This window comes from Neofelis nebulosa, chromosome 9 (assembly GCF_028018385.1).
Source record: "Neofelis nebulosa isolate mNeoNeb1 chromosome 9, mNeoNeb1.pri, whole genome shotgun sequence".
Lineage (NCBI taxonomy): Eukaryota > Metazoa > Chordata > Mammalia > Carnivora > Felidae > Neofelis > Neofelis nebulosa.
In genome coordinates this window covers 113,293,484-113,577,352 of record NC_080790.1, presented here as the reverse complement: position 1 = coordinate 113,577,352, position 283,869 = coordinate 113,293,484, and the positions used below count along the sequence as shown (strand labels likewise).

At 48.4% G+C, this 283,869-nt stretch overlaps 6 protein-coding genes and 2 long non-coding RNA genes across 23 annotated transcripts; 5 read left to right on the top strand and 3 right to left on the bottom strand.

Annotated features, from left to right (window-relative positions):
* Positions 1–87,821: 87,821 nt before the first annotated feature.
* PSMF1 (proteasome inhibitor subunit 1) lies at positions 87,822–135,299 on the top strand. 3 transcript variants are annotated; one of them, XM_058685156.1, is made up of 8 exons: positions 87,822–87,965; positions 92,414–92,557; positions 98,931–99,083; positions 100,494–100,576; positions 111,835–112,020; positions 132,991–133,044; positions 134,183–134,341; positions 134,872–135,299. In XM_058685156.1, exons 2-8 carry the CDS (start codon positions 92,429–92,431, stop codon positions 134,921–134,923), a joined length of 816 nt encoding a protein of 271 aa, XP_058541139.1. In that variant the 5' UTR covers positions 87,822–87,965; positions 92,414–92,428; the 3' UTR covers positions 134,924–135,299. The 3 variants fall into 3 exon arrangements, with proteins under 3 accessions (XP_058541139.1, XP_058541140.1, XP_058541138.1); XM_058685157.1 differs by lacking the exon at positions 87,822–87,965 and adding an exon at positions 92,214–92,306; XM_058685155.1 differs by lacking the exons at positions 87,822–87,965; positions 132,991–133,044 and having other exon boundaries at positions 92,297–92,557.
* Positions 135,300–145,739: 10,440 nt separating this feature from the next.
* On the top strand, positions 145,740–155,649 carry LOC131485554 (uncharacterized). Of its 2 annotated transcripts, none has more exons than XR_009248906.1 (3): positions 145,740–146,509; positions 146,709–149,433; positions 154,523–155,649. It is a non-coding gene; the product is annotated as an uncharacterized LOC131485554 (long non-coding RNA). The 2 variants fall into 2 exon arrangements; XR_009248905.1 differs by having other exon boundaries at positions 148,232–149,433; positions 154,523–155,647.
* TMEM74B (transmembrane protein 74B) lies at positions 149,179–154,324 on the bottom strand. 4 transcript variants are annotated; one of them, XM_058685152.1, is made up of 2 exons: positions 154,114–154,324; positions 149,179–149,918 (listed from the first exon to the last, which is right to left on the bottom strand). In XM_058685152.1, the coding sequence occupies exon 2, from the start codon at positions 149,875–149,877 to the stop codon at positions 149,179–149,181; it is 699 nt and encodes a 232-aa protein (XP_058541135.1). In that variant the 5' UTR covers positions 149,878–149,918; positions 154,114–154,324. The 4 variants fall into 4 exon arrangements, with proteins under 4 accessions (XP_058541135.1, XP_058541136.1, XP_058541134.1 ...); XM_058685153.1 differs by lacking the exon at positions 154,114–154,324 and adding an exon at positions 153,411–153,619; XM_058685151.1 differs by lacking the exon at positions 154,114–154,324 and adding an exon at positions 153,163–153,349.
* A 518-nt stretch (positions 155,650–156,167) lies between the features above and the next one.
* C9H20orf202 (chromosome 9 C20orf202 homolog) lies at positions 156,168–174,380 on the top strand. 2 transcript variants are annotated; one of them, XM_058685149.1, is made up of 4 exons: positions 156,168–157,037; positions 167,664–167,911; positions 168,381–168,455; positions 172,315–174,380. In XM_058685149.1, the coding sequence occupies exons 2-4, from the start codon at positions 167,837–167,839 to the stop codon at positions 172,546–172,548; spliced, it is 384 nt and encodes a 127-aa protein (XP_058541132.1). In that variant the 5' UTR covers positions 156,168–157,037; positions 167,664–167,836; the 3' UTR covers positions 172,549–174,380. The 2 variants fall into 2 exon arrangements, with proteins under 2 accessions (XP_058541132.1, XP_058541131.1); XM_058685148.1 differs by lacking the exon at positions 168,381–168,455.
* A 10,229-nt stretch (positions 174,381–184,609) lies between these two features.
* Positions 184,610–214,445, top strand: RAD21L1 (RAD21 cohesin complex component like 1). Its single transcript, XM_058685147.1, has 14 exons — positions 184,610–184,721; positions 186,851–187,025; positions 188,635–188,764; positions 190,463–190,556; positions 192,796–192,902; positions 196,579–196,749; positions 198,167–198,262; positions 199,463–199,570; positions 201,381–201,607; positions 201,846–201,942; positions 202,791–202,915; positions 205,313–205,408; positions 207,713–207,790; positions 212,537–214,445. The coding sequence occupies exons 2-14, from the start codon at positions 186,882–186,884 to the stop codon at positions 212,723–212,725; spliced, it is 1,662 nt and encodes a 553-aa protein (XP_058541130.1). The 5' UTR covers positions 184,610–184,721; positions 186,851–186,881; the 3' UTR covers positions 212,726–214,445.
* On the bottom strand, positions 204,912–206,234 carry LOC131485551 (uncharacterized). The gene is made up of 4 exons (XR_009248904.1): positions 206,177–206,234; positions 205,933–206,014; positions 205,289–205,371; positions 204,912–205,156 (listed from the first exon to the last, which is right to left on the bottom strand). It is a non-coding gene; the product is annotated as an uncharacterized LOC131485551 (long non-coding RNA).
* An 8,060-nt stretch (positions 214,446–222,505) lies between the features above and the next one.
* On the top strand, positions 222,506–259,596 carry SNPH (syntaphilin). Of its 6 annotated transcripts, none has more exons than XM_058685135.1 (6): positions 222,506–222,630; positions 222,876–222,983; positions 247,133–247,772; positions 248,375–248,581; positions 252,027–252,176; positions 255,211–259,596. In XM_058685135.1, exons 3-6 carry the CDS (start codon positions 247,591–247,593, stop codon positions 256,379–256,381), a joined length of 1,710 nt encoding a protein of 569 aa, XP_058541118.1. In that variant the 5' UTR covers positions 222,506–222,630; positions 222,876–222,983; positions 247,133–247,590; the 3' UTR covers positions 256,382–259,596. The 6 variants fall into 6 exon arrangements, with proteins under 6 accessions (XP_058541118.1, XP_058541121.1, XP_058541120.1 ...); XM_058685138.1 differs by having other exon boundaries at positions 222,507–222,630; positions 247,676–247,772; XM_058685137.1 differs by having other exon boundaries at positions 222,508–222,630; positions 248,474–248,581.
* A 587-nt stretch (positions 259,597–260,183) lies between these two features.
* Positions 260,184–279,196, bottom strand: SDCBP2 (syndecan binding protein 2). Of its 4 annotated transcripts, none has more exons than XM_058685144.1 (9): positions 278,573–279,196; positions 270,644–270,716; positions 269,932–269,986; positions 269,142–269,242; positions 264,139–264,297; positions 263,377–263,552; positions 263,158–263,299; positions 260,921–261,012; positions 260,184–260,681 (listed from the first exon to the last, which is right to left on the bottom strand). In XM_058685144.1, exons 2-9 carry the CDS (start codon positions 270,695–270,697, stop codon positions 260,627–260,629), a joined length of 834 nt encoding a protein of 277 aa, XP_058541127.1. In that variant the 5' UTR covers positions 270,698–270,716; positions 278,573–279,196; the 3' UTR covers positions 260,184–260,626. The 4 variants fall into 4 exon arrangements, with proteins under 4 accessions (XP_058541127.1, XP_058541125.1, XP_058541126.1 ...); XM_058685142.1 differs by having other exon boundaries at positions 263,128–263,299; positions 278,573–279,191; XM_058685143.1 differs by lacking the exon at positions 278,573–279,196 and adding an exon at positions 274,136–274,624 and having other exon boundaries at positions 263,128–263,299.
* Between the last annotated feature and the right edge of the window lie 4,673 nt (positions 279,197–283,869).

Genomic DNA, 283,869 nt, shown 5'->3' with positions numbered 1-283,869 from the left:
TCAGGTCTCTACCCTGCTCTGAGACGCTCAGAGGGTCTTGGGGTCTCTGTAGCTGTAGGGGGCTGTCTGGGAATCCTGGCCTGTCATCTGGTCGCTCTCCCCCAACACAAGCACCCAGGGAGGACATCGAGGCCAGTGGTGCTGATGACATTCCAGGAGGTGTATATCAGTTAAGGAACAGCAGGGGCATCGGTTAAGGAATGACAGGACACTGTCACAAATAAATGACGACGAGTATAATGGCTGCAACTCATTACAGGCATAATCGGGTGTTCCAGATGAGCAAATCCTTCTCCTCCTTGGACAGCCAGGGCTCAGGCTAATTCCAGCTTCTGCTCTGCGCTTTCGGTGTGCAGCTTAAAGTTCCCTGTAGAAGGGGCAAGGCATGGAAGGTCACCTAGAAGAGGTACAGAGTATGTCCCCCCACCTCCCACTGGCCAGAATTCGGTCATGTAGCCACACCTGCTTGCAAGGGTGGCTGGGAAATGTAGTCTAGCTGTGTGCTCAGGAGGAAAACCATAAGAGTTGGGTGAACGTCTGGCCCTTCTGCCACACGGGACTACTTCCTCCCCTCCACCTTAACCCCTAACCACCACCAATCTGTTCCTCATTCCTATAATTACATTGTAACATGGATATTATATAATGGAGTCATGTAGTTTGTGTCCTTTTGAGATTGGCTTTCTTTATTCAGCATAATTTCTTGAGATTTGCCCAACTTGTTACATGATTAACAGTTGCTTTTTACTGCCGAGTAATACTCCGTGGGATGAATGTACTATAGTTTCTTTAGCCGTTCACTCTTTGAAAAACATTTGGATAACTTCTAGATTTGGGTTATTAAGTCCAAAGCTACTATGGATGTTTGTGAACAAGTTTCTGTATATCCTCTTTGGCAAAATGTCTGTGCATATCTTTTGCACATTTTTGATTGGGATTTTTTTGTTTGTTTGTTTTACTGTTGCATTTTAAGGGTTTTCTAATTCCATGCGGAAGTCCTTTGGTGGATATGTGGTTTGCTAGTATTTTCTCCCAGCTTATGATTTGTCCCTTCATCTTCTTTCCAGAGTCTTTCCAAGTCTAAGGACATTTGCCTAGTCTTGTGCCCTCTTGTTCTGCCTAGTCCCAAGTCTCAAAGATTTTCTCCTATTTTTCTCTAGAAGTTATATCATTTTACATTTAAGTTCATGATCCATTTTAAATTAATTTTTGCATAAAGAATAAGATTCACGTCAAGGTTCATTTTTTTGCCTATGGATGTTCAAATGCTCCAGTGTGATTTGTTGAAAAGGCTGTCCTACCTGCACTGAATTGCTTTTGCTTGTTCGTCAAAAATTAATTGGGCATATTTGTGTGAATCTATTTCTGACTTATCTGTTCTGCAGACTATGTGTTGTTCTGTCTGCCAATACCTTACTGTTCTGATTACTGAAATTTTGAGGTTGGGAAGACTGATCTCATCCATCTTATTCTTTCTCAAAATTGTTTTAGCTATTCTAGTTCCTTTGCCTTTCAATATGAATTTTATAATAATTTTGTCTATACCTACCAAGAAATCTTGCTGGGAATTTGATCAGAATTGCATTAAACATGTATATCAATTTGGGGAGAATTAGCATCTTGACCTTGTTGAGTCTTCCAATCCATGAACATGGTATATGTCTCCATTTATTCAGATATTCTTTGATTTTTTATGGAATTAGTGTTTTGCCATTTTCAAGTCCTACATATGCTCTATTTGATTTACACCTAAGAATTTTTCTTTCCTTTTTAAAAAGAATTGTACATTGTATTGTGTTTTCAATTTTGTTACCCCATGTGTTCATTCCTAGTACATAAAAATACAACTGATTTTTATGTATTGATCTTGTATCCTCCTAGCTTGATCATTAGTTTTAGGAGTATTTTTGTAGATTTCTAGGGTTTTCCAACAAAGATAACATGTCTCCGGTAAGTACGGACAGTATTCTTTCTTTCTTTCTGATTTACGTTCCTTTTATTTCTTTTTCCTGCTTTACTGCATTGGCTAGAACTTCTAGCACTATGCTGAATAAGAGTGATGGGAGCAGACATGCTTGCCTTGTTCCCAGTCTTAATGCGAAAGCATTCATTCAGTGTTCCATCATTAGGTGTGATGTTGGCTGTAGGTTTTTTGTAGACACTCTTTATCAAGTTGAGGAAGTTCCTTTCTATTGCTATTTTCCTGAGAGTTTTCAATCAGGAATGGGTGTTGGATTTTGTCAAATGCTTTTTTCTTTTCTTTTTTTTTGGGGGGGGGGCATCTATTGATACAATCATGTGATTTTTCTTCTTTAGCTTGTTGATGTAGTACATTGATTTTTGAATATTGAACTAATCTTCTGTCCCTGGAATAAACCCCATTTGGCCATGGCGCATAATTCTTCTTATATGTTGCTGAATTCTACTTGATAATATTTTCTTAAGGATTTTTACATCCATCAATGAAAGACGTTGACCTATATATAATTCTTGTGCTATATTTTGTCTGATTTTGGTATCAGGCTAATACTAGCCCCAATAGCACCAGAAGAACAAAGCAGACCAGAATAGAAATGCAAGAGCTCTGGAAACAAAATGGTCATTGCCACTACAGCCTCCAAAAGTAGGTGAGAATCTACGTGCTACCCCTAAAAAGTGAAACTGCCTGCTAAAATAAAAGACTTAAATAGGACCCGAAGTTTCCTAATATAATAGCCCAAAGGTCCAGGATATATACAAAATTGCCTGTCATACTGAGAACCAGAAAACCACAGTCTGAATGAGAAAAGACAATCAACTAATACCAAAACCGGGATGATTCAGATATTGGGCTCATCAGTCAAGGACTTTAAAGCCACCATCCAAGAAGCGCCTTGCCAAGAAATTATAAATTCTTTGGAAATGAAGGAAAACATAGAAAATCTCAATAAAGAAATAGAAGTTATTTTAAAAAGAGCCAAAGAGAGAGTATAAAACTGAACAGTACAATGACTGGAAAAAAAAATCAAAGTCTTGCTGGTAGACTCATTGGTAGAGTGGAGATATCCGATGATGGACAGTTACTCCAAAGCCCTCTTTTAACAGGTGGGATAGCCCGAGGAGTGTTCTATGCTGTCTCCCAGAACTGCCCAGCAGGGGTGAGCTCCAGTGGTCCCCATTGGTACCTGTCTTGATGACCCGCCCTTCCTGGGCCGTCCTCCCATCCTGTTTCACAGCTTATTCTCCGCCCCACACTTCCTAGGATCAATTCCCAAATAAGCTTCTTGAGCTCCGATCTTTGTCTCAGTGTCTGCATCACAGCAATCCCAAACCAAGGCAGTATCTTAACTGTCATGACCACCCATGAGGCAGTGGCGGTGAAAGCAATGTCTCCTCCAGAATAAGTTCTTACTAACAATTTTCATTATCTGGGTCTCAAGCTCAACATCTATAAAAGACAGGCATTGAACACCACCCCCCCCCCTTCCTCCACTGAACTTCACCTTGTTCTCCTGTTAAACCACACCCTCTGCATCATGCCCGGTCTTCATTCTTCACGTCCGTCTGGTTTTTCCCAAGGGAAGGCAGGCAGCCTTGTCCCTGGGTTGTTCAGACAAACAAAGGAGCTGCTTTAAGCCAGCCGCCCCTCCCTCACCAACCCCAGGGGAATCACAGCCTCCGTGGTGGGTTGGGTTGTTGTTTTTAATACCAGTGTGAAATAAATTGAAAAATTACCCATAAAATACAGGTTTTCAGCAGCTGGCCTGAAATTTCTTTCCATAAACAAACAAGTTTAAAGAAATGCCTTTAATGCCACCCGCCAACTCCTCCCCCCCACCCCAGCCTGTTATGTCCTCTTGTGGGAGTGGGGTCTGCTGAGAGACAACCTCCTGGGGAAAGGCCATGGGTCATCCCTCAGCCTGGTGCTGACTTGCATCTCTCACCCCTGTCTGCTCCATGAGGAATCTTCCAGACCCGTCCCCGGTTTCCCCCCCCGCCCCGTCCCACCCACCCCCAGTGCCTACACTCAGCATAGACTTGGGAGCCAAAGTGCCTAGGTTCGAATCAGAGACTTTCTACATATTAAGGGTGACAAAGCAAAGTACTTAACCTATCTCTGCCTCAGTTTCCCCCTCTGAAAATAGGGATAATACAGTACCTACCTCATAGGGTTGTTTGAAGATTAAATTAAATATATGTGACGTTCTTAGAACAGTGCCTAGCACAAGGCCCTGCTGTGTAACTGTTAGCTATTATTAGTTTTACAGGCAGAAGAGAAACTTGGGTAGAAGGTGGAGTGGGAGGCTTAGTGACATTTGGACTTTTCCACGATCAGCCTTCTTTGGGGTTTCCCCTGCGGTGTTTATATAAACATCTGCCCAACACCCTACCACTTGCAAAGCTTGCTAATATCCTCTATTTCACTTGGCCTGACATTTAACTATGGAAGTTTTCAGGATGGGGGTTATAATTATCCCCAGCTCACAGAAGAGGAAACTGAGGCCTAGAAGGTGCAGTGACTCACCCATGGTCTCAGGAGGTGGTAGACTTTCTTTTTTTGGTGGTTTCAAGACCCGAGATGAATCCTGGTCCCAGTCGCACATTGAACCCTGACTCTCATTGTAGACTGAGTCCTGGTCCTTCGTCACACACTGAAACTTGACCCTGATCCTAGACCAGATATAATCCTGGACCTGAGTAGGGTTCTGATCCCCATCTTGTTTGTGGACTGAGCCCCACACTAACCACACCTGGGTTTCAGTCAGGCCATGAGTGTTGTTTCATACTCGGCCTAGACTCTAGCTAAGCCCTGATCCCGATCTTAGATTGAACCCTGGACCTTGTGATAGACTGAGCTCTGATCCTTGTTGTAGACTGAGTCATACTCCTGCCTCCATACTGACTCATGATCCTGGCGTCATACTGAGCGCTAGCTCTGGCCCCACGTGGAGCCCACAGTGGGGCTATGAACCTGGAGTTCTACTTGTAGCCCATCCTGGATCTGCTGTGTGAACCCAACTGCCCGTCGTACCCAGACTTCAGTCTGTTGCCCAGGAAATGATGCAGAAGAGAACTCTCTCGGCACCCTTAGAGCAGGGTTTATATCCTATCGCAGGAGGAAGATACCCATTTTCTATGTTTGCAAAGCCCCCAACCCCACCCTGGGGCAGCCTCAAAGACCCATGTCCTCCTGAAGCCAGAATTCTGAGGAGTTCTATTATTTGGGAGGTTTTCAGTTCTGATTCTTTAATACTGTCGATTCTGGTTTCTACATTTGCATCCCTGGTCCTCTGGGGTAGGGTTTTTTCTTCCCCCTGCACGGATGGAGTTGGAGCCCTCTTTCAAAGGAAAAAACTTTTAAAACAGTGAAAATATTTCCAAAATACATCCACAACCAAGTTGATCGCACAGTAATTGGCTGGGGGAGAGAAGGGAAGGACAAAGAGAAGTTTTTCATAAGGAAGGGCCGGCAGGCAGGTTGCTGGTGGGGCCCGGGGCAGGGGCGTGGGGCCTGGGGCCAGCCTTGGTTCTGGGTCAACACAAAGGGAGCAATGGGGGCGGGGCGAAAGGGAACTGAGTGCAGAAAGGTGGGGGAGAAGAGCCAAGGTTCAGGCCTCCACTCGTTCCCACTTTGGAAGTCGCCAAGACCCGGAGCCTCTTCCTTGCTGTGCGTCCTTAACCCCGAGCCTCTCTTTTCTCACCTATGAAATGGAGGCAATACCACTTGCCCAAGGAGGACGGCGGAGATCAAAAGACCAGGCGATCGCAGAGCCTCCGGCACAAATCTGACACTGAGCAGGTGCGCAGAATAGATGTTGTTATTATTTATATGCAATTGTTTGTCCCCTGAAAGGTGGTAGAGTTTGGTGGCCCGCTGCCCCGTGTCCCCCATCTTGGTTCTGACCATTAGCAATCGATAATTGATGAATTGAGTTGAGCGTTAAAGGCACAAGGCCCTCATGGCCTGGTGGGGAGACAGAGAAAAAGCAGAAACCATAACAAAGTCGGAGAAATTCTCAAATCCAGGCAAGTAGGAGGGGTTGTGCAGCTCAGGCGAGGGGCCGGAAAGATGCCTGTAAGAGCTGACGTCTGAGCTGAGTCCTGTTGAACTGCTCGTGGCGGTTAAACATTCACTCGTTCAACACATATTTACTGAGCGCTGGTCCCCATGTCCTGGACTCAACCAACGGTACGCCAGGTCCAGATCTGACCCCCCTGGAGCTTACGGTCCAGGGGAGAGACAAGGAGTGAGTGGAACGTGATGTCGGTGACGGTGAGTGCAGTGAAGAAAGCTGGGGTTGGACCAGGGTGGGCGGGGACGGGCTGCTCTGAGAGGGGACACTGAACAAAGACCTGAAGGAGGTGAGGGAGTGGGTTGTATGGAGATCTGGGTAAAGCATTCCAGGCGGCTGCGGGAACAGCAGATGCAAAGGCCCAGAGGCAGGAATGAACTGAATGTGGGGCCAAGGCAGTGAAGGGAGGCAGAGTGGCTGGAGCAGAGGGGGTGAGGGATGTGTCTTCCCGTGGGGATGGGAGGCGGTGGGTAGGAAAAGGCAGATGCCAGAGAGCTGGGCCAGGACACATGGGGAGGAGTCCTGTTCATTCAGGGAAAGGTGGGGGAGTTTCCACCCTCTCTGAAAGCCATCAGCAGCCACTGAGGGGCATTGGACAGGGCAGAGACAAGATGGGACCCTGGCATTAGAAAGTCTAGAGTTCTGGGTCCTTCCACACTCTCTCCCTTAATCCTAACTACAGCCCCATTTCACAGATGGGGCAAAGGAGGTCCCAGGAAGGCACTCTGAGGGGACACAGATCTGACTGCCTCCAGTTCGCCTGTCTTCTCTGGCCTCTGCCTCCCAGCCCAAGGACCCTCAGGACCCATGACCTCCCCCCGCCCACCAAGTCCTCACCCACCTTATTCCCAGCTGCTCAGCCAAAACTGGACCAAGGAGGAAGTGAGAAACACTAACTCTCTGGTCTCCCTCAGTCCCTTAATCCTAGGACCAGGCCCCCATTACCGTATGGCCCCCATTGCCCACTCCAGTGGCCCCCATTGCCCACTCCAATCCCTCTCGATTTGTCAGGTCAGCTCCCGAGAGGTCTTGGCCAAGGTATTCGCTTCCACGTCTCCTCCTTCCCACTTCTCTAGCTCCTTCAGTGGGTGCCCTGCCCACACTGGCTTGGCATTCACCCTTCAGGCACTTTCTGGCCCAGACCCAGGGGCCAGCTGCCCTCAGGGTAGTTAATGCTCCCCGGAACAACTCTCAACCAGGGATGTTGGGAGTTGGTGGATAAGCCCCCAGCTCGGGCCCCTCGGGTGGGACTCTCAAGGTTCCCAGTGGCATGGAAACCCTGTTGTCCAACCTGATTCTCACCACCCCTTATATTTGCTTCTTTTTCTTCCCTGTCTTCCTTCACTTCCTTGCTGCTGCTTTCTGGGATCAGCTCCCAAGTAACCAATTTGCCCTTGACTTCGTATTTCTAGGTCTGCTAAGGCAATCACCACACCCAGTCCGTTTCACCCGCAAAATAGCTCTCAAAGCCAGCCTCTCGTCTCTAACACCCCTGTGACTGCCTGTTCATCCAAGCCCCTGGATCTCGTGCCTGCGTGCATATAAAGGCCTCCTCCCAAATTGTCCTCGGGTTTTGTCCTGCAGTCTGCCCACAACCCCAAGAAGCCAAAGGGATCTTGACATAAAGAGCATCAGGCCGTCTCCTGCCCCAGCTTGAAACCTGCCATGACTGCCCACCCCCCTGCCCCCGTTTTCCCCTTATCACGGCCTTCAAGGCCCATAGGATTTGGCCCCGCCCCTTATCTCTATCTCTTCTCCACACTCCACACTGGTCACCTTCCTGTTCCCCCTGTTCTTCAAACACAACTCCCCACTCATTACTACCTCAGGGCCTTTGCATTTGCTGTTCCCTTGGCCTGGAGCGCTCCCCAGATCTCCCGCGGTGAGCTCATCCTTGTCTTCTCCAAGGTCACCTCCTCAGAGAGGCCTCCCCTGACCCCTCCGTCAACCCCCCTCCCCCCCCCCCACCCCTGCCTTCATCCATCCCCTTCCCTCGCTTCATTCCCTTTATGCCATTTCCCAGGATCTGGACTGGCTCAGTGATTTGTGGTCTTGCTGACTGTGCCCCTGAAAGCAGGGACCTGGTATGCACCAGCTCGGCCTCCTGCCCCGGGGCCCTGTGCTGGCCTCAGCATTTAGCTGTGAGTTTGGTGATGAGGGCCAGTTAGGGGACATGCTAGCGGCGGGTGGGGGGCGGGGTGGAAAGAACTGGAAGAGAGTGACCCCCACCCCCAGCAAGGGGTGGGAAGCCATGCTCACTTGGGTGGCTGGATTCTGTAGAACTTCTCTGCCACATCATCCCAGGCATTTACATAAATCCATATAAAGGCATCTGAGAGGCAATAAGTCCACCCCCAAGAGCTTGAGGGTCCGGTGCTAAACCCTCGACAGGCATCAGTTCCGAATGCTGCCCTCCCAAATCCGTTTGCGCTCTCCCCCCCCCCCGCCCCCCCCCCCGCCCCCTTCCTTTGCAAACTCCTCTCGCCCTTCCCACTCCTTGTTGCACTCCTTGCTGCATTTCTGTGTCCCTTTGGGCTCTGTTCTCCTCCCTCCATCTCCGCTGTCTGGCAAGTCCTTTACCAGCTCTGACAGCCCCACTGGAGGTCCTGTGGGCCTCTCAGGCCCAGGGTGTCTGCAGCCCGACTCAGCCCCTTCCTCTCCTGGCTTCCCGCTCTGGGAGGGGCCCATCCACCCCCTCCCTGGGTCTGTGGAGCCAGGCTGGCCCTCGGTCCCCCTTCTCCAGCCCGGCCTCAACACTAGGGCCTCAGGGTCTGCTGCAGCCACTTCCTTGGGTCTCAGGTCAGAGTCTGTGCCCGCCCCGCCCTGGGCGCTCAATTACTCTTTCTAACCCGTTACTTTGTAGGTGATACCCCACCTATGTCACTCGCTGTCATTGTTCCCTCAGTACTCACCTTTCCATGCCCAAGGAGCCTCCCGCAGACACCTGAGCTCTCCACCGAGGCTAGAGGTGCTGGGGAATCAAAGGGGCCAAGCACCCCTCAGCCAGTGACCCGTGGGAGTTGGTGGATAAGTGCCAGCTTCCTGCTCTCAGGTGCTTTTCACTGTCTCCCAGAGGTGGCCAGTTGAGATCCCGTTGGGACTGGATCCCATAGCCCCCATCTGCAGCCTGCTTGATTACGCATCATTTGGCCTCCTCTCCTTCCAGGCCTCACTTCCCCATCTTTCCCTGTGTTGTACTGTGTTTCCCTGAATTACCTCCCAAATTAAGCACTTGCTTGATTCCTCATCTCAGTGTCTACTTTTGGGGGAACGCAAACCAAGATGTCCCCTTCTGTTTAAAATAAAACATAAATCTTCAGCTTACTCCAGTGTCTTCATTGTCTCTGGGTCACAGAATTTTATGAAAGTCACAGCTTCTCTCCCCAGAGCCCATCGTTAAAGCCCATCTGGCTCCGTTTGAGAGGCCCTGGTCTCCCAGATGACAGCCGAGCCCCTCACTCGGCATTCAAGGCTCGCACCGACCCCTTCACCATGTGCCTGCCCTTCCATTCTTTGCTCACACTGTTCCCTCTGCTCTGAAATGATTGTCCTTTTGCTTAATGTTCATCTGAGGTATACCTCCCTTTCAAGGTTCAGCTCAAGTCCACCTCCTTCAGGAAGGCTTCCAGATTACATTAATCCTCGGAATGTTTCTGCAGCCTCAAGAGTCTGCTCCCTGCTTGTGGCATAAATACTGTCCTGAGTTTTACTTGGTTTGTCCCTCCAGAAAACAGGTTTGCATTTTCTTTGTGCATGGCTCTACGAGCTGGGAGAGGTGGAGATGTGGAAGTCAGTCTATATACACCTTGCCCCGAGGTCTGAACAATCCAATGGAGAAGACGTACAGGAGACGGGGTCGGCATTCCAGGCAAGACCATCAACCCCACAAAGAAAGCAACTATTTTTATGCACCATGAGAAATACATGACTTATTTATTTTAGTGGCTTAAAACAGGGATTGGCAAACTACGGACCAAATGAGGGCTGTCATTTGTTCTTATAAATAAAGTTTTATTGGAACACGGTCACATTTATTTATGTACTGCCTGTGGCTGACTTTCACTATAATGACAAGACAGTTTCAACAGAGACCACATGGCCCTCAAAGATGAAAGTACTCACTATCTGAACTTTTACAGAAAAAGTTCACTGACCCTTGGTTTATGACACCAATAATCCTTAGTGGCTCAGGATCTCTCAGGACGTTGCAGTGCAAATGTTGGCTGGGACTGCACACACCCTAGGGTCTGTCTGGAACCGGAGGACCTGCCTCCAAGGTGGCTCACCGACATGGCCAAGAGTTGGAGCTGGCTGTTGGCTGGGATCTCGGTTCCTCTCCACAGGGTTGCCTGAGTCCCCTCACAACATGGCAGCTGGTTCCCTGTGCTATCTATCTTCTTTACACAGAGCCCCATTGGATTCTCACAACATCCTCAAGGGACAGAAATGACTACTATCTACATTTCTCAGCTGAGGAAATCAGAGTTCAGGGAGAGGATGCAACTTGCCCGAGTCAGAGACGGAGCCAGGACTGGACCACGGGTCCCTCTGGTTCCAAAGCCCTGTTCCCAACTGTTGGGGTGCCTCTCCGAATCGTCACACAGTTCCAGGGAATGATCTGTGGTTGGAGATCCAGGATCATTTTGGCTTGATTTAGACCTTCCCTTGCTGGGGATGTGGCCCCATCCTCCCTCCAGTTACCAGATCCACGTGTAGATTCCACCGTCTCCGAGATTCTCTGTCAAGTGAGTCACTGGTCCAATCCAGCCTCCCTTCCCAATGTTTCCGCCATCCACCTTTCCTCTTTTCTAGGTCCACTGTTTCAGTCTTATCTTGACTATCTGGTCTCCCTCTTGAAGACAAAGTCAGAGGAAGCAATGCTTTCTGCTGACGTCCCTTGATTTTACCCGGTCGGTGCACCCTCAGCGATCCTCTTAGAAGATCAAGGTGTAAAGGAAACCCCAGAGCCATAGGCAGGCCCCAAGTGTATTCCAAAGTACCACAGTGATACTTCCTGGTCAAATCCTGGCCCTAACAATCAATAAGATTAACAACAACAATAATAATAATCTCCTTTGTTCAGCCCTCCATATTCACAAATACCTAGATCTTGGTATTAGGTGAACTGCTTGAATTCCTGCTTGGGTTTTGCTAGCATGTGTCCACGGTCAGGTCAGGTCTTTTCCTTTGGCCTCAGCCTCCTTGTTGCAGGATTGCTGAGAGGGTTAAAGGACATTGTGTTGTAAGGCATTCGGCATGGCACTTGGTACATAGTCATTGCTAGACGCTTGACGCAAAGGAATAGTTTGTGTATTTTGCAGATGCAGGAATAGAGGATCAGAGAGCATGAGTAAGTCAACTGAGGTCACATGGGGAGTGGGGAGAGGATTGGAACAAAAAGCCAGGTCTGTCTGATTCCAAATCCAGTGCTCTCTTCACTCTATCCATTGACCCTGCAACCCATTGACCCATCAAATCATGGACCTATTCTTCCATCCATCCACTGACTCATCAACTCATCCTTCCATCCTCTCATCTACCCATCTTCCCATCCTCCAGCCCATCATTTTCCCGTCTATCCTTCTTCTCACCTACCATCTACCCATCGACCCATCAACCCATCAACCCATCAACCTATTGGCCCATTGACCCTTTGACCCATAGACGGATTCTCCCATCCATCCATTAACCCATCGGTTTATTATCCCATCCACCCATTTTCCCATCTACCCACCCACCATCTTCCCATCCATATATCCTCCCATCCACCATCCACCTATCTGCCACCTACCCATTTATTCAATTGTTACTAAGACCCTGCCATCCATCAATCACTATTCCAGGGACTGAGATACAACTTTGAGCCAGATCAAGCCCTACCCTCATGGAGCTCACGTTCTGGCTGTGGGAGGCAGATAACAAACAAATAAACACATACTGTACAGGAGATGTAAGTGTTACAAAGAAAAATAAGGCAAAGAAGCAATGTTGGGAGTAACCCAGGCAAGATGGTCATCAAGGAAGTCCTCTTTGACAAGGTGGCCTTGAAGCAGAACCCTGAAGGGAAGTGAAGGAGGAGACCCTGGGACAACTTGGGAGAAGAGCATTCCAGGCAGAGGGAACAGTGGTGCAAAAGCTCTGAGGAGCAGCAAGGAGGCTTGTGGAGCTGAATTAGGGTGAGGGAAGTTGAAGAGGCCAGTTAGAGCGAGATGGCATCAGGCCCTGTGGTCACCTTACCCCTTAACTGGTTTTATTTCAAGCGAGTGGACCAACAGAATCTCCCCGATAATAGGGTGATTTCTCCTCTTCCGGGGGAAGGGGCCACAGGGTGGCCAGGGATGGATGGGGGTGCCAGGGATGGGGGCCACAGAGGCTCCAAGAAGGCTCATCCTTTAGAGCCCACAGCTTAAAGGAGACGAAGCTGGAATATTCAGACTCGGCTTAGTTTATCACAACTCTACATGGCAGGAAAGGGAAAGAGCCCATATTTTTCTCCACACTTTTTAGTGGCCTGACTTGGAGGCTGACAACAGATGTGTTCTCAGACTGTTGGCTGTAAAACAAAGCAACCTACCCCACTGGTTGTCATTGTGTTTTGTGGGATGGAGTCCAGGACTTTGCTGGGTCCACTCTGGGGCAATAACTGCCCCCAAACAAGCATATCTGGTAAAAAAAAAAAAAAAAAAAAAGAAGGGGGGGGAATTTATGAAATTCGCCAACAGGCTTCTTAATTGATTGATCAATCATTTCTACGTCCCTATTATACAAAGGATTTGAGGCATCTGCGGAAGGAAGGGAAGGGTAGAAACTGGTCATCTTCTGTCATCTTACATTTTCCACCCATGGAGAGCATCAAGAAATGGAAGGAAAAAAAATCCAGCTGCTACATAGCTGGAGAACAAATTTTTGGTATGGAAGTAATTCTGCTAAGGCTAGCCTCCTCAGAGTAGATTCCAAATGCTTTTCCGATTTTCAGATTTAATTAGGAGACGTTTCCGTAGTGTGAGTCGTCACTTAATAATGGGGGGGTGCCTATTAAGGAACGGGCAGAAAGAAGACAGGACAGTGGGACAATTCAACTCTGGGTTCCGCAGACCTCTCACTGGCTGTGTGATCTTGGGACGCCACCTTACCTCTCTGAGCACCAGTTTCCTTGTCTGTAAATTAATATGCACCCGGCAGAGATCTGGGGAGATCTGGACACACAAAAAGAGCCTCACGTATTCACTGCTTTCCCTTCCTATGTCTCTTCTCACTTCATCTCCCAAACGACCTTGGGGGACACAGTAAGAGTGCTGTTTGCTTTCTCCAGCATGAACTATAGCCTTCGAGAAAAGCCATCCAGCCACCTGTCTGAAAGGGCATTTTGGGGCAAATCTGGTGCACCTTCGTCCCCGGGTGGATCTTTGTCTCTCCCCGTGGAGCTAAGCACACAATCATTACTGTAAAAATGTCTTAAGTTGGTGTGGAAAGTTCGGAAGAGGGAGGCACCTCCTGGGCTTGGGGGCTCCAAGGAAGAGGTGCTAGGATTTGGTTAGGAGCTAAGAAGCGGGCATTCAGGAGGTGGAAATGGCAAAAGCCAGTGGATGCAGTCAGGACTGGCATGAAAGAGGTTGTGGTTGGCAATGACGATGGTAGGTTAGCCTCCAAAGCCACTGAGCGCTCAAGAGCGGGAGGGGACAAAAGATGAGTTTCTGTTAAAGGAAGACCAGTCACCCGTGGGCTAATTTGTTCTCGGGGCGAGCATCGCTTTCCTCCCCCATCGGGAGATCAGTTTCCCCGGGGACAATAGGCATTGGTCGGTGCAGACTCTGTTTGCCCACCACATTTTCTTTCCCCCTTTCCTCTGTCTCCGGGGCACTCCTCCCCACTTCCAGGAGCCTCGTAGAGCTGTCAGTCAAGATGCCTGTCACCCTGGCTACCGGAGAAGGGCTTTCCAGGTGGGGCCAGTTGGAATCTTTTCCCTCTCTTGAGGCTCCAGGGAGGGTTTCCCTCTTTGGGCTCTGGATGTGATCTTGGAGCTGCTGGTGTTGCATTTATGCCACATGGAGCGGAGCAGGAAAGGATGATGCTACCGAGTAGAGAGACAGAGAGAAGTGAAGCTGAGTGTGGAGGGAGGCTTGCCTATACTGTCTATGTGCCTGAATCCAGCCGTACCTACAGCCCACTGGATTCGTCCTCCACGTGAATCAATGCATCTCCTTTGCTCGTTTCACAGGATTTCTGTCACAGGCAACTGAGAGACTTCTGATTAATACAGGTGGCAAATCAGACAAGGCTCTTCTTTAGAAACAAACAGAGCAGGAAAGGAGCGCAGACATGGAGAAGCTGAGTGGCCTTCTCTGACCTCTCAATGCAGCTTTGGCTCAAGCTGCTGCCCTTCTCTGGGCCTCAGTTTTGTCATCTGTGAAACGGGCTGCTATGAGCAGGCAATGAAGTCATTTATTTAAGCCCCACCCGGAAGCAAAAAATGGTTTTAGGCAGCTTACAGGTGTTACAAACTAGAAGATAGAAAAAGAAATAGATAACAAACCTGTGCAAAAGGAAAGAACAGGAACCCAGGGTCGAGATCAGGTTACAGAATCCTGCTGTGAGGTTCTGAGCAGTTGCTAGAAGCCAATAGAAAAGTTTGTTCTGAGCTTCCTTGTAGTCAAAGCAAGAAAAAAAAGATACACAGATACATAGATTCATGGGGCGGGGTGGGGGAGGACCCAAACCACTTTTCTTAGAACAGAACCCTGAAATAAAATTTCTGTGGCTCTCCATCATTAATTAGGACTTTTTTTTTTTTTTAATTTTTTTTCAATGTTTTTTATTTATTTTTTGGGACAGAGAGAGACAGAGCATGAACGGGGGAGGGGCAGAGAGAGAGGGAGACACAGAATGGGAAACAGGCTCCAGGCTCCGAGCCATCAGCCCAGAGCCCGACGCGGGGCTCGAACTCACGGACCGCGAGATCGTGACCTGGCTGAAGTCGGACGCTTAACCGACTGCGCCACCCAGGCGCCCCTAATTAGGACTTTTTGAAACATCAGGAGCAAAGATAAAAGACTAGCGACCGGCTGGAGAAAATAGATGCACATATATAGGTCAGAAGATTAAAATACATAATATTGAGAGCTCCTATAAACCAACAAGAAAAAGGCAAAGCACTCCATCATAAAATGGGCAAAGCGGAATCTCATCACCTGACGTATTATATATTTATGTGTTTATTTGTTTGGGGCTGTTGCCTGACCAGACTGCTGGTTCCATGAGGGTAAGAACTATCTCCTGTTCCCTGCTGAAGCCCCAGAACCTAGAACCGCATGCCCAGCACACAGAAGGTGTCTCATAAATATTTATCAGGCATAAGAGTGAGTGAAACAAATGAATGGACAGCATGTAAATTGGTGTAGCATTTTTTGGTAGGTGATTTGGCAACATTCATTAGAATTTTAAGTGCGCATTCGCTGACTCAGAAATTCCTCCTTTAGCATCCGCACAATAGAAATATACAAATTCCCAAAGGACTGGGTAGAAGGGTGTTCCTTACAGCATTGTTTAAACCACAGACGTTGGAAAAAAAAAAAAACCTAAATGCCCAACGGCACTGATTAAGTAAGCTGTGGTCTGTCCTCGCTATGGAATACTCTGTACTTCTTAAAAAGAACAAGATCAGATCTCTGATAATGATATGGTCCAATCTCTAAGACATAGGACAGAAAGGAAACAACCAGTCACAGAAAAACAGTGTATAGCGTCCATGGGAAAAACATAAACTCTAACTTGCTATCATCTATGTATCTATCCTTCCTTCCATCCATCCATCCATCCATCCATCCAACCCCCACCCCATCCATTTATCATCTATCAATCTATCAACATAAACAAATAGAAAAATATTTCAGAAGGAAGCACCAAACTTAACAGTGGTGGATCTGAAGGAGAGAATAAAATGGCATGGCGTGCAAAGAGCTATTCTTACTTAGAGATTTTATTTGTGCCTGGGGTGTCTATGTGCCTGGATCTGGTATGAGATACATTTAAAATGCACATGGATAAGCGTGGCAGTCGATAAAAGTTTCCACAAACCGTACCCATCCCTGTCATCAACACTCAGATGAAGGACAAGAATATGGCCAGCGTCCCAGGAGTCCTGATGGCTATCCCCTCAAAGGTAGTTATCACTGTCCTATCCCCTTTATCATCTTAAGTGAGTTTTGCCTGGTTCCGAACTTTGTATAAACGGGATCATAAGGTGGATACAATTTTGTGTTTGGCTGTTTTCACGCAACGTTCTGTTTCAGTGTCTCATTGATAGATTTCCGTACATTTCAACTATTTTCAAAGAGAATGTATCACTTACATTCTACATAGGTGAGTTGGATAATTAATAAACAGAGAGTGTGCGCTCACCAAGTACAAGAGGCAGTTTCGCAGGTAAGACTGGAGCACAGGATGGATGACCACGTTGCAGGCTGCTCTTTCAGACCCTTCACCCCAGAGCAGGCGGCTGGAGGCCCGGGACCTGTTTTGTGGGGTTTCTTTGGGCTTTGGCCGAGGCTTTCACGGGAGCTGGAGGTTTGGCAGATGGTGCTCATTTTCCACGATACCAGCAGCTTCCATGTGGTGCGCCCCACCTTGCCAAGTGTTTGCAGGCACCGGTTTAGGAGACGTGACTTGGGCAGTGGGGGCTGAACTCAGGTCTGTGTTAGTTTCAGATTCTGAGCCAGTACGTTACGATTTGGCGGTGAAAGGGGCAGCCAAAAAAAGATGAAAGCGTGCAAACCAGGACGATTGTGGCTGCACAGAAATCCACACCAAGGAGGCGTGAGTGGGGAGAGAATGGGGCAGTGGGAGGTCAGGGAGGCTGGGGCAAAATACAAAAGGTCTGCGTGAAGGAGGCGGGGCACCTGGGGGTTAGGAGGCCTGGGGGTTCTTCCTAGACCTCCTGGGCCCCTGAGTCCTCCCCTGGGGTGAGGGGGTCAAAGTCTCCACTTGGGTCAGTGGGAGACAGATTATACAGCTCCCTTTCAGGTTGTTTCCTGCCGTTTGCTATTATCAGAAGGCTGCGATGCCTGTCCTTATGCTGATGTCATTTGCAAAGACGTGTACGTGCAGAATAAATTCCTAGGAGAGGAATTGGGCAGAGGGGATGTGTGTTTGTAACTGGGTAGATATTGCCAAATGGCCTGACATTCCAGCCGGTGTAGCGGAATGCCTGCTCCCCACTGGCCCGCCAGCTCATACTTTTCATCTGAGCCGCAGTCTATATTCCAATTTTGTCAACTGTCCCAATAATATCCTTTATAGATTTTTTTTTCCCCCCAGGATCACATATTGCATTAGTTGTTGTGTCTCTTTATTCTCCTTTAATCCCGAACAGTTCCCGAACTTTCTTTGTCATTCGTGACATTGACATTTTTGAAGAACATAGATACATTGTTTTACAGAATGTCATATCCCTTGATTTGGGTTTGTGAAATGTTTCTTCCTAATTAGACTCTGGTTATGCCTTTTTGTCGGGAATACCCCAGAAGTGGTGCCGTGTCCTTCTTAGTGCATGGCAGCAGAGGCACAGGATGGCAACTTGTCCCTTTGTGTTCACTTTGACCACTTGGTTAAGGTGGTGTCCACTGTGAAGTTATTACTTTTCCTTTTGTAATTAATTTTTGACTTTTAGGGATATACTTTTCCATCCTCATTAAACACCTGTCCTTGTCAAACCCGTCGTACATTTAAAATCTGAGTTTCTGAATTGGGAGTGACGGGAAGCATTTGCTCCTGTGTTTGAGAGCCACTGGCTTTTCTTCTTATTGAATTTTAACGATTTTCTTTTCTTACATTTGGGAATTAATTTTTTTTAACTGAATGGTTGAAGCTTAGCCCTATAGCTCTTGATCCATGATGATAATAATGACCTTTTTTTTTTTTTTTTTTTTTTTTTTTTTGTTAATAAATCTCCCGAGGGGCGCCTGGGTGGCTCAGTCGGTTAAGCGTCCGACTTCAGCTCAGGTCACGATCTCACGGTCCGTGAGTTCGAGCCCCGCGTCGGGCTCTGGGCTGACGGCTCAGAGCCTGGAGCCTGCTTCCGATTCTGTGTCTCCCTCTCTCTCTGCCCCTCCCCCGTTCATGCTCTGTCTCTCTCTGTCTCAAAAATAAATAAACGTTAAAAAACAATTTTTTTTTTAAATAAAAAAAAAAATAAATCTCCCTTTCTCGTGCATCTCCAAGGAAGTTTCCTTTCTCAAGTTCGTCTGGGTCTCAGGCCCAGGGATGGGCTTGGCCTGCCTTCCCTGATAGCAGTCAGAGTCTTCCCCTCCATATTCTTTGCTTCGGGGGGGGGGGGGGGCATGGGTAGAGGAATGCCTCCTTCCACTCCCTGGAGGCTCTAGCTGTCAGTGGCTATAGGTAGAGGTGGCCCAGGCCAAGATCACAGCCTGTCCTGAGAGTGAGACCTAGTTGTACAGTTACTTCCCCTAACCATCCCCCATCCCCAACCCAGGAGAGGCCCCCTTACATTCCCCAGATGCTGAACCTGCCTCCCACCCCCCAAGTCATGCTGGCTTCAGGCTCCCTGTGCCACCCCCACCACTCCAGACTGTCCTATAACACCTTTCCCACCCGGCCCCAACCCTCCAATCCTGGTGCGTGGGGCCCCGGAGGAGGAGAGTTTCCAAAGTGTTTTAGTCACAGATCCCTGCTTAAATAAAATCCCGCTCAAGGTGGAGTTGAAAACCCTTGTGGACCCTATTTTTTCCACTTTGCTAGAACTCCTAGAGGTGTGGACCAATTGTCGTTAAGTCTGAACAATTGTTAATTAAATACATTGTTCACAGCTGATACTTACAAAAGGTAAAATTAGAAAAACCCTTTCAAGTAATTTTACGGCTAAAAATATATTTAGTGTGGGTACATTTAAAAATATCTGATACAATTTGATTTCAAAAATAAGAATGCCAGGGGCTCATAGGGAGTCACCCTCCCACACCTCCCCAAATTAACCAGGATCACCTGGTTTTGTCCCTACACCCTGTTCCCTTTAGTGTCACCACGCTCAAACTGCGTATTATTGATGGGACTAATTGTTTAAAGTCTTCCTTCCCCTTGACCATCAGCTCTGCGAGGCGGTCTAGACCACCATGGTCGTCCTGGGGCCAGGAACAGGGCATAGCCTTGGAGAGAAGGACTATTTTAGAAGAACAAAAATGGTACATTGGGCTACACTAAAATTAAGAGGCTCTTTGAGGTGAGGCACTCAAAAAATAGTTGTTGGAGAGATGAATGAAGGAGGGAATGGATGAGTGAATCCATACAAGGTGATGAATCGATACAAGGAGACTCAGGGTGATGGTGCCCCACGTGCAAGGTGATCGCAGAGGGCTTCCAGTGTTTGAATTCTGGGTTGGGGGGCTGGCCTCTGTCTCCACGTGGCAGACCATGCTGGTGCTAAGAGCCACTCCCACGAGACGGTGGGCAGCATGGAGCCACCACAGCGAGAGTGGGGGTGGGGGGCGTCTATCTTCATGCTGTCTGACGAAGTGACGGGTCGCTCCATGAAGGTGACTCTCCCCGACCCCATGGGATTCCACTGGCCTCTCTCCTGGACCCCCAAACTTGGCCATATCTGAAAGGGGGAGGGAGACGCCCTCCCTGTTTCCAAGGAGGCTATACTGGGCTCCAGGGGTGGGGACAGAAGCAGGCCTTCCCTGTGGCCGGGTAGTATTTACTGGGAAGATCCGGGGTCCATATCTGGACGACTATCTTCATCACTTCTAACAGTAGTACTGTCTGGGGACACTGCAGAGGTCTGGGAGGGGTCTGCCACAAGGAAACCTGACCTCTCTGCTAGAGCATGAGAGCAACCTTGGCCCTGGCCAAACACAGGAGGCTGGAGGGGAATGGAACTGAGTTGAAATGCCCCCTCTGGTACCTACTAGTCATCTGACTTTGGGCAGGTGGGACTCCTCTCTGGCTGGGCCTCTGTTTCCTCCTCAATAAAATGAGGATAATTGGGGCGCCTGGGTGGCTCAGTCGGTTAAGCGTCCGACTTCAGCTCAGGTCACGATCTCACGGTCCGTGAGTTCGAGCCCCGCGTCGGGCTCTGGGCTGATGGCTCAGAGCCTGGAGCCTGCTTCCGATTCTGTGTCTCCCTCTCTCTCTGCCCCTCCCCCGTTCATGCTCTGTCTCTCTCTGTCTCAAAAATAAATAAACGTTAAAAAAAAAAAAATAAAAAAATAAAAAATAAAAAAAAAAATGAGGATAATCATCCTTAAAGCCCTGCACCCACATAATACCATTTGAAGAGAAGTGGGTGCAGAAGGCCTTGGCAGGGAGCTCTGCACACGCAGGGTGGCCATTCTTATGAAGGGGGATATAAAATCTTACTAAAGGAAAACAAACTATATAAGATTGAGCTGCCCAGAATCTTTAAAAAAAATTTTTTACGTTTATTTATTTATTTTGAGAGAGAGAGACAGAGAGAGTGAGAGAGAGAATCCCAAGCAAGCTCCGTGCCGTCAGCGTGGAGCCCGATGCAGGGCTCGAACTCACAAACTGTGAGATCATGACCTGAGCTGAAACCAGGAGTTGAATGCTCAACCGACTCAGCCACCAAGCTGCCCTGAGCTGCCCAAAATCTTTAAAGGAAGACCAGAGACTGGACAGTGCTCAAGCCTGGAATGAATTCTCTACTCCAGATACTTTCCTGGACTCCCTTGTGGCAAGGAGTGGTCACATGACCCAGTTTTGGCCAATGAAACAAGAGGGGAAGTATGCTGGACGCTTCTGGGAAAGGGTTTCTTCCCTCTACCTACACTTATCCCCCTCCTCCCCACCACTTTCTTTCTCTTTTTGGGTATTGTCATATGAGGACACCAGCTGGAGAAGAATCATCACCCAGCTGAGCCCTCCCTGAGTTTCCAATTCACAAAACTAGCCCACTAATTTGGGGGGTAGTTTGTTAATGTAGCAGTGGATAACTAGAAGAGCCCCTATCTCCAGAAGGGCAAAAGGGTGGGCATTGGGGGATGGGAGGAACTTGTGGCTATTTGTGCAATCTACTACATGTACTTTTAATTTTCCTTACTCTGTTCCTTTTTAATAACGTCCTGTTCATGTTTTATGGATGCAGTATCTTCATCTCCCAAAGGACATTAATCGTAGGACTTATTTTTCAGTTTTCTTCTGTTCCCTTCATTGTCTCTAAGTCCCTCCCCCCCCTCCCCTCCCCCCCCCCCTACTGCTCCCATGGTTTGCTTTGGTCTCTTTCATGTTGGAAATTTCTTTACATGTGGAGTGATCCCTGGCTGCTCACTCATATTAACACTCTGATTGGAAAGCTGTGGGTGGGGGTGGTGGACTGGTGGGCTTCCATCTGGAGTGGGTGAGCAAGAGGCTATTGGGCTCACTCTGTGGAGCATTCTCCCTTCTCTCAAATCATCTTATCTGTAGGTCTTTGTCTCGGAAGTGGCCCACCCTGGATATGACAGGGGCTATTTGCAGACCGGGCTGAATAAGAGTCAGGGACCTGAGGGTTCATTGCTCCCAGTATGGACTTCCAGCCCAAGCCCCTCCCCGCCCCCACTTCAATCCCCACTCACTAGCACCTTCTGTGATAGCTGGTATCTGCAATTTTTGAGCCTTTCAGGCAAATCGACTCGTTCCTTTTTGCAGCTATCCATCCCCATAGCAACCATCTACCCAGGCACTTAGGTCTGACTCTCTTCCTCTCTGCTAAGCCACTGGCCATTTCTTTATCCACTTCCCTTCTCTGTAAACTGTGGTTCAGGGTTATACTATCTCCCAGGTTTCTCAAAGACCGAGTTTTTGTTTCTGTTTCCTGTTTTAGGGAAAATTTTTTTATCGAGAGAAGGGGAGTAGAAATGCCTTTTGTCTGCCATCTTAAAAAAAAAATACCATTTCTCGAGAGTTTTAAATGGTAAGGGCACCATTATATTGAGCAGAAGCGTGTCAAGAATGTGGGTTTCCTGATTCTCACTGGACAGCTTGTGCTATAACCCAGACAGCTCTGTGTTCTGCTTTTACAAATGTATTTGACTCACTTAATAAAATAGCAAATCACATATTAAAGAAAATACAGGCAGAGAGAAAGGCAGTCCAGGATGTCCTGGCAAAAGACCAGAGATGGAAAACAGGGGTGGAGGCACAAGGCCAGGCTGTCTCTGCTACGGCTGAAGTGCCCACTGTTCCCACAGCTCGCCCCTCCCTGCCTGCAGGTGTCTGCTCAGACATCACCTCCTCAGAGAGACTCGTGCCCACCCGTCACTTGTTACCTATGATCTCTGTTTTAGTTGTCCTCGTCTGACTGCCTGGTGATGATTTTACGTTGACTTACTCATCTTTCGTGTCTTTCTGGAATGTGAGCTCCATGGCGGGAGGGAGTTTTTCTTTTTCACTTCCATATGGCCAGTGCCTAGCACCGTGCCTGGTGGATTAGCAGAGGCTCAATAAAGAGCTGGTACATGAACGAATGGATGAAGGAAGGACTGTGTGAGTGCACAGGTTTCTACAAGAAAGCAGGAGTTCCGAGGCCGGGTGGAGGCTGAGGGGGGATGAGAGGGTCTTGGCTGGCCCAGGCAGTGGTCTTGAGTTGCCTACCATGGCGGCCCCCCTCTCTTGGGGAATCACAGCTGCTTCTCCTCTAAGAATTCTCTCCTTGGAGGTCAGGGGGCTATGAGAAAGGGAGAGAACACAAAGTCCCTTTATTCGGGGGAGTAGATTCCATCCTGAGACAAATTGTTACCTCTGAGGCCACCAGCCACCCAGCCAGCCTATCACCATGCCCTCCCTCTCAAGGATGTGGGCATAGGCCTGGCCAGAGCTGAAATTGCCCTGGAAACCAGTCTTCCCTTTAATTAACAGGGAGAGCGACCAAGCCCTGCTAATGGAGTTGGGTATGGAGTGGGGGTAGGGTCAAGTTCATAAAGTCCCCAAAGCATCAAGGCCTCCTTGTTTATTTTCCCGAAAATGTTCCCCTTTCCCCAGAACAGGGTGGGGGCCCAGTGGGCCGCAGGCAGGGAAAAAGCTTTAACCTCCAGCCTGCCCAGCTCAGCATGTCACAATTTGACTTGCATTTTTTTAATAATTGCAAACTTAATGAAAAAATAACCTAACCCCGAAACACAGCAGGGACTCATGGCCAGTAGTTGGCGGGAGCCCCTGGCAGCTGTGAGGACAAGACGCAAAGGGTATAGGAGCCACTGGAAGACAGTGAACGCCCTTCATCTGGAGACCCTCTCTCTCCAGAGCTAGGCTGGGCTCCCCATTGCCTTTCATATCATGCCCAACTGATTCAGCCGAGGTCTTAGAGCTGAGTTTCCTCGGGTCTTACGTCAGGACTCTGGGACCCGGAGGGGAGAGGGTGTGGCCAGGTTGTGGGCTTGTGGGAGCTGATATAGGCAGTGGGATTGGTTGGCCTGAGCTCTGAGAACGTTGGAGGGAAGTGAGAAGATGGCCTTCCTATAGGCTGAGCCCTGGCTGAGTGTGCCCAACATGTCAGGCAGCTGGGTTTCAGGGTCAATGAAACTTTGTACAGGAAGTCAGGTTATCTCTAGGGGTATGTGTGTACTGAGGGCAGAGATGGGGACTTCTTAGGGTTTGCGGATCCCAAGCTTGTCATGCTTTTGGGGTTGGTGGCTGAGAGTGCCAGGATTGGGCCAGTCAGCCAGGCTCCTCAGCTTCCCCTATACATCCTCATGATCTCATGATCGGGCAGGAACACCGAAACACCTAAGCCCAGCCTCCAGAGCCCGCGCGTCATTGAATCCATTGAACGAGAGATTCTTTGAAACATTTAACCCTGGAGCGTTGGAGGCCCGGAAGCACCCACCTGAGACTCTTGAGAGGATAGAGACTTTCCAACCTGGAACAATAGTAGGAGTGAAACATTTATCGCAACTGCTCCACGAGGCCGTAACCATCATGCTCCTTACTTTGCAGATGTGGAAACTGAGGCACCAGAAGTTCACGTAATTGGCCCAGTTTTAGGAGGGGTAGAGCCGCCCGTAGATAAACCCAGGTCATCTGGCCCTAGAGGACGCTGTGCTGCTTCAGATGCCGAATAGCATTGAGGCTCAGCGTTTTAGAATCATACAATGTTACATGGGCAGGATATTAGAGCCACCGAATCTTAACTTCAGAGCACTTCGGAACCCACCGTCATTGACTTGTCAAATTCTGCAGTCGTAAAATCCAGGCAGCTTAGAATCGTGGAATTCTAAACCCCCGGTGGGGGGGGGGCCTTCAAGTCAGAGAAGTGTGGATTCTGGGATACTGGACTGGACAGAAAGGTTGGCAACCCAAGGTCCATCCTCCCGTATGGCAGCCAGGGAAACTGAGGCCCGCAGAGAGGAAGGGAGGTATCCAGGAGAGGCAGAGCCTGGCGGAGTGGGCGTCGATGTTTGGAGAGAGAAACTTGAAGGAACAAAGACAGACCCGAGGCAGGCAGGGATCTGTTTGTGAGGAGGAATTTGCTCGCATTTTGCTGCCCTGCCGGTTGTTACTTCCACTCTTGCCCTCCGATGCTGTCCTCGGAGCCTGCCCTCGCCAGGCTCTGCATCCTGTTCATACTTCTGACAAACTGAATTTTCAGAAGTTGGCTTCCTAGAAGCCAGCTTAACACATTGGAGGTTTCTTTTGCCTGCGTGCTGTTTCTTGGTGAGATGCCTGCTCTCCAGGGGCCCAGAGGAAGCACATAGAGGTTTTGCACACTCACATCAGCAGCCCAGGAGGGTGGAGGGACAGGAATCACCGGGGCTGGTGCCCTGGGAGCTTGGATAGACCCAGGAGCAGGGATAGAAATGGAGTGTCCCGAGGCAGGAGGTGACAGGTCCGGGGCTCCACGGTTCTCAGACCACACCTGGAAATGTACGTCCTAACTGGGAGTCCTCGATCTCTCAGAGACATCAGCCAAAGGGATTCGTGCAGAGAAGGGCTGGGGAGAGGTCGGTGGGAAGCCCATGCACTTGGAGGTCTTTAGCCTGGAGCCGATGGGCAAGAAGCAGGAAACTCAGCCTCCTGGATGCTACCCCCTGGAAGGCAGAGGAAAGCCCAGAAGAAGCTTTATGGGCATGCTTAAGACTGAAGGGCGGAAACTACTGGAGAAGATTTGGTTTTTGTCAAAAGCAGTGGTTCTCAAAGTATCGTCTGGAATCCCTGGGGTCCCATGCCCATCCCAGGGGGGGCTACAGGTGATATATCATATTTCATAATAATACTAAGACATCATTTACCCTTTTCACTCTCAATGTAATTTTCTGAAGCTATGACCTGTGATAGCACCTTCGCTCTGAAAACAATGAAAAAAAATTAATGCAAAAGAAAATTCATGATGAAAAATGTCAAAATTTTAAATAAAGACAAGATCAATATTATTAATTTTTCCTTTTGCCTCAGGCTCCAATATGGATTTTTCAAAATACTGTTTTAAAATATTCATCCTGATTACTGAGATTTTGGGGCACCCTTCGAATTTTATGCTCATTTAGTTCTCCCTTATCCTGGCTCTGGAGGTAATGTACATGAATAGAAGCTGTATAGGGTCCTCAATAGTTTTTAAGGGTAAAGGGGTCCTGAGACCAAAATGCTTGAGAATCACTCGTCAGTGGGACCCCGTTCCTTCAGTTGGAATTACCCAACAGTGGAGGAGATTATATGTCGAGGTATTGAGTCTTCATGACAAGGTGCGTGCAAACAGAAGGTTAAAGAATCAGGCATGGGGAAAAGGGACAAGCGTTCAGCGTCTCTTGTCTGGATGTCTCCAGCAGCTGCCCTCAGGCCTCCTCTTGCCCCATCACCCCTGACAGCTAAGGGATCTTCTCATTTCCCCACCTAAAGTCTCCTGATGGTCTCCTATCACACCCTGAGCAAAAACCAAACTCTTCTTTACGGCCTGTGTGCCCCAGCCCATCTCCTACTCCAGGCCCCAAGGGGCCTCTAGCCCCACATCGGCCACTTTCCAGTCCCTCAACAGGCCAAATCGTTTCCCACCTCAGGGCTTTTGCCCATGATCTTCCTCCTGCTGGGAATACCCTTGTCTTCACTCTTTTGGTGGCTGTTCCTTTCATCCTCTCCAGCTTCACTGTCACTTCCTCTGGGTGGGCCTACCCTGACCACTCTACAGAAAGGAGGATTTCTCGAGCATCATCTCTCAACTGCTTGTTTGCTTCCTTCACAGACATCATCACCATCTATTTTGTCTTTACTCGTCGGCATGGATGGCTCACATCCTTTCTCCCCATGAGGTCATGAGCTCCTCCAGGGCAGGGACCCTGGCTGTCCTAATGGAGGGTCCCGATCTGACATAGCACCAGGCATGGAGGAAGCCCTTGAGAAATGTTTGTTGAGCAAATAAACCAATTCATTATGAATGAATGAATGAATGAATGATGAACAGTTGCCTATCAATGCTCAGGTACTCTCCAGGAAGCCCCAGACAATACACATTGCTGGAAATGTCAGTAGCCAATGCTGGATGGTATCTGATGAAACACTAGTGTTATGTGTTTGTCCCACGATCCATCAGCACTAATCAAGTGGGAGAAGAGAGCAATTGGAAAGGCTGGGACTTGGCTAAGCTGAAGCGTGAGTACAGACTTCTAGGTTCCTTGCCCGGAACGCCATCCTATCTGTCTCTGATGATTCATATTTTATTCATTGTCAGGGCTAGGCTCAAATAGTCCTGTCTCCTAGGGCCCTTCCCTGACCCTGCTTCTGTCAGAATAAGTCACTCTTGCTCCAGGCATGCATTTGTTAGGACAACAACCCTTGTCTACTACCTTGATTTGAGAACATTAGCTTATAGAAATGATCTGCCAGCCTGGAGGTTATTGTCCCGTTTAAAAACAATTTTTTTGATGTTTATTTATGTTTGAGAGAGAGAGAGAGAGGGACAGAGTGCGAGCAGGGGAGGGGCAGAGAGAGAAGGAAACACAGAATCTGAAGCAGGCTCCAGGCTCTGAACTGTGAGCACAGAGCCCAACGCAGGGCTCGAACTCACGGACCGTGAGATCATGACTTGAGCCAAAGTTGGACGCTCAACCAACCGAGCCACCCAGGCACCCCTATTGTCCCATTTTATTTATTTATTTTTTTGTTTTTTTATTGTCCCATTTTAGAGATGAAAAAAGTAAAGGCCAGGGAAGAGCTTACATTTTAGTAGAGGAGACTCATCCTACAAATAGATCCATATTATGTGGGAGGTAATAAGAGCTATGGTAAGAAAAAAATATATATATGTATATGTATGTATACATATGTGTATGTATACATACATATATATGTATGTATACATATATATGTATGTATACATATGTGTATGTATACATACATATATATGTATGTATGTATACATATGTGTGTGTATACATATGTGTATGTATACATACATATATATGTATGTATGTATACATACATATATATGTATGTATACATATGTGTATGTATACATACACATATATGTGTATGTATACATATGTGTATGTATACATACATATATGTGTATGTATACATATGTGTATGTATACATACATATATGTGTATGTATACATATGTGTATGTATACATACATATATGTGTATGTATACATATGTGTATGTATACATACATATATGTATGTATACATATGTGTATGTATACATACATATATGTGTATGTATATATCGTCTCTGTCTCTCTCTATATATACATACATATATACATATACATATACGTGTATACATACATACATATACATATATACATATGTACATATACATCTATATGTGTATATATATTGCAGGGGAAGGGCATAACGGAGCCCTCTCTGTGGGGTCAATAGCTGTAGGTTCAAATTCCAGCTAAACTTCAGTTAACTGTTATTCCAACATTTGATTACCGTTTACTTCTAGGATATCAGCCCCATGGGGGCAGGGCCCATGTCTGTCTATTCAGTGCTCTGCGCCAGCACCTAGAACAGTGCCGAGCACACAGCAGGTGCTCAGCATTGATGCGGGGTGAATAAAGGACTGTACGTGCACCCGGCATTGTATATGTTCTATCTCATCTAATCTCAACGGTCAGTGAGGTAGGGGCTGTGATCACCCGCATTTTATGAATAAAGCAACTGGGGCCACAGCAAAGTTAGACTAACTCACCCAAGTACACACAGCTGGTAAATGGCAGAGTCCCAGCTGGACCCTGCCCGAGTCCGGTCCGTCTTGCGTCTTGGCCATGACTGCGCGCAGCCTTACTGCGCGCAGCCTTACTCCGCTTGCTGTGTGGTCAGGGCACGTGACTCCGCTCGGTGCCTCAGTGTATCGTTTAAATAGTACCCATGACACAGGGTTCCTGCAAAAGTTCAAAGCCTGCAGAGTTCTTACGCTCCTGCCTGGCGCTCAGTCACACCTCCGTTCAGGCGCCCCATCCTCCTTTGACGTTCCATCAGCCATTGTGAAACAAAAGGGCATGGAATAAAAGTTTCCGAGCGGACAAACCTCCTACGATTTCCGGAAGGTCTTGGGGAGCTGGGTCAGTTACAGAGGTTGCAGAGAAGAATGCTTTGGGGTGACGTTTTAGAAGTGGTGGCCCTGCCCACGCAGGTTGATTTGTAGACTGCCTTCTTCATCCCTCGGGAGGGCTTGCATAGCAAGAAGCATTTAGGGGGCACCCCCCCCCCCCGAGACTCAGCCACTACGCTAAGAGCTCTGCGGGATCCCTCGTTGATTCTTCCCAGCCCCGTTACACAGTTGGCACCACTGAGACTCAGGAAGTGAAGGGACTTGTCCAAGAAACAGAGTTGGGACTCAAACTCAAGGAGGGCCCCAAAGCCAGCACGCCCAATCACTATGACCCGTCGCCACAGAACTAGGGAGGGCCGGAAGACAAGGGCAGGAAGAAAGTTGGAATGTTCCAGAAAGTCCAGAGACCCAGGACTGGGCGGCCAAGCTTTGCCCAGGCCAGTGCCCCCACCCTCCTCTTCTGGCCTTCCTTTCCATCTCCCACCACCACCACCCCCACTCCCCAGGTCCCTGCACCATCTTCCCTATGTAGGTATTTTGCCCTGAACGCCTGTTATCTTCCAGTGGTTCTTGAGATGGAGATCTGTGTTCAGTGGTTCATTCAGGAGGAAGGGAGGAAGGAAATGGGGAAGACAAGACTGGGATGACACACAGTGGAACTGTGTGTAAAATCTCAGCAGGAGATCCCGCAGGAGGGATCCAGGAGATCCGGCAGGAGATCCCGCAGGAGGAGTCGAAGATTTGTATTGCACACCAACCAGGGACCTCCCCGGGAAAGGCTGTGTCTTTGGGCAGGCAATTCCCTGCAGCTAAGGGCAGTTCCCAGCTGGGAGCCATCAGGGGGAGTGGGTGGCTGGCTGGGATCCAGGCAGAGCCCCCAGCATCCACGCCACCCGCCCACCATTATCTGACAGCAAAGACTGCCTCCAGCGGCTCCCACTGACAGATCACTGCCTACCTATCAGGCACCTCCTTACACGTTAGGTGGCTTCCCTCATTTCATCCTTGTGGCAACGCTGAGGGCGACGCTATTGAAACCAAGGCTCAGTGAACTGAAGATCTTTCCCAGAGTTCCATGCCTGGAGATCGCTACAGCTGGGACTCTAACCCGACCCAAATAGGACCGCAGGATCCTACCCTTGCCCCTTATAAGAATTCCTTCCTTTCACCCAACTCAGCTCTGGGTCCCTGGAGTCCAAGTTCCTGCCCCTAAGGAGCTTACAGTCCAGTGGGCAAGTCAAGACATCTAATGTCTTGTGGTAAGTGTTGTGATGACAGGTGACCTGGGGAAGTTGGGGGTGGGGGGTGGCTGTCTTGCCAGAAAGTCAGGGAAGGGAGGCACGTTCGGCCAGGTAGAGGGAGTGGGCCAGAGGGTCCTACATAACGAGGCCTGCCCCTCCAGGAATATTTGCTGAGTGAATGCATGGAGGGATGGATGGATGGATGGACGGATGGACAGAAAAATGGATGGCTGATGGGAGGGGGTGGATTGGAAGATCCAGACAGGAAGCAGGGGGACCAGTGAGGAGTCTAGAGCAACTGTCCAGGGGAGGGAGTGGGACCTAAACCTGCAGATTAGGAGCAATGAGCGAGAAATGGGAGGTAAGCCTTATAGAATCCTGTGACCTAGGGCCTCTCCTCGCACCATCTCTCCAAATCCCATCCATGTCCTTACTCCGTGCCCTGCAGATGCCCCTCTGCATCTCCCAGTCTTGCCCATTTCCCCTGGCTGCCCCACACCTGCTTCCACTGGGAAGTCTGACTGACACCATAGCTCTCCCTTACCCTGCGGCGTCACCTCCCCTTCCCCTCCCAGTTTAACCTTCCATTTGGAGAGGGCTGCAAATTTGGAGAACCATCTGCGGCTCCTGATGTCAGGCCCATCGGGGACCACGGAACACCCCTCGGCAGGCGTACGATGGGATGAAGGTGAACGGTGAACCCGCCTACCCAGCACAGGTGGGATCTCTCTGCCCCCATATGACCCACTCGTTGGCCCTCCGAAGACAGCATCTGATGGTAAAAATTGGGGCTTGGAGCCCAGCTCAATGGGAACAGGAATGGCGTCTCTGGGGATGGTCCCCAGATTCCCACGGAGCAGAATGTGAGACTGTTCACAGGGAGGTTTGCAAAAGCCCTTACTTACAGACGCCATCGGAACAAAAACTCTCTGAAGCAAAAGAGTTTGGACCCCATCAGAGCCCCAGATCCACGGAACCAGGCCTGCCCAAGTGTGCAGCACAAACCGAATGAGGCCCGAGGAAGACAAGACCCCATCCTTCCTAGGCTGCCCGCGTGAGGGAGGTCTCATCCACACCCCTTGCAGGCACTGCGTTTGTATGAGTCGAACTCCTTTGGTTGCTCGAGCAAAAACGGGATTTGCTGGACTGGAAAGCCCAAGCTGGAGCTTCAGATGGGGCAGGGTCGAAGGGATCCAGTGAAATCATTGGAAGTTTGCCCCCCAGATTACAATGATCAGAAAACAAAGTTTCCCGAAACAGAAATCGAAGGAGGAATGGATTCCGGGGAAGCGAGCGACTAACGTCTTACCTCCCGTGCGCTAGGCGGCTGTCATTGGCTTTGCTCGTTTATGGAGGAGAACCAGCCTCGGAAAGGTGAGATCATGCTCACAGTTAAGAAGTTCCCAGGAGGCCTTCCTGGATACCCTCTCGGACAGCCTGACCCTTGGTAGCACTGGCTTTAATTAAAATCACACTCAGAGCCAACCCGTCTGGGACGATCTGAGGGGACAGAAAGCAGCCTGTGTGTATGACCTCAGATGGGATGGGCCCGGAGGAAGAAAGGGCTCCTTCCTCACAGCGCTCTGTGGGGGTTATTCTGAATAATGGTAAGTACCATTTATTGAGCACTTTCTTCACAGCAGGCATGATTCTAGGTCCTTCGTGTGTCTTCAATCTCTCCAGCAACGCCGTGAGGTTGGTGCTGTTGTTGAGTTATGGAAACTGGGGCATCATGTGGCCTTAGCTCAGAAGAGGTGACCAGTCAGTGCTGCTGTTTATCATTATCATCAGAGGACCTTTAAGCCTCAGATTCTGTGGGTCTCTCCAGGACTCGATTTCCCCACCCACGGCTCTTGCCATGTCTCAAAGACTCAGTTTCTACTACGTCACGGAACCAGCACGTTCTAGTCCCTTTCTTCTCTCGTCCCCTCACTCCGCTCGGAGAAAACAAGGCCAGGGTTTGGAAAAGGGTCATCCTGTACTCAGAATCATGGAATGACACGTTAGTGACTGGGGGTGGGTGTCCACTTAGGTGCCAAGGGACGGCAGTGTCCCAGAAAGATTGCTGACTTTGTAGTTCTGTTACTCCTACAAGATTATGATGTGAAAAAAAGCCTCCAAGAGTCGTGCAACGTGCAACCTTCACAACCTTATGTGGCAGGCCCAGCCGAATGTCCCTGACTGTGAAGTGACAAGTACGGGGTCTGTCTCAAATTGCTGCTGAAAGAATTGAGTGAGCCAACATTTGTAAAATGTTTGGCATATGGCCTATATAAAGTGGGTGCTCAAAAATAAAGATAATTATGGGGCGCCCGGGTGGCTCAGTTGGCTAAGCATCTGACTCTCGGTTTGGGCTCAGGTCATGACCTCATGGTTTCGTGAGTTCACGCCCTGCCTTGGGCTCTGTGCTGACCGTGCGGAGCCTGCTTGGGATTTTCTCTCTCTCTCTCTCTCTCTCTCTCTCTCTCTCTCTCTGCCCCTCCCTTCCTCCTGCTATCTCTACCTCTCTCAAAATAAATAAACAAAATTAAAAAAAATAATTATAATATTGCATGAAATTGTCTAAGGTCGGGAAGGCTGAGTGCAGATTCAAACCTGCCAGCAAAGTAATACTTTTCGCTGTGTGCTTGGGATCCCATGACAGAAAGCCTGAAAGGAATGGAATGATTTACCCATCTTTGTTTTCGTCCACAACCGATTTAGCCCCAAACCGATGCCAGACAGATCTTGGGTAACCCAAGTTGTTGACAGATAGAAGGGAGTATATGTGGATGCAAGAAAGGATACACGGACAGAGAGTGAATGAATGGGGAGTAGACGGGTGGGTAGGTGGAAGGAAGGATGGGCGCTGGACTGGTGGCTGGAGGAAGGGTAAATTGGCAGACGGTAAGACGGAAGGATGGATGTGTGGGTAAGTGGGCAGGTACCTGAATACTTGGGTGGGTAAATGAGTGGGTCAGTGGAAAGACAGATGGAAGAGGGGGTAAGTAGCTAGAAAGGAAGATACTAGAATACGCTGAGAGAAGCACAGGCGGCAAATATCTCTGGCCCTCTGGCCACCTCCCCCAAGTTGCCTTTTCCAGTGGAAAATGGAAAATCACGGGCCCTGGGAAGACATTTCCCTGTGTGGTCTGTTAATAGAGGCCCAGAAAGGCCAGCCAAGGCTGACAGCTCACCCCCTACCGGGACCCTGTTATTAGCCATGTTCCCCTACCCTGGCCCTTGGGTGAAAGTATGGGCTGGTGGCCACTGAGGAGCTGGGCCCACCCAGGTCCCTCATTAAGCCTTATTAAGCCCTCAGAGTGGGAGGAAGGAGGGGAGGAGACCTTTCTCACAAAGGTCAGCAGTTGGAAAGAGAAGGTACACATGTTCTCTGGGGTGGTCATCCACTATGGAGCCATGAGGAATGTGGAAGTTTCCTTGGCCCAACCTGCTCCACCTCCATCTTGCAGGCTGGGGAACCAAGGCCCACACAGGAGGGAAAAGGGACACACCCAGAAGTCAGGACAGAGCCACCCTTAAACTCAGGTCTCCCAACTCACAGGCTGCAGCCTTGCGTCTCTCTGAATCTGCAGCCTTAAGATTGACATTGGAGATAGAAAGGAATGGGCAGGAGCAGGGCTCCTACATATGTGAAGCCCCCGGGACAAGCATTTCCTGTCCACGAAGCCTCCGGTCTCCTCTGCGCCCCCACTGGTAATGTGGAAACGATTTATTTGTCCTTTCATTGATGCAACAAGCCCTCATTCAATGTCTACTCTGGGCCAAACACTGACCGAGGCGCCAGGAGTATGGCATTAGCTAGCTAAACAAAGTTTCTACCCTCGCAGAGCTTACCTTCTAGAAGGGGATGGAGATCATAAACAAGCAGATAAATAACATGTACTATGAAGACGATCTAATAGGGATTATGAGATATACAGCAACGGAAGGGACAATTTTGGGATGGGACGGCTGGGGAGGCAGGGCCTCTCTGAGAAGGTGACCATGGCCAAGGTAGGCAATTGTAAAGTCCGTGTTCCCTGTTGCCTGTACGGTTGGAGCTGGGACGTGGCTGCCCACAGCGGCCCTGCGACCAGGCCATTCCTGCCAATGGGATAGGAGCGGAAGCGATAAGTGGCCTTGCAAACCTAGGCTTCCAGCTGTGGTTGGGCGTCCCCCATGCTCTCTTGTCTCTTCCCATGGCTGAAAGCAAGGGACAAAAAGGCTTCAGGATGAAAGAACCTGGATCCCAGCATCATCACATGGAGCAGAGCCACCACTGTGCGGCCACAGTCACTACGTAAGTGAGAAATACACTTTAGTGTGCTTGAGTCATCGCACGTTTCAGGGCCTTTTTGTCACAGCACTCCAGCCTAATCTAGAGCATACCGCATGTTTGAACTGAGACCCTAGAGACCACATGGCAAAGTGGGTTAGGGCATCACAGGCAGACAATGGCGAGCGGAAAAGCCTCAAGGCAGGACGAAGCTTGGCTTTATCGGAGGAACAGAAGGGACACTGGTGTGGCCCGAATGAATGAAGAGGGGTCACGTGGGGGCAGTGGCCTGTTGGGAGTCCAGCTTTTAGGAGAGGCCACTGTGAATGGGGCCATAAGCAGGGGAGAAACACACCTTGGTGTGCATTTTGAAAAGATCCCCCCTGGCTGCTACTGTGCAGAGATGAGCAGGAGTGGCAACGGGAACAGGGAAGGGCTGGGGCGGTCGTGGCAGGAGATGATGGTGGCCTGGATGAGGCCAAGGGCAAGAGAGAAGGAGTAAAGGGAATTGATTTGGGTATATTTTGGAGGCGTTGCTGATTGGGGGGGGCAAGAGAGATGAAATAATCCACAAGCCACTAGACAAAATCTAACGCGGAAACCAATGCAGATCAATAGGTATTGGGAGGGTATTTTCCCAGCTCACAACCTCCTCTCCCGAGAGCCTGCCACCCATGGGAACTCTGCTTCGTTCATAATCTGGCCCCTCCCCTGTGGCTGAATAGACTGGAGATGAGCTCATAATTGGGGCTCAGCCAATCAGACCCCAGGGCCCTGTCCCTGACAGAGACCCCAGGGAGATGTGGTTGCCCGCCCATCCACCCATCCCAGCGGAAAGAAAGCGTGTAGCCGCAAATGGAGTCAACCTCCCTCCACCCCGGCTGGAAGTGCCCCCAGCCAAGCAGGGACCGGCTACCCTTTGCAGATCCTTGGCCTGGCCCGGCAGAAATGGGTGTCCCAGGACAGAGGATGGGAGGGGCGGGCCAGGCTTCTGGGCCACAGGCTGGAAGGCGTGACCACCGGGTTCTGTACGCGGGCGATCAGAGACCAGTTATCCCCTGGGAAGAGGGAAGGCGCCTCTGTTTCCCCGTCTGGCGAGTGGCTTTCTGTGGCACATCGTATCTTCCACAAATGGCCACAAGAGTATTTCTTTTTCCCACGTGCTCTTCGAGAACCCTGCCACTCTCCTCCACCAAGAGGGGAAGTCCACATCCGGCCTCTCCGCGGTTGGGCGTGCAGGTTCTAGAGGCTCCCTGGGTTCTTTCACCTCGGTTTCTGCGCCTGTAAAGTGACGATGCCAGTAACAGCAGGTCCCTTATTGTTTTGTCAGGATCGCATGAGTTAATCCATCTAAGCACTTAGGACAGTGCTGGGCACGTGGCAAATGGGAGCTAACATTAAAGCAGGGGCAACAGCTACAGAGCCCTCGACCAGTGCCTGGGCTGGACCCCCTAGTAAATGTTAAGGTGAGCCCCATAAGGACGGGGATTCTGGCTGTTCCCTGCCCTCTCCCCAGAGCCCAGAACAGTGCCTGGCCTATAGTAGGTGCTCAATGAATAGCTGTTGAATGAACGCCTCTGAATCTAATTTTTAGTTCTGTGCTTGGCACAAAGCAGCTGTTCAATAAATGCTGGTCCTCCTCACCCCTCCCAGCCTCTCCATCCTGCCAGCCCTGTTTCCACGTGCTCCGGGGAGCCCTCCTGGGCTTCACAGCATCCACTGATGGCCCTGTGGCCCTAGGGTCTTTGCTGCCCCAGGCAAAGTTCTCCACTGATGTCCTCAGCCCATCTCTCACATGCTTCGCCCTATCTGTTGAGCAGATGCTCCCCTTGTTCCCTAGCCCTCCTGCCCAACATGTATCATGCCAGAAAGCGGGGACTAAAACCAGCCCAGAGAGGAACCCCAGCTTCCCTGCCCACCACTAAACCCCAGGCCATACACACTCTTGCCCCTGGACAGACTGTGGGGGATGTTTCACGTCGCTGACGCCAGATGCCAGCGGACCCTCCCCTCCCCCACCCCTCCTGGCTGCAGGGGCTGCTGTCCCACCAGGGCCAGGGCCATCCCCCATGCGTGATCCCAACATCTGTAATACTTTCCCCTCTCCTTGTGGACCTCCTCCTCCAAATTCCTCCCGCTTCATTATTAGTATATATAAAAAATAAAAAAAATTAAGCTGTCTTAATCATTTTCCATATTAGCTGACAGCCGGCTCCCATATGCCTGGGAATGAGACCATTTCTCCTGTGCCCCCCTCTGCTTTTCCAAAATAACTAACCCCAAACAAGGCCCGGTTGTCAAAACCCCTCCGGGTCGGATACAATCCACAGCCCTGTCTCCTGGGGGTCCTGGCTGGCTGGCGTGGCCTGAGTCAGAAGCAAAGGATAGAGGTTGTCTTGTGTCCCCAGGGCTGATCAGGGTGCACTCATGAGCTGGAAGTCTCCATTCTTGCTTTGTCTGTTTTGTCCAGCCCAGAAAAGGAAAGGGCACGAGCTCTGGAGCAGACAGGTTGGTGTTCCAACGCCGGCTCTGCCGGCCTCCAGCTGTGCAACCTTGGGCAATCCACTTAACCTCTCTGAGCCTCAGGTTCCTCATCTGTAAAATGGCAGAAACAATAGCACCAACTTCTCAGTGTTGGGATGAGGGGTCAAGGCGACTATGATGACAACTCCAGTGAGAGTAACGGTTACTAGCCACGCATACCCTGCTGTACGACGGGCCCCGAGCCAGGCCCCCACCTGTATCCCTGGCAATCAATCTGCACAACAACCCGCCTTCCAGACGGGGAACAGAGAGGCTGAGAGATTGCAGATCTCCCCCTGGGAACAAGCAGCAGAGATGTGGAAGAGCTGGGATTCTAATGCGGGCATCCTGACCCCAGCCCCTGCAATCTTCAGGTCCCCTTCCGGTGCTGGCCTTCTGTAGATGCTCCGTAACAGCTCGGTCCCCCCCTCCGTCCCAGCTTCACCATATCTTTCTCTCTCTCTTGGCCTTCAACCCGAGCTCTGCTGTCTTGTCCCCGCTGCCCCCCACCCCATGCCTGCTAGGCTGTGGACGTCGGGAGGGTGGGTAGGGGCCCAGGCGTGATCGACTCAGGAGGGCCCGGCTCCACTCCGACCACTTGTCAGCATCCCCTGGGAGCACTAAAAAGCATGGACACCTGTGCCCCAGCCCTGGCGGTGAAGGGCTAGAGGTTCTGGGCTGAACTTGAACTGAAAGAGAAGTTCCAAGCCAGAAGGGGATATACTATTTCTCCAGACCTCACGTTGGAAGACTGTTTTCTGTTTTTGCTTATTGTGAACCAAACTGCTTTTTTTTTTTTTTCTTGACCAAAAAAGGATGACGAGTTGGTTCATCATAGAAGCCCCCAAGAATTCTCCTAGAATTTATCCAAAATATATCCCTTGGCTAAAATACTAGAATATTTATATTGCTATTGGCCTGTCATAAAGACTTGCAATATTTCCTCTACACCCTCGATCCATACCCCCATAGGTCGAGCTTCTCCACATGGAAAATTCTTTCTAAGACAGGCACTTTGCGTATGTAATTCCTCATCCTTTCTAAAGCCCTGGGTGGGGGACGTATCATTTCTCTCCATTTTACAGATGAGGAACCCAAGGTTCAGAGTGGTTAAATGATCTGTAAGAGTCATACCTGGATTTGAACCCAGGTCCCAACTGCAGAGCCATGGTTTTGCTGACGCGGCCTCTCCAGGAGGCCCGTGGTCCCACCAAGAGACAACCCCGTCCCACGGTCCTGACCCACAGCGTGCAAACCCTCCCGCCTTGAGCCAGGCTGGCCTCCGCCCGGAGAGACAGCACCACATCCAGCTGCCTGGGCTCAAATCGTAGCTCAGCCCTTCACTAACCATGACAACTCGGACACGTCCTTTACCGCCTCAGCTTCTACTCTCCCCCTTGTTCAGTAGAAATACCGTCTCCCGTCTTGCAGGGCTGTTCTGTGGAACGAAGCCATCCCGTACGTAGAGGGCTGGCACAGAGCGGCCAGAATTCTTACTTTACTTCTAAGTCCCGAAGTGGGGCACACCGAGCAGGTGCTCAAAAATCACTCCTTGGTGGCAAACGGGAGGTTCGAAACAACAAAAACAAGCAACTAGAAAGAAATGTGACAAAACATTGGCAATAGAGCCTTCTGGGGATGAGATGACGGGTGATTTTGTTGTCTTCTTCGGGATTTGTTTTTCCCCAGGCTCTCAGATGGAAAGAACATTACACCGCGTTTCCCTAATTCTGGGACGGCGTGAGCTCTGATATGCACCATCGACGGCATTTTTTTTTTTCAGAGGAAAGGAGGAAATGCTACCGTTCAGAATTGTAAGACTTCTCCCGATTTTAGAAAAGTTAACGTCTATGGAAGAAGGCTTCTTAGGTCAAGGAAATAGTGTGGAACCAAGTAATCACAGTGGGGGCGGTCGGCAGGAGAGAATAAAATTTATTTTTAATTTTTTTTTAACGTTTATTTATTTTTGAGACAGAGAAGAGACACAGCATGAATGGGGGAGGGGCAGAGAGAGAGGGAGACACAGAATCGGAAGCAAGCTCCAGGCTCTGAGCCGTCAGCCCAGAGCCCGACGCGGGGCTCGAACTCGCGGACCGCGAGATCTTGACCCGAGCCGAAGTCGGACGCTCAACCGACTGAGCCACCCAGGCGGCCCCAGGCGTCTTTTAAAAATAAATTTTAGGGGCGCCTGGGTGGCTCAGTCGGTTGAGCGTCCGACTTCGGCTCGGGTCAAGATCTCGCGGTCCGCGAGTTCGAGCCCCGCGTCGGGCTCTGGGCTGACGGCTCAGAGCCTGGAGCTTGCTTCCGATTCTGTGTCTCCCTCTCTCTCTGCCCCTCCCCCATTCATGCTGTGTCTCTTCTCTGTCTCAAAAATAAATAAACGTTAAGAAAGAAAGAAAGAAAGAAAGAAAGAAAGAAAGAAAGAAAGAAAGAAAGAAAGAAAGAAAGAAAGAAAGAAAAGACGCCTGGATCAGGGTGCCTGCGTGGTTCAGTCAGTTGAGGGTCCAACTTCGCCTCGGGTCATGATCTCGTGGTTCGTGAGTTCACGCCCCGCACCCGGCCCTCTGCTGTCAGCTCAGAGCTCAGAGCCTGCTTTGGATCCTCTGTCCCCCTCTCTCTGCCTCCACCCTCTCCCCCCAAAAATAAATAAAACATTAAAAAAGGAGAAGAAGAAAAAGATACATCACTTTCCAGAACCCCAGAACGTCAGCTTAATGCTGCCAGCACGCATCTGACTGACCTGGGCCCTGTCCTGGTCCTCAAAACCCAGCATCTCTGGGCTGGGACCCGAGAATCTGTATTTTGTGCTAACAGAGCAGATCCTAGAAACCGTGCTGGAAACAAATCTCCCCCTCCTCCACTTTCTCTCCCCATCTTACAGATGGGAAATCTGAGGTCCCTGAGAGGAGTCATTAGGACCCTCTAACATACATGAATGGCACAAGCAACCAATCCCCCCTTCCGCCTCACCCCAAAGGGTCTTTCTCACCCCCTACCCCAGCCCTTCCCCCGCTCATTGCTCTGTCCACCCTGAGATGTTTCTTCCCTCTTTCCCTAAGGGAGTGTCCCCTGTTCTTCATTAGGAGATTCTGGGTATTTTTGTCTCTCTGAGTACAGTATTCTATTGCCAGCAAATAATTTTAAATAGAAAAAACATGCCCCCAAATTGAACTGGAAAACAGAAAATAAATAGGAAGGGAGTGAGCTGAGTGTCTGCCTGCTCTCTTGGTGAAGCGGGTGGGCTCCAAGCCTCCTCTCCCACACTTCTGAGATGGGATCACAGCTCCCACCTCCCGGGTGCCGTGAGGACCAGGCGAGAAGTGCGAGAGATACACTCTGCACGGAGCATCTGTGTTCATTCCCGTCCACGGTTGCTTGATAAGTGACTAGTTACTTGCTCTTCGGACTTTGAGATAATCATGTGAAGGAAATGGCGAGGGACCCAAAGTCCTCTACTCGGCTATTTCCCTATCAAGAGCCGTTTTATTTGTTTACTTTTTACTACTTATTTACTTTGGGAGAGCGCGCACGTGCAAGTGAGTGAGGAGGAGGGGCAGAGAGAGAAGACAGAGAATCCCAAGCAGGTTCCGAGCCACCAGCACAGAGCCCAACTCGGGGCTCAAACTCACCAACCGAACCGTGAGATCGTGACCTGAGCCAAGATCAAGAGCCGGATGCTTAACCGACTCACCCGGGCCTTCCATCAAGAGCCATTAAAATTTTTTAAAAATTAATTAAAATTAAATTAAATTAAAATTAATTAAAACTAAAACATTAAATTAAAATTAACATTAAAAAATGTTAAAAAAAATTTTTTTAACATGTGTTTATTTTTGAGAGGCAGAGAGAGACGGAATGTGAACACGGGAGGGGCAGAGAGCTACGGAGACAGAGAGACTCCAAAGCAGGCTCCTGGCTCCGAGGTGTCAGCACAGAGCCCGATGCGGGGCTCAAACTCACGAATCGTGACATCACGACATGGGCCCGAGTTGGACGCTTAACCCTCTGAGCCACCCAGGCGTGATCAAGAGTCATTTTAAAACAGGCCATCGGATGTCATCTGTTCACAGCTCAGAATGACCTTCCAAAAGCCTAACACAGAGCCTATGTTCCTCTAGCTTTAGAACTTTCCAACCCTCCCCATTGTCTATAAAACAGAGCTAACCCGGTCAGCCTCAGAATCCCCCTGGGACAGAGGCCCTGAAGGGTTTCCAATGTCAAGTTTCACCTTCCTCTACCTTCCTTGCACCCTCTGCCCTCCCACCGACGTCCACCTCCTTTCTTCCCCCAGGGAGGAGTCAGGTGCGGAGTTAGGTTAATCCGAGGCCTTACCTTCAGCCACACTTTTGTCACTGGTCAGAGTGAGACCCTCCCTTATTTTATTATCTGTCCCTCTCAGGCCCTGTTCCCGCTGTCATCTCCCTGCACCTCAGCAACCCCTCTAACACACCTGGCAAATGCCATTAAATATGCACATGGCCTCAGAGATTATGCGATGTTGTGCTCTGCATGTGTGTTTTTAATTTTACCTAAATGTTATTACTATAATTGTTTCTTGTCTTTCCCACTCAACCAACACTGGTTTAAGATCTCGCCTCCATGTACGTTGCTTCTCACTCCTGCATCGTCTGCCACGGGGAGCCTCCTCCATGCTTTATCTGCCTCTTCCGCTGGGGCCGGAGGAAATAAACCTCTGGACCATACGTCGTGCAAGAGAACTTAACAGCTTCTGCTTATCATGTGGGCCGATCACTGTATGTTCGTGTACTGTGGCCCTTTGGAAGACCACAAACCATCGTAGTGTCTGCCATTTTTTTCAATCACCTCCACCAAAGAAATGGCCACCCCCTTGGGGGAGATGTTGCCCCCATTGGGAATGCATCAGCTGAGGCCATTTCCCTCGTGTGATTGGCTAGAACATGGACCGGTGAGGTTGATGTGGACAATAGATGCGAGAGCCACAATGGGGGAAACAGTTCCTTTTCCACCTTTGTGCTTATCATGGCTGGGTGTGATGTCTGGATCTGCGGCAACCAGCTTGTGACTACAAGGACAACCTTGATGTGCTTCGGGTGGCCAAATAGGGTACCAAAACCTAGACCATTGATCATATTGTTGAACAAAGTAATCATCCCTGACGGTGCCCTAGCCATGAACTCCCTGTTACATGAAGTAATCCATTTTCTCTCATCGGTTAAGCCTGTCCAACTGTTTTGTCGTTGCCTTTGTTGTTTGTTTTGCTTCGTTTTGTAATGGTAGCTGAAGGCATCATAACATTCTATTCTCTTTCCCAGTAAGTTCTAGCGAATATCCCGAGGCAGAGGCTCACCGACCCTGATGGGCCAAGAGCCCATCCCCAAACTAACCACGTAGCAGGCTTGGGTCCTATGCCCACCTACCCTTGTGGCTTAAGGGTAGGAAGGGATTCACCACACCTTGACCTAGAGTGGGGGCCGTTCCTCAGAGGGAGACCAGGAAGGTGTTTCCCAAAGAGGTCATGAATACTAAGAGGGTAGAGAGGACAGCTGGGTTCCACACCCACCCTGCCCCTTCTGCAAGGAGTACCTTCCAGTGCCCCACCCCTCCCATCCCCCAGTCCCCACACTCGTCTTCATTGAACTCACAGCTTCCTCTGCTGGAAGCTGTCCCCAAGACCCAGCTGAAGTTGACCACTACCCTGGTGGTGCCTCATGGGGCATTTGTAGTCTACCTTGGCCCTTGAGTGGCCAGTCTTCACAGCATGCAACCATCCATCCACTCATCCACACAACAATCATTAACTAGCACTGTCTATGGCCACCCACAGGCCTTGGGGTACCAAGGAAGAATAAGACAGAATTCCCATCCTCAAGGATTTCACAGTCCAGGGGAGGAAGCCAGACTCACAGACCTTCATCCCATCCACATCTATTGGGACCTTCTCCATGCTGGTTCTCAGGTACGGAGACGAGTAAGATATTCCTTCCCAAAGAAAGAGGAAGTTCCCCAGCTGGGGGACAGACAAAGAACAAAGTAAAGTGCGTAATGAGGTGCAGAAGCCACGCCCACTGATCGCTCTGACTGGGAAGAGATGACAAGATGCCTTAGACAATCCTGGCCCTGGGGGGGTGCCCTGACTATGTATATGCCAGGGAAGTTGGGCGCCATTTGCCGGGGGTCAGGTGCAGCCGATGCCTTTGTGGCCTGACTGAGGCCACCCTTCCCCTCACCCCAGGTCTGCGGGGCTCCTGCCCCCGGGGTCCTGCTTGCATAAGGAGACCTGGATCTTTTGGGAAGGAGAGAGGGGGAGGAGCCAACACCTGGCCTCCAGGAATCAGAATTGATGCTGCGGGCGGGGGGGGGGGGGGGGGGGGGGCGGGGAGGGGGGGTGATCTGTGCAGGAAGACGCTAGGAGTTTGCGGTGGAGAAGCTGCTTGTTAGGGACCAACATCTGTGGAAGGGAGGGAAGGGAGGGAAGAAGGACTGAGCAGCAGACCCAATACAGCCTTGGCCTAGCTGACAAGGAAGTCGGGAGAAAGAATTGCCCTTCAGGGTGGCCCCAAAGAGGCCTAAATGTCTGGATCTTTATTCCCAGCCCTCTCGTCCTCCAGATGCAGGCTGCCCCAGGGAGCCACGACCTCTGTCAAGACTGCCGACCCTGCAGGGGCTGACGTTGAAGTCTCCTGGCCCTCGCCTACGGCTGTCGGCTGTCAGGTCCTTCAGGGTCAGCCTCAGCTCTAAGTGCCACCATTCTTAAGGCCACTTCTTCAAGAGGCCCACCGCGGTAACCACAATTAGGCAGACCTGTCCTGGGGCATCAGTGTGGCCCCAAATCGGGTCTAGAGAAACCCCCAGAAAAGCCGAGTTATTTCACACACGAAGTTTTTTCAGCTGTGAAGCTAAATCTTTAAGTCTGGGGCGGCCCGGGGAAACCTCCGATGGTGAAGTGCACTGGACCAGGAAAGCAGGCAGGGTGCACGCAATTCTTGCTTGGCCACCGTTAAAAGAAGGAGCAAAACTCCCCGTGTTCCAGGAAACCGTGAGAAAATAGGAGCGACAGTGTAATCGCCATGGCACGCAGATGCTTTCTAGGGAATGCCAACCCCTCCACCTTCACCCCATGGCCTTTCCTCACTGGCTCACCATGCTCAAGGTCAACCCTCCAGCTCTTGGTCCTTTGCGGCCTTTGGGTCTTTGGAACACACAGCCCCTTTTGTCTGAGTTGCTCCTTGCCCAGCCCAGCTTAGATCTCAGCCGGAGTGTTGCTTCCTCGACAAGCACTTGGGCCTATGCAAACAGATTTGTGTGGACCCAGGCCTTGCGTCCAGCAGATAGTGATTCCAGGAACAAGCATGGATGGGTGAGCCCATGAACCCGATCTAACCCTAGCCCCACCTCTCACTGCTGTGTCTCCTCACTCCTCCATTTTCTCCTCTGCCAAAAAGTCAGTAGGAATACCTTCCTGGGTCAGTTAGGAACGCTTCTGCAGCTGCAAACAGCAGAAACCCAGACTAAGAGCTGTTTAAACATGATCTCCCAAGCAAGAAGCCTGAAAGGAATGCCAGGGCTGGTTTACCGGCACGGTCACGTGACGAAGGACCCACGTGCTCCCGCGTTCTCTCTCTCACCCCCTCTCTCCTTCCTTCTCCCTCCCCATCTTCCTCTTCCCATCGCGTCCACTCTGCCGCTGATCAACCATTTCCCTTTCGTCCGAAAGCTTGCTGCCTCGTGATCTCGAGATGACTGCCGAGCTCCAAGCACCACCTTCAAGTTCAAAGCCAGAAGAAAGCTCTGAAAGGCGAGATGCCATCTATGGACTCTGCTCACACGCCTGTGGCTTTTATCAGGAAACAGTATCTTTCTGAGAACTGTCCCATCCGATCCCCCTCGCATCCCGCTAGGCAGACACAGCCACTCCGACAGGCAAGGAGAGTGGGAATGCCAGGATTAGGCATCGGATCTTCAGCCTCCCTGGTGGGAGGGAGCAAAGGGAAAGAAGGCAGAATGGACTCCTGGATCATCAGCCCGTCGTGTCTCCTTTTCTACTTCACAGCAGAAGAGAACTTGTGTGAAAACTTGACTTGCTGGGAGCTCTCTGAAGGCCACCGCAGGTCCGAGAACAATCTGCCTTCCTAATTACTCACGACATAGTAAGAGAAATCAGTTTTGGAAGCGATCGGTAATACTTTGCATTTGCGTAACTACAGGCTTTTCAAAGCGGGAGAGAAAAGAAATTATTAAGCGCAGCCCGGGTCCCAGGACTTTGGCAATGCATCCTCCCCGTGACCCCGCATCCTCCCCGTGACCCCTTCGATCCAGCTGAAACAGCCTCGCCACACCACCCCGATCCCCTCACTGTCAGACCCTGTGCTCCTTTTCCTGACCTTATAACTATTCGAATCTGCCTCAGCATTTGGGCTGCTGAATTTGACCAGTTGACCTCTCCCTCCTCCATCTGATCCTGGGTGCTCCTCCCCCGCGGGCGGATCAACTCGGGTCTCACACCTCTGCTCTTCTCCTCTGTCTCCCCTCCCCGTCTATCTCTGTCCCCGAGGTTCTCAAAGCCTCGGGTGCCTCAGCGTCACCCAAAGAACCTGCTGACGCGCAGATGGCCGGTCTCCCCCCTGCCGCTGCCCGCGACTCCACAGTCTGCGATGAAACCTGAACGTTTCAGGTGATGTGAAGCCGCTGGTCCTGGGACCACGCCTGGAGAACCACCCACCGTCTCAGCTGGTGTTCAGGGCCCTGGCTCTCAGCCTTGGCCGCGTGTTAGACTCGCCGGGGAAGCCTTAAAATGCTGAGGCGTGGGTCCCATTCCCCCAGAGACTGAACTGACTAGTCTGCACGATATCCTGGGCACCTGCAGTTTGTAAACCTCCACACGTGCTTCCCCTGTGCACCCAAAGCTGCGAGCCCCCCAGATGGATACCACCTGCATGCTGAGGACTCCTAAATCCATTTCCCTTTCCCAGACTTGCCCTCCGAATCCCCACCTGATTCAGCCGCTCGGTATCTCCACCGGGCTGATGCACAGCATCTCAGCGTTAACACAACCACAGTGGAAGTCTGGATCTTTGCTTCCAAACCTGTTGCTTCTCCACCTTCCGCATCTCAAAAGACAGCAACTACACCCCTCCGGTTGCGCAGGCTACAGCCCTTGGAGGCACCCTTGACCTCTCTCTCCCCGTCCGGCCCCACCTGCAATCCTTCGGCACGTCCTGCCAGGGCTGCCTCCGGAACACGGCTCCCAATCTCCTCTTCTCTCCACCTGCACTGCTAACGCCTGGGTCAGGGTACCACCTTCCCTGCAGCATCCTGACCTTCTCGCTCTTTCCACTCCGTACTCCCTCGCCAACGCACTCTTCCTCAGCGCGGCCAGAATCATCTCTGCAAATCATACACCAGACCATGATGTGCCCCGGCTTCAGGTCCAGCAAAACAACGCCTCCACTCCTGCTTCCTCCTCAACCTGACCTCCCGCCACACTGGCCTGCCTTCTCTCCCTCAAACACACCCAGTTATCTCTTGAATTTGCTTTTCCACTCACCTGGACGACTTCCCTGGGTCCCTCTGCATGGGGCCAGCGACTTCTCACCTTCCAGGTCTGTTTAAGTGGTACCTTCCCCAAAACAATAACCCCGGCCCACTTGTTATATACTTGGTTGTCCTCTATCCCCTTCTCAGCCCCTATGGGTCTACGATTCTTTGATTTGCCTATTTACTGGTTCGAGGAGTTTCCCACTAGCCTGTGAGCTTCTCGAGGGCAGGAACTGTGTCTGCCTTGTTCCCTGCTGGAGCCTCAGCCCCCGGGAGAGAGAAGATGTCTGGAAGTTCCTTGAGAATGGCGACCACAGCCTGCCTCCTCCTTTAGACTGCTGTGTGCACAGCCCCTGGCCCTGAGTGGGTGTTCAATAAAAGCTTCCCGAATGATCCGAACGGCGTTTACCTGTCGGACTTCTAAGACGGTCTCGTCTTAGTTTCCCCACGAAAGGGGGCGAGCGATTCTAATACCCCTTCCGACAGAACTGCTGCCAACCTAAGGACCCCATCCTGGAAGGAAGGACCGGCAGTCACCCCTGTTCGATGGAGGTCATCGGCCGCCCTTGCCCCCTCTGCAGCCCTCTGTTTCCCAGGCGACCCCAGTGGACCAGCCTGTCCCAGAAACTGGAGCACAGGCTCCGTTATGAGCTCTCTGCAGGAAGACTAACTGCCTTTGCTAGCGGGTAGTTAATCCCCCAGGGGGCTTCCTCTAATTAAAACCAAAAGTGAAACTATAACTGCGCCCGATCATATGCACATGGTGTCGCTTAAAAGGGACAGATTTACAAGGTGTCAACAACTCCAGAGTAGCCCCTGCTCCAGCATCAGGTGCTACAAATCATCAAAATTGGAACCAAATGAGTCACCGGGACTCGAGATACAACATCCAGTGAGGGCTGCTGGGTGGTTCTGAGAAATTTATGAAGATTATTTGAAACGCACCGAATATGTTCCTGCCACAGGCCCTTTGCACTTATGGCGTATGCTTGAATTATAGATTTAAGTACGGTTTATGGTGTCTAATCCATTGCATTTTTATCCTAAGTGACACTCAAATTGTCTCATCTTTGGCCAGTAAGAAACTCTTTAAGTTGGCTCTTGAGTCCTTTGGACATTTCTCCACTAGTCTTTATATCTAGTAACATTTCTGTGTGGTATGACAAAATACTCCAGGCTTTTCTTACCCTCAGGCCCAACACAGCTGTTTCTCCAAGGAGTCCTGATTCCTTTTAACAGGAAATGATATCTCAAGACCACGGTCTGGATGCTAAGGATGTTTATTGTTAGTGGGCTGGTCGTGGCCTTGCTAGTGGATACACATGTATGTTGAATAACACGGAGATTCTACTGGGACTTTCAAGTCAAACGCAGAACTCGGACTGTTTAACTTCTTTCCAATGTATGTGTATGTTTTTTTTTCTTCCCCGGGGGAATTCTGTCCTTCAGGAAAGATTCATGGAAACACTGTTGCCAGACTACTTGCATGATGAGAACACTCTGTGCCCTTTGTATTCTGAAAATCGGTTTTGATGGATACAAAAACTTTGGTCATCATTTTCTTGCCTCCAGGATCCTAAATGTTGCCCTGTTTTCTGCTACCATAAAGCAGTGCTTTCAAAAAAAGAAAAAATCTGATGAAATCCAATGTTCTTTGTTTATGTAAGGGCTCTTTTTGCCTAGATACCCTTTATTTTTCTGTCAAGTGATTTTACTGGAATATGTCTTGGTCAATTTAGGTCAATACCGTCAGGTGTGTGGGGTTCTCTTTCAATACATAATTTCAAAGTTGTTTTCTGCCTCAAGAAAGCTTTCTTTTTTTAAAACAAGTTTATTTTTATTTATTTTGAGAGAGATTGAGAGCAAGCAGGGGAGGGACAGAGAGGGAGGGAGGCAGAATCCCAAGCAGGCTCAGCACCATCAACATAGAGCCCAGTCCAGGGCTCAAACGCACGAACAGTGAGATCCTGACCTGAGCCAAAATTAAGAGTCGGATGCTTAACAGATTGAGCCACCCGGGTGCCCCAAGAAAGCTTTCTTGAGTTGTGGTTTTTAGTGTTTATTCTGTTTGGTCTTCTTCCTTTGATTTTCTCTTTTAGGAGCTCCTGTTATCCATATGATGTATCTTCTTGGCTTATCAATATCAGTCACTTTCTCTTGAGTCTTTTTAATGTCTCCATTTCTTTTTGAGTGTTTGAGACCTTTCTCCATTTTTACTTTCCCTTTCTCTTCTAGTATTATTGCGTTGATTCACTCTGTCCTTCTAGTTTACAGTTCATTTTTTTAATAGCGTTCTTTTTATTTCTAAATATAATTTCTGAGTTTTTCCTAATGGCTTCTGACTCAATTGGAAACAGCACATCGCAGTTCTAGTCTACTTTATGAACATGTTTCTCTGGAAGGCTTTCAGGATCCAGAGGGATATTATCGTCCATATATTTTTTTAATAACTTAGTTTGGGGTTTGACCTTGATCCTTTTCCCAAGGTTCATGTTTACGTTAAATTAGGTTTTAGAAGCGGGGCGGGAGTGGGGGAGGCGTTTAGAATGCACACACTGTTCAAAGGAGCTTTTCTAAATTGTTAGAGCTTCCTCTTTTTTTTGTTTTTAGACAACATCCAGAAATATGGTGGCTTGCTTTCTGAGATGTTCTGGTTCTATTCTCCTCCCCCACTTGAGTCAGAGCCTTTCTCCTTCTTCCGTCCGTATCATTTTCATCCTGCTCAATTTTCAAGACCTGTTGGCTTTGGGGCTTATCCTACTCTTAGGTCTGCCGGACACAGGTTGCTTACCTCTGCTTCCTCCAGCACAGGCTCGATATTTCACCGATTTTGCGGCTGCCGATGGTTTCCCCACAGTGTGCTTATACTCGGAGTTGAAGGGAACTCAGTGACTTAGGTTTGCTATAAATGTTATCTATGGATTTTGGTTTGCTATCTGTCTGCTCTGTTTTTTATGGGGAGTTTGGGAAGATCCAAAAACTATGCATCTAGTATTGCTGCCGTCTTTCCAGAATTTTCCACGAAATTTAAAAAAAAACCAAGTTTTAATGTTTATTTATTTTTGAGTGAGAGAGAAACAGAGCGTGGACAGGGGAGGGGCAGAGAGAGAGGGAGACACAGAATCCGAAGCAGGCTCCAGTCCCTGAGCTGTCAGCACAGAGCCCGAGGCGGGGCTCGAACCCACGGACCGCGAGATCATGCCCCGAGCCTACGTCGGATGCTTAACCAATTGAGCCACCCATACGGCCCCAGGAAATTTGTAGTTTAGATTTTAATGCAATTTTTAATTTAGATCACATTCCAACTTGAGTTTTTAATGCGAGGCTATAAGGTAGCACCGAAAACAGGGGACAAAACAGGTTTTGAACACAGAATTTTAAATATATTTAAAGTCAACATTTAACAGTAGTTGAGACTTCGAATACAAGTACAGATTTCTGACTTCTCTGGAAACGCTGGAAGTTCTGGATATACTGGGCCTACATTTCAACATGGCAACAGTGGGCTGGAGCAGAGTGGGGCTCCCATTCAGAGGGGGTGTGTGCTCTCTAGCTCTCCACGGTCCCCATCGGCTGACTTCACACTACGTTATCTGCTTGGTCCCAGAAGCTTTGAGCTTGCAGCTCCCGAACTATGGGGACTCTGGGTACATTAACTTCCTAACTAACAAAGGACCACACACTGGGTGATTTAGAACAACGGATATGCATTGCTTCACATTCTGAGCAGGGTCATGCTCCCTTTGAAGGCATCAGGGGAAGATCTGTCCCAGTCTTCTCTCCTAGATTCTGGTACTTACTTGGCTTGCGGCAGCCAATTCCAGTCTTCACAGAGTGTTCCGCTGGTGCGCGTGTCTGTGTCTAAATGGCCCCTTTTCATAAGGACATCAGGGATGCTGGATTAGGGCCTGCCCTACTCTAGCATGATCTCATCCTAACCTGACTACATCTGTGACAATCCTATTTCCAGACAGGGTCACCCGAGGATTAGGACTTCAACACAGGAATTTGCAAGGTGTGGGGTAGAGATACAAGTCAAGCCACAACACTGGGTTTCCCCGGAGCTTCTCTTTGGGGGAGAATCCATAGGCCCCAAGGTCCCTTGCGGCCCCAGGAAAAACTCAAACCTAAGCCCACGCCTCTCCAAGTATCTGCAGGAGAAACACATTCTCTTTGAGAGTGGTAGCCCAGGGTCTGAATTTCTCCAAGGCAGTTTTAGGGTCCCTAATCAGCCTGTTGCTAACTCCCCACTCCCCCCACGTTGAGCGCCCAGCTGAACTGCCTAGATGTGCCCTCGGCCACGGAGGGAAGCAATCCCAAGGCGCTGTATCACCACGGTAGGGTTTGGGCCAGATCCGCCAACAACTGCACTCCTGTTGACCCCACATTTTTCTTTAGCTTCCTCTTTTTTTTTCCCTTTACACAAATAAATATCTTTAAGTGTACTTACTGAACTAAAATATAATTAAAAATCAAAAATCATATCACAAATGTAAGTCGGGGAGGCGATATCTATCTTTTGCTATGACAAGCAGATGCTAGAAACGTAAACGCTCTAAAAACTGAGTAACAGGGGCGCCTGGGTGGCTCAGTCGGTTAAGCGTCCGACTTCAGCTCAGGTCACGATCTCGCGGTCCGTGAGTTCGAGCCCCGCGTCGGGCTCTGGGCTGATGGCTCAGAGCCTGGAGCCTGTTTCCGATTCTGTGTCTCCCTCTCTCTCTGCCCCTCCCCCGTTCATGCTCTGTCTCTCTCTGTCTCAAAAATAAATAAACATTAAAAAAAAATTTTTTTTAAATTAAAAAAAAATTAAAAAAAATAAAAACTGAGTAACAGGGGCACCTGGGTGGTGCAGTCGGTTAAGCATCCGACTTCAACCAGGTCACGATCTCGCAGTCCGTGAGTTCGAGCCCCGCGTCAGGCTCTGGGCTGATGGCTCGGAGCCTGGAGCCTGTTTCCGATTCTGTGTCTCCCTCTCTCTCTGCCCCTCCCCCGTTCATGCTCTGTCTCTCTCTGTCTCAAAAATAAATAAACATTAAAAAAAAATTAAAAAAAAATTTTTTTTTTTAAATTAAAAAAAATAAAAACTGAGTAACAGTATTCAATTCTTGCTAGAGCCTCTCGCCTCCCTGAGAAACTCGAGCCTGAGTTCTTTCTTTGTTTAAAAAAAAAAATATATTAGCAAGTGCTGGAGAGGTGTTGAAGAGTATTATTGCCCAACTGAGACTTTCTCCTTAGAGGACTGATGAAAAATGAGAAGTAAAACAACACTCTTCTGTCATTCTGCTGTGTGCGATTCAGTGCTTTGCAGAGTCCTGAGTCCTGGCTAGGGTACCTTGGGTACACCCACGATGCTCCATCCACACTGGCAGAAACACTGACACCACAGGAAAAGAACTGAAAGAATTCTTGGTTGCCATTAAGTCTCTTCCTTGTATCGGTCAGCAGTTGGTGGGTAACAGCCACCCCAGAGCTCCGCAGCTTGAAACCTTTATCACTGCAGCTGGTGCATCTGTGGGTCGGCTGGAACTGTCCATTTTGGCTGGGCTGGATCGTGCGCCCCCCAGGAATACACATTCTTTTCAAGTGCACACAGAGCATTTGCTAAAAGAGACATTATTCTGTATGAGGAAACAGGACAGAGGATCGCAGTGCAGGGGAAAATCTTCCAGTTAATATCCTGGAATTTTGCTCAAGGCTGGGCTTGGCCAGGGCACTTAAGCGGGGACAGCACTGCCCCCTATATCTCACTTTCCTCCTGTGGGAGCCCAGATGCACCGTCACAGTGATGGCAAAAACACAAGGCAGCAGATAGAAGCGTGAGAGCTTTCATAAGGCCCAGGCACACTGTCATTTCTGCCTCGTTTAATTGACCAAAACCTGGTTGAGGGTAGTGTTTCTTCTTTTGTGGGAGGAACTGCAAAGGACATAGATACAGGGAGAGGTAAAGAATTGGGACCAATACTGCACTCTCCCACAGTAATGCAATTGCTTGCATTATTTCACAAGTTTCACCTTTCATAGGATAATGACCTTGGACTATATCAGCTTTTCAGCTCTTTCACCATAGGGGACTTTTTTTCATTTTTCTTCTGCAACATCCAAATGGTGAAAGATTTTTATGTCTTTAGTAAACTGCATTTATTAGTAGAATTTCTTTTAGGCTTTTTGAAATAGTACCATCTCCTGGGAGATCAATTTTAAGACTGATGGATTAGATACCCTTGAGGTATCTAACATTCTATACACCCAAGAGTCTACACATTTATTAAGCAGTTATTCTAAGATTCTAAGCTTTTAAAATATTCAAGATGCTTATATTTTTTGTTATATACTTCTAGGACTCAACAACTAGCCAATGAAACTACATTTCCAAAGAATCTGTGTTTATACTTCTGAGATTCTCTGGATTTGTTTCCAAGATCCAAAGACTATGAATGCTATTACGTCTTAGAATATTAACCGGAGGATTTCCCCCTGCACTATTATACTCTTTGTCCTGTTTCCTCGTACAGAATAATGTGTATTTCAGTGAATGTTACATGTGCACTTGAAAAAACTGTGTCTCAGGTCATGATCACACTGCTCAGGGGTTCAAGCCCCGTGTTGGACCTGTGCTGATGGCTCAGAGCCTGGAGCCTGCTTCAGATTCTGTCTCCCTCTCTCTCTGCCCCTTCCTCACTCATGCTCTGTCTCTCTCTTTCAAAAATAAATAAACATTAAAGAAGAAAAGAAAAGAATGCGTATTACACTGTTGTTGGGTAGAGTATTGTGTAAATTTCAATTCAATGCAGTTGTTTCATGGTGTTGTTCAGTTCTGTCTCCTTGCTAATTTTGTCTGTGATTTCTATTGATTACTGAGAGAGGAGTATTGAAGTCTTCAACAATAATTATGAATTTGTCTATTCCACCTTTCAGTTGTCAGTTTTCACTTCCTGTATTATAAAATTTTGTTTTTGTTTTTGTTTTTTTAGGTGCGTACACACTTTGGGTTTGTTTTGTCTTCTTAGTGAATAGACCCATTGATCATTATTTAATGTTTCTCTTTATCCCCAGTGATTTGCTTTGCTCTGAAGTTCACTTTGGTATTAATATAGTCGTTCCAGCTTTCTTGTGATTTTTGTTGGCATGGTATGTCATTTTTCATCCTGTCAAGTTTAATCTGCCTATGTCACCATATTCGAAGTGAGTTACTTACAGATGTCGTATGGTTGGGTCACGTTTGAGTTTTTAAATCTATTTTGCCCATCTCTGATTTTTGAGTGGTATGTTTAGACCATTTACATTTAATATCCTTATTCGTTTGGATTTACAGATACCATTTTATTATTTCTTTTCTATTTGTTTCCTCTATTTTTTTATTCCATTTCTTCCTTCTCTGACTATTTTTCTTGGGGGTTATTTGAACATGTTTTTGGTATTCCATTTTAACTTATCTATTGTGTTTTTATTAATCTTATTCTTTATTAATTCTTTATTAATCTTAATCTTATCTATTGTGTTTTTATTACTTCTTTGTATGGGTATTTTTTAGTGGCTGCTCTATTGATGGCCACATACATACTTTAGCTTGTCACCATCTATTTAGAGTCAATATTTTACCACGTTGAGTGAAATATAGACACCTTACCATTTATATGTCTGTTTACCCTCCTTCCTTTATGTTACAATGGTCTTATATATAACATCTATGTACATTGAAATTTCTAACAATGATTAGGCAAATATTCACTGTTATGTGTCCCTATATGTTAAAGAACTCAGGAGAAAAAAGCAGTTCGTTGTTTTTACCTAAATATTTACCATTTATGACCCATTATTACCATTTATGTTGCTCTTTCTTCCTGGTCTTCTAAATTCCCTTCTGTTTGAAGGACTTCCTTTAGCAATTCTCTTAAAGCAGACTTGATGGCTATGAATTCTCTTAGTTGTTGTTGTTGTTTTCACCTGAGAATGTCTTTATTTCACCTTCATTCCTGAAGGATATTTTTGCTGGGTATAGAACTCTGAGGTGACAGTTCTTTTTTTTCAGCACCTTAAATGTATTGTTTTACTGCCTTTTCACCTCCACGGCTTCTCCTGTAAAATCTGGAACCAAACTGTGGGGTAAAAGTTTTATGGGGGTGTCAGACAGTTAATAAAAATAGCATGTTATTTTTCTGGATTTTGAATTGCTTGTGGTATTTATTGGCTTTTAAAAATATGTGATATATTTCCATTTTCTTCTCTCATTTTAAATAAATATTCACATACATACCTAAGTGTATATTCATAATTTTCTTTTCTTTTTCTTAAGAAGGGTTACCCCAAATGGTATAAGGTTTAGACCTCACCAAAACTGGATTGAGCCCTGCTTCCACTCTCCTCCTGCAGCCCGCATCCCTTCAAAGACATATCAGGGCCAAAAAAAGACAGGAGTGGGATGCCTGGTGGCTCAGTCTGTTGAGCGTCCGTCTTCTCTGACTTCAGCTCAGGTCACAATTTCACAGTTCATGGGTTTGAGCCCCAACTCAGGCTCTCTGCTTGTCCACGCAGAGCCTGCTTCATATCTTCTGTTCCCCCCACCCCCTCTCTGCTTTGCTCTCTCTCTCTCTTTCTCTCAAAAATAAATAAACATTTAAAAAAAAAAAAAAAAGGACTGAGTCCTAGCCACAGTACAGGAAAATTCTTCCGGAGGTGCCTACCCAGACAGAGTCCCCCACAGGTCAGAGACTTGAAGTGAAACAGACCCCTGAAAGTGGCACAGGTGAAACATCAAAATCTGAGTCCTGGCTGAAAGTCAGAATGAGGAAGTCACAGCAGGAGCAGAGAACGTGGCTGTAGGACCAGATGCTCCTTCCTATGCTGGGATTCGATAAGCCCCCCAGGTTTTAGACATAACCCGGCAGTGAAGAACATTAAACTGACTGAGATTTCAACCTCGGTCTCTATTCCTTCTCCTCTCACTCACTTCTGCCCAGCCATCTAGGTTTTCCTGCTGTTTCTCCCATGACAGGCAAGACACACTCCAGCCTGGCCTCAGGGCCTTTGCACTTCCCATTCCCTCACCCAGATGGACCTTGCTTCCCTAGGTTTTCATGGGCCTCACTCCTTCATGTCGTCTATGTCTCTGCATAAAGGCTGCCTTGCTAGGACGTGTTCTCTGACCACTCTGTATATAATGACACTCCTTTTCCATTACTACCTGTCTCTTACTCCTGATTTTTCTTCAGAGCACTTATCACCACCCTTGACATTTCATCATATATTTATTTGCTAACCTGTTGTTCATCTGTCTCTTCCACTAGAATGTAAATTAACCTCCAATTAACCTCCACGGTAGCAGAGATTTTTATCTGACATGTCATGGTTTATTCCTACTGCCCAAGAAAAGAAAAGCAGAGAAAAGAAAAGAAAAGAAAGAAGAGAAAAGAAAGGAAAAGAAAAGAAAAGAAAAGGAAAAAAAAAGAAAGTACTTGGTACATAGAGGCTCTTGACAAACATTTGTTGAATGAATTAACTAATTAATTGTCTGCTAGCTGTATGAATGAAAGTTGATATATTTAAGTTTATGCAAGGAAAAATAAAGTTATGTTTACTGGAATTGGTACCTGGCTCATCTATGCTTAGTGCTAGGAGAGACTGATTTTTTTTTAAGAGTCTTGCTGTGTGTAAGATTCTATAATCTTCCTTGTGTTTGTTTGAAAATTTCTGTAATACTGTGATTCTCTGTGTCTGCGTCAAGGATCCTGGAAATCCTGGCCTTGGTGGCTCTGGACAGCTTACCCTGAAATACAAAGCCAGATCTTAATGACTCCAAGATGGACAGGATAAGCTGAGGGCACCCGGCCTGATTTCACACAGCAGTTCCAGCTTGGAGGGATAATTGGAAAGATTATCACCAGGAAATTGTTTACAGGCCAAGCGAGCTCCAGACATACCCATCACCACCCCCAGCTCCTGCCTGGTTTTTATTTCACGTAAGTGGTTTTCTGAGCAGAGAAAAGGGTAGAACCCTGCCTAGTTTGGTGGGTCTATGTAGCCCCAGGGACAAAAGGGGGCACCCGCAGAGGTCAAGGGTATCCAGGGCATCATGGGAGGAGAAAAGGGGCTGGGACCTTGGGCATCCTGTGAAGCAGTTGGATGCTTCTGGAACAGGGTCAGCACACCCATATGCCCACAGGGACCAGGCAGGTACCCGAACAAACAAACATGGCCAGATGGGGGCCTAGGCAGATAGGGCCTCCATATTCCCTCAGAAAAGAGCAGCTCTGACCCATTTTTGCCAAACAGGGATGCTAGCATAGCCAGAGTTTCTGATTTCTCATTAAAAGCCAGAAATCCCAATTTGTATTGGAAATCTCCTAATTTTAAATGTTGGCCACAGAATCAAAAAATTTTAAAGCCCTATTTTCTAGTTAATATTTCCACGTAACAAACCACTCCAAATGTAGTGACGTCGAGCAACCATTTTATTATGTCCCTGGATTCTCTGTGTCAGAAGTCTGAACAGGGGGCACGGTGGGGATAGCTTGACCCTGCTCCGAGGCGTCCGGGCTTCAGCTGGGAAGACTCACATGGCTAGGCTAGAATCATCTGGAGGTTTCTCCGCTCACATATCTGGTGCTTGAGCTGGGATGATTCAGAGGCTGGGCTCAGCTGGGATTGTCCACTGGTGCGCCTACACATGGCCTCTCCATGTGGCCTGGGCTTCTCACATCATGTGGCTGGTTCCAAGACAAAGGATCTAGAGAGCGAGCACTGCAGGAGAACCAGGCAGGAGGGATCTGGCTTCTAGTCCCACAGTGTCACCTCCACCATACTTGACTGGTCAAAGAAGCCACAGGCCTACCCAGATGCAAGGGATGGGATACAGAGACCCCTCCCCCCCCCCCCAGGTGGGAGGAGAGTCAAAGAGTCTGCGGCCATTTATAAAAACACCATGCACTGTGTGGCCATGCCAGATGGGTCTGCAGGCTGGATTTGACCAGAACGTTGCCAGCAGCGTCTTCAAAGGGCAGAAGGGGACAAAGATCCAGCTCACACAGTAAAGTGAAGCCTGGAAGTGACATCCTCGGGGCACATCCTACGGGTGTGGAGCCAAGAGCAGAGGGGTGTCTACCTGGGTGGGCTTTCCCTGGAACGCACAGTCTCGCGGGACCTCCGGTCCAGGTCCCAACCCATGCCATCACAGAGCCTGCTCGTGGCCATCCTTTCCCTTGTCCCTTGACTCAGGCCAATCCCAAGCCACACCGTGACCCAGAACCCATCCTCAGCATGGCTGAGGCACCCACTTCCTCACTGACCCAAAGCCTCAACCATTTTCACTTCCTCTTCTGCTCTGGAAGGTCTTTAAGTCATTGGATGTAGAAGGCCGATCCTACTTTTTTCCTAGGCAATAGGACAGAAGTGCCTCTGGTGGGCCCAAGTGCTCCGAAGGGGGAAATATCTTTCTTTCCGATCACCTTCTGGAAGGTGATGCCCTGGGGACAGCACAGAAATGGGTGTTCGATGGAGGCCCAAGCATGGACTGTCGGCCAAGCATTGTACTCTTGGCCTCTTTCCATCCATTCTCTTCATGTAATACTTACAATGACCTTGCAAAGCAATGGTTCCCATTTAGGAGGTGAACAAACTGAGTTTCACAGAAAGTACATAGGTTGCCCAGAGTTACCCAGGCAAGTGGGTGGGTTCACACCAGGTGGAGCCATGGGGTTGATGCCGAAGCAAAGGTGTGTGGTGCAAGAGAAGACCAGCCTGCTTAGAGTGGAGGAGGGGGGTTAGAGAGGAAGGGGGTGGACCAGCCAGGGCCAGACTAGAAGAGCCTTGTGAGCCCCGCAAAGCTTGATGGGTCAGACAGCCGGAAGCTCATTCAAGGTTCCTGAGTCGAGGGGTGACTATACTAATTAAGGCCAGTGATGATGAATGCAATTCCTTACCGTGTTTCATTTTACAGGTCCTCTTTTCCATATGTTTCCTCATTTGATTCCCACCCATGTGGTTACATTCTCTGTTTATCAAATAAGCAAAGTAAGGGGCACCTGGGTGGCTCAGTCGGTTAAGCATCCGACTTTGGCTCAGGTCATGATATCGCAGTTCGTAAGTTCCAGCCCCGCGTCAGGCTCTGTGCTGACTGCTCAGAGCCCGCTTTGGATTCTGTGGCTCCCTCTCCTTCTGCCCCTCCTCTGCTCACAGTCTGTTTCTCTCCGTGTGTCTCAAAAATAAACATTAAAAAAAAAAAAAAGGCAAAGTAAGTCTCTGCAATTACAATACGGCCAAAAGTTCTAGCAGCAAAACCAGAGCTGGAATGCAGGCCTCCTGACTTCCACATCCTAGTCAGTGGGAGAGTGGACAGCTGCCTTTCTGGCCCCCTGGCATCCCCTCCCCTTATCCCATCTTTTCCTTGTGGGATCTTTCCCTCTCACCTCTGACTCCAAGAGATTCTATTCCAGCGGGCTGTCCGTTATAGGGTCCCATAGGAGATGAGTGTAAGGCCAGGCTGGCCAATCGGAGTACTTCTCAGTGGTTAACACGGATGCTGGTGGAAAGACAGTCTCAGTGTTTCCTCTCAAGTTGTCGGCGGTGGGGATCATCGTGTGAGCCTGGAACCCCTGGCAACTGGCTTACTGGCATCTGGGGAATCCCTACTTGAGAATGAAGCCAGCAGAGAGGACAGCTGGGCTGAGAGGCAGAGGGAGGGAGGTGGCTCCTGTGGCACCAGCACGAGTCCCCCAGACCCAGCGGTGCCTCACCTCCCGATCGTGAGAGCCACTCTGGCCTGCTTTCCTGTCACTTGCACCCAAAGCAGCCTTGACACACAAATGTAGGGGTAAGACGGACTCGGGTCCTCTCTCAACATGTTTCTTCTCCTGTAAAATAGGAATGATCAAAATGCCAAATTTATAGAGTCTCTGGAGAGTTCTATATACATCGATTACGAGGGAACAAAAAAGGAAAAGAAAAGAAAAAGAGACGAGAGTGTAAGGGAAAGTTGTGATGGGAAAGAATAAAAATTACTGCTGTCTGCAAATGCCAGAATTATTCTCAGAGGAATTTCAAACTCCGGACATAATATCAGAATGCTTAAAAGAGTTCAGTGAAGTTGCTGGGTAGATGGTCAAGATTCCCAAATCCATAGCGTTTCCATATACCATCAGTGACAAATTTTATAATACATATTTTTTAAAAGATTTCATCCATTCTAGCCGCAAAATCTGTAAGATTGCCGGAATAAATCTGCCAGGAGAGGTACAAAAATTCTATGAAGAAATTTTTAACCGTGTAGTGAAGGATGTACATGATGACCTACATAAGTGGTGAAATATACCAAGTTCACAGATGGGAAGGCTCAGCCTGGCAAGTCTTTCCCCAATTTAATTTATAAATGTGGCACAATTTTAGTTAAAATCCCAACAGGGTTTTTCACTGAACTCGACAATTTGGTGCTAAAATCCATGTTGGAGAACAAACGATCAGAAATACTAAGCCTTTAAAAAAGAAAGACTTGTCCTACAAGACATCAAGATGCATTCACTCTAAGGTAATAGTGGTGAAACCATGAAACACCAAATATAGATTCATTGAATGTGTTTCCAGGTTAGCGAATGATCCAAATCAGGCAGTGCTTTAATTTTTTTTTTTAACGTTTATTTATTTTTGAGACAGAGAGAGACAGAGCATGAACGCGGGAGGGTCAGAGAGAGGGAGACACAGAATCTGAAACAGGCTCCGGGCTCTGAACTGTCAGCACAGAGCCCGACGAGGGGCTCGAACTCACTGACCGCGAGATCATGACCTGAGCCGAAGTTGGATGCTTAAACGACTGAGCCACCCAGGCGCCCCCAGGCAGTGTTTTAAAACAGGAGGCTGCTTCCATGATGACAGAGTGGACACTTTTTGTTCCCAAAGATCTTGCTCCTTGCAACAAAATTATACTTCTGTGCCATTGACATCAGGCCTACCCATGTGACCTACTTGGGCCAATAAGACGTGACCTTGAATGATGTAATGCCCCTCCTGTGTAGAAGCTTTAAAAGCCATCACGGTTCCTCAAAAAGTTAAAAATAGAACCGCCCTGAAGCACTGGGCTTGGCTCAGTCAGTTAAGTGTCTGACTCTTGATTTTGGCTCAGGTCATGATTTCACGGTTCGTGAGTTCAAGCCCTGCATTGGGCTCTGTGCTGACAGCATGGAGCCTGCTTGGGATTCTCTCTCTCTCTCTCTCTCTCTCTCTCTCTCTCTCTCAATCTCTCTCAAAATAAATAAACGTAAAAAAAAAAGAACTACACAATAGCCAAATTATGGAAACAGTCCAAGAGCCCATCAAACCAATGAATGGATAAAGAAGATGTGTTGTATGTATGTATACATACATACATATAAAACATACAATGGAATATTGTTCAGCCGTTAAAAAGAGTGAAATCTTGCCATTTGCAATGACATGGATAGAACTAGAGAGTATTATGCTAAGTGACATAAGTCGGTCAGAGAAAGACAAATACCATATGATTTCACTCATAGGTGTAATTTAAGAAACAAAACAAATGAACAAAGGGGGGAAAAGAGAGAAGCAATCTGAGAAACAGCCTCTTAACTATAGAGAACACACTGATGGTTATGGGGAGTAGGGGGGGATGATGGGGGTTAAGGAGTGCTCTTGGGGGCCGGGGGAGACATAGACATTTGTTGCTGTAAGCCAGGGAGATTTGAGGTTTGTTTGTGACCTCAGCGTAATTTAGGAAAGCTGACTAACACAGAAATATAACCTAACGGATCGATAAAATGCTGCAGTTTTTATCCTTCGTCAGAGTAGAAATGGCAAATTATTGTAATTAGTACACCGATGTTTTACACTGGTTTCTCATCGTTCTGAACAGGAGCCTTCCTCAAAATATTTCCAAGGATTTATATATTTTTAAAAGCATCTTTAAAACCAAGTTTGGGGAAATGCCGCGGGCCTTCGCAGATGAGACCCATCCTTCGTATTAGCGTATTAAAGGCTGCAAAATCCTGCAGGAAAGAAAACTTGACCGACTCAGTGTTTCCCCAGGTCATTTGGTGATAGAACCCTTAACCTGACTGGTAACATATCCTGAGGGTTTGGGATACAGGTGTTTCTCAAAACGATTTTCTCTCTTTGCTGTTATATATTTAACACTAGGTGATGTACATGCATTTTTATCTCTTACATCTCTCAGCCTCTGCGAGAGAGGCGTCATTAGGCCCATTTTGCAGCTGACAAAATGAAGGCCCCAAGAGGTCGTTTGACTTGCTCAGAGAAAACACAGCAAAAATAACAGGGAGGCCCGGGGCTGGAACTCAAGTCTGGCAACAACGACTGAGCTCTCAACCCACTTGATTTCCTCATGCCTCCAAAATCACCTCCTGGCTTCTGAGGCTAAAGGCGAAGGGTCTTTATCAGTTGATACGTTAATGTATTACTCTTCATTTTACTCCTGGCCACACCTCCTCATGCTCTATGTACCTCCTTCCTGACTATTCCTTTCTCTCTCAGGGCCTTCCTTTCTGCTACCATCCGTACATGTCTTTATCCTTAAGCCTTCTTTAAGGTTTAGTTCATGACCCCTCCTCCAAGAAGCCTTCCTTGACCACTTGCCTCCACAGTGAACTCTCTTTGACTTTACACCAATAGGTAGGGAGGCAGAACATTTCCCTGGGGTGCAACTTCTCAGCCACCGCCTTAGACCTACTAAATCAAAAACTCTGGGGATAGGCCCCCGCCATCTGGGTCTTAACAAGCCTTCCCGGTAAGATTGCGGAAGCCCTTCAAAGTCAGAGAACCACCGGTCCAAAGCCAACCATGTTGGGTTTTGTTTTTTTTTTCCTTCTGACAAACAATTAGCTTAGGAAAAGACACTGAACAAAATTCTGGACAGAGATGTGAGGCAAAGCTGTAGGGACAGGGTTTCTGGGAACTACCCTCATTCTTAATAAGAAACATAGGATGAAAGGTTGTACCCATTAAGATGCTTTTGGTTTCAAGCAGCTAACAGGGGCTTAAATAAAAGGGGTTTTATTTCATTTCTTTAATTTATTTCAAAAACTCTGGAGGTAAGCAGTGAGTAGCATTGGTTTGATGACTCAGTAGTGTGTGTTAGCCTCTTGGCCTTTCCCTCTGATCACAGGAAGGCTGCCACAGTTCAGGTGTCACATCATGTTCCAGGCAGGAGGAAGAAATGGGGAAGACTGTCGAAGCAATGTATGTCCCTCTTATTGGGAAAGTGGAGGCTTCAGTCTATGTCTCATTGGCTAGAACTGGTCACATGGGCGTCTCTAGCAGCAAGGGAGGCTGGGAAAGTAGGTGTTTGGCTTTTCCAAGCTCTATAATGAAGGCGCCAAGAAGGGTTGGGGACGAGCAAATCCACATTCCCGCCGAGTTGACTTCTAGCTACCGGAAGCTGAAAAGCTTCCTGACAGGAAGCATCACCAGCTCCTTCCTCAGTAGTTGGGAGGGATTCGTAAAACGCTTGGGGAGTCAGACCGGGGTGAGCTCGCAAACTAAATATGGTATGGGTTTCTCCAACGTGTCTTTCCCCGTCTCTTATCTTACTGTCTTCTTGCTTCTTATAGAATCATTCCTCCTGAAACATCAGAGGGAGAGGCCTTCAGATTTCCAAAAGATGGGAAAAAATAGAGCAGTTCAGGTTTTGAGAGGGAGACTGTTCTGTCCGTTCCAGGCTGTCATTTCCGTGCTGTGTGACCTTGAGCGGGTGCCTTCACCTCTCTGAGCCTCCATTTCTCCATCTGTGAAATGGAGCTCACGAGAGCCCTTACCTACCTCTGGGCAGGTTATAAGGATGAAATGAGATCAACTACATAAAGCCACAAGCTCAGAGTCAAGTACTAAGGTAGGTGTTTAGTGAGTTGGTACCTATCATTGTCATTATCAATATTTCTAGCCCACACCTGTTGTGGAGTTGAGAAGGTTGCTGTTCAGGCCTCAGGGCATGGAAAATCAGTGGGCAGTCTCCTTCCTACTCCTCCTTAACACAAAATGCCAAACTAAATTCTCATTAGCATGTCAGTCATTTGCATGTAAATGAGCGTCCTGGAAGCCTGGAAGTGATACCCTTGAGGTTAGGGGGATAAATGCCTCCCCACCCCCTTTTATCAGCAGCTCAAGCCCCGCGGGGGAGGGGCAGTCAGTGGCTGTTCTCCCTTTCAGGACGGAGGTGGCCAGCATTCCGAGCTGCCCTCCGCACTTCCTGACATTTGTGGTTTAATCAAGCCCCATTAATCCCTCCCGGTTTCAAAGCCCGGCACAGGAACCACAAACTCCCACAGCCTCTGACGGGAATCGTGTGGCTAAAGCCAAGGGGAACTCTTTGAAAGGTAATTAGCGTCCTTTGAATCCAGGGCCCTTTGATTTTGCTTCCTGGCTTTAAACGGTCACACGAGGCGCCGCCAGTGGCCCGGGAGGGGATGCTTGCAGACACGGCCGAGGGTAGCTGAGTTGTTGAGTCGTACCACAAGCCATTCACTCATTCACTCACTGGCTGCACACTGTTCACTGATCATTCATTCATTCAATCGTTCGTGTACTAGTGTTTCTGCAGCAGACCCCAAGCTACGCCCCAGGGCTATGCGCTTATTATTTAGTGGGAGAGGCAGACAGGAAATCAGTCTGCCTTCTTTAAATAAGCAGATAAAAAGAGTCACCTTTGAGAATGAAGTGCCAAGCACTAAATAAGCTGGGTGTCCGTGCAGAGACGAGCGGGAGGGGGGGGGGCGGGGGGAAGCATCTTCACGATGGGTAGTTGGGGAAAGCCATGCTGGGGAGAGAGCAGTACCAGTGGGCACCCTGACCCCTAAAGCCAGTTCTGTAACACGCAGCTGCTGTGTATAATGTATGGATAGAGGTGCGTGCTGGTTGCCGTGACAACCCATGGGCCATGATCAGCTCTGTTTGAGGAAAGTTAAAGAAAGCTTTCCTATGGAAAGAAGTCAACACAGGCTAGGTAGTGCTGTTGTAACAACTCCGGAGACCCGAATCGCGAGGCGGATTTTTGGCTCAACGCATCTAAGAGTGCCATGGATGTGGCTCTGTGCACACCACCCTCCTCGCTCCGGGGGCTAGTGGCTGTGGCAGAGGGAAGAGACAATTCTGGAAAGTCTTGACACTGCTGGTAAATGCTCCAGCCTGGAAAAGACACGGGTCGTGTGTACCCACAACTCATCGACCGGAACTTGTCACGTGGCTCCGACCCGATCACAAGGGGGCCAAGAAGTACCATCCCACGTCCTGTCCAAGAGCACCAGACAGGTCTGGTGAACAGTGTTAGGGACAACCTCAGTGGATGACTGTGGACTAAGCCTTGCAGCAGAGAAGCAGGACCTGAGAACTGCAGACAGAGGAAACAGAATGTGCAAAGGCACTGGGGCCTAAAATAGCCTGGAGTGTTCGAGTAGCTGGAGTGCTGGCAGGGCTGGAGATAGAGCTGGAAAGGTGGTCACAAACCCCTATGTGATAGGTATTGTTATTTTCTCCATTTTTGAGATGAGAAAATTGAGGACACAAAGGGTGAATGGTGGGGCTGATATGTAAAGCCATCTGGTCTGATTCCAGTGTCTGAACTCTTTCTTTGTCTCTATGCCATATTGTCTTTAAGGTAGGTGGTGCCAGATTATAAAAGATCTTCAATGCCGAGCTAAGGAAATTGGCCTCCACAGGCCAGGCAGTTAAAGTTTACAAGCTGTGATGATTACAGTTGTTAAAAATACATATACATTGGGGCGCCTGGGTGGCTCAGTCGGTTAAGCGTCCGACTTCAGCTCAGGTCACGATCTCGCGGTCCGTGAGTTCCAGCCTTGCGTCGGGCTCTGTGCTGACAGCTCAGAGCCTGGAGCCTGTTTCAGATTCTGTGTCTCCCTCTCTCTCTGCCCCTCCCCTGTTCATGCTCTGTCTCTCTCTCTGTCTCAAAAATAAATAAATGTTAAAAAAAAAAATATTAACAGAAAGCATGGTGCAATCCTAAGAAAATACATTTCTAGAATTGCCTGGGTGGCTCCGTCAATTAAGCATCAGACTCTTTTTTAAATTTTTTTTTTCAACGTTTTTTATTTATTTTTGGGACAGAGAGAGACAGAGCATGAACGGGGGAGGGGCAGAGAGAGAGGGAGACACAGAATCGGAAACAGGCTCCAGGCTCCGAGCCATCAGCCCAGAGCCTGACGCGGGGCTCGAACTCACGGACCGCGAGATCGTGACCTGGCTGAAGTCGGACGCTTAACCGACTGCACCACCCAGGCGCCCCGTCAGACTCTTGATTTCAGCTCAGGTCGTGATATCACAGTTTGTGGGATAGAGCCCCATATTGGGCTCTGTACTCATGGCACAGAGCCTGCTTGGGATCCTCTCTCTCTCTCTCTCTCTCTCTCAAAATAAATAAACTTAAAAAAAAAAAAGAAAGAAAATACATTTATTTTGAGCGTCCTAGAAGCCTGGAAGTGATACCCTTGAGGTTAGGGGGATAAATGCCTCCCCACCCCCTTTTATCAGCAGCTCATCAATATAGATCAATATGCTCATGAAAGCATGAGTTTGTATCTTTCCTATGGTATCCAGGCTCCAAGATGGCCCCAGTGATCCCACCTCCTGGTATTTATTCTCTTGTTCCTCCTTCCCTACGTTGAACCAGGGCTGGCCCGTGTGATCAGCAGAATATAGCAGAAGTCACAGTGTGTGACTTCTGAATCTAGCTCACAAAGGCGTTGAGATTCCACCGTGTTCTCTTGAATCTCTCACTTTGGGGACAGCAGCCACCATGCCATGAGAACACTCAAACTATCCTGTGTTGCCCATGTAAAGCAGAATTGAGTCCCCCCAGCATAGAACAGCATCAGCATGAGCGAACCTTCTTGGATGAGAGTCCTTCAGCCCCAGTCAAGCCTTCAGGTGAGTGAAGCTCCAAGCCAATACCTAACTGGATCCTCCGAAAAAACCCTGAACCAGAACCACATGGCTGAGCTGCTTCCAGATCCTTTACCCATAGAAACCATGAGAACCATGAGAGATAATAAATGATTACTGTTAATCCAGGGGTTGACAAACTTTTCCTGTAAAGAGCCAGATAGTAAATGTTTTAGTCTGTGTGGCCCATACAGTCTCTATTAAAACTATTCAGGGGCGCCTGGGTGGCTCCAGTCGGTTAAGTGTCCGCCTCTCGCTCAGGTCATGATCTCGCAGTTCACGAGTTCGAGCCCCTCACTGGGCTCTGGGCTGACAGCTGGGAGCCTGGAGCCTGCTTCGGATTCTGTGTCCCCCTCTCCCTCTGGCCCTCCCCCCACTTGTGCCCTGTCTCTCTCTCCCTCTCAAAAATAAATAAAACATTAAAAACAAAAAACTATTCAACTCTGCCAAAGCAGCCATAGACCATACATAAATGAATGGGCGTGGCTGTGTTCCAATAAAACTTTATTTACCAAAATAAGCAGTGAGCCAAATTTGGCCTGAGGACTATAGTTTGCAAATCTCTATTCTAAGCTACCTTGTTTTGTGGTTCGTGGTGCTGCAATATGTAATTAACCCACTCCTTGAATCTGTGGCGTACCTGAATACCTCACATCTCAGGCAGAGCACTCTGTCAGTGATTTGGAGGCTGGATTAGAAGCTGCTGGCATTGGCGGTGGCGGGGGGGGGGGGGGGGGGGGGGGCAGTGGTCCCAGGAAGAGATGATGATATCGGTCTTGGGCGAGAAGATGTAGGGACCCAGGTGATAACATAGATGTCTTTTGTTCTTCCTGCCAATCAACCTCACAAGAGAGATGTTAAAGCCATAATTAGACCATGTCCTTTCATTCTCCCTGCACTCGTGCGGATCCTGAACTATCTCCATAACAAGCAAATGCGAGAGATAAAGGGGAAGCCCTCCCCCTCCCCAGTTCTGTGAAAAGTACACCGAGCCAGCACAGGGCAAGCTCCCAAGCTGGTGCCGATGCCAACCGAGCCATGAGGCCAGAATAAAAAAGCTGACTGTGGGACATTAGGAACACTACCTGTCACCCGGTCTCCCTGCCCTTTCCACGTGCCCTCTGCACCCTGTTCCTCCCAGCCCCTCTGAGGACCCAGTTGCCACCCTGCTGGGTTGTAAGGTTGCAGCTGGGCCAGGCACTGCCTGGGAGAGACCTGACCTGAGGGGGCCGGGGGGGGGGGGGGTGGCTTCCGGGGGGGAGGGGTTGTACAGCAGCAAGGAGCAACATGTGAGTTGCTCAGGAGCTGGTGCAAGTGTGGGGAGGGGTGGGGTGTGGAGGGGGACAGGAGAGACCAAGTCTCGAAAAATAAAGAGAGGAAAGAGGGAAGGGGAGGGAAGAGAGGATCAAACCTAGGAGAGGCTGGATACGGAGTCTAAACAATGTCATCAGACTCTGTCCTCTCTTGAACCTTCCGCGAGGATCCCCTTCTCTAGCGATCTCTATAGCTTTGGGTTCCAGAGCCACACAAAGTGGTGGCAATCTTCCAGCAATCCCAGCTGCAGTTTTGGGACTCCCTCTAATTGGCTCTCAGGTCACATGCCCGATCAGGTTGGCTTAGGTCCAGAGCTCCACTCCCGGCTGTCCTGGACTGAAGGAAGGGAGGCCTGAGCACCCTCCCCCACACACACCCCGAAAAGAGTCGGGGTGTTTGCCAGAAGAAAGGGGAATGGCTACCGGGAGCGTGGAGTCACAAACAATAAATGCTCCTTTAGAGTTTACTGGCTGGTCGAAATTTTCTGATCCTGTGTTTGTGCAAAAGGGGACACCAGGCTGAGAGGGGAACGATGTGCCTGTAGTCACACAGTTTGTCTGGGGTGCTATGGGCTGAATGTTTGTGTCCCCCCAAACCCATATGTTGAAGCCCTATCCCGTAACATAATGGTATTAGGAGTGGGGCTTTTGGGGGGGGGAATAAGGTTTAGATGGAGTCATGATGATGAAGCTCCCGTGATGGGATTAGTGTTCTTTAAGGAAGAAGAGGAGAACAGAGTCCTGTCTCCGCCATGTGAGAACACAGAAAGAAGGCAGCCGTCTCTAAACCTAGATGGGAGCCCTCCCCAGACACTGAATCCGCCAGTACCTGGATCTTGGACTTCTTAGCTTCCAGAACTGTGAGATATGAGTGTTCGTTATTTAAGCCCCCTGGTCTAGGGTATTTATTTTGTTACAGCAGCCCGAGCTGACTGAGACAGTGACAAAGCCCGGGCGTGGTTCTAGGCCTCCTCTCTGGCAACTGCCTCCTCAAGGACAAGGCCAAATGAGTCAGACCCCAAGGGAGTTGATGGGGTTCCAAGGCCAGCAGAGAATAGTATTAGTGTGGAAGGATGATAGAGGTCTTTGAGCAAGGGTGCAAAGTGTGGACAGAGTTTCGTGGAGAACAGGGAGGAAGATAGGGAACAGTTTTCTCTCCCTTTGGGGACCTCACAGTCAGCTGGGGGAAGAAGACAGGTGGATGGCAGTTGTCACAGATACTGACCTGTGACCAGAGCCCTGTCGTTATTCCCTTCGCTCTGGGGAAACAGAGGAGGGCAGGGGAGGATTGTAAGGGGCTGTGACCGCTTGTAAATATGCAAGTGGCCTTGATCTTGGGAGGGCTGGAGGTGGCCAAGGCATATAGATGAGCACTTCTGCTTAGAGCGGGCAGAAGCCACTCAACTCAAACCATCCTGGCCCAAAGTGCTGTTTGGGGAAGAATATTGGAGCAACTCATGTTACCCATCCAAATGGTGCCAAACATCCGTGGGGAGATGACCATGTAACTTGGCATTTTCTTTCTGGAAGACAGTTGGGCAATATGAAGGAAAGCCTACAACCTAGAAATTCCACTTGTGGGAAGTTACCCTAAGAAACTCAGTGAAGATGGGGGTGAAGATTTAGCTCTGAGGATGTTCATTGCAACACTGTTTACAGGGAGATAACTGGAAATGGTCTGAATGCCCAACACCAGGAGCTGTCCTATCGAATGACTGGAAGTCTGATGATGGACATTCTTTAGCCATTCATTCTGCCGCTGTGGTCAGCATCAACAACTTCCAGACGTCTGTCCAGGGGCCAGGGCCGCTCTGCGAAAAGTTGCTTTTAGCGGATGGCAAAATCGGAAACACAGGGACAACCGCAAGCTATCCATACAACTTGCTTGTCTGTAACATTGTCTGCTCTCTACCTCTTTGGCTTGACGATGATAATGCACGTTCGCTTTTCTTTCTAAACTTCACAATAATATAATTCACAGTGGCATAAACAAATAGGGGCTTATTTTTTCGCATCGGAAGAAGTCCGGAGGTAGAGACGCACTGGGGAAGTTTCAGTGCTTACGATGCCAGGCAGGTAGGAGTCTCTGTGATTCTCTTGCCCTTTCCTTCGTGGACCCAACAAGGCTGCCATTGGTCTTGGCAAGGTATCCACGTTCATGGCAGGAAGAGTGGGGATGAGGTAGTACCAGTGATGTTGTCCCTTTTCCAGGAAAGCAAAAGCTTTCTTAAAAGTCTCCAGCAGACCTCTTATGCCTTATTGGCTAAATTAGGTTGTAGGACTGCATCCCATATGGGATCCCAAATGGGATTGCCACGTTGGGTTTATTAATGATGACTGATTTCCTGGGCCAGAACACATGGCCCCCTCAAACAAAACCAAGAAGGAAAGAGGTAGGGTGGTGGGCAACAACTAATAAGAGGGCGGCTAGCCAAGCCTGCCACATTTGATGGGAAGAGTTGACAGGCCTAGTTCAGTGCCTCCTAATTTTTGGAAAGTGGAATTTACGGGTCCATGAAATGCTGAGGACTAGGAACCCCTGGGAAAAATGGCTGGTTTTCAGCCCAGATTCCTGTGGTGCCCAGAGTTACTTAGGGGCTGCTGTTAGGGCAAGAACATGGCAAGAAGGGGTGAAAATAGCCCCCCACCTTCCTCTAACCCAAGAACTTCCATTTTTATCTGAGTGTTATATTAAGCATCCACGTAAAGTTCCACTTGATGTACACAGGTCTATGTGTGTTTATCTGTATATGTGTGTAAGTGGAAACACGTGTTTATCTTTGTTTTTTTTTTTTTAATTTTTTTTAAACGTTTATTTATTTTTGAGACAGAGAGAGACAGAGCATGAACGGGGGAGGGGCAGAGAGAGAGGGAGACACAGAATCGGAAACAGGCTCCAGGCTCCGAGCGGTCAGCACAGAGCCTGACACGGGGCTTGAACTCACAGACCGTGAGATCATGACCTGAGCCGAAGTCGGACGCTTAACCGACCAAGCCACCCAGGCGCCCCCACGTGTTTATCTTCCTATACATGCGTATACATGCATTTCGACGGACGGATGGATAGGTCAATTGATTGATCTAGAAAGATACAGCATGGGTACGATCTTAAGAGGGCTGAAGGTGGCGGACTGGTGATCACTAAAGCCTGAGTCAGTATTTAAAATCTCTTTGACTTTTGAATGGCTTCATACTAGCTGCATACTCTGTATTACTTTGCAGATTCAAACATCCCCAAAGTTTTTAACACCCCAATACTCCCATATTGATATTAATTTGCATATAAATTCACCCTACTCACACATTTGTATTCATTTGAATGCCACGCGATTCCCACATTTTTATTAATTTTAGTACCATCCAATTCACATTTACATTAACTGGCCAGCCCCCCCTACCCGCCCCCCCCATGCATTTTGTTTCTGACCCCTGAATACCCTGGGGTGCTAACAATGGCTCTCTCTCTGGGTCATGGGTCATTTTTAATTTTTCCTTTTCGCCGGTCTGGACTGTCTAATTTTGCTAAAATAAACAGACATGGCTTTTGTAATAAGGGGGAAAGACGCCATTTTAATTAAAAAGTAATAACAATGTGGCCTGTGATCCCGTGGGCTGTTTGGGCCGTGCTCCCCCGGCTCCCACTGAGCCTGGCTCTTCTGGGCTGCGCCTGCCTCCCGCTCGGCCTCCGCTGTGTCGCCAAGGGAGTGACCGGGGTCCGGCCTTGCCCTGTGAGTGAGGTTCTCCCCAGGGGGTGTGTTTGGGAGACAGGGGCCGGACGACGGCTGAAGAACGAGTCCCTTCGCGGAAAACTTACAAGTCCAGTGAGGGTCTGAGGCCCTTGCAAACGCCGAACTCAAGCGTGGGGACACAGTTCCTGCAAATGTCAACCGCTTAGCTCTGTGGCTGGGGCTGTTGATGGATATGTCGCTCCAAACTAATATGGTATTATCACAGCACAGTTCCACCCTCGGCTACCAAGAGTCACTAGGACCACATCTGGTTTGAATCTCTTCTCATTACAACCTAAAAAAAAAAAAAAAAAAAAAAAGTTGAAGCTGAAATCTAAGCCACTACTTTGACGCACTCTGTATCTCATCCTCCTTTCTTCCTCTCCCTTTTTGGGTCCTCCTCTCTGGCTTTTGTTCTCTCCCACTCCAGAAACTTCGAACCAGGTGTAGAAACTGCCCAACCCATTTTACAGATGGGGGACACTGAGGCCCAGGGAGAGGCAGTGACTCTACCGCAGACCTTCTTACTGACCTGCTGAGTAGCCTGTGGCAAGCCGCTTGAGTCCCCCAGTTTCCTTATCTACAAGGCAGGATGGTGCTGGCACATTCCCCCGTCCCCCCCCACCCCCCCGCCCCTGCACAAGTCACCTGTGAGGGGAGCAGACAGGACTGCGGGCAGGAAGGGCCTACTGATCAGCAAGGCGATTGTCACTGTCACTCCAGGGCTTCTAGTGAACCCTTGGCAGAATTTGCTCTCTCGAGAACTCCCTTCCCCCGATTTCTAATCGTAGCATCGTGGACCATTTATCTGGGGGGAAGGACAGGAAAGACAGTCACAATAATATCTTCTAACACAGTAGGTGCTACGTTCAGTGCTTCACACATGCAGCATCAGAGAAGAGCCACGTTCTGCAATCAAGCTGACCTCAGGCAAGCACCTCGCTGTCTTAGCCTCAGTTTCCACGTGCGAAAGGTGGGGGGTGATTGATAACAGCGCCTACCTAACAGCTCCTTGCGAGAAGAAAGGAGCGCGCGTGTATACGGGGTTAGAATTTATCATGGCCAGCAGGTGCACACCAACGAGGCAGTGTTTGCTTCCTCTGACTGATCTCTCTTCCTGGCTGGATGTTTGACAGCATCCTTTCTCTACATCTTCTTCCCCAACTTCTCCTGACCTTCTTTCCCAGGCAGAAGGGACTTCACTCGCAACTTACCTCGGTTTTTTGGTTTTTTTTTGCCTCGTGTGGTTTATTATATACAGTCAAGGTCCATCTTCCCGCCCACCAGGCTCTTTATGTACCGACGGAACTCTAGGAATGGAGGAAATTTGTTTCTCTCTAAACTACATGGGCTTTCAAGATTATTTCCTTGGGAGGGCCTCAGAATTCTTGAGAGTCCAAGGCTAAACGTGGACTTTTTCCCCTGGAGCTTTAGCTGTACCAATCCTGATACCCTGGAAGGCAAGTGGATGCCTCTGGCTGCCCCGGGAGAAAAGCCCTGGTGTAAGGGAAGGGAAAAGAGACAAGCACGTTGAAATATTTCAAAATTTTCATCCTTGTTACACTTCTATAAAGCATTTTATAACTGTGGGGCACTAAAGGAAGGCTCAATTCTTTTAGCTATTATGTTATTATCGCTATTTTCACTTATCCCCCACAATTACAAGTGTTATACTTGGTTTTTTTTTTAGTAAGCCATCTGATTCAAGTATAACTTATACACAGTATAACTCATGCACAAAGGGAACACACCATGTAATTGTTACCTCCCACACTGTCCCCCCCCCCACCCAGCTTTTCCCCACTCTCTGCTCCAAAGAACAATCTACATCATGACTTCTAACACCATGGATTAGTTTTGCCCGATTTTGCATCTGATGCACATGGAATCATGCAGTGTGTATCTGTTGTGCCCAATTTCTTCCATTCGCTCAAAACTATGACAGTGAGACCATCCATCTGGTTGCACCAAGTAGATAGAAACTCATTTACTTTTATTGCTTAGTTTTCTATTATGTACCAATTCTGCTGGCAATGGACATTTGATGCAGTTCCCAGTTTGGGGTCGTTACAGACAATAATTCTATGAACACTTTGTACATATTTTCTGGTGCTCACACGAGCTAATTTCTTTGGGGTATAAACCCAGGAGTGGAATCGCTGGCCATAGGGTTTGGGTATTCTAGACACTATCCATTTTCCAAAGTGGCTGTACCATTGTAAGCCAAGATGTATCAAAGTTTCTTCCACATCCTTGTCTACAGTTGGTAGTACCAGACTTTTTTCTTTTCTTTTTTCTTCTTTTAAGTTTACTTATTTATTTGGAGAGAGAGAGAGAGAGAGAGCACAAGCAAATGAGGCGCAGAGAGAAGGAGAGACAGACTCCCAAGCAGGCTCCACGCCATCAACGCAGAGCCAGATGTGGGGCTCGAACTCCAAACTGAGATCATGACCTGAGCTGAGACAAGAGTCAGATGCTTAACTGACTGTGCCCCCCAGGCACCCCCCAGGTTTTTTACTTTTTAACCATATTCCAGTGAATGTTCAGAGCTGTCTCACTGAGGCTGATATTTTCATTTCCCTGATAACCAGTGAGGGGGAGCACCTTTTCCTGCGCTTTATTGATCATTTGGATATTCTCTTTTGTGTAACGCTTGTCTGTGTGTGTTGTCCTTTTTCTTTTTTTAATTTTTTTTTAACGTTTATTTATTATTGAAATACAGAGAGAGTCAGAGTGTGAGCAGGGGAGGGGCAGAGGGAGAGGGAGCACAGAATCCAAAGCTGGCTCCAGGCTCTGAGTTGTCAGCACAGAGGCCGATGCGGGGCTCAAACTCACAGACTGTGAGATCATGACCTGAGCCCAAGTTGGATGCTTAACTGACTAAGCCACCCAGGCACCCCTACGTGTTGTCCTTTTTCAAACTGGTTTGTCTATTTCTTCATGAATGGCGGTACTCTTTGTATGCCCCGGTTCACAAGTCTTTTGTTGGTTGTTCATATAGCAAATAGCTTCTCTTGCTCTGTGGTGTAACTTTTCACCTTCTTCGTAGTTTCTTTAGATGGAAAGACACTCCTAATTTTATTTTTTTTTACTTTCATTTGTTTAATATTAAATATAATTTATCATCAAATTGGTTTCCATACAATACCCAGTGCTCATCCCAACAGGTGTCCTCCTCAATGCCCATCACCCACCTTCCCCTCTCACCCACCCCCCATCAACCCTCAGTTTGTTCTCAGTATTTCAGAGTCTCTTATGGTTTGCCTCCCTCCCTCTCTGTAACTTTTTTTCCCCCTTCCCCTGCCCCATGGTCTTCTATTAAGTTTCTCAGGATCCACATATGAGCAATAGCCCTGCTAGGAATTTACCCAAGGGATACAGGAGTGCTGATGCATAGGGGCACTTGTACCCCAATGTTTATAGCAGCACTTTCAACAATAGCCAAGTTATGGAAAGAGCCTAAATGTCCATCAACAGATGAATGGATAAAGAAGATGTGGTTTATATATACAATGGAATACTACTTGGCAATGAGAAAGAATGAAATCCGGCCATTTGCAGCAACGTGGATGGAACTGGAGGGTATTATGCTAAGTGAAGTTAGTCAGACAGAGAAAGAGAGACATTCCTAATCTTAATAAGGTCCAAGTTATCACTATTTTTCTTTATGGTCAGCATTTTTCTGAAGTGTTTGAGGAAACTTAGCCTAACTCAAGGTTATGAGGATATTCACCTATTGTTTTACTCATCCTTTTAATTTTCTCCTTTAATTTCACAAACCACTTGGAATTCTTTTTTGTATGGTGTGAAGGAAAGAATCAAGATTTCATTTTTGCCCCAGCTCGATATTCAGTTGACGTACCACCATTTATTGAAATAAATAAGTTTTCAATAAATAAAGGAAATTAATCCTTTCCTCGCTGAATTACCCTGTCAATTTTGTCCCAAATCAGTGTCACATACGTGTGGATCTATTTCTAGCCTCTCCTCCCATTCTATTTGTCTCTTTCTACCAAGACGACATTGTTTTAATTACTGGTTTCATAATACATTTACATGTAATACATCCTAATTCTTGCTAGAGGTAATTTTCCTAACTTTCTTCTTCAAGACTTTCTTGGGTACTCTTGGCTGTTTGGATTTTCATGTAAATTTTAGTATCAGCTGGACATTCCTTTCTCCCCTCCAAAAAAAAAAAAGAGAAAAAAGAAAGATGTCTTGGAATTTTGATTGAGATTGCATTGAATTTGTAGATCAGGTCATGGAGAACTGACATCATTGCAATACTGAACACACATGAACATGGATTGTACCCATTTTAGGGATGAGAAAATTGAATTTCAGTAATGGCCCCAGGCATTTCTGAAACAAAGATGGTCACAAGCATCTGAGGGGACACACCATCAGGAATAACACTTCGGGGGTCGCTCGAGGGCTGAAAATTTGGCAAGAGTAATCCTTGCACTCAGTCTGGGAAGAGAAACAGTGTTGGCCAGAAAAAGGAACACTGAGGAGAGAAGGAGATGTACTTACCAGGTCCCTGTCCCCCCACAGAGCAGGAGGGCCTTCGGCTCATCACCTGCCCTCGTTGAGCCTCAGTCTCCTAACTTTGTGGAGCTAATGAACCTAGTCTAACCTTACAGTGTCGGCTTGCAGTTCAAGCGAGATCATGGGGGTGTTCATTCATTCATCCATTCATGCAACAAGTGGGTGTACTGGATTCCAACTGTATGCTAGGAAGTGCCAGGTGAATTAGACAAAGCATCTGCTCCCCTAGAGAGGGAAGAGACGGGATAATGAGGTGATGAAAACATAATCACAGTGATAATCGAGGAGTATAATTGCCTTGTGACGGGTGGGGTAGCTTCTTTAGAAAAAGATTTGAGAATGCTTTGTAAAATAAAAGGGCTGCACACCCTTGAGAATCATTCTTACTCTACTTTTCTCCCTGTTTTTTTTTTCTTTTCTAATAAGAAGAGGTCAATATAAGACAAACTATAGTTAATTTGTAGGCCCAACCCGCCAAGCTTAGTAAAAAAAAAAAATTAAAATAGTAACAGTTAACGTTTAATGAGCTTACCCTGTGTCTGGCACTGTTCTAAAATTTAAAAAAAAAATTTTTTTTTTAAGTTTATTTATTTACTTTGAGAGAGACAGAGACAACAGGGGCAGGGGAGAGGCAGAGAGAGAGGGAGAGAGAATCCCAAGCAGGCTCTGTATTGCCAGCCCAGAGCCAGACACAGGGCTCGAACTCACGATACAGTGAGATCATGACCTGAGCCGAAACCACGAGTTGGACACTCAACCGACTAAGCCACCCAAGTGCCCCTAGAATTTTTTTTATTAAGAGATCATTCACATTAGAAGATATTCACATAATTCACGTAAAATTCACCGTTTTTAATGTACAGTTCAGGGGTTTGGGCAACTACTGAGAGACACCGATTCTGGAACATCTTTATCACCCTAAGGAAAACCTTCACCAAGAGTGAACCTTCGTGTAAGCTATGGCCTTCAGGTGATATTGTTGTGTCGTGTAGGCATACATCCCACCCTGGCGTGGGGTACGATAGTGGAGCAGGCTGTGTTTATATGGGGGTCTGGGGTATATGGGAATGGGAAATCTCTGTAACCTTCTGCTTTGAACCTAAAAATGCTCTAAAAAATAAAGTCTATTTTATTACCATACCCATTAACAGTCACGACCTATTGCCCCTCTTCCCAGCCTCTGGAAACCACTGACCTACTTTCTGTTTCTAAGGAGTTGACTACTCTGTACATTTCATATAAATAGAATACAAATATATGACCTTTTCACTCTGGCTGTTTCAAGCAACATAATATTTTCAAGGTTCCTCCGTGTGATCTAACGCATTAGTACTTCATTCTTTTTTTTTTTTTAACTTTTCAACATTTTTATTCATATTTGAGAGACAGAGCAAAAGCAGAGGAAGGGCAGAGAGAGAGAGAGGGAGACCCAGAATCGGAAGCAGGCTCCAGGCGCTGAGCTGTCAGCACAGAGCCCGACGTGGGGCTCGAACCCACAAACCGTGAGATCGTGACCTGAGCCGAAGTCGGATGCTTAACTGACAGAGCCACCCAGGCAACCCTATAGTTCATTCATTTTTGGTGGCTGAATAACATTCTCTCGTATGGGTATAACACATTTTGTTTATCCATTTATCGGTAGATATTTGGGTTGTTTCCACTTCGGGGTTGTTATGAATAATACCGTTATGAATAATCCTGTATATTCATATACAAGTTGTAGTGTGAATATGTCTTCAGTTCCTTTGAGTAAATACCTAGGATTGAAATTCATGGATTATATGGTATCTCTACATTTAACTTTCTGGAGAATTGCCAAATCATTCTTTAGAGGGGCGACATCCTTTTACATTTCTACCAGCACTGCATGAGAGTTTCAATTTCTCCACATTCTTCCAACAATTGTTATTGTCTGCTTTTTTGTTTGACCCATCCTAGTGGGTGTGAAGTGCTCTCTCATTACGGTTTTGATTTGCACTGCCCTAATGACTAATGGATGTTGAGCATCTTTTCATGTGCTTATTGGCCATTTGTATATGTTCTGTGGAAAAATGTCTATGCCAAGTCTTTTGCCCATTTTTTTTAAGTTTATTTATTTATTTTGAGAGAGAGAGACAGAGAGAGAGAAAGAGAGAGAGAGAGAGAGAGAATGAGCAGGGGAGAGGCAGAGAGGTGGGGGGGTGGGACAGAGGATCCAAAGCAGGCTCTATACTGACAGTGGAGAGCCCAATGTGGGGCTCAAACTCATGAACTGTGAGATCATGACCTGAGTCAAAGTTGGATGCTTAACTGGCTGAGCCATCCAGGCACCCTGTCCTTTGCCCATTTTTATTTTATTTTATTTTATTTTATTTATTTATTTGTTTGTTTATTTTTTTAACGTTTATTTATTTTTGAGATAGAGAGAGAGACAGAGCATGAACGGGGGAGGAGCAGAGAGAGAGGGAGACACAGAATCGGAAGCAGGCTCCGGGCTCCGAGCCATCAGCCCAGAGCCCGACACAGGGCTCGAACTCACGGACCGCCAGATCGCGAGATCGTGACCCGAGCCGAAGTCGGACGCTCAACCGACTGAGCCACCCAGGCGCCCCTTTGCCCATTTTTAAATGGAGATGTTTGAGTTTGTTTGTTTGTTTGTTTGTTGGGTTGTAAAACTCCAGTATAGGTTCCGGATACTATAACCATATCAGATAAATGGTTTGTGAATATTGCCTCCCATTTTTGTGACTGGTCTTTTCACTTTCTTGGTAGTGTTCTTTGAATTACAGAATTTTTTTGGTTTGGCCGCTTGTGCTTTTGGTGTCACATCTAAGAAATCAACTTACTCCTAAATATTTTTCTAAGACCTTTATAAGTGCTGGCTCTTAGAGTTAAGCCTTTGATTGGTTTTTAGTTAATTTCTGTATATGGATCAAGATAGTGACCCATCTCGGTTCTACGTGGATGCTCCCTTCCATGTGGATATCCTCTTGTCTGGGTACCATTCGTTGAAAAAAACTATTTTTTCCCCTGTTGAGTTATCTTGGCATCTTTGTCAAAAATAAATTGCCCATAAATATATGAATTTATTTCTGGACTCTCAATTCTCCTGCAGTGATCTATGTGCCTATCTTCATACCAGTACCACACAGATTTTATTGCTGTAGCATTGTAATACATTTTGAAATAGGGAAGTGTGGACCCTCCAATATTGTCCTTCTTTTCAAGATTATTTCCACTATTCTGGGTCCCTTGCATTTCCATATCATTTCAGGATCAGCTTATCAATATCTTCAAAATCAACAGCTAAGGGGTGCCTGGGTGGCTCAGTTGGTTAAGCCTCCGACTTCGGCTCAGGTCATGATCTCGTGGTTTATGGGTTTATGGGTTCGAGCCCTACGTCGGGCTCTGTGCTGATAGCTCAGAGCCTGAAGCCTGCTCTGGATTCTGTGTCTCCCTCTCTTTCTTCCCCTCCCCCCTCACGCTCTGTCTCTCCTTCAAAAATAAATAAACATCAAAAAAAAATCAACAGCGGGGCGCCTGGGTGGCGCAGTCGGTTAAGCGTCTGACTTCAGCCAGGTCACGATCTCGCGGTCCGTGAGTTCGAGCCCCGCATCAGGGTCTGGGCTGATGGCTCGGAGCCTGGAGCCTGTCTCCCTCTCTCTCTGCCCCTCCCCCGTTCATGCTCTGTCTCTCTCTGTCCCAAAAATAAATAAAAAACATTGAAAAAAAAAAATAAAAAAAAAAAAAATCAACAGCTAAGATTTTGATAAGGATTGCAATCAATCTGTAGATCAATTGGGGGAGTAGTGACAATATTATATTTTCTAATATATGAACATAGGATGTCTTTCCATTTATTTCAATCTTTAATTTCTTTCAGTGATGTCTTTCATCTTCAGCATGCAAGTATTTCTTTTTAAAAAAATTTTTTTAACATTTACTTATTTTTTAGAGATAGAACATGAGCAGGGGAGGGGCAAAGAGAGAGGGAGACACAGAATCCGAAGCAGGATCCAGGCTCCAAGGCATCAGCACAGAGCCTGATGCGGGGCTCAAACTCACGAACCACAAGAGCATGACCTGAGCTGAAGTCAGACACTTAACCGACTGAGCCACCCAGGTGCCCCTAAACGTGCAAGTATTTCTTAAAGCACAGTTTGCTAGCAACAAAATACCTCAAGTTTTGTTTATCTTCTCTTTCAATTTTTTTAAATGGATTTCTTTCTGAATAAGGAGATATGATTTAAAAAAATGTTTTTAATGTTTATTTATTTTTGAGAGAGAGAGAGCTCGTGCACTTGAGCACACATGCAGGGGAGGGGCAGAGAGAGAGGGAGACACAGAATCCAAAATGGCTCTAGGCTCTGAGCTGTCAGCACAGAGCCCGGTGCGGGGAGGGGGGGTGTTGGGGGGGAGGGGTGGGGACTTGAACTCACTAGTTATGAGATCATGATCTGAGCTGAAGTCATACGGTTAACGGACTGAGCCACCCAGGCGCCCCTCTTCTCTTTCAATTTTTAAGGATAGTTTTGCTGGATGTCGAATGCTTGATTGACAGTCTTTTTCTTTTAGTGTTTTCAATATCTTGTCTCACTGCCTTCTGACCTCAGTGGTTCCTAAGGAGAAATCAGCTGTGAGCTTGTTGAGTATTCCTTGTACCTGAAGAGTACACTGAAGAGAATCACTTCTCTCTAGCTGTTTTCAAGATTCTTGCTTTGTCTTTGACATTCAGCAGTCTGATGATGATGTGTCTAGGTGTGGATCTCTGAGTTGATCCTACTTAGTTCCCACTGATTGTTTTTCTCCTGTGTAGGGACCATGGTTCCTTATTTTCGTGATCCCCAAAGACCACCAGGGAGCCGAGTCCGATGCAAAAGCAAAGAAACTTTATTCGAGCTAGCTCGAGCTCAATCCCCTACCTGCACCGATGCAGCGGTGAGATACGGGAGAGAGAGAGCGGGGAGAGAGAGAGTGAGTTTCAAAAGCACCAAGGTTTTATAGGGATCTAGGGGCAGTTGGTGAGGTAATGGCTGTGGCCTCAGCCGATTGGCTGGGGAAGGGTCGGAGTCCTGTTATGCAGGCAGGTCGCGGGGCGTGTTTTGATCGGGAAGTTTGAATGGGTGAGCGGGAGGTTACTCAAGGGGTGGAGGCGTGGTTTGAGGTTTCTGCGATTTTTCCGGAAAGGGGCATGTCGGGGACATAGTCACTCAAGGTGGAGGACACAGAACAAGATGGAGTCGGCCGGCGTAGGTCTGCCCTTTCAATTTCTTTTCACGTCTCATAATTTTTTGGTGAAAAATGGGACACTTTCCGTACTATCACGTGGTGACTCTGCAAGTCAGTTTCTCTCTATCCCCACAGTTTGTCGTTGTGACTATTTGTTGCTACTATTTGTTTTAGTGACTTTTCTGAATTAATTCTCTGAAGTCTATTCTTTTGCAGGCGGGACTGAAATAAATCTCTGTTCAGTTACCTTAGTGGTCATCAAATGGTTAAGCAGAGATTTCCTTAAGTGCCTGGAATGGGTAAGTCTCCCAGTCTTTGTTAGGGGCAGTCTGTGCTTGTGGGGGCATGCTCCTAGCCCTCCGGCCAAGCCCTGAATAACTCTGCCTTGGCCTTCACTTCCTGCTTGTGCAGGGCCTGGAGGGTAGCCAGAGGTGAGAGTTTAGGACCTTCCCAGATATTGCCTATGCATCTGCACAGCCCTGGATGCACGCATCGTACACATACACACGGCCTTCCAGATTCCCAGGAATATGTCAGATTTTCACAGCCCTCTGTGGACAGTCCATTCTCCAGTTTGTCCTTTTGGTTAGCCCACTGAAGCCTATTGTTTTCTGCCAAATGTTATTTACCACCTCAGGCTGCCCCAAAGTTAAACAATTGCCTCTGAATGGTTTTGACAAATGGCCCCAGGGGAAAAACTTTTTGCACTGGGTGAGCTCCTGGTCAGGTCAAATAAAGATAGCCTTGCAAGTGAGGTATTCCAGGGAACCACCCGACAGGCCAAATAATGACAGTTCTCTGGGAATGAGGCTTTGAAGGAGCTACAACCTTATTTGTCACCTCTGGTGGCAAATCCAGGCTGCTGGATTCTAAGTCTGCCATGGAGTTGGTGAGGGGCTGGGGGTGGGAAGGTTAAAATGCCACAAAGGTCACTATTCTGAACAAGGTTAAGCCCTATTCCTTAAATAAATGCTCCCTCGATTGATGCAAGCTTTTAATTCCAAGAATTCTGAAAACATTGATTCTGACCATTTTTGCCCATTTTGTCATTGCTTTTATAGAAGAAAGAATTTTCCGGGGGCCTGAGTGGCTCAGTTGGTGAAGCATCCAACTTCAGCTCGGGTCATGACCTCACGGTTCATGGGTTAGAGCCCCACATTGGGCTTTCTGCTGACAGCTCAGAGCCTGGAAGCCACTTCCGATTCTGGGTCTCCCTCTCTCTCTGCCCCTCCCCAGCTCGCACTCTGTCTCTCTCCGTCCCTTAAAAATAAATAAGCATTAACAACAACAAAAACAATTTTTTTTAATGAAAACATTTTTTTCAAAAGAAAAGAATTTTCAGAAGTCTGACACTACCATTTTTACTTTTCTAAACCTTTTGCAGATATCACCTAATATATTTTTGGCCACAACTACAAGGCAGGTATTGTTACTATCATTACTATTATCTTACAGATGAGGAATCTGAGGCACAGAGGGGTGACGTGACTTGCTCAAGGTCACAGAGCCAAAAAACTGGAGAAGCCAGGATTCGTAGGTAGAGATGAACTCCAGGGCTGGCATGCCCTCTAGGCTCTTTGGTCTCCCCAGGCTTGAAAAAGGAGCACTGGAATCAGAGAGTCTGAATCCAAGTCCCAGCTTTGCTGTTGTCCCATTGTGTGACCCTGGGTGCACCAGTGCCTTGCCCTCTGCCTCAGTTTCCCCATATATAAAATTAAGCAGTTGGCTGTTATCTCCTATTCCTGCTCAAGATTTTGAATTTGTTCAGAACTTGGAGTGCCCACCAGACACTCCCCCATGAAGTTATGACCCTTGGATGGGGGCCAGGTCTGGGCACCCTCCCCCCCCCCCCCCCCCCCCCAGTATAGAGACTGTTCCCTGCACCAGAGCTCATCCCTGGTGGGTCAGCTGTCACACACAGCTCTGGCCCAGCCCAGTTGCCCAGAGGTTTTAGGTGACTCCAGAGTAGGCTTTGTCTGCTGGGGCTGTCACTGATGATAGGACCCCTTATCAGCTGTATTGTGGAGCTAGGTCGCTAATTCTCCTTCTGGCTCCTAGGCTGAGCCTCCCAAGGCCAAGGAGGGCCAGGCTTGGAAGGGGTGGCCCTTGCCTCACCCCACTATTCCCCTTCTTCTCCTCCCACCTCAACCACCATCCCCACCAAAGCCTGCAGGAACCACACTCTGAGTTTCAGGCCACAGGATAAAGAGCTTTTTTTAAAAAGATTTTTTTTTTTTGTCCAAGTCTTTTCCTAATATTTGGTTTCAGGTGACCCTTCTGACCTCAACTCTCACTTCTCCCTTCCCTTCCAAAGCTCTGGACACACACATGGTAGGCACACCCCTACCTCAGGGCCTTTGCACCTGCTGTTCCACCTGTCTGGGACTTCCACCTGGCTCTCGTCCTCACCTCCTTCAGGTCTTGGCTCAAATGGCCCTTGTCAGTGAGACCTTCCATATCCTCCCTAGGTAAAACATGCCTGCCTCACTCCTACCACCCCTTTCTCCTCCTCATTTCACTTGTTTCCTTAGGACAGACAATTTTGTTACATAAGCCAATAAATTGCTTTCTTTGCCCAAACCGGTTTGAGTTGGGTTTTCCTTCCTTTGCATACCAAGCATCCTAAGCATTGCATCCCCTAGGGAGACTTAACGGCAAAACCCTCTGAAGCCAGGGGCCCCTCCCTTAGCTCCCCCAAAGGACTTAACACAGAGCTGGGTGCATGAGAGGCCCTGACCCAAAGAAGGACAACCTGCCTTGAACTGCAGTGCCACAGGGATTCTCCAAGATGACGGCTGTGTGCAGGACGACAGCTAGGCCGTGGGCAAAGGGAAAATATTGATTCAGATGAGCTGGCCTGGGCCTCATCCTTCCCATTCTCGCCAACCTGGGTTTGACCCAGCAATTGGGAAACATCTTTTTTTCTTTTTCTTTTTCTTTTTTCCCTTTGTTCAAGTCCGGCCAGGGCCGGCCCTTTCTACCAGGCTTGTGAGCAAGGTTGAAACTATGGTGGTTCTGGACAGGCTGAGGTTTGCGTGCTGGAGGCTGGCTTCAGCCCTGCCGCGTCCCTGGCAGTCAGTCTCCCTGACTGCCATACCCGCGACACCTGCTCACCAGGCCACTGACCACAGTTGTTCTGGCCTGGCCGGCTGGGCAGCCACGGAGCACCCCACAGAGCAGAGGGACCAGGAGACGGCATTCAGAAGTCGGCGGACCCAACCCACCTGGGGAGATGGGCTGATGAGACCAGAGAGGGGAGGAGATCTGCCTAAGGTCACACAGGCATTCGACAGAATCACTGGGCTTGTGAGACCAGACCGACCTGGGTCTTAACCCAGTTTAGGCTCCCTGGGCAAGCGCCACCACCTTTGTGAGCCTTGGTCTCTCATCGGAGGTCATAACGGTCTCTCCCTCTCCTGTATCGAGTTGTGGGGCGGATGACAGGAAGAGACACACAACATGGGGCCTGGTCCACACCGGGTGGGGGGCCCTCATCTACACACTTGACTCCACCAGCTTGTGTCGTCTTCGCAACAACCCTGGGAGGCCAGACAGTTAGTGACCCCATTTTACAGATGAGGACACTGATCCCAGGAGAGTTGAGAAGCCCTGGACTTGCCAGGATGAGAATCTGGGCCTGGAATCTCTGGGCCAACATGGGCCGTAGAGAAAAGAACACCCTTCCGCTGTCTGATTCTGGCCCTGTTCATTGTCTTTGAGCTATTCTGTACCTCTTTGGTAAGTAACTGATAGGTATGCAAACTCCATCTTTTAGAATTCCCCCCCACCACCCCACCACCCCCGCTTTTGTGGAGAAACTAGCTTTGTCTCCATTTTTTCCAGATGAATTTGTGCCTTTTTCTCTTTCTCTTCGAACCGGTCATAACATCTGTCTGATTCCCCCATTTAACAAGGCAAATAAAATCTTTAACACGTATTCGCGTCTAGCTTTGTAAGAGAATCATGATTTAACCTTTTTGTATGAGAATCATGATTTTGCCTTGCTCTGAAAAATGACCCCTTAACAGGGTCGTAGAAATCGATGCCAGATCCTTCTGGCAGCGGTCCTGTAACTCAGCCTCCCCATCGCCCCTTGCTTACCTCCAGTGCTCAGGACTCAGCAATTCTATGTGTATTTTCTAGATGATCTTCATACGGGATGCCACGTATCACCGTTCAGTTTACACACGAGGAAACGAGGGTTTAGAGGCCGAGCAACTTAGCCCAGGTGACACAGCTAAAGCCAGCACTCTCTTCCTCTGAAGCTGTGCGTGGATGTGTGTGTCCTGCCTCCTTGACTAGGTTGTGAATCCGGCTACAAGTGGAGTCCAAAGAATGCATTTGGAAATGGCCTAGTGGGGGAAGGGGGGTCCAGGTGGTGCTGTGGTTAACGAGCAGGTTCCAGAGGCCCCGGTAGGTTGCTCAACCTCAACGGAGTGAAGCTACATTGTTAACAGTTGGTGGTGTCTTTGACCCCTCCAAATCCTGAAGAATGATCCAGGCCTATGGAGTGGCCCGCCCATTTCCACCCCTTCTCATATCTCCCCGCCGAGAAACGTGCCCAAAGTCAAACCACTTGTAAGTGATAGAAAGGCCTTGAACTTCAGAAGGCTGACGTTGCAACGCTGCAGTCTTCAACACCTGGACATAAACCCAAGTTTGTGCTTCTCAGCCGTGTGACCCTGGGCCAGTTATTTAACCCCTGTGAGCTCCTCAACCTCTCACGAAGTCGTTCAGAAAATGGAACCCGGAGAACGTAAGCCCAGTGCCAGACACATGGTAAATCCTCTGTAAATAAAAGCTGCTTTCCAAGGCCCCATTAGCTCGAATAAGGAGCTGCCATGTGCCAGGCGCTGTGGGAGGCACTTGAGCGACATCATCTCCAGGAATCTTCTTGACAACCCTGCCGGACACACCATTATAATCCTTATTTAACAGTTTGATAAGTCACCTGCCCCAAGTTGCACAGAGACTAAGCGCTGGACGGAGACGTAAACCCAGGTTGCCTGCCTCCAAGCCCTAGACGCTTTTCCACTCTAGGCATGTGTTTATTTTTGAAATGTTTATTCGTTTTTGAGAGAGAGCGCGCCGCGCGACTGAGTCCAAGCATGGGAGAGGCAGGAGAGAGAGAGGGAGACCCCGAATCCAAAGCAGGCTCCAGGCTCTGAGCTGTCAACGTGGGGCCTGACGCGGGGCTCGAACTCACAGACCATGTGATCATGACCTGAGCTGAAGTCAGATGCTTAACTGACTGAGCCACCCAGGCACCCCTTGTTCATTCATTCAATAATTCAACAAGTATTTATCGGGAACCTACAATATATACCAGGCACTGTTGTAGTAGCTAGAGGGGCAGCAATGAACCGAACAGACACAATCCCAGTGCTCACGAAGCTGATGTCCTAGTTAGGGGAGCAACGGGCAAAACTTCTGGCTTTTCAAGGTGAGGCTGGTCACCCATGCCACCTGCCAGGCCAGGTGGGGCAAGTGTCTGATGCAATTTTGGGGCCAGGGCTAGACTTGGCTGAGGTGGGGGGCAGGGGAAAGGATCAGGACTAAGTCATTGAAAAGATGGGTATACGAAGATGTCTGCTGAGGGAAGCGGAGGATTCTGGAAGGAGAATGGTCTCAGAAGGGGCAGAGCAGACCCTCTGGGACCACTGGGACTGGAGTTTCCTGAGGACTGACTCCCCTTGGGGTCAACAACACACAGAGTTACAAGCAGGTATTTCCATGAGTGATGATTCTGACTGCACTGAGGACACAGCCTGCTGTGGGGTCCCCAGTCTAGGGCTCCCCTGAACCTTCCAGTACAGGACAAGGGAGATATGCACCTCACCCTGCACGGCTGCCCTGGGTGGGCACTTGGGTGGGCCCGGGCGCCCTCTTGTGGCATCTCTTGTCTCTGCAGGGACCCCTTGCGTCCCTGCGTTTGGAGGGGCTTCCCATGCTTAGACCATTTCTCTGTCCCCAGCCTATACCTTTTTCCCTATTCCCAGCCTTACCAGCCTCCAGCCAAAGTCTGAAAAACTCAGTCATGGCTCTCTCACCTTTTCCTGCATAGATATCAGAACCCAGAGCTTGGGTGCCTGCAAGCCCCTTCGATCCTATCCTGGGACACAGCCACGTGGTGATGTATAGACATACCATCTGGTTCAAATCCTGACTGCATCACTTGGAAGCAGTTGTACAACCAGTGTGTGCCATAGCTTTCTCACTTTAAAAATGAGATTAATGGGGCGCCTGGGTGGCTCAGTCGGTTGGGCGTCCGACTTTGGCTCAGGGCATGATCTCGCGGTTCGTGAGTTCGAGCCCCGCATCGAGTTCTGCGCTGACAGCTTGGAGCCTGGAGCCTGCTTTGGATTCTGTGTCTCCCTCTCCCTCTGCCCCTTCCCCGCTCATGCTCTGTCTCTCAAAAATGAATAAACGTTAAAAATTTTTTAAAAATGAGATTAAATAAGACAATACTGGACAATTTGTCTGTTAAAGCCTCACTCCTATCCCCATCCTGCCTGCCTGCAATTTTTCAGAATGACTTGCCAGCAGGATTCTGGGTTAGATTCAGCCAATGGGAGGCAGCAGAAGCACCTTATTGCTTCTCCAGTAGCAGCGGATTCAGTTTCAGTTCAGTTTTGCAGCCACCTTTGCAGATTTTTCTCTGAATACTGCCTCGGGACAAGAGGCAGCGGTGCTCTCCTGCACTTCCTGCAACTTCCAGACTCTCTGAAAGCTGGAGGCAACTTTCCCTAATCTTTTCATTCCAACCCATCCAGCGGGTTCCAATACTGAATATTATTAATCTGGGAGGGCTTCTTGGAGGAGGTGAGGGTGTTGGAATGATGCTAGGCCACAAAAGCAGAAGGCTTCCAGTGTTGAATAATTCCACCTCAGTGCCCATTTGGGCCCTGCCCTTCAGCTCACCTCTTCACAGTTTCCAGGGAGACAGTTTCCAGGGAGCTTGGAATCCTCATATTGATGTCACTTGGTAACCAGGAGCTGGTGGCTGCAGCCATCTCTCAAGTTCTTTCCATCATCCTGGGCCCTCATCTCTGGCATGGGCTCTGCACGGCCCAGGTAGCGGGGGCCCAGCTGGGGAAGCACCTTCTCCCTGCTTCCCTTCTCAGCCAATCACAGACCTCACAGGGACCACTGAGACTCTTGTTGATAGCGGTAAGTCCACAGAAAGTGCCAGATGGACCAGGGGCGGGGCACCCTCAACCTCCGGACCCAGAGGATCCTCCCGTTTGTTCTCATCCATGGAGTACCCTGGGGTTCAGCGTGGATGGAACATAGTCCTGGCCGGAAGGGCTCCCAGCCTAGTGCAAGAGACAGAGCGTACCTCATTGTTGCAACACACAGATGTTAGCATCTGTTACATGCTGCCGGCTGGGCCGCAGACTAGCAAAGTCATGGCTCATCCTTGCGTGGGGAGGATAGCAGATGCCGTGGTATCCAACTCACTCCTCAGCAGTCACCTCTAAGCACCAAAGGCTACTTCCTCTAAACTCTGCAGTTCTCTACCTGAAGGCTTTTCGTGCCCCCAGAAGCAGCCCTCAACCGCAGGGAGTGAGTGAAAAAAAATCAACTTAATTCTCTCACCTTCCATTGGGACAAGTCTAGGATGGGTGTCTCCCAGAGTGGCTGGACGGGACAGAGCTCAGGTGCCCAGAGGTAAAGGGCTCCAACACCTAACACCTCCTGGCCACTTCCCAGTCTCTTATCCCCACCCTTTTGCTGCTATTTCCTGGAAGCAGCTCCCAAATAAGCCATTCAAATCCCTGTCTCAGGTTGGCTTCTGAGGGAACCCAGACTGGCACAGGGAGGGTGATTTATTACAGGGAAACAAAGTTCTGCAAAACTCGCGTTATACCTAATCATATGCAAAGCAGTGGCCGACCCAAGGGATGGGTAGGGGAGCTGTCTGCCTGGGTACAAGCAATGAGGGGGGCTGTTGTCTGTAAAAAAGTTAAAAGCAGTAATTTAGCTGACCAAAGGCACGTCTGCTTTTTATTATCACTATAAACCGGCCATTATAATAAGCTTCAATGATAAAATTCTCCTCCCCCGTGAGACTGATAGCTCTTGCTGTCCCATGTCCCCTCCTTGGCACCCCACTGATGCCAACTGCACTGAGGACAGAGAAATTGATTGTGGGCAGAGGAGATGGGGGAAGGCCTCATGCAGGAGGCAGCATCGATGCCCTAAACACACAGCACTACCTGCATTTCACACCTCCACGCTTTGCGTATGCTATTCCCTTTTACTGGGACGCCTTTTGTGCCTCAGTTCTCTCCCAATCGTCCATTATGATGCAGTGCAGTTGGGTATCTCCTCCTCCAAGAAGCCCTCCCTGACCCCCAGCCTGAATTAGATTGCCTCCTCTGGGCTTGCACAGACCTCCAAGTGCCCCTATGTCATGGCAGTCTTCACACTGGGTTACCTTTGTGAGTTTCTTTTTTTTTTTTAATCACCAGACCGTGGGCTCCAAAGTGTCAGGAACTACAGCCTGTTCATCTGGGGCCTGGCTCACAGTTGACACTTAGGAATGGGTCTGCCCCTGGGGCACCTCTGTGCAGTCCGCGGTCTGCATCCCCATCCATGGCAACACAGCCTATGGAGGTTTAGTGAACGAATGAATGGGTGCATGGGTGGAATTTTCAATAACCGGGGAAGACATTTATTTTTTTTTATTTTTATTAAAAAAAATTTTTTTTAACGTTTATTTATTTTTGAGACAGAGAGAGACACAGCATGAACGGGGGAGGGGCAGAGAGAGAGGGAGACACAGAATCGGAAGCAGGCTCCAGGCTCTGAGCCATCAGCCCAGAGCCTGACGCGGGGCTCGAACTCGCAGACCGCGAGATCGTGACCTGAGCTGAAGTCGGACGCTTAACCGACTGAGCCACCCAGGCGCCCCCCCGGGGAAGACATTTAAAGCAGAAGAGACAGAGCAAGTAAAAGCAGGGAGGCTTGAAAAGTGCAGAGCTTCTCAGTGGAAGGGGTAAACGGTTTTAGGCCGCAGGCAGCATAGCTCAGGAGTCCATCAGCTTTAGCACCACCTACGGTGCGGTCAACATACTTGCAATCTACCTCAGACACTTAGCTGGAATCTCTGCCGATGGGGTTCCAGAATCTGGGTGTCCCTGAGAAATCCTGGGAACAAAAGCATGTGGAGTGGCATGGGGCCAGCTAACAAAGTGAGGGGTGAACTGCAGAAAGGTGAGACCGGCCCGATTAAGTTGAGCTCACACCAGTAATTCATTCACGTAGCATTCATTCATCCATTCATTCATTCAGTTAGTGTGTATTGAGCCAGGAAGGCACTCAGATATACCTGTGCACAAGACAGATATGATCTCTGCTCCCTTTTCACGGTCTAGTGGGAAGAGAGTCATGAAATTAACAAGCAAGCAAATAAATACCTGATATAAGGTCAGGTTATGATTAACGCTTTACAGGAAAGAAAGCAGGGTAAGGAAGGGATTAAAGAACAGAAGACATGGGGTGCCTGGGTGGTTCAGTCTGTGAAGTGTCTGACTCTAGATTTTGGCTCAGGTCATGATCTCATGGTTCGTGGGATTGAGCCCTGCGTGGGGCCCGGCACGGACAATGCGCAGCCTGCTTGGGGTTCTCTGTCTCCCTCTCTCTCTGCCCCTCCCTCACTCGCACGCACACGTGCACCCTCCTGCTGTCTCTCTCAAAATAAATAAACAAACGTAAAAAAAAAAATACAAGAGGTTATCTTGGATGTAGCGTCAGGGAAGCCAGGGAAGTGAGAGAAAGAGTCACTTAAAATGAAGGAGCAAACCACGCAGATGTTTGAGGAAAGAACATTCCGGGCAGAGAGAGCAGCACATGCAAAGACCTGGAGAACAGGACGTGTGGGAGAGGAAACCTTGGTTAGGTAGCTACTGCAGTAGTCCAAGTATGGGATGCTAGACGATCAGGTCGGGGTGGAGACCGTGGAGGCGGTAGGAAGTGGTCAGATTCAGAATACATTTTGAGGGTAAAGTTGACTAGCTTTGCTTTTGAATCAGATGTGGGTGTGAGAGGATGGAAGTCAACGTTATTGCAGCCAAGGGTGCAGGAGATGAGAAGAGGGTTGGAGGGGATGATGTCAGAGAGAGGTAAGGGGTGGGGGGGGGGGCGGGGCGCAGACCATATGCAGGTTTCTTAATATTTTTTTTTTTTAATTTTTTTTAACGTTTATTTATTTTTGAGACGGACAGAGACAGAGCATGAACGGGGGAGGGTCAGAGAGAAGGAGACACAGAATCTGAAACAGGCTCCAGGCTCTGAGCTGTCAGCACAGAGCCCGACGCGGGGCTCGAACTCATGGACCGTGAGATCATGACCTGAGCCGAAGTCAGCCGCTCAACCGACTGAGCCACCCAGGCGCCCCATATGCAGGTTTCCAGAGACCATAGGGAGGACATGACTCTCCCTGAGTGTGTTAGGAGCCCTGGGAGAGTTTTAAGCAGAGGAGGAATGTGACTTGGCGTGTGTCCTAACAGAATCTCCAGCTGCAGAGTGTAGAACAGACTTTGGGAGACAAGAGATGAACTCGGGCAGTTCAGAGGTTGGTGCAGACATCCAAGTCAGAGGTGATGGTGGCTTGCTATAGGGTGCTGACTGGAATGGGAAAACTGAATTTACTTGAGCAAAAACAGTAAGCAGATTTCGAGAATCTTGTTGAAGAAATAGCAGGTGGCAAAAATCATAGAGGCACAACTGCATCTTCTTGGAGGAAGCGGCTTCAATTCTCTGGGCTGGTTTTGTCATCTGCAAAACGGGGACGATAATGGAACACACCTCGCAGAGTTGTCGATAGGGTGATGTAGAGGTTTGGGCACAGGATCCAGCACACAATAAACATTTAATAAACTTTATCCTGGGAGCCAGACTGCTGGGTTCCGGTACCATCTCTGCCCCTCATTGTCTGGCTGAGTCATCTCGGGTCAAAATCACCCCTCTGTAAAACGGGGCTACCGTTAACCCTAACTGTATAGAGTTGGGTCGTGATGCTTAAATTAATGAATACACGTAAGGCATTTAGAATAATGGGGCACGGAGCAAGCATTGCATAAGTGCCAGCTATTATTATTAATATATTTTAGTCATATTTCATAAACTCTTCCTCCACCAGCATATGCCCACCCTATTCTGAGGATGGGAAGTCTGTGGCTCAGAACAAGGTAGCCTCTCCTCGAGGACCTAACCTAGGATCCCGCGTGTCTGGCGATATCTCCAACTCCCTGGAAAAAGGAGATTCCTGTTTTAAAGGACCGCGCCCCGCCCCGCCCCGCCACGCCCCGCCCCGCCACGCCCCGCCCCGCCACGCCCCCGCCCCGCCCCGCCCCGCCCCGCCCCGCCCCGCCTGCGAGCTGCGTGGCGGAACGTTTAAGCTCTGCGCTCGGGTTTCCAGTCGGCGCGCTGGCGCAACGGGTCAGGCGCTTGGAGCTACTTCCGGTGGCCGTGTTCGGCCCTCGGGCGTCTCCATTTTGGCCGCAGGTGGGGCTAGGCCTGGGCGGGCGGAGCAGCGGAGCGGAGCCCTCCGCGCTCTCAGGGCCGAGTCGGCTCACGGCACTCCCTCCCTTCCTTCCTCTCTCCGCCTGCAGAAGCCGGGGGAGCGCATGGCGGGCTTGGAGGTACTGTTCGCGTCGGCGGCGCCGGCCATCACTTGCGCGCAGGACGCGCTCGTCTGTTTCCTGCACTGGGAGGTGGTGACGCACGGCTACTACGGCTTGGGAGTCGGCGACCAGGTACTCCACAGAGGCAGCGTGGGGTCAGGGTGGTGGTGGTATGGTGGTGGATCCAAGGTCCGGAGTTCTGGTCCAGAGCGCCTGGCCCTCCCCCCGCCGGAGTCCGGGCCTTGGGGCTCCTGGAACCTTCGGTATAGACAGCGGGTCGAGGAGGTCCTCTGCTATCCCAGCCCAGCGCCCCTCAACACAGCTGGGACAACATGATTTTGGAACCCAAGGACCAGAAGCTCGCTTCAGCATAGCCTGGCAGTCTCCCAGGCCAGGATCGTGTGGACCTGACGCCGAGACAGGGGCGTAGCTCCCCTGAGCACTCCTCACCTGCCTGAACTCCGCCAAGCTCCTTCCCTCATAGCGGCGGGGGGGCGGGGGGGGGTGCTGTTCCCAATATTGCACTCGAACCTCCACCAGATATCTGAGTCCGAGCACGTTTATGGGGGCCCAGAGAACATACACACCCTTATCGTTTTACTGAAGGGTCCCGTGCAGTCTGCTCACCGCTGTCATCCCCAGCTCAGGTTCTGGGAAACAGCCCCCCCACACAACTACACACCTGCACCCTGCATGTGAGGGCCAGGTAAGGTTACCTCCTCAACAGCTGCCCTACAGGGTCAGCCCCTCCTGCTCGGAGGTCCTCTGACTGCCTCTCCGAGCTGGGGGCCTTGCCCTCACACCCAAAGAGCCCCGGGATTGCTGGGCCCAAGCTCCTGCATAATTCTTTGCTGGAGCCTTTGTTCATCTTCTCTGCCCCTGCTTTGTGGCTTTCACCCTCCACATCAGCTTCCTGGTGAGAACTGGGCTTGGTCCCCTTCCTGCCCCTTCAGTTCTCTTCTACTTCGGCAGAGAAAATATCCTCCCAGCCTCACTCCCCACAAACACGTAGGATTCCAAGCCTGCCCCTTCCTGTCACCGTTCTTCTCACCCTCGGAACCTGCATCAGCTCTGGGGAGCGGGGCACCTCACCCTTTGCATCTCTTATGGTGAGATTTTTAACCTTCTTCTCATTTTTCACTGCTTCAGTTCTCAAACTCCCTAATCCTGAGTGTCTCAGGTATACACTTAGTATCTCGGGTTTTCCTGTCCTGACACAGAGCTTCAGGGATCCCTCCTTAAATGCAGTTTGCACATCCTGAGCACCGAGAGGCAGGCACTCCCTTCCACTCCCTGCTGCCCCATTCCACCGTCCTGAGGAGTGAGCCAGACCGCTGCCCCATCTCACACTTCACACCCACACCGGGAGTCAGATTAGAAGTACAAGAACTGTCATGGATGTCTGGCTTTTCTTATCCTCCTAGACTTCAAGTATCCCACGGGGTCCCCAGATACACACTTAGCAGCTCCATCCCTGCCCCTTCCAGGCTCACACATACTTCGTCCCTCATGTGGCATCTAGGACTGGAGATACGGCTGGAAAAGAAGGGGCAGCCTCACATACACACACACACACACACACACACACACACACACACACACACACTTGGAAGCAGAAACCATGTTTTCCTCCCAGATAGCTCAGTTTTGGGCCTTTCAGTCCATCTTGCACTTCACTTCCCTTGCCTTTCAGCATTCAGGCCTTGGGACCGGGTAGAGATGGCGCCCCGAAGTGTCAGTCTCCCCCCTTCTGGTGCATAGCGGCCCCAAGAGAAGCTGTTGCCTCACTTGCCTCACGTCACCTTTCTGATCTTGAATGGCTCTTCCACGTGCCCAGTCATGTCACCTCAGCGTGGCCTGGGAAGTCCAGGCAGCTGCTGTATAGGATGGTGCCGAATGCAGTGGGATTGGAGAGCAGAGGGGGAGGAACACTTATTTGGTCTGGTCCTGTCTTTGGGGCTCCTCTGTTTCTGTGTCCTTGGGGCCTTCTGTTTCCCTGACCCCTTGCCCTGTCCTTCAGCTCTAACACTTCTGCCCTACTCTCTGCCCCTCCTCATGGACCTCACCTGGTTTACCTCCCAGCTAGCTATTTCTGGGCTGACAGTCAGAATCTGTCCCCCCAGAACAGGAACTTGTTACAGAGGTCCTGTGCGACTTCCTTCTCCCCATTTCACAGGGACGTATCAACACAGCAGATCTGCTCCCAGCATCGTCCCTTCACACACCCGTCCACAGCTCTGAGTTGCTTTGACAGCTTAGGGACATCAGTTCCTATAGGTCATTGCCTCCTTCGGCATCCTCCCCTTGCCAAATTTTCAGGTGAACTGTGCAGAAAGAATGCGATCTCATTCTAATACTGGTTTAAAGAACAGAAAAGGTCCTTCACTGATTCCTAAAAGTCCATCTAATTCCAGTGTTCATGGTGCCACGTGTTGAGTTCATACAGGCCAGAAAAAGCTGCCAGCCCCAGATGTCTTACGGAAGGCCAGGGAGGGTGGGGATGAAGGTTGTGAGAGGCACTGCCCACTGTCCATGTGTCCCCCGCCCCAGTGCTAAGTCGTGCGTGCCCTCTGGGGATGGGTGTTTGTATTGCACACTGGTGTGTTTGCTTCTGTGCCCTTTCTCACAAGTAATGCTAAAGCTCACATTGCACTTCCCCTTCTCTAACCGCTGCTGAGTCAGCGTCCCCTGGAGCAGAAGGCCTGTAGAGAGGCATCTTTCCTATCAGTTTATTTAAAAGAGGGTTTGTCAGCCTTGAAACCAGCAGACTCAGCTGAGACCAACAGTGTTTGCCGTGCCTGGAGGATGTTCATGTTGCCTCTCCAGCCACCTCCTGCTCCCCACCCTTCTAAGGGTGATAAGAGAGAGGAAGGTCCCAGAAGTATGTGCCTGATCATATAGCATATTGACAGTTAAATACAAAGTTGTTGCTTTTCTCTTTGGTTTTATCTCCTCTTGTTCAGGGAAATTGCATATGTAAAACTTGGTTAGAGGAGCAGTGAGGCCATTGGCTTCAATAAAAATTGACTGTTTGAATTTGGAGCACTTCCTCGAAGTGAGTGCCGCTCCTCCTAAGAGCTTTACAGAGGTGTCAGGTGGGTCAGGTAGCAAGGGGTTAGAGATGGCCATAGGTAGAAGTCAGAGAATCTTGTTTCCTGTTGGAGGAATCTAAAGATCTTGACAAAAGAGAGAAAATGCCCAAGATGATGTTTGGGTTTCTTTGGGTGGATTTTACCCCAGAGACCCTGGGATGAACTCATGGTCACTGAAGAATGCTTAGGATTTTGCCTAAGTGGACAACTATCTTTACTTTCTAGGGGCCAGTCTGGTGGACCTGGCTGGGAAAAATCCCCAGCCATAGACCAAGCAACCAGGAGCACTGAAGCCCAAACCCAGCTGTGCACCTGACTTACCGTGACCTTGGGCCCTTCCCAGCCCCTCTCAGCCCTTGAATTTTTCACCTGAGGGTGTTAAACTGTATAACCATATACTTTGGCTACTTTCCAGCTGCAGCTTTCTGGGGGGCCTGATACTGATGTCAGTGCCTAGAAGACAGTTGAATGCCGTGTTTGGCCTGATTATCACCAGGGCCAGTCCCTCTTGGTCCCACCTGTTTTTCCCATTATCAGGGCAGCCCTTGGGCTGGTACCATCAGTTCCCCAGCAGTGAGAGACATAGGAGAGTGAGCCTCATGAATTATCTATACTCCGAGGAAGAATTCTGGTGTGTTAAACGCCGTATGTGGTGGATATAAACATAAATTCAGAGGCCTCTGACAGAACAAAAACGAGGCATGTTGTCAAATTCTTGGCTTCCAAAGTAAACCTTAAATCCACGGCACTAGACCTATTAACAGGAAATCTACCCGGTTGGATGTGGGGGATTGTTTCTCTTCATCACTTAGTGGACTGTTTTGATTGGTTTCACTTGCGGTTTTTGTCACTCTCGTTTCTTTGCTTCAGGCCTGTGAGTTTCCTTGTCATCCAGCCAGCTTTTAAACCATGCCAGTTGCAACATCTTAAATTGTATTGGGGACCACTTCCCCCTTTGGATTCCTGAGCACTAAGGGTGACCAAAGAGGAGAGGCCCACAATTCTCGGCCTTTGACCTCCCATCGTCCTTGGTGTGTGTAAGGGCTGCGGTGCCCATTTTTGTGTTTTGCTGTTGTTTTTCATCTTTGGTCCAGCTTCTCCCAACATACTCTCCTGAGTACAGAGCTTCCCAGTCAGTCCACTTGCTTGTGTTTAGCCACATAAATAGGTATCCGTGAAAAAAGTATATAGAGTGTTTTTGTGTGTTTTAAAAATTTTTTACATGAGTGATACCTAGCTGTAAATCACATTTTTTCTTAATTTTTAAGAAAAGTTTAAGTTGTATTTTTGATCAATATCTGTATGATGCTACAATTTGATCTAGTCTGTTTCTTGTAACTCCTATATAGTATTCCACTGTGAGCATATCTTTTCATTTCACCTCCACTTTGGTGCTCATGACAAGGTTGTGACGAAGATCCCTTGTCATGACCCCTGTGCTTTTGTGCACAGGGTTTCTTCCAGGAAGAGAGGTTTGGGGTCATAGGGTGTCCGCTTACCTAATCGCACCAAATACTGCCAGATTGCTTTCCAGAGGGGTTGTAGGAATGTAAAGGGCCACCAGTGGTGTCTGAAGGTTCACATTCTCCCCACACCCACATGAACACCTGGCAAAAAAAAAAAAAAAAAATAGAAAAATGGATAATACCCGTCTGATAGTTGTAACCTGGAATCTCATTATTTCCACCTGTCCTTCTCTGGATGCTAGTCAAGTTTTTAACAGCCCTTTATGTACTGTTATCTGCCGTTATCTTTTGCTTGTTCATATCTTTTGTCAAGTTTTCAAGTGGGTTCCTAATTTTTATTGTTCATTTTCCAGGCATTCCCTTAACGTGCTAGTTATTAATCCTTTTTCACTTGTAGCCATGGCAGAGTGGCTGCCTGTTAGTGTTGCAGTGCCTGTTGTTGAGCAGAAGCTTTAAATTTGGAACAGTCTCAAAGACAGTACCTTTTCTCATTTATGGATCTCAAGAAATCTTTCCCCACCTGTAAATCACTCTATTACTGTAGAAATAGTTTAGGGGTGCCTGAGTGGCTCAGTTTGGTTAAGTGTCTGGCTTTTGATTTTGGCTCAGGTCCTGATTTCACGGTTTCTGAGATTGAGCCCCGGGTCAGGCTCTGCACTGACAGTATGGAGCCTGCTTGGGATTCTCTGTCTCTCAGCCCCTTCCCGCTGCTCACCATGTGCATATGAGTGAGCACTCTCTTTCTCTCGAAATAAACTTAAGAAAAAAGAAAGCTTGGGGACACCTGGGTGGTTCAGTAGGTTAGGCACCCAACTCATGATTTCAGCTCAGGTCAAGATCTCACAACTCATAAGCTCGAGCCCCATGTTGGGCTCTGTGCTGACAGCGTGGGGCCTGCTGGGGGTTCTCTGTCCCCCTCTCTCTGTCTGCCCCTCCCCTGCTTGTGCTGTCTTTGTCTCAAAAATAAATAAACTTGAAAAAAAAGAAAAACTTGATCTTTAAAAAAATAGTGTAGAAACTGCTTCTCAAACTTTAATGTGTAAAAGGAAAGTCCTAGAGTTATTTAAATAGAAAAAGAAGACATCACAACTCACAGTGATGCATTTTTACACACACCAGCTTGGCAAAAATTTTTAAATTGGACAGTGACGGGGTTGCTGACCACGTGGAATACAAGAACTCCTATGTTGTTGGTGGAAGTGTAAATCAGTACCTCTTTGGAAAACAGTTTGACTTTATGTCATGAATTAGAAGTTCTTTCCTCGTACGCACTCTATGGAAGTTCGCTACGTGCGTGCTAGGACGTGTGTACACAGATGTTCATAGCGGCCTCATTTATAACAGCCAACCTGTACACAGTCCAAATATGCATCCCCACCCAATGCGTACCTTGCGGCGTGTTCATGCAGCGCCACACTGTATGTAGCTGTGAACTTCACGGCAGCGGGGTGCTGTATAATGGATCGTATGTGGTTAAACACTCTGACACAGATGAATCTCAACAGTATCAAACGACCACCACAGTAGCCTGGACGAGAGTGCACTAGAATCTTTATTTTTAGGTAACGTTTTGGTGCTCCTGTTACAGATGGTCCAGGTTCTGAGCTTTGAAAACTGCTGCCTTAGAATTTCGTAGTATCCCTTCAGGAGATTGGCCTGAATCTTGGGGAGGGAGGTGGAAAGGACATTATTAGTAAACCCGAGGCTACGGATTCTGGACAGGTTCCAGTACTGTGTCACAAAGGCAGGCAGCTACAAGGCAGAAAGCTCTAGAGCAGGAGTCCAGAGATAGATCCCAGACCTCTGACTTGGGCCTTTTGTTTCTGTTGACCTCCATGTCCTTAATCTGTGAAATGAGGCAGTGGGATTAGATTATCTGTGAAGTCCTTCCTCGCTCTGTGCTCTGAGGTCGTCATCTTCCTCCTCTCAACCCTGGTGTCTTCTCAGCCGGGTCCCAATGATAAGAAATCAGAACTGCTCCCAGCCGAATGGAACAGCAATAAAGACCTGTATGTCCTCCGGTATGAGTCTAAGGATGGGTCCAGAAAGCTCCTTGTGAAGGCTGTCACCGTGGAGAACAGCGTGATCATCAATGTGCTGGTGAGTCTCGGGGACATGTTGGTATCTGCTGATGGGAGCACACGTTGTGATCACCTTTGTGTAGCTCATTTAACAGTACAGATCAAAGGCCTTAAATGTTTGTGAGGCCTTTATCCAAGGGATCCTACTTTTGGAACTGAGGCGAGGCAAGAATCCTCAATATAAAAAAGCTTTGTGTTCAAAGATATTCACCTTCCGGTTTTATCAAGGGAGGGACTTTTCCATCACTGGGGAATGATTATGTAAATTAGGATCAATCCTTTCACTGACAACAGAGGAGGAAAAATGCTTATTGTAGGCCCAGAGGACTACTTTTCTTTGGCTAAGCCTAGCTCTCTGCTATCCTGGAGCCCTTACGTTTCTTATTTCCAGGGATGGAAAAAACTTCCCCTCCACTGTGGGCCACCTCACCCGCACCCTCCTCTCTGCCTTTAGCCCCCGCTAACTCCCTCCCGTTTTTCACTTCCTCAAAAAGTGCAGTCCTGACTACCTACTCTCACCTGCCAGAAAAATCTAAATTATGCCTCTCTACTTCATCATTTTATTTCCTTGCCTGGTACCTACCACAGTTTGTAATTAGGTATTTAGTGTTTGTATTCTGCCACTGGACTGTGCACCACAGGGGCAGCGAACTCTTGTTAAGTTTGTCCTGGTTGTCTCTGCGTGCTCATAGAAAAGTACCATGCAGTCTACATACGTTCCCATGTAAAGATATACTTTATTTGTTTTAACTACGAGGTAGTCTCTAATAACCATAACGTATTTATCCCTTTCTGTTTTGATGAACATTTAGATCTTGTATCAGACAGAGTTCTTAGTAAAAAATAACAAAATTGCCTTAGGTTAGTTTAAACAGATTGGGTTTATTACAAGAGGTGAAATAGCTCACTGAATTATTGGAAAGGCTAGAGAAACAGGTTCAAGGCTGGGCTTTCAAGACAGTCCCTCAAAACCAGGCCGTAGAAACCACTGCTGCTGCTGCCGCCCCAGGCATTAGGTGCCGGCTGATGCTACAGGCCCTCGGCACCTTCTCGTGAGCCACTGGTGTCTCTGTGCCTCCCCTCTTTAGCAAGATGTCTGCCCCTGGCTTTTCCATGTTGCTGCCTCCAAGTCAGAGACGTGCATCCATTTGGCACCTCAATTACATGCCTGTGCCCAAGCTACAAAAGAGCCTGGGAAGTAGGTTTATTGGGCTCTGCCTAGAAAGGCAATATTCCTAAATCAGAGAAGCCCCCTCTGCATTGGAGGTATTTCTCGTATTACAGACATTCCTCATATGTTTCTTTGCTCATGTATATTTCCTTAAACTGAGTATTTAATTGTTGTTCTCCACCCACCCAACCACCCACCCACCCACCCATTAGCCCAGAAATCTCCCCAGTCTTTCGTTTTCTCTTTTCATTTTTCTAGGAATGTGGCTCACAGCAGGTATCAGATTTGACACTGAACTTGGATGATTATGTCGATTCAGAACACCTGGGTGACTTCCACAGGTACTTCTAAGTGATGGCTTTTCCCTGAGAAAAAGAGGAGAGAAACAATGGAATAGGGCAGAGAAGTCGAGAGAGTCAAGAAAGGTTAATAGAATGGTCTTTGTCTCCTGGGCACAGTCACTTCTCAGTTCTCTTTTCTGTTTTTAATTTATTTTAAGAGAAGATTCACATGGGAAGTGCCACGTGAAGTAAAGTGATGTAATCAAGCATCCACAAGTGCTACAGTGGCCACAGGGCAGCGGTGGGGTCAGTCAGAAGAGGCTCCTGGAGAAAAGGTGTACCTAATTGGATCTCCGCTTCCAACTTTGTTTTCTTTTGAATGGACTTTATTTTTTAGCGCAGTTTTAGGCTCACAGTGAACGAGCGCAAAGAGTTGCCATGAACACCTCCCCCTCCAACCACCCCCACACGGCCTCCTTCACCGTCAGCGTCCTGCACCAAAGTGCTCCATTTGTTATAGTGGAAGAACCTCCATCAATACACATCATCCTCACCCGGACTCCATAGTTGACCTGTGGTTCACTACGGGGAATGTTGGAGTATGTTTGCTTCTCTAAGAAACTGCCGTGCTGTCTTCCATGGTGGCAGTACCATTTCGCATTCCCACCAGCAACGTATGAGAATCCCTGTTGCTCCACAGCCTTGTAAGCGTTTGGTGGTGTCGGTTTTGCAGATTTGGGCATTCTGATAAGTGTATGGTGGTACCTTGTTGTAATTTATAGTTCCCAAGTGACACATGATGCCGAGCATCTTTCCATATGCTTTCTTGCCATCTGCACATCATCTTTGGTGAGGTGTTCGTTTGGGTCTTTGGCCCATTTTTTCATTGGTCTGTTCTCTTACTGTTGAGTTGTAGGAGTGCTTTGTATATTTGGGGTACAGTCTTTTATCATATGTGAGTTTTGCAAATATCTTCTCCCGGTCTGGCTTATTTTCTCATTCTCCTAACGTTTTATTTTGAAATTTGCTACCCCACAGAAAGGATGGTTTGTAAAAATATTACAGTGAACGCTCGTATACCTGTCATCTCTGTTGACCAGTTTTTAACGTGTCGCCACATTTGCTTAGTTTTGCTGTGTGCTGTTCTGTCCTTGAACCACCTGAGAATTATTTCCACACTTTGTGAACCTTCACCCCTAAGCTCAAGCAGTATCTCCGTATTCATCAAGGGCACCTCCTATATAACCTTAACACAGTTATCATGCTCAGGAAATGAAACGTAGATATATGACTGTCCTTTAATACACAGTCTGTTGATATTTCTGCGGTCATCCTGGCGGTATCCTTTTTAACTAGTCTTTTGGCTCTTTGGGGTTTTTTCTTACCCAACCAAACATCACATATTGCATTTATTTTCCTGGCTCTTTAATTACTTTTAATCCAGAACAGTTTCCTACATGTTTATTTTCCATGGTTTTGGTATTTTTGAAAAAGACTTGAGGTCAGTTGTTGTGTAGGAGGTTCAGATTGTTTCCTCGTGATCAGGTTTATTAGGTTATTTCCTCCTCATTTGATTCCGGTTGAACATTTTTGACAAGAGCACCACATAGGTGAGGCTGTGCTCTCAGGGTGTTTGCATCAGGCATAGACGTCTGTCTTGTTGACTTGGTTCATTTTGATGACTTGGTTAGGACAGTGTCTGCCAGCTCTTTCTATAGTGAAGGCATCTGTTTTCCTTTGTGTTTCATAAGCGATCTGCGGGATTATGCTAGCAGACCATACTGTTCTGCCTCCTAACAGTCTTTTACCCGGTAGTTTTGGCATCTGTGGATGATTCTCGCCTGAGTCAGTTACTACAGTGATGTTTGTAAGGCAGTAATTTTCTACTCTAATCATTCTAACTACATTTATCAGCATTTTGTATAAAAAAGAGTTTTCTATTCTCCCTGTCCCCTTTATTTTTATTTCTTTTAAATACCAGTGTAGACAATGGATTCTTTTTTATTCTAAGTTATGGTCCATTTCTATCATGCTTTGGATGCTTCAGTTGTTCCAGAGTTGGCCAGTGGGAACCCTTTCAAGCTGCCTCTTTGTTCTTTTGACATGTCCCCATCATTCTTAGAGCGTTTCACACTTTCTGGCACAATAAAATATTCCCGCCTTCCCTTGTAATTTCCTTGCCCCTGCCTTGTAATCAGCCGGTTTTCTAGGGAGCCATGATTTCTGTTAGTGGGGAATCATATTTAACAACCAAAATCTGGGCCCTGAATGTGCTCATTAATACAAGGATACTATTGCTTCCAGGCCCTGTAGATGAATAGAGCTTGAAAGCTTTTTCCTTAAAGTCTTTTCTTAAATTTTAAACTGATGCTTTCATTTTTAATCTAACACCAAGGGATTCTTAACTCTCTTATTCCGTATTTGTATCTCCTTCTGTGGCGTGGACCCTGATTTCCCACAGCATCAGCATATCTACTCATTTGTTTGATCCTGAAGTACACACAGTTTCTGAACTGCGACGTCAGTGCCAACGAAGAACAAATCAACCCAGTAAAGTTCCAAGTATAATTTCTTTCCAATTCTTTTGTCCTTCAACTGTGTCCCACTGAGGATGTTATAGTCAGAGTATTGTGTTCAAAATGTACTTAGATTAATGCTGCTTTCTCCATAAGTGTAATGACATTGTCTGTTACATAGTCAGGCCCAATTATTTCCACTTTATTCTATTTTAGGGACTTTGTTGCCATCCTCATCAGCCTCCTTGATTAGAGGAAGCCCGGCATCACCGTAAATTCAGTCACCAGAACTGCCTAGAAACCCTGTTGTGGTTTTTTTTTAGTGTTTATTTATTTTTGAGACACACACACACACACACACACACACACACACACACACACTCTGACCGGGGGAGGGGCAGAGAGACAGAGGGAGACACAGAATCAGAAGCAGGCTCCAGGCCCTGAACTGTCAGCACAGAGCCCAACACGAGCTGTCACGAACTGTGAGATCATGACCTGAGCCGAAGTCGGACGCTTAACCAAGCCACCCAGGCACTCCTGTGTTGTATTTTATTATATCTAACCCCCTCCACTCTCTCAGACTTCCAAATCACCTGCCTCCATCATTGTCTCTTTCCCTTTCCATGTGGCCTTTACGTGAGGAGATGCCTACTTCTGTTCCTGCTTACCACCCTTCAGTCGATTTCCCACCCAGTAGTCGGACCAGCCTTTTAAAACAGATAATAAGATTGTGGCTAAAACGCTTGCTTGAAATCCTTCAGTGGTACCATTTCACTCATGTTAGGATGGCTACTGTCAAAAAAAAACCAAAAAACAAAACAAAACAAAACAAAAAAAACAATAGAAAACAAGTGTTGGCCAGGATGTGGAGCAGTTGGAATGCTTGTGCACCATTGGTGGAAACATAGAATGGTGCAGCCACTATGGAAAACAGTGTTGTGGTTCCTCACAAAATTAAGTTACCATGGGGTCCAGCAATTCTACTTCTGGGTATAACCAGTAACATTGAAAGCAGGGTCCAGAATAGATATTTGTACACACATGTTCATAGAAGCATTTATCATACCAGCAGAAGTTGGAAGCCATGTAGGTATCCGTGAATACCTAGAACAGATGCGTGGATAAACAGAATGTAGTGTATACATACAATGTGGTCGGTGACTACATTTGTTCAGCTTTAAGAAGGAAGGAGAAGCTGACACATGCTGCAACGTGGAATAACCTCGAGGGCCTTACGCGGAGCAAAATAAGCCACCCACAAGCAGACAGACACTTAGTATGATTCCGCTTAGATGAGGTGCCTATAGTAGTCAAATTCATAGAGACAGAAAGTCAAATCGTGGCTGCCAGGGGCTAGGAACGTGGAGAATGGGGAGTTACTGTTTAATGGGGACAGAGTTTCAGTTTTGCAAGATTTCTGAAGACGGACAGTGGAGGCGATGGCACAGTAACGTGAATACACCACTGAACTGTATGCTTAAAGATGGTTACGAGGGTAAATTTTGTATGTATTTTCTCGCAGTTAAAAATTCTTGTTAATCTGAAAGATACCTGAAACCCTTCAGCGAATGTCGGTTGCTCTTAGAATAAAGAACAAATGCCTTGAGGAGGCCTAAAGCATAACCCCGTCCTGGACCACTTCGCCCCTAGTTCCTGTGTCTCGGCCTCCGTGCCCTGCTTCCTCTCCCTTCTGCAGAGCTCTTCCCTGTGCCTAGAATACTCTCCCCAGCTCCCCATGCAGCCAACTCCTGTTCTCCCTTCAGTTCCCATTGAAGAGTTCTTCAGAGAAACCTCTCCTGCTCCCCACCACGTTTGAGCTTTCGAAACACCCTTTTCAGCATTTACTAAGTGGGTGTTCTATGATCAGGGTCGCTCTCCCCCACCGGCTGTGATCCCCTTGAGGGCAGGGCCCGGGTCTGTTTCGCGTATAGTGGACTGTGGCATGGAAGAGAGAGGCGAAGCCAGCCCAGAGCTGCTGTTGTGGGCGCTGCCCGCTCCGTGACTCCCACGCTCCTAAAGTGGGTAAGGGAAGGACTGGGAGTCTTTCTCTTGATTCTTCGTTCTGGAATTCTATTGTGGGAGAAGGTGGAAGTACCCAGGTACCGTACGAGGCTGCTCATGCTCATTGCAGCTTTTAGCCCTGAGCGGTGCTGAGAGAAAAAGTGACCGTGTCTTCATTTCTTTTTTGTGAATACGTTTTTGGTGTTGGGGCTTTGTGTTGGGGGAGTATTTTGTTTTTTGTTTACTGTGAAATGAGGGACCAACGGTACTACCTCGCGGCGTTGTGAGAACAAAACAAGATGTCGGCACAGAGTGTTCGGTGCTGGGGGCAGCAGCTCTTAGACATGCAAAGGGGAAAAATCTGATCACCGGGAATCATCTCCATGGAAACTGAGGCTCTGTGAGCTGGCGTGTGGATCTGCCTCTTAATCATAAGGCTCTCTCCCTCTCTGCTCTGTCTTATTGCCGGCGACACTGAAGTGCCTGCTTCTAGTCACCTTCCCCCACCGGGCCCTCCTCTTTCGGTCTTCATGGCATGTCTTGTCCACTCTGGGTGGGGACTTGTGCCCCTTGGTGAGCAATCTCGGATTTGCTAAGGGGTCCGAACCTGTTCCTTACTGCCAAGCCTCTTCTCTTTCCAGTCCTTCAGGATGACAGGCCACAGGCTGTCTTTTGCTGCTACCAAAATGGCAGTGCTACTGAGGCTTAGAAATTGTGCAGAACTTCTTCAGTACTTGGCAGTTTTTAAATCAGACCTGAGCTCTATAGGTAAACACACACCCTCCAGAGGGAGATCGTAGGCCTTCCGGCCGGCCGTATCACACACAACCTCATCTGATTGAAAGGAAAGGGGACTTAGATTTATCCCTTCCACCCAGCTTGCTCAGGGAAGCAGCAAGGTCCCCATAATTCTAGGTTCTGAGCAAAACCCTGATCTTTATAGGGATGTAGAGACCACAGGCCCATAGATCTCCCAAGGCCTTGTAGGTGTTAGACTTTTGAACCACGGAACTCTTTTTCAAGCACAGTGTTCTTTAGGATTGACATATTAAACTAGTTAAAGTAAAATTGCTCCGATGGAAAGGGTAGGGGCAGGAAATGAAGATCCCTGGGTCCCATCCACTTGGCTTTCTCTCTTGTTCTCCTTGGGCCCCCTTCTGTGCAAGAGAAAACTCGAAATTGCTGGTCTAGTTTAATATTCTCTGTTCTTCTTATGGTTATAAATATTAAACCTTTTATTTTGAGATAATTATAGTCTTCTTGTAAGAAATAATACAGACATTTTTTCGTATCCTTTATACGTTTTACCTCAGTGATAACATTGTACAAAACCTTACTGGATACTACAGCCAGGATGTTGACATTGATATAATGATACAAAGCCTTTCTATCACCGTAATGATCCCTTTTGATGCCCTTATGTGGCCACCCCACTCCCTCCCCATCCCTAACTCCCTGGCAACCGCCATTTATTCTCTGTTTCTAAAATTTTCTCATTTTCAAAAATGTCCTATACATGGAATCATACAGTATGCAAGCTTATGGGATTGGCTGTTCTCAGCGTAGTGCTCTTGTCATCCCTCTGAGTTGTTGCATGCATTGATAGTGTGTTCCTGTGTAAAGCTGAGTGGCACTTCGCCGCATGGGCGTGCAACAGTTTGTGTAACTATTCACTCCTTGAAGGATATCTCATTGTTCCCATTGTTGCACCGTTACAAATGAAGGTACTCAGGATGTTCCCGTGCAGGCTTCTGTGTGGACGTGATTCTCCCTTCTCTGTGATAAATGCTCAAGAGCACGATAGTAGTTGCATGTTTAGTTTTTTAAGAAACTGCCAAATGATTTTCTACGGTGTCTGTACCATTTTATGTGTCCACTGCCGGTGTGTGAGTAACATGGTTTCCCCGCACCTTCACCAGCATCTGGTGTGGTCACTCTTTCATTTTAGTTATTCTGACACGTAGTGATATCTCATCATGGTTTTACTTTATATTAACCTAATGGTTAACAATGAGCGTCTTTCCGTGTGTATCTGCCGTCCGTGTGTCTTCTTTGGCAAAATGTCTGTTCGTGTCTTTTGCCCATTTTGTTTGGGTTGGTTGGGTGGGTTTTTTTGTTTTGATTTTTTTTTAACTGTTGCTCATTTGAGAGTTTTTATATTTTTTAGATGCAAGTCCTTTCCGAGATGGTAGCTTATAAATGTTTTCTACCAGCCTGTAGTTTGTTTCTTCATTCTCTTAATAGGGCCTTTCACAAAGCGGACCTTTTTAATTTTGCTAATATTTATTTTATCAATTTTATGGGTTATGCTTTTGGTGTCAAGAACACTTTGCAAACTACCTCTAGCTCCCCAAGATTTTCTGTGTTTTTTTTTTAATGATTTTATAACAAGCAACATCTTTTATTGGTTTTTTAATTTTTTTTTCATGTTTTATTTATTTATTTATTTTTTGAGAGACAGAGGGAGGCAGATCGTGAGTCAGGGAGAAGCAGAGAGAGAGAGGGAGACACAGAATCCGAAGCAGGCTCCAGGCTCTGAGCTGTCAGCACAGAGCCTGACGTGGGCCTCGAACTCACGAACCATGAGATCATGACCTGAGCCGAAGTCGGACGCTCAACCGACTGAGCCACCCAGGCATCCCTCCTATGTTTTTTTCTAAACATTTTATAGTTTCGTGTTTTAGAATTAAGTCTGCGATCGGTTTTAAGTTAATTTCTGTATCAGGTATGAAGTTCAGACAGGGGCTCATTGTCTTGCCTGTGGGTGTCCAGTTACTCCAGCACCATTTGTTCTTCCTTCACTGGATTTGCTTTTACAGCTTTTTCGAGAAGCGATCGTCTCTGTTTATGTGGGTCTATTTGGGGGTTTTCTATTTTTTCCCATTGATCTTTGTGTGTGTCCCTCTGCCAGTATCAAACAGTTTGGTTTAATGTAGCTACATAGTAGACCTTAACATTGAGTGGAAATGATTTCTGTCACCGACTTTTTCTTGTCAAGATAGTCTTAGCTATTCTGGGGTCTGCGCCTTTCTGTACAGACTTTAGAATAAGCTTGTTTATGTCTATAGAAACCTTGCTGGGATTTTGATAGGGGTGGCATTAAACCTATAATGAGGAAAATCGACATTTTTACCATGAACATGGTGTATCTCCATTTATCAGGTCCTACTTGATTTCTTTCATCATCATTTTGTAATTTTCAGCAGATCTTATTAAACATGCTTTTGCTATTTCTTCTCTGCAGGAGAGGAGTGATTGTAAATGGCGTTCTGCTCTTAGTTTGATTTTCAAATATTTATTATTGGTGTATAGAAATGCAGTTTATTTTTGTAGATCATTTATATGCAGTCACCTCGGTGAACTCAGTGTTCTTGGAGTTTTTTTGAGGATTTCTTGGTAACGTCAAGATAGACTATCATGTCATGTGCAAATAGGGGCAGTTTTATTCTTTGCTTTATTCTGTGCTTTTTCTTTCCTTTTTCTTATTTATTTATTGCCTTATTGCAATATGTTATTTAAGAGTGGTGAGAGAGAACATCCTTGCCATATTCCCAGTCTCGGAGGCAAAGTGTTCAGTCTTTCATTATTGTTATTATTTTTAATTCTACCTTTATTTACTAGATCTGTAATAAATACTTCTGAAAACTCATGTAGTTAATGTATGTAAAGGACTTAGAACAGTACCTGCCACATAGTAAATGATCGGTAAATATTAGTTGTTACGTCATTATTACTCCACTCATATGACCAGCCTTCTCCCAAAACTCAGTATTTAAGGTCCAGAGAACATACTGCCTAGGGATATATACCTATAGGTGTATATCCATATAGGAATGGAATCCATATCTGCCTATTCAGTGGCTTCCCAGTAAAAGAGAAACTTAATTTGTAAGACTTTTTTTTTTTTTACCTCTATTCCCATTCCAGTAAGCCAAAAGGGGATAGAAAGCCATAGTGTAGCTTTTCTTCCCTCCTTCCCTAAGTCTCTCCCTCCCACTTAGCTTCAGAAATACCCTCCAATCAACTCAAGTCTAGTATGTTGTTAACTGTAGGTTTTCGTAGGTATTTAAAAAAATTTTTTTTAATGTTTATTTATTTTTGAGAGAGAGAGCGTGAGCAGGGAAGATGCAGAGAGAGAGAGACAAAATGTGAGGGTGGGGGGGCAGAGAGAGAGAAGGAGACACAAACCAATGCAGGCTCCCGGCTCGGAGCTGTCAGCACAGTGCCCAGCGTGGGGCTTAAACTCACGAACCATGACATGAAGACCTGAGCCAAAGTCGGATGTTTAACCGACTGAGCCACCCAGGCGCCCCGTAGGTATTTTTTATGAAGCTCAAGAAGTTCCTCTCTTTTCCTAGTTTGTTGAAAGTTTTTATCATGAGTGGATTTACATGTTGGATTTTGTCCGATGCATTTTCTGCTTCAATTGATAGGATCGTGCGATTTGTCTTAGCTTACTGATATGGTAGGGATTCGTGAATACTGAACCATCCTTGCATACCAACAGTAAATCCTTGGCATATGATTCTTTTTATATATTTGTAATTCAACTTGTTAGTGTTTTCTTGAGCATTTGTGCATCCCAGTTCATGGGAAACACAGGTCTGTAGTTTTTGTTTTTTGTACTCTCTTTGGTTTTGACGTGAGGCAACACTGGCCTCATAAAATGAGTTGGGAAATATTTCTTCATCTTATGTTTCTGGAAATAACTGTAAATTGGTGTTAATTCTTCTTTAAACGTTTGGTGGCGTTCTCCACTGAAATCATCTGGGTCTGGAGATTTGTTTTGGGTGCTTAAGTATGAATTTTGTTACTAGAATAGAACTATTTATATTATCTATTTTATTTTGGCGGAGTGGTTGGATTGTGGTTTTTGAAGACTTGGTCTGCTCTGAGTTGTCGAAGTAAGTTGTTTTTAGTTCTCTTATGACCCTTTCAGTGGCAACAGATGTGTTTTAATAGCCCATGTCGCTCTCGATATTGGTGATTTGTGTCTTCTCTCTTTTTGTGTTTGCCAATTTTGCTAGAAGTTTGTCAATTTTATTCATTCTTTGGATGAACTAGTTTTTTTATTGATTTTTCTCTATCATTTTCCTGTTTTCTCTTTCATTGATTTTTATTCTTTATTACTTCCTTACTTCGGCTTGCTTCAGGCTTAATTTGCCCTTTTTCTGTGTTCTTGAGGTCAGAATTCTGATTATTGATTTCTTTCCTCTTTTCCAGTGTTAAGTTTTTAGTGCTAAGAAGTTTTTTTTTTAATTTTTTGTTAATGTTTATTTACTTTTTGAGAGAGAGAGAGACACACACACACACACACACATAAACACACACACACACATACAGAGCGTAAGCAGGGGAGGGGCAGAGAGAGAGGGAGACACAGAATCTGAAGCAGGCTCCAGGCTCCAAGCTGGGGCTCAAATTCACAAACCGCGAGCTCGTGACCTGAGCCGAAGTTGGATGCTTAACCGACTGAGCCATCCAGGCGCCCCCCTTTTTTTTTTTAAGTTTATTTTTTTTATTTTGAGAGAGAGCAAGAACACACGTGAGCAGAAGAGGGTCAGAGAGAGAGGGGAAGAGAGAAAATCCCTAGCAGCCTCTATGCTGTCAGTGTGGAGCCCAACGTGAGGGGCTCGGTCTCACGAACCCTGAGTTCATGACCAGAGCAAAATCAAGAGTAGGACACTTAACCAATTGAGCCACCCAACTGCCCCTAATAGGTTGTATTTTTATTTTTATTAAGTGCTTTATAGTTTTTTTTTTCATGTCTTCCTCTTTGATCTGTGGATTATCTAGAATCATACTGCTTAATTTCCATGTATTTCAGGTTTCTTTCCGTTTTGATGTTTAGTGTGAATCTGTATGGTCAAAGAACATACTCTTTATGACTTTAGTTTTTTAAAGTTTGTAAGATTTGTTTTTTGATCCAGGATATGGCTCATTTTAAGACATCGAATTTTTTGGGGCGCCTGGGTGGCGCAGTCGGTTAAGCGTCTGACTTCAGCCAGGTCACGATCTCGCGGTCCGTGAGTTCGAGCCCCGCGTCAGGCTCTGGGCTGATGGCTCAGAGCCTGGAGCCTGTTTCCGATTCTGTGTCTCCCTCTCTCTCTGCCCCTCCCCCGTTCATGCTCTGTCTCTCTCTGTCCCAAAAATAAATTAAAAACGTTGAAAAAAAAAAATTAAAAAAAAAAAAAAAAAAAAAGACATCGAATTTTTAGAAACTCTGGAGCACTGCCCACTCGTCACTACCTCTGTCTGCCTCAGCACCTCAGCTACAACTTACAATTCTTGTCTATCACAGGCAGAGAAAAGAGACCCAGAGCAGTCTTCCAAGAACCCCTGAGTTAATGACAGGACTGGACCTTGAGCCCTCAGAGCCCTCCCTACCTGGACCAGGAGCCTGGTTCATACTCCCCGAGGAGGCTTGGTCGTCCGTGACCCTTCCCATGACACATGATGAACACACAATGAGGCTGAGGGTGGGGTTGGGCAGGTAAAGAGGAGTAGCCAGTCCAGGCCCTGCGCCCTTACACCCTCACCTTTCTAATGGGGTGGTAAACGAGGAGGGGCAACTCAGATGCCTGAGAAGCTTAGGCCCAAACCTCGGAAACAACACCGGGCTGTTGCCCCCCTCACACAGGTCCGCCGGGCGGCCCGTTCCCCCCCTTATAAACAGTCCAAGCGCAAAGCTAAGAGCCGTCGGGGCCGCCATTGCCGCCGACGTCGCCGCTGCCAGAATAGTGTGTGTGGGGTTGCCGGCCAGGTGCAAGCAGCTGATAGCTCGTCTCCTTCCTGCAGGACCTACAAGAACAGCGAGGAACTTCGGTCTCGCATCGTGTCTGGGATCATCACACCTATCCATGAGCACTGGGACAAGGCTAGTGTGAGCAGTCCCCACCGGGAGTTTCCCCCTGCCACTGCCAGAGAGGTGGACCCCCTTCGGATTCAGCCACAGCACCCACACACGAGCCGGCAGCCTCCCTGGTAAGTACAGAGCCCCCATCGGGCAGCGCGTGCTTCTGCAGGGCTCTGGCCATTAACCCTCCTGCCACCTGACTCCCTCTCTGACCTCCATGCATCTTCAACAAATTGTCAGAGTCTTGGTGGATGGAGAAAGAAAGTGGAGACGTCAATGGAGCGGTGACTTCTTGTACTGCTCCTAGTCACCCTAACTCCTCAGGTTCTCCAGGCTGCAGTGACCTGGGCCAGGCGTTTCAGGGAATGTAGGGATGCAGAAGTACTTGCCCAGAGGGGATGTAAGCCCAGTGTCTTGCTTGTTTCATTTCATCCATTGTAGTTGCCTAAACCTCTTTGACAACTTCAGAAGTTTTCCAAAATGGCATGGGGTATGAGCATGTCACATCCAAGATCTCAGCAGGTTAGGGTGGCAGCATTTAGGACAGACTTGTTGGGCACCTGGGTGACTCGGTTAAGTGTCCAACTTCAGCTCAGGTCATGATCTCACGGTTCATGGGTTTGGGCCCCTTGTCAGGCTCTGTGCTGACAGCTCGAAGCCTGGAGCCTGCTTTGGATTCTGTGTCTCCCTCTCTCTCTGCCCCTCCCCTGCTCACAGTCTGCCTCAAGATACCTCTCTCTCTCTCTCTTTCTCTCTCAAAAATAAATAAACTTAAAAAAAAAAAAAAAAAAGGAGACTTGTGCTCTGAGGAAGGAGACAGGAACCAGGGGAGACCTTAGTCTCTTGGCTGAGACAGCACTTGCCAATTTAGAGTCCACAGTGTAGTAGTAATGGGGGGATGGGGAGCTCACTGTGGAGCCAGTAGTAAGCACTCAGTAAGTGTTAACTGCCATTGATATTTTATCCTATTTTGCAGTTCTATGTCTTTCATTAATTAAAAACTGGGAAAGTGAATCGTTAGGGTAAGTAACAATTGGCACATCCCTTAGGCACTCTTCGGAAATCCTGGGGAAGGGTGAATAATAAAAAGTAGTTGAAGGGTTTGGCAGCTTGTCTGATCTAACCTCCTTATTTTATAGATAGGAACAGAGATAAGATGGCCTGCCGAAGGTCACCAGCCACTAATAAAGAGGCAGGGCCAGGGCTACGGCTCAGATATCATCCCAGTGCAGTGCTCTGTCTGTGATGCTCCCAGAAAGCAGTGACAAGATTTCAGAACAAGCCCTGGACAACAATCAAGGGCAGAGAGAGCAGGAATTTTTACAACTTAAGTAGGTAGTAATTCTCAGCTCTCTCAGACTCACTGCCCATTTCAAACAAATATTCTGTGAAATCTCCTTTACTTCTCTTGAACTGAAATTCATAGGTAAAAATGGCGCCTGGGCAGCTCAGTTGGTTAAGCATCTGACTCTTACTCTCGGCTCAGGTCATGATCTCACAGTTTGTGGGTTTGAGCTCCATGTTGAGCTCTGCCCTGACATCGTGGAGCCTGCTTGGGATTCTGTTTCTCCTCTCTGCCACTCCCCTGCTCGCTCTCTCTCTCTCTCTCTCTCTCTCTCTCCCCCCCTCTCTCTCCAAATAAATTAAAAAAAAAAAAAAGATTCTCGGGGCACATGGTTAAGCATCCGACTCTTGCTTTCAGTTCAGGTCATGATCTCTTAGTTCATGAGTTCAAGCCCTGCATCGGGCTCTGTGCTGGCAGTGCAGAGCCTACTTGGGGTTCTCTCTCCCTCTCTCTCTGCCCCTTCCCTGCTCATGAGTGCACGCTCTCTCTCTCGCTCTCTCTCTCTTTCAAAAATAAATAAACTTAAAAAAAAGATTCTAAAATAAAAAAATTCATAGCTAATCTAACTGAATGCATACTTCAAAAGGAATCAGTATAAAGTTCTAACTGTAATATAAATGAGAAGCAAAAAGAAAGTAATTAATAATAAGGTAATGTATATTTGATCATGTAGATGCCTGAACACCATTACAGTGGAAAATGTAGTCAGACATTTGCACTCGTGTGTAGAGTTATTTTGAATTTGACAGTAACAGAAGCTGACATATACAGATGCGTTGTAGCAAAACTCAGACTGTATTGCTGTATTGCTATTACAAACTATTGCTGTTACATGATTTTTCTGAAATGCTGCACAGCTCTTAGGAGAATGGCAAACAGAATAGTAGATGGACAGTGTCTCCTATATAAATGGTCTCAGACTCCGGTGATTTGTAACAAGACTTTCAAAAGTTGTGTGGGATGCAGGTGATTCTTACAATGTAGAATTCATTATGTAGAATGCGCAGTCTGCCTTAAGTACCATAAGGCCCCTCCAACCACTACGGCAAACAGAAATTCTCCCAAGGCTTCCGCAACAGCACCTGGAGGCTCCCACCCTAACTGGGAGTCAGACCTCGAATTTACAATTGTGAAGATACAATTTCCTAGCCTTGGAAGAACTGAAGGAATCCAAAATCACCATGTTGCAACTTCTCCTGAAATAATGTACGTAGGCACAAATGGTCAATGTTTGCTAAAACCCTCAGTAAAAGGTTGATGGGGAACTTTACAATGAATAGATCAGGCTGGGGGCACCTGAGCCCGTAGAGGAGTCTTAACACTAAAAGTGGGATAGCCAGACATGAAGTGTCTTCTAATGGGATGCGGTAGTAAGTGCATCGCAGCCTGTACCCGGATCTAACTCCCAGTTTAATTGAAGCATGATGGATAGAAGAACAAGTTAAACAGGCCAGACACATGAGGATATGTGTGTTGCAGCCCAAACTGGAACATGAAAATTTTTTACAGGATAAAAAAATTATCAAATAAATGAATAGCATGGAAAAGGGAGAGTGAGGCTGTTACTAAAAGAGTTATATCAACTAAATACAGTGTTGGACCTTGTTTGGATCTTGATTCAGACAAACTAATTCTGTGAGGCCCTGATACCAAAACCAAAGACCACAAGAAAACTACAAACCAGTATCCCTTTTGAATATAGATTTTAAAATCCACCACAAAATACTAGCAAAACAAATCTAGCAACATAAAAGGAGGATTATATACCGTGACCAAATGAAATTTATCCCAGAAATGGTTGATTTAACATATGAAAATAAATTCGTGTAATATACCATATTAATAGAACAAAGGCTAAAAACCACATGTTCATCTCAATAGACAGAAAAAAGCATTTGACAAAATCCAACAGCCTTTCATGATAAAAGCATTGAGCAATTGAAGGAGTTTCTTAACTCAATAAATGGCATCTGCAAAAAGCCCACGGCTAACATATTACTTAATGGAGAAAGATTGTATGCTTTTCCCCTAAGATTAGGAACAAGACAAGAATGTCTACTCTTGTTACTTTTATACCCTTGTTACTTTTATATAACATCATATTTGAGATTCTAGCCAGGACAGTCACTCGATAAAAAGAAAAAGTATCTAGATTAAAAAGGAAGAGGTGAAGCAAACTTTGTTTGCCAATGACATGAGATCTCATATATAGAAAATTCTAAGGAATTGTCTAAAAAACTTTTTTTTGAGAGAAAGTGTACAAGCGAGTGGGGGAGGGGCAGAGGGAGAGAGAATCCTAAGCAGTTTCCATGCCTAGCACAGAGCTCACTCTCAGGACTGTGAGATCGTGACCTGAGCTGAAATCAAGAGTTGGATGCTTTAACCGTCTGAGCCACCCAGGCACCCCTAAAAACACTTTTATTTATTTATTTATTTGTTTGTTTGTTTATTTATTTATTTTTGGGACAGAGAGAGACAGAGCATGAAGGGGGGAGGGGCAGAGAGAGAGGGAGACACAGAATCGGAAACAGGCTCCAGGCTCCGAGCCATCAGCCCAGAGCCCGACGCGGGGCTCGAACTCATGGACCGTGAGATCGTGACCTGGCCGAAGTCGGACGCTTAACCGACTGCGCCACCCAGGCGCCCCTAAAAACACTTTTAAAATAAGCAAGTTCAGCAGTGTGACAGGATACATAGTCAAAAAACAAAATCAGTTGTATTTCTGTATATTAGCAATGAAAAATCTGAAAATTAAGGAAATCCCATTTATAATAGCCCCCCAAAGAAAAAATACTTAATAAATTTAATGGGGGTGCTTGGGTGGCTCCGTCATTTAAGCGTCCAACTTTGGCTCAGGTCATGATCTCATGGTCTGTGGGTTGGAGCCCCGCGTTGGGCTCTGTGCTGACAGCTCAGAACCTGGAGCCTGCTTTGGATTCTGTGTCTCCCTCTCTCTCTGCTCCTCCCCTGCTTGTGCTCTCTCTCTGTCTCAAAAACGAATGAATGAATGAATAAATAAATAAAATAAGATAAAATATAAAATAAAAAATAAAATTAGCTGCCAAGTGCTTTCCCCCTTAGAAACAAGGCAAAGAGACCCTGTCTCACCACTCTTACTCAGCATAGTACTGAAAGTTTTGCCACCACATTAAGAATTAAAAGGGATGCAGATAAGACAGGAAGAAATAAAACAGTTTATATTTGCAGATGACATAATAGTCTACATGGAAAAATCCTATAGAATCTACTTAATCATAATCCTAATAATAGTGTTCAGCAACGATACCAGCTCAGGGCTCAGAATGAATGTGAGCTGGTAATTCCAATTGGATCACAGATTTAAATGTGAAGCTTAATACTACAACACTTTTAGAAGAACGCACAGGAGAAAATCTTTAGGATCTGGGGCTTGTTGAAGAGTTCTTAGGGCACTAAAAGCATAGTCTGTAACAGAAAGAAATTGACAAATTGGACTTCATCAACATTAAAAACTTTTGCTCTGGGAAAGACCCTGTTAAGAGAATGAGAACGTAAACTACAGGCTGGGGGAAAATGTTTGCAAACCACACATGTGACAGAGCAGTCCTATCTCTAAGGATCCAGAACACTCAAGACTCGACAGGTTAAAAAACCGTCCAATTAGAAAATGGGACGAGGATATGAAAACATACCACACTGAGAAGGATAAACAGATAGATGGCAGATAGCACATGAAAAGGTGTTCGCCATCATTAGCCACTAGGGAAATGCAAATTAAACAACATGATCCTTCACACCTAGAATAGCTAAAATTAGAAATAGCAGTGATACCAAATGCTGGAGAGGGTGCAGAGAAACTGAATCTCTTCTGCATTGCTGGTGGGAATGTAAAATGGTACGGCCACTCAAGAACATTGTTTGGCCGTTTCTTTAAGAACTAAACAAACACTAGTAAGATCTAGGAATCGCATTCCTGGGTGTTTATCTTAGAGGACCGAAAATTACGCCCACGCAAAAGCCTGTACGCAGATGTTCATAGCAGCTTTGTTTGTAATAGCCCAAAACAGAAACAGCCCAAATGTCCCTCAGTTGGTGAGTGGTTAAGCACCCTGTGGCACTGCTCGTGGAATACTATCTGCAATATAAAGGAGCGAACTGTTGATGCACATAATATTTACAGTGGAGCTCAGGGTCATTGTGCTGGGTGAAAAAAAAAATTCCAAAAGGTCACACACTGTATGATTCCGTTTATAGAACATTTTCGAAATGATAGTATTCTAGACATTCTAAACAGATTAGTGGTTGCCAGAGATTAGGAATGGGGGCTGAGGCAGGCTGTTGGGTATGACTAGAAAGGCAGGGGAGGTAGCATGAGGGAGCTTTGTGGTGGTATAACTTGGAGAAAACCGGGTGAAGGTACCCGGGATTCCTCCACACTATTTTTCCAACTTCCTGTGACTCTTTAATTATTTAAAGATAAAAAGTATTTAAAAATTTACAGCGTGCCTAGGTGGCTCCGTCAGTTAAGCATCTGACTTTAGCTCAGGTCATGATCTTGCAGCTCGCGTGTTCGAGCCCTGCGTTGGGCTCTGTGCTGACAGCTCAGAGCCTGGAGCTGGCTTCAGATTCTCCATCTCTCTGCCCCTCCCCTGCTTACGTTCTGTCTGTCTTTCTGTCTCTTTCAAAAACTAAACATTTAAAAGAAACTTGTAAAATTTTTACCTTTAGGGGTGCCTGGGTGGCTCAGTCAGTTAAGCATCTGATTTTGGCTCAGGTCGTGATTTCATGGTTCGTGGGTTCGAGCCCTGCGTCGGACTCTGTGCTGACAGCTCAGAGCCTAGAGTTTGCTGCAGATTCTGTGTCTCCCTCTCTCTGCCCCTCCCCTGCTCATGCTCTGTCTCAAATAAGTAAATGTTTTAAAAAATGTTTTTAATTAAGAAGTATTTAAAACTTTAGATGCTGAGGGGCCACTTAGGTTCTTCAATTCCGGTATTTCTTGAGCTCACTAGGTGGGAAGCTCTAGATCTAGCCCCAGGTGCTTCGCGAAGACCAGTGATGCCATCTGCGCCTGCTGTCATCACAGGGAGGGACAGGGTGCTAGGGAGCACATAGGTAGAGGAGCCGGAACCACTCTTGGTGTTCAGGGAAGGCTTCCCCTAAGGCAGGTTCCTAAAGAATGAGGAGGGTAGGAAGGTGTTCCAGCATGAAGGCTTGTCCTGTGCAGAGCCCTGGAAGGTTCGGAAGTGATTAGAGTCAGGTGCGATGGGGGTGGAGGTGACAGGGCAGAAGGCTGACCCTCATTGTTCCTGCATACCACTCTTAGCGCCTGCCACTTTTTCCACCCCCCCCACCCACCCCCCATGTCAAGGAGAGAGTATTAAATGGCAGGCAGGAGCAGAGGCCTTGGAGGTGGGTCTAACTCTGCTTCTGCTTTCCCCACTACACCCTTCGGTTTCAGTGCACGTAATCAGTTTGTACAAATTCAGTGTAGCCCGCGCACACTGAGTATGGAGGAAAACCCATCGCCTTGCCCTCCCTCCATTAGGTCTTTCTCAAGCAAACCTGTCTCCCAGGACTAGCACACTGAACTGGGTGAGATGGTTGGAGAGGAGGTGGAGTGTTTAGGGAGGCTTTTTGCCGGCCACGCACCCCCCTCTGCCTCCGCTCCTCACCAGCCCCCTTCCTCTATCAGCACAGATGTCTGTAATGACACCGATTCCTCCGATTCCTTCGTTGAGCCCCCGTCGACTCCAGGTTGCCGGGCAACCAGCACTCACACTTTCACCTTTTTGTTTTTCCCTCAGATGCTGGATTTGGGGGTGGGGCCTTAGGGCAGGAAGGCCTGAAAGAGCCCCGGAGCCTCCCATCTGGCTGCTGCGGGGTGTTAATTAGCCCATCAGTGAACAGCGCAGCTCCTGCTCTGAGCAGGAAATGGCAGCCTCTGCCCCCTTCCCACAGGACACAGTCCTGTGTCTCACTGCTTGCCTTCCACACCCCCATCTAAGTCTGTCCCATCCCTGGAAACTTCTAAACCAAACCAAAATAGGGTGTCTGTCCTAGCAGGGAAGGAGATTTGAGTGTGTGGGGACGTGTAGCTAGCGCTTGTCAAAGGATGCTGAGTCTGCCAGTTTGGTGCTGGCTGCTTCTAGGCCAGGGATGTACGTGGCGAGGACATTCCCTTGTGATGGAGACTCAATAGCAGAAAGTAGGTCTGTCCTACCCCTGACATCTCTAGGGAAGAGTTACTGAAAACAGCCCATCTGTAAGGGAAGGGTTGTGTGTGTGTGTGTGTGTGTGTGTGTGTGTGTGTATCTAAGCCTAACTTTTGTTGTTGTTGTCTTACAATTCTAACCCATTTCCCTTTGCCCCATCTGTCCTCAGTCAGACCGTATGCCCCAGATCCTACTCGCTGTTTTGAAAAACCAGTTTTTCCTATGCTTATCTGGCTTCACTAAAAATAAATCCTCAGATCTAAAGCTCTTGTCTTTCAAAATTCATTTTCAGTCCCAGTCTGTGTCTTTGCATATTTTTAATGTTTCTGATATTTTGTGTCGTGCATTTCCTTTTTAAAGTTTCATAATCTGTTTACTAAAGTGCCAAACATCTTTTTTTTAGTATCTGATATTTTATTTTGCTGATATGCTATAGTCTTGCCTAACCTCCATGGAGTATTTTAAGCATGTTCAGTTTTTCATCTTAAATAGTAAAGTTCTGTGCATCTGCATAGAGTTTTTTCCTTTTACTTCATTGAGTTATATTTTCAATGCTGGCAGAGCTCAACATTTTTTAGTCTCAGAAACCCTCTTGAACTCTGAATTACTGAGAAAGAATTATTAAATTCTGAATTATTAAAGAGTTCTTATTTATCAATCAATATTTACCATATTAGAAATTACAACTGAAATTTTACAAATACATATTTATTCATTCACTTAAAAAATAATAATGGACGCCTAGGTGGCTCAGTCAGTTGAGCATCCAACTTCGGCTTGGGTCATGATCTCATGGGTTCGAGCCCCACGTCGGGCTCTGTGCTGACTGACATCTCAGAGCCTGTAGCCTGCTTTGGATTCTGTGTCACTATCTCTCTCTCTCTTAAATATAAAAAATTAAAAAGTTTTTAAAAAACAATAATAAACCCATTGTATATTAACACAAATAACACATTTTTACAAAAATACTATTTTCCCCCAAACACAGAAATTGCACGAGAAGAATGATTTGTTTCACTTTGCTGCAGACCTGTTTATCATTAGGTATGGAAGATAACTAGGTTCTCACTTCTGCTTCTGCATTTAGTCTGCAGGCGGTAATGTTTTTGTTGAGCCTTACCCTAATAGTTATAAGAAAAGAGAAGACTGGCTTAATAATGTTTTCAAATAATTGTGGATATTCTTATTTGCATTACACCAAAACTGGACAAGTGATAGTTTCTTGAAGAGTTAATTGTAGTGTGGAATCTGAATACCTAACAGCAAAGGTACATTCTTGTACATTATTACGTAAAAATCCACTGGTCTGTCATGTCCTTTGGGTGGATCTTTTACCCATGTATGATATTGGAAGATCATGTATCGATCATTTGGAAAATATTGGTTCACTGAGTTAATGCAGATCCACTAAATGCTGACTCATTATCCAGTAGCAAAAAAAGTCCCATTCATCAATATTACTATTCTCATCACCATCAGGACTGGGAAGCCATCAAGCTACTGATGAATACAAATTTTCAAATCGTTAATTTTCACCCAAAAGCTTCAGTTTTATCATTGGCAACAGTGTCAGTTGTTTGTCTTGTAGTAACGGGCCCGCATTGTTTTGAGAAAATGTCTACTATGTAGCCCAAGTCTGAATAATCATGGTTTGTCTGTCAGTCATTCTTTCAAGTTAAAATGGTTTTCCATGAAAAAATGGCTAGTTGAGCTAGCAACTTAACTGTGAAAGTATTGGTAAGTGCCATTGTACGTCTTTATGCAGAAGTGCTCTATGCCTGTTTCCCATTTCATCACGGAGAATACCAAGAAGAGGTGTATTCAAAGATGGGAATTTTAGAACACTGGGTAATTTTTTACTGCTTCATCAAGGACATTCTAAAGTGACACGAGAGTTATGCAGCAGGTGACTGGTGAGGGAGGGTACACCTGACTGCTAGTTTAGTGTCCCTGCTTTGATTCATGCTAAGGAATCAGTGATTTCTCTCACCGCTGCTTTTGTACCATCAGTGCAAATGTCAACACGGTGAAGAAAGCAAATAGCTTCTAAGATGACCCCCTGAAATGAAAGAGTTTCAGGGACCCCTAGAGTTCTGTGGAGAACATTTTGAATCCTTTCTTTTTCTTTTTTTAAAATGTTTACAAGCCCTTTTAGATAGTCCCTTTTGTTGAAGAGTCTTTCAGATCTCTTACCCATTTTTATATTCGGTTGTCTTATCTTTTTATGATTTGTAGGCATTGTTTGTATATTCTGGATTTAAGTCCTTGGTCAGATACATGTATTGCAAATATTTTCCCTCTGTGGTTTGCCTTTGTACTCTATCAGCGGTGTTTTTTAAATTAAAATATTCTTAATTTTTATGTAATCTAGCTTATCAGTGCTTTCCCTTTATGTTTGGTGTTCTTTTTGACGTTTGAGAAATCTTTGCCCTACCCCACAGTCATGGAAGATTTCTCAGATATTTTTTCTAGGAGCTCTGTTGTTTTACCTTTTATATTTAGATCTATAACCCATTTGAAATTAATTTTATGTGTGGTACAAGATAGATTGATGTCTTACTATATTGAATCCAGTTGGTACAGCACCATATTCCAAAACGATTTATCCTCTACCTATGTCACAGTAATAATTAAATTTTCAATTTCTACTTGTCATGAAACTATTTCCTTTTTTTTTTTTTTTTTTTTTTTTTTTAGTGTACATATTTAGTTTGAGAGAGAGAGAGCACAAGCAGGAGAGGGGCAGAGAAAGAGGGAGAGAGAATCCCAATGCAGGGCTCAAACTCACCAACTATGAGATGATGACCTGAGCTGAAATCAAGAGTCAGGTGCTTAATCGACTGAGCCACCCAGGCGGCGCCCCTGTTATTCCGTATTCTTAAAATTTGCCCTCATTGTCTTTCCTCTTAGAGGCAAATAATCTTGATCTCTTTGGTCTTTCTCATGTATGGCAAAGCTAGTTCAATAATAATTATTCAGTCACTGCTTGTTGAGTGCCAATTATTGTAAGCCACAAGCTAGGCGTTTCATCCATATGCGTGTATTTTATTCTCTCAACCCCATGAGATGGGCAAGGGCTCTCCTCATTTTACAAGTAAGGAAACTGAGGTTCATGTATAAGTAATTTGATCACAACCAGTAAAAAGCAGTTGTGATATAATAATAGAATATTGGATACCACTTCTTGAACTTTTTATTATGTACCAGGTGTTACACTCTTGTAAACATCCTCGTGTGATACCTACAACAACCTCGAGAAATACTGTTGTCGTACTTTACAGGAGGGAAAGCTAAGGTGTAGGGATTTCACGACCTACCCCAAGTCACACAGCCATTAGATGGTGAAGCCAGAATTTGAACGTGGGTCTAACTCTAAAGCCTTTGCTTTTGCCTTCTTACAATTTCTCATTCCCAAGTAAGTCGTTTAAGTGTTGCTTATGTGTCAGGCACTGTACTGGACACTGGGAATACATGATGAGGTGTGGACCCAGCCTTGAAGGAGTTCACAGTTGATCCCCCGCTGATTGCCCTGTTCATTCCAGATCGTAAGTCCTTTAAAAACAATGACAAGTGTTTTCTGAGGTCTGCTAAAGCACAGAGAAGGGTGATTATTCTGAATAATATTCTGAAGGATTGAGTGGTACAAGATAGAAGGAAAGGCTTCACAGAGATAATGCCTGATGAGCTAAATTCTATAGGACTAATAAAAATTCTGTGATATTGAAAGTAATTGGCATGTATGGCTGAGGGGACAGTGGGTTTAAATGAGGCTCAGAAATCATCTCATGCCTGTGTATGTTGCGGCAAGGGAGGGAGTGAGGGCATTATATTTGTACTGGCATGTGAAAGGAGAGTAGGTGAATGTGAGGACCACATCACAAGGGGCCCCATGTGCTAAGGACCTAGATTTGATCCTGGGTAATGGGAGCCATCAAAACATTTGGGACAGAAAGCAGTCTGGTTGGGACCCCATGAACCACTGACTTTTTTCTGTGGAGGAATCCCGGTTAGGTTCTGACAACTAAAGTGGTTAATATTTAGCAAGTCTTTACTGTGTGCCAAGCAGTTACATTAAGTGTAAAATATAATCTCTTAATCCTCCTAACGAGAATGAGATAGATGCTTCTATTCCCATTTTATAGAAAAGAAAACTGAGGCACAGAGAGGTTAATTAACTTAGCCAAACCAACATAGCTCATAAACATTGGAGCAAGATTCAGCCCTTAGTATATCCTCCTTTTTCTTTTTTTAATTTTTTTTAATGTTTATTCATTATCGAGAGATAGAGACTGAGCATGAGCAGGGGAGCGGCAGAGAGAGGGGGAAACCCAGAATCCGAAGCAGGCCGAGCCGTCAGCACAGAGCCCGACGCAGGGCTCGAACTCACAGACCGTGAGATCATGACCCGAGCCGAAGTTGGATGCCCGACTGACTGAGCCACCCAGGCGCCCCTAGTATTTCCTCCTTGTAACACATGTATCAGCAATCGTTTCAAAAGAAATGATCGTTTTGGATTGTTCCGAGAATAAAGAGAAAGTGGTGTGGTTGGAACTCAGTAAACTTGGGAGTGGAGAATAGATCGGTGATGACACTGTGGGGGTGAGCAAAGGCCAGGGCATGCGGAGTCTTGGGGGCAAGATCAAAAGCAGTAGGGATCCCTGGGAGGGACTTCATACTGTTTATGTTTTATTTTTGAATCACTCTGGCTCCTTTGTGGAGAATGGAGTATGAAGGTCCAAGAGCAGAAACAGGAAGATGGCGCCAGGAGCTGACGCGGGCACCCAGGGAACAAACAACGGGGGTGGGGGGGTGAATGGTGGCAGAGACGAGGCAGATGATCCGGGGTATGTTTGGAAGTATACCTGATAGGACTTGCCGATGGGTTGATTTAATGAAGGAGAGACAGATCCAGGATGATGCCAGGCTTTTGTGTTTCTTAGCCTAAGTCATCCCTAACTTGGGGCTACCATAGCTAACACCTCAGTGAACATACTTTGAAACTTAGAGCACATCTCTGAATGTTTCCTTAGCATCTGTCGCTGGAAGTAGAACCAAACAATTGTATTCGTTGGCATTCCCACCGTATTTTGATGCTGTTTCCCTATCCTTGCCATGTTGCTGGAGTTGGTCTCCTTTTTCTTTTAAATTGTTTAGAAAAGCATCACCCCCGTAACATTTGTGAGCTAACTGAACCCAAATTTAGTTCCTTGTTTTTGTAGGACTTGAGCTCCCCGTTCCTCATTGGCTGTTGGCTGAGGGCCTCTCAGCTCCTTAAGATTCCCTACGTAGGTCTCTTCTCACATGGCCCCCTCCGTCTTCAAAGCCAGCGATAGTATGTCAAGTCCTTCTCATGTTTTGACTCTCCCCTTCCACCTTCTCTCCTGCTGCCAGCTAGAGAAAGTTTTCTGCTCTTTAGGGCCCATGTAAGTGGATTAGCCCATTCATATAATCTCCCCTTTTTGAAGTCAACTGTGCAGTATTACCTAAAACAATCGCAGGAGTGATTTGTCATCACATCACAGGTTCTGGGGATTAGACAGTGTGGAATATTGAGAGGGGGCCATTTCTAGAAATGTTACCTACCAGAGTCTACCGTCTGGCCTCCCAAATGCAAAATACATTTCCCCTCCCCTCCCCATTACCTTCGGGGTAACGTGTACCCATTACTACATCAGCTGAGTGTAAAATCTTACCTGAATTTCATCAGCTTGCAGAACTCCAATCTCACCTTCTGAATCCTCCAAGTCAGGTGCAGTTGAGGCTTCTGAGCACAACTCCTGTCTGTTGATCAGAGAAGCAGGTTGTCCCCATCATACAGTGGTAGGACAGGCAGAGGGTAACATTTACCGGTTTCTTTCTTTTTTTTTAAGTTTATTATTTTTTGAGAGAGCGCATGCAGGAGTGGGGGAGGGGCAGAGAGAGAGGGAAAGAGAGAATCCCAAGCAGGCCCCGCGCTGTTAGTGAACCGTGAGCTCACGACCTGAACGGAAATCAAGAGTAGAATGCTTAACCAAGTGAGCCCCCGGGCACCCCCCCCAGTTAACTGATTTCTGACAGAAAAAAAAACATGTGCACAAAAGTCACCAATTACATCATCATTTATAGTTACACCTACCAGAAGCAATACCAATACATACAGTAGAAGGTCAAGTAAATGTTAAAAATTTGCTTCACTTGAGTGATTATTACTTGGTCATTAAAAATGTCAATAGCAAAGACAGACAACTTGGGAAATACAGGACATAAGTAGAGGAAAACAGTGGGATCTAAAATGATAGCATTATAATTTTATAAAAGCACGCTTATGAAAATAGACTAGAAAAGACTAGCAAAAAGAATCATGTTAGATTATGGTGACATCTTTCTTACAATTTTTAAATTTATGCATATCTGTTTCTTTTTTTCTTCTAAAAATATTTGTCTTCCTAGCCCAAATGCGATACTTCCCACCCATCCTCCATTCCCAGTTCACCTTTGAACTCACAGGATATCCTCAGCAGGGGGAAAAGAGAAGGTTTAGTGCTCTGCTTACTCAGAGCACTTTAACTGCTGCCATACGTGTATATGCACACACACTCTTGTCTACTGTCCTCAGCATCTCCATGTCCCCAGTCCTAAATTTCTACGCTTAGCAGAACAGAGTAAATAATCCTAGGCTACCAGAATTTCCCAGCTGAACTTGTACCCTGGCAGTCTTAGTCATTGGTGTTCCCCAGACTAGCAAAGTCCAGTCGCGTTTCACTCAGCTTGTGAAACATACAGAATCTCAAGTCCCCCTCGTGATCTTCTGGATTAAAACCTGCCCTTTTCTTGCACTGCTGGTGGGAATGCAAGCTGCTGCAGCCACTCCAGAAAACAACGTGGAGGTTCCTCAAAAAATTAAAAATAGAACTGCTCTACGACCCACTAATAGCACTACTAGGAATTCATCCAAAAGGTACAGGAGTGCTGATTCATAGGGGCACATGTACCCCAGTGTTTATAGCAGCACTTTCAACAATAGCCAAATTATGGAAAGAGCCTAAATGCCCACCCACTGATGAATGATAAAGATGTGTTTATATATACAATGGAATACTACTTGACAATGAGAAAGAATGAAATCTTGCCATTTGCAACAACGTGGATGGAACTGGAGAGTATTATGCTGAGTGAAAGAAGTCAGAGAAAGACAGATATCATATGTTTTCACTCATATGTGGAATTTGAGAAACTTAACAGAAGACCATGGGGGAAAGGAAGGGAAAAGAATAGTTTCAAACAGAGAGGGAGGCAAACCATAAGACGCTCTTAAATACAGAGAACAAACTGAGGGTTGATGGGGGAGCACGAGAGAGGGGAAAATGGGTGATGGGCATTGAGGAGGGCACTTGCTGGGATGAACATTGGGTGTTGTATGTCAGTGATGAATCACGGGAATCTACTCCCGAAACCAAGAGTACACTGTATATGCTGTATGTTAGCTAACTTGACAATAAAGTATATTTAAAAAAAAAAAAAAAAAAGAAAAAGAAAACTGCCCTTAGCCAGATCCCCCACTGATGCATCTGCACATTACAGTTTGAGTAGAACTGGGTGGTCCAAACAATGCTTGGCAGCACATACGTGGTACAGCACTGGACAGCACTGCAAAGGCTTTGAAAACAACTGACATTGAAACCAGAACTTGGGGGGCGCCTGGGTGGCGCAGTCGGTTAAGCGTCCGACTTCAGCCAGGTCACGATCTCGCGGTCTGTGAGTTCGAGCCCCGCGTCAGGCTCTGGGCTGATGGCTCGGAGCCTGGAGCCTGTTTCTGATTCTGTGTCTCCCTCTCTCTCTGCCCCTCCCCCGTTCATGCTCTGTCTCTCTCTGTCCCAAAAATAAATTTAAAAAGTTGAAAAAAAAAAGAAACCAGAACTTGGATCCTGAAGCCAGCTATGTTGATTGCCTGCTAAAACAGAATCAGGATTCTTCAGAGCCTCCAGGATACAATTCTAAATTACTGGGCATACAAAGAACCAAGAAAACTTCAACTCACACAACTCACAAAAAGGTAACAGGTGCCAGCACCGAGATGACACAGATGTTGGGATTATCTGACAAAGACAGAAAGCAGCTATTATAAAAATGCTGCAAGAAGTGAGGGCAGACTGTCCTGAACTGAATAGAGCAGCAGGTCTCAGCAAAGAAATAGCAGGTATGAAGAAGAACCAAATGGAAATTTTAGAATTGAAAAGTAAAATAATCAAAATAAGCTCACTGGATGAAGGCATATCAGAATGGAAATAACAGAAGAAAGAATAAACTTGAAGACCGAGCAGTAGAAATGATCTTGTCTGAACACAGATTGAAAAATAAAGCTTCAGGGATTTGTGGGACAGTTATAAAAGGTCTAACATAGGGGCAATCAGAGTCTTAAAAGAGGAGAAAGAGGACAGTACAGAAAAATTATCCGAAGAAAATAAGGGCTGAAAACTCCCCAGATTTGGCAAAAGACATTTTGGGCAAAAAACCCACAAATTGAAAAAGCTCAGCAAACCCTAAATGGATAAACCCAAGAAAGTCCATGTGCAGACATATAATCAAGCTGCCAAGAACTAAAAATGAAGAAAAAAAAAATCATGAAAGCAGCTAGGGAAAAACAGTGACTTGCCTATAGAAGAATAAGAACGTGAACAATTGTGGATTTCTCATTAGAAATCATGGAGACCAGGAAGAGGTAGACAGATGTTCTCAAAGTATGGAGAAAAAAGAATTGTCAACCCAGAATTCTGTATCCAGCAAATATTTCACTTTATTTCTGAAGGATATTAAGAGTTCTTAGTGAAAGGAAACTAAGAATTCATAGTCAACAGCTCTTCTCAAAAGGAATTGCTAAAGGAAGTTCTTCAGACAGAAGGGAAATGAGACCAGATGGAAACTTGGAACGTCAGGAATGCAGGAAGAGCAATAGAAATGGTAAATGTCTAGGTAAATAGAACTGTTCTCTTGAATTCTCTAAAATGTGTTTTACAGTTGAAAGCAAAAATTACACATTTCACTTTATGTCAGTATAATAGGGAGCAACTGTAACATAGAGGAGAATGAATGGACCTGTATATGCCTTCTACGGTCTCTGCCTCCTACTTGAAATGGTAAAATACTGTTTCAAAGTAGACTGAAGAGGTTCAGTCTGTATATTTGATCCCTCAAGCAACCACTTGGAAAAAACTCTAAGAAGAGATTGAGTAAAAAACACTAAAATTGAATAAAAAGAAAGAGGAAACAGAGGAATGAAAAACAGAGGGAACATTTGGAAAACGAATAATAAATGGTAGTAGCTATAAATCTAAACCTATCACATAAAATCACACTAAATGTAAATGGTCTCAACACATCAGTTTGAGCATGGATGGGTTTTGATGTTGGGCAGACCCAGGATGAATACTGTATTGGCCACTTACTACCTATGTGGCTTTGTTTAAGAAACCTTGCTTCTGAGCCTGTTTCCTCATCTGTAAAATAAGAATAAAAATCATACGTACTCAGAGGGCTGCTGCAAAGGTGAAATATGATAATGTATATAAGGCGCTCAGTGCATCCAGCTGTTAAAAAAGGAGAGATACATATTTGCTCTCTATGCATAGTATTTTTGGAAGGACATACAAGAAGCTGGTATCTTAGTTGTCTGTAGGAAGACCTGGTAGGCTGGGGAACAAGGGTGAAAGGGAGAATTTTTTTTGCTTTTGTGGGCCCACAATCTTTTATGTACAATTCTGATATCAAAGGAGCTCTGAGGGGCACCTGGGTGGCTCAGTCCGTTGAGCGTCCAGCTCTTGATTTCGGCTCAGATCATGATCCCAGGGATTGAGTGGGATTGAGTCCCATGTTGGACTCTGCGCTGAGCATGGACCTTGAGATATATTCTCTCTCCCTCTCCCTCTCCCTCTCCCTCTCCCTCCCCTCTCTCTCCCCTCTCTCTCCCCTCTCTCTCCCTCTCTCTCCGTCCTTCCCTCCCTCCCTTCCCCTCCCTCCCTCCCCCTCCCTCCCTCTCCCTTCCTCTCCCCCTTTCTCTCCCCCTTCCTCTCCCTTCCTCTCCCTTCCTCTCCCCCCCTCCCCCTTCCTCTCCCATAAGATTGGTGCCAAACCCTGTCCTGAAGTGGCATGAAGCTCCTCATACATTCATTTATCCCACTTACATATGAATAGGCATTCGTTTTGCAGAAACATTAGGGTATTTGTTACAGCCCGGGTGCTGCTTGGGAGTGTTACACAATGTAAGTTAGGTACACCCATCTGACCTTTCTAAACCTGAAGAATTCTGAATTCCAGAACACATCTAGCCTAAGATTATGGACCTGTGGGTCTTTTATCAGTCTTGAATTTTGAAACGGGTAGATGCATTACCTGTTGAGAAGATTACATTTTCAAAATTAGTTTTTTTAAAACTAAATTAGTACAGGGCAGGCTCTTGGTAAATAGCAGCAGTGGCTGTTACCCACTTCTTCCAGGCCTCGCCTGGCAGCATGTCTGTCTGAGCCTGCTGCGGCTGTGTCATTGTCAACAGCAGGCCCTGTGAGTGTTACTTCTTAGACTTCAGTCTTCTAAATTTCTTTTTTTTTTTTTTTTAATTTTTTTTTTTTTTTTTACGTTTATTTATTTTTGAGACAGAGAGAGACAGAGCATGAACGGGGGAGGGGCAGAGAGAGAGGGAGACACAGAATCGGAAGCAGGCTCCAGAGCCCGACGCGGGACTCGAACTCACGGACCGCGAGATCGTGACCTGAGCCGAAGTCGGACGCTTAACCGACTGAGCCACCCAGGCGCCCCTAGACTTCAGTCTTCTTAAAAGACTCAGGTGCAGAGGTTTGTGACAGACCCCTGCCAACCACCTAGATCATCCTCCACCCAGAGCACAGGGCCCGTCTTCTGACCTCCAGTCCCGAGGCCTTTCAACATCACCAGACCATGTAGCTGTTAGAGTGGTGTCAGCGGGATTTGTGTGCCCAAGAGAGGAGTGGGTGTCGTTTTTATCTAAGAGGAGAGGGGAGCACAGAAGGAGGAAATCGTGTGTGTTTGGGATCACCTTCAAATCCCTTAGGGGGGGCCCCGTTGGAGCCAGGATCATATGGTCATGTGGAGCTGATTACCAGTTGAAGGAGGGGCTTGATTTCAGAGACCTTATACAAAAGTCAGCTTTATTTTAATCCCTGTAGCCTCATTCAACATATTGTGGACTGAGACTTTTTTTTTTTTTTTTTTTTTTTTTTTTTTTTTTGAGGCATTCCCCTCAAAAGAACGGTCAAGAAGAAATTATAGCCAGGGGGACTTGCTGGACTGAGACTAATTTTTTTTTTTTTTTTTTTTTTTAATGTTTAAGAGAGAGAAAGAGTGCAAGCAGAGGAGGGGCAGAGAGAGGGGGAGAGAACATCTTAAGCAGGCTCCACGCCTAGCATGGAGCCCAACATACAGCTCAATCCCACAACCCTGGGATCATGACCTCAGCTGAAATCAAGAGTCAGTCACTTAACCAACTGAGCCACCCAGGGGACCCAGGACTGAGACTATTTTAAAATGGGTTCTGAGCATGTGCATAATAAATTCACAGAAGTGTGCGTGCATGTGTTGCGGCGAGATTGTGGTAAGTGTTGAGTCAAGAGATAGGCTGTGACAATTTCAAGTACACAAATGGTTGCCACGGGCCTGGCAGCTGCCTTTTCCAGTTTCTCTTCTCTGTTCCTTCTCCCTGCCCCGTCCCGTGCTCTGTGGCCCAGGAGAGAAAAGGAGAAAAGGCTATGTGTTTCAGGAGCTAGAAGGTGCTGTTCTCCTAGGCATTTTTATGGCCATTAGAAGCCCCTTCTGTTTGCTGACCTGTAGTGGACCATTTCATGGAGATACACTCGGTGCTCTTCAGCACTCCTGTCCATCCACAGTGTGGCATGATGTTAACAGAAGCCACCAGCAAATTTGAACTAGGACTTGGGAACAGTCACCTACATCAGGAAAAATTCCTTCCCTTGGAAACCTAGCCACATCCACCTAAATCACAGTATCCTTTCCAGCATAATAGGTAGAACTGACTGAAGAAGCATCTCCTTTTGGATTTTTTCCCAGTTCTTTAATTAATGGCTTCTTATCTGTAAGTGTATATTAGCTGCTATTTACAAGGCTCTCCTGAGGTCTGGCAGGAACCCCCACCCCCTCCAGAACTGCAAGGTTTGTATTGCTTGCTAGGTCTCCAAGCAGGTTCCAAAGCACACTTTTGCAAATTTTAAGTATTTTTTGTTTTATAGGAAAAAACCAGAAAAGCATAAAGAAAATCATCCCAGGAGTAACTGTCACTCTGTGCTCCTTTCAATTTTTATTTATACATACACGCCCCCGCACACATTTTTCACAGTTGATTCCCTGGGCTATTCCTAGGCTATCTCTTTTTCCCCCCCACAGTTAGCACTAGAGCATAAGCATTTTTTCACATTATTTTATTTTATTTTATTTTATTTTTATTTTATTTTATTGTAAACGTTTTATTTTAAACGTTTGTTTATTTTTGAGGGAGAGAGAGCAGAGAGAGAGGGGGACAGAGGATCCAAAGCGGGCTCTGCGCTGACAGCTGCAAGCCTGATGAGGGGCTCAAACCCATAAACCGTGAGATATGACCTGAGCTGAAGTCAGACACTTAACCGACTGAGCCACCCAAGGCTCCCCTTTTCATATCATTTTGAAACCTCTGAGAACATTGTCTCCACAGCTGCATTTAGGGATCCACCATAAAGTGCCTAACTGGTCCCTACTTAAGCCAATTCCAGTTCCCTTGATTAAAGTCTTTCTGGTGATATTTTAATTTGAATTATGTATTGTTTAAGATAAATGCCTAGATAAAGAACTATTGGATCAAAGAGTATAAAGATACGTTAAGACTTTTGAAAGACACAGGTGTTTTGTATATATTAGACAGTACAGAATTGCTTTCCAGAAAGGATGCTCTCATTTATGCTCCAGCTCATGCATTCCCAGTGAGAACAAAAGTGGGTTCTTGGTGTAGAGGTGAAAAAAATCTTAGAGGTTACAGTGGTTTGTGGCCCTCCAGTGGGCAGCGCATGAACAGATACACGGTGTCTGTGGGATCGAAATGTCGTGGAGAGGCCATACTGTTCTGGCTGAGTGTGGACACCCATCTTATTTCATCCCTGGAAGCTTTTAAGTCTTAGTCTTGGAGTTTGGGTTTTGTTTTTACGATATTTTCTAATCTGAAAGTTCTTGGTTCGTGATACAAAGTTTAGAAACTTGAGAAAAGTGTAAATAAAATAAAATTTATCTTGAGGTTACTAACCACTGTCAGTACGTCTATTTTCTACAGTATCGAGGTCTCCTTGTTTTTAGCTTTGTGTTCAACTCTTTTCAATATTGCCCTTGTAATATATTAGTCTGTGCCAAAGACCACTTTGAAATATCCCTCGTGTTATGGTCTCGTGCGGGGATTTCCCCTGTCCTCCATACCTGGGAGTGCATTTGTGCCCCCACGGGCATTGGGTTCAAGCCCCCGGGAGCCCAGGCGCCCGGCTGCTATGGGACTTGTGGTAATTGTCCCTTGTTTGTTTCAGGTGTGATCCCCTGGGCCCGTTTGCTGTCGGGGGAGAGGATCTGGACCCCTTTGGGTGAGTCCTGCCAGGGAGGGGGCAGCAACACAACTTACTCTTGTGACTTTTCAGGCTCAGCTCACCTTCTAATCTTAGAGCTTTTCGTCAGCCTTGCTTTGGGGTGAAGGAGGCTGCTGGGGCTGAGCGGCTGAGAAGTCACCGCCGCTGTTCCGCTCTGCCGTGCCTGCAGCAGTGAGGGAGAGCTCTGCTGGCGGGGTGGGGGAGGCGCCGAGCAAGCCAGCAGACAACTCCCCTGTCATTAGCTGACCCCGCTGGCCCTGGCGGAGGACAGCAGCCTCCCTTGGATGGAAGGGTTTCTCAGGTGCAGGCTGAAGAGCACATGGTGGGCGACAGACTGAAGGGCAGTTCAGGGCTCCTCAGCAGTCACCTCACTTGCTCAGGGGAGTCTCCGATCCCCAGTAGACTGTGTGGTTTCTGTCGTGCACCCAACAAAGTCACTACAGCCTAGCCAGGCCCTGTCTTCTCTGAATGCTTCCGGGTAGATTTCAACCTGTGCTGCAAAGCGATCCCAACTTGAGCACCTCATTCTTAGACAGTGGGAAATCGCATGAGCCTGAAGTTAAGCTTGAACAGTGGCCGCAAAGTTTGGGGAACATCAGCTCACACATCCTGCTTTGAGCACAGGAGGTCAGGTGCGTGGAACTCCTTGAGGGACAGATGCTATCAGGAGCCAGATTTGGGCAGTCCACGTGCAGTCCTAGATCACCCTGAGGCGCTCTCAGGAAACTGCAAGAAAGCCATCATCCGGAATTGTCCCAATGCCATTACTAGTCCTTAGACCTAAAATAGTGCCCTACAGAACCTTATGATGGTTCTCCGTTGACCTTGGCAAGTTCTGGCACCTGTTCTTGATCAAGTTGTCCCCCTTGGATGTAGAACATGGCAGGGATCTCAGTTTTGTGGGTTTGGGCAGCCTGGAAAGCTGAAAGGGCAGGCTGTACATGCCGGGAAAGGTGTGCTCTTGGTGTTCCTATTCTTGCCCACTTCCTGCTGACTCCCGGGCAACCGTGCATCAGTGTCTGCTTGAGCTCTCCAGAGTACGTATCCCAGGCATTTTTAGTCCACTCACCTCCTTCGCCTCTTCTCCAGCAGCTCCTCGCCCCACCTGCTTACCCACCTTTTCTTCTTGCCTCAGGTGTCGGAGAGGTGGCATGATCGTGGATCCCCTGAGATCTGGCTTCCCGAGAGCACTCATTGACCCATCCTCGGGCCTCCCAAACCGTCTTCCTCCAGGCGCTGTGCCCCCAGGAGCACGCTTTGACCCCTTTGGACCCATTGGGACCAGCCCGTCTGGGTAGGTACTCACTCAGGCCCGCTGAGAAATAGGGCCTGATGGCAGCTCAGCTCAGCTCAGCGTTGCGGGAGCAAGCAGTCTGACTCTAGGTGCGGAGTCACCACTGGCTCCGTCATCCCCCACTGCCGAGGGAGTGGAGCCTCCTCCGGGCCCCATGCTTGAGGCCTCCCCAGAGCTCCCCAGCCCTCGGTGCCTCCCTTCCTCCAGCCCCCTCAGGGAGCACTCAGAGGAGGAGCTGCTCATACTCACTGAAGTTTAAGTCGGTGTCAGGACGTAGGATTCTAATAGCAACACTTAGGGGTACATATTACTGTGCATATTGCATAGATGCAGAAGTCAAGACCCTGGAAGATGAATTAACTTACCCAGGGTGGGAGAGTCAGGATCATGGCTGTAGAGCTTGTGCATTTCAACCCCACAGAGCACCACGTTGTTCTGGAGGGCAGGCTCCCTCTGCTCAGGCCCCGTCTGCCTGTGCGCCCCTGGCCCCGCCATCACTCCCAACTCACCAGCCCCTCTTTCCATTCCAGACCTAACCCAGACCATCTCCCCCCGCCGGGCTACGATGATATGTACCTGTGAAGGCCTCAAGAATGTAACATCCCAGCCTTCCCTCCACTCTCCTGGAGCTGCCGCCGCTGGCCCCGTCAGCAGCCGTGTTCTTGCGGTCTGGGGGCGAGGGACTCTGCCCATGTGTTTGCAGGCTGGCTGGGATTGCCTCCCCACCCCCTGTCAGAGCCAAGGCACCTGCTGCAGCTCTCCACCCGGCTGCGTATAGGTCCCAAAGAGCAGTCTGTGTGTCTCCCTCACCACCAGCTCCCGCACACTTCTCAAGGGACACTTCGGCAACATATACCCTCGGCCCGATGCAGTCGCAGCTGCAGCACTATAAGAACAGAACGCATTTTGGATGTTATTATAAGAACCAAATGTCAATACAAAAATCATGTTGCCAGGCTCCCACTCTTCTTTTCTGCGCAGCTCCTTCCATTTCTGAGACTTTAGAGTTGAAATCTTTCTGGGGCCAAATGACTCTTTTCCTACCCAGGGTCTGTTCTTGCTTCTCAGACACCTTCCCTTCATAAATTGCTTTTGCAGTGTGGCTACCCAGACGAAAATGAGAGACTAGAAGGCCCCATAGGCCGCATAGGCCACAAGGAAGACTTTCACAGGGGCAGGCACATTGCAGAGGGACTGCGTCATGCGGAGAAGGGCAGAATCCTCCAGTTCTGCTTGCCCGCACAGACCTGAAGGCTGATCTCATTTTTGCCACTAACTTACCGAGTTGACCCTAAGCAGGGCTCTCCCTTCCCAGGGCTTTCCTGCTGCCCTGGGAGGTGCCCTTCCTACTCTACAACATTCTGATGCCTGCCTCTGTGTGTGGCCACCTCTCGGAACTGGGCAAAGGAAAAGAATGAATTTTTGACGCCTTGTGTGGTGCTTACCTACAGGGTAACTCCGTGCCCCTTGGGGCCCACGCAAGAAAAGCACAGGAGCACGGGCTCCATCTGAGTGTGGTATTGAACCCCCGTGGGAGCAGGGAGCCCAGCCTCTGGAAGCCAGCGGCTGGGGTGGATGGAGGAGCCAGTGAAGCAGGAAACAAGCCAGGAGGGCCTTTCACCCCCAGGGAGCCCCAGCCTCCAGAAGCCTGTGTCCTCTGTCCAGGCCCACCTGACCTCTGGTGTTCTCCGGATTCTTTTCAGCCCGAGGCCTGACAGACACGGTCAGTGATGAGCCCCACCTGTGCTGGAGTGGAGACAGCACCATAGAGCACCAGGCCCAGAGGCAAGAGATCAAGGCACTAGGCACTTTCCGTCCACAGCTAGCACTGCATCCATGGATGGGCCTTTCTGCTTCTCAGATCCTTGGGTTCTTTCTTCTAAATGAGGACACATTATTTATCTGTGGGCACAGGGTAGGCTACCAGAGCCTTCCTGAGGTGTCTGCTAATACGCTATAGCCTGGAACTGCCTGAGAGGGGGTTAAGGATACCCTAAACTGGGGCTTGGGTGGGGAGGCCAGCATGAGCAGGTGCCCTGGCCATATCTGGGAGACCCCATCTCAAGCACTGATTTAGTGAAGACCACCTTGAAGCCTTTAGCCTTCTTCCTTAAGGGCCTACAAATGGGTGGAGTGTTTTGTTTTAGAATTGGGTCATGCTGGCTACGGGAAGGACTTGGGGCAGTTTGGTCACATAAGCATCCTTCATTATAAAAGGAAGCATTAAAGGAACATCACACTAGAAACCATCAGATGAGCAGGGAAGCAGATCACTTTTAGATCTGTGATTTAAGGAAAAGAGGATTCAGACAATAAATTTGGCACTTGGTTTTTCTAGTAGCAAAGGTTGAAAGGATAGTCCTATACATAATTGTTTTCTGAAAACAGAAACTTCAGTGATTCTCATCTGCAGAATCAGCCATTTTTTGCGTGGGTCTCCTTGTATCAAGGACACTGAGGAACATCGTGTCTTAGTTCTGTGGGGGGAAGTGAATGGGGCCTTCAGGAACTTCCACGTCACGCTGTCAGTGTTTGTTGTAGTCTAGGCCACTTCCTCCTTCCAGCCAGGAGTAATCACCAGGCCGAGCGGGAACGGTTCCAGGGTATGCCTTGTGGAAAGGTGAGATCCTTAACAATAAATATCAGCACTTAATAACCTGTTCCTTTTTTTTAAATTAAAAAAAAAAAAAAACAGCTTTATTGAGATATACCCACATGTACCCATGAAGTTTACCTTTTTCTTTTTTTTAATCTTTATTTTTGAGAGAGAGACAGAGCATGAGCAGGGGAGGGGCAGGGAGTGAGGGAGACACAGAATCCGAAGCAGGCTCCAGGCTCTGAGCTGTCAGCACAGAAACGTGGGGCTCGAACCCGCGAACCGTGAGATCGTGACCTGAGCCGAAGTCGGCTGCTTAACCGACGGAGCCACCCGGGCGCCCCACAGTTTACCTTTTAAAAGTGTGCAATTCAGCGGTTTTTACTATATTCACAGTGTTGTGCATCCATCACCACATCTAACTCCTGAACATTTTCACCACCTCAAAAAAAAAAAAAAAAAAAAGGAACCCTGTACCTATTAACAGTCCCTCCCATTGCCCCGCTACTGGCCTCAGGCAACCACTAGTCTGTTTTCTCTCTAAAGATTTGCCTGTTCTGGACACTTCTCACAGGGACAGTCACACGGCACGTGGCCTTTTGTGTCTGCCTTCTTTTCACTGACATCTTCAAGGTTCCTCCATGTTGTAGCGTGTGTCACTGCTGCATTCCTTTTTCTGGCTGAAGAATGCCGCTGTGTGGACAGAAACCCCCATTCTCTTTCTTTCTTTCTTTTTTTTTAAGTATAGTTTATTGTCAAGTTCACGGGCATACAGTGCATGAAGTGTGCTCTGGTTTGGGGGGTAGATTCCCATGGTTCATCGCTCCCATACAACACCCAGTGCGTATCCCAACAAGTGCCCTCCTCACTGCCCATCACCCGTTTTCCCCCCTCCCCCATCAACCCTCGGTTTGTGCTCTATTGAAGAGTCTCTTATGTATATCCCTCTTTCCGTATCCACTTCTCAGTTACCGGACAGGTGTTGGGTTGTTGCCACTTTTTGTGCTGCCGTGGACGTTTGTGTACAGGTCTTTGCGTAGACCTAGGGTTTCATTCCTCCTGGGTATATGCTGGATCGCATCATAATCGTGTAACTTTTTGAAGAACTGCTAGACTTTTCCAAACTGGCCGCACCACTTTACGTTCCCACCAGCAGGGTGCGAAGCTTCTCGTTTTTCCACATCCTCGCCAGTGCCTGTCAGCCTTCCTGCATGTGGCCGTCCTAGTAGGTGTGAGGTGTTTTTGGCTTATCTTTAAGAAAAAGAACTTGACCTGGGCTGAGCGAGAGAGACCAGAACCAGTCACCTCAGGGGAGCAGACGACGGCTTTGGTCATCGCCACCTTGGGGTGACCATGGCTGGTGAGCCACAAAGGGATTGGGTTTGAGTTGGGAAGCTCTGGTCAGGATGCGGTACAGGATGGGTCCGGCCTATAGGGGAGTTTCCAAGTCTGGTGCAGTTCATGGCACCACTCTTGCTTGGTTTGAAATTTCTGTGTTTGCCCGATGGCTTACAAGGAGAATAAAAGCTGGATTCCAAATCCTCATCTTCTGGTGGCAGGCCATAGACCACTTGTACTGTCTTTCGCAACCCCCACAGCCCCATCTTCTCTCCCTTGCCTTGTTTCCTTCCCAGTTCCTGGAGCTGGCTGTGATTCCCTTTGCTTCTGTCTACTCCGTGTCCTGTGTCTGCGTTGTTGGCCAGGGTACAGAGGAGTACCACAGCCACCCTTCCCCAGCTTGCTCGAGCCTCACGGTCTCCTGAGGCTCAAAGTACCTCCTTGCTCAAAGTACACAGTATGTCCTGGCCCCAACCCACACCTTTATCCAGATCTCCAGGGTCGGGCTTTTAAATCTGTTGGTCATGGGTTCCTCAGATTCATATGATCACGTAAGTTTGAGAACTCTCCAGGAGGGAAGACTAGATCCTTGCTACTCAAACCAGCTGCACGAGCAGCATCACGTGGGAACTTGTGAGAAATGCAGAGTCCCGGGCCCTACCCCAGACTTGGTAAATGAGGATCTGCATTTTAGCAAATTCACCGGGTGATTCACGTGCACATTAAACGTTTGAGACGCTCTTTGTACGCTCTTTGTGTCTTTTCCTTTTACCTGGCCGTCAGGTGCAAAGAATTCAGCCAGTCTTCTTGGTTCGTGACACACTATGACTGAGGCACGTAAGAATTCCCTCGTTTTGTTTGTCAGGTTTTACCCCCGATACCCACTCCGTTCCCTTGCTCCCATGGGCCACTCACATGTTTTTCACATATGTTTCTAAAACTGCATGTATCCTTGTAAAATGGCATATATCTTCAAGTCATAATAACGACAATAAGGTAGTATCCTCATTGTCTAGTCCAGAAAAAGAGGGTTTGGAAAGGTCCAGTAAGCTTGGCTTCCTCAAAGCCAAGCAGGAGTCTAAGAATCAGGCTGGCATGGATGTGAGTCACAGACTTCCCTCTGCCGGTGCGTGGCTTTATCTGCAAAATGCACATTACCTGCACCTCCAGGACTGTTACAAGGTCCAACCAAATAGTGTGTCTTAACACACAGTTGGAGCTCAGGAGGCCATATGGATAGATAAGGCCTCATGAGGGCTCAAGGATGAGGCTGTCCTCCAGTGCACGCAACAAGCACTTATCTGGTGCCCATGGCGTGCTTGGCTTTTCCTAGCCACCACTCTAGCCACCCCCAAGGTAAACACTGTTAGCACTGGTTGAGGTGCTAGGCTTGCCCCTCTAGGGATGGCAGAACCATGATGGGAACCTGGGTCGGCCTGGTTCTAAAGCCAGTGCTCTTCTCGTAGGACTGCCTTCCCCAGATCCCCATGCCCTCTCCAGGGAAAGAGCATGGGTCTCTGTGCAAAACCCATTCCTGAAGCTGGAAAATCAAGTCAGGACTTGTATGAGAAAGGAACAATGCAGCACAATCCCGGGGATGTTCTAAGACTCCCAAGTCTGCGATGTGTATCTCGTGTTCCTGAGCACGTCCACCTACAGGCCACAGGGCCCAGAGCGCCCAGGTTAAGAGCGTCAGAAGTTACCCAACCCGACCCCCATTTCAGAGGAAGAAACAAGCCTGTGAAGCCCCTCTGTGAGCATGAGCTCCTAAGAGGCCTCACCAGGCCCCAGAGATGGGCTTGGAGTCTACACAGGGCTGTCACCTGGCCCCAAGTGATGCTCACCTCTACCTTCCAAGTTGAGTAGGATAGAAGCTACTCTCCTCATTAAGCAGCTGAAAAAGCAGGTCTGGAGCAGTTGCGTGACTTTCCCAAAGCCTCACAGACCACAGAAATCGTAGCGCCACTAAAAACTGCCCCAAACAGTCATGTTGGTCCCCGAGACAAAAGATGAATCTCCTTCCCTTTCACCCTCTCCCCTCAGCTGGTCTGAGCGATGGAGGGAGGTACGGTCCAGGTTCAGCACCCTGGTCAGCACCAACCTTCTCTGCCGCAGCCTTTGGGCCAGGGTAGCCCGCATCGTGTCTGCCACTCTCCAATCCAGGATGGCCCACTCTTGGGGCAGGCAGGCAGGCATCCCTAAGAGAAAAGGACCTGGACTTGGGTGTCCTGCCTCCAAGACACAGCCCCGCCCTTCCCCTTTTCTTCAGTTAGAATCACAGGACCGCAGTTTCATCCTGTAGTCTGCTTGGTTCCCAGGACATAAATTCAAGTGAGAAGCCTATGCCTATGAAGAAGAGAAAGACAAGCAGGGGCCCTGAGCCATGATGATCCTGGGCAAGTCCTACCCCCCTATGGCTTTCCCCACCTGTAAAATGGGGCTGAAGGTGGAGCTGTCTCCAAGATCTTGTCCAGCTGTGAGATTCCATGATTCTAAGTGGGCCATGGGCCTGGCCGAGTTCAGTACTCCCCCACCTGCCCTCTGCCTCCTCCCCACAGAGCTCCCCAACACATTTAAACCACAGGCCTCAAAGTGGCAGCCCACGGCCCAGATCTGCCCCCACACAAGCTCTGGCCTGCATGTTATTAACCTTAATACGAGGCATGATGGCATACTACCAAATCTGAGTCTTGACTCTGCTGTGTACCAGCCTGTGTGACAGCGGACAAGTCACTTAACCTCAGCTTCCCCACCTGTAAAACGGAAGTAATGATAGCACCTACTCCGCAAGGTGTCGTGAGGTTTAAATGAGCTACTAGTTGTAAATGCTTAGAAGAGCACCCGGCAGAGAGACCATCATGAGATGTCACTTACAAACGGAATGACCCGTGTGTGTAACGCGTAACTGGTTCATTGACATGTACAGACACAAAGAGTTTTCTCTCATTCAGCGGACCTCTGTCAGTGCCCCCTTTCTCATCTGTGCGTCATGGCCCAAGCAAGAACTCATCCCTTTGATTCTCCAGCTTGGTCCAGTCCCAGCTAGAACTTTCCAACTCACATCCAGTTCCAGGAGGTCTCTGCTGACCTCTTTTGGACCTTTTCCTGCTCCTCTGTGGCAGGGCAAAGGAGAAGGAAAACAGCAAAGTATCTCTTCGCTGGCAGTGATGGGGATGGGGATGGGGTGGGGGGAGGTACTCTTGCTCTGATCCACACTGGCTGGCTTGGGCGGGCTTTTTGATGCTGGGGTCCCCAGTAGACAGCAGGTGTAATTTTGTGGGGTGCCAGGAACTTTGTCCTGGACCCTCAGAGAGAGTGGGGGCTTATCTAGTCCACCAGAGGCTCACAGCCCAGTTGCTTCTTGAGTTACCGTTCAGGCCGCACAGCCACCTGTGCCCCAGCAGCTCCAGCCTCCTCTCACTTCTGTGCACCAACACTTGGGGCCCCTCGAGCCACGGGGTCCTCCATGTGCCTAGAGTTCAGGGCCTCAGAACACCAGGAGGGAAGGCAGCACTGCCCTTCATCCTCCCTGATCCTCAGCACCGCTGTCCCTTCAAGCCAGCACAGGCCATGTCTGTGGCCTCCCACATCAGAAATTCTCCAGTCAGAAACAGACCTCATCCCCTTGTTCACAAATAGCCCAGAATTCCAGGGGATGCATTTCGAGCCCTCTCAAGAGTACTCTCCTTAGGTTTTTCATCTATTCGGTGCCATATCTCCAAACCCCAGCAGAGAATTGGGGCGCAAATCTGTTGAAAGACTGAACGAAGGATCCTCGGATGGCCAGCACTCAGGTGGTCTGCAGGCCTTGCCCTTCAAACCTCCAGCCAAGAGGCAGAGGTCTGCCCACTTCTGGAGGACGCAGCCATCTGAGTGACTGGGCAGGGGCGAGGGGCGGATATCTGGGCCCCGCAGTCGGCATCTTACCAGACACTTTCGTGGCCTCAGTTTTGGCCTGTGACAGAAATGTGACATTTCCCAGGCCGTGGGATAATCCCCATCGGCATCCTTTTACCCACAATGTCCAGATGTCCAGCTGCTCGTGGAAAATCAGAAGCTCTGGCGAGCGTGAGCCCCTCCACCACAGGGCACTGGGCAGCCAGAACTGAAGCAAGCACCCCTTTAATCCTGCCCTGGCTGTCCACAGCCACCTGCTTCCCTCGTGAATGTGACCTGCTGAGCTCTGCAGGCATGTGCACCGGGCCCTGCGTTCATGTTTGATGGGAGAGGGTGGGGACTCTCAGGAGGAAGATCAGATGGCTAACAGGTGAGTTTGGAATAGTGACAACTCGCCTGTGGGCCCCTAACCCCCAGGAGTGGCTTCACTGAAAGGAGGTGTGGACACAGAGAAAGGAGTCAAAGAGGAGAACAGGGAGGTTGGAGGAAGAGAAGAGCTGGGAGTGGGAAGGACATGGCCCTTTCTGAATGCCCTTGACACTGAGTCAGTATTGGCCTCCAGGGAAGAGGTTGGCATGGCAGCCCCTCCTTCCCCTACCCTCCCTGCTCCCCCCGGGGCCGGCTCTGGCTTTCCTGCCAGAAGATCCTTCTACTCCTGAACCTCCCCTTAGGCCCAGGAGAGCAGCAGCCTCCACCTTGAGGTCACGTCCTCTGGCTACAGCCGGAGACCACAGTCCCACGGACTGGCCTCCCCAGTGCCAGTGTTGTCCCTATAATACATCTGCCATCAGAAGAGTCTTCCTGCCACACACATCTGACGGTTGGCAGTGAGCTCTCACCATGTCCCGGACCCCGTGCTATGCCCTATACCAGTGTGAACCCAGAGTCCTCTTAACGACCTTGTGAGTGGAGGACTGCGGTCATCCCCACGAAGACACACATGCCTGCCAGCGTGCCTCGTCTCAACACCCCAGCGTAGACCCTACAGACCCTCCCCCACCACACCCCCCTCCCCGCTAAACCCTGGGCATTCTATGCCACTGAGCCTCTGATCATGCTGTTCCCCTGCCCAGTATACCTTTCCTGCTCCCCGCATCAGATAGCTGTCCTCATGTCAGACGCTGCCTCACTGTTTACGATTCCTACTAGTCATCCTCAAAAGGATTCCAGGAAGGCCTTTCCTGACCCCCAACTCAGTCAGATACTTTCTCTGCACACTCACACGCATAGCCTGATGGGCACTGTCCTGTTGCCCCAGGCATTCTGTGACTAACTTAGGGGCAGGGGCTGTGTGTTCCTGCAGTGCCTTGCCCAGGGAAGAGTGCTGATTAGATGTGAGTGAATGAATGAATGAATGAATGGGTATAGCTAATAGTATTGAGTAATTATGGAGTGCCAGGCACCGGGCTAAGTGCTTTACAGGTATCTCATTCACTGCTGACCATGCCTTCCCGGGGAAGGTGCTGTTATTAGCATCCCTGGTCTACAGAGGAAGAAACAGAGGCTCAGGGACATTAGGCATCTACCAGGCATCCAGGCAGTCAGACTCCAAAGCCAGTTCCCATTTGCTCTTACCTGATGGACCATCCTCCGTCGGCCCCCTCCAAGAGGGGCCCCCCTCTCAGACCTCTGAAATTTGAGTAGGGACAAAGCTCAGAAGTGCTTGGCCTCCTGGGAGAAGGAGGGCAGTAATCCTGCCACCTGGGGCACCATTCAGATATCCTGGGGTTTTCTCATTTGCTCGTGGATGACCTGACCCAGGAAGAGGAATGACCTGGGGAAGAGGGTATTTGGGCCAAAGACCAGAAGATACAGAGGGCCAGGCTCTGGGGATTGGGACATTGGCTCTCCTTAAAGAATGGGGGTTGGAAGCTGGGGGAGTCTCTTGATTCAATCCTACCCAACTCTACTATGCTCCATCCCTAACGATACCCAACAACCTGACCAGTAACCTAACATACCTCCCCTAACAAGGAGCTCCCTACCACTCCAACCGGGACAAGGTCTCAGCAAGCGTCTCCTTCCCTCAGGTGAAACTTAACCTCCTTGGGGACATCAAGGGGAGTCTACTCTCTCCCAGAGAAACCAACAGGCCCCGATGGAAGGCATCTTGGCTTTACCAGTGCCGCCAACACCCTACTTTTCTCCCAGACAGAACGCCAGCTCCTGGGGCTTCTTCATAATGCCTCCCTTCTTCCTCCCTCCTCCTGCCCCTCCAAAGCTCTCCGGACATAGGGTAACATGCTCTTAACTTTAGAATGCCCTCCGCTCGTGTTTCCTGATCTCCCGAGTCACCAGACAAGGCAGAGTGGAAAGGTTTCCAGTTTCATTCTGGAGGACCAGAGGGGTGGAGCGATTTGCCCATGGCCCATAGGGAAGGGGTGACTTCAGGACCTTGGCTCACCTGGTTCCCAGCCAGGACCACACAGTCCCCTCCCAAAATGCCAGGTGGAAACACCGTGTGGACATCTCTCCTCCTCCACCCAAGCAGGAGAGGGAGCAGGAAGGATAGAGATACCAGCATAACCTGGAGCGGGGGAACCTGACTGTGGCTATGAGGTTAGCTTCCTGGGAACGGCAAGGCCTGTGTGGCTTCTGGAGAAAGAGAAAACATTATCAATAATCCAGTGGTTGCTTTGGCTTGGAGCTGCTTCAAAAGAGTAGGTGTCCTTGGCTTCTGAGCGAGGTCAGACAAGAGAAAGGGGTGTGTGTGTGTGTGTGTGTGTGTGTGATGTCCCTGCCTAGGTATGTGCCCCTGTACGTGTGCATGTGTATGTGTGGGTGTGTACATGTAACGAGGAGGGCATTTTTAAACAGAATCCCAGAGAAGGTGATGCTTATTCTCAAGGAAGAGAGGTGGATAATGGTGGAACCTCCCCGCAGCAAGCACTTTCAGCCTGGGGTATCCCAGGGGTCAGTGAACAGTTGTGATGATAGACACGGGGGCTTCAGAGGTCCAGGCCCAGCCACTCAAAGTTCTTGAGTAAGAGAGAATCAGGCTGGTGTATCACAGGCTCCTAAATATCCAGCAAATGCCCCCCCCCCCAAGACTAGCTGGAACCTGTCTCCAACAAGGCTGGGGGGAAGAAGGGTCTTCCTCCATCAGAGAATCCCTCCCCCTCCCCCACATAAAGCAGTAAGTACCAAGGCCCTGAGAGCAGAAGGCAAACAGATTCCCAAGCTCCAACGTCAGGTCCCAGAGACAAAATACACTCCATACTTCCAGCCCTGGGATCTTCTGCATGACTGTCGCCCACCCCTAGAGGGGGGCTCCGGGAGGTGAGGCAGGGGCTAGGGGTCTCCAGGACCCTGCACTGTTCCTCCAACAGTGAACACCTACTTTGTGTCACGCACAGTTCTAGCCCAGGGCCTACCAAATGCCAGCCCTCGTGTTGCTTGCAAGGGGGGAAGAGAGATGGTAAGTAAGTGTAAAACATGGCCTGCTGAGTGGTGATTAGCTCTGGAGAAAAAGAAGGAAAGGAAGAAAGAGAATGAGGTTGAGGTGGGGGAAGGGTGCAATTAAAAAATTTTTTTAATGTTTTTATTTATTTTTGAGACAGAGAGAGACAGAGCATGAGCAGGGGAGGGGCAGAGAGGGAGGGAGACACAGAATCCGAAGCAGGCTCCAGGCTCTGAGCTGTCAACACAGAGCCCGGCGCGGGGCTCGAACTCAGACTGTAAGATCATGACCTGAGCTGAAGTCGGACACTTAACCGACTGAGCCACCCAGGCATCCCTGAAAGGGTGCAATTTTAAATCAGCATCAGCAAAGGACTCGCTGACAAGGGGGTATTTGAATAAAGCCCCTAAGGAGGGAAGCGGGCCTTGCATGTATTAAGGTGAAATGCCTTCCTGGTAGAAGGAGCAGCAAGTGCAAAGGCCCTGAGGTGGGAGTGTGCCTTTCAGGCTTGAGGAACAGCACAAGGAGGCGAGTGTGGCTGGAGTGAGCAAAGAGGCAAGGTGTGAGAAATAAGGCCAGAGAGGCACAGGGGCCAGACTGCAATAGGATTTCATGGGCCACTGTGGGGAAGGGACACACATCTGGGGAGACCTGAATCTATGCAATTTCAGGGGCCATCCTTTAAAAAAAAAATTACATATAAAACGTTGACTCTGGGCCTCGGAAGGTGCCTGGGGCAAGTGAGGGGCCTGGACAGTACACCTGACCAGAGGGAGACTTTTGGCTTTTGCCCAGAATGAGAGGGAAGCATAGGAGAGTTCTGAGCCGACGAATGACCTGACCCAATTAAATCTGTCTGGCCACAGTGTGGAAGATGAACCGGGGGCAGAGGGCGGACAGGAGAGAAATCGGAATACCGATGAGCAATGTGGACCAGGTAATTGCGGCCAAGGGGCGGGCACGGGCAGATTCCAAACATAGAACCAACCAGATGTGCTCATGGGTAGGATGAGAGGTGTGAGAGGCGGCGGGCAGAAGGGCAGCCCCAAGGTCTTAGGCCTAATCTACTTACCCCCAGCTGAGGTGGGGAAGGAGTGATCTTAGTGACTGGACCTTCCACCTCTCCCACTTCACAGATAACACAATACTCAGAGACGTGGAGTGGCTGGCCCAAGGTCACACAGCCAGTGAATGGCAGAGCCTGGATTCAGACCCAGGTCTTCCCAACTCCAAAGTGGATAGCCAACACACTAGGGAAGCAAGGTTTGGGGACCCTGGTAGCATGTCAGGTGGGAAAGGCAGTTCCTAGAAGTGAGGCACATCCCAGGGACCACGGGGTTCCCTGGGACCGCTTCACAGCTACCCCCCAACAAAGCCTGCAGAGAAGGTTCTTGGCACCCTGTGCCACGTGTCTCCCCGATTCCTTCCTAAACCTGTTTCTGACCCACCGGCTGGCAGATCTGAGCCTCACTCTTGGGGAAATGTTTTTGGCTCTCCGGTTTTCTTAATTCACTGACAAGGTAATGACGGCCTCGATCCATTTATACACATTTTCTAAAGGAGTTTCTGCATTAGGATGCAAAGCAGGCTTCTCTGGCTTGGAGAAAACCTGAGATTCCCAGGATATGATCTTCCAACAGATTTAGCCCCTAAATCAATTCACTGCATTTACACTGATAGGAACTGAGGGTCCCAGATGCATCCACTCAACAGGTGAGACTCAAATGAGCCCCCTACTGTCCCAGTAATCTATACGGCTTGGACCAGTATTTTTATTATTCTCACTATGGATTTGAAAGGCCTTAACCCATCCTTTGGGATGTCCAACTTGACTGTAGTTTACATAGAGCATTCACTTCTTCCTTGGAAGGAGGCAGGGCGGCAGGGGGGGGATGGGGGGGGGAGTGGAAATTGACACATCAGGGAAGCCCTGACTTGTGAATCTTTCACCAGCTAGAGGCTTTGTTCTTTTCAAACCACACCCCTTTGACACCAGGAACAGAGCCCAGCAGGCCAAGCTGAACAGCCCTTGTCCCCTCCAGTCCTCCCCCAGCCCTCTGCTCCTGGCAAAACCTGCCAGCAGGAGCAGATATTTGATCTGTCGTACGTAGAAGCTGTGCTGTTACATTTCCCAGATGTTCGGCTCCCGGGACTGAAGGCTCAGGTTACGGCTAATCAGGGCTGCTCTAGCCTACAGACCCCATTCCCACCACACCCTCCCACCCCCAAGAGACAGTTGGGATCCAGGGCCCACGTGGCCAACTGAGATGGAGTGGGTAGGACCTGCCTGGGGTCAGGGGGCTCATGGAAATGACCCCTTTAGAGTCTTCACGTCAATGACCTAGAAGGCGTGTCCTCTCAAAGCCCTCTAGGACCAGTCACACTGGGTGATGCCTCCCCCACCCCTGGGCCTCAAGCACCTGTATCTCCCCGCCCCCTAGAGCTCACTTCCTATCCTCGTCAGTAGTTTAGAGTCTGGAGGGACTCTGCAAACACCCCACGAGAAAAACGGAACAAACAGTGGTCACTGCAGCTAGAGTGAGGCCACCAGAACATGCCTGATTTCTCCCCCAATACATTGGGGCTCACTTTACCGCTAAGGGGAAGAAGGGAGGTTACAAATTCAGCACTAAAAAAAATTTTTTTTTTCTGCTCCCAGGATAAGGTCCGGGGCCAGAGACGTAACAATGAGAAGTGGGAGGTGACAGAAGCCCACATCCTGTCCACGGAAATACAACAAAGGCCTCTCACCCTTTTTTGTATGAAAGACCGCTCTTGTCCAGGGGTGCACTGGACTTTGTAAAATGTGTGCGACGATCTGGTCGCTGCAGGTAATTCGATCCCAAGACCAAAATCGGGCTGTAGCAAACTTTGGACTTCAACCCAGCCTAACCAGGGGATTCGGGACCACGCGAGCGGCTAGATGTCGGACAGCGGCGGCCACCCAAGCCGGGCCAGAAAATGGCGGAGATTGGCGAGCAGCAGCCCCACACCCTCCTTTCCTGTATCTACTGGGCTCCCATTCCAAGGGCAGAACTGGAGGGGCCCCTGGGATCATGCAGCCCAACCCTCTCAATTCACAGTCAGGGGGACTGAGGCCTGGAGAGGGGATGGTCGCCTCGGTGTTGATTTCTCCTTTCCTCGGGAAGCCAGCTCCCAACAGATGGTCAGGGCTGAAAGCGGGCGGGGGGGTCCCTCCAAGGTCGCCCAGCACCTGCACTTGGCTGATGAGGACAGCAGAGCTCCAGGAATTCCCCAAGGCATGAGAAACAGTATGGACAGCCTTTCAAAGGGCTCTCGATCCTTGGAAATGCCAAGAAACCTCATCCTCCCAGGGCAGCGGTTTCCAAACTTTTGTATTTTTAGCAGCAGAAGCCATCCTCCAAACAAACCTTATGCAAAACCTCAAGCTGCAAACACATCGGGGCGGGCGGGGGGGGGGGGGGGGCTGCTCTCACATGTGCAGCCTGGGCCCGGCCCCGGACTCCCCCCACAGCACCCAAGACTGCTTCCGCAGGACCCTCCGTGGAGCTCAGTCTGCAACCCCAGGCTCTCGGGGGCCTTGTAGCCCTGAAGCTGAAGCAGTCAGACAGGGTGAGCTCTTACTTAAGACCCCTGGAGGGTGTGGCTGGTCTCTGAGACCTGGATGACTTCGTTCTCCACCAGAGCCTGGCCCCCGTCCCCATTGAGCTGTCTCATGCGCAGGTTAATGGAGCCATAGGTCTTCCTGGAGCCCCTGCCAGGGACGAAGGTGGGCCGGCGGTACAGCTCGCCCTTGCACAGGGAGACCATCAGCAGCACTGACAAGAGGATGCCACCCACTGTGAGCAGCCCCAGGCCCGCGATGATGCACTTGTCCAGGTGGGAGCCCAGGCGGGCATAGTACATCTCGAGTCGTTCCATCTCCCGCGCTGTCACCGTGTCAGGGTTGACGCGGGCCTCACGGGGGATGGCGTATGCAGTCACCACCAGGAGGATCCCACTCACCAGAAAAACCAGAGCAGAAACAAAGCCATAATCCACCGGGCGGCTCACGGGCTCCAGGCCTGGCCCCTCTTCTGAATGCAGGGATAGATCGTCCCGCTGGGATCGGGGTCGTGAGGGGACGCCCCCAGGGGGGCTGGGGGAGCTGCCCAGTCTGGTGTCCCCAGGGTTCTGGAAATGGGTCTCACGCTCCTCTGAGGAAAAGCAGGCATTCTCCACACCCTCCCTGGGTGGGCCCACCGGGCCCAGAGGGGCTGGTCTCCTTGGGATCTGGGGGCCATTGTGCAGTGTCTTCAGTTCCAGGCTGGGGGGAGATGCCATTGGGAAGGAGGGCCCCCGCTCATCCCTTGGCCCCTTGGCAGCTGGAAGAGAAAAGAAAAAGTCAGTTGAATTTAGCAGACCTCGACCAAGAGTCTGCTGGCACCACGAGCAATGTGAGGGCGGTCCAGGCACAGTCCCTGGGGGAACCTGCCAGACAGATGGGGGTGGGGTCTTAGACAGTGACCGAGTGGTGCCATCCAATCCAGCCTGGGACCTTGTCCCCCACTGGCTGGCAGGTGGCTTTGGGCAATTTACTTACCCTCTCTGGGCCTCAGTTTCCCTAGTAAGTGATAACATACTACTACTCCCTACTCAATGGGACAGAGTAGGGCTTGAGATAATCCCTGTAAACTTCTCAAAACAGTAAGTATGAGCAGCAAGCTATCACTATCATTCAGATGGTGGCGATCAGGCTCAAATCCCAGCTTCGCCCCTTGAACTCGGGCAAGCGATGTGACCTCTTCAGACTCAATGTTCTCATCTGTTAAATGGGAATAAGCAAACGCCTCCCTCCGAGGTCGACATGAGGATTTCGCAAAATAATGCAAGGCCCCAGCCAGTTCAACTAAGGGACACGGTTGTCATGAAATGAGAATGGCCAGGGGCAGGGGGGAGGGGTGGAGAGGAGGAAGATGATGTACAGACAAAGAGGAGAAAGTCAGAGAAGCTTCTAAGGCTTGGTGGCATTTGAGCCAGACCTCAGAGGGTGAGTGGGAAATCTCCCGGCAGTGAGAGGGGATGAGGGCATTCTAGAGAGGGTGCCTCAGAGGCCAGCTGGGACCAGCTCTCGGACCATTTTTGGCTCATAGAGGTTTTGCTTTTTTCTTGTTTCTGGTCTGTTCATTTGTTTTTGAAGTAGTTGCCAGTATAGAAAAAGCAAAAGATTTTACATTTTAAACTTTGGGTTCCAGGCTTCTCTTGCAATAATGGAAGAATCTGCCCCCACCCCAGGCCCTCGTTCCCCAACAGCCACACTCAGCCGGAGTGGATGATGCATCCTCTCGGGCAGGTCCAGAGCCTGTCCCCCTCCAGGTCCTACCTCAGCCCCCTTCCCCACGCAGCAGACAGAACTCCTGATCCCACAGTGGAACTACTCTGTTCCCTGTACACACGGACACCCAGGGCCCCAGGCACACAGACCCGGGTCTCCACGCTGTATGGAGACCCCGCGGTATAGGGTGGCTCACACACCCTGGTGCATCTACACACACGTATACACATGATTCTAGATGTTTCTCTGCATTCCCATGCCTGAGTTTATTCTCCAGTGCTCTGTGGTTCTGTGTGTGTGTGTGTGTGTGTGTGTGTGAGAGAGAGAGAGAGAGAGAGAGAGAATATGAGCAAATGAAGTGAATAGAGTGAATGAATGAATGAAAAAGAGCCTCAGTGCAGGAAGGCACGTTTTTCGATCTTTCTGATCTTCCTTCCATTGTGGACTTTGCAGTAGATCCCTCCTCTTGACACACACAGGGCCTTTCATCTGAGTACAAAGCCAGTTTCCGCTTACAACCCATTCCTACCACCACGTCCCTCTCTCCTGAGTTCCAATTTAATAAATCTTTACTGAGCACCTACACGCCCCAAAGCAGGCACTTCACTCAGGAGTGTCTCCTGCAACCTTCACCAGCCCCGTGAGCAGAAATTAGTCTCCGTTTTGCAAACCACAGCCACGATCCCCTGGCAGGCATGTGGGGGCCAGAGGTTGAACATGGCTTCCCTAAGAATTATGATCACCTACCAACCTGGGAACCCCAACTCTCCTGTCCCAGTGGCACCGTTCCGCCCTGCATCCCTGGCTTTTCCAGCCCCCACTCGTAGACTATACTCTGCCCCAGTGTTTAAGGCCACAGTGAGCAGCTTGAGGGCAGGGATGTGTCTGAATCCCACCTGGGTCCCGCCCAGCTCCCTGGCTTGGAACACAGCCAGCCCTCGAGAATGGCACGGCAACCTGCCCAGGCAGACAATCCCTCCCCCAACCCCAACCCGGGGTAGCAGGGTACCTACTCAGAGCCAGGCTCTGCCCAGACTGCTCCCACTTTCCAGTAAACGGACAGAAGAGGTGTGGCGTGCTAGCTGGCTTTTTTACTCTTGGCACCAAAACCATTTTCCTGACTGCCACCACGAACAGGGACTGGCGGTGACCCCTCCTGCCCAGTGGGTGTCCAGATGTGTCCCTTCCCCGCCCCAACCCCCCCCCCCAGCACACACCCAGATCTTTAACACCTTACACAGAACTCAGCTCCTGGAGTGGCCCAAGAACTCCCCTCCCAGACCAGCATGCCGATGCTTCCATAGCCCAAGGAAACTCAGGGCACCCAAATTCTGGGAGCAGGGCTTTCTTTTCACCCAGCAGGAACCCAGAACTTTTTCTTAGAGGACACCAGCGTCAGGACAAGGGCAGAGGAAAAGGAGGCGTCCTGTCACCCAGGTTTGTGACGTCTCCCACACACGGATTCAGAGATACCCACCAGTTATACAAGGGCACGCCCAGTAACCCCAAACACAAGCAGAAACAAACTGGCAAAGATGCGGAGGCCCAGTGTTCACGGCTCCCCCAACGGTACCAGTTACCCTCCAATTTTCTCTGCAGTCCAACAGGATCTGCAAGACGCACCCCGGCGCCACAGCCACAACCCCCGGGACCTTTTCCACGGGCAGCACCCACAGACGTGGGAAGCCACGCAGGGTGACCCACAGATCCCGCAGACCACACTGGTACTCACACCCCAGGAAGGGGTAGAGCTGGTTACGCACACACAGTTAAGTACCCCCAGGGCGGCTCCCCCCAAGACCCGCCCGGGGGCCGGCACCCCACCCACCCGCGCGCACCAGCGCTCGGGGAGACAGACGCACAGCGGCCGTGGGTAAAGCTTCACAAAACCCAATCGATACACACACGCACGAGTTGTACACAAAGCCTCGGGACGCGCACATACGCACACGCAGGTCCACGCCGTTATACCCAAAGTTCCACGCAGAAAGCCCCAGCACCCCGGCTGCCCGCCGCACCGCGCGCCCGCCTGCCCGAAGCTCACACCCCCTGCTCCTGCCCTTGACCACAAACGCGGCCGGGCCGGGCCAGGCCGGACCGGGCCGGGCGGCGCCGGTAGCAGGGCGGCCCGGCGGCCCGGGGAGGCCGGGCTCCGCGCCGACCGGCGTGCGCCCGGGTCCCCCTCGCCGCGTGTCCTTCGGCCGGGCCGCGAGGTCAGGCTAGCTCTCCCTGGCCGGCCCTCCGCGCCCGGGGCCCTCGGCCTCCCCCGCGCCGTCCCCGGGCCGCGTGCGTACCTGCGCCGGGGCCTCCCTCCCCGGCTCCGCACGCGGGAGGCGCGGGCACCGGCGGCCGGCGGGCCAGGGCAGGGGCGCGTCCTCCCCGCGCGCCCGCCCGCCTCCCCGCCCCGGCGCCCGCCCGCCGGTGTCTCCGCTGCGGCGCAGCCCAGGCGGGCGCGGGCCCGGCTGCCACCGCCTCGCCCTCCCCGGCTCCCGCCCCCTCCCCGGCCCGGCCCGGCCCGGAGCCGCTGCCGAGGCGCACGTACCTGCTCGCGCCGCGCGGGGCTCTACGGCGGCGGCCGCTGGAGGCTCCGGGGAGGGAGGGGCAGGGGCGGGGGCCGGGGAGCTCGGAGAGCCGCCGATCCAGCTCCGCCCGCGGCCGGCGCGGGCGCCCGGAGAGTTAGCGCGGGGAGGGACCGGGAGGCGGGTAGCAGGCTGGGTGTCGGGCCGACGGGGGATCAGGCTCCAGCCCCCCCCTCCCCGTCCCCGGAGGGCTTATCTGTTCCGCCGGCGCCCGGGCTCGGGGAATCGAAGCTTGGAGCCCGCGGGGACGGGTGCAGGGGCGGGGCGCGGGGGTGGGTGCTGGGGGAGACCCCTCCCCCGCCGCCTGCCTCTTCCCCCCGCCCCCGCCCACGCCGGGGAGCCCCTACCGCGCGGAGCCCCTTCGCTCCCTCCGTCCCCACCCCCCTCCCACACGCACAGCCCCCAGGTGGGACCCGGGTCCTCTCCTGGGTCCTCAGGTCGGGACAGTCTTCCCAGGCGCGTGCGGCTCCGTGGCTCAAGGGCGCCACCTGAAGGCTGAAAGGAAGCTTCCGACGAACCTCCCCCCTCCCCTTTCCCTGTTCTTTCTCTGTGGGACAGCGGGGTGCACAGTCCAAGGTAGGTGTTCTCTTGGGGAATTACCAAGGGCCACACACACCGTCACCCTCCAAGGCCCAGCTGTAGTGCCTCCTCCCCTGGGAGGCCTACCTCGGGACCCTCCAGCTGGACTGGCGCTTTGCCTGATCTCTGAGGAGTTATTCCCTCCTGGATGGCTCAGTCGGTTAAGCGTCGGACTTCGGCTCAGGTCATGATCTCGCGGTTTGTCAGTTCGAGCCCCGCGTCGGGCTCTGTGCTGACAGCTCCGAGCCTGGAGGCTGCTTCGGATTCTGTGTCTCCCTCTCTCTCTGCCTTTCCCCCACTTGTGCTCTGTCTCTCTCAAAAATAATATTAAAAAAAAAAAAAAAAGAGTTATTTCCTCTCCGTGCCAGCCTCCCTCATCAGACTGGCCGCTCCTGGAGGTCGGGGCCCCTGTCTGATTCCCCGATTCCCCCAGAGCCCAGCACAGTGTGCGTGGATGAAACACGGGTGAGGCTCTCAGTGTTTCTTTCCTTTACAGGGCCCAGATTAAAGGGGAATCGGGTTCAAGTGGGATCGAGTGAGGTGCCCAGAGCACAAAAGTGAAAGTGACACTCTCGGTTCCTGGAGGCTGGGGACAAGACCCGAGTTCCGTCTGAAGATCATGGGTCCCCAGGAAGACTGAGGCCAGCTCACTTGCCTGTCCTCGGCTAGGACCTCTCACCTCTGTGAGCCTCAGCGTTTACCTGTGGGTAGGATCCTAAAAATGCAGGATAAAAATGCAGGCTGTAGGAGCTTCCAGAAGATCAGCTGGGGGCCGCCACCTAGAAGGACCAGCAGATAGGTTACCCTGTCCTGGCGCCACGGCCACCTCGTGGGAGAGCCTGACCTGTCCTGCTCCAAAGGCCTGTGCGGTCCATAGCCAGCCAGGACTGCAGAGGCCGCCCTGGAAGCTGGGTGCCTGGGCCTTTGAGGCTGGTGTGGTGGAGACCTGGGTGGGACCTCAGGAATGAAGAGGGTTCAGTGTCTCCCTGACCTCACAGGCCTGGCCTCTCATTTGGGACTTTGAGGGGAAGCCAGCTGTGGTGTCAGACCTCCCCATAAAGACCTCCCTATAAAGCACCCGTGGTCCCCTCCCGCGGTCATACACAGTCCTGCCTCAGAGCCTTTGCCTTTACCATTCCTTCTTCCCCAGGACACTGTGCTGCCTGACATCCCCAGAGCTCACTCCCCCACGTCTTTCAAGTCTTTGGTCAGATGTCACCTTCTCAGAGACACCTGCCCAGACCATCCTTTTAAAACTTGCAGTGCCGGGGAGCCTGGGTGGCTCAGTCGGTTGAGCGTCCGACTCTTGATTTCAGCTTAGGTCACGATCCCAGGGTCTGGGTCGTGGGATCGAGCCCCGCATTGGGCTCCATGCTGAGTGTGGAGGCTGCTTGGGATTCCCCCTCCCACCCCACCTCTCCCCCTCTCCCCACTCTCTCTAAAAGAAATAAATAGGGGCGCCTGGGTGGCTCAGTCGGTTAAGCATCCGACTTCAGCTCAGGTCATGACCTCACTGACTGTGAGTTCGAGCCCCGCGTCGGGCTCTGTGCTGACGGCTCGGAGCCTGGAGCCTGCTTCAAATTCTGTGTCTCCCTCTCTCTCTGCCCCTCCCCCGTTCATGTTCTGTCTCTCTCTGTCTCAAAAATAAATAAACATTAAAAAAAAGTTTTTTTTAAATAAAAACAAAATAAATAAGTAAATAAACATTTAAAAAACTAGCAGTGCCCCAGCTCCCTTTACTCCTTAACTCTGAATTTTTCTCCATAGCATTTATCTACTCCGGACCGTCAGCAAGCCAGGTCACTGCAGCGCCCGCTCGCTCGCTCGCTCACTCACGGGCCAAAGCTTGTTCTCACCCTCCAAGCAGTGAGAGCCACTGATCCGTGTGAGTAAAGGGTTAACAAAACCTTTTCCTCTTTTGCAGGAGAATTTGACCTTTGGTTAACTATCTAGCTCTGTTTCCTTGGAAACAGATAAACATATGTCCACTATGTTACTAGGCAACATTGCTATGATAAAAATGACCCCTGAGGAAGAGGCTGGAACGAGCCATATGGTAATTGATTAGAATTGGAGCTATCAGTAGGAACTCCTGTTTAGCTTAACTTAGATGCAGAAGATTACATGTAGAAATGCTTATAAATATGTGTATGCACCCAGGTAGGTAAACAGGTGCCTGGACAGTGATAGCGCACAGCAGTGAGCACATGTGGTCCCCAGATTTGGTCTCCAATACCGTTCACCAACATAAGGAACCAGGGAGAGACAGCTAATTCTGGGACTGGAACAGAACATACACAACATGAGCATGGGGTGCGTTAGAGTGCCAGGAAGTAAGGAAGTCCTTCAATACAAAAAACACGCAGTACATAAACACACACACACACATTGATGGGGTGTGTCAAAGGATATAGGGGGCAGCTGAAAGAGCTTTCAAAAGCTGGACAATTTTGAACAAATAAAATAAGGCAGTACTGGATCATAAACCTGAAGTATGACCAACGAAAACAAAAAGGGGGAGGGGAGAAGAGATCAATCTCCCACACAGAATTCCAAATGTATAGATAACTTCATCCCCAAGGAGGGGAAACATAACTCCCCAGTGAAGTGTAAGCTGAGCATAGTGACTTTTCAGGGAGTACGGTGGGAAGAGGGGGTAACTTTACAGGGGAGAAGCATGACCAACTGACTACCTCAGCCGCGTGATCAAGGTCAACATCAGCCCGTTGTGTTGATAGCATGTACCCTTGATACGATGTCATGGGAATGGCACTTTACCTCAGTGTTCCTCCTCCCCAAACCTACAACCCCAGTCTACTTATGAGATAAACATCAGACAAATCCCAGTTGAGGCACATTCTGCAGAATGCCTGACCACTTCTCAGGACTGTCAAGGTCATCCAAAACAAGGAAAGCCTGAGGAACTGTCACAGCCAAGAGGAGCCTAAAGAGGCATGTTGTGTGGTATCCTGGCCAGAAAAAGGACACTGGTGAACACTAAGGAACTCTGAGTAAGTATGGACATTAGCTACTAATAATGTATTGGTTCATTCATTGTAACCAGCGTCCTGTACTAATGTGAGACGTTAATAATAGGGAAACTGGACGCCAGATATATGGGAACTCTCTATACTACCTTCCCAGTTTTTCCATAAATCTAAAATTGTTCTAAAAAAATAATTTAAGGGGCTCCTGGGTGGCTCAGTCGGTCGAGCGTCTGACTTCGGCTCACCCTCTGTGAGTTCGAGCCCCGCGTCGGGCTGTGTGCTGCCAGCTCGGAGCCTGGAGCCTGCTTCGGATTCGGTGTCTCCCTCTCTCTCTCTGCCCCTCCCCCGCTCATGCTCTGTCTCTCTCTGTCTGAAAAATAAACTAAACGTCAAAAAAATTGTTTAAATAATAATTGAAATAAAAACAGGAAGAGAGATTGGTAAACTACATCTGGACTGAAAGGAATGATAACTACTTGGTGGCAAATCGTACTTTGGGCTTCCTGAGGATGCTAACTCGTATCACCCGGCAGGTGCAAAGGTATTGGCTCCCATGAGGCCCCCACTGACAGAAGTGCCTGGTGCTAGCATTCTTCGAGTGCCTCGCTAGCAAGCTAAGGTTCCTGTCCTGCATCCTTCAGAGTAGGTCAACGTCAAGTGTGGCTCGTGGTCATCTGTGGTCTGACTCAGTGTGTAGTCAGACCTGAGGAGACCCCTTCTGCACACTGCCGTGGGTGGTAAGCAGGAGAGTGCTGTGATCAGATCTGCATTTTAAAAACGTTCTCTCTTCAGCTACTCCCAGGTGGGACAAGAGAGAAACAGAAACCCTTTGGGAGATTATTGTGGTCGTGTTGGCATGCCGCAATCTTCGATCAGTTTCCTGTTTGTGCATCTATCTGGTGATATCTGAGTCCGAGAGAGAGAGTGTGCGCTCTTCTAGAACATTAGAGCATCACTTAATCCAGCATTTTCCAAAAGAGCAATGATGCATAACATGATTTTAGGTGTTCTATAGATAAATGTGTTTTAGTTATATATTGCTGCATAACAAACCATCCCAGAACTTAACAGCTTAAAAGAAAACCACCATCTATTTGCTCAGTTTTGGGCTGGGCTCAGCAGGGACAGCTCAATTCTGCTCTACCTGGTGTCAGCTGGAACGGTCCAGACAGCTGGGAGGTGGCCAGAAACACTCAGACATCACCACGTATGTGGGACTTGGTTCTCACTGTCAGGTGTCAGCTGGCTTGTTCTGTTCTCTTCCACGTGGTCGCTAGATAATTAGCTTGGGCTTCCTCACACAATGGCGGTCTCAAGGTGGTCAGAGATTTGATAATGGCCCTCGACTCTCCCCCGGGTACGAAAGAAGAAGCTGTTGGAGCTTCTTAAAGCTGAGGGTTGAAACAGGCACACTGTCACTTCTGCTGTATTCTGTTGCTTTAGTGCAGGTGACAGTCTAGTCCAGAGTCGAGGGGAGGGGTCTACATAAGGGTATGAATACCAACAGGCACAGATCACCGGGGATGGTAACAGTCTCGCACCTCTAGAGTGTATCTATATCTATACACAGATATCTGTGTGTGTGTGCGTGTATTTGTGTGTGTGTGTGTGTGTGTGTGTGTGTGTGTGTGTATGGCTAGGTATTTATTTTAATGTGTTTTAGAAAATATATAACTAGTTCATGAAACCAGAGATATTGTGGATAATATAGCTTAGAGTGAAACAGAAGAAAATGAGTCTCTATAAAAGTTGGGGCAACATAGTCTGCTGGTTTCCTCTAATATTTACTCTCCCTTTCTCCCACTGGGAAAGGGCACCTGGCACAGTGCCCTTTGAATAAGGATTCCATTTCCCAGCCTCCCTTGCAGTTAGATGTGACGAAATGGACACTAAGCCATTAGACTATCAGAGGAGGTAGTATGTGGGCAAAATGTATTGTGGGGGGTGGGCAGGGGTTGAGAGAGAGAGCGCGCGCACATGTGCGAGTGGGGGAGGGGCCGAGGGGGAGAGGCAGAGAGAGGGAGGGAGAGAGAGAGAGAGAGACAAAGGGAGAGAATCTTTTTTTTTAACGTTTTTTTTTTTTTGGTTTGTTTGTTTGTTTGTTTTGGGACAGAGAGAGACAGAGCATGAACGGGGGAGGGGCAGAGAGTGAGGGAGACACAGAATCGGAAACAGGCTCCAGGCTCCGAGCCATCAGCCCAGAGCCTGACGCGGGGCTCGAACTCACGGACCACGAGATCGTGACCTGGCTGAAGTCGGACGCTTAACCGACTGCGCCACCCAGGCGCCCCCAAAGGGAGAGAATCTTAAGCAGGCTCCACACCCAGAGCAGAGCCTGATGCCAGCCTTGATCTCACAACCTGAGCCAAAATCAAGAGTCAGACCCTTAACTGACTGAGCCACACAGGCACTCCATGTATTGAGTGTTCTCAAAGGAAGTGGATATGCCCTCTTTCTCTTCTTTTGTTGTTCCTGCTGCCGGGATGCAGACCTGATAGCTGGAGCTTGTGCAGCCAGCTTGCACCATGAGGTAGAAGCACATTAGGGTGGAGAAGCAACAAAATTGAAGGAATCTGGATCCCAGATGATCATGAAATAGTTTCCCAAACTTTTATTTGTGAGAGAAATAAACCCCTATCTTATGGAAACACTATTAGTTGGGATTTTCTGTCAGGGGAACCATTCCTCTCTAATATGGTCAGTTTAAAGACATATACAGTATAAGTAAATCAATGTAGAGGTAGTAGGCAAAAATTGAGAAGAAAGTACATGAGTGGGGGCGCCTGGGTGGCTCAGTCGGTTGGGCGTCCAACTTCGGCTCAGGTCATGATCTCGCGGTTCGTGAGTTCAAGCCCCGCGTCGGGCTCTGTGCTGACCACTGGGAGCCTGGAGCCTGCTTCGGATTCTGTGTCTCCCTGTCTCTCTGCCCCCCTCCCCACGCCACCCCCCCCCCCCCCCCGCTAACACTCTGTCTCTCAAAAATGAACAAACATTTAAAAAAATTAAAAAAAAAGAAAGAAAGAAAATACATGAGTGGCCAAAGAGAAAAAAGGTTGTCCTATGGCCACACTGAGGGTTAGCAGAAGTACAACCAGAACCAAGGGCCTCTGGCTTCCAGATTGATTTGGGGACCTCAGATAGACCTCAAGTTCCAGCCACATCCTACTGTGCCCTACCGCACTCACTTTTGTCCGTCTCTGGGCATCTTGCTGAGTTCTGGTGTTTGGGTTGGCTCACTCGTTTTATATTTACCTTCTGGTACCATCCTGGCTCACCTGGTTTTCCTGGAGCTCTGATGCTTTCAGGGAGTGGCTCTGATATCACGGTAATGGGACACGGTTCAGGGACCGGAGGAAATGAGGTGGTGGCCGTGTATGCATCAGGCCCTGGAGAGAGAGAGCGCGCGCGCACACACACACACACACACACACACACACACACACACACACACCTACCTCTTCAGCCACCTTGGCCCTCTTTTCCTTCCTCTCCACCTGGTCAGTCTGAAGCTCCCAGCCTTGGGGAGTGAAAAACCTGGGTGCTGTGATTTCTCCCTGCCCTGGAGAGAAAAAAAAGAAGGGGAATGGAGAGTCCTATCCCCAGGCTCTGCAAAAGCGAGCCCCTCCACCTGGCAGCTCTGTGAGGACAGGGACCTCGTCTTCTCTCATCCACGGGTCCTTCTCCCCAGGCCAGCACAGGCTCCGGGCGCTGGAGGCACTGGGTTAACTGCATTTAAAGCACCCCTCGGGAGAAGGTGGGCCCAGGAAGAAAGGAGGGGGGGCCTTGATGGAGTACCTCCTGCGTGCCACCAGTCCCCGTGCTGGGTCATCTTCCCTGGTCCCAGGACAGCTTAGAGCTGGAGCTTATTCACCAGGAGAGGGAACCGGGGCTCGGAAGAACCAGGCAACTTGCATCCGAGTCGCCCCCAAGGCCAGCTGGGGTCAAGGAGGCCTTCTTCCCCCTGTCTCATTCTGCTTCACTCGAGTCTCCACCACCTCGTTGGGGGCAGGGGCCACACGCCCCTGACCTAGGAGGTAGGGATGTAGGACTGTGATGCCTGGATATGGGACAGGTGTGTGTAAGGCACACGTATACGGGGCACTTGTGTACCAGGGGCTAGTATACCACGCATAGGACACTCAAGGGCAGCACAGGTGTGCTCAGAAAGAGATGCACGGGACCCATGTGGACAGGGCACCCGAGGATAGGACGTATTGTGGCCTCAGTTCCCTGAGAAGCAGACCTGAGACAAAACTTTGAGGGCAAGGGGCTTATTTGGGAGGTGGTCCCAGGGGGCGCAGCAGATGGAATGGGAAAGTGAGAGAGAAGGGAAGGCTTCTAACACACTGCAGGTGCATCGACGAGCCTGTGATTGCTGTGGGCAGCTGAGGCTCAGTCCAGCTGGATTCCCGAGCGCCGAGGGAAGGGAGGTCTCTACCCACTGACCGCGGCTTGTCGTTGCGGAGGGCTGTTCCCGTGCTCCGGTCCGTACAGGTCCTCCGCACAGGTCAAGCACGTTTCCGAAGCAGAGGGTCAGGCGTGCTTTGCGGTAGGAGGCCTGGACACATACGGAGAAGGTGGGTGTTGAGAGGATATGGACACGGCTCGGGGAGCATTTGCTACAGGACGCGGGGTGCCGGGCCCGGGCTCGGGGACCTACGAATGCAGAGATACAGGGCGCAGGCAGCAGACAAGTGATGGATTACCGGTCTTGTTTGTCTGGGCCCAAGTGGGGGCCTGCTGGAAGGGGACACGCAGCCACAGAAGGAGAGGGGGTGTCGGGCCCCCCAAGCCAGCTGTACTCCATTCTTGTGCTCCCTGTGGTTGGCATGTTCGCACGTGCTTGCGAACTTCACAGAGGAGCAGATCAGGTCATGGCCAAGAAAACGTGTGTGAGAAAATAAAGCACATAGGTGGGAGGAGATTGCGGAAAGGACGTGACGGAGGGGAAATCAAGGGCCCGGCTTCTGCTGCTGTTTTTATAGGACACTGGCTTAACTCCTGTAATAAAGAGACCCGGAACAATCATGACCTGATTTCTCTCTCATGTTAGAGTGCACTTGGCAGTTAAGGCTGGCTGGTGGCTTCACCGATCACAAGAGACCCCGGTTCCTTCTATCTTGTTGTTTTGCCATCTTCTACCTTGTGGTCCAAGGCTCTGCTCCACCTCCAGCCCTTCCGACCACTCACTACGTCCAATCCACAGAAGGAGGACAAGGGGAGGGGGCAGGAACCTTCCTCCGCCTTCTTCTTAAGGGCACAGCCCAGAGATTGCACCCATCAGTTCCATTCCTGTCCCATCCGCCAGGATTGAGTCACGTGGCCACATTTACACTTGCAAGGCAGTCTGGGAATGTAGTCTTTTGCCATGTGTGAACGGAAGAAGGGATATTGAGGGACACCCTGCTTTACCATAGTTGCTGACTTGCATGGGCAATTCACATTTCCGGTGGAGCAGTTTCTTCATCTGCAAATTCATTCATTCATTCAATGTCTATTTACATCTATATCATCTATATCTATATCTATATCTATATCCTCTATATCTATATACCTAATTTATATCTATATCTATATCTATATCTATATCTATATCTATGTCTATATCCTCTATATCTATATACCTAATTTATATCTATATCTATATCTATATCTATATCTATATCTATATCTATATATCTATGTCTATATCCTCTATATCTAGATACCTAATTTATATCTATATCTATATCTATATCTATATCTATATCTATATCCTCTATATCTATATACCTAATTTATATCTATATCTATATATCTATATCTATATCCTCTATATCTATATACCTAATTTATATCTATATCTATATCTATATCTATGTCTATATCCTCTATATCTATATACCTAATTTATATCTATATCTATATCTATGTCTATATCCTCTATATCTATATACCTAATTTATATCTATATCTATATCTATATCTATATCTATATCTATATCTATCTATATCTATATCTATATATCTATGTCTATATCCTCTATATCTAGATACCTAATTTATATCTATATCTATATCTATAGCTATATCTATATCCTCTATATCTATATACCTAATTTATATCTATATCTATATCTATATCTATATCTATGTCTATATCCTCTATATCTATATACCTAATTTATATCTATATCTATATCTATATCTATATCTATATATCTATGTCTATATCCTCTATATCTATATACCTAATTTATATCTATATCTATATCTATGTCTATATCCTCTATATCTATATACCTAATTTATATCTATATCTATATCTATATCTATATCCTCTATATCTATATACCTAATTTATATCTATATCTATATATCTATATCTATATCCTCTATATCTATATACCTAATTTATATCTATATCTATATCTATATCTATATCTATATCTATATCTATGTCTATATCCTCTATATCTATATACCTAATTTATATCTATATCTATATCTATATCTATATATCTATGTCTATATCCTCTATATCTATATACCTAATTTATATCTATATCTATATCTATGTCTATATCCTCTATATCTATATACCTAATTTATATCTATATCTATATCTATATCTATATCTATATCTATATCTATATCTATATCCTCTATATCTATATACCTAATTTATATCTATATCTATATCTATATCTATATCTATATCTATATCTATATCTATATCTATGTCTATATCCTCTATATCTATATACCTAATTTATATCTATATCTATATCTATGTCTATATCCTCTATATCTATATACCTAATTTATATCTATATCTATATCTATATCTATATCTATATCTATATCTATATCTATATCTATATCCTCTATATCTATATACCTAATTTATATCTATATCTATATCTACATCTATATCTATGCCATTCTTGTAGTATAAAGAACAATTTTCGAACCCTCTGATTGCTAATGGACCTTATAAGCCCCAGCGGTCACGTGCGTGGTCTTTCTTGCTCACCACTATATACCCACGGCACCCAGTGGAGGGTTTGGCACATGGAAGCCATGTTATTAGCTGCCCATGGATGATGAATGGATGGCCATTCTGGCTTTTTTATTTGGTGAGGACCTCTCCCCCCCCGCTCAGGGATTTAAGCCTCTCCCTTTCCGGGCCTCCCGGCTCCACCAGACTTATCCCTGTGTGCCAAGCCTTGCTGCGTCTGTGAAGTGAAATGTGCTATGAGCCAGCATCTTGAGAGTGGGATTAAAAATCAATGAAAATGCATCAAAACGAGTTAACCACGAGAAATGGCTTTCCAGGGTGATGAGGCATCAGTGCTAAAGGCCAAGGACAGAGCGTCAGATTCTAAGTGCCAAGAGCTCCTATCAACACCACTACTGTGTCGGGCAGAGAAGCCACCGGGCCTGCCCAGGGGGACAGAACATGGCCTGGCTTGAGCCCCTGCACGACCCCCCCCCCACTACTTTGTAACATCAAGCAAGATCCTCCCACGCAGGTCAGGGAGGACAGGTTCTCGTTCCAGCCCTGTTGTTCACCTGCTTGGTTGATCCTAGAAAAATCCATGCCACTTGGAGCCTCAGTTTCCTCATCGGTAAAAGAGGTTGATAATAGGATCTATCTATGACCAACTATGAAGTGCGGAGAACAATGGTACCGACCTTACAGGCAGAAGTTCACAGCACCCTTAGCATCTCAGTAATTTTTAAAAAAATTTTTAATGTTTGTTTATTCTTGAGAGAGAGAGAGAGAGAACGTGAGCAGGGGAGGGGCAGACAGAGGGAGACACAGAATCCGAAGCGGGCTCCAGGCCCCGAGCTGGCGTCCCAGAGCCCGATGCGGGGTTCGAACTCACGAACTGCGAGATAGTGACCAGAGCCGAAGTCAGACGCTTAACCGACTGAGCCACCCAGGCGCCCCAAAGCTCAGTATTTTCTTCACAGTGTGCCAGGCTCAAAGAAACACCTAAGGGCTGTTTGTTAACCCCAAAGCTCAGTATTTTCTTCACAGTGTGCCAGGCTCAAAGAAACACCTAAGGGGGCGCCTGGGTGGCGCAGTCGGTTAGGCGTCCGACTTCAGCCAGGTCACGATCTCGCGGTCCGTGAGTTCGAGCCCCGCGTCAGGCTCTGGGCTGATGGCTCGGAGCCTGGAGCCTGTTTCCGATTCTGTGTCTCCCTCTCTCTCTGCCCCTCCCCCGTTCATGCTCTGTCTCTCTCTGTCCAAAAATAAATAAAAAAAAAAAAAAAAAAAAAAAGAAACACCTAAGGGCTGTTTGTTAAACATTTGGGTTCAAACACCTTAATAGCTTGTCCAGTAGCCACTAGAGGTTTTTGTATCTCCCTCAAAATTTAAAAATATTTCGCAGTGCCCCCGTGAGTATTCTGCAGTCCCTTGGGGTGCCTTGGCACATGGTTTGGGAACTGCGGCCATAAGATTTTGAGGATGAAACGGAGTTCTGTATGTCAAGGGCTTAGCGTGATGCCTGGTCTAGAGCAGAAGGTCAATAAATGTTGGTGGTCCTAGATTATCCTTCAACCGTCATTCCGAAATCACCATCTCTCTGGTTCTTTCCATGTCTCCTGCCACTGCCACGGCAATTCTTTCTGCCTCCAGCTCCTGCCACTTCCTGGTTTCTGCTTGCCGCCTTCCCTCTGGGCCCCCCCAGGTCCAGGGCCCCCCTCCTGAACTAACTTCCTTCCTGGTCTAGAATTGGCGCTCCCTCTTCTCCACTCCTCCCTAACTCCACATGCTCGCCAGGATCTCTTTGTAGGTGGAGTGCACATCCCTGCCTCTTAACCTTGAGCTTGGCCAGGTGATTCCCTTTGTCCAGTGGCACGTGGCAAAGAAAACAGTGGCAGTCCCGAGTCTAGGCTTTAAGAGGCTTTGTATGGTTCCACTTGCCCTCTTACCCTTTGCCATTGCCAAGAGGAAAACATGGCCCAGTAACCCAGTGATTCCACAAAGCGGGCTCGGGGCTGCAGATCCGCAGACCATCCCAGTCGACCCACAGACTCAAGAGCGAAAATAAATGACTGCTGTTTGAAGGGATGGACTTTTATTCACCTTCTCAGAGAGAAGATCTGATTGGGTCATTTGGTCACCACCCCGGACTCAGCTCCTTTCACACCGTGACCCACAAACCACCCCGTCCTGTCCCATCTGTAGATGGCTGCCTCTGGCTGGGGGCACTACAGGGTCATGGGACACACAGCCTGGAAGAAATTGTTTCTGGCCAACGTGGCAGACGAGAGTTTCTTGGACCCTCTCCGGTTCTAAAGAGTGACCACGGAACCAGGAGAAATTGCACCCAAAATCTGTTCTGCGTGTGGCAGAATGAATCTCAGGCTGTAAACCCCAGGGCACAAGAAATGTGACATTTCTTACAACTCAATTTAGTAACTACTTTGAATCTCATTATACCTAAGATGGAAAGGATGAGGTCCAAGTTCACACACAAAGTTTGGTAGAGCTGGGGTTACAACCCAGGTGTCCTGGCTTCCTGAATGGCCACCCTTTCCTGTCTGGTCCATCTCATGCTTGGAAGGAGCCCCAGGTCCCGCCTCCAAGCCAGTGGAGCTCCTCCCCTTCCCTCAGCATCCAGACTGCCCTGGGCACTCCACTGAATGCCAGCTTGGCAGAATTCTGTGCAGAAGTTTCCTCCCACGGAGTCCCAGGCTGCCTCCCTAGGTCCTGTACTCACTACCCTCGCTCTGTCTTCTGGGACTACTCCAAAGGTACACTCTTTTTTTCTTTCATTTATACACGTTTGCCTTCATTTTTGCTTCTATAAATTCTATTTAGTTCTTTTTTGAATCTGCCTTTAAAAAAAAATGTTTATTTATTTTTCATGTTTATTCATTTGGCTCATGACCTGAGCCAAAATCAAGAGTCGGACACTTAACCAACTGAGCCACCCAGGTGCCCTGAGTCTGCCTTTTTAACGGTGCTTTTTCCTTATGTTTTTATTCTTTCTTGTATGAATTTAATTCTTTGCAAAATACTTTGTTGTTGTCTTCCTTTGAAGTTGCTCGGAAAAGAGGGGCCTAACCCTGCCGTCTATGGCGGCTGCTGACTCTCCCTTATGGTTGATGGTTTCCTTGTGCGTCTCGTAATTCTGAATTCTGAAGTCCTCTGGAGGGAAGCTTTGTGGACAGATTGTGCAGCCTGGCTTGAGGGCAAATCCCCCTGAAATGAGTTTTGCTGGTCCCCTCTGCTCTTTATCTGGGACCGCCATGTTAATTCTTAGTTTGGGGTACCTCGTTCATGTGGACAGAATAAGTTATTTTAAACTCTATGTAGGCATAGATCCTGTGTATTTTCATCATAATATCAATGTGATCACTGTTTTCTCTATCCACTATGATGTCCTCCAGGACATTTGATTCGGGGACATATCCCCAAAGCCGAGAGCAGAACTTGGCATGTAGTAATGTCAATACGTGTTTGTTGAAAGAAACAACTAAAGTATACCCACTTCACCGTATGTTGTGAAGAATAAATGGTGTATCTGTTGGCCTCTGTTTGCCCAATTAAAAAGGAAGTTTTATCATCTCACATAATAGGCAGATGCTGTTGGTGATTCTGTGGCTCGGTGGTTTCTAATGTCTCCACGATTTTTTTGGTCTCTGTCTTAGGTTGCAAGACGATTCCCGTAGCTCCAGGCATCACATCCACATTCCAGGCTGAAGGAAGGGGAAGACAGTAGGAGTACAAGGGGGAGCTTCATTGACATTTTTCCTTTTATCGGGAAGATAAGTTTTCTTAGAAGTCTAACAGCAAATTTCCGCTTTGATCTCCTTTTCTAGAAATGGGGGCAAGGACACCCCAGGAGCAAGGGGACCTGGAAAGTGAAGATGTCCCTTTATCGAGACTCTGTGGAGAGGTGAGGACGGAGGGAGGGGATTAGGGACATGGATGCAGTATCTGCCCCAAATGGGATCAGATATATATAAAGCACTCAGAGCAAACCCAGCCTTCAGAAAGAGCCACCTAGTCTCATAATTATTAATTAATCATTAATAATATAGTAATAATTGTCATTATTTAAAGCTTTACAGTCACTATGATCCTCTTGGCGTCAGACCTTGGATTCCGGAACCACTGGGCACTGAGGTGCCCATACCCCAGTGGTCTCCTTCCTTCCCTCCTTCAGAGCACTGAAGCCCTTTAAAAAAAAAAAAAAAAAAAAAAAAACCAGCCACATTTTCCAACGTAAGCCACTTCCTGCTCTCATTAACTCCATCCTCAGTGACTGAGGCAGACCCTGCTCCCTACTTGAAGCAGGTAGGAGACTGTACAAATCAAAGGCCCCTCGGGCCCATCACCGGGTCAGTATCAAGGTCTCCTCCAAGGACACTGAGATGGAAACAGCAGAAGAGCCAACCCCAAGTCTTGGGCAGACCCTGGAGTGGCTGAGAAAGGAGCTGGTAAGACCTCGCATTTCTTTTTACCTGACAACTCCACCCATATCTTCCTAGGTTCCCTGGGCCCCCCTCCTAGGGCCCCTTGTCGGGGGGCAGAGCCTGGAACCAGGGGATAGGCCCCGCAGGTTCCCCTCTGATACCAGCCATGAAGCACACAATCGCCGTCTCAGGTGCTGGGATAAGTAGGTCGTGGCCTACATAGGAGGAGGCTCTGGGTGCAGTGCTGGCCAGACTGGCCTTAGAATTACACCGAGTCCTGGGATCGCGCCCAGCTCTGCTGCTGTGTGGCCTCCAGCAAGTGACTTGACCCCTGTAAACCTCAATTTCCTTACCATACAAATGGGATGGCAATAGAACCGACATTGCTGGGGTTACTGTCATAGTTTGGTAAGGAGGCAGGTGTAATTCCCTTAGTGTCTTCTTGGCTATCACAATCCTCGCCCCAGGGGTGGGGGGTAGGGGGAGGTTGGGCACACCCACTGTCCTAGCCCGGGCCCTCTAGAGAGAAGAAACCTGCACAAGGATTGGGATACGAACGATATATTTGGAGGCGCAGCCTAGAGAGGTGAGAACGAGGGAAAGAGGGGGTGGTGGCAAAGGGCGATGCCATGTGAGGCGATGCACTGTGTCACCAAGCAGGCCACCACTTTGGAAGGAACCTCAAGAGGCCCAGTGCCCTCTCTGCAGCTGGTTTTCCTGGCTGCAATGTTCTCTGCAGGATGCAGGGGTTAAAGGGGAATCTGCACCCTGGGGGAAGGGGACAGAGGAGAAACTGTACTTGCCCAGCTCACTCCTGTCTCCTGTTTCCTGTGGGTAAAGGTCCACCCCCTGGGCCTTACCCCTCCTGAATTCATGGATTATGTTACTTGGTTCCTTGCTGGCTGCTCCGGAAGCCAGGCCTTATGCCTCTCTTCGTGCTGTTTTCTCCAAGTCCAAAAACAGAGGGATGCCCCAGAGCTCATGAGGACACCGGCCAAGAGAGAGAAAGAAGTGGTTCAGGGAATCTCAGAAGGCACCCAAGGTTTGGATCCCAATAGCCCAGCTTTTTAGTCAGGGGAGGGACAGGTGGGATTGTCCAAAAATGACCTTCTCGGTTGCCAGGTAACAGGCCAGCTGGGACCCAACCCTGTCCTCACCCCAGTGGGAGGGGCTGAGCCAGTAGGGCTTCTCGTGGCGCGGGGGTGGGGGTGGGGGGACTCCATCAGTGGGAGCTGCAGCTTCTCACAGTCCCCAGGGATCCAGAGGCTGGGCAGGGCCCTTCCCTACGCTCCCCTGAACCCTGGGCACCCACGCTGAGTCTGCTTGGTGCCTGAACCCAAAGTCCGATTTCCACCTGCTAAGGTACCTCTCTCTCACCACATAAAGAGGAAAAACAAGGCAGGGCTGGGGGCAGCCTCCCAGGCCCAAGCACCTCACTCCACATGATGCCAAGAGACGGGAGCCTTGAGTCTCCACCTGCCGATCCCGGTCTTGTAAATTGCCCTGTCAAGACGATTTTGTCTTCTATCAGAGGGAGTCGCATAACTCCATAACGACACCCCTGCAGCCCAGCCAAGAGGCTTCACTTGACCAGCAGGGAAGGATCAGCCCTGGACAGTGACTTGGCATGGCAGAGGGAGCAGAGTGGTAACACTCGCTACCATAGACGAAAAGTCCAGGGCCCTCCCGCCTCCTGTGGCCCTTACGTGATGGGGATCACGGAAGCCCCAAACACCTGGTGGGACCTGAAAGAGGGGAGGGAACTGTGCCAAAGCAAACCAGTCTGATGACTAAGGGCCATTCATTTCAGAGGCAGGAAAGAGCTTTCAGTGCAGAGCTCCAGCCCCCAGGACCCCTCGCCCGGTGAGTGGGACCCCCGCCTCCTGTTGAAGCCGGTTTGCTCAGGGTTTCCGGCCAAGTCCAAAGGCACTGAGTCTCCCACCTCCCCTAACACTGCGGCCACGCCGTGTGCCTGACTGCGTCCTCAGGAGCCCGTGCTTGAAGCTGGTGCCAAAGATTGGATGACAACGTGTATCAGGAAAACCCTACAATTAAAAAAAACAACAACACAGACTTCAGGTTTTCCCCAACATCAAGGAAGAGGTGGCACTGGGGAGCCCCCGTGTTCTCAGAAGGTGGTTTTCTCTCTACTCTGTTGGGACCACTGCTGCTCGCCTGTGGTGGCTTTCCATTCACATTGGTGACATAATTTGTCATGACAAGAAAATACTCCCCTAATGGAGAAGTAATGTTAATAATTACCTCTTGGAGAGACAGACAGACGGACAGACAGACAGTAGGGACGCCATTCCCCGGGGTGCCTTTTGGGGGAGCAGACTGAAGTGCAGCATGGGGTGGGAGGACGTGGGGGAAACTTTACACCACATGCCCCTTTGTGGCTTTGCAATTTTGTATCGTGTGTAAGAATTACCCAGTCAGAAAAGTGAAGTTTTAACATCTTATCATGTGAGTTACGCTGACCAGTGTTGACAGAATGAGAAGCCCAAACTGAGAAATGCCAAGTGTTTACTTAATGCATTAAACACACACACACACACACACACACACACACACGCACACACAAACGATCGTAGGGGCGCCTGGGTGGATCGGTTGGTTGGGCGACCGACTTCAGCTCAGGTCAGGATCTCAGGGTTCGTGAGTTCGAACCCCCGCCTCAGGCTCCACGCTGGGAGTGCGGAGCCTGCTTGGGATCCTCTGTCTCTCTGCCTCTCTCCCACTCATGCTCTCTCTCTCTCTCTCTCAAACTAAATAAAACTTAAAAAACCCTAGGGGCGCCTGGGTGGCGCAGTCGATTAAGCGTCCGACTTCAGCCAGGTCACGATCTCGCGGTCCGTGAGTTCGAGCCCCGCGTCAGGCTCTGGGCTGATGGCTCGGAGCCTGGAGCCTGTTTCCAATTCTGTGTCTCCCTCTCTCTCTGCCCCTCCCCCGTTCATGCTCTGTCTCTCTCTGTCCCAAAAATAAAAAAAATAAATAAATAAATAAAAAAAACCCCAAACAATAGTATGCTCATTACAATAGAAATTTGCTGGATTCTCTTACCGCTTATGCATGCCATCAAATGCCATATCATGTGTCATGTACCTTCTGGAAAACTCCACTCTATGTTCATAAGAAGATGAAAGGGAAAGGGCAAATCATGTCTTAGGATTGTAGTGAAAGTAGTTTTGACCTCCCTGACCCCTGAAAGGGTTTTTGGGGACCCAAGCTTTCCCTGGACCTTATGTTGAGAATCGCTGTTTCAAAGGGCTCCTCCCGCCTGCTTGCAAGGTATACTCTACTTTGTTTTAACACGAAGTCGCTTTCACTTTAATACCTATAAAGTGCTTTGTTTGTTGCAGTGAGGATTAAGGCATAGAGTGGGGCTGTGAATAAGAATAACATTTGGGGCGCCTGGGTGGCTCAGCCGGTTGAGCGTCCAACTTCAGCTCAGGTCATGATCTCACAGCTGGTGAGTTCGAGCCCCGTGTCGGGCTCTGTGCTGACAGCTCAGAGCCTGGAGCCTGCTTTCGATTCTGTGCCTCCCTCTCTGTCTCTCTGCTTCTCCCCCATTCATGCTCTCTCTCTCTCTCTCAAAAATAAATAAACATTAATTTTTTTTTTTTTTTTAACCATGATGATGATGAAGGTTCTCACAGAGCTTGGTAGTTGAGCATGTTGTATTTTAGAGCACGGGCAAACGCATTCAGTTCTCCTGAGAGCCTTGAAAGGGAAGCAAGTGCCTTCCACTTTGCAGATGAAGAAACTGAGGCTTTGGTGGACAAGGCTCCTGTGAGGTTGTGGGTTTGTGTCCAGGGAGCCAGCGACAGGAACAGGCTTTCTGGGGACTGCCCAGCCCCCTCACCCTCATTCTCTCTCCTAGGCTGAGATGCAGGTTCAGGACCAGAGACTGCTGCTCACACTGAGGCATCTTCACAGGGTCCTGGAGGAACTGCGTGCTAAGAGTGCTCACTGGGACGATGCCACGTCCAGCAGAGGGACGTCCCCCATCAGAGCTCGAGCGGGCTCTGAAAGCCGGGGCTGCCCCTCCATCTCCTCCAAGGCGTTGGCCCAGCTCCTCCGAGGGGCAGACAGCCGGCGAAGCTCCCTCCCTTGACTGGCCAGGCCTGAGGCCGGGCTTGAACTCTCCCCCTGCTTGTCCAAGCTTTTGACTGTGATGCTGCTGGAAGAGAGCACTGGAATGGGAGTCGGGGAGCCAGGGCTCTGGGTTCCTCTCTGCCCTCATCTGCTATGCGTCCTTGAACCCATCACTCAACTTCTCCGTGGCATTGGTTCCTTTTCAGTGGCTCATCAGGGTTTTTGGTGAGGCACAAATAAGATATCGGGTGTGAACACCAGTGGATTCGTGGCCTCTGGCAAGCAGTAATCCTACCCTTGGGCATTTCTCACAAGGCGATTGTCAAGACAAAGGAAGAACTCCACGTGCTGCAGAGGATGTTTGGTGTTGCCCTGGGGAAAATTAGCGCCCCCTCCCCCACCCCACAGTGACTCCATAGTTGTTTTCTGTCTTCCCAGAGGGCCTTCACATTCCTCCCTCTGAAAGCAACAGGCCCAGTCACCACTCCAGCCACAGGGATGGGCCTATGGCCAGGCCTGGCCAATAATGATTCATAACCACCCTAATAACATGATTGGCCTAACGGGAGGGCATGTGACTCAACAGAGCCAATCACAGTCCTTCTCTGGGATCGCTATCTGGATGTTCTTTCCATTGCGGTTGCAAGGCGGGGGAGTGCTGCAAATGGCCATGTGCTCTCCCTACCAGGTGAAGAAAACTTGACCTCAGTAGGAAAAAAAAAAGGGGGGGGGGTGTAGAGGAAGGGCCACAGGACAGATGGACAGAGAGGAAGGGCGCTGGCTCTTTTTAGTCCCTGATTGTGTGAGTTACTCCTCCATTCTTTCCAGTGACACAAACCAGGAAATTCCACCACCACATCCTCCACCACGCACACCGGATTTGTTTCTGCTTAAGCTGACTTGAGTAGGGCTGCCCTCATGTGCAACTGAAATGATCCTGAAGAATACAACCCAGATGTTCAAAGAAGCAAAGAGAAACACTAAAGAGAAGGGCATTTTGCGCACTCGGCATTGGCAGCGACAGTCCTGTAACCTCAGACAATGAGGTTTGGGCTGTGACAGAACGCTCTGTCGTATGCGGTGCTGGAGTCATAACTTTGACAAGTTCTATCTGCCTATAAGAAAGACTTTAAAAATAAGGCAGGTGAAAATGTGAAAGGTCTTGTGTTACGATGGTCCAATGATTGGTAAGCCTTTTTATTTTTGAGAATCGACTTGCATGTTGTTAGAATATTGTTTTTCTGGCTTTGGAAAAGTAAAGCTGTTGTATACAGAGGCAAGGGGGGGGGATGTGTTGTATGTACAATGCTTACAGTCAGACTAACCTGGGATTTTAATACAATACAGTGTTTGATAATATATAAAAAAAAGACAGTGTTTGATAATATAAAAAAAAAAGACTTCTCTGTCCCACAGCTGAGAGGATAAGCAAAATGTGGTATGTACATAAAATGGAATATCCATCAGCCTTGAAAGGGAAGGAGATTCTGGCACGTCCTACCACATGGGTGAACCTTGAAGACATGATGCTAAGTGAAATGAGCCAGTCACAGAAGGACACTGTACGATCCCATTTGTATGAGGCACCTTGCATAGTCAATCCATAGAGGCAGGGAGTAGAAGATTGGCTGCCAGGAGCTTAGGGAAGGGACAGCGGGGAGTTATTGTTTAAAGGGTCCACGGTTTCAGTTTTGCAAGATGAGAAAAGTTCTATGGTTGGATGGTGGTGGTGGCGGGGCCATAACACTGTGAATATACTTGATGTCACCGAGCTGCACGCTGAAAAATGGTTAAAATGGCACTTTTATGTTATATTTTACCACAACTGAAAATAAATACTTAAAAAAATTTTTTTAAGTGTATTTATTTACTTTGAGAGAGATAGAGTGTGAGCGGGGTAGGGGCAGAGAGAGAGGGGGGAGAGAGAGAGAGAATCCCAAGCAGGCTCCATGCTCCATGTGGGGCTCAAACCCACGACCCGTAAGATCATGAGCTGAGCCGAAATCAAGAGTCAGATGCTTAAATCCCCCAGGCGCCCCTAAAAAGAAATACTTAAAAAAAAAACCCTGTTCTGTGATGCTGGGGGTGGGGCCCCAAAAACCACATCTCTGCGTTACCAGCCACTCCGGGTTGGACTTTGTTAGACTTTACCGGCAAGCAGGGTGAGCCTGGAGAGACACTGCAGGGCTAGAGCACAGAGAAAAAGCTTACTTTTTCATCTCTGTTCTCTGTAGCTGCCTGTGGGCCCCAGCTCCAGGGAGCACTACCCAGCCAGAAGTGCTTATTTATCTCACTGCACAGATTCCCTTTTCAAGGCTCTAGAGCCCGGTCCTGGGGGGGATCCTGTCCCCAGAGCCAGAGACACCAGCTCCGGATGGCCCAGAGCCTCCTTCCCTAAAGCTGAGTTCCTGCCTCATCTGAACCTTCTGTGCCAGACATGAGCCCCAGCTGAGCAGAGCTCCCTTCTCAAATATCTGAAGTTTACTCCCCAGGGCTCCTCCTCTGTTTCTATATTTTAATAATTTCAGTCTCTTCTCTTTTTACCCTCAGCCCTGGGGGCGGCAAACGCTTCCTGCAAGCGTTCTTTTTATAACCCTTTAGTCACCCAGTTAACAACTTTATACCTAGTTAGCAATTCTCTATATTAAAATCTCTCCCTTAAAATAGCTGGAGTGGCTTCTGTCTCCTGCCTGGCTCTGGCTGTCACAGTTCCGGCTATCCCCATCAGTGCTGCTGGGATCACTGGTGTTCATGTCCCTCGGTCCACGGGAAAGAGAGTTTCTCCAGGGCGTGTAATGGAGGGTTGAATTGGAGGTTCGGTATGAGACACGTGTTTTCCACCGTGGGGGCCACTCACACTCCCACAGCAGTGTCTGAGAGTCCCTGTTGCTCCACATTGTCACCGACACTTGGTATTGTCAACCTTCTTCATCGCTGTCAGTAGAATGGGTGCAAAGTGGTATGGCATTGGGATCTTAACTTGCATGCTCCTGGTTCCATATGTGGGTGTTAAGCCGGGTTCTCATTCCATTGACTTACTTTTTTCAGTTAGTTACTCAACCTCTCTGAGCCTCATCTGAAAGAAAGAAGGGACGATAATAATATCTACCTCATAGGATGGTTGTCAGACTAAATGAGATAATGCACAGAAATCGCTGGACCCAGCATTGAGAAGGCTAGTAAACGGCAGCTTGTCATTACTGTTGTGTGATTGTGTCCTGATTTGTGAAACTCTGACTATCACAGAGAGACAAGCCTGTTAGCAAGCATCATCGAGCGAGATACCTGCCTGGCTGTGTGTCTTTCTAAAGTAGAAAGACTCTGGTCTGCCATGCCCAGGGCCAACCACCAGCGCCCTCTGCCTCTCCTGGCTTCCCACAGCTGGGCCCCCAGACCAAAACCCCGTGGCAACCGCCCCTCCACCAGTCGAGGAAGACAGACCTGGAGCCCCTGAGCCTCCCCCTCTGCTGGGGGTATTGGTTGCTCTCCAAGACCCCGCATCTGGAACCGACGTTCAGTTCCTGATCCCCGGTCAGAGCAAAGTCTGACTGAGCCCAGTGGCTGGGGCATCAGGGCTTGGACTGGAACTGGCGTCTTCGGCGTGGGCTCCTAGAGGGCTGGGCTGGAAATCACGTATTCCAAAACAGACGGTAGGCACCAGAGGAGGCATGTGGATCCTGGTCTCAGAAAGGAAAATCCAGGGTTTTCTCGGCTAACGCAGCCAACACAGGAGTATACACCCAAGCCTTGCATCCAAGGGGGAGGAGAGGAGGTAATGTGAAAAAGGATGATGAGGTTGGAAGCCAAAAAATGAGGAGCGGGGAGAAGAGCCATTGAAGATGTGACAGCCAGAGTGGCTTAGGGCAGGCAGCCCGGGACTTACACTGTGACAAATGAGAAATGGCCAGAGGCTCACCTTTACGTGACGCCAGAGCTTCCAGTCCTGGGCCAGGGGTGACACCTTGCAGAGCCCGGGTGTGGTGGCTGCATACTGGTGTGTACCAAACTGCCCCCCAATGTAAAACAACAACAATCATTTTCTCGTTGCAACAACCCGTCATGATCACGGTAGGTCGCGTTTCCCGTGTTCCTGGGGATTGCCTGGGCTCAGCTGGCGACTCTTGCTGTCGGTCCCTCAAGTGGTTGCTGTCGCATGGTGGCTGTGACCCCATTCACCTCAAAGGCGTGGGTCTGGCAGCAGATGCTGGCTGTTGCCTGGGACCTTCGCGGGGGCTATCAGCTGAGATACCTACGCGGGACCTCTCCCTACGGCCTCCCAGCATGGTAGCTGGTTTCAAGAACAAGCATCCAAACGGAGCCAAGAGGGAAGCTCTCTAGCCTTTCTGCTGTAGCTCTGGAAGTCACACGGTGTCACATGCACTGCATTCTGTGCGGTAGGACCCAGACGCTAAGACCACCTCCTACTCAAGAGGAAGAGAATTACACTCCACCTCTTGGTGGGAGGATGTCAACGAGTCCGAAGACATGTCTTAAAGCCACCACGCCAAGAAGGCTGGGGGTCTTCTGGCTGGGCACACTGGCTGCCAGGCGGAGGCACTAACTCAGGTGGGGCTTATAGTAAAGACAGGTGGCATGATAGGAGAGGTCGGATGTCATCACCGCCCAAGGGCAGGAACGCTCGGAAGTGAAGGACAGGTCTGGATGTGCAAGAGTTCATTCTGTGGCTCCAGCACGGCCGTGTCACAGTGTGGTACTGACGGGTGGGCTCAGCTCCGCGGCTGTGACTGGCAAACCTTGAGATCTCAGGGCCTCAACCCAACCGAGGTTCGCTTCTTGCTCACCCCACCCGTCTCATGTGTAGGGTGGTCAGGGGACCTAGCCGACTGGAAGGTCACCCGATGCCACGGCAGGGAAGATACATTTGGAGAGCCGCACACTGGCTCTTTGATACTTTAGCCAAGACGTGATTGATGTATGTCCCTTCTGCCCACAGCCCATTGGCCAGAATTAGTCATGCGGTCTGCCCCAGCAAAAGGCTGGGAAATGTGGGAAGCATAGGGGAGGGAGTACCACCCCATCAAACACCAGTTCATTCTCCTTCCACAGACCTGCTACTCGCCTTGTCAGAGTGGGTCCTGTCAGTCCCTCGTGGGAAGCTCCCCAGGCACCCATTAGAAATGCTGACATCTGGGTCCCACCCAGCCTGCTGAATCAGACCTTCTGGGTGGGGGCCTCGGGATTGTTCTGACCTACCTTGTGGCTTCAGCTTCCCGTAACTATGCCTGGGCTTTACTTTCTGGTCTTTGCATCTTTTCGGTCTCCACTCCAACGGCAAAAGATTTCGCCCTCTGCTATTTCTCTACGGCAGAGTCTGCACAGAGGGAATCGGATTGGTCCGCTCAGATTTTGACCTCTGGACACATTGGAGGTTGTTAGCGTCAAGGAGCTTTCTTTTCTCCTCCTACTCCTCCTCCTCTGCCTCCTCCTACCACGTCTCTTTCTCATTCATCATCCCCATCGATACATAGGGGTAATATAGTGATTAGGAGTGAGGGCTTTGACACCAGGCTGCCTGGGTTTGAATCCCAGGCCTGCTACTTACTAACTCTGTGACTTTAGGCAAATAACTCTTCTTGCTTTGTTTGCTCCTCTATCAAGTGGGGATCGTAACAGAAATGATCTCGTAGGGCTATTGAGCGAATGAAATGAGTCAACATGATCGTGCGAAGTGGGGTGGGCACAATCGAGCCCTTCACCTGTGGGATCTCCCGGTATATAGGGTCAAACTTAGTTAAACTGTAGGCCACCCAGCTGGTGTCATGGAGAATTGCTTGGAGTGGGGGGTGTGGGGTGGGGGGAAACCACACATTTGGTAACCGGAAGTGCCAGAAGTGTTCTATATCTAAATAAAGGAGAAACACACAGGAGGTGTGGACAACTGGGTGCTTCCCTACCCAGGAGGAAAAGACTTTTTCTAGTCATGTCCAAAGAGCAATGGCCAAGGAAGCAAAAGCAGGACAGTTGAGAACAAATTAAACGGGCTGTTCAAAGTTTGACTTTTGACAAACGTTTTGCGTTCCTTCTCAAGGGCCATCAGCCTGGGGTAACCACTCTATACATGGGCGCCACCTGGTGTCCATGCGGAGTAATTCCTCCGGAACCTGCCCGCTCTGCGTTATAGGACAGGCTCCTTCATCGTCCGTTTTCCTGTTGTGGGACATCTTATTGGGAGGGCCTCAGAGGATGAGGCCCTCTGGTCCTTGAAGTCTGGGTTTGAATTTCAGTTCTGCCACTGATGGAGTGACCTGGGGCAAGTCCCTTCTCCTCCTCTAATCCTCCCTTTATCCTCAACTCTGAAATGACAAATTACACCTCTCTGAGCTATGGAGAGGATCTTGAGAAAGTGCTTTGTGAGCTGGGAATAATTGGAGGCAATGGAAAGAGGCATTATCTGCAGTCGAATAGGCCTGGATTCGTTTTTAAAAATATGAATTGTGCACCTGCTCTAAGCCAGGCAGTATTCTGGATGTGGGAATGTAGCAATGACTCAAACAGACAAAATGTATATTTTCATGGACTTAACATTCTAGCATTCCAGTTTCTGAGTCATTCATCCATCTACAAATATTTTTCTGGTATTACTATGTGCCAGGCACTTTCTTAAGCAGTGCGCACAGAGGGAATCCAATGTGGCTAGAATATAGGAAGCAAAGGGAACAGGGTTGATCAGGGATAGGACCAGGTTTTGTGGGGCCTGAAGCTTTTATAAAAGATCTCGGATACTTTTTTCTTTTTTTATTAAAATTTTTTTTTTTTTCAATGTTTTTTTTTTATTTATTTTTGGGACAGAGAGACACAGAGCATGAACGGGGGAGGGGCAGAGAGAGAGGGAGACACAGAATTGGAAACAGGCTCCAGGCTCCGAGCTGTCAGCACAGAGCCCGACGCGGGGCTCGAACTCACAGACGCGAGATCGTGACCTGGCTGAAGTCGGCCGCTCAACCGACTGCGCCACCCAGGCGCCCCTCGGATACTTTTTTCTTAAAGAAACAGAATACAAGTCATAAATACAGAACTAGGTTAGAGAAGGAATTTTTAAGAGAATGACAGAAGAAATAACAAATTACAGAGTTTATAAAGCTGACCAATAGCATCATACATTCTAGAGACATTGAATAAAATTTTTATTAATTAGCTGCATGATATAGTTCCATAATAATTTTTCTCTACATTTTTTGTTGTGTATTCTTTGATCACCCAGTCAAAAAGCAGCGATTTTTTTTGTCTTTCTGTAAAGACAAGGAAGATAATTCAGTCTTTACAGGATTAATTAACTTTTGGGGGGACAATTTAAACAATTTTCTTTAAGTTGTAGAGCTTAATGCCATGTAAAAATTTCAGATTATTATCATATTTGTCATACATAAATTTCTCTTATGTATGAGCTGGGAGTCTTCTGATGTACAGTCGTGGCTAATTTTTTTTTTAATGTTCATTTGTGTATTTTTGAGAGAGAGAGAGAGAGACATCGAGCATGCCCTTGACTGCATGCACAAGCAGGGTAGGGGCAGAGAGAGAGAGGAAGACAAAGATTCCCAAGCTGGTTCCACATTGTCAGTGCAGAGCCCGATGTGCAATCTCACAAACTGTGAGATCATGACCTGAGTGGAAATCAAGAGTCAGAGCCATGCAGGGGCCCCAGTTAGTGACTAATTTTAAATACTCTGAGTTGAAAGCACCCTAACCAGTTTGTCAATATCACCCTCCCCCCGCCCCTCCACAAAAAGAAATCTTTATCCTTGTCAGTATTTCACGTCAAATAAGTGAGACATTTTAATCTTTTTCCAGTGAATTTTGTAATTCACTCCTTTCAATTAACTAGATTATTAAACAATCCAAGTCTGTTCAGTACTTTGGTTTCAAATGTACCTAATTCTTCTTCTTTTTTTTTTTTTTTAATGTATTTATTTAAATTCAAGCGAGGTAACATTTGGTGTATGGTTGTACCTATTCCTCTCAATGAATTACTACTTTTATTATGATCTGCAGGCCATTTCATCGATAAGCTCCAGACATCGCTAGGGCAGAAATGCTAAGGACGACAGGACCCAATACAGCGAGGTCATGAAACATCCAATTTCCCACAAGGATGTGCTAGCTATTTATAATACTGCTACGTGTTTGACACACGACCTATAAACCCAGGACTCTGCTATTTCTAGTTTCTGCCATTCTTACTAGAAGGGAAGGGAAACCACTCCGTGCATGTTTAATCACATAGGCTTCACTGCCCAATATATTTCTGACAGTATAAAGAACTTCTGCTTTAACGAGACTCAGCTGAGAACCAGGTCCTTTGCTTATAGTTTAGTATGTCTGATGGTTGGGAGAGTTTTTTGTAGACTAGCTTCTGGCTCTGTTATGTTTCAAATCTCGCATCCCACCCACTATGTACATACTCTTGATGCTGGGCCCTAAGATGTCGGAAGGCTTGCACCTCGTGTCACAGTGTAGGATGAGTCCTCAGTGGCCAGGAGGAGTTTTCCTGACCTTGCTGTAGATGAAGGCAACTGTGAACCACATAAACAGATCCCTCTTGTCTTAGTCTTTTCGGGCTGCTGTAACAAACTAACCACAGGCCGGGTGGCTTAAAAAGCAAACAGTTGTTTCTTACAGTTCTGGAAGCTGGGAAGTCCAAGATTAAGGTGCTAATACATTCTGTGTCTGGCAAGACCCTGCTTCCTGGTTCACAGACACCTCTTCTCGCTGTGTCCTCACGTGGCCGCAGGGGTGAGGGAGCTCTGCAGGATCTCTTTTGTAAGGGCACTAATCTCATTCATGAGAGTTCCATCGTCATGGCCTAATCACCTCCCAGAGCCCCACCTCTTCATACCATCACATTGGGGGTGAGGATTTCAACATATGAATTTGGGATGGGGGAGACACAAACATTCAGTCCAAAATATCTCTGAACCAAAATTGAATGTATGCCTGACACAACTCTGCCTTAGCTGTGTGAAAATTAATAACGGGAAACCTCGCTAAAATGGAGTTGAGAGGTTTGGGCAAGGGGAGCTCTCATGCCCTACTACTTGTAGTCAACTGCAGACCCCGCAGGAAGAGCCATGGACTTGACCTTGGACATGGATACTACTCTACTATTCCAGCTGGATGAAGAGACCCTTTCCTTATCCCCCAGCAACAGCTCAGCCCATAAAAAGCCACCGTACTTCAAACTCCCAGTTTACTCCAATGGACTTTTAGTTCATACCCACCTTCCCCTTTCTTACCCCCTTTCTCCTTAAAAAAGTGTGCCATGGGGCACCCGAGTGGCTCAGTTGGATAAGCGTCTGACTCTTGATTTTGGCTCAGGTCATGATCTCAGTGTTGTCAGGCTCCGCACTGAGCATGGAGCCTGCAAGGGATTCTCTCTCTCTCTCTCTCTCTCTCTCTCTCTCTCTCTCCCCCTCTCCCCTGCTGTCTCTCTCTCTCAAAAAACAAAACAAACCAACCAACCAACCAACAAAAAACCGCGTGCCTCTCACTTGTTCCCCAGGCATGCCTACAGTTCTGCTACAGCTTATTTGTCCCAGGTTGCGATTCTCTTTTATTCCCAAATAAACCAGTCTTTTGCTGGTGGAATAACTGGTTAACAGCTACATCCTTCAGGTACTCCACTGCCACTGGATGGAGAGCCGGAGTGGAAAGAGACATCAATCTTAAAGGATTACAGTTAAATATCTTACTTCTACAACATTTACAAGAACGTACACCCAGGTGCTATGTCTCCTCCAGGGCCCCTGCAAGCAAGGGTCCCGAACCTGAGGCTTCACTATTGTCGAGATAAATCTACCCTATGAAATGAAGCTAGAAAATAAGTAAGGGGGACACTAGGCAGGCCCCTGCAGTTGTTAGGAGGGAGTTAGGACTCGATTCTAAGAGCAACAGGAAAACTTAAAGGGCTTTAATGGACGAGGACGGGGGTTACATGATTTGATTTATATTTCTCAAAGACTGCTCCGGTTTCGGCGTGGATGCTGGGCTTCAGGGAGGCAGGTGACATTGCTGAGGACATTGCTAAGGCGGCTGGTGGGCCTTCCCCAGGAGACAGATGGCTTAGACTAGGGTGGGATGGGTAGAGGTAGTGGTTTGAAGGTTATTTTGGGGGCTGACTCAAATTCAGTAGAGGTGAGGTGGGCATCAAGAGGGTCTCCCAGGGGCGTGTGGGTGGCTCAGTCAGCATCTGACTCTTGGTTTCAGCTCAGGTCGTGATCTCATGGCCCATGAGTTCAAAGCCAGCATCCAGCTCTGTGCCGATAACACAGATCCTTCTTGAGATTCTTCCTCTCTCTCTGCTCCTCCCCCTCTTGCTCTCTCTCTGTCTCTCAAAATCAATAAATAAAAACTAAAAAAAAAAAAAAGTGTCTCCTAGGTATCTCCTTGAATGGTTGCTGCGACCCCACCCCCTGAGGCGGGAAAATGGGAGCTGGATGGACCTGTCTGTTCGACCTGTTGGAATCCTGTCTCTACCATTGCCAGCTACGTTACCCAGGACAGGTCACTTCTCTCTGGGCCATTTCCTCATTGCAAAAGGAGGAAAACTAACATCTACCTTGTGAGGTTGCTTGAAGAGACCCCTTCCATAGGCCTAAAATGACGTCGCTGAGGCCAAGTCCCCAAACCAGGGCTTCATGCGTAAGCTATTTGCCGTTGCAACCTCCCCCAGAAATGTAGTCTTAACTGGTCAGTCAGGAATTTTCTGACGGGTACCACTGAGTGTGCCGCAGGGGCCCTCTCCACCCCCTGCCCCCAAAAAGATGAGGGCACATTAAGACCGCTCGCTCTTGCCCCTAAAGGAAAGCGAGCTTGCCTGAAACAATCCTTTTCTTTTGCTAACTTTCTTGCCACGCTGCTCTTCCAAAACCTGTTTGGTACTTTTCCTTCTACTTGCTAGATGGAGTGCAGCCTGACTCACGAATCATTTAATAAAGCCAGTTAGATCTTTAAAATGTACTTGGGGGGCGCCTAGGTGGCTCAGTCGGTTAAGCGTCCGACTTCAGCTCAGGTCACGATCTCGAGGTCCGTGAGTTCGAGCCCCGCGTCAGGCTCTGGGCTGATGGCTCAGAGCCTGGAGCCTGCTTCCGATTCTGTGTCTCCCTCTCTCTCTGCCCCTCCCCCGTTCATGCTCTGTCTCTCTCTGTCTCAAAAATAAATAAACGTTAAAAAAAATTTAAAAAAAAATGTACTTGGTTGAATTTGTGTTATTTAACAAGAGTAAATGAGACAACCTATCAGGAGAAGCCTGGGATCTTATAAATAACCTATATGTTGAATGCCATTTTTGTTCCAAGATTTATTAGTATTTACTATGAACCTCAAGGGAGGAAACCAGCCTTGGATCCTTATTCTGTGGTATGATTTTTATTAGGTTCTAGCAATTGGCTCTGGCTATTGAAAGCAGTGATGTCCCCAGGCAAGAAAATAATTGCTGTCCCCAAAGGGCGGGTCAATGTGACTGATCTTTTTAATAACAACAGTGATAATAGCTAATATTTCCTGAGCATTTATTATTATCAGGTTCTTTACATGCTTTTTCTCATTTATCTCTCACAATATGGCACAGGTACCTTTATTATCATCATTTCCATTTTACAGATAAGAAAACCTGAGGTTCAAGTGATTAAATAACTTCTCCAGGGACCCCTTAGGTAGTAAGTGAAAGAGAGGAGAGTCCATCCTTGGGAGACCTGGCAGAGGGGTCAGATCACCTTTCAGAATTGTTCTGTAAGGCCCGGCCCCGCCCCTGTCATCCTCCCCCCCCCCCGTCATCCTCCCCCCCCCCCCGTCATCCTCCCCCCCCCCCCCCCCCCCCCCCCCCCCCCCCCGCGCACCGGGGCTGTCCTAGGTTAGAACTCTTGACTGGAGGTACCAAGCCAGAGACTGCCAGTCAGGCCTGTGTCATCCCGGCCCGTCTCCGCCCCTCTCCCCGCCCCATCCCCTCGCCCCACCCCATCTTTGTCAACTGCCCCGCCTATCGTCCCTTACCGCCCCGCCCATCGCCCCGTCCATCACCCCGCCCCGTCCTTTGCCACCCCGCCCATCGCTCCGCCGCGCCCTCCCTGAAGCCCGGCAGCTCCCACAGCGTGGCGTCTCCGACTCGACGCGCGGACCCCGGCGACTCGTCCTCTAGCCCCAGCGTGGGCGCACCTCTCCTCAGAACCGGCGCCGAAAGTAGGGCGCAGTCTGAGGGGCCGGGAGGGAGCCGCGGGCTGAAGGCGGGCTGAGTGACGGGGGCCACGGCCACCCGCACCCCGACACGCGCGCCCCCCGCCGGCTCCTCAGCCGCGCGAGCCCCGCGGACCGCGCCTGAGAGAGAAACGCCGTCGCCTGCAGCCCTTTCGGGCTGGAGGCGTGACCTGGCGCTTCTTCCCCTCGCGGGGAGGACCGGGCGCCTGGGGTCACCTCTCTGGCCTCAGTTGCTCTCTCTGACTAGCCGGCCTTGAAGTCTGGGGAGACGTTTGTGGAGGAAGCCTTTGGCGTCCCTCGCCCTGGCGCTCGCCGTCCTTCCCTCACAGCCGTGGACGCCCTCACCTTGCCTCCAGCGCCTTCCCCTTCCTTGCCACGCACCCCGTTTGCCCCCATGAAGGAGCTCGCCCTCTGGCCCTCCCCACGCCCTGTCCCAGAGCGTCCCCTCCGCTTGCGCCCCTCACCCCCTCCTGCGGGCGGCCGCCCTCCCCTTGCCCTCTCCTCCTTCCCCCTCCTCCTCCCTCCTCCCTTCCTTCCCCCCTCCTCCCCTCCTTCCCCCCTCCTCCCCTCCACTTCCCCCTCCTTCCCTCCTCCCCCCTCCCCCCTCGTCCCCTCCACTCCTTTCCCCCTCCCCCCTCCCCTCTGTCCCCCTCCCTCTTCCTCCCCCTCTCCCCACCCTCCTCCCCTCTCTCCTTACCCTCCCCCTCCCCTCCCCCCTCCTCCTCCCCACCCCCCCATCCCCCTCAGTGCTCAGGGCCCTCTCTCAGCAGCGGCCTGTCCCTGGCTCCCAGTTCCCGTTTCTCTGGTTCTCGCCAGCTCTGCCTTGCTCCAAGCTAGTCCAATCCAGAAATAAACCTTCGAGAGTAGGGGTGGCAGGAAGGTTGGGGGGAGGGGGTCGTTGGGGAGGGCAGAATATGTACTCGGGAAAAATCAATATCTCAGATTGAAAAGCAGAGTTGTTTTGCCTTAAAATACATCAATAACCATATACCTGGGAGCAATTTTATAAGATAAACTGGAATGTATTCCAAGATACCAAACAGTAAAAAGAATAAAGTGAAACCAAGGCAGGCACAGGCCATAAACATTAAAATCTCCAGCTCTACCATTGGGGAATGTGGTTTGGTAGACTGCCTAACTTTTCATTTTGGGCCCAGTGATTTGATTTTTGGGGTGGAAATGTGCATTGATCAAAATTCACCTAAATCTTGAATTCTGTGGCTGATTTTGTTTTTGTGTTCATTTTGTCTCAATTTTCTCTTTCAGTCAGAAATTCAAGTAGAAAACAAGCAAAAAGGCTTTTATAGTGGAGGCTTAAGATTTCTTATATGAGCAATAATCTGATTCTTCACTAGAAGTCAAAGTATTATAATATCCCTTTGCTTAGAGGAGACTTATGATATTCTCAAAGATACTACAATTTGTAGAAATGTGCATAAATTGTTTTAGTTCTAGGTGAAGTTTTTTTTTCACCATTCTTGTTTGAAAACGTTTAAATTTGATTCTTGTTTTCTTTCTTGCCTTTCGATTCTTTTCCTTTAGTTTCTGTTTCCTTCATTTTTCCACTTTATAGTCCTTTGGAATTCCATTATTTTAACTTCAGAAGTTAATAAATTGCTGACTAAACCAGAGTATCTTGAAGAAAACAAAGAAATTCAACACCTGGTTATAAATCAATAGTCCAACATTTCTCAAATTCCTAAGTTTTAGAAAAGAGTTGACATGTGTTCACTTTTCTTAGTTTTTGTGTGCCTTTTCCTGTTCTGTTGTTTTTTCCCTATTTCCATCCTATTTTTCCCAGGCCTCCGCCTCTATTTATTTGACCTTATTAATAAGAGAACTTAAATTCTTTGTAGGAAAAAGTAAGTAGAATGTAAGAAACCATCAGTGATCAGAACACATGTAAATCGGGTGTGGTTCACAACCTAATAGAGTTCTCATTAGTTTATAATTTTGTATTTTACATAATGGCTTCTTTACAAGAAACTGAATTGAATAATAGCTTCAACTGGAAGATAATCTGTTACAGAAATGATAAAAAGTGCTTTTGCTAAGAAATAGCACTGAAATGTTTTTGTAATCAAAATTTAAATATTTTTTAATGTTCTCTCTAGTTGTTAAATACCCCTAAGGAATACAGGCAACATGTTCTACACACATGTGCTTATGAGTAAGCGAGGGCCGTTGGCCAAAATCTGGCTGGCAGCTCACTGGGAGAAGAAACTCACAAAGGCTCATGTATTTGAATGCAATCTAGAGATAACCATTGAAAGAATCATTTCACCTAAGGTATGTTATTGATTCAGATTATAATATGTATTTGGCATGATTTATGGAGAGGAAAGGAACTAAAATATGTTCTATCAGAAAATGCATCTCCAAGGAAGTTTTACTTTTTTTTTTTTTTTTTTGGAAGTTTTACTTTTGAAATGGTCTTCTTTAATTCCTATAACATTTATTACCTGAGCACAAACATATGTCAATTTCTGTGGGTAATTAAGTGTTTTCATATGTTTATCATAGATTAGACCCTGAAGGAGGAAGGTCATATTTTGTACATGTTTTGTAATCCTTTCTTATTCCCTTAGCAAAATACTGTAGACACAGTAGGTACCAAATAAGTATTTCTTAAAAAAATAGTGAGTGAATGAATATGGAGAATAGAAAAAAAGAATGAGTATAAATCAAAATATATATGAAAACACTTCATACAGTACTATGTTCATAATAAAATACTGTAAGATATTAGAATTTGCATTAAAATATTATTTTAATATTTTTAGAAGGTAAGTATTTTTTCTGCTTGCAAGAAGGATGAATAATAATTGAAACCTTTCCATGTGTCAGGCACTGGGCTAGACTTTACACTCATTAGATCATTTAATCTTCATATCAACCCTGTGAGATAGGCTTCTTTGAGCCTCAGTGAAGTGTGGTAGTTAAGAGCATGAACTTTTGAGTTAGCCAAACTTAATTCCTGCTCCATTTCTTGGTAGTTTTCTTACTTTGGGCATGCTACTTATCATATCTGAATCTCAGGCTTTTTTCTTCTGTAAACAGAGGTTCATATCAAAATTAAGTAATACATGAAGAGCTCTTAGGACAATTCCTGGCACAAAATAAGTATATAATAAGTTGTAACCATTATTAATAAATTGAAGTTCAAGAAGGTTGAACTTCAAGTCTCAGCAACTAGGCCAAAACTTGAACCCAAGTCTGCCTGACTGTAGAGTTTATATTCTTCCGTGAAACTAATAATCACATATTTCACTTAGATGGCACATTAGATTATCTTCATTGAGTAAGAACAAAGGTTAATCATTTTACAAGATGAGGTAGAAGTTAAGTGATTCACTTTTTTTTTTTTTTTTTTTTTTTATGTTTATTTTTGAGAGAGAGAGACAGAGTGCAGGTCGGGGAGGAGGGGCAGAAAGAAGGAGACACAGAATCCGAAGCAGGCTCCAGGCTCTGAGCTGTCAGCACAGAGCCTGACGTGTGGCTCCAGCTCACGGACCATGAGATCATGACCTGAGCTGAAGTGGGACGCTTAACCAGCTGAGCCACACAGGCATTCCAAATGATTCACTCTAAATAAGAATACAAGGGGCCCCTGAGTGTCTCAGTCGGTTGAGCAACCGGCTTCAGCTCACGGTCTGTGCTGACAGCTCAGAGCCTGGAGCCTGCTTCGGATTCTGTGTCTCCCTCTCTCTCTGCCCCTTACCTGCTCATGCTCTGTCTCTCTCTGTCTCAGAAATAAATAAACATTAAAAAAATAAATAAATAAAAGAATACAAAATGTCTTCTTCTTAAAGAGAGGGCATTCTATGATTTTATAATTTTCAAACAGGGTTTATGAATCTAATTCTCAATATTCTAATGCTTTAAAAATTCTTGAAAGGTGAAAATTGCACTTCGAACTTCAGGACACCTTCTTTTGGGAGTTGTGCGAATCTATAATAGGAAGGCAAAATATCTTTTGGCAGATTGCAACGAAGCATTGCTTAAAATGAAGATGACATTTCGCCCAGGTATACTTGCAACATTGATTTGTCTCACTCACCTTGTTTCTCTTTTGCATTTTTATTTTGGGTGGGCTCTTTTAATTGGTGGCACTCCGTAATTCCAGCGTGTATATATGAATATAAACTTCCTTTTCACTGATTCTAAGTTTCCGTGGTTAAGGACAAATTATATTCTTTCCCTTGCTCTTTACCTGTGTTTGCAAGAAAAGCTTGTGCTTTCAAACACTTGTAAAGTTCCCGCATATTTACATAAGAAATCTACTTATGTAAGAAATTCTGATATTCAGTTTTAATGGATTGCTTAATTTACCACATTTATTTTTGCCTGTATGAGATAAATTAGAAATAGTGTAATTGACAAAGCCTAGATATCATAATTGTCATTGTTTTCAGAATTCTCGAGACTCTAAGTAGCTTAGGTTGTTCTTACTATTTATGAAACATAAAAAAATTTTAACGTTTATTTATTTTTGACAGAGAGACAGAATGTGAATGGAGGAGGGTCAGAAAGAGAGAGAGAGACACACAGAATCTGAAGCAGGCTCTAGGCTCTGAGCTGTCAGCACAGAGCCTGACCTGGGGCTCAGACTCTCCAGCCTTGAGATCATGACCTGAGGTGAAGTCAGACGTTTAACCTACTGAGACACCCAGGTGCCCCAAAATATTGTAGAAAATCTCTCTTCCAGAGTGCTAGAGATTTACATGTGTCATAAATATGATGGCTTCAAATTTTAACTTAATGTTAAGACATTCATCATTTCCACCTTGTGTTATGGTTATTTAGGTACAGGCCTTGTCTCTCACACTAGTTTGTAAGTTCCTTGAAGGCAATATGTTTGTTGTGATATTTTCTAAATCTCTTATAGTACTTGTCTCAGTGTCTTGAACATACTGTTCCCTCAATTAATATTTGTTGAATCAGGGTTGACACGTTGTTTTTCTTTATTTAAAATATTTGTAAATTCTCTACGTAGATTTATACTCATATCAAATATGGTTCATTTGTCAATTATTTCATTTATGTGATCCACAAATATTTATTGATGCCATACTTTGTGCCAAACACTATTTTAAGGCTCTGGGATACAAGGACAAAGAAGGCAAATAAGGTCCCTTTCAGTTTGGAGAGGATATCAGATAATAAAAAAGTTTTTTAAAATTATAATAATTGTAGATAATGATTGTGCTATGCAGGAGTCTAAACAGAGTATTACAACAAAAAATAGCAGAAAACTTTACTTGCATTAGGCTAATTAGAAAAAGCCTTTCAGAAAGGGTAGAATTTAAGCTCAAACTTGAAGAATGAGAAGTACCCAGCCATGTAAAAAGTCCCTGAGGGAATAGCATTCCGGGCAGAGGGGAACTGTCAGAGCAAAGGTCTTGAGAGGGAAAAGTGCTCAACTTGTTCAGGTAACAAAAAGGCCAGTATGGCTAGAGTCTAGTGAGTGAGGGAAAGACCCTTCGATGATGCTGACAGGTTTGTACAGCTGCAGAGGTTCTGATTAGAAATTTGAATTTTATTTAATACACTGGGGAAGTCACTGAATCACTTTAAGCATGGGAATGAGCTGAGCTGATTGCTCTTTAAATATTTTTAAATACCACTCTGGCTGTTTGTAGAGAATGGGACCGAAGAGGGGCAAGAATTGGGAGTTTCTTATATAACATTATTGCTCATTGGATGTGGTTTTTTATTCTTTTCAGGGCTGGTTGACCTTCCAAAAGAGAATTTTGAAGCTGCTTACAATGCTATCACATTGCCAGAAGAGTTTCATGATTTTGACACCCACAATGTGAAGTAAATTATTTTTTTATTTTCCTTCAATTTAATTTTCTTTTAAAAAAAGTTTATTTATTGATTTTGAGAGAGAGAGGGAGAGAGGGAATGCGAGTGAGGCAGGGGCAGAGAGAGAGGGAGAGAGAGAATGCCAAGCAGGGGCTCAAGCCCACTAACTGAGATCATGACCTGAGCTAAAATCAAGAGTTGAAAGCATAACCGACTGAGCCATGCTGGTGACCCTCAATTTGATTTTCTTACTTTCATCTTCAGATTTCATGAATACAAGTGGACTCTAGTTAAGAACTGAAATACACATGTAGTTGATAAGACTTAAGTTTAGTGTGAAATTTTGAAATATAACACCAAAAATGTATCATCATATTTGCTGAATATAATTTGCGATATTAACGGTATGTTCTTCCATTCATTCGGTAAATATGTATTGGGTGCCTTCCATATGCCAGGCACTGCTCTAGACACTGAGGACATAGAGCAACAGCTTCTGTGTGCATGAATCTTACATTTTAGACAGACAATAAGCAAAGAAATATACACTTTGCCAGTAAATGATCAGCAATATGAAAAGAAACAGAAAATAAAGAAAAAAATGATAAGATTCTCAAGAAAGGGTTTTCTAATAAGGTCAGAACTGAAACCTGAGGGAGGTATAGGAACAAATCATTCAGTAATGTGGGGAAGAATGTTCCATGTAGAGCAAGTGAGAAGGCCCTAAGGCAGAACATATTGGACCTTTTCTGCAAACAGCAAGGAGGCAAGTGAGACTGTGTTGTAAATGACGGTCTGAGTGGTATGAAATGAAGTCAGAGAGGTAGTTGGGGGTGCAAATGATGTTGAGTGTTGCAGGCCACAGTAAGGACTTTAATTTTATTCAGATAGGGAGCACAGGAGGGTTTTGAATAGGAGAGTGACAGATCTGACTTGATTTCAACATGCTTCTTCAGGTTACTTAGTATAAAGAGGAAAGGGAGGAAGCAGAGAGCCTATGAGAAAATTGTTTCAGTAAGAAGTCCAGATGACCCTCCCACCCAACACCTACTCAGGGCTGCAAGGGAAACTCCACCCCACCTCTTACCAGGAGCTGCTGCAGGCAGAGCCCAACACTGAAAGGGTCTCCCCCCTCACACCAGGCCGTATCACCCAGCCCCATTGATCTGGAAGTGAAGGCCCAGGGTACATGGGAGGAGAAGGGCAGTGAAAACAGTTAGTGCCTTGAGTGGGGGATGCCAGGATTCATGGCTGGGAGGGACAGGAAGGGGACATGACAGCCCTGCCCTATCTGTGGGAGCCTGAGGGCCCACCTAGGGGCACGCGCCTTTCCCACCAGCAGCCCACAGACGTGGGATCAGGATGCCAGGCCTCTGTGTCCTCGAAGGGACCCTCCTGTGGTCTTTGTCTTGATCTTCCTTAATAAATGGTGCTATCCCTGCCAAAAAAAAAGAAGTCCAGGTGAGAAATGACAGTGTCTGTAATCACTTCTCAGTCTTCATGTTATCAAGGTGGTAACAGTCAAATTATGAATATATTTTGAAGACAGAGCCAACAGAATTTGCTGAAGAATTGGATATGGCTTTAAGGAAAAGAGAAAGGAAGGATGACTACAATCATCCTATAGTCACAGATAAATTAGGCTTAGACATAAGTTTTGAGATGATTGTTACACATCCAAGGGGAGTAGGCAAGTAGTTGAATATCTGGGTCTGAAATTCAGGAAGGAGGTCTGGATGGGATGGATAAATTTAGGAGTTGTGAGTATATAGATGGAATTTCAACCCCCAGAGAGTGAGTGTAATTATTTTAAAAGAGAGAGATCTGAGAACAGAGTGTTGGGTCATTCCTAATAGCTAGTAGTCTGGGAGATGAGGAAGGACTAATGAAAGAAAAGGAGCAGCCAATGAGGTAAGGTAAAAACTCAAGAGAAAGTAGTATCCTGGAGGTGAAGAGAATACATTCCATGAGGGAGTGAACATCTGTTTCAGATGCAGTTGGTTAGAATAAGTAAGACAAGGACTGAGAATTGACCCCTGGGTTCAGCAACCCAGAGACCATTTGTTATATATACATGTGTAATCAACTAGTGTGTATAAATAATACTATTGAGGAAATAAAAGTGTTTATTTTTTATAATAAAAGCTGTTTTTTGTTTTAGAGTTTTGGGCTTTTTTTCAGTATACTGCAAAATCCTTGTGTTCTGTTGGCATATTTTTCTCAATCTTCTCAATCTTATGTTTCTCCATAGTGCTATTGATGTTTCAGAACACGTTACTCAGAACCAAAGCAGACCAGAAGAAATCACACTTAGAGAATATTACGGTAATGATCTACTGTTCCAAGCTGGGAGCTTTGGTGAGAATCTTTGAGAAATTAAAATCACAAACTATAATCAATTATAAAATATAATTGCATTTTTGCAATTATAAAATAATTGCAAAATTATTTATAAAATAGAAGCATAATTGCAAAATAACTTATAAAATAAATATGCATTTTTGTATTGAAACCATGTCAATAGAAACAGCTATCTTTAGAATGGATCTCTTGATGTCTAAATGCAACTCTCAGTAAGTTTATCTTTACCTTGTTCTAAATAGGTGTTAATACCAAGATTCAGTCTTAGGCTATAAACTTCCCTTCTTAGTCTGCAGTCCTTTATTGAATACTTACTATATGTCATGTTCTATCATAGGCATAGGCAGTACAAAGTTTGCAGAAGCACTTCCTGCCCACAAGGAGCTTCAGGCTGGGAGAGAGATATGCAAATAAACATATATATATATATATATATATATATATATATATATACACACACACACACATATAGTAATATATGTGTATAAATACATATATATTACATAATACACATATATTACATATAACCCTAACACTATATATATATATGTGTGTGTATATATATATGTGTGTGTGTGTGTGTGTGTGTATATATATATATATATATATATATAGTGTTTTACGTGTGTGCTGTATATCGTGCCTTCAAAGTATGAAAATTTCTCCAATATGTGATGATATCAATTGTAAAATGAAAAAGTTTAGCATGGCTTGGGACTGAGGAGGAAATAACACATGCTAAATATATACTCATTGATTATAAAACAAACTATTGAGTATATTTTATAATTAAGCTGTTCTTTTTATGGCATTTACCTCTGTCTTGAACCATTATATTATGTACGCCCTGTATTGATCTGAAAACTCCATGAGGATAAAATCTGTGTCGTATTCATGTTTGGTTCTCTTATAGTGCCCGAAGCAGTGAGTGTAGAAGAAGGGTGGCTTAACTCTGTGTTCCGTGGGGGAGGGTGGTCAAGCCAATAATGCTTGAACTACATCTCCAACCTCCATTTTTCATCCTTATTCTTCTTCTGTAACTCTTCTGATCTACAGCTGTGTTCTTAAATGATCTGTGGTGTGGGACAAATTTTAGAATTTTTGTTAATTTCCAGTCTGTCATGGAATGATGCTTTTGTAAAATCCAGAAAAATTGAAAGTTTAAAAATCAAAATATATGCTTCAATTTTTCTTATTAAATTCAACATATATAAAATTACTCTGTGAAATTGCTATCAAATTTTTTAAACATTTACCTCTAGTCTGTGTATTTACTCTATCATGGACAAGCACCAACCCACAGACCATATTTTGAGTAGCCTGGATCTCTCACTCTCTGTAATCCCAGGCCTTAAAATGTAATACATTGGCGAAGAGTTAATCATATTTCCTACTGCCAAGACACTCTTTACACATTTCCCTATAAACACTACTGCTGTTCTTTAGGCCTAAAACTTTAGGATCACTTTTTTTTTTTTTTTTGAGAGAAAGAGACAGAGCATGAGCGGGGGAAGGGCAGAGAGAGAGAGACACACAGAATCTGAAGCAGGCTCCAGGCTCCAAGCTGTCGGCACAGAGCCCGATGCAGGGTTCGAACTCACAAACTGTGAGATCATGACCTGAGCCAAAGTCGGACACTTAACCGACTGAGCCACCTAGGCGCCCCTAGGATCACTTTTAACTACACTTTCTGTAAGCTTTATACCAGTGCTGATTAACAACAACAACAACAAAATTGGACATGTCTCTTAGGTCTTCTATTTCTCTAGCCACCAGTATAGTTCACCAGTACTAAAGACCTGGAGTAATACCCTCCTACACATCTCACCGTCTCTTCCCACATTTTATGTAGCTCTGCAAGAGCAATTGTCCTTAAATTCCCTTTTTTTTTTTTTTGTATCACATTCCTCTACTTATACCTTGGGTCCTTATGACTTATTTTAGACACGCTGCCTATCCTCAAGCGCCTCTATCAATTTATCACCTTCTGTATTTTATCGACTTTATTTGTTTTACTCTTGATACAGACTTTTTGCTCTAGTTAAGAAAATATATTACCAGCCAATAATTTAGTTGTTCTCAGTCTGTGTCTCCTACAATTCGAAAAGGGGGAAGAACATTTTCTCAGTGTATGAACAGATCTGAGTTTGCATCAGCTTTTTCTATTGCCTTGCTGTGTGATACTGGGCAAATCACCTAGCTTCTCTGAGACTTACTACCTTATTTGTAAAATTGAGATACTACTAGCAGCATCACAGAGTTATTTCCTTCATTCCCTCCTTCAGTTCTTTTCACCAATAAGTGATTTTTCTCTCTTTCAAAAACTAGCTCAAACCTAATGTCTTCTAAGAAATGTTTACTATTAATCCATCCTATTCTGAATTACAATGTAAGATTGAAAGCAATGATCATTTCTTTAATTTATTTGAATAATCTCAGGTTCTTGTGATGCTCAGTGCTCAGAATATAGTGTCTGTTCAAAAATGTTATTATCTTATTGACCAAGGCTAGTTTTTCTTTTGAGAGCTTTCAAGCTGCTCCTGGAAGATATGAACATATTTTTAGTTTACTTTTGTTTTTTATTTTTTAGTCTTTTCTGTTGAGCAAATCTTTAATCCAGTACAATGAAGCTTGCCTTTTTCAACTCTTCCTTTCTACAAGATAAAAGCCTATAGAAGAATTTTAATATAAGTGATACTGCATGATTTTGTTTACTAACTAGCACTAACATGGGTTGTGAGAAAGGGAGGAGAACGACAACCTCTGTCTGATCTCTGGGGTTTCAGACTCCTGGACCTAGAGATTCAAACCCAAGGAAGGCAAAGAATATTAAGAATATACATGTGCTGACAACCAATCTGGAAACAAGTCAATTTGAAGCAGGGAGTTCATTCTACCTGCTACCTTCAGCGTCTTAAGAGTTTACTCTCATAAGTCTCCCTTTTGCAAAATATTTTACCAGTGTAAGTTTTAACTATCACTGTCTCCGCTGGGTTCAGATCCTGGCTTTGTCATTGATTAGGGTATGACTGTGTGCAAATTATAAAACCTTTCTATGGACATGTTCCCTTGTCTAAATTTAGGATTATAATAGTATCTTCTATTACGTAATATAATGCACATAATAAGTACTCGGTTAATGTTAGCTGATTGGGTTTTGTCTTTTTTATCACTGTATCTCTAATACCTAGCAGATTGCCTAATACCCATTCATTAAGTACTTATTGAATGAATGTTGTAAACCCATTATTTAATATTTTATCTACCTTTCCATTCCCAAGAAGGCAGATATGCTCCTTATTTTCCAAATCCCCACTGTGGATAAACAGTGCAAGCAATTGTACTTGAAATAATATGAAATAATACTTGATCAAGCAGGACATGACTATCTAAAGTAGAAGAAATCATTCTGGGAAATTATTAAACTGAACCACAACTAAAGACTCTATCCTAATGTTTTTTCCCTATTGTTTTGGGAAAAGCGTTAGACTAGAAATCCAGCCTCTACTGATTAACTGAATGACTTCAGTTGACTATGCAAATAAGTTTAGCTCTCATTTTTCTTATCTGTAAAATGGGATGGTCTGTACAAGAAGATATCTGAATTTCCATCTAACCCTAAAACTCTATGTTTCTATGGCTAACTCAGTATTAATGATATGTATTTATTTAGGGGAGGAATCTGAAATTCTCAGAAGACATAGCTTTTTTGATGACAACATATTGCTGAATTCCAGTGGTCCTTTAGTTGAACATAGTTCCGAAAGCCTCATTGGAGAAAAATCTCTGTTCTATGACAGTGGAGATGGATTTGGAGATGAAGGGGCTGCAGGAGAGATGATTGGTATGTTGTCTGGTTATATAGAAATTGGATATTAAAAAAAGAAATTGGATATTTATTTCAGTCATGTTAAGAATGTATTAATAGGCTTATTATGTTAAACTAAAATGTCAGGTATGCCCCGTGTCATATAAATCAATGCATTTTTTAAAAGTTTATTTATTTAGGGGCACTTGGGTGGTTCAGTTGGATAAGCATCAGACTTCGGCTCAGGTCATGATCTCACGGTTTGTGGGTTCAAGCTCCGCGTCAGGCTCTGTGCTGACAGCTCAGAGCCTGGATCCTGCTTCGGATTCTGTGTCTCCCCTTCTCTCTCACTCTGCCCTTCTCCTCCTCATACTCTGTCTCTGTCTCTCAAAAATAAATAAACATTTAAAAAAATAAAGTTTATTTATTTTGAGAGAGAGAGAGCACATGCGTGCACGTGCAAGAGGGTCACGGGCAGAGAGAAAGAGAGAGAGAGAATCCCAAATAGGCTCCACATTGCCAGCACAGAGCCTGATGTGGGGCTCTATTCCGTGAACCGTGAGATCATGACCCAAGCTGAAATCAACCAACTGAGCCACCCAAGGGCCCCTAAATAAATACTTTTTTTTTTTTAGTCAGTACATTTTTTACATACATTTTCAAAGTCTGTGGTGTATTTAAACATTTAGGCTAGATCTAAGTAAATAGGCATCTATTTAAACACATTTTCCCTAAAGGTCATAAAATACTACTTGTTTTTATTTTTACAAATTCTTAATTTTTAGAGGGGAAGGAATGAAGTTAGTATATTTCCTCACAAGATATATTAGATCATATATTGGAATCATTGTTTCCCTTAAAAGAAATTGTGAAACAGCTATTCTAAGGATCTGTCCAACATTTTATATTGTAATTTTATATTTATATCATGATGTTACTATAAAAGAATCATAGAAATGGAGTAGACAAAAACTGGGAAATCTGAATACACATACCTGTATTTTAAAGATAGTGATGGTTATATAACAAGTCTTTTTTAGATTCTCTAGTTTACTTTAAAGGACTGGTTGTGGCAAACTTTTTGAAATTTCAAAATTATGAAAAAATAGTGGTTCTACCTTAGGTATCTACCAAAGAAGTTTGAAAGCTTTCACTTCTTGATTTGGAGTTTAAACATGGCTTTGTAACAAGATTACTATCACAGTATTAGTTTAGTAAATATCTCCTGAAATTAAACATCTATTTAATAAGGGAAAGGAAATAAAATATATAAAATTCTATATTATCCTGCATGAAATATGATAGTCTATGTGGCCAATCAAATCTACTTAAGTAAGGTTGATTCATTTTTGTATCTATTTATAATCCTTATATACAATAATGTCAATTAAACGTTTAGTGAAAAAATGACAGATTCAATTCTGTGACAGAAGTATTTATTGTGTTTTTCAAGACAATCTATTGCAAGATGACCAAAATATCCTGTTAGAAGACATGCATTTGAACAGAGAAATTTCTCTGCCTCCTGAGCCTCCTGATACTATAGTGGGTATGATGAAATTATCTTTTGTGTAGAAAGTGAACAGATACTGGTGTTCAAATTAAACCTTACAACTTGCTCGGTTTAAGTAGCAATATAATATAGTGAAAAATAATAAAGAATGTTGTCCCTCAAACTCTTTTGAGTCTGACTGTAGACAATATGGAATAGGAAACTCGGTTCCGAGAAAGGTACAACAGTGGTATTTAACCAGGATTGGGTTTATTTGATATGAGAGCACATCTAAATACTCTGGCAAGATACTATGCCTTTGAGTCATTAAAATAATATGTGTTACATGTTAGAAACATCATTAATATTTGACATTGCTATGATTATTAATTATTAATATTAATACCATATTGACATTAATATAACTGGACAATCTGTATACAATTTGAGAGAAATTACAAATGTGGGGATATTTTCTACTTGAAATTCATGTGAAGGTACCTCAGATCATTTGAAGTATTTTTGTATGATTTTTCTTAAGAATTGAAAGTACAAATAGCCCCATTTTGATTCCTCATTCTTTTTTATGTTACATTTCCTTCCTAACACATAGTAGAAGTTTAAAATGTGAAAAAGAGAGATGATATAAATTTATTTATGGTCCTTTATGGGTCAACTAATAATTAAGTATTAACAGAATACAAATTAAAAAAAAATTTTTTTTAACATTTATTTACTTTTGAGAGAGACAGAGCATGAGCGGGAGAGGGGTAGAGAGAGAGAGACAGAGACAGAATATGAAGCAGGTTCCAGGCTCTGAGCTGCCAGCACAGAGCCTGATGCAGGGCTTGAACCCACAGACTGCAAGATCATGACCTGAGCCGAAATCAGTTGCTTAACCGACTGAGCTACCCAGGCACCCCCAGAATACAGATTTTTTTTAGCAGACATAATCAAATTTATGTCAGTCATTTACTGTGGTTGCTACCACTCTTTCTACTAAGTCCAGCCTTAGATGTCACATGTGCAGAAGAAGGTGACGATGCATGACTCACCTAGACACTGGGCCCCAGACCATATAATCTCTGTGTCTCTTCAACTCTCTTAAGCACATGATTCTAAAAATCAGTTTTGGCTCCAGTTAGCAATATAAATCTTCAATTAGTTTATCTTTTGCTTTCATTCTTATGTAAACATCTAGATTAAACATAACTGTTATTTTTCTAATAATTCTTTTTATGGTGATGTTATTTGTAGAACCAGATAATTCAGAGTGTGTATGTCTACCTGAAAATGAAAAAATGGATGCAATCACATTATCAAATGAAGAACATGGATTTACCCTTGACCCAATTGATGTTTCAGGTCAGCGTCATTCATGGTTTTGTTTTTTATTTTTGTTACGCTACTATCTTATTTACTGTGAGATAATCTGTGAAATATTATAGGAAGTAGCCAACCTAGTAATAACATTTGCAATACAATAGGGAAAGGGTAGGGAAAGAGTGTGGAGGAAATTTGAGGTGATTCTTTCATTATAGTCAGTCCTGGTCAAGCCATACACCCAGTTTGGGAAATTGGAAAATATAAAAGTTCAATGCCAGTAGTTATTGAACAATTACTCTCTGTTGGGCACAGGAGTTAAGAAGACATAGTACCTGCTTTTTTTGTTTTGTTTTTTTTAATGTTTATGTATTTATTTTGAGAGAGAGAGAGAGAGAGAGTGCGTGCAAGCCAGGAAGGGGCACAGAGAGAGGGAGAGAGAATCCCAAGCAGGCACCACAGTGTCAGCGTAAAGCCCAATGAGGGGCTTGAATTCACAAACCATGAGATCATGACCTGAACTGAAATCAAAGCATCGGATGCTCAATGACTGAGCCACCCAGGTACCAACAATAGTACCTGCTTTTAAGAAGCTTGTAGTCTGATTGGAAAGATAAATAAACATGCACATGCATATAAAATAAGGCAGAATAAAAGGATCAGAAGAGAGGTCTGTGCCCTCTAACATTTAACCTCAAGCATATTTTTAGGAACAAAAAATAAATATGAATATAATATATAACTTGACATTGTAAGAACATCCTGGTTTCAAGTAGTATAATTGATATGAATTTCAGTTATAAACTCAGGCATGCAAGGAATAAAGCATTCAAGTTTTTTTATTTACCACATTCAACTCTGAGCCTCTATCCCACTGGGATGGCAAAAGTTTCAATCTGTATAGCTCCCCTATCTATCCTAAGCCATGTGGTATCAACATTTGGGAGAGGAGTGTGGCAGGTGGAAGGGAAACTTTGGTCATCAACCACAACAGTTTGTGGTATCTACTGTCCCAGCCCATGTAGCCTCTGGGGTCATCACACAACCAGCCCTTCTGGGATCTTGTCATGTTCCCAGGATTTTACTAAGGCACGTTAGCAAGCAGGTTACTGTTCCTTCTGGCTCCATCTGATCTCAGATCTTCATCCATTCTGGGAAATCTAACCCTCCCCTTTTGCATACTTGGAATTTGTGTATGAATTTCAATGGAAGAGGGAAAAATATACTTGACAAATACAAATTAATGTTTCAGAATATCCTGTTGTATAGATATCTTAGGGAACTTCAAAATTGAGCAACTCCCCTCCCATTATGTTCTGTACTCCACATTTCCTGAGTTAATCTACCTGGTAGGTCAACAGCGTCCCTCCTAAGCACTTTGAAGGAACACGTTATAAACTGCATCAACTATTGGCTGCTCAGATACTCTAGCTGTGCAAAAGTCTCATGAAGCATAATTTTCAGTAGAGAGAAAGGGATATTCTTCCCATGGCAACTCTGTAGGTTGCATTGTGGTAGACATTTCTTAGGTATGCAGTGTCTGGAATATCATTTTACAAAGCTGTACAACCAATCCCATTTGTGTCTATTTCTTTTTTTTTTTTTTTTTTTTAATTTTTTTTTTCAACGTTTTTTATTTATTTTTGGGACAGAGAGAGACAGAGCATGAACGGGGGAGGGGCAGAGAGAGAGGGAGACACAGAATTGGAAACAGGCTCCAGGCTCCGAGCCATCAGCCCAGAGCCTGACGCGGGGCTCGAACTCACGGACCGCGAGATCGTGACCTGGCTGAAGTCGGACGCTTAACCGACTGCACCACCCAGGCGCCCCTGTGTCTATTTCTTATATTTAGACCTTGCTGAGAAAAGAAAAGGCAAAAAGAGGAAATTGCTCATAGATCCAGTCAAGGAGATCAGTAGCAAAATTATGCATAGACAGCTTACTTCCTTTACGGACACACTCATGGTTTTGGAACTTGCACCTCCTACCCGAAGATTGATGATGTGGAAGAAGAAGGGAGGAGTGGACATACTTCTGTCAAGTCCTGCCCAGGATATGACTCATGCGGAACTGAAAATGGTAATAGTTTGCATCTTTTTACATAGTTGCAGTGCTTGGTTATAAATAAATAAATGCATATTTACGTTCATGTATACAACAGAATATAAACTGGTGAAAAATACTCCCTTACTTTTGAATTAATTTGCTTGATGTGTGTGCCTGAATTATAGTTTTCACTTTTTAGCATATGTGCTTGTATTTTATTGAATTGCTTTGCTTGTACAAAAGCAAGTAATAGAAGTGTATATTTTTACAGTTGTTTACAAAGTGCTTTCTGTCCTCTGGCTTTAAACTTGGAAGGAAATTGATACAGAAGGAATCAGTAAGGGAAGAAGTGGGAAATAACATAATAGGTGAGACATCCTAACTGTTGGTGTTGAGGGGATTGTTATAGAAACAAAAATGTCATTTTATATTTCAAAATGAAGATGGGATCCCATTCCATATTCCCAAGTATAACTGCTGTCTCTAGAAGAATATTTCCGCTTAAGAGAAATTGTTACATCAGCATTGCCTTTTTTCTTTGCAGATTAATTTTTGTTCAACAAGTACACTAAAAAGATGAAGTATATATACTATGTGGATTCCTCCTAGTCTCACTCCTTCCTACCTCCCTCATCCCTACAGGCAGTACTCACAAAACTTCAACAGATAAAATTATTTTATCTTGTAGGATAGTGTTTCACTTTAAGACAACTAAAAGGAAAAGTCACCTAGTGATAAGAATAGCATTTCAACAGTACAATGAATCTGAGATGTAGAAATTTCCATCCACCCAGAAGCTACTTGGAGTATTGATAATTGCTGATTATTATTGTGACTATTATAAAGGAATAATAAAACCAGCTTATGTAACGAGTGAATCTCTGCTTCGTGATCACCTGTCCTGAAGGCATTAAAATACTGCCACACAATACACCAAGATGGGCTTGAACTATCCATGTTATCTTGTGAGTGCCTGTTTGGGAGTGAGTGTGGAGGAGATAGTAGGTGGACCATGGGGAGGGAGGTGATAAGAAGCAGACAAGGGACAAGGGAAGATAAATATGTGAGACTTGGGAAACTATAAGAAAGTTTGTGTACACTTTGCTTAAATTCTTAGATTCCAAGTTTTGTGTCAGAAGTTTTCTTTTGTAACAACCATATCCCAATTTAAGTTTGAAAGATAGTTTGGTCAAATCTTCTCTACTTACTAATTCAGAGACCTCCGTGATGGAAGAGCCAAATTCCCGGCAAGACTTAAGTCAACCCAAAACTTGGAAGGATGTGATCAATGGACCGAAGTGTAGCTCTCATGAGGATACCAATAAAAATATTAATTCTGAGGTAAGTTAACCAAAGAGAATCATAAAAGTATTATTTTTCTGACACAGATACAGTGAAGGAAACTTGAGACTCTGACATGTCTTCTTACATTTATAGTTTATATTTAGTCTTATGTTAGTCCATAATTTGTTTGGTAAGGGGCAGTGGTATGTAAAGCATGATTTTCATCTGTAGAACAGTATTTTCTAGAAGTTTAAGAGAGTAAATAAGAAGATAGTAGTTTCATGCTGTAATAATTTGCATGGTAATCAAATAGGTGATTGTACTGGAATTCAGTTATATCCTGAAAATCCTCTTAGGCCCCACATTCAGTATATCATGGAATGTTTTTAGGACTCTAGACAATACACCCATGTTTTGTTTCTGATCAGAAAGTCACTCTTCCCACGTCTAAGAATATGTTTTAGACCTATAATTACCTTAGCCTTGAATCCAAGAGACTATCTGAAGATCCATGACCAAAGAGAAATTTTTTAAAAATTTTATCTGAAGACATAATTTTTATTCAAAAAACGTTACTTAAAAACATAGTTGGAAACAGTGTGCTTTAAAATATTTTTCCTGGGGCGCCTGGGTGGCTCAGTCGGTTAAGCAGCCGACTTTGGCTCAGGTCATGATCTCGCGGTCCATGAGTTTGAGCCCCGCGTCAGGCTCTGTGCTGACAGCTCAAAGCCTGGAGCCTGTTTCGGATTCTGTGTTTCCCTCTCTCTGACCCTCCCCCGTTCATGCTCTGTCTCTCTGTGTCAAAAATAAATAAACGTTAAAAAAAATTTTTTTTTAAATATATTTTTCCTATTGTCACTTTAGTGATTGTACAAATATAGCCACACCAGATAAAAAGAAACCAGTGCTCTTCTGGTTTGCTCCATCATCACTGCATTTTGATAACCACTCAGGGAATTCAAAGTCAGTCCACATTGAATCTGAATGCTCTTGGAAGGAAAGACAATTTCACAACACACTAACACAGAATGTATTTTACTAAATATTTGATAGTATACTAGATATTGAATTATTAGGTTGCCAATATCTTCCTTATTTGGGCTCAGGCATTTCTTAGAGTGCACCTACTGAAAATTATGATCAGTCAAGCTTGTTTAGTTCATGATTTTTTAACATATTAACAAAACAGATTTTCTCTCATGCTTGAGGAGACTGATGTATGAGTTCTCTCGAACCATTTAGCTCCTCTGCCCTAACTTATGCTTTAGCCTTCAATTCCATTCTTATTCTGCTTCCAAACATGGTGAACAGATGTGAAATACAGTCAGGAATGAGAGCACATTGACAGGACAGAAAAGTATTGATTCTGATTAGTCATTTTCAAATCTTTATAAAGCATTTTTTATGTAAAGTAACTGCAAAATTGAGAGTATCTAAAATGTAGAATATTCATAGAGATTAAAAGGGAAAAAGACATAAGTCTCCACAAACATGCACGTTAAAGAATAAAATGCAACTCCTGATACTCACTAAACATTCTGAAAGCTGAAATGAAAAATCAAGGAAGCTTTGTTGAAGGAAGCTCCTACCTGAAGACTGGTTAAAGATGAAAACAGGGCCCAACAGCTTCTATAGCAATGAAAAAAGGAGATGATAAGGAATGGAGAATTTCTGGCTCTCTTTTTTTCCTTCTTCTCTGTGCCTTTGCTCCTCTTTCAGAGGACATAGTTTTTCTTCCCTTTTGCCAGCGACAGCTCCAGCAGTGGTGGCAAGAATCGTGTCATGGCCCTAGGTGGAGATATTAATATCGCTTCCCCCATTTTCACCCCCTCTGCTTACAGAGCTTCTTCCTCTGCCACCTGGTACTGGCATGAGGATAGAGGCAGGGGCTGGGGCTGGACAAAATGCCTCAAAGGAAAGTGGTCTCAGCCACTCAGCCAAAAATATGTTTGATGTGGGGTCTGCAGTGGTGGAGAAAACAGGACTAGAAAAGATAGGCAACAAAGAGGGCAGGAATGTGCCACTTCTTCATCTGTGGGAGGCTTATGGAGAACAGGGGCTGCCTACCTGGGATATTTCAGGAATAATATTTTGCGAATGCAGGTGGTATTTTAAATTAGTTTCAGAGGGGTGCCTGGGTGGCGCAGCTGGTTAAACGTCCAACTCTTGATCTCCGCTCAGGTCATCATCTCACATTTCGTAAGTTTGAGCCCCGCTTTTGGCTGTGCACTCATGGCACAGAGCCTGCTTGGGATGCTGTCTCTCCTTCTCTCTGCCCCTCTGCTGCTTGTGCTCTACCTCTCTCAAAATAAATAAATAAAATTTAAAATAAATAAATAAATCAGTTTTAGAAATGAGCATTCATGTGACGAAAGCATTTAGCAAAATAAAATTGTTCCTATGAAAACTACTGCTACTGTGATGACCTACCTGTATTTCCCTAATTTGCTTTAGGAGGATATTGTTGAAGTGGTATCTTCAGCTACTGAGGAATCTTCCTTAACGAATGCCGTCTTAGCACAAGAAATTGAAAATAGTCCAGTTGAGTTGGTAAATATATTCATAGTCTTGAAAATTTTCTTAAAAACTTTGTTCTTAAATAGTTAACACTTTATTTACCTAAAACTTGGTTTTAGAGCGATCATGTTGCTTTCTAGAATTATTATTTAGTGATCTCAACAAAGAGATGTGTCAGTAGTTTGATAAAACATACTCAGAATTGCTTTGACCTTTTTTCTTTCTTTAATTTATTTTGAAAGTTCAAATAATTTTAAATAAAACTATGGGATTTTTATATTATCAAAGGTAGTCATAGGTTAGAAATATTGAGAATCACTGTTGAGTTATTCTTGTAACAGCTTTAAAGAAACAGAGCTATATTAGAGGTACATCCTATGGCATTTGAAATTTTACTTCATTTATGAATAAAAAAACAAAAAACACAACAATTTTTATCCAAAACATTCTATGGCTCAAGGCCTATACTGTCCGAGATTTTTAGAGATCAGAAAGAGAAAATGGTCTGCTCAAAGGGTCACAATTAAATAGCAAAGCGAGAAGTAACATGGACTTACCTGACTTCATGTATATTACTGTCTTCTTTCTCTAGTCCTTGTACCACAGTGCTAAAGGCATTTTTAAGCTTGTAATGAATTCCTATTAAATAATATCAAAATAGCTATTAATGTCATAAATAAGTTGTTCTTAAATAAATAATCTTTATAATGAGTTCCGAGACTATTTGATTGTTTTTTCATATGTGGAGAACACTGCATTCTCTGGATAATCTAAGACGGGAAAGATACCTGAATTTTCTACCTGAAATATCCAAACAACTAAGCCAGAAGAGGGTTGGTTAATTTTCGCCTTTCTCTTTGCTTCTGTAGACACAGGTTATTTTCATACATGGTCAAGCAAACCACAACACAGCACAAGTTCAGCTGTTTTTAATAATCCACTGGGCTTTCCACACAATGGATTCAGCTGTAGGGTGTCCAGATAGATCAAGTAGACAGGCTTCAGCAAAGTGCATAGACTATTTTTTCTGAGCCTTTTCCTGGTTAGTTTAGTCGTGCGATATAGGTGAAGCTACAATCTCATGGATCTTTACCAAAGAGATGGGCCACTGCTTTTTATATATGAAAAACAGCATTTGTGTATTTAACAATATAATAAACATTAGCAATTGGGTGAATTCATTTATCCCAGGGCAGACCAGAAAGAAATAAAAATAAATTGTACCTGGAGGGATTCGGAAAACTCTTCAGAATGAAGTGACCATATTTTCAGATCACTCCTTTTGGAGCATAAGAAAGGATGCTATGTAATCAGGACCGGGAAGCCGGCATAGCTAGTAGGAATGAGGACTCAGCAGTCCCCTTAGCTTTAAGTGATTTAAAATACTATCCAGAATATTCTGGAACTTTCTGAAATCATCTTGGAGTCTGTGAAATTGAAAACACTGTGGGAAGTGTCTTGGCTTCAAAGGTACACATGAAGGCTTGACAAACATTGCACCTCTGATAAGGATGACACAGAGGTATTGGGTTGCATGGTCAGAGCTAGCCTGGGAAAAATTATAAAGTAGTTCAGATCTGTGCCACCTTCGTCCCTGCCACCCCCCGCCCCTGCACTTTGTAGGCTTGCTCTTTTGTCAGATTCATCAGCACCTTTCCTATGCCCAATTCTGTTCCTAGCTCATAAAGTGTTAGGTGATAAGAGCTCAGAGTGAGTACCTGTGAAGGGATTTCAACTTGACTGTTTTTAAATATTGAGGTGTTTCTGAAGGTGGCTAAGCTTTAAAGACTGAAAAGAACTAATCTATTCAGATAATATGACAGGAAATGGGTTGATCTCTTTTGGACAGGTTACCCTTGAAATCCAAAAGGTTCTAACCCAATTGTACACAAATTGCTAAACATCATTTATTAATTAGAGCTTCTGTATCACCAGGGAAGCTCAGATAAAGGCCTTTACAATGCAGTTTTTCTATAGCTTTATATTTACCCTGTCAACTCAGTTCAAATTGACCAGAGCTGGGATAGTCCTAACCAAAAGTCATGGCTGACTTAACTTTTGGAAGTAAGATCACAGTGCCCTGGTATGCATTACCAGTAAAGACTGCAGAATCTCCTACTCCGGAGCCCCTCATCACCTAGGGAGCATAGGTATCATCCTACAAAGACTGATCTAAAGTTGTATGTTTCCTATTCTGTTGTCAGACTATAAGCTCCTTTATTTAGCAGGACCCAGTGTTATGGTTGGGTTTCTTGTAGCAGCTAACACTGTGCTTAGCAAATAGTAGCATTCAGTAAAATTTGTTTCATTGAGGTATTTTATTATTCATTCAAACAGGAGTCATTGGGGAATCAACAAAATTTTGAGGCAGAGAGGTGGAATGGAAGAATTCTTAAGATGTTAAATAGCTTGCAGGTAAGATGATAGGGTTTGTCAATCCTATTTTTTTTTTCAAAATAAATAAAATGTTTGGGGCGCCTCGGTGGCGCAGTCGGTTAAGCGTCCGACTTCAGCCAGGTCACGATCTCGCGGTCCGTGAGTTCGAGCCCCGCGTCAGGCTCTGGGCTGATGGCTCGGAGCCTGGAGCCTGTTTCCGATTCTGTGTCTCCCTCTCTCTCTGCCCCTCCCCCGTTCATGCTCTGTCTCTCTCTGTCCCCCCCAAAAAAAAAAAAAAAAAAGTTGAAAAAAAAAATTAAAAAAAAAAATAAATAAATAAATAAAATGTTGACTTCAATCTTCTAGACATTAATAAAAATGAAATCATTTTTGAAGTGCCAGGGTGGCTCAGTCAGTTAAGTGTCCGACTCTGGGTTTTGGCTCAGGTCATGATCTCACAGTTCGTGAATTCAAGCCCCTCCGTCAGGCATGCAGGCATGCTGCCACTGTGGAGCCTGCTTGGGATTCTCTCTCTCCCTCTCACTCTCTGCCCCTCCCTGAATTGCATGTGCTATCTCTGTCTCTCTCTCTCTCTCTCTCTCTCTCTCTCTCAATAAATAAACTTAAAAAAAACCATTTTCATTATTTTTTTGTTGAGACCAAATTCCACTAGAATGAAATGATTTTGAGCAGTATACCCAGGGCTAACTATGAGAGTTTGCTTTTGGTGCCTGCATATTCTAAACAACTTCTTACCTATACTCAGACCTCTAGACATCTAGTGTATTTCCCATTCTTGGGTTTAGGAGGCTATCAACCAATTCTCTATATGGAACCAAGTTTATAATAGCTTAAGAGTGGGGCACCTGGATAAGTCAGTAGATTGAGTGTCTGACTCTTGATTTCGGCTTTGCTCATAATCCCAGGGTTGTGATCCCACAGTCGTGGAATCGAGCCCTGTGTCAGGCTCCACGAGGAGCATGGAGCCTGCTTAAGATTCTCTCTCTCTGCCCCCCTCTGGTCCTCTTCCCCACTCGGGTGCGTTCTCTCTCTCTCTTAAAAAAAAATAGTATAAGAATGGGGCGCCTGGGTGGCGCAGTCGGTTAAGCGTCCGACTTCAGCCAGGTCACGATCTCGCGGTCCGTGAGTTCGAGCCCCGCGTCAGGCTCTGGGCTGATGGCTCGGAGCCTGGAGCCTGTTTCCGATTCTGTGTCTCCCTCTCTCTCTGCCCCTCCCCCGTTCATGCTCTGTCTCTCTCTGTCCCAAAAATAAAAAACAAAAAACAAAACAAAAAAAAAAGTTGAAAAAAAAAATAGTATAAGAGTAAAACAGATAATTTTAAATTTAACTTATATTTTTATCAAAATAATACATGTATATAAAAGTTACATAGTTCTATGCTATAAGAATGAAAAGGAAACACAGAAGATTTTTGTCCTACTCCTCCTTATCTCTAAGTCCTGCTCACCAGAGGCAACTATGTTCAGCTGTTTCTTTTAGCATTTATATCTGTATTTCTAATCATATGTTCTTACTGTTCTTTCTTGATATTTCAGCTTTAAATTTTACCTGTTAACTTCTTTCAACATTAAATGAATATTTCGCTGAGTTATATCTCCCCTAACCCCAGTCTGTTTTTAGCACAATATTCAGTGTTTACAATAATTGTAACAGTTATGATGCAGGTTTGATTTCGACTAAGAGCCAAAATACCAGTGGTTTAAAAAGATAAAGTATAACCTGGTATGGCTGCTCTGCTCACAAAATATCAGAGACCTAGGTTACCTTTATCTCATTTCCTTTATTCCCAGGATCAAAAATGGCTAAGTACCCATCATGTCTACATTCTGTTCAGCAGGAAAAATTTCTTTAAGTGTACAACAGAGATTGTGTGTATCACTTCCCACATTTCATTGCCTAGGACTTAGTCACCTTGCCACATCTAGCTGGGAAATGTAGTCCTTCATCTGGTAGCTTTGGGCTCAGCTAGTAATTCTATTCCTATGGAAGACAAGAATGGATAGTAAGAGACAATCAGCAGTTACTGTTACTATGGAGGGGCAACTGAGTGGCTCAGTCAGTTAAGCGTCCAACTTCTGCTCAGGTCATGATCTTGTGGTTTATGGGTTCAAGCCCCGTGTCAGGCTCTGTGCTGACAGCTCAGAGCCTGGAGCCTACTCCAGGTTCTGTGTCTCCCTCTCTCTCTGCCCCTCCTCCACTCACGTTGTGTCTCTCTCTGTTTCTCAAAAATGAATAAATGTTAAAAAAATTTTTTAATAAAAAAACCCCAAAGACTATGTAAAAATTATTGTCATTGCATTTCTTTTCTTGTCAATTTTATAGTGCTTTTTTTTAAGTTAATCATTGCCTCATTTCCCCCATTTGCTTAGTGTCTATATACTCATCCTTAATTCTTTTTAAAAATTCTCTGACATATAATGAAACCCCGTTTAGTATGGGCAAATATATCAATTGATTCATCAGTTCCATTTTTTTTTTTCTTGAAGATACTCTTTCCAGAGCTCATCATCCTTTTATTCTAATTGGACTAGCTGCTCTCTAGGTCTTTTCTATAGTTTTTGTCTTGGGACATTCCTTTATCATAACATGGGAATTCCTTTGTCTCTTTCCTATATTAGTTTCTCTGGTTCTCGATGCTTTGGTCTTCCTTTACTTTGAACTTTTTGGTGGTTAACATCCTCTCATAATTTCTGAGAGAAAGAGTGCATAGGAGATATACACCCTATATACAAGTCTGAAAATTTCTTTATTTTACCTTTAACTTGATTGTATGTCTCTGAACCTAGTTTGAAAATAGTATCTTTCAGATGTTGAAGGCTTTGTAACATGTCTAGGCTTCTTGTGCTGTTACTGAAAAGCTAGATGCTGCTTGGTTGCCAATCCTTTATTTTCTCTCTGGAAACTTTTAGATCTTTTCTTTACTCCTAGTGGTCTGAAATTTCAGGATGATGTGTTTTGATATGGGTCTTTTTTCATTTATTGTGCTGACCATGTAGTGGTTTCTTTATTCTGAAAGTTCATGTCCTTGAATTCTAGGAAATTTTATTGTATTTCTTGAATTGCCTCCTTGTTAATCTGTTCTTTCTGAATTGCCTATGGATCAGATGTTTGATCCCCTGAATTGCACCTTTAAATTTTAAAGAATCTTTTATCCCTTATATCAATTCCCTTTGTTTTGCTTTTTTTCCTATCCTCTAGAAAATTTCTTCAACTTTATCTTCTAGTCTTTATTGAATTTTATTTCTGCTTTCACGTTTTTTGTTTTCCAGGAATTTTTCTTAGTTATTAATTATTGTTTTGTTTTGTAGCATCCTTATATTTCATTTATTTATTTACTTTTTTAAACAGCTTTATTGAGGTATTATTAACATAGAATAAATCATACCTATTTAAATAGAACAATTTTGATATATGTATATACCTGTGAAACCATCACCACAATCAAGATAGTGAACGTATGTATCCATAACCCCAAAAAGTTTCCTTGTTCCTCTTGATAATTCTTTGTCTCATCTCTCCCACTGGTCCTCCTCCCACACCTCCAAGCAACCCACTAATGTGGGGTTTTTTTTTTTCAATAATCATCCTCATCTGTACTTCTATTCTAGAAATCTGATTCCAAGTACTAGTCTTCCTAAAAGGCGTTATCGGGGCGCCTGGGTGGCTCAGTCGGTTAAGCGTCCGACTTCGGCTCAGGCCACGATCTCACAGTCTGTGAGTTCGAGCCCCGCGTCGGGCTCTGGGCTGATGGCTCAGAGCCTGGAGCCTGCTTCTGATTCTGTGTCTCCCTCTCTCTCTGCCCCTCCCCCATTCATGCTCTGTCTCTCTCTGTCTCAAAAATAAATAAAAACGTTAAAAAAAAAAAAATTAAAGGGGCGCCTGGGTGGCGCAGTCGGTTAAGCGTCCGACTTCAGCCAGGTCACGATCTCGCGGTCTGGTCCGTGAGTTCGAGCCCCGCGTCAGGCTCTGGGCTGATGGCTCGGAACCTGGAGCCTGTTTCCGATTCTGTGTCTCCCTCTCTCTCTGCCCCTCCCCCGTTCATGCTCTGTCTCTCTCTGTCCCAAAAATAAAAATAAAAAACGTTGAAAAAAAAATTAAAAAAAAAAAATTAAAAAAAAAATAAATAAAAAAATAAAAGGCGTTATCTTCATCCATAATTAAATGCTTTATTGTAGCTCAACTTTTTCTGGTAGGTTCATAGGTGCCCTATGGTGACTCCGATATCTTTTTGATCTGTGTCAAGAAACTGGGAGGTGTTTATAAAGCCATATTCCTCTGCCACTAAGATATATAAATATAATTTTACATTTATCACTATAGTTGTTTATAGTCACCCCCACCCCCCGGTACCTTTAAGGAAAAGAAGCCCGATGAGGCTGATAATTTTCATTGTATTTGAAGCCTCCCAAAGTCCTGTGGGTTGTTTTCTGCCTACAAGTCTAAACTAACTGCACCTTCCACGAGAGCCATTTATTTACGTTAACATCAAATTTTTAAAAGACCTAACATTTGTATAACACGTTAGAAATTTGCATAACACTTTAAAAGTTCTTTTACATGCATTTTCTCAATGAGCCAAGCTTGTATTCAGTGACCTATGATTTTTTTTAAGTTTACTAATGAGTCATTTGCATTTCTCTATTTAAGGATTTCACACTCACTTATCAAAAATATCAATATTTTATTCATCATGCATCCACAGCCTGCTGGACTTTTAATGATGTTGTTTCTCTTTCCTTTCTTCTTTTCTAATTATTTTTCCAGGAATCCAACAAGATGGGAATGCAGTACTTTAGTCTGATGAAGCTCTGCAGACACAGTGACCGTACACAAGCTGCTGCCAAATTTTATAGCTTTCTTGTCCTAAAAAAACAGCGGGCTATTGAGCTGAGCCAGAGTGCTCCCTATGCAGATATTATAGCTACAGTGGGACCAATGTTCCATAAAATGTGAAGGAAATCCAGAACATGCAGATTTATGTCATATTTGGAATTTCTGTGTAGATGGTTCACTTTAATGCAGAAGCTGTCTGGAAGCAGCTGAAGGTCTGATCCATTTCATATATTAGCCAACTGCCTATTTTATGTTTGTAAAGTCAGAATAACCATAGCCAGAATTGGAAACCTGTTTGCTCACAGAAATACTGAATTGTAGCTAAGTAACATTTTTAACTTAGCTAACTTGAATGTATAGTATTTACCATTTCCCTGACTTGAATATTGCATTTAGAATATATTTTTAAAATACTATGTGCCTTCAAGAAATATTTAAGTATATTTTTTAAAGCTATTTTATATTGGATTATTTACTTAAGTTTTATGGGAGTAATTAATATTTTGTTTCCCCACAGGCGGTAATTTATTTGATTCTAATGCAAATCATCCTTGATTTGACCTAATGCCATATTTTTTAATCTATATCTTAATTTAAAAGTTCTAAAATTCATCTTTGTCTTAAATTATCTGAATGACTTTTAGTGTATTTATGGGTTATTTAACATTTTATTTACTATTTAATGATTATTATAACTACCATTCCTGTGTCAGCAAAACTAAATCTCTTCTTACGTTGAAAAAATTAGCAGACACTTATTCAGCACGTTGTCTGCAGCTACAATTCAAGTAAAGGTCGTTAAAATAAATGTTCTTTTACTTGGTGTTTACTGAGCATTTTTTACATTAAAACCATTGTTTTTCTTTTTTCTTAGTTTAAGTTTGAGTTAGGGAATTTTCATATAACGCTCTGTGAGCTCCATAGTGTTCTGTGAAGTGAAGCTGATAGTACTCTCTTCAATCTCCTTGTATCTAGACTTACCTTCCTGCAGATGAAATCCTAAATGGCCTCTTTGAATGTATTAATTATAATATTGAAATGTCAAAATTTTAAATCTTTAAAAATTTAAAATATTTTTAAAATGTCTTTTCTTCTTCTAAAGATACATGATTTAAAATCCAAAAAAAAAAAAAAGTCTTTTATTTTTTAAATTAACATATAGAAAAACTGACTTTTTCATTTTGGCACATAGTTCTGTGAATTTTAACACATGTCAAGATTCCTGTAACCACCACTACAATCAGGATACCAACAGTAACATCACCCAAAAAATTCCTTTGTGTTATCCCTTTGTAATCACTGCCTTCCCACATCCTAACTCCTGCAACCACTCTTTTACATGACTATAGTTTTGGGTTTTTTTAAATGTTATATAAATGGAATCCTATAATATGTAACCTTTTTGAAACTTTCGTTCAATATAATGCCTTTGAGATTTCTCCAAGCTGTTGCATGTATCAGTGGTTTGGTACTGTTTGTTGCTGGGTAGTATTCTGGTGTCTGGATATAGCAGTTTATTTATCCATTTACCCCCTGGAAGACATTGAAGTTGTTTTCAGTTTTGGGCAATAATGAATGGAGCTGCTTAATATACTCTTGTACAGTTTTTGTGTGAACGTAAGTGTATTTCTCTGGATAAATATCTAGCAGTGAGATTGCTGGGTCATATGGTAAGCGCATGTTTAACTTGATAAGAAATTATCAAGTTGTTTTCCAGAGTGGATGTACCTTTTTGGACTCACACTAGCAGTATGAGATTTACAATTGACCCTTTGCTACCTTTTATTTTGACATAATTGTGGTTGTAAAAAATAATACAGAAAAACTTGTATAACCTTTACCCAGTTCCCCCAATTTTTGCATAATTTGAGTACACTATCCTAGGAAACTGACACTGATACAGTCCATTCACCTTATTCATACTTCACCAGTTTTACATGCACTATTTGTGTGTATTTAGTTCTATGTACTTTATTTATTTTTTTAACGTTTTATTTATTTTTGAGACAGAGAGAGAGCATGAACGGGGGAGGGGCAGAGAGAGAGGGAGACACAGAATCAGAAGCAGGCTGCAGGCTCTGAGCCATCAGCCCAGAGCCCGACGCGGGGCTCGAACTCAGCGACTGCGAGATTGTGACCTGAGCTGAAGTTGGACGCCTAATCGACTGAGCCACCCAGGCGCCCCTAGTTCTATGTACTTTAATACATATGTAGCTTCATGTGACCACCACCACAGTCAAGAAACAGAATAATTCCATCACAAGGATCACTTGTTCGTACCCTTTTGAAGCCACAGCCACCTGCTTCCCTACCTTCCACCCTCGTTTCTGACAACTACTAATCTGTTCTCTATCTCCGTAATTTTGTCATTCATGTGACTTTGCTAAACTTAAAAAATTAGTTTTAGGAGTTGGTCTTTTATAGATTCCTTGGGATTTTCTACATGGACAATCATGCTGTATACAAATAAGGACAGTTTCATTTCTTCCTTGTCAGTCTGTTTCCAGTGTGAGGAAGAAGGCATTCACTTTCACCATTCTGTATGATGTTAGCTATAACTGGTTTTGGGAGAGAGGAATAATTTTTATCGGGTTGAGGATATTCCTTTCTATTCTTTCTATTTTTTCTATTCTTAGTTTGCTGAGAGTTGGGTTTGTGTGTGTGTGTGTGTGTGTGTGTGTGTGCATGTATGAATTGATGTTGAATTTTGTTAAACACTTTTTCTGAATTGATTGATTGGTTGATGAGGTTTTTCTTTAGACCGTTAATATGGTGAATTACACCAACTGATTTTTGAATTTTTAAACAGTTTTGCATTTCCAGGTTAACTCTACTTAGCTATGATATATCTCTGGATTCAATTTGCTAATTTATTTTAACAGCTTTATTGAGACATAATTTACATACCATAGAATTCATCCCTCTTAAGGTGTTCATTTCATGATTTTTAGTATATTCAAGTATATTACCATTATCTAATTTTAGAACATTTTCAAAACTCAAAAAGAAACCCCATACTTATTACAGTCACTCCCCATTCTTTCTTTCCCCACAACTCCTGGAAACCACTAATGCACTTTTTAACTCTCAGACAGTGTATGGTCTTTTGCATCTGGCTTTTTTCATTTAGCATAAAGTTTTCAAGGTTTATCCACATTGTAGGATGTATCTGTACCTAATTCTGTTTAATGGCCAAATCCATTATATGGATGTACATTTTGTTTATCCATTCGTTACTTGGTAGATATGTGGTTCCCACTTTTTGACTATTATGAATAGTGCTGCTGTGAACATTAGCATATAAGTTTTTTGTGTATCTGTGTTTTCATCTTTCTTGGATGTATACCTAAGAGTGGAATTGCTGGGTCATATGATAACTCTATGTTTAACTTTTTGAGGAACCGTCAAGCTGTCTTCCAAAGTAGTTGCACCATTTTACATTTCTATCAGCAATGTGTGAGAGCTCCAATTTCTTTAAATCCTCGTTCTTGCTTGTTATTATCTTTTTTGTTTTAATTACAGCTATCTTAGTGAATGTGAAAACCAAAAATGGTTTTGATTTGCATTTCCCTAATAACTAATGATGTTGAGCATGCTTTCATATGGATTTGCTAGTGTTTTATTTAGGATTTTTGCATTTGTGTTCATGAGGGATATTGGTTCATGAGGGTATTTGTTTTTTCTTAAACTGTCTTTTTCTCAGGGCGCCTGGGTGGCTCAGTCGGTTGAGCGTCCGACTTCGGCTCAGGTCATGATCTTGTGGTTCGTGAGTTTGAGCCACGTGTCGGGCTCTGTGCTTACAGCTCGGAGCCTGGAGCCTGCTTCAGATTCTGTCTCCCTCTCTCTCTGCCCCTCCCCTGTTCATGCTTTGTCTCTCAATAATAAATAAATGTTCAAAAAATTGTTTTAAACTGTCTTTTTCTCGTTTGGGTATCAGGGTAATACTGGCTTTATAAAATCACTTGGAAAGTGTTTCCTCCTCTTTTCTATTTTTCTGGAAGAGAATATGTAGAATTAGTGTTATTTCTTTTTTAAATGTTTAGTAGAATTCACCAAATGAATTGTGATACGGATCTGAAGATTTATATTTAGGAATGTTTATGAATTCAATTTTAAAAATAGTTGTGAGGTATTATCTGTTTCATTTTGGGTGACTTTTGTTAGTTTCCAGTTTTCAAGGAATTTGTTCCATTTCATCTAAATTGGTGATTATATAGAGAGAGTTGTTTGGAGTATTCCCTTATTATCCTGTTAATGTCTGCAGGGTCCATGGTAATAACACCTCTTTTGTTCCAGATACTGTAATTTGTGTCTTTTCTCTTTTTTCTTTTCAGTCATACTAGAGACTTATTAATTTTATTGGTCTTTTCAAAGAACCAGCTTTTGGTTTCATTGATTTTCTCCTTTGCTTTTATTTTTTCAATTTCATTAATTTCTGCTCTGATATTTATTATTTCCTTCCTTTGGCTTGCTTTGAGTTTATTTTGCTAAGGTGGAAGCTTAATCGACTTGAGACTTTTCTTCTTTTTTTTTTTTTTTTTCTTTTTAACATTTATTTATTTTTGAGAGACAGAGAGAGACAGAGCATGAGCGGGAGAGGGGCAGAGTGAGAGGGAGACACAGAATCCAAAGCAGGCTCCAGGCTCTGAGCTGTCAGCACAGAGCCTGATGCAGGGCTCAAACTCATGAATCGTGAGATCATGACCTGAGCTGAAGTCAGACGCTTAAGCGACTGAGTCATCCAGGCACCCCTCTTTTTTTTTTCTTTTTAATTTAATTTTTTAATTTACATCCAAGTTAGCTAGCATATAGTGCAACAATGATTTCAGGAATGGATTCCTTAATGCCCTTTACTCATTTAGCCCATCCCCCCTCCCACAACTCTTCCAGTAACCCTCTGTTTGTTCTCCATATTTAAGAGTCTCTTATGTTCTGTCCCCTTCCTTGTTTTTATATTATTTTTGCTTCCCTTCCCTTGTGTTCATCTGTTCTGTGTCTTAAAGTCTTCATATGAGTGAAATCGTATGATACTTGTCTTTCTCCGACTAATTTCGCTTAGCATAATACCCTCTAGTTCCATCTACGTACTTGCAAATGGTCTTTTCTTTTCTGATTTAAACCTTAATGCTATGTATTTCCCTCCAAGTACTGCTTTAGCTGCATTGCACAAATTTTGATATATTTTTTAATTTCTTTTGAGACTTCCTCTTTGACCTTGTAGATTATTTAAAAGGATATTGTTTAATTTCCAAGGGAGATTTTCCTGTTATCTTTCTGTAATTCATTCCTAGTATGCATCATTTTGGTCAGAGAACATACTTTAAATGAATTTGAGTCTTAAATTTGTTAAAGTTTGTTGTATGACCCAGCATAGGGTCTGTCTTGGTCAATGTTCCGTGGCACTTGAAAAGAATATATTCTGCAGTTGTTAGATGAAGTGTTCTATAAATGTTGATTGGGCCTAATTGATTGATAGTGCTGTTTACTTCTCCTTATCCTTGCTTATTTTCTGCCTACTCGTTCTACTGATTACTGAGAAAAGAGTATTCAACTCTGCAGCTGTAATTGTGAATCTGTATTTTTCTCCTTTCAGTTCTGACAGTTTTTGTTTCATGTATTTTAAAGCTCTTTTATTAGGTGCATACACATTAACAATTATTATATCTTCCTGGTAAGTGACCCTTTTATTTTTGTATAATGATTCTCTTTATCTATGGTAATTTTCTTTGCTTATCTTAAGTCTACTTTTTCTCATCTTAAATCATTCATTCCAGCTTTCTCTTGATTAGTGATTGCATGGTATATATTTTTCTGTCTTTTACTTTTAATCTACCTATATCATTCTATTTAAATTTTTTTTAACGTTTATTTATTTTTGAGACAGAGAGAGAGCATAAACAGGGGAGGGTCAGAGAGAGAGGAAGACAGACACAGAATCTGAAACAGGCTCCAGGCTCTGAGCTGTCAGCACAGAGCCCGACGTGGGGCTCAAACTCACGGACTGTGAGATCATGACCTGAGCCGAAGTTGGACGCTTAACCAACTGAGCCACCCAGGCACCCCACCTATATCATTATGTTTAAAGTGAGTTTTTTATAGACAGCATCTTATTTAAGTCATTTTTTTTATCCATTCTGATTATCTCTTTTAATTGATGTACCTAAACCATTTTTTTCTTTTCTTTTTTTTTTTAAGTAAGCTTCACACCTAGCACAGACCCCAACACGGGGCTTAAACTCATGACCCTGAGATCAAGACCTGAGTTGAGATCAAGAGTGAGCTGCTTAACCACCTGAGAAACCGAGGTGCCCCTAAAACATTTATTTTTAATGTAAAGATTGATATGTTTGGACACAGATCTACCATTTTATTATTTGTTTACTATTTGTTCCCCCTATTTTTCATTTCTCTGTCTCCCCCCTTCTTGTTTTATTTTGGAATATTTGAACATAGTTTTAGAATTCCATTTTAATTTATCTGGTTTTTTTACTGTATCTTTTGTTATAGGTATTTTTAAGGATCTTAAGGATTACAAAATATATACTTAACTTTCCACATTCTACTTAGAATTTGTATTTTACCATCATAGAAGTTCCCTTCCACTCCCTCCTTTATATTGTAATTATCTTGTTTACATATATTGAAGCCCCCATCAGACTATGTTACAATTTTTTTTCAACTGTCAAACTTATTTCAAATAATTCAAGAGGGGAAAAATAGTCTACTAAATTTACCCAGATCTTTACCATTTTTATTGTCCTTTCCTTCCTTATAGTCCACACTTCCTTCTAATATCATTTCCCTTCTGTCTGAAGAATTTTCTTCAGCAGTTCCTTCAGAGCAGGTCTGCTGACAATGAATTCTTTTAGTTTTCCTTTATCTGAGAATGTCTATATCACCTTTATTCCTGAAGGATACTTTTGCTGGATATAGAATCCTGGTTGACTGATCTTTTCTTTCCACAATTTAAACATTTTGTTCCATTTTTTTTTCTTGCCATCTATGGTTTTGGTTGAAAAATCCAGTTATTTAAATCATTCTTTCTGTATAATTAATACATCATTTTTCTCTGATTGCTTTCAAGATTTTTTCCTTAAGTTTTCAATAGTAACTGAAAATTATTATTTCATTATTATTGTTGTTGTTATTATTTGGTTTCTCCTCTTTGCAGAAATTTTTTTAACGTTTATTTGTTATTGAGAGACAGAGAGTGAGCAGGGGAGGGGCAGAGAGAGAGGGAGACACAGAATCAGAAGCAGGCTCCAGGCTCTGAGCTGTCAGCACAGAGCCCGACGCGGGGCTCAAACTCACAAACCGCGAGATCATGACCTGAGCCAAAGCCAGACGCTTAACCGACTGAGACACCCAGGTGCCCCTTGGTTTCTCCTCTTTGGGTTTCACTGGAAAGCTGGAGTTTTATGGACTCTTCTCTGTTTTTTTGGCTTCCTCCCACAATTGCACCGCCCACAACTGGAGCCAAATGATGGGATGACTGAAGGAGGCAAGAAACATCTTGCCTCACCCTCTCTCAAGACCATAGTTACTCTGATTGGAGAAGTCTTCTCCCTCAGAATTTGAGGCATATGGGTCCCTGTTGTCCCAGTCCCCACTGCAAGATTGCCTGGGAGATGGATCATGAGACAATGGAGAAAAGATTAAAAAAGAAAAGAAAACTTGTTTTCCATCACTCACGTTGAGCTTAAGGGGTGTCCTCTCCTGATCCTCAGGTCAGGACTAGAGAGATTCTTTGGGAGCTCTCTCTGTGTTGATTTACCAATTCCAGATTTGGGCTGTCTCGAGATTAGGCCAGGGGATACCAGAGGAAACAAAAATGATAAATTTACTAGTTCACTGGTACAGAAAATTCTGGCCTTCTTCCCCAATTTGCCTGATAGTGTCTTCTCGTCAGAATCCACAAGTAGCTGCTACTCATTCAGGTTTTATCGCTGCATTCCGTAGGAGCAGTGTGTTTACCCAGGACTGGAACCAAAATTGCTTTTGAAACAGCAAATTTAAATATTTCCCAAATAGTATCAAACAAAACTACTAATTTCTTTAGAATAATTTGTTTATGCTTGAAACCCTCATTTGTTGTAATTTACATTATGACTAACTACTGGCTCTCTTCTCCATCACGTCTGACGATGCTAAGGAGAGAATTCTTCCCTAGATAACACCATCCCATGTGGAAGTAATGTGGGTGGAGGTGCTTTCTTGATTGGGGAAGTTCCTTGTGGAGGTTTCTGGGAAATGTAGTCTTCTAAGTACCAAGCCACCACCTCCCCCCACCAAAAACCCCACACAAAACAAACAAAAAACATGGGGACACACAATTTTTTAATAAGGATCTTAGAAATTATCTCTTGACAAGCAAACGAATTGCATGGCTTTTTTCGGTTTTGCTTTAAATGTAGAGAAGTCACTTACATGATTTAAGTGGGCCTTAGGGCAGATAAAACTTATGCATTAACTTGCTAATACAAGCATTAGTTTTTTGTGTTTTGTTTTTGTTTTTGTTTTTGTTTTGTTTAGACAGCAGACCTTATTTCACATGGGTTTTTCAACTACAATGTCCTATTCCTGCTACAATTGCTCTGCCATATTTTTCCACAAAGCATAACATAATGGTGGCCATCTGATAGGAAAATTCAATTTGATGGAATAGAGGGGGAAATAGAGCCAAAAAAATTTATAGGCATATGTTTCAAAATTATAGGCATTGTTATAGAGTGGTGGATTTACCCCCAAACTTGAGCTCCGGAAAAAGGTTTAACTTTGAAAAGTAACACTAAATTCAAAGCAACTGTTTTTTTCATGTACATTATAAATATTAACTATTTCTCACCAGGCCAGTCCTGCAGAGTCAAGATATAAAATTGGTAAAATCACTATACAAATGCTTCTCCATCAGCTTAGGTAGAGGGTACCAAGTTCAACCTCACCAAGAGCAGACAGAGATTTAAGGATATAAGAGTTTTAGGAGACCAGGATGGCATCAGGCCTAGTGTTCTTAGGGAAGGCGGGGCCCTGGCACAATGTATGCTTGCTCTCTCTCTCATTTAGTCCATATTTACTGAGCACCTGATTATGTGTTAGGCACTACTTTAGGCACTGGGAATATAGCAGGGTTCCTTCCATCATGGCACGAACGTTCTAGTGGGGGTGACAATGACAGATGGTATGTATACAATATGTTAGCTGGAAATCCAGCAAAACTAGGGCAAAGGGAGTAGGAGAGGAGGAAATCACTATGTCACGTAGGGTCCTCAAGGTCCCTTTGTCTCCTGTGGTCCCCTAGTCTCCCTTACAATAGCAGATGGAACACAGAGGGACAAGGTGTATAATGAACGTTTAATTTAGGTTGTGATTATCTTTCCATGTTTTCAAAGATTCGCCATCTTAATACTTCAAAGACAAACGTGACTTTTCAGATATTTAAGATTCTTGCCATCATTTTTCTTCATAGCCCAAATGCTGTTCGCATTAAATAAGCAACCTGGTACTCAGATGTGAAAAATGAGGGAGTGAAAAATGTTCCGAATGGAATCCAGATGCCATTACTATTTAGCATAAGCCGGCAGCGTGCCAGGAAGTGAGATCGGTATCATCAATCCACGTTGCAGGTGAGGAAACTGAGGACCAGGGACGTGCAGGGACTTGCCCAGGATCACACAGCCTGTCAGTGGGCAGACAATGTGCTTTCCTCTCGGCCGCAATGCCCAACTCTAAACACAGGCTGGCTGTACACAGTAGGTGGGACAGGACCCCACCCCGTGCGTGCTCGCGCCCCCACTCCCGCACCCTCTGAGGCAAGATGCAAACTATCTCTTTAAGAAGGAAAGTGAAGACGGGCCGCTTACGCAGCTGCCAGCGAGCCGCCCACTGGCTGGTCCCTTCCATCCACCTCACCCTCCCCTTTCCTCCCTCCCGGCAGCCCCAGCCCTGGCGAGCCGCCTCCAGCAGGGGCTCCGGAGAGCAGGTCGGCGGCCTGGGCAGGGCAGCCGAAGCCATGGAAGCCTCGGCAGGTGATGACAGCGACCCCGTGGACCTCGGGGCCCACCGCCCAGCTGCTCCCACCGAGTGCCGAGTGCGGGTGGGGGGAGGGGAGGCGCGGGCCGCGCCGGGGAGCAGACAGGACCGAGCGCCCGGCAGGCAGCCTGCCCTCCAGGCTTTCGGGCTGCGGCGGCCCAGCTGTCAGCTGCGGGGGGCTCGGGTGTCCCCGCCCGCGTTCACCCGCCCCTGTCTGTGCGTTTTCCCCCCTCCGCCGCAGGTTGCTGATCCGGGCCAGACAGCTGCAGCCGCGACTGCAGAGGCGCTGCGCCAAGCGGGGCCGGAGCGGTGCGAGCCGGCGGGGGCTGCGGAGCGCCAGCGGACTCAGGTGAGGAGGCCGCGGCCGAGCCCGGAGGGGGCCCTTCGCTGCACCCGACGGGCGGGCGGGCGGGGGCCGCTGGCGACCGCCCGCTGCGGTAGAATCCCTCAGAGGGCATCGGCCGAGGAGGGGTTAACTGTGACTCATTCTTACCCTCCCTTCATTCCCCCCCACCACCCCGCCCCAAACCCGTGAAAATCACTAATTACAGGATGCTGGTTGCAGCGGGGAAGATGCTCAAGGTGGGCGATTAGGAGAGGTCTAGGGACCGCCCCGTTCCTAAATGTCTTCCTCTTTCAGCATTTGGCAAATATTTAAGCCCCTTTCCTTTTTTGAGGAGGAGCAAGGGTACCTAGGGGTGGGAGACGGGTGGAACCCCACACCCAACCCAAGGTCAAGTGCCAACGACTGCTTCTTTACCACATTCCCCCCTGAGAAGCGTCAGGGCCCTGCAGTAGGTCTGGAAAACATGCCCATGACCCCTGAAGCAGGAGATCTGAGTGTGTCTCTCTGGACCCTCCATGGGGTAGGATGCTCTCTCCTTCCGCTCAGCAGAACACCTACTAGCCTGGTAAGCCCCAGATTCTCTTCCTCAACCCTGCAGACAGACTGAGGAGAGGCCTGGTCACACAGCTGCCTGTTTCCTCTGCCTTCTCTGCCCATCTGGCGGTGTGGGATGGGCTGCAGGAGCTTATCAGGAAAAGGTGATCTCTGCAGGCAGGGTGGTGTAGGGAAAGTGCCAGAGATTCGGGTTCTAGTCCCTTAGCTTGCTAGGAGGCCACCAGTAGCCATCTTAAAATTCTTTAGGCGTGGGTGTCTGTCTGTTCATCTGTTAAATACAGGAGTTGGATTAGATGGTCTGTATGGTTGTCACGTGCCACTCAGGTAGCTCTGACATGTCAGGGATCTCTCTACCAGAGCAACCCAGAATTTAAACTTGGGTTTATGAAATAATTGGGGTTTCCTCAATTGGTCTCTTTCAACTGTGGACTTCTCCAGTGAAACATGACCTTGTGAGCCTCGTGGAACCGGAGGCATCAGACAGTCCTATATTGATATCCCTACGCTGTCACTGGGGTGACCTTCCTCGAGTTACTTCCCACCCCCAAGCTTCAGTTTCCTCATCTGCACATCTGGGAAGAGGCATACATGCCTGAGTAGGTCGATGGGATGATGAAATGAGATGTATATGAAAGCACCTAAAATAGTGCCTGTGCCTGGCACATAGTAGGTTTTCAGGGACTCAGGACTTGAGAGATAGACTGGAGGAAGAGGGGAGGGGTGGCTGCTTTTAGCCTCTTCTCTCCCCCTCCCCCACCCTGCCAATCTCTTCCACATCCCTGCGGATGGCGTCCCTGCCAGGGGATAATGAATGCTGGAGTGTGTTGGGCTGAGGGCCTAAGAAGCAACCAGGAGGTACAAACATTTCCACTGCAAGGGCTGTGACATCATTCTAGAGAATGATGGTCCCAAGGAGGCATATATACCCCAGCACTGGGTTTGGAAAATCTTGGCATCCGAGGGCAAAGTCCCTAAGGGACAAGAAGCATCAGAATCTTGTGTGCTGGCGGGGGTCAGGGGCCGAGGCCTCCTGATTCCATACGGGTCCTATTGCTGCTCCCTTGCCCTCCCTGGAGTCTCCCACTAGAACCTCTCTGAGACAGGCAATCGAGTGTTTGGTGTCTGGACTTTCTATTCTTTGTTTTTCCTCCTGCTGCCCTTTCCAGCCTAGGCCTCGCCCTTCCTTGCTCCCATTTATTCCACAGATACACTGTGCCCCTTGGCATCGTGATAAAGAAGGCTCCCCATAGGCTGGGGCAGGGCATTTTGTGGCTGCATCATTTGGGCCAAGTGAAGTTATGTCCCCACCTGCCCTAAATCCCTGTTAGATCGTGAACTCCTCCCAACAGAGGCCTCATCTTTGTCCTCTCTAACCTCTAGCCTGTGGCTAGGTACAAAGTAGGTGCTCAGGAAGTGTTGAATAAGTTTGAGGCAGTTATGCCCCTAAGCCAACGAGGTTAGGGAGAAACTGTGGAATGTGCTGACGTTTGTAGGAAAAACACTGTTAAGCACAGGGCACTGTGCAGGTTGTTGGTTGCCATTATTATCACTGTTAATTACTAATACTGTTATTATTACTATTGCCAGTAGCCAGCAATTGTTTTACCTTCTCCTCAAGGCTGGAAGGGGCCCCGTGTGCCTGGCAGAACTGTGACGTTGGCAAACAGATAGCGCTGGCTGGTTTCAGAGGAGTGTGAAAGGAAGAGGGTTGGAAAGAATGTGACTCTTCCCCTCGCTGTGCTGGGGGGTGGGGGGTGGGGGTGGGGATGGGAGGAACAGATGAGGAGAATCGAGTGGGCCAAAATGGACATGCGGTAGAAAATCCGGAGACCCCCAGCCCTGGCTCTCACTCCACCAGCGCCCCATTGTGTGACCTTGGCCAACCACGACCTCTGGGTCCCCGGCTATAACATGACAGGACTGGGCTCCTGGATCCTTAAGGCCCTTTCTGGTTTGGACATTTTATCGCGTGCATTTGGTTAAATAAAAATGGGACAAGTATTGGGGCGCCTGGGTGGCGCAGTCGGTTAAGCGTCCGACTTCAGCCAGGTCACGATCTCGCGGTCCGTGAGTTCGAGCCCCGCGTCAGGCTCTGGGCTGATGGCTCAGAGCCTGGAGCCTGTTTCCGATTCTGTGTCTCCCTCTCTCTCTGCCCCTCCCCCGTTCATGCTATGTCTCTCTCTGTCCCAAAAATAAATAAAAAAATGTTGAAAAAAAAAAATTTAAAAAATGGGACAAGTATTATTACTCTTAGTATCATCTATGGAGTACCAGGCCATTACCTACCTCAGGTGATCCTCATAACAAATTATACCTATTTGAAGGACGAGGAGCCCAAGGCTTAGAGAGAGTGGCTGCCAAGATGGCACAGCCAGGAAGGGCAGCCTGTTACCTGACGCCAGGTCTGTCTGACCCGGAAGAGCATGCTCTTCCAAAGGTTTCGCTGCCTCCGCATACATACCTTGCCGCCATCCCTGTGAGTTGTGTGTGCTCTTGGGCGGAGATCAGGCCCTTCTCCAAACTGATGACTGCAGGGAACTTGCTGCTTGAACTTGTGTATAGGTCGGGGCTGGGAAGACTTCCTTTCACCTTGAGCCCTGCTCTGCTGATGGGTGGTGGTGCCCTTTCCCTGAGGAGAAGGGCTGGTCATGAATGACAGTCACAACAGACACGCTTTTTGAGTGCTCCCTGTGTGCTGTGCTCTGTTTTATCCCTGAGACAATCCCATTATGGTTTTTACCCATTTCACAAAGAGAAAGCCAGGGCAGAGACAAAGAGCCTTGCCCAGAGTTACACAGCTAATGTGTTGGAGAGGCTGAGAAAGAGCTGGAAGCGCACCGTACTGAGTCAAAAGGGTTGCTTCGAGTCTGAGCCCTCTCGTTAACTGAATAACTTTGGGTAAGCCAGTGTCCCTCTGAAAATTGGCGTTCCCATCCTGCAGATGGACTGGATGCATCTGTGGGCTCTAAAAGAACTAAATGCCACCTTGTCCCAGAATAGAGGTGGGAGGGCTTCCTTGTCTAGCTAAACATGGCTCAGCGTTCGTTTATGGTTTCTTAGCCAGGCCCTGGGCTAAGTGCATGGGGTACAGGAAAGAGTAAGAGGTGATCCCTCATTTCAAGAAACCGATGTCTAAGTAGGAGACAAACATCTAAACATGTAGGTGTGACAAACCGTCTGGGAGCTGGGTTGTGGACTGATAATGGTATATAGTGGGGTGTCGGAGAGGGGAGATGATCTTTCCTGTTCAGTGGATCAGGAAGGCTTTATAGAGATGATGCCATCATCGTGTCCTTGTTTTCTGAATTGAGTTTGTGAATCAGCATCATCCTCATCCATCCAGCTTAGGGCAGTTCCAAACTGTTTTAAAGATATGTTGGCTTGGGGCGCCTGGGTGGCTCAGTCGGTTGAGCGCCGACTTCGGCTCAGGTCACGATCTCGCGGTGCGTGAGTTCGAGCCCCGCATCGGGCCCCTGTGCTGACAGCTCAGAGCCCGGAGCCTGTTTCGATTCTGTGTCTCCCTCTCTCTGACCCTCCCCCGTTCATGCTCTGTCTCTCTCTGTCTCAAAAATAAATAAACGTTAAAAAAAAAAAAATTAAAAAAAAAAAAAAAAAAAAAAAGATATGTTGGCTTTTGGGGCGCCTGGGTGACTCAGTCAGTTAAGCATCCGACTGCAGCTCGGGCCATGATCTCGCAGTCTGTGAGTTCGAGCCCCTCATCAGGCTCTGTGCTGACAGCTCGGAGCCTGGAGCCTGCTTGGGATTCTGTCTCTGTCTCTCTCTCTGCCCCTCCCTGCTCATGCTCTGTCTCTCTTGCTCTCAAAAATAAATAAAACATAAAAAAAGAAAAAGATATGTTGGCTTTTGACCCCAGCAACACAAAAAGTGGCCACAGAGTCTGGGGGCAGGGGGGAGCCATTCAAGCTCACTCTGGCACAGCTCTAATGGAATAATCCATTTGTCCCAGGTGGACGAGAACCTTTCCTGTCCTTAAGACACTCTAGAGAAAGGACTCTGAAATTCCTCTTGGAAAGCCTGGCTAGTGCTGGATAACCAAGCCAGTAGGCTTGGGGAATTCTTCGTATCTATTCTCAGCTTTCCACCTGTCTGGAGCACCTGACACCTGGAGAGGTGAAGGCATTTCCCCAAGGTTACTCAGCAGGGCTGGGATCATAACTCTGGCCTAATTGGGATTGTATTCCTGAGCCATATGGGGTCTTTCTACATCCAGGTCACCAGGGGCCGGAGGGCCATTTCTTTATTTGATGGGCAGCTCACGCTGAGTGAAGGCTTGATGCAGGTGATATGAAGCTAGAGCTGAGGGCCCTTGGAGAGGAGGAGGCCTGTGTTCTCCTGGCTGCTTTGCACCTCCTAATGGACAGAGATTCATGAAGTGTTTGTCACATGCTCAGCACTGTCCTCTGAATTGAGGTGCTGAGCCAAGCAGAAGGGAATTTCTGGGAAGCAGCCTGGTGAAGTGGAAAGAAGTGGAAAGAAAGCCAGCACCGAGGCATCAGGAGACTCCCGTCCTCACCTCGGCTCTGCCGTCAACTCCTTGGGTGGTCTGAGGCCAGGCCCTTTGCTCTTCCCCACCTACAAAATGCCAGGCAGAGGTGGGGTTCTCTTGAAGCGCTGACTGGCCAACAATTCAGCAGTTTCTTCTGTTCTGTCACCGCTTTAGCGGGTGCAAGAGTGGGTAGGATATAGATAACCGTAACTTGAGGAAGAATGAGATAAATATAACAAGAGGCATGAACAAATGCTCTGTGGGTTTGCTGGACAGAGAAGGTTTGGGGAATGCTCAGTTCAAAAGCCAACTCTTCAAAGATAGGATGAGATGCCGATAGGGGTGGGTTTTTTGCTTTTTCTTTCTTCTTCTTCTTCTTCTTCTTCTTCTTCTTCTTCTTCTTCTTCTTCTTCTACCAGGAGAAATGGCAGAAGCAGGCTATATAGCAGAGCAGTGCTTCTCACACTTAGATTTCAAAGATCAGTACATTTGGGAATCCATCCTAGGTTTGCCAACTTTTTATTTTGCCCGATAAGGACGTTCAAGTGACACTTAAAGAGATTTCTGTTTACTATCGTGGTAGAGTGAAAGAAGGAGCATTTTAACACCTCTGTCCCCAGAGTAAGGAGACTATATAATATCGGGGGGGGGGGGGGGAAGGTATGCCTTCAAAGTAAATACATTTTGCTTTATTAAAAATAGTACGGTCCATGGTTCACTCATTTAGTCACCGACCAGTGTTCTTGTGTTTGGCTTTGGAGCCACGCTGCTCTGTTTCCTATTCTGTAAAATGGGGACATGATGCCATCTACCTCATAAGGTCATTAGGTCTTTATGCCAGAATCAAATGTGTGAGGCAAGGGGCCTCGAAGGCAGTTATTGACAGAGGCAAAACAGGTCCGTTGGGCTGTTCAGGGACTGCAGCAAACTGGAAAGTGCTTGTTTGGAAGAGGGTGGCTGCTGGCCTGCTCTTGCCACCCTTCCCAGGCAAGAGAGTGGGTCTGGTGTTTGCAGGCCTTCTGATTTATAAGCTAGAAATGGGATGTTTGTGATCTCCCTTGTTTTTAAAATGTGGCCAACCAGGCAACATTTTCAAGTGCGCATATTAAAATGTGTCTGCGGCAGGCTGTCCCTCTGTGCCTTTCATGTAAAGTTCCAGAGTGAGGGCAAAGAAGGGAAACAAGGCTGGAACAGCAGGCCTGGGTCAGGGCATATGGCGTCCTTAACTTTGGCAGTTTGTGATCTGCTTCTGGGCCCACAGCTTCAAAGGCCATAACTGTGTCCCTTTCAGCAGCTCTGTCAGGATCGCGTCTCTAGGGCCTGAGGCCTCCAGACTGCCCCCTTGAAGCTGGCGCTGGCCGGGCCTCCCAGCCACAGGGTCTCTGGAAGCTTGGTCTGCAGCCTCAGAAGGAGGGGACTTGGCTGACGGCCTGTGAGGCCTGGCACAGAAGCCACCCTAGAGAGACAGGCGTCAGGAGAGGCTTCTGGCAGCCCCTCAGAGGGAGGGGCAGGTACCATTCTGCAGAAGTCACGCCAGCCCTGCAGCCCAGGTCCGCCGCTTTCTGCTTGGGGCTGTGCTGAGGTCTAGACAGCAAGCAGTGTCTCCACAGACAGCCCTGCCGCCTGGCCAGCACAGAGGAAAAGCTGGCCTCTGCTTGTGGAGGAAGCCTAGAGCAGAGAAAGACCTCAGGGGAGGTGTGAAGGGAACCCGGCTGGTGTGCTTGAGGCGTGTGGCTAAGTGTGTAGGTTGAATTCTGGGAAATCTGCTCCAGAATGGACTTCCTCGAGCAAAGAATGAACTTCCTAGAGCAAGGACTGGGTTTGCTTCATCTCTGAACCCCTGGTGCCCAGCCCAAGCCAGGCACATGGAGAGGACTCTGGAAAAGCATTGAGCAAATGACAAGTAGCTTGGTGTCCCTTTTAGATGGAATCCTGGGTTGAGAGACTCTTAGAGGCCAAGCAGCAATTTCATACTCAGTGTCTGCGTGTGTGTGTCCGTGCGTGTGCCTGGCATCCTAAGAAAGACTCCCGTGTGCTCCTCCTCTTTCCCCGGCCCCTTCCCCTCTCTCCTTCTTCCAACTTCATTGAAGGCAGCATGCAATGAACTGCACGTATTAAAAAAAAATTTTTTTAACGTTTGTTTATTATTGAGAGACAGAGCATGAGCATGAGCAGGGGAGGGGCAGAGAGAGGGGGAGACACAGAATCTGAAGGAGGCTCCAGGCTCTGAGCTGTCAGCACAGAGCCCCAAGCTGCATGTATTTAAAGTCTATGATTTGGTAGGTTTTGACATCGTGTAACCCCTAAAATCATCATCGCAGTTAACATAATGAATAAACCCATCATCCTGAAAAGGTTCCTCCTGCCCCTTTGTAATATTCCTCCCTCTCATGCCTCCCCCATCCCCCAACAACCCCTGATATGCTTTCTATCACTATAGATGACTTTGCATTTTCTAGAATTTTATATAAATGGGATCATACAGTATGTGATTTTGGGGGGGGAGGGGTCTGACTTTTTCACTCAGCATAATTATTTTGGGATTCATGATGTTTTGCATATCAATATATTCCTTTTTATTGCTGAGTAGTATTCAAGTATATGGATAAAGGAAAAAACACGATTAGTTTATCCCTTCATCTGCTGATGGACAATTGTTTGTTTTTGTTTTTTTTTTCCCCAGTTTTTTGCTATTACAAACAAAGCTGCTGTGAACATTTGCATGTAAGTCTTTGTATGGATAATGCCTAGGAGTGAAGTAGAATGGCTGGATCATTTGGCAAATATATATTTAACTCTTTAAGAAACTTCCCAAGTGTTTCCAGAGTGGTTATACCCCCACTCTGGGTTTACAATCCCACCATCAGTGTATGAAAGTTCCAGTTCCACATTCACACCAGCACTTGGTATGATCAGTCTTTAAAAACAATTTTTTTTTCATGTTTATTTATTTTTTTTTTTATTTTTTTTTTATTTTTAAAAAAAATTTTTTTTTCAACGTTTTTTATTTATTTTTGGGACAGAGAGAGACAGAGCATGAACGGGGGAGGGGCAGAGAGAGAGGGAGACACAGAATCGGAAACAGGCTCCAGGCTCCGAGCCATCAGCCCAGAGCCTGACGCGGGGCTCGAACTCACGGACCGCGAGATCGTGACCTGGCTGAAGTCGGACGCTTAACCGACTGCGCCACCCAGGCGCCCCGATGTTTATTTATTTTTGAGAGAGATGGAGAGACAGAGTGTGAGCAGGGGAGGGGCAGAGAGAGAGAGAGGGAGACACAGAATCCGAAGCAGGCTCCAGGCTCTGAGCTGTCGGCACAGAGCCTGATGCAGGGCTCGAACCCATGAACTGTGAGATCATGGCCTGAGCCGAAGTTGGACACTTAACCCACTGAGCCACCCAGGCACCCTGGTATGATCGGTCTTTTAAATTTTAACCATTCTAACAGGTGTGCAGTGGTCTCTCTTTATGGATTTAATTTGCATTTTCCTAATGACCAATGATGTTGAACATCTTTTTGTGTGCTTATCTGCCATCCGTGCATCTTCTTTGGTGAAGTTTCTGTTCAGACGTTTGGCCCATGGTTAAAGATTTAATCATTTGGTTGTTGGTCTTATTACTGACTGTGAGACTTCCTCATCCGTTCTGGATGCAAGTTCTTTGTCAAATACATATTCTGCAAATATTTTCTCCCAATTTGTGTCTTGCCCTAGAGGGCCCAGTGGGGGTTTCAGACTCGGTGTGCATGTGCACGTGTGGGTGAGAGAGAGAGAGAGAGAGAGAGAGAGAGACTCACAGGGAGACTGGCTTCCTGTGGGTCCTCTACTTCTGAAAGATTCTTGTCTTCTGCACTGTATGGAGAATCCAGAAGGACGGCTCCTAGAGGTTCTTAAAGGTCACACATCTCAACAGCTTCTCAGTCCCTGAGATCCCATGGGGTGTGGCATCTGATCTCAAGAGGAAGAGGGCCCACGGTGCGGTACTTTATGCCTCTTGTTCCTTGACCCTAGGCGAGTCAGGTAATTCTGAGCATCCCTCAGCTGTCTATAAGGTGGGCACAGCTCATGAGCAAGAGGCCAGTAGAGTTCTCTAGCTGACCGTCCCAACTCCAAGGACACAGAGCAGTGTTAGCACCGTCTGTTGCCATCCAAAGGCCTTTGGGAGGCAGAGGAGGAGGAAGGTTTGCTGACCTCACACTGGGCCAGGTGTGGGCATGTGCGGGCTGGAGCTGTGCTGGGCGACCTTTCCTGCTCTGCTCGGGGCTGGGTGGTGCCTGGTTGAGGGCATCGTCGCCTCTGGTGCCAGAGCCCCCTGACCACTCGCCGGCAGCCCACATGCTGCTTATGCCAGATGCCTGTGGCTGGGGGCGGGGCGGGGGGGCTCTTAGAAACCCTCAAAAAACGGAAGATTGTGGTCCACAGGTGACCATGTGTACAAATAGCCTGTGTACTGTTGGTGGAAGAAGGGCTCTGAAGGGAGCGTGTGCAAGGGACCACCCAGGAGGGAGCATGAACTCTGTCTCCCGTGAAGTTACACATAGGCATCCATGCTTGAATTGAACTTGGAAGACAAGTAGGCGGAGAGCTTGGAAGGGTTTTCTAGGCAGAGGGCACCGCATAAGCGAAAGCATGAGCCCACAGGGTGAGCTCAGGGGAGATGGTTAGGAAGAAGATGTGATGGGAAGCAGGCTGACAAGGAAGGCAGATCCTGGGACATCACAGCAGCTCCATCAGGGAGGGGGTATTATCGCCATTTTGTGGATGGGGAGACTGAGGTCCCAAGGGGTCAAGAGAGTCGTGCCCTTAGGTTTGTGACTCAGTTGGTGGCAGAGCTGCATGTCCTGGCTCCCGACTCTGTGCCAGGCTGTGTCCCAGGAGAGATGGACCGTGGAGCCCTCTCAGGGCCATTTTTCCTGTACCCAGACTGACCGACCTCATGGGGTTCTCAGGACTTCTGGGTCATCTATTTGGCGGCCTGGCCTGACTTCCTTCAGCACGTGTCTGCTAGGCCTCGATTCAGAGTCCACTCTGCTCCTGGCATCTGGGAAGACCCGAGCCACTGGAGGCATGATGCCCGCTTGTCTCTGGGCCCTTGAGGGCTAAGCGACCGCAGCCACATTCGCAAGCCCAGGCCGGGTGCTGCCGCTCTCAGAACTGCCCCTGCCACCCTCCAGGCTTGTGCGGGTTAAGTTGGGTGTTACCACCACCCCGGAACCACAACAGGGTTCTGTGACTAAGGGGGAGACTGAACCCTGGGTAGGCAGGATTAGTGTCTATCACCCCTGACCTTCCCAGATGACTGGGCGCCATCACTTTTCTCCCCTCGCCCTCCTTCCCCACAGCCCCTCCCTTCTGGGCCTTGAGGAGCCTCTGTCCTCAGTTTCTCTGGAAGCCATCTTTGCCTCTCTCATTCCCTCTCCCCTGCTTCCATCTAGGGTCTCCTGGTGCCTCTCCTCCTCTTTCTAGCCCGTTCCCCGCAGAGCTGGTACAGCATTAGCTTCCATAAAATAATCCCAGCCTTGTCATTCCTCTGCTCAGAACCCAGAGGCATGAAAGGCCCTCCCCCAGCACCCAGCCTCCCTCTCTACTCTCCTGGGCCCCTACCCCTGTAGCTCTTCTCCTCCTCTTCCTCCTTCCCATCTCCCTCCTCCTCTCCCCTCTCCTCCTCTATCCCCTCCTCTACCATTATCTCCTCCTTCACCACTACCTTCTCCACGCCTCCATAATGCTGGCCCCCACCCCGCACTGCATCCGGAATGCTCCTGCACAGGCAGCTCATCCTTCAGAGCCCTGCTCACAGGTACCTCCTCCTGAGTTCTGGAGAGGGACTTACTCCCTCCTGAGCCCAGCCCTTCACCGACAGGATCTGAGTGCTGGGACCATTCAAGGACCCAGCACACAGCAGGCAGGTGCTAGGTGGACACTGACTAAAGGGGCCTGCCAGAGCTGCCACACGGGGAAGGGGTGCTGTGCTTGGGACATGGGAGAGGCTCTGGGGGACTTGCTTTCAGTCCTGCTTGGAGCTAGGCTACTTTTGAGCTACGTCTCTCCGGGAGTTAACCCCACCCCCTTGCCACTGGGGGTGACCCTACTTGCCCCAAAGCCGAAGAGACTCAGAAGAATCACCTGGATAATTCCCGTGTTTGAGCTTGAACGCCTTGCCCTTTAGGAGACAGAGCTCAGTGCCAGTGGTTTTGTGAAACGGGAAGCACAGCCAATGTGCATGTGTTATGGGTGGGAGAATCATCTGGTAACTCAGCCCATTAGGAAAGCAGTTTGGCAGCGTATTCGTTGACGCTATAAACCCACCACTGGGGATCTATCCTGAGGAAGTAGTTCAAAATACAGAAAAACAATTATGCACAAAGGTATCCGTTGGAGCATTCTTTTTGGTAGTGAGAAAGACTAAATATTCAACAAGGGAAGAAGTTAACCATGATGACCCATGAAATGGAAAATCATGCAGCCCATAAAATACTCTTTATAGGGGCGCCCAGCAGCCTCAGTGGGGAGCGTGCGACTCTTGATCTCAGGGTTGTGAGTTTGAGCCCCACATTGAGTGTAGAGATCACTTTAAAAAAAAGAAAATATTTTAAAAACAGAACTTTTTATTAAGAATATGCCATGGCACAGGCAATTCTTAAGCTATGTTAACTTTTTAAAAGATACAAAGGTGCATACACACCAGGGTTATAACCACATAAAAATAACCCCCACCTCCCCTAAAAGACATTTTTTCCCCTCTGCTTAGAAAAAGACTGGAAGAGGGGCGCCTGGGTGGCTCAGTCGGTTAAGCGTCCGACTCTGGCTCAGGTCATGATCTCGCGGTCCGTGGGTTCGAGCCCCACGTCGGGCTCTGTGCTGACAGCTCAGAGCCTGGAGCCTGTTTCAGATTCTGTGTCTCCCTCTTTCTCTGACCCTCCCCTGTTCATGCTCTCTCTCTGTCTCAAAGATAGATAAATGTAAAAAAAAAATTAAAAAAAGAAAAAAAGGAAAAAGACTGGAAGAAGCAGCAGTGAAACTAATCAGGGGCTCATCTTTGAACAACAAAACTGGAGGGTTTTTTTTTTTAAGTGTGTGCTACTTTTATAGCTATAATAAATATTTTCGCAAATGTAACTATATCTAACCTTTTAAAATTACCCCATGGGAGCTAAGGGAGTCCCTTTTCATTTTGTGACCTTCTTGGAATGAATCATTCACTTGTCTCCAGGCCCTTGGTTTATAAAATAAGGTAAAGAAGCGAATGTTCTGGGAGGTATGCGCCAGACTCTTCCTGTACATTATCTAATTAAATCTTCATAATTGAAACCCCCATTTTACAGATAAGGAAGCTAAAGCTCGCGGTCAGTCCTTTGCTAAGAACTAGGTTTTGCCCTAGGACAAAGCACTCCCCCCACCCACCTCTGGCTCCACATGCCCCCCCCCCATGATTATGAAAATCTTTGCCTTTGAGGCAGGGGTGGGGGAGCTGGGGGGTGGGACAGGACAGGTAGAGGGGCACCTGAGAACACTGTGTCAACAGAGCCCGTGCAGGAGTTTATCTTACAGGGTAGGGAAGGTCAGTGTTTGCCAGCAGGTGGGAAGAAGAGAACTTTCTGCCGATTGCAGCCAGAGCTGGTGTTCTCTGCCTTACCCCTCTGGCCCCAGCAGCCTTTTCCTGAACAGGATGTCCCCCTCACCCCAGTTCCCTGTTCCGTGTCCCCAGCCTCCTTGGGCATCTCAGTGCCCTGGATTCAGAGCTGCAGGTCTAGGGTTCAAGTCCCAGCACCACCACTGATTTACCTGGGGGCTTGGGCAAGTACCACCCACCCTTGAGTTCAGATCCTGTCAAGTGAGATTGGACTAGACCAGAGGTTCCAAACTCCAGTGCTAGGCAGCTAACAAGCAAAAAACAGTCCAGGTGTAAGTACAAGGGCACTGATAAGAACACTAGCGAAAAGGAGCCACCTCCCAGCCTCAGCCGGTCAGTGCTGTGCAGGAATGCAGACACAGAGAGGCAAGATCTTTTGGGTGGCATAAGACAAGACAGAGATCCGGATTTTTTAAAATATGAAATGTCTCGATTTATTAATGTTGACTCAGATTAAAACACATACACGTGCAGGCTGAGGGAAAGTGGTCCATAGGCATGATATGGCCTTTGGGCTGCCAGTCTGGGACCTCTGGAGTCCCCTGCCCCTGGGTACCTTCTGGCTTTGACCCTCTGACTCCTGGACTCCTAGTCTACAAATGATCCTGGAGATCATACTAGGCAGAATGATGTCCAGGTCTGTAAGAGGAGGAAGGCCAGTCTGCTCAGGAGGAGGTGGCCCTAAGTGGCTCTCCTGGGCCCCCCTTACCTGCCCTAGGCAAATACATGGGCTTTAAAAGGCTCTGCCCAGCTGCCTGCTGGATACTGTATCCCAGCTGTGGCTTCTGTGCTTGGCAGTTGTCCCGCACAACCTCTCTTTATCATCAGGACACTGATTAACCTCCCGTATCTACAGGGAAGTTGGGTGTGACCAGCATGAAGGCACACAACTCCCAGCTGCCCTGGGATTTGGATCCGGGAGCATCTGGTTCTACCTCCCGAGCTCCTGAATGCGGTCATTACATCCCTCGGAGGGGACCTGCCAGTGCTGGTGCTAATGGCAGTGTTTAGTACATGGAGTGGAGCACACACACACGAGTGGGTCTGCGTGTACATGCTTACGCATAGCCACAGCTAGACCTATTGTGTGCAGAACTGTGCACTGGATGGCTGGGCTTAGTATAGTCAACTCTTGTTATTTGCAGTAGTATGTTCTGTGAAGCCGCTGCAAACCCTGAATTAGTGAATACTGAACCATTGTTCCTGAGGGAGAACACAGGGCGAGGCTCCTGCGAGCCTCCGGTCACACCGTTTTCTTCAATAGATCAATACTGAACCTTGTTTTGTGTGTGTTTCTGTCTAAAGACACCTTCTTTAGTGTCAGCTGTTGATTTCATGCACATCGAACTCATGCGGACAGCGCTGTAATTCATACGGATCAAAGCTCATCTGACACACGTATTTTCCCAAAAGGCACATCACAGCCTTCTTGTGCCCAGGAACACTAGACGGTTTTTCAGCACTACACTGTTTTCATTTTAAACAGCAAAGTCACCAACAAAAAGCCCCAAAATGTGAAAAATGTGGCACAAAGAGGACACTTGTTTGCAGTATAAGAAGTGAAACAAGGTTGCCTTCCACCCCAGCTGGGAAGTTACACATCAAGGAAACTGACATTTTCCACCCCTCCCGTGAAAGAACTGTGGGTGTTGACTGTGGGTGTTACAAATCATTTTTAGCGAGTAGGTGAATTTGCAAATACAGAATCCGCAGATAATGAGGATCAACTATAGTCCTGTTTCCTTCATCTTTCTCCGGGGGCTGCTGTCAGGATTAGGAGTAGTTGGGACAACGAACTGGATTTTGTGGTGTGGAGATGTGATTTGGAGGGGCAGCTGCAACCAGTCCTGAGTCCTAACTTTGTCACACTTTTCTCATACATGTGAGTTGGCCCCCGGAACCTAAGCGTCCCTGGTGGTAAAATGGAGGGAACCCACCCCAACCTGTGGGGGACACATAAGCGTGAATTGAGAGAATAATCCTGGGTGCCTGGCAAGATGCCAGTTAAATAACAGCTTTCATCCTTTCCCTGAAGATGCGGTTACTAAGTGGGTTGCACTCCAGTCCCTGCTACCTACTGAAGATTTAGATGATTCTAGTAGAAGAGACCAGCCCCTAAAGAAGACACCGTGCGTAGAAAGGACTGTCATGATACAAACAAAGTGCCATAGAGCTTTTTTTTTTTTTTTTGCCCCTGTTTTCATTTGCTCAGAAACCTGCACTTACTTGGGTGGTGACCTCAACCCAAGTGCACGCAGACACTCGTATTCAGCAAATATTTATCGAGGGCCTATGATGTACTTAGGTGTACTGGTCTAGGTGCTTCAAATTAGATAAAGAATAAAATGCACAAATATCCTTACCTCCCTGCAGCTTCTATTCCAAAGATAACAAAGTAAATGCATAAATGTCTTCACATAAGGACTGTGGAGAAAATAGAGCATGAACAGAAAAGAGGGGAGGGAGGGTTGTATTTAAAAAGAAATTTAATGTTTATTCTTGAGAGAGAGAGAGAGAAGGAGACACAGAATCTGAAACAGGCTCCAGGTTCTGTCAGCAGAGAGCCCGACGCAGGGCTCAAACCCATAAACTATGAGATCATGACCTGAGCCAAAGTCGGATGCTTAACCGACTGAGCCACCCAGATGCCCCAGTTGTATTTTAAATAAAGGGGTCAAGGCAGGTTCACTGAGAAGGTGACCTTGGAGTAAAGACCTGCAGGAGGGAGAGAGCTGGGAGGGAACAGCATGTGCAAAGGCTCTGAGTACGAGTGTGGACAGAACAGCCATGCGTGAGGGGAGCAAGAGGTGAGGTCAGAGAGAGGTGGAGGGTGGGGCGGGATGCAGGGCTCAGCCTCAGCCAGAGTAAGTAAGAGAAGCCAAAGCTTCTATTCCAAGATGGGACCATCGGGAAAGGTTTTGAGCGGAGGAGAGACATGACCAGATTTCACACTCTAAAAGGATCCTCTGGCCACTGTGCCGAAGTTGTAGGGCTGAGACTGTTGCAGCCCCCCGGAAGAGATGGTGGCTGGGGCCAGAGAGGGAGCAGGGAGGCCCTCAGAGGCGTCACATTCCCATCAGGAACTCCTATTTTGGACACGTTCATTTTTAAGACATTCTGTCGGATCAAAGTGACGATGTCCTCAAATTCTGCCGTTTGGTAGGCAATGACTGGTTTGTGATTTTTTTTTTCCTTTTCCTTCTTTATTTTGGCCATTAGACCCTAAGTGTGTGTAAATGATTCTGTGGTCAGGCACCCCGGAGATACCAGCTATTATATAACACTTCAGATTAGATTCTGGACTGGGATAAAGGTTTAATATATATGATTAAAAGCGAGAATAGATTTCGGTTAGTAAATAATTTCCACTGTGTGTGGAATGCTTTTTGTATGCTGGATTCTTGCTAGGCATTTTGCTTGCGTCATTGCTAACCATAACCATACTCAGGCACACTGTAAGTAGTCCCATTTTACAGATAGACTAAGGCTCAGGGAAGTAAAGTCCTACTGTCATATAGCGGATGGTGGAGTTTGGAATTCAAATCCAGGTATATTTGAGCCCAAAGCCATGGTTTCTTTCGTTTAGATTAAGCCTCTTAACCTCTTCCGGAGGGCTTTTAAAATAGAACATAGATGTTTGCAGAAGTTCCTTTTCAAAGTGTTTTTAAAGCCTCATTTTCAGTAAATGAAGGGGTTGGGCAGCTCCTCCAGGGAGGGAAGGCTTCCCGAGAGAAGGGTTTGTAATCACCTACCCTCCTACAGCGAGTGTGAGCCATACTGGGTCTTGCCGCAGGCCCCGGACCTCGGCAAAGGTGAGAGACTTCAGCCTGACACAAGAAATGCCCGTAGAAACCAGCCGGACAGGGACCAGCTGCTAAGGATGTCAGGGCAGCTGGCAGCTGGGAAGGAAAGGGGACCCGGGAGGAGACATGAAGGATGCTGACTTGGGGCAGGCACGGCTCCTGGGCTCAAACAGGAACAGTGGGGTGAGCGGAACTAGTGTCCCCACGTGGAGCTGCCAGGAGCCGCAAGGAGACGGATGGCACTTGGCTTCAACCAGAAGCCACACGTCCAGAGTGGCTGGTGGGATGGGAATCAGCTGGCCCACCTTCAGTCCCCTGCTCCTGAAGCTCACACTGTGGCCTTTGGCGAGTCTGCGGTTTTCTGGCTATAGGACAATGTGGCAGTTGGACTAGATTGTCATGGCGTGTCTTGTCGGAAGAGAGGGGAAGGGAGGGAGGGGGAGCCAGAGGCAGCATGAGTTTATGTGCCTCCCAGGAAGCGCGCTGATCTCAGATTAGGAGGGCGCTGTCCCCGCAGAAAGGGACTGTGGTCCCAGGCAGATCGGAGGACATGTCTACATCCCTTTAGGCCTCTGGTCCTTGTGTTCCTCGTGTCCTTCAGTCTCTCATCAGCAAGGCACAACACACACAGGGCACCTTGGGTAAGAGGACACTGGCTCTCCTCTGTCTTAGGACTCTCCCTGCTGGTTCCCTAGTCTTCCTCCCCCACAGCAAATCCCATGCAACAATGTCTCTTGTAGCGTCTGTTTTAAGATCTTTATTTCTCCCGGAAGACCTGGTCTGCCTCTTGCTCTCCCTTAACCATGAGAACAAGAACACTGGGCATGGTTTCCTTTATCTATCGCAATGGCAGCCAGGAGGCCCAGAGTTGACTCTGAGCCTCGTTATTGCCGCCGTGTTTGCTGTTCGTGGTCAGGCTGTGTTGGTTCCCTTCTTCCCCGGCCTCGCTTTCGGCATCTATTTTACTACAGGTCATTTGTGAGCTGCTCTCGGGGCGGGGTGGGACTTGTTCTGTCTCACCCCTAGGCTTCCTTCCATGACTGTTTTACTTAAGCTGCCCCTCTTGTTCTCATTTTATGGAACTTCTGCCTAGATTCCAAGGAGGATGGGGAAGGGGGGGGCGATGGGCCGCAGTGCAGAAGCCTCATCACTGGAGATCACAGCCTCTGGGTTTCATTTTCTCTCCGTACAATGATGGGTTGTGACGAAGTCTGGCCAAGACCCCTTCCACCCTGGAATTCTGAGAGTGGGTTGGCCTTGTTGGTACCTGGGGACAGATGTGGGAGTGGGGGAGGGGGCAAGGCAGGGACCTGGACAAAAGGCAGAGTCCCTAGACGTGGCGGCCCCACCATCTTTTCTTCCTCTGGTGCTGGAAGTTCAGGAGGAGGAGGAGGCAGGGAGAGGAGCCAGGCTCAGGCTTGACAGCTCTATCAGCCAGGAAGCCCAGGAAAGCATATGCTGCGGCCAAGGTCGCTGAGGGTCTCCATCTGCCAGAGTCCCCTTGCCAGGCAGCCACCGAGCTGGGGCCAGCACCAGAGCCCCTCGGTTCCCCCGCCTCCCCATGGGTGTGTGCAGGCAGGCAGGGGGGATGGAACCCAGTGTTCCCCTGCCGCCCCCTCCCCATACAGGAGGGCACATGGCCTGGGGTCTTGGAGGTGCTGGCTGGGGAGAGGCACAGGAGGAATTTCTTTTTCAACGCTCAGCCTTGCTCTGCTTGCCTCCCGTTTCGGTGGTGTCCCCCTCATCAACACCACGGCCTCAGGGTCTCCTGGGAAACTGGTTTTCTGCAGCATAACGATATGTGTCCCAGTTCTATTGTGTGATGAGACCTTCGTGATGCGGTAGAAATGTAGGCGCCTACGACCTGGAAGGCCAAGGTGTGCCCTTGGGCAATCTTGCCACCTTTGCGGCTTCAGGTTTCCCATGTGTCAGTAGGAACCGTCTCCACCGGGCCTCCCTGCGCAGGGGACCGGTGAGGCGCAGATGGGCTGTTGGATATGCAAAGCTTCCAAAGGGGCAGCCACGGTCTCCTGTCTCCTCTGGGCTGACCCAGGGTCAGGAGCACCAGGGAGGCCCCCCGGGCCCGGCTGCCTGAGTCAGGTGGAGGGCGGAGGGCTCCTTCTATTCCCACCCCACAGCAACTGGCTGACCCATCTCAGTGATTCCCTTCCCCTCTTTGGACCATCCCCGTCCTTTTACAACTGTTCACGTAAAATATATATTATGTGGCGGTGCCAGGGTGGCTCAGTCGGTTAAGCATCTGACTTCAGCTCAGGCCGTCTCATGGTTCGTGAGTTCGGGGCTCTGCACTGTCAGCACAGAGCCAGCTTGGGATCCTCTGTCCCCCTCTCTCTCTGCCCCTCCCCCGCTCACGCTCGCTCCCTCAAAAACAGGCATTAAAAAAATAGCTTAAAATATATATTATGGCAGTTTAAAAATGTGCTTTTTATTGTGACAATAATTCACACACCACAAAATCCCCCCTTTTAAAATGTACAGTCCAGGGAGGGTTAGTATACCCAGAGAGGCGTGTATCCATCACCACTGTCTAATTCCAGAACATTGTCATCATCCCCAAAAGAGACTCCTGCCAGCGGTCCTCGCCTGCTCCTCCTTCCCCCAGCCCTTGGCAACCCCTCGTCTGCTTTCGGTCTCTATAGATTTGCCTGCCAAGGACATTTCATATAAATGAAATCATATAACGTGTGGCCTTTTGCATCTGGCTTCTTTCGTTTAGCGTCTTCTGAGGTTCATCCATGTTGTAGCAGGTGTCCGTACCTCCTGCCTTTTTTTTTTTTTTTTGGACTCAGTGATATTCCATTACCTACCTGTCCCTCATGTTATTTATGCATTCGTTGGACACTGGCAGGCATTTGGGTTGTTTCCCTCCGTGCGGAACGCTGTGGCTACAAATATTGCCGAACGAGTTCTTGTTTGCACCCCGGTTTCCTATGCTCCGGGGGATATCGACCTAGCAGGGAAATTGACAGGTCACACGTTAACCCTACGCTTAACGTTCCAAGGAGCTGCCGTGCTGCTTTCCCCCGCGGCTGCACCACTTTACCTTCCCACCAGCAGTGCGTGAGAACTCCAGTTCTTCCACAGCCTCGCCCACGCTCGTCTTGGTCTGTCTGATGATAGCCCTCCCACTAGACGCGAAGTAGCTCGTTGTGGAAAATACATAGCACGCGGTTAAGCCTGCAAAACCTTTCTCAGATAGAGAAGCAGTCTCACGCAGGGCCTTCCGTATGTGGAACAGATACAAGGGGAGCCTCTGCAGGTGATGAGGAGGCCTGAGCCCACCGCTCAGCAGGCCCAGAGGCAAATCCTCTGGGCGGTCTGAAGACCAAGCCGGGCTCCACGCTCACCCAGGTCCGGAATCTGAGTCTAGTCGCTGAAGACTGTGGCGTGGCGGCCGTCGCAGCCCCCAGCGCCGGCCTGCTTGCCTGGGGCAGCACCCCTCTCCCACCCCTGGCGTCTGGGTTGGGGGTCCATCCAGCCGCTGTGCTGGAGCTGTCGCAGTGAGAAGAAGGAGTCCGATGGCCCCCACCTGTGGCTCCAGCGCTGAGGGAGGCTTGCCCAGGACGGAGGAAGCGAGCTGGAGAAATGCCTTTCCAGGCTCAGGAAGAAAGGCCATCCGTTTCTCAGGGGCTGGACACCCACAGCAGCCGGGGTCACGAAGCCAGCGGAAGGTTTACCGAGCTCCCCAGCCGCGGATAGCCCCCGGAGCACTAATCCTCCGGGACTCGGAGTACGGCTGCTGGCACGCTCCCAGCCCAGGCTTGCACCACACTGGCATTCGAGGAGCGCCAGACGCTCTGCTGTTTGCTGGGAGCACTGTTCGGCATTGCAAAACCTCATTGATAGCACATACAGGGACTTTCACTTAGCCAGAATATTGGATTAACCCAAGTGCCTGGTCTCTCCCCCCACGACTCGCTGACTGAGTAAACTGCCATGGTGTCTCTTCAGAGAAATGCAGCTTCCTCGTGTTACCGAGGTGGAAACTGAAACCCAGGAGCCCTAGTCATTGAGGGAGAATGAGGCTTTCATTGTAAGTCCGTCATTTCCTTAACAGCTCAGGATCACGGAAGGTTGGATCCAGAAGTGTCTTAGAGACCATCTAAGCCAACCCCTTGGCCTCCCAGACATGCTCAGACCATTGTGCATTGGTTGTGTTGTTTTTTATGAAGTCCCCCAGAGGGTGGTGGTCCCTGAGTTTCAACCCAAGGCATGGCATGCTAAGTGGTCATGACAGTAAGTGATGGGAAAGTCCAGGGGGAAAGCCGTGCAGGTCAGAGCCTTGCAGGAGGCGTGTGATGCGTGCATGAGAACAGGGCAGGGAGGGTGCTGCAGGCTGGGCCAACAGCCAGCGTGGAGGTGCCAGAGTGACTGATGGGGCTTTCCTAGGGGTCAGCAGGCCGCTGACAGCACGTTGGCAAGGGTACGGGTGAGCGGGCCTTGAATGTTGGCAAGGGTATAGATAAGCGGGCCTTAAATGCCAGAATCAAGAGCCGTGCCCAATTTTTACTTAATCAGGGGCCCCTGATGCCTCTCAAGGTTCCAGATGTTCTTCTCCATTGCTCCTGCAGCCCTGACCCAGGCTCTTCTGATTTCCCACTTGGAAGTTCGTGATAACCTCCTGACTGGTCGTCTGCCTGTATTCCTGTCCCTTCCCAGCCACGCTCCACAAAGGCCCCCTACCCCGGGGGGCTTTCTAAACTGCAAGTCTAAACTGGGCCTCTGACCTCACCAGACCCCCTAGTTTCCTCAGCAGCTCTCCAGCCATGCCATGCAGTTGAACAACTCACTGCCTTTGCCCAGCCTTCTCCTTCTTTCCCACCCGCTTTCTCCTGCTGCCGAACTCCTATTCATCCTTCAAGACCCAGCGTAAATTTCCTCTTGGAGGAGCTGTCTCTGACCCTCGTGAGGCCACGTGATGCCTCGAATGGGTCTCTGTTTTGAAACTCGCACTGCGTTGCACTTATCTATACTGGCAGTTCCCACTTTCGAGCGTGTGTTGTGTGGCGGGCACTGGGCTGAGCCCCGGGCATGCGTTATCCTGCCACAGTAACCACGTGAGGTGCACCCCACGACGGCCCCACTCACAGATGAGGAAGCAAAGGCTCAGAGAGGTGGTGTGGCTCACCCAAGGCATGTGTATGGAGGCTGACAGAGCTGGAATTTGAGCCCAGATCTGTCTGACTCTGTTTCTACGTCCTTCTGTCTCCTGTTTCCTGGATCCTGCTGTATCCCCTGGACCCCCATTGTAGGCCTTTGGGAGACCGTTGGGTGTGTGAGGGACGGATCAAAGCAGGGGGCGCAGCAGCGTGGTCATGATGTGGGCAGGATGGGGACATGGAGGGAGGCTGGAGTGAGGGCCTGGGTTTACTCTGGTGTTGAGGCGAGAAGAGACTCTCAGTCCGGCACCCCACGGTGAAGGGTTTCCTTTCCACCTTTCATTCCAAGTGGCAGCCTCTGGCTGCCAGGGGACAGGGCTGTGGGACTCCGGGGAGCTGGCAGGTGGCACGGAGACAGACGCCATGGCAACCCGCCTCCTCTCTAGGGCCTGGAGGGGGAGGAAGGACCCGAGAGAGCACACGGGGCGCACCGAGGCTTCTGAGTAGGATCCTGGAGAGGTGGCTCCCTTTGGGCCTGGGTGGCTTCTGCCCTCCCCTGAGGGATCCCCCGTCTCCCCCCCCCCCCCCCCTGCAAGGTCCTGTCCCAGCAGGGGAAATGCCTTTTCCACCCCTGTCCTGAATGAATGGCTGGCTCTGGCCTCCCAGGAGACCGGCAGGTCCATCCAGGTACAAACACTGTCTCCTTCCCGCCCCCTGGGCCAGGGAGGAAGGAAGAGGGAGCACAGGAGGAGGGAGGTGTGGGGTTGCCGAGCAGGTAGGAGCAGGGACAGAGGAGACAAAGCTGTCATTGTACTGAGGCCACACTCAGCTCCAAGGCAAACCAGGCAACTTGCCTGCCTCCCAGGACAGAGGCCCGGGACTCCGCCTGGACTTTCCTCGCTCCTTAGCAACCTTTACCCAAGCTGGCCTGGGAGAGCGAGGCCTGTCCTCGGATCTGAGTCCTGCTGAGTCCTGCCTCTGCTGAAAAGTCCTCCTGAAGGCACAGCCTCTTCAGGGCATCCCCCCAAAAGCGACAAGGGAAGGGGGTGAGGCCGGGAGGGTGGCTGGGGCAGCCGGGCTGCCTGGGACGAGAAGCCAGGGCCTGTCGGGCCCTGCGGCTCTGCGAGCTGGGGCCCACATGTGATAACACATCACCCCCCTGTCGGCCCCAAGCTGTGCCCAGGAGGCCCGGAGCCCTTGGTAGCCTTCCTGACAAGTGTGGGGAGCACTGTCTTCGGTCCCGTGGCTCCTCCTTCAGGGGTCGGCCCTACATTGCCCGGAGGCCCTGCCTGATTGGGGCATGATGGGTGGGAGCTGGGGCGAGCAGCTCAGGTGACGGGCATGGTGTCGGCAGCTCCTGCACCCGGCACCCGACACCTCCGGTCAGACAATGCTGGCTGTGTCCAGGCCCTCCGGGGGGACAGGCCACGTTCTGTGTCACGGCCAGGAAACAGGCCACCTGAGCAGCGCCTTTGTCCTCTCAGGAGGCAGCCCCGCCACCGGGCAGGTTGACCAGGCTCCCGGGAGGACGTGGACGTGGGAGGCCCGTGTGACCAGGGGTGGGGCCAGCCAGGGGACTCCGGAGTCTGAGACCCAGGCCCTCGGGTGTCTGGTGTTGGCCTGGTTCCGATGTTGGCCGTGCCCACACTCTGGGGGCGTGACTGGGGCAAGTCCCTCCTCTGGGAGGCTCGGATTCCTCATCTGTGAGGGGACTAATCACAGCACTTCCTCATAGGGTTTTTGGGAGGAGCCAATGGCACACTGTACGTAACGTGCTTGGCACGGGGTCTGCGCGCAGCGGGGCTCGGTGAAAGCTGCTCTCCAGCATGGGGGAAGGTTGGGGCATGGTGTCCTTGGCCAGGTCTCCAGGAACCCAGGCTGCTGGCCTCAGTCCCTGCTCTGAGCACGGAAGAAGGAGGGAACTGGGGTCTCTGGAGCTGGCCTAGGACTAGCAGGTTGGCGCAAAGAGCCCAGGCCCGTCCGCCTCGGACTCCAGGGGTCTGGGGGGACGCCCAGTGCCGGAGGCCTCCCGACAACAGCCAACGCTCAGCCCGCCATGGGGCTTCTCCCCTCCTTAGACCCTTCTAGGGTTGCCCTTGGAGCCTAAGCCCCTACCCACTTGTCAAGAGTGCCAAGGAAGGGTCCCTACAGGCCTGGTCACTTCCTACTAGGTCCAGCCCGCCAAGCATCCCCCACCCCCGCCCCAGAGGAGGGCTTCTGTACCCATTCACCCCCCTTCCTCATCTGCTTTGAGCCTGTGCTCTGAGGTCCTGACGCATGCCCAAATCAGCATGCGTGTTTGCATGAATGGGTGCAGGCTTGCCTGTGTGTAGCATGCGTGCTGGGGGGGGGGGGGGGTGGAGGGGATGGCCTGGCTGCACGTGCTGCATTGTGGGCGGGCCTTGAGCATGTTCACTGAGATGTGTGTGGCCTGCCTTAGAAGGGCAGGGACATAGTACCTTCTCACATTCGTGTGTATCCGTATGTCTTTCTACACGTGTGCTGGTATGTTGGTCTGTCTTGTCTCCCCTGTAGACAGGAAGCCCTGAGCCACACGCCAGCGGGCGCCCTGGGAAGGTGACGTCACGACTAGCCCAGCCTAATTTGGGGTTCCTGGTCCTGCTCCAGGAGTCCTCCAGCCTGCAGCCCCCGCCGAGGAGGGACTGTCTACCGTGGGGTGGGGTCCGAGTCAGGGATCGGGGGTCCCGGCTTATAGTGTAGAGAACTCAGTGCTGTGCTGAGTCAGGAGCCCTGCCCCGAAGCCCGTGTGACCTTGGGCCAGGCCTTCGAGCTCGCTCTCCACATTCGATCGTCTGGAGAACACAGGGTCGGATCTCTGATTTCCGGCTGCCCCCGAGGCCCTGACGTTCGAGATTTTAAGTCAGGTGGCAGGAGTGTGCTAACTTCGTTGGTGGAGGGAGCTGTGGCCAGAGCCTGCCGGCCGGGCCCTCGCTCAGTCCTGGGGTGTCCTGCTGAAGGGCGAGAGGAGAGCCATGCCAGGCAGCGGCCCCAGCGAGAGGATGACGTGGCCTGGTCCGGCCATCCCCGCGGCCCCCCCAACGCGCCCTCTCTCCTCAGCCCCGGGGACACCGCCCATCCCGCCCCTCACCCGGACCCGCAGCCTCATGGCCATGTCCCTGCCGGGCAGTAGACGGGCCTCTGCTGGATCCCGCAGGTGAGTCTCCCCCTTGGCCTCAGAGGGCGGGAGGAGGGAGGGTCTCCGTCCCCACTCTGCCACCAACATGCAGTGTGTCCGTGAGCAAGTCATTTCCCCAGCTTTAAAACTGGGCTGGCCAACACTCACCTCCTCCTGGAACTCTTTAAGGGCTCAAATGATGCAGTGGATATAAAAGTTCTCTGAAGAATCAAACCACTGGATTCCTACCATCACCAGTGCTGTTGTTACGCTTCACAGTTACTGGAGGGGACTCACGCCATCATCCACTCTGGCTCACTCAGGCCCCCCTGCCCCCTTGACTTTGACCTTTGTCCCTACCCCTGCCTGCCCTGCTCTGCCCCACCTGTCTCAGCCCACTCAGGGCCCTCCTCTGGGGTTGGGGGACCCTGAAAGTTGAGGACCCCTGGCGAGACAGATGGGACCCCCCCCCCTCCGCCCCTGCTGCCCTTGGCCCTGCCCAGCCTCCATTCCTGTCCTGGGGAGCCAGGAGGACCGGCCTGCTCCTGGTTTTCCATCTTGATTTGCGCTGTCTGTTCTGTCACCCCTGTCTGTGCGTCCCCCTCTCCCCTCTGCTTCTCTCCCCGGTGCCGACCCCGCAGCGGGGGCCCTTTGGGCCGCAGCGGCCTGGCGGTGTTCGCCCAGTGTCCGCAGCTTCCCGCCAGCCAGAACGAGCACCTGCCTCTTCTCCCTGCCTCCAGGCGCACCTCTCCGCCAGTGAGCGTGCGGGACGCCTACGGCACCTCCTCTCTCAGCAGCAGCAGCAATTCGGGCTCCTGCAAGGGCAGCGACAGCAGCCCCACGCCCAGGTAAGGCCTCCCCTGTGCCTGGTCTCCTGCTGGCTGCGCACTTGGGCGCCCTGGGCGGGCCAGGGCTGTAGGACTCCAGCGTCACTGGCTGTGCGGGTCACTGTCCCAGAGCCTCAGCTCCTCCTGTTTGAGGGAGGGATGTGACACCGCCAGCCGCATATCACCCTGTGATGCTCTCAGAGTGAGGGCCCGGAAGTGTCCGGGACCCCGTCCCATCTTCCTGCCCCGCCGTCCTTGGGGTACGGTTTTGTCCTTGCCGTTCCAAGAGGCTCCTACCCCTCCAGGCATCAGGCCAGCATCGGGTCCAGAAGGAACAAGGGCCCAGCGCAAGGTGCTCCTGCCTCCTGAGAAGGGACACCTTTCCCGGGACTTCTGTCTCCGCCTTGCCAGCTGGCACTGGCCGTGGCTGCAGGGCAGGTGGTGCCGGGCAAGATAGGTAGGGACAAGCCACTCGCGGCATCTGCCATCCCGCTCTCCTGAGGGGCCCCTGTGAGAGAGACCGAGGTGGAGCTGGTCAGGAGAGCGGAGTGTGTCACAGCGTGGCACCTGCCAGGCTGTGCCCTCAGGGAATGGCGGAATGTAACGGGAAAAGCAGGATCGGCTGGGGAGACAGGTGAAGGGAAGCTGTGCGTCCTTGAAAACCAGGGAGGGACAGCGGTAATGGCGGCTCATCCTCGTTCCCCAGTGGAGCCGGGGGAGCGCGGCCTTGGCGTTCGTACTTCCCGTCTCTGAGTCTCCATTCCCTTATCTGTAAAGAGGGGCCAACATCCCACAGGTCTCTGTGGGTTGATGTCTGCAGGTGGCCCGTACTGGCCGCTGCCCTCGTGAGGACTTTGGTCCCACCTGGGGGTCCTGGGCCGCCAGGCTGGCGAAGGCTGGCCTTGGCCTTCCTGCAGAGACGGTGTCATTGGTGCGAAGTGATGCTCAGATCAGGCCGAGACGGCTGTTCTGAGTTTTCCGCCACGACGCGCGTGACGGGTGACACACGTGTGCAGGACCCACGCCTCAGCCTCCTGGCTGCAACCCCAGCTCCGGGTGGCGCGCAGCAGGTGTGAGTGGCACTGACGGATGCGTTCCCTTCGAAAAGTATATGACGGGCAACTTTGATACTTCTTCACAGCAGATTTTTGCAACGCGTGTCATCACGGCAGTCCACGGGGGCGGCCCCAGCCCCGAGGCTGAGAAATCCCGTGAGAGGGTCTCCTTGCCCATGTGGACAGTGTCAGCTGCGGGTGAGCAGCGGGGCCTTGGCTGTGGCCTCGGTGCAAACAGCCGGGTGTTCCGGGGCGTGAATAGTGGAGAGCCATGAATCACGGTGTATTCTTCTTCTCGGTTATATATAAACGTATTTTTTCCCCTTCAAGGATAGAGCTAGTGACTAAGAACGTGTGAGTGTTAAGTGTTACATTAGAGCAAAAAAGCACATTAGAGAGAAACCCATGAAAGCGCATAGGAAGCGTGAGAATGGCTACTTGTTCTGTAATCCTCAACTGCGCTGGCTTAACTGATCCTGGAGCCCGGGGCCCCGCGAGAAGCCCCTTGTCACTCGGCACAGACCGGCGCCCCTCTAGCTGGAGTCCCTGCGTGGCAGCCGCCGGGATGTCCGCGGCGTGGGGCCCTGGCCCCCGCTGGCTGCCTTCTCTCTTGGAAGGAGATTCTTAGAGTCTGCAGAGGGGGAGTCCCCGGCTCGCGACCCACGCCACCCCTCTGCCCCTTGTCACGCGGAAAAACAGGCCAGCGTGTGATGTGACCTGAGTTAAACCTAGGGACCACGAGGCGAGGAAGTAGAGGAGAATCATTTCTCTTTCTCTCCGCCTCTGTCTACACATTCTCTTCGATGGCTGACGGTTTAGAAAGACTTCTTTCCTCCACAAACATTAGCCGGCTCCCACAGAGCCTTTCACACTCCCTCCAGGGTGGCTGCTTCTGCGAACCAGGGTCAGACCTGGCGATGTCATTGCCCCTCCCTAGACGCGGGGCTGGCCGGCCCCTAAAGGAGCAGGAGTCGGACGGCCACAAGGCCTCTGCCAGGCTGTGTGAGAACGTGCCCAGGCTTTTAAGACAAGACCCAAGGAGGTTTCCTCGTGAACAGAACAACCCGCAGGCAGGAAGCTGTGAGTCGAGGCGGCTGGGCCGTGTGTGTTGGTGAAATCGGGTGCTCTCCGCTGGGTGCAAGCCTTGGCCTTCTGCCCTCCACTGGGTGGGAATCCCTCCACCTTTGCTGAGCTGGGTCCAGGGCGTGCTCACCACACACACACACACACACACACACACACACACACACACACACACACACATATCTGTGCCACCCGGGGCCAGGTTGCATGTGGCACCCGGCTTGCTGACAGCTCAGGGTTCAGCCGTTAACGAGGAGAAGCCCCGAGCTGGTGAGCGATCACACGTGCGTTTGCGTGTGCCCTCAGAGCACGAGCGCCTATGCGGGTGGCAAGGGTCTGTGTGCATCTGCGTGAATCTGCGTGTGGGCCGGCGTCCTAGTACGCGTGAGTGGCCCCTAAGGGTGGCTGCGGGGTGGCAGGACGCACGGGCACAGGTGTGCGCACACACAGGTGGGCCCGCAGACACAGACGGACCGGGGTAATCATACTCAGATGTGTACTCCAAGGAAATACGTGTGCATGGCCGTGCAAATTCGTGTGTCCGTGAGGATGGCAAGCAGAGCGTCAGAGTGTGTTTGGAGACCGCTGTGCGTGCACACGTGTCTGCACCTGCTGTTTCCCCCACGGTCCTGCAGGCCAGGCGGTGACGGCTCTCGGCTCTGGGGGGTGTTTGCTCCTGCACGGCGGGGGGGTGGGGGTGGAGTCCTTGCCACCACGCAGACCCTGGGGGAATGACACAGGGAGGGGGACCACGCCGGCCTCTGGCCCCCAAACTCATTCTCTGGGTTAGGAGCCTGGACACATGAATTCTGGGATCGCCACTGGGACTGAGCTGACCAATAGCGTCAGGAGGGCACAGAACACGGTGTCAGGCTATGCGCGTGCTGTCATGTGTCCCCACCCCAACTAGAGGACCCCTGAGCTTCCCACTGTGGTCTTCACACAGAAGAGTTTTTATTTTTTTAACGTTTATTCATTTTTGAGAGACCGAGAAAGACAAAGCGTGGGCAGGGGAGGGGCAGAGAGAGAGAGAGAGAGAGAGGGAGACACAGAATCTGAAGCAGGCTCCAGGCTCCGAGCTGTCAGCCCAGAGCCCGACACGGGGCTCAAACTCGCCGACCGCAAGATCACGACCTAAGCGGAAGTCAGATGCTTCACCGGCTGAGCCACCCAGGTGCCCCCAGAAGAGCTTTAACAGAACCTACCTTCCGGAAGGTCTGGGTGTTCTAATGCCCACCCGGGCTCCTGGAGGAAAGCCTGGCCCGGAGCTGTCTGGTGATGGTTGGGGACCTCTTCCTCCCTCCGCGCTGACATGTGTCCCCACGCAGGCGCTCCATGAAGTACACACTGTGCAGCGACAACCACGGCGTCAAGCCCCCCACCCCAGAGCAGTACCTGACCCCACTGCAGCAGAAGGAGGTGTGCATCCGGCACCTGAAGGCGCGGCTGAAGGACACGCAGGACCGGCTCCAGGACCGGTGAGCCACTGGCGGAGGGCTAGGGGTGGGTGGGCAGCCCTGGAGACACGCTGCCCTGGAGACCCAGGGCCCTAGGGCACTTCCGGGAGGAAGGAGCCGCTGAGGGCTTCCTGGCACCCGGCCTGCCCTTTCCTTCTGGCAAAGCCCTGGGGGAGCCCCTTTCCAGAGCCCTCAGCCACCCCTATGCTCCCCTCAGCTGCTCTCCCTGACTGCAGGCAGCTTCCCCTGACAGCCGGCCAGTCCTCCCCACACCCCAAGGTGGTGTTCTCCCACTTTGGGCCTGGCAGCCCCATTTGGCCACTTCTTACCCCCTGGCTCCCTTCCACCTGGGGAGCAGGGCCACAGGGCATCCTTCCTGGCTCACCTTCCCTGTTGGGAGTGGGGGGGGAACACCCCCTCAGCCCCTGTTTGTTTCCACCCAAGGAGTCACCAGTGGGGGCGTGGGGGCTCTGGGCCCACCAGTTCAGGCCCCATAAGCCTTTCTGCTCATCTACTTACAGACGATGTGAGATCCTGAGAAACCTTTCCTGAGCTCCTACCCAGCCCAGGGGACCCCAGCCCCCCCCCACCCCTCACGGTCCCATCTGAGCTCATTCTCCAGACCTGAGGGCAGACCGTGACCCTCTCAGCTGCTACCTTTCTGGGCCAGCGGCTTCAATCTTTATGACTGAAGCTTCAGGACTGCCCTCTGATCTCTTCATCACCTTAATCATTTCCTCTGCGCTGTGTCAGTTTAAATCCGCAGCCGCTGGGAGCTGGATCCCACGCTGTGCCGGGCACTGAGGGCCGGGACAGGCCACCGCGAGCATGGCTTCTTTCCTCTTTTTAAAAAACCCTACAGTTTCCCTATCCAGAGTGTACAATTCAGTGATGGTTAGTATAGTCACAGGATCGTGCCCCCATCACTGGTATCTAATTCCAGACTATTCCCATCACCCCAGAAACAAACGCCATTCACAACCGCAGCCACGGCCCAGGCTCCCGGTTACCGCTAATCTTTTCTGTCTTTCTGGATTTGTCTATCCTGGACACGGCATATAAAGAGAAGCATACGCCATGCGTGAGCACCCCTTCCGTGACCAGTGAGTGCTCTGCCAAGTAGCCAATCCGGTTTGGGTTTGTTGTGGTTTTGAACCACAGGAAGTTACAGGTGGCATTCTGTGGGCCTCCTCGTCTGTAGAGTTGGGATTTCTATTTTTAGCTCCCATCATCTTCTCAGTGATGCCCTGGCTCTGCCTGGCCATTTGCACTAATGTCCTCAGGAAGCAGACAGCCCATCACGTCGCTTCCTTTCTGGGGCTGGTCCAGCGGCTGGAGCAGACGTCTGCCCTGTGTGGTTTGGGCACGACGCCCTGGCATGGACGTGCCGACACCTCAAATCCCTGGCCACGCTTGCGGGAACCTGCGGCGGCTCTTTGCTTGCCCCCCTGCCACACGGCCCGCTCTCCATGTGTTCGCTTTGATACCTGCCTCCTGCAGTCACCTACCTTCTCCTTAAAGAAGCTTCTAGACTCTGTGCTTTTTGTTTGCCGTGTCCCCACATCCCGAGATGGCCTTGCCCCCGTCTTGCTTCCTTGGCGAACTCCTCCTTCGAGGCTCGGTTCAAATGTAACGTCCTAGACGGGGTGGGGAAGCCACAGCTCCCTGGCCTGGGGTCCTACTGGCTCCAAGGAGAGAGGGGAAGGGCCCGGCCACACTGAGCATGCCCAGTCCCTTCCTCCAAGCTCGCTCTCCCTCCCAGGACTCTGCGCCAGTGCAGAGGGTATCCATAGAGTGAGTCCCAGTTAGGGTCCCCCGTGCCTGCTGGTACATCTAGTATTGCCACTCTGAGCAGCTCCATCACGGAGTTGTGTCCTTTTGGGTGGTCCAGTCCGCTGCTTTCCAGATAATGCCATCGCCGACCTTCACGGCCACCACAGCCCCTCATCCCAGTCCCTGTGACCATGAGTCCTGGCCTCACTTCCTGAACTGCACATTCCATCTGACTCTGAAAAGCGTGTGGCGCTTGATCTGGAATGATGTCCCTGGTGGACTCCTAACCCTCAGAGTGATGGTCTAGCCATGCGTGGATTGCATTTCCGTGAATTCGGGGCACGTGGGCCGCATGGCTGGGAGGGATGCTGCGGTGGGCACCCCCCCGACAGGACTTCCCGTCTCAGGAATGGCTTTCCTCTGTCCTCACTGCTTTCGCTGCGTCCTGTCTGATCTCGCGCTGCCTTTACCTCCAGACTTGATAGGATGTTTGCCTAACTCGTCTCCGTCCCCGGCACCCCGGGTTCATCTGTGACTCGGGGGCTTCAGACGCCTGTGTCTGGTGTGCCTGGCACGTGCGTCGCCTCTTGGGAGTGGCCCGTGCGTTTTTGTCCATCTTTTGGGCCCACCCTCTTCATAGTAGATACACAGCAGAGACATTGAGTGTGACTAAAAGAGGGCCATCTGTTGTCATCACTTTCCTCTGTTCCACCCTCCACTCTTCATCCCCCCACTTGAGGGAAGGTGTGAAATCGGCAGCCTCCCCCCACATGGTGACTGGAACATCCCTCAGCAAAGCAAAGCGGCCCACGGCCTGCCCCCGCGTCCCCGGCCCGGTGTCCCTCCGCGGACAGTTTTCAGCACCGGATTTCATAGGGGGCTGTGTTCCTTCCCCTAGAGCGGAGATTTTAGGTTTAGTTTTTATTGTCACGCGTTAAGATTTTAAAGTGGATGTGTTTGGTTTTTATAGCAGCAGCATATATGTATACACTGAGCGTTTTTCTTGTCTAATCTCTTCTGTAGGTGATGGATTTAAATGGGGACAGTCGTCTGCATTACGGCCTCCAGGGCTGGGGATGCAGAGGGGCCCGAACGTGTCTTCTCCCCCCCAAGAGGAGGCCCCCTTGGCTGCCCCCTTACCCCCCGTGGAGCAAGGAGGAGGCACTGAGTCAGGCCTTGTGTGTTCCGGCCCTCTGTCCTTAGTGACAGCCCCTTCCTTGCTTGCCCTTGGTGGTGGTGACGGGCCAGGCAGTGAGCGTGTGTGTGTGTCATCTGCTCGCAGGGACACGGAGATCGATGACCTGAAGACACAGCTGTCGCGCATGCAGGAGGACTGGATCGAGGAGGAGTGCCACCGCGTGGAGGCCCAGCTGGCCTTGAAGGAGGCCCGCAAGGAGATCAAGCAGCTCAAGCAGGTCATTGACACGGTCAAGAACAACCTCATTGACAAGGACAAGGGGCTGCAGAAGTACTTCGTGGACATCAACATCCAGAACAAGAAGCTGGAGACGCTGCTGCACAGCATGGAGGTGGCCCAGGACGGCATGGCCAAGGAGGACGGCGCCGGGGAGTCGGCCGGCGGGTCCCCCGCCCGCTCCCTCACCCGCAGCTCCACCTACACCAAGCTGAGTGACCCGGCCGTGTGCGGGGACCGGCCCCCCGGCGAGCAGCCCGGGGCTTCGGGCGAGGACGGGGCTGACAGCGGCTTCGCGGTGACCGACGACACGCTGAGCCGGACGGACGCGCTGGAGGCCAGCAGCCTGCTGTCGTCGGGCGTGGACTGCGGCCCCGAGGAGGGCTCGCTGCAGGGCGGCTTCAGCCTGGGCCCCCGCTTCCCTGCCAGCAACACCTACGAGAAGCTGCTGTGTGGCATGGAGGCCGGCGTGCAGGCCAGCTGCGTGCAGGAGCGTGCCATCCAGACAGACTTCGTGCAGTACCAGCCGGACCTGGACACCATCCTGGAGAAAGTGACCAGGGCCCAGGTCTGCGGGGCGGTCCCCGAATCGGGGCACGGGTGCCCGGAGCCGGAGCCCCGCCCCCCGGGGCCCAAAGACCCCGACTCGGCCGTGGTGGTGACGGTGGGTGACGAGCTCGAGGCCCCCGAGCCCGTCACCCGAGGGCCGAGCCCGCACCGGCCCGGTGCCGACCCCAGCCCGTCGGTGAGCGTGGCGTGCCCCGTGGAAGACGAGGAGGAGGTGGCCGCGGCCGAGAAGGAGCCCAAGAGCTACTGGAGCCGCCACTACATCGTGGATCTGCTGGCCGTGGTGGTGCCGGCCGTGCCCACGGTGGCCTGGCTGTGCCGCTCGCAGCGACGCCAGGGCCAGCCCATTTACAACATCAGCTCCCTGCTGCGGGGCTGCTGCACGGTGGCCTTGCACTCCATCCGCAGGATCAGCTGCCGCTCGCTGAGCCAGCAGGGCCCGGGCGGGCCGGGCGGCGGCTCCCAGCTGTGAGGGGTCCGCGTCCCCGCCAGCGGCTCCGGCGGCCCGACCACTGATTGTAGGGGTGCCGCTCTCCCCCTCGCTCGTTCCCGGAGGGCAGCATCTTACTTGTTTGGTCTCGGGTTTGGAAGTGGTTTTGTTTTTTTCTGTTTTTTTTTTTTTTTTTTTTCAGGATGTGAACCGTGTCAGGGGGCTGAGAGTCGGGGTGGGGGGAAGGCGTCCCAAAACTTTGACGGGAGACAAGGGAAGAGAGACCGAAGGCAGGGAGGCACGCCGATTGTACAAACTGCAGACAGAGGAGGTAGCGAGGTCCCCCCGGCCCAGCCCTGTCCTCCTGGACCTTCCCGCGGGGCGGCCCTGGCCCACAGTGTCTCTGGTGTGTTGATCTGGGGAGGCTGGGCCTGAGACGCCTGGAGCCTCCCTGCCCCCCACCCCCACGTCCTGTCTGGTGGCCTCCCGCCCACGCCTTCTCTCTCAGGCCGCCCCTTGCCCTGGGTCCAGCCTCCTGGGCCAGCATCATCTCCTCACGCGGAGGCAGCCGCCTCCCAGAGTACAGGCAGCTGGCCCGGGACTCGGAGCCGTGTCTGCAGCCACCGGGTCTGGCGTCTTCAGGCCGCTCCCGGCGCTCGGATTCCGAAGCGTCGTCCAGGCCGTGGGCACGGGCCAGAGGAAAGACCGCGACGGGCTGGAGGTGGCAGAGCGCAGCGTGGGTTCTCTGTGTTTGTTCGTCCTAGACCTTCCCCGGGATCCGGTCCCCTCTCGGCGCAGATCATTCCTCCCACGACAGCCGAGCCAGACAGGCCAGCGCCGGGGCCGGAGCGCGCACCTGAGCCCAGCTCCCGTCCCGTCCCGAGCCTCCGCCAGCACTCGAGGAGGAGGCAGGGGCCAGCGGCTCCAGGGGGCTCCTCCAGCCTTCCGAGATGAGGCCCCGCCACCGTGGGGGCAGTCCTCAGCTGGTTTGAGAAGCCACAGGCCACGACCGCCCCTGGAGCTCACCCCGACTTGCTCTGGGGGCTTCAGGCCCAACTTCTGCTTTGCACTATGTTCACTTTGGGGCTCGGTTCTCACGCACCCCAGCGTCTCCACTGAGGGGTTGTTTGCCTTCGAGGGCGAGGGTTCCTAAACTTTGACCTATCTGCCTCTGGAAGGAATTCCAGCAGGATGGATGGCAAGATGGGATACTGAAGCCATGATGTTCGTCCAGGCCAAAGCAGGGTGCCCTGGGATGTCTCCCAGCCAGGGATGGGGCGGGGCAAGCGGGGGTGCCCTGAGCCTCCCCACTCACAGCCTGAGGCCAGTTGGCCTGGGAGCTTCCCTGGCCTGCCCCCCTCCTTCCCTGGGACATCTGGTCCCCCGGCAAAGCTGCTGACCTTTTACCACCACTGTTATTTTACAAAGTAAACCGCTCCTTCTCCCTGGTGGGGCTTACACCCATCTGGTCGCCCCTCCTTCAGAGGTTGGGCCCCGCATTTGGGAGGGGTTGGTGGGACCCCCGTGTCTTACTCGTCCCTCCGGCCCAGGGGCCCCTCTGGTTCTCTGCCAAGGCTGCTTGCCCACCCCAGCTGCTCCGACAGCCGTTGCCTGACTTATGGGCTCCGCCTTTCCTCTCTGCGCCCTCCACTCGGGGGTGGGGTGGGGGGGGCACCTGCATGCACTGGACGTGGGCAGCCAGCCCAGCCATGGGGGCAACAGCCCCCTCTGCCACATGCTTTGTGCCTCCAAAGCTCCCCCCACCGGTTGGGGGCCTCAGACCAGCCATCCTTTGTGGAGCACCCTTACCCCAGCCAAGCCACACCTGAACTCCTGGGGCCCGGCTGGGGCTGCCCCACAGACACTGGGGTCGTGACATGGAGGGGCAGTGGACAAACCCAATCCAAAGCCAAGCCTGGACTGGCCGTGGACCCAGCCTCCTGTGCCGTGTACTCACGAAGCTGCGTAGCGTCTCCTTAGAAACAGTCAAAGCTTTGCCGAGAAAATAAATGTATGGCTATATTTGACAACATAAAATCTATATATTTTTCACCACTGGAATCTAGTCGAGCCGCGTAGCCCCTCTGCTCTCGTCTGTGTCTTGCTATCTGTGGCCTTCCTGTCGTGTCTTGTGTTTTGGTGGACGTGGTCCGGGCTGGGGCCGGAGCCTGCTCCGTGCTGCTGGAGAAGGCCCTCGCCAAGGGCGGCGCATGAGGTGAGTGGGGCCGCTGCCCCCATCTGTTGCTGCTCCGGGTTGCCGGGCCCCCGCCCACAGCATTGAGGGTCTTCTCTTTTGGGGCCTCTGAGGGGCTTTACTTCTCCGTGTCAGCAGAGGCGGCGGCCCTGGGACGGACCCTGGGGGGCCCCTGGCTGGCGGCCTGGGCCCGGCCCTCCGTGTGTGCGTGTGTGTGCTCAGTGTCTGCATCTATGCAAGAGGGGCAGCGCTGCGTGTGCGGCTCCGGGCGCCGGAGGCACAGCGGCCTGCCGGCTCGGGCTCCCAGCCCTGGTGACGCAGGGCACAGAGCGTGGGGCCGGAGGGCAAGGCCAGGGGCCCGGGCCGCCCACACAGTGCTCCTCCTCCAAAGCTCCCCTTTTCCTTCTTGCTTAATACCTCCTCCTGATGGGCTGTGGCCTTCCCCTCCTGCCCTCAGCTTCTGGAGCAGAAATCGTCGGGGCCTACCCTCTCCCCAGCCTCCAGCTGGAGCCGATTGGATCCTAAGGGACATTTTCCCAGGAACCACCTCCTGGAACTGCTGGTCCCTTAGAGCCCAGTAGCCGGAAGTGGCTTCCGCTTAGTTGGAGGGCCCGGGCCTGGGCCTCCCTGCTGCTCTTCTGGTCCAGGCTCAGGCAGGAATCAGAGCTGGGGCTGGGACTCTGCACAGAGAGCTGGCCTCCGGCGGAGTTTATTCTGAGCATCTCCCAAGGGGATAACTTAAGCTTTTCACTGAACACCCTTCCCAGTCGTCACTAGCACCGGGGAACTGACAGCGCCCTGGGGAGGGGCAGGCATTGACAAAGTTCTGGGACCAGGGCCCACTGAGGGTCGGAGCCCAGGGAACTCATGACCCCCACTCTGACCTAGGGGGACAGTGCAAACATGTCACGGCGTACTCTTCCATTTGTCCATCCCCTCGACAGAGAATTTAGGGGACACGGGAAGGGGGGAGGTGGGGAGGGTCTTCACTTTGTCTCCTTTGTCCTGTTCAGACAGAGTTGTACCTGCAGCAGACAGCTCTGAATTAAAGCATGAAAACGCAGCAAGACCCTCGGCCTGTTTTCTTTATGTCGTGTCTGTTTTCTGAGGAGGGGTGAAGGGGACTCAAACCGTCCCTGCCAACCTGGGAATCCCAGGGTGCATGCTGGGAAAAGCTGAGCAGAAAGAGATCCTTTCTGAGCTGAAGGGAAGCAGAGAGCCGCGTGCAGGTTCCGTGCAGCCATGCATCTGTCGCGGCAGCTGGGATCACTCCCCTCCCGGGTCAGGTGAAGGATCCAGACGTGCGTCCCCCAGCCTGCCTCAAGGTCAGACTTGGCGGGGCCTGTAAATGCACCCCGTCCCCTCCCCTGCGGCCCCTCCCAAAGTGGATCTCGTACCTGCTCGGCAGATGCAGACACAGGCTGAGCAGGGGTGCTCTGAAGCCGGTGCCCCTCCTCCAGAGCCCCGCACCGCTCCCTGGCTCCAGTCACCCCTGCCTCGGACCAGCAGGCAGCACGTGACGGTGGCAGGCTCTCAGAGACCTGTGTGTCTTGAAAAAGCGGCGGTCTCACCACTGCTTAGAAGAAAACCAGGCCTGGTGGGTCACGGGACCAAGGATTCTGGAATTTTCAATTACTTTTGAAGAAGGGCTTCTGTTCAAAATGAAATCTTTATTCAAAAGAAGTGAAGGATTAGGACTCTGGCCAGTTTGTGACACACGGCAAGTACAGGAAAAAGAAAAAATCCTCTCAAAGAATGTAGTTCTGTTCTCTCAAAACGTGGAACTGTGTCTCTGGTGGAGGTGAAAATCTTGCAAAAGCCCCAGCTGCAACTTTAAGAAGTGTTGCGCCGACCTGCCTACGTGTCCGGCATCTAAACCCACACAGAGAATCCCCGCCTGTGGGCCTCAGTCCAGCTCAGAGTCGGAGGCTCAGCAGAGGCCCGGTATCGGTGGCCGCCCCACGTGACCCTGCGTGGAACACGCCCCCTCCAGACGGCCCCGCCCCCGGCAGCAGGCCCCTGGAACCCGGAGGATGCAGGACGCTGCTCTCCCCTGCAGAAGGGTGGGAGGGCTGCGCTGCCCTCCCCTGGCGTCAGGCATCTGGGATCGAGTGGTCCATGGTGTGGTGGAGCAGGGTCGGGGACAACCTAGATACAGCAACAATGACAGTCGCCCAAACCGGCAGCACCTTCTCCTCCCCACTAGCCCATACATCCCCCACCGGGTCCTTTATTTCCATTTCTGAGACTTTCAAATCGCCAGAAGCCACTAGCTCCCTGGAAGGGAGGGCAGGGGAGGGCAGGCCGGGAGCCTTGTGGAGGCTGAGGAGGTTGGTATGGCTGTGGGCAGGGGGGTGAGGGGGCAGGCAGGAGGGGGGCAGCCTTACTTTTTGACCATGTGCTCGTAGATCACGGTGGGGATGATGGTCAAGGTGACAACGCTCCCGGCCGTGGCCAGAATCTCTGTGACCTCTTTGTCCTGGGGAGGAGGTGAGTGAGCAGTCACCCCAGGGGCAGAGGAAGGGTCAGCGCGGCCCCAGCCGGAGGACCTGCTGCCTCTAGGTGAGACTCCCAGGCAGACACCCAGGACAGGCCCGGGCCTGAGCAAGAACGCAGGCCCGCTGACCTGAGGACCCCTGCCCACCCTCACCCTGAAGGCCAGTCCTGTGGGCCCGAACATACCAGGGTGTCAGCACTGCTCGCCCCTCCCACCAGAGAGCTCCCAGAGCCACATTTTCTATCCCATCTCCCTGACGCAGTCACACTCAGGTTCTGGCCCCAAAGCACAAGGAAAATTACCATGCGCAGGAACCATTAGGTGCACCTGTCCACCCAGTGGGCTCCTGGCAGCCAGCCAGCTGAGCCGAGCCCTCGTGGGACCTCTTCCTCTTACATCCGGTTGACCAGTAAAAAGAGAAAGGCCTACAGATACCATTCAGACCATGGAGAACAAGAAAGGACAAGCCTCCATGCAAAGCGGGCCAGATAGATCAAACTCTAAAGCTACGGCCACAGAAGAGCTTCGGCTCTTACTCTGAGACCGCTGACCTTTCACATACATCGAACCTGGCTGTGCGCTTAGGTGTCGCGGGACAAGTGGAGAAGACGTGTGAGATCGGACTGGTGACAGTGACAGGGTGGAACTAGATCAGCTTTGAGAAGCAAACCATCTCAAAAAGCATAGCGACCTGGGGCCCTTCAGGAAACAGACCCAGTCCTCAGAGCAACCAGCACCATGGTCTGCCAGGATAACTAACAAGTTCATGACGATGCCTTGAGCCTCTGGCGAGGAAGAATTTGCCGCACATTTTAGACTGACTGTTCTCCAGAATAGTGAAGATCAAAGAACTGGAAGGCCTGGAAAGGAGTGGATTCTCTAGGACCCGAGAGCAACGGCCACTCGCAATCCTTACTGGTGTAGTCAATTTTGGGGGCATAAGGCCTGACCCCCAAGGGAGGGGAGAATACGCAGTGGGGGGCATCTTAGACCCACATCAGGAAGAACTTCCTGGCCACAATGCTTATGAGCCAAGAGCGCAAGCCTCCAAAGAAGGGGGGAGACTGTCAAGCGTGGAAAGCACATAAGGGACGGGATGGCCTGACGACGGCCCTTGACAGGGGCCGAGAACGGGCTGAAAAGCTTGTGCCCGCTGTGGAGTGAGAAGCCGCTGCTCAGGCCACTTCTGCCGGGGGCGGGGGCTTAGGCAGGTTGGAGCTCTGGCCTCGGGTGAGGAAGGGACCCTCACTCTAAATCACACCTGCGACAGAACTGCTCTCGGTCGAGGTGCAGTGAGTCAGGATCAAACCACTATTCAGGGTGACCTGTTCAAGCCACATGACTCGCCATCTCTGTGGTCTGTTCCCTGAAGGTGCCCACCCCTCAGTCCGTGTCCACTAGACCCTAGACCCCTGCTCCTTCTTGCTTTTTAAAGTGATTTTTTTAGAGAGAGAAAGAGAGCACAAGTGGGGGAAGTGTGTGTGTGTGTGGGAGAGAGAGAGAGAGAGAGAGAGAGAGAGAGAGAGAGAACGCATCCCAAGCAGGCTCCATCCTGCCAGTGCAGAGCCCAACCTGGGCTCAATCTTGCAAACCGTGAGATCATGACCTCAACCGAAATCAAGAGTCAGACACTTAACCGACAGAGGCAGCCAGGCAGCCCTCCTTGCTTTTTAAAGATGAAACTCACCACACACACACCCTCAAAAGATGAACAGAGGTCAGAGTGTATTTCCGGACAGTCATTTTCTAAAGCATTCCTATTACCGACCGTGAGCCAGTGTGCAAGCAGATGTGCCGAGGGGGGAGGTGCCCCGCAAGCAGCTGCCCAGCCCGGCGTCCTGTCCTGCACGTGCCCTCTTGCCCCTCCTTCTGCCTCTCCTCTGGCCTCCACGTGGTAGTGACAACAGGAATATTTACTGAGCACTTAGCCCGCGCCTGGCACTGTGCTCAGAGCTCTACCTTCCTTGTCTCACTGAACCCTCGCAGCAACCTCAGGATGAGGAAACGGAGGCTCGGACGGGGCAGCAGCCTGCCCACAGACACAAGCCTCCCCTCCACCCGGCAACCTCCCAGCCCCTCCGGTCCCGTGTGGCCCACCTTCAGCCCGATGACGTTCTGCCCGTTCACCTCGCACACGGAGTGGTTGGTGAGGAGCCCGTTGCGGGCTGCGGAGCTTCCTCTGACCACAGAGACGACCTTTCCCTTCTTGATGACGAAGCCAACGTGGCCCGTGCTGTCCTTGTGCATGGTGACGGTCCGCTGGAACGGCCTGGCGGGCAGAGACAATGAGCTGCCTGGGACGCGGCTGGGGGCAGACAGAGAGGCTCCGGGGGCCAGGCCACTCACCTGTCCCGAACGACCATGACGATCTTCTCGGCCGATGCCCTCTTCAACACCCGGTGGGCTCTGTCTGTGCTCCAGCCGGCACAGTCACACCCATCAATCTGCAGGATCTGATCTCCAAAGCGCAGCCCCACGAGAGACGCAGGGCTGTTGGCCTTCACCAGCTGCACAAAGAGCCCCTGGGGGAGGCGGGGCTCCACGGTCAGCTCCCCGGCCCGGTCTGTGCCCAGGTCCCTGTGCTGCTGTTCTCCTCCTGACCGCCTAGGAGCTACGGGGCACGGGGACCACAGCTCTGCGTGGGCAGGGCAGCAATTTTCCTGGGGAAACACTTTCCTGGGGAAGAAACGCTCCAGGCCGCGTAGCCAGGGAGCAGCTTTCAACCCTGGCTGGAGGCTCTACCCCCAACCCCCGGACCGCATGGCTTCTTGTGATGGCATCGGCACCCCTGGATTCCACTGTCTACAGACAGCTGCCTGGAAGCCAGATCCCTGTGATGGAGGGGAGGGAGGGCGGGAGGCTCTGAGTAGCAGGAGCCCAGGAGGGGCAGGTGGAGGGTCCCTGCTGCTGGAGCCCAGTGTCAGCCCTAGGGCCTTGCAGGATGGAGACTGAGAGGAAGAGCCTGGGCTTGGGGTTGGGTGTGCCTCGGCTCCCCTGCCTGCTCTGTACCTTCCTTACCGCGGACAGGGCCCGCGCTGCCCCATCTTGGGCCGGTGGCTGATATATTCGGGGATGCCCCCTTCTCTCCTGCCCAGCCCCCAGCCCTACCTGGTCGATGGCCTTTAGCCGCAGGCCCGTCTTGCCACGCTCGTCCTTGCACAGGTGGATCTCGCGCATTCCAGGCTTGATCTCTGCACGCCGCGCACCTTGGCTGTTCCCAGACACCGGTGCCACCAGCTGGCCCAGCAAGGGGCCAGAGCCCACCATCTGCACACACCAGGGTGGGGTCAGCCGACCCCTGGGGCCTCGTAAGGATGGGGAAAGGAAGATGTAGTGGTCCCTGGGCCCTATCCTATCCCCAGACCACACTCCTCTGTGGGGGCCGCTAGGGGACATGGCTCCATGAAGCCACTAGGGGGCGTCAAAGTCTACACCGCTGAAAAACAGCCAGGGAAATGACGAGAGACAGAGAGAGGATGAGTATACAGAAAGGGGACCCTCATTTTGCAAGGTACATTGGCATCAGGAGAGGACCCCTTTAAAATCCACCTAAAAATAAAAGAAAATTTCACAGCAAATAGTGAGCAACGGGGGGTGGGGGTGGGGGGAGGCTCAATTTGGTTTTTGTCTTGAAAAAAATTTAAGCAAAAAGTATAAAAATGAACGCTTTCCCCCTAGGCCCAGAACCAGGCCGGATGCCCACTCTCACCACTACTGTTAAATACGGTACTCGAACAACTGGCCAGAAGAATAAGGCAAGAAAAGGAAATGAAGGCATACAGATTGGAAAAGAAATAAAATGGTCCCTATTTGCAAATGCTATGTTGGTCTACTAGGAAATTCCCAGGAATCTACAAATAAACTCCTAGAACTCATCACTGAGTTCAGAAAAGTCACAGGATACGAGATCAACACACAAAAATCAACTGTATTTTTTATATACTAACAGTGAACGCATGGAAACTCATGCGCCTAGGAGCGCCTAGGTGGTTCAGTCAGTTGAGCGTCTAACTCTTGGTTTTGGCTCAGGTCATGATCTCACAGTTTCATGAGTTCGAGCCCCATATCAGGGCTTGGGTTTCTCTCTATCTCCCTCTCTCCCTGCCCCTCCCCCACTCGTGCTGTCTCTCTCTCAAAATAAATAAAAACTTTTTAAAAAGTACAATACCAACTATAATCACTCAAAAATAAAAAACAGGAGCAGATCCAACAAAACATATGTAAGAATTGTATACTGAAAACAAAAACCAAGAAATGACTGATAAAACATATCAAAGCAGATCTAAGTAAATGGAAAGGTATTTTCTACTCATGGATCAGAAGAACAAAAATATGAACACTGACCTAAGCCTCACACCTTACACAAAAATTAACTAAAATTTAGATAGACCAGAAAGGCCTGATCAACGAAAGAAAAAAAAAATCCATAAATTGAACATCATCAAAATTAAAAAACTTTTGTTCTGCTAGAGATCCTTTTAATAGCTTGAAAAGAGAAGCTACATTTAAGAGAAAATTTTTACAAATGACATGTCTGACGAAGGACTCTAGAATAAAGCGCTCTCCAAACTGGACTTAAAAAAACGAACAATCCATTGAGGAAAATGAACAAAACCTACGAACAGCATTTTACTGAAAAGAATTTACGGCTTATAAACAGCACAGGAAAAGATGTTGAGCATCATGAGCCATCAAGGAAATGCAAACTAAGACCGCGATGAGACATCACTGCACACCTGTCATAACAGCTAAAATCAGTGATGATGCTGGTGAGGAAGAGCCGGAGTGACACGTGTTGCTGGCAGGAAAATAAAATGGTACAGCCACTACGGTCACTCTCAAGATAGTTTAGAAGTTTCTTTTAAAAATGTAAACAGGGGCGCCTGGGTGGCGCAGTCGGTTAAGCGTCCGACTTCAGCCAGGTCACGATCTCGCGGTCCGTGAGTTCGAGCCCCGCGTCAGGCTCTGGGCTGATGGCTCGGAGCCTGGAGCCTGTTTCCGATTCTGTGTCTTCCTCTCTCTCTGCCCCTCCCCCGTTCATGCTCTGTCTCTCTCTGTCCCAAAAATAAATAAAAAACGTTGAAAAAAAAAAAATAAATAAAAATAAAAAAAAATAAAAATGTAAACATAGGGCGCTTGGGTGGCTCAGTCGGTTAAGCGTCCGACTTTGGCTCAGGTCATGATCTCGCGGTCCGTGAGTTCGAGCCCCGCGTCGGGCTCTGTGCTGACAGCTCAGAGCCTGGAGCCTGTTTCAGATTCTGTGTCTCCCTCTCTCTGACCCTCCCCCGTTCATGCTCTGTCTCTGTCTCAAAAATAAATAAACATTAAAAAAATAAAAATAAATAAATAAATAAAAATGTAAACATGCACTTATAGGGGCGCCTGGGTGGCTCAGTCGGTTGAGCATCCGGCTTCGGCTCAGGTCATGATCTCACGGCTCATGAGTTCTAAGCCCCGTGTCGGGCTCTGTGCTGACAGCTCAGAGCCTGGAACCTGCTTTGGATTCTGTGTCCCCCTCTCTCTCCACCCCACCCCTGCTTGTGCTCTGTCTCTCTCTGTCTTTCAAAAATGAATAAACAGTAAAAAAAAAATTTTTTTTAATGTAAACATGCACTTATCATATACCCTAGCAACTGCACTGCCGGACATTTATCCCAGAGAAAGGAAAACGTATGTCTGCACAAAAAACTGTACACAAATACCCACGATAACTTAGTCTGTAATAGCCCCACACTGGAAACCACTAAAACGACCCTCAGTGGGTTAAACAAACCTCAGTACCTCCATACCGTGGAATACTACTCAGCAACAAAATAGGGTGAACTAGGGGAGGTGGGTGGGGGGCAGGGGTATAGGTGATGGGGATGAAGGAGTACACTTGTCATGATGAGCACAGGGTGATGTATATGGAACTGCCTGTTGAATCACTGTAGTGTATACCTGGAACTAATATCACGCTGTAAATTAACTACACTGGAATTAAAATGAAATGAAATGAAATAAAAGCAAACAGGGGAGCCTGGGTGGCTCAGTCAGTTAAGCATCTGACTCTTGACTTCGGCTCAGGTCATGATCTCACAGGTTTATCAGATCAAGCCCCATGTGGGGCTCCATGCTGACAACTCAGAGCCTGCTTAGGATTCTCTCTTTCCCTCTCTCTCTGCCCCTCCTCTGCTCATACACACATACATGCTCTCTCTCTCTCTCAAAATAAACAAACATTTTAAAAAATAAAAACAGGGGCGCCTGGGTGGGTCAGTCGGTTAAGCATCCGACTTCGGCTCAGGTCATGATCTCATAGTTCAATGGGTTCGAGCTCGGCATTGGGATCTGTGCTGACAGCTCGGAGCCTGGAGCCTGCTTCGGACTCTGTATCTCCCTCTCTCCTTCTGCCCCTCCCCTGCTTGTGCTCTGTCTTTGTCTCTCAAAAATAAATAAACATTAAGAAAATTAAAAGAAATAAAGAAATAAAAACAAATAAGTAAAATGGGATGAGCTATTAATACAGTCAATAACCTGGAAACATTTCAAGGGCATTATACTGAGTGGAAAAAACCAATCTGGAAAGGATTCCATTTATATAACATTCTGAAACAAAATTATCGAGGCAGAAGACAGACTAGTGGCAGCCAGGGATGAGGGATGGTGAGGGGGAGAAGGTGGGCATGATTATGAAGGGTCAGCCCAAGGGAGACCTTTGTGATGATGAAATAGTCTGTGCCTCAGCTGCACTGGTACTTACATGAGTCTATCTATGCAGGTGATAACAGTGACATCCCACTGCAGACACTCACTGTAGCAACACAAAAGACCCCCTTTCTTTACCCTGTAGTTATGCAGCCACTTCCCACATAACCACTGGGAAAACTGGAGGGAGGGTACAATCTTCTGTACCCTTCTCTGTGCTATCTTTGTGACTTCCCATGAATCTATGATTATTTAAAGATACAAAGTTTTAGGGGAGCCTGGGTGGCTCAGTTGGTTGGGCGTCTGACTTCAGCTCAGGTCATGATCTCACAGTCTGTGAGTTCGAGCCCCGCTTGGAGCTCTGTGCCGACAGCTCGGAGCCTGGAGCCTGCTTCGGATTCTGTGTCTCCCCCTCTCTCTGCCCCTCCTCTGCTCATGCTCCGTCTCTCTCTGTCTCAAAAATAAATAAAGACATTAAAAAAAGCCTTTTTTAAATAAAAACAATAAAGATTAAAAGTTTTAAAAAATTAGAAAAATGAATTCATTTGTCATATTTTTATCAATATTTAGGTGAAACACACTCGTGTCCTAATTACTGGTAACAGAGAGGAATCAAATCAAAGGCTTCAAACTGAAGTTTATAGAACATGACTTTCCTTGCTTCATGTCTGTACTTCACAGCATGACTGTCAAGGGTCACTGGGCAGAAACACCCAGGTGTCATCAGTTTTGCTCAGGGCCCCACATGCCCTCATCCTTATGGGTTTTCTCCCATGAGGCCCTCATTCGCCAGTGGCTGTGTGTGTGGCCGCAGCGGTTCCCATCATGGTTCTGCCACTGACTTCCACCAGTTCAGGGATGGACGGCAGACAAGCACACTGACCAAGGCCCAAGGAGATGCTGGAGCTCCTTGGGAGGGGGTTTCAGTGAGGACTGAGTCTCTAAGTGAACCTATTTTCAGGAGTGAACATTTCTGTGTCAAGGTTTCTCTTGCTCCCTAAAACCATGGAGAGAAGGAATCAAGCAAGCATTATGGTTTATTTGGGGACCGGAGCTGGGTGACCAGCTACTTGCCCCTCGGCTCTGCCGTCCATGCACCTGCTCTCAAGGCACAGGCAGCTCCTTCATTCGAAGCCTGCAGGCTTGGGCTGGGTTTAATGCCCTGCCCTCCCTTCTCATCCAGCGGGCTCAGGCCAGCAGCCTGAAGCCACAGGTCAAAGGGCAGGCAGTGGCCCTCTAGCACCCAGGTCTGCAGGAAACCCCACAGCACTTTTAATAATGGTTCAAAATGAAAAGTGCTATCAAGAAACAGAGCCACAGGCATGCTGGGGAAGAGGAGATTCCAGTCGGTTTGAATGCCAGACCAACAAGGAGGAAGAGTTGGGAGATTCTGTGCCGACATTAGGCAAGAGACAAATACCTACACTAGCACCTTCTGGAATCTGAAGCAGGTTCTGCTGGACTTCTTGGCTGGAGAGGGAAAGACCCATATAATTTTCCAATTCCGCCAGGCTTGGGTACAAAACTGACGGGAAAGGAAGGAAAGGAAGAGGAAAGGTGTTACTCAAGAGTGTGAGCTTGGCCACACCTGCCTGCCTCCCATGTGGTCACTCGTTTGTATTAAGAAACAGGGCCTGGGGATGCTTTTTACTTCCAAGAATGCACAGAACACTTGCTGGTAATGTGGGTTCTCCCCTCAGAAGGGCTGAGGGGCAGGGGTCTCCCCAGGAGCAGCCTGGGACACAGAATCCCTCATAGATCACTTTGCTGTTCAACTCAATGGACTTCCTTTGGCACTAGCTGGACATCCGATGCAGGGGTGGTGCTGGGGCTATGACACCCCAGCTTCTAGGAAATCCACGGGCTGTGGGGGCTGTGGGAGGCCGGTGTGGGACCCCAGGGCAGCTCCAGGGAAACCGCATGGTGGCCAGGAGGGAGAGAGTGGCCTGAAGTCAACTGAGCTGCTACAGGACCTAAATCACGACTTCCACCAACGACTCAAAGGACCACCACAAACATCTTGGTCTCCTCACTCAGCCACAGAAGGTAGCCCCAAATCAGGGGAGTTAGTGGCCTTCGGGTCCCCCTCAAAGGGTTCTGGTGGGAGTAAATGTGCAGGAAGCCCACAGCACAGCGACAGACAAGAGGCAAGTGCCTGGAAGTGGCCACAAGAGGTCACTGTCAGTCAGGAACACCCCTGCCCTGCTCACTCACCTGAAGGCTGGGAGACTGGCAGGGCGGGCATCCTGGGCGCAGCTCTGGCCTGGGCCTGGGGACAGGTGGGGAGCACTGGTCAGCTGTGGCCTGGGGCTCCCTGAGGCTGAGGGTCAGGGCATTGGTTATGCTGGTGGGCCTAAAGTGGGGTGTCCATGAACCTGGGAGGTATGTAGATGCGGTCTCTCTAGGTGTTCCTGTTTCTGGGGGAGGTTCTCCTCACAGCCTGTGACCCGCCAACTGTCAGGTCCCACGTACTACCTGGGACAGCCAGAACAACTGAGGCCCCTCCCAACCGAATTCTCAGTCAAGAAGTCCCAAATTCCCAAAACCCACTGGAACCACAGGTGGATAGAAAGAAGAGGAGCTTCTGTGGATGAGCTGGCAAAACACCAGACCCCTGGGGTTTACTCTGGAAGCCTGTCTACAGTATGGAGTCTACCTGTACCCAATTGGAGGAAGCACTGGGACACAGTGGGCACAAGAGAGGCCTGTCTGCTGCAGCTGCTTGGACTTTTCCATTCCTGCTGTAACTCCATTCCCTTAACCTCTGGACACCTGTCCACCAGCAGGCCCTACAGTGGCGACCTGCATGCCCAGGGGCCCTCAACACACAACGCCTTCCAAGACAAGCAAGCCTCCCTTACTTACCTTGGGGCAGTCACAAAGGCCCCATCAGGGGGCCTAGGCTAACACGCGCCCGGTGGCTTACCTGAATGGCTTGGTCCATCTTTAGGTCCTCCAGAGATGGGTACAGCGTGGACATGGCTGCTCCTTGGAACACTCTACAAGGCACAGAGGGTGAGGAGGGGTGACAGGAAGCATGGGCATCTACCTCCCATCCATGTGTGACACTCAGGACTCTCAGGATGAGAAAGATCATCGGGAAGGCATTGTCCCCGTTTTAGAGATGGGGGAGCTGAGTTTGAACCCAAGTCTGTTTTGTTCCCAAGCCCGTGATCGCCACCCTTGCAAAATTCCATCCCAACATGTTCACCTGACTCTGGGCTATATTGGCCAGGAAGAGGAGGACTAGGGGCCAAGTCCTTCCCAGTCATGTCTCGAAGGTCAGGTGGGCTTATGAGGTCTGATCACTCAGGATCCAAGTTCAATCTGGCAGGTTCATAGCGAGTACCGTCTGCATACCTGGCCTTTGTTAGGGGTGTGCACAACACCATCCCACAGCTACACAGAATTCAGTCCAGTGTTAAAGTAGGTGGGGTCTTAGTTACAACAGAAAGGCAACAGGGTACTTGAGAATCCCTCCCTCACCCTCCACACCCCTCTTCATCTCTGGGCATTTGAGCTCCTACTGTATACCACCCATTTCCAGCCTTAATCTTAGCCTGGGCTTCCACTCTTCTCCTTGTAAACCTCCGATCTCATGAAATGCAGTGTCTTGAGTTTTGCATTTAGGCAGTAGCCCAATTTGAATGTATGAAGTACTCTGCAAGGTCAAATAAAATCTGTTTGCATCTGGCCTGTGAGCTACCAGTTCCAACCTCTGGAGGAATCAGAAGTCCATGTGGGCCACTTCAGGGAATGTGGACTAGACACTGAGAGCAGTGGGGAGCCACCAGGGGGCTTGAAGCAAGGGTAAGACATCCCAGGCTCATGCGGAAGGCCTATTGGCTGCATGTGGAGAACAACTAGAGAGGAGGCAAGGCCCACTGGCAGATGTCGTAGCCCCTGGGGAGAGGCGGGAAGGTGGGGAGGTCTGCACAACAGCCTGGGGCTTAGGGGTGGGATGCGGGAGAGAAGGGATTTGATGGCAAATTAGAAGGAATGGTGTGCGTGAAGGGTCAAGGCAGCAGGTGCAGAAGGAGAAGGAGCAGTGATGGATGAGGATGACCTTGGCCCCTGTGGGTCACTCAGGGAAGATGCCCAGAGGATTTGCACCTGGGCAGGCGGGACTGGTGTCCCATCACCCCTGGCACACAGCCCACTCAGTTCCTGTGACCACCCCCGCCACCCCTTTACTGTGTACAGCTGTTCTGATGTCCTGATGACGCCACCTTCCTAGGATGGACATGAAGACCAGGGGTCCCAAATATGTTTCGCTCACCTCTCAGTCTCGTTTTTTGTTTTTTCAAGTTTGAGCTAGTGCCGACCTTTTAAAGTCTGGGAAAATAAGATTCTTCACTTCTAATTTGTATTGAAAAAAAAATCAAAAACAGCTGGCAACGCGAGAGCAGAGATCGTGCATGGCAACACCCAGTCCAGGCCGCATTGCAATCTCTGCCTCTTAGACGGGGCTGCCTGTGTATTCTTCGTTCCCAAAGTTTCCAGCTGGCAATTTACACTTCCTGCTTGGCTCCTGAGGGCAGGCTCCTCCAGACCCTTGCCCTAGTCTAGTCTTTGGAGCAGAAATGATACCCTCAAAAGGAACAGAGATTGTCCCAGGGGGAGAGGGAGACTGGCTCTGAACCCCTTTAGACCCACTGGGGGAACAGACCCCTTTGTCTGTGGCCTTCCCCTGCACACACTCGGGGAGATTTTTATCTTGGGACAGTCCTCAGCAGGTACCATCTGTCAGAAAGTCACTGTTTCCAGGATCATGCATGAAGAGCAGATATGAAAGTAAAAGGCCAACCCTGCCCTGCTTTTTCTAACACTGAAGCAGCACAGCAGTTATATTTTTAGCGGCTGCCCTCTGGGAGAGCAGAATTGGAGATCCACTTCCTGGAAGTCACCCCCAGGCCAGGACCACACAACACTTTCTCTGCGTCTGGGACCTTCGCCACTGCCACCTTCTGCGAGCCCCACCTCAGTTTTGGGCTCTGGGCAGAACCGAGAAGCAGCTATTCCCCCAACCTTGAACAGTTTATGATACAGCGGGGAATGGCTCCTAGCCAGCAAATAGGCTGGGTCTCATTCAATCATCCCTCTATCCACTGACAGCATTTGGGTATCTACGGCGTGCCGGGGACCCTGGGCCTGTTTTAGTCGTCCTGGTCCCTCTGCTTGGCACACCACCCTTTGCTATGTGGTGGTCTTTTTTTTTTTTTTTCAACGTTTTTAATTTTATTTTTGGGACAGAGAGAGACAGAGCATGAACGGGGGAGGGTCAGAGAGAGAGGGAGACACAGAATCGGAAACAGGCTCCAGGCTCTGAGCCATCAGCCCAGAGCCTGACGCGGGGCTCGAACTCACGGACCGCGAGATCGTGACCTGGCTGAAGTCGGACGCTTAACTGACTGCGCCACCCAGGCGCCCCTATGTGGTGGTCTTTAAAGGCTTAGCTCCAATGCTGTTTCTTAGGTTGTCTTTTTCAGGCCATCGGACCCCCTGCTAGTTGGCTGGGTCTCCATGTGTTCCTAACCCTGACCTGTGCTGCCTCTATCATCAAGCTATTTATAATATTACATGATTAACATCTGGGTATTTTCTCATACTAGACCCCGCCTCACGAGGGCAGGGGCTGTGTCTGTTCACCACACTGTGCCTCCCCACCACACATGCATGGTGGCAAAAACTGTTATTTGAATAACTCAGTGGTTTTCCAAGAACAGATTGGAAATTTGTGTGGGGATTTGGGGTGTCACAAGACTGAGGGGACACTAATAACATTTAAGACACAGCGAGCAGACACCTGGACCTCTTGTAAGGCACAGAATGGTTCACCATAAAAAACTGTCCTCCATCCTGTGCAATTTTCCCAGTGTCCTTCCAAACCTTCATGTGGGCAAAAAAGCCTGCTTGCAACCTATCTTATATACAGATACGATGAGTTTTGGCGGGCCCGAGTGGCTCAGTTGGTTAGGTGACCGACTCTTGATTTCGGCTCAGGTCATGATCTCAGGGGTTTGTGAGTTCAAGCCCCACATCAGGCTTTAGGCTGACAGTGCAGAGCCTGCTTGGGATTCTCTCTCTCTCCCTGCCCCTCCCCCACTTGCTGTCTCAAAAATAAAAACTTAAAAAAAAATACAGTGAGTTTTTTCCTGGTTTTAATATGCGATATGTTATCCAGAAATGCATATACCAGGCTAATCAAGGGAGGTCGTACTCTGTTTTGTTCACCATTTTGGAAAATCAGTGTCAGTCCTCACCACCGGTGAGTCACCAGAACACACCCATGTGTGCCTGCATTGTGGCTGTCATCCGAATTACACATTTGTATACAAATATCTAGCCTTTGACTCGAGAAGTCAAATACAAACTGTCGGCAAAATTCAGGTGAACACTGTCTTAAGTCCAAACTTACTCATTTTACGTTAGGCACAAGCATCACCTGGTGTAATCCAGTTCCAGCCTTTACAAAGTGAGGTGCATAGTCTTTTACTATAAATTACTTTCATTGCCCGTGTGTCGCCTTTATAACAAATACAGGGCATCATACTGATTTTTTTTCACCCCCGGGGAACCACCGTTCCGGACGAATCCGCCACCTCTCTCAGACTCAATTTCCCCGACTTCCGCAGGTAGGCACAAACTCCACGCACCGGGGACGGGTGAAGGCCCCGCTGGTCGCGAGGGACTGTTCTTCACCCCAGCCTCAGTTTCGCAATCTGTCACACCGCTCAAACATCTCCAAACTACTCGAAGGCGGCTGCACCATTCGCTTCAAACCGGACCGGAAGCGACGTCTCGCGGCCGCTGTGGGCTACCGCGCCTGCGCAGAGACCCCGCCAGGCCGCGAGGGCTCGCTGCCGCATCTAGAACGCATGCGCCTCACCCACCCAGGCCCGCGCGCCGCTCGCGATGGCTCCCAGATTGCCCCGCGGTAGCGGGGTGGAAAATGGCAGTCTTCTCTCTCTCTCTGCGCGGGTGGTAAGCTGGCTGGGTTGCTAGAATCCAGCCGGCCTCTCGCCTTATCCAGGTGCTCATGGCTGGCGCCAGCACCCACAAAAAGAAATCAGGTAAAGCTGCAGAGGAAGGGATGGGAAGGCTCGATCGGGCCCCTTGACCCCTCTTTACTGGACTGGAGGCTGCGCGGCTCAAATCGAGCTTTAAAAGGAGCGCGCGTACCCCACGCCGCTGATTCCAGAGGGCCATTCACGGCCTCCAGAGGAGGGAGGAGGCGGTTGATCCGTTTCCTGCTGAGAAGATTCTGTTCTAAGGCAGCTGTGGGAGGGAAGAAGGGTAAAGACACTCCTGCGCTCCGCGCTCCCCGCTCCTCGCTGCCTGTTGCTGGAGAAGAAGGTCCCTCTTGTTCGCCAAGGCTGCCGAAGCAGTTCTCGAGTATTTCCTACCTGTTGTGACATCGTCGGCCCTCCCACTCTTTCTCTCGCCGTTTATTTGTTTTGTTTTGTTTTTTCCTTGCCTGGCGCTGACTTCTGACCAGGTGCTTAGCTGCAGGTGTCCCCCCACCCCTACGCAGATTCACCCTGGGATCCCACCCGATAGTGGCTGAGTGAGCCCCCCTACCCAGGATAGGGGTTTGTGCTTGGCCGGGCAGATCACTTCCCACAGCCGAATTGGACCCACTGCTTCTTATAAGGGATTCGGGCAGTTTGGCTTATGGGATGCAGGACAAAAGGCTAAGGCAACCAGGAAAGCCCGATGGTTTGGGATGAATGATGAATAGGTGACTATGAGATTCTTTGGTCTAGAGAAGAGAGGTTTGCCTAATTCTGTGCGTGTGGGGGGATTTGGGGGAAAGCTTAGAATTGAGGGATCAGAAAGTTTAGAATTGAAGTTCACCAGAGGAACAAGGGGGAGGGAGAAGGCATGAATGGCATTCAAGACAGGGAACAGCACCTGAGAAGGCATGGAGGCATGAACTAGCAGAGTGAGTTTTAGTATCAGAAGGCAGTCTGGAATGAATGAAATGCAGGGTGAGTGTGGAAAGTGAGGAGGTGTGACTGCAGAAGGTAACAAGAGTCAGGTCATGGAGATGTGAATTCCACGTTGAAATTTAGAGATTTATCCTGAGGGCAGGAGTTGGGTATGGCTCCCAAGCACAGAAGCTGAGGTGAACTCACACCAGATTTCTGGCTCAGGCCACGAAATGGATTTGGTAGCCAGCTGTAGAGGGCAGCAAAGCTAGGAAAAAATGAGGTAATAAAGATCTGGAAGGCAGCTGGACCCTTAGGTCTGGGCCTCCCTATCCCTGGAGTAGCACACTCCACTTCCACCCTCTTGAACCAACTTCCTACCTCCCTCCCTTCCCTCTTTCCTCCCTCCCTCCTGGATTGGATTTGTGCTGTGCTGTATTTGCCTATCTCCCTCCCCAGTGCCTGGCACACAGCAGGCATCCAGCTACTGTTTCTTAAAGGAATGGAAAAGACAGAGGGGGAAGAGAAAGCCAAAAAAAGTCCTTTGAAGAGAAACCCTGGGCCTAGAAAGGGAGGAAAAAAAAAAAAACAAAAAAAACCCAAAACACAACAAACCAGTGCCCTGATGAGGTAGATTGAAAGGCTGCCTCCTACGATCTGACAGTGCTCAGTTCAGTACCGGCTTCCTGCAATTAATTGGCTCCTCTGAAAGGAAAATAACCCATCTCTCTCAAAGGAATTTTCCTTCCCCCTGCACTTCACAGAATTTCCATCCCTGAGTTTCTGTGCTTTTTTTGGATATAAGCAATACCACCACCCACAACAGTCCAGCAGTCAGCTCCTTGGAGATCAAGAGGGCTGACAAGGGCGTCAGCTTCCATCTTTGGACTTTGGGATGAGAACACTCCTTTGGCACACCTTGTTCCAACCGGCTGAAACTACAGGACTCCTACTTGTTCCTGTGGACAGCTCATCCACCCTTCAGAAGACAGTGTGTGCGGGAGGGAAGCGTGGGTTAGTGTCAGAGGAATAGCTCCTAGAAGGCCAGATTAGCCCAGGGAAGTGGGGAGTTAGAAAGGAAGAGGCTGTTGCTAGGCCACCAGCAGGTACTCTCCTCCCCCTCAGGGCTGTACCACATGCTGGAGAAAAGCTGTGAACGTCTACAGGGAATGCAGGTGCTCCCAAATGCAGGCCCCGGAGAGGCAGAGCAGGAGCAAATCCTGGGAGGCAGGCAGGACTGGATTCGGACTGCTGCCTCTCGCTGGTGCAAATAAGCACGGACAAGTCCCTTTTGAGTGTCCTTTTGTGATACAGGTAACAGGGTGACAGTACTTGCATCACAGAGTTGTCGTGGGGACGTAAAGATCCTTAAAAAGAGGGGCGCCTGGGTGGCTCGGTCGGTTAAGCGTCCGACTTCGGCTCGGGTCATGATCTCGCAGTCTGTGAGTTCGAGCCCCGCGTCGGGCTCTGTGCTGACAAGCTCCAAGCCTGGAACCTGCTTCGGATTCAGTGTCTCCCTCTCTCTGCCCCTCCCCTGCTTGCGCTCTGTGTCTCAAAAATAAATAAATGTTAAAAAAAAAAAAATTAAAGATCCTTAAAAAGAGAGATCTGTATGGAGTGCACTTGGCACGTAAAGGGCATGCAGTCATCATTAGCTATTCATTCAGGACCTTTACTGAGTAGCTACGTCCTTGGGCTGTTCTAGGTACTGAGGCAGGGAGCAAAAGGAAAATCTGTCCTTGAGGAGGGTTTCTTTCTAGCTGGATAAGTGTGTTTGCTGTGGTAGGAAGTGATGGGGAGAAAGATAACGCAGGATGGAGGGTGGAGTGTCCAGAAGGGCCTCACTGCCAGGTGGGGGTGACAAGTGACTTGTGTAAAAGCCTAAAGGGGTAGGGAAGAGCAGGAAGAGTGACGAGGTGGAGGGCATGGCCACTGCGGCGGCAGCCCTGAGGTGGGCATGCCTGTTGTTTTGAGGTCATCTGGCTAGTGAGACTGGAGTCCATCGTTCGGAGGGGGAGCAGTGATGAAGAGGTCACAGGAGGAGTGAGCAGGCCAGTTCCCCAGGATTTGGCATTTACTCTGCTGAGATGGGAGCCACTGGAGAACGTTGAGCAGCAGAGGGACATGGTCCAACTTAAATTTTAACAGGCCCCCCTCTTGTCGACGTTTGGAGAACAGACCAGAGGGGCAGGGGTGGACGCAGGGAGCCCCGGTAAGCAGCGATGGTGCTGTCAGAATCGTTACTGGTTTGGAAATCAACATTTTTAGACAAAGAAAAACTAGGTAAAAACAAAAAAGAATTGTTTTAGTTTGGGCCGCCCCAGGTAACGAGCCAGTGTGGCAGCCTCGTCTGAAGCACCATTTTCTGAGACTGTGCTGTGCAGAGGGCACAGACTCTCCCCTCACGGCCATGAGCTCATTCAGTTCTCCCGACGGTGTGTGTGTGGGGTGGGGGGAGAGGTTTCCAGTCTCCACAGGAAGAAACCAGTTCTGAGAAGGTCAGGCCACTGGCCCAGCTCCCCAGCAGCTTTTTCCTTGCCGTGGTAGGGAAGTTGCTAGAAACCGCTTCAGACAGAGAAAACAAATAACAGAAACCGAGGCCTGCACTCCCAGTGCCTTGTGGAAACCCACTCTTTGCCTGGCCTTCCAAAAGCGCACTTCAAGGAACAGAGTGCGGGGGGCGGTCCCATCTCGAACACTGGCACAGGCCGTCAGAAGGAGCCCGCAGCCCTCACGGTGTCTGGATAAAGATCACTGGGCCCTCGAACTGACCCAGGGCTGGGGTCAGAGAAGGAGACGCCAGTTCACATTGTGCTCCCAGAGGGAGGCACCTTGAAAGGAAGCTGCCTGGGAACCCAGGAGGGTCAGGATAGCGAGAAAGCAAGCCTGACTCGGTCCCAGTCAGTACAGGCCCCCTCTCTTACCTGCCGGCCAGATGCTGCCGAACGTCCTTTTCCGGCTACTGCCAAGAGAGTCTGTTCCCCTCCCTGGAGGGTGGTGGCCCTTGTCCCAGCCAGGTTCTGGCTCTGGGAAGGGTGGTGCCCGCCCCGCCCCCTGTCAGCTGACTCAGCCGGGTGGACCCAGGTAAGAGCCCCGTGAACCAGGCAGGTCACAAGGCCCAGAGCATGGCTTGGGCCTTAGTGCAGATGTGGAGGCGGGGTCAGGGGCACACAGCTGCTGTTGGGAGGGGTAGGAACCAAGACTTCTGGGCCTTGAGGAAATTGAATCGGATTGGACGTCCCGTCCTGCTGAACATGAGGACGGTTTGATGGGTATCCGGGGTCTTAAAAAATGGCCATACGTTGTGACCCAGCGTTTCCCCTCTAGGAATGTGTTATAATAAACTAGGCATTGAGGTCCCATCACCACACTGCTTATCACAGGGAAATCCGGAAATCCCAAATGCCCATCCCTGGGGTCTGGTTAAACACATCCATGCTTTCAGAAGGTCACAAAGCTGTTAATGTCATTTAAGGGAAGACAGCAAGGAAATGTTCCTGAGACACTGGCAAGATATTGAAAAATCAATGTTGTGATTCTGATCTTGTGTTTGGTTTTCGGGTTTTTTTTTTTTTTTTTTTTTTTTTTTGAAAAGCGGATATGCATTGCCAACAGTCTGGGAGGACATGTACTAAAATGCTGGAAAGTCTGGATGGCGGGGTATGTGTTCCAAGGTGCTGAGGGTGGGGTGGGTTTGCTTTTAAAGTTAGTTTTTGCTTTGAATGCTCATGATTTTTGTAAGGCGGGGAGCAAATTAAGTTTGTTTTTAAAAAAGTATTTAGGGACACCTGGGTGGCTCAGTCAGTTAAGCCTCCAGCTTCAGCTCCGGTCATGATCTCACGGTTCACAGGTTCAAGCCCCGCGTCGGGCTCTGTGCTGGCAGCTCAGAGCCTGGAACCTGCTTCGGATTCTGTGTCTCCCTCTCTCTCTGCCCCTCTCTCGCTCGTGCTCTGTCTCTGTCAAAACTGAATAAACATAAGAAAAAAATTTTTAAACAATAAACTTTTCAAAATAATAAAAATAAAAAGGAATTTAGATAGGTTGTCTGCAGAAAGAGCAACAAAAGCTGTGTGCTGGGGTGGGAGGGGATTTTTTCTAGTACCCTCTTTGGTACCTCTTAAATTTGGAAAGATCCGACTGTATTACCTATCCCCCCAAACAGTCAAATAAAATCACATAGCAAAGTGGGAGGAAAATAATTCAGGTCCTATTGGGTTTGGTTGGACACAGGTGCCTGTCACATTTGGTGCCTGGAGAGGGCCTGGGGACCTGCGTGCTGGGCAGTCCCGTGAGGAATGACGCAGGGCACCCACCCAGGGTGGGGTGAGTATCGAGACCGCTCACAGGACAGGCAGGCTCACGTCATAGTCCCCATGACGGGCCTGGGCAGAGCTGCACTAGCCTTGGGCGTCCGTCACATCCTGACTGGGGACCCAGCTGGTGTTCAGCCCCACGGAGGAGACACTGCCAGCCTCTGGGGGGCTTACAGCCAAGAGTCCTACGCAGGAAACGGAACAGGAACCAGAGCAAGAAAGGCAGTTGCCACTAATCGAGCACTTACTGCCCCCTGTGTTTTGTTTTTTTTTTTCAACGTTTTTTATTTATTTTTGGGACAGAGAGAGACAGAGCATGAACGGGGGAGGGGCAGAGAGGGAGACACAGAATCGGAAACAGGCTCCAGGCTCCGAGCCATCAGCCCAGAGCCTGACGCGGGGCTCGAACTCACAGACCGCGAGATTGTGACCTGGCTGAAGTCGGATGCTCAACCGACTGCGCCACCCAGGCGCCCCATGCCCCCTGTGTTTTAAAGGCATCGTCTCAATGGCTCATATCCTCCCTGCTAAGTAGGTGTGACAGGCAAAGTGCCTCTCAAGTTACACAGCTGGAAAATGGCTCCAAGGTCATGTTTTCTCTTCAGTGAGACAAATGCCACTTGAAGCTGAGGTGTGGACATACCTGAAGGCTGAGCCATATGGGTCTGAAGCAGTAAGCCATGGGGGATGGACCAGGCCAGGTCTTCAAGGCCAAAGAAAAGTGGGAAATAGCGAGTCTAAATGAACCACGTGACCGCCCCCCCAACACACACACACACACACACACACACACACACACACACACACATCTCAGTTCACTCGGTCACAGTCTGAAAGGGTCTTTGAGAGGAAGCCAACCCAGAGGGTAAGGGACTTGCCTGTGGTCACACGGCACGTCAGCACAGAGCTGGGGCAAGAACTCGGGTCCCCTCACCCCCACCTGCGTGCAGGGGCTTCGTTCCGCTCCGCGGTGTTCTGGCCACCTCCCTTTCCCACGTCTCCCCGCATCCAGCTACCCGGGAGGATCTCTCGGGGTCATGCCCCTGCCCACAGTCTTCAGTGGCTCCCTACCAAAGGGTCAGGACTGAACTCCCAGACCGGACATGGGGCCTCCACAGCCTGTCCCATTACTGCCTTTTCAGGCGGAATCTCCCCCCCCCCCACCCCCCCATCTCACGTGCACTTCACACGTCCGTACCTGTGCCTGCCTGCTACTTCTGGAACGCCTCCCCTGCCCCACCAGACCACTCCTCTTCCAGGAGGGCACCCTGGTCACCCGCATCCGTGGGGCCTTCCCAGCCTCTGAGCTCCGGGTCAGACTCTTCCTGTGTACATCAGGCTGCCAGTTGAACCCAAAGCTCCGTGAGGACAGGGCCTAGTTACTAGATCTATAGCGGCTGTTTTCAGGATAAAAATGGGAACTTGTGCTCCGGCCAGGATACATTTCTGCTGTTACACATGCGTGTGAACAACCTTCAAAAGTCTAAGACACGGGTATCCCAATATGCAGCTGTACGCTCAGAAACCCCCTAACAGCGCCCTGCCAGCTGTTCCCGCGGAGCCTAGACGTCGCAGACAGCCACTGCCACCTGGATTTAGCCTGTGGGGTGAAACCTCTGTGCCGTCTGGAATGGGCACTCCGGGAGGGTAGGGGCCCGGCCTGTGGGGCTCTTGTCCCTAGGGCCCAGCACTGTGCCTGGCGCACAGTAGGCTCTTTGAAGTGTTTGCTGAACGAATGAACGAATGCCCCTCCATCAGTTACAAACGCAGTGGCTCACCCTTATTTAACAGATGGGCTGCCTTGGGGCATCTGATCTGAGGCCCAGATCTGTGACGTTGAGCACGTAGTACACTTGTCTCAGCTTCTGTTTCCACATCTACAGACAGAAGTAGTGGTACCTGCTTTACAGGCTCATCCTGAGGGTTAGATGTTGCCAGCCTAAGACCCAGCTCGCTCAGCACACGTTAAATTTCTGACTTCCTCATGGAATCGGTCTGGCTGTAAGTTACCGGAACACAAGTCATCTGGCTCAGGTGAAAAGGCAGGTGCTCTCTCTTCCTGGAAGAAGGAGGAATGGCTACTGAGCAGACAGAAGCACCAGCTGTGGGCCCCTACCCTCTACGTGGACTCCGGATGGCGGGGCCGCTGCACCCACGCCACTGAATGCTGGCTGCCAGAGCTGTCTGTGGAGCTCCTCTGCATGTTGGGCATCTCCGGTTCTTCCCAGCGGCCCCCAGATTTAGAGAGCGAAGTACCTTGCCCAGGGCCACACAGCCTGAGTGGTAAGGCCAGACCTTGGCTGTGAACTGAACAAAGCTTCCTGGTCTCAGAGTCTCCCATTCCTGAGCAACTGGCCATAGAAGTTTGAGGTGGTAGCTGGCGGCCCTAGGGAGTCAGAGGTCCAGGAGGCTGATGTCCCACACTCCCTCACACTTGTACCCCGCTTGGTCCCACCCACCACCTCAGCCCCTTTCCAGGAAACACAGGCACCTGCCGGTCCCTTTCCTGGAAACACAGGCACCTGCCGGCGACCCCAACCTCTAACGCCCTCACACTACCCCAAGGTGGTATCGTATTGTATGGATGCGGAATCCCACTCTGCCTGGATTTAAATCCCTACTCGGGCCACGCGACCTTACACAAGTGACTTTACCTCTCTGGGCCTCGGTTTCCCCACCTGAGAGATGAGGAGAAAATTTTCACCTTGTATTTATTAGCACAGATAAAGTACTTGCATAATGCCTGGCTCATGGGAAGGGCTAACTAAACTTGGACCATTCTAGTATCTATGTTATTGGATTACTGCCTTGCTGAAGTGAGAAAAGGATCCATTACTGCTGTAAATGTGATCAAAGATGAACCCTGCAGAAACTCCCTGCATCCTTTCTGGAACATAAGTCCAAGTTGGACTCTGCCTGAGAAGGTTACTGTAGAAGCTTCTGGTGAGAGTGAAACCAATGTCAGGGGCCCCACTACTGTGCTGGCTCAGCCACATGGGCCCTCACCACCCTCCATTCTGCTTCCCAAGAGCAGTGGCCCCCGCCACCGGCAGCACAGACCTCTGGGGGGGGGGACATGTGTTAAAAATACAGATCCCGGGGGCCCCTTTAGCCTCGCCACATCCAACTCTGGGAGTGGGGTCCACGAATCTGCCTTTGATTCCCCTCTCAGGTGATTCTGACATGAATTACACGAACGCTACCCTCTGCCATGTCTTCCTGATCCAGTTTCTTCTCAGTCCCATGCCAACAACACGCTGGGTGCGGGGCTTCCCTTCCCCGACCTCCTCTGACCCCCCAAATCTATCAAAAAGCGACCTCCGGGGTGTTGTAACAGGAAAGGAAACCAAGGCTCGGGTAGGCCGTGGAGCCAGGGTCACGCCGTCGGGAAGTCACAGAACGGGGATTGGAACCCAGAACCTGCATGCTTTTCCCTTGCGAATGTGTATCCTTAAAGGTGCTGGTGCCAACCCCAGATCTGGGCCTGGGTCTCCTCTTGGGATTTCCCACCAAAAGCTGGTTTTGCTCCAGCCAGGCTCTGGCTGGAGGCACAGAGAGAGCAACCAAACACACAGGGAGCTTGGGGTAAGGGAAGGCCAGCAATTCAGGGAAGAGCCTCAAAAGGGAGGGTCAGTACTTGGGCGCGGGGAGCAGAGCCAGCGGGGGTTTGTGGCTGCGGTCAGCAGAGACCGACCGCGGGTTACTTAAGCAGGAAAGGAACTTACCGAACACCACTGGGGAGCCAACGGGCTAGAAGAGTCAGAGGGCCCAGCTTGGAGTTCTCATGGCTTCGGCCCCCTGCGTGGGGCACTGAGCGGGCAGCCCATCCCGCTGACACCCAGCCGTGGTCAGTCCCTGCAGACCTCTGTCCCTGATGACTCCAGAAACTGGATGGAGGCACCACCAGA

Coding starts and splice junctions, on each gene's coding strand:
- RAD21L1 (XM_058685147.1), top strand. CDS start 186,882: ATGTTCTACACACATGTGCTTATGAGTAAGCGAGGGCCGTTGGCCAAA. Junction 188,765..190,462: donor GAAGATGACATTTCGCCCAG/GTATACTTGCAA, acceptor TATTCTTTTCAG/GGCTGGTTGACCTTCCAAAA. Junction 201,608..201,845: donor CTCATGCGGAACTGAAAATG/GTAATAGTTTGC, acceptor ATATTTTTACAG/TTGTTTACAAAGTGCTTTCT.
- PSMF1 (XM_058685156.1), top strand. CDS start 92,429: ATGGCGGGCTTGGAGGTACTGTTCGCGTCGGCGGCGCCGGCCATCACT. Junction 112,021..132,990: donor ACGAGCCGGCAGCCTCCCTG/GTAAGTACAGAG, acceptor TGTTTGTTTCAG/GTGTGATCCCCTGGGCCCGT. Junction 133,045..134,182: donor GAGGATCTGGACCCCTTTGG/GTGAGTCCTGCC, acceptor TTCTTGCCTCAG/GTGTCGGAGAGGTGGCATGA.
- SDCBP2 (XM_058685142.1), bottom strand. CDS start 270,697: ATGTCCACGCTGTACCCATCTCTGGAGGACCTAAAGATGGACCAAGCC. Junction 264,298..269,141: donor AGATTCCAGAAGGTGCTAGT/GTAGGTATTTGT, acceptor TGGTGTGTGCAG/ATGGTGGGCTCTGGCCCCTT. Junction 263,553..264,138: donor GGCTAAAGGCCATCGACCAG/GTAGGGCTGGGG, acceptor CGCCTCCCCCAG/GGGCTCTTTGTGCAGCTGGT.
- SNPH (XM_058685135.1), top strand. CDS start 247,591: ATGCCAGGCAGCGGCCCCAGCGAGAGGATGACGTGGCCTGGTCCGGCC. Junction 247,773..248,374: donor GCCTCTGCTGGATCCCGCAG/GTGAGTCTCCCC, acceptor CCGACCCCGCAG/CGGGGGCCCTTTGGGCCGCA. Junction 252,177..255,210: donor CAGGACCGGCTCCAGGACCG/GTGAGCCACTGG, acceptor ATCTGCTCGCAG/GGACACGGAGATCGATGACC.
- TMEM74B (XM_058685152.1), bottom strand. CDS start 149,877: ATGGCATCTCCCCCCAGCCTGGAACTGAAGACACTGCACAATGGCCCC.
- C9H20orf202 (XM_058685149.1), top strand. CDS start 167,837: ATGGGGGCAAGGACACCCCAGGAGCAAGGGGACCTGGAAAGTGAAGAT. Junction 167,912..168,380: donor TATCGAGACTCTGTGGAGAG/GTGAGGACGGAG, acceptor GTCTCCTCCAAG/GACACTGAGATGGAAACAGC. Junction 168,456..172,314: donor AGTGGCTGAGAAAGGAGCTG/GTAAGACCTCGC, acceptor TCTCTCTCCTAG/GCTGAGATGCAGGTTCAGGA.